We start from the raw sequence: 237,053 nt of genomic DNA, 5'->3' as shown, positions 1-237,053 counted from the left end.
CGAGCAGCGTCTGCATTTAGCGAAACCACAGCAAGACTTGGGCAAATTAGCCAAAGGAAACTCCAGAAGTTTGCTTCTCGTACAGAGTTGGCAAAGGCATATTTTTTATTTTGTAACCAACCGAAAGAAACGTTTGGCTCTCCAGTCGAGTTTTGAAGAAGAAACGTACAGACTTCCCATCTCTGCCAGCTCAGCTCCCAACACATTAGCATAGCGACGGGTGCCCCTCCAGGAGCACGTGCCCGCCAGTGAGGAAAGGCTGTTACTACTTAGCAGTCTTGTGGTGCCTGATCCTGCAGAGATCTTTTAGAAACCATCTTAAACAACCATTGCTGTGTTGTGGCAGAGTAAAACATACTGTACTAAAGAACTGCGCTCAAAGGAACGCAACCAGCATCCTAAAATGCACATTTAAAACATAAGTCCAATCGAGTCTCCCCTCTTCCCAAACCCCACCCCTGCAAGACTCCCCAGAGCGGTGATCTGCGTTCTCCCAAACCTCTCAGAGCCTATCTCTCTTCTCCCAATTCTTGGCTTCCTTGCCTTTCTGGAACATTCCAGTCATGCCCCTGCCTTAGGGCCACTGACCTGCTATTACTTCTCCCTGGACTCAGATGTCTGCCGGGCTCACGTTGTCACTTCATTCTGTCTTTGCTCAAATGGCACCTCTTTGAGGAGACCAGCCTTGAACACCCCATTTAGAATTGCAGCCTGACCCCCTCCTGCTGCCCCCTGCCTGTTCCATTTTGTTTTTCTCATACCACTAATCCAGTAGTTTCCTATATAATTTGCTTATTTCTTCTTTGTAGGTTTTATTTCTGACACAGTGCAAACTCTACAAGGACAATTTCTTTGTTTAGTGCATAAAACAGTGCATAAAACAGTGCCTGGTGCATTGTAAGTACTCACAAACATTTATTGAATGGATTTGTTACATTACAAACTTTTCTCCCCATCTTTATTTACTCTTTGAGGTTTCTCAACATCAAAATTTTAGTGGAAAGTTCTGTGGCAGAGTGACCTCACTTTCCTGATCTCTTAGAGTGTATAAAAACAGGAATTTTCTTTGAGAGAGGAGAAAATAAAGGTTTTCACTTAAATGACTCTTTGATTTCCAAGTTTTTTTTTCTGTTAGCCAAACAAGTTTCTATTTTAATCTCAGGAAATATTCATGCCAATTCAGGCTTGGGACATTATTTTAGGCAAACAGCTTGGTGTCATCCATTTCAGATCTTTCTATTGAAGTCCAAAAATGTAAGAGTCAAAATATTTTTTTTTGCAGAAAATCAAATTTTTGTAAGTGAAATGTGGGCTTGGTTCCAGGCCCCAGTGGCTACTCCTCAGCCATTTTCTTTGTTTATTGGTTCCTGGATTGGATTTGCAAATAAGCCTCACCAGAGCAATGATGATTAGGGTAAAGGGGCCAATCCGCAGGCTGAAAACTGGCAATAGAAGGAAAGGAAGAACAGTGGTGAGTGAAAACAGAACCACTCGCTATCTGGAATAAAAGGGCAATGCTCCATCTGCATGCCTCTTATTTTTCCATATCTTTCCTTTGGCCTAGAAAACACTCCATTCATCTTCCTTCTTCATTTGGACACTCTCCACTTACCCTTGGGGTCCAGGCTTAGCTGACACGGGGGAAGCCCTTTGATTCTTTGCTTGCTTGAAAATTCTGTGGTACATGCTTCTACAACCTTATGCATTTCCTGGAGTAACTCTAATTAAAAAATATATTTTATTGATTATACTATGACAGTTGTCCCAGTTTTTCCCCTTTTCCTCTCTCCACCTGGTACTAACTAACCATTCCTTCCAGCGATTCCTCCCATGTTCATGGGTCTTGCATATACATCCTTTGGTTTCTCCATTTTCTATACTGTACTTCACCCCCCCATGTCTATTGTGTACCTACCATTTCACATCTCTTAATCCTTTTCCCCCATTCTGCCCCTTCCCCCTCCCAACTGACAACCCTCCAAATGATCTCCATATCTATGATTCTGTTTCTGTTCTTCTGTTTGCTTAGCTTGTTGATAGTTGTGAATTTGTTGCCATTTTAATGCCCATAGTTTTTATCTTATTTTCTTAAGTAAATCCCTCTAACATTTCATATAATAGTGGGTTGGTGATGATCAACTCCTTTAGCTTTACCTTGTCTGGGAAGCACTTTATCTGCCCTTCCATTCTGAATGATAGCTTTGCCGGGTAGAGTAATCTAGGTTGTAGGTCCTTGCTTTTCATCACTTGGAATAATACTTCTTGCCATTCCCTTCTAGACTACAAAATTTCTTTTGAGAAATCAGCTGACAGTCTAATGGGGAGTCCTTTGTAGGTAACTGTCTCATTTTCTCTTGCTGCTTTTAAAATTCTCTATCTTTAACCTTTGGCATTTTAATTATGATGTGTCTTGGTGTGGTCCTCTTTGGGTCCATCTTGTTTGGGCTGTCTGTGCTTCCTGGTCTTGTATGTCTATTTCCTTCACCAAATTAGGGAGGTTTTCTTGTATTATCTTTTTCAAACAAGTTTTCAATCTTTTGCTCCTTCTCTTCTCTTTCCATCACCCCTATGATTTGAATGTTGGTACATTTGAAGTTGTCCCAGAGGCTTCTTAGCCTGTCTTTGGTTTTTTTTTGGATTCTTTTTCCTTGTTGCCTTTCTGATTGAATGTTTTTTCTTTTCTCCTTTATGTTCCAATTCATTGATTTTATTCTCAGCTTTATCCACTCCACTGTTGGTTCCCTGTAAATTTTTCTTTATTTCACTTCGTGTGACCTTCATTTCTGCCTGGGCCTTTTTAGTGCTGTTGAAGTACCTAATGAGTTCCTTGAGTATCCTAATAACCAGTGTTTTGAATGCTGCATCTGATAGATTTTGTATCTCTATTTTGCTTAGTTCTTTTTCTGGAGTTTTGTTCTGTTCTTTCATTTTAATCATATTTCTTTGTTCCCTCATTTTGGCAGTCTCCCTGTATTTGTTTCTGTATATTAGGTAGAGCTTCTTTGACTCCCTGAATTAGTGGCATGTCTGATTATAGAAAAGGGGGCCCATAAATTGGATAGGACAGAGCCTTAGGTAATTGCCAGGGCATGGCAACTTGTGTGAACCAGGTTGATGGAGTCTCAGATATGGTGTCGCCACTCTATGGCTCTGTGTGGGGGAGGGCTCAGAAAAGGGACAATGGTCACTGCCTGGCCACTAGAGTTCTGTCTTGGAGGAAGCTCTCCCTGGCACTTGCCCTGATGCCAGACACTTCGGTTTCTCCCTATATGCTCCTGGTGCCCTTCCAGCTGCTGCCCCAGTGCTGGAGCCCAGAGGGAAAGAGTCTGTGTAAGTCCTAAGTCCATTGTGGGCTCTTTAAGAGGAGACACGGGAATCTCACAGTTTCTTCTGCTGCCCCAATCCCCACTGGTTTTTACAGCCAGAAGTTATGGGGACTTATCTTCCTGGAACTGGGACCCTGGGTTGGGTGGTCTAGTGTGGAGCTAGTATCCTTTGTTCTTGTGGTATTCCTCCTGATTTTTATCCACCACGTGTGGGTGTGGGACCACCCATTCCAAGTCTCTGCATCTTCTCCCCTCCTACCCATCAGGATAAATGTGACTTCTTTAATTCCTTGGTTATCAGACTTCCATACAGCTTGATTTTCTGATGATTCTGGATGATAGTTGTTTTGTAATTAAGTTGTAATTTTTGCTGTGGTTGTGTGAGGAGGTGAGCCCTGTTTACCTACACCTGTACCTTCCCTGGAGTAACTCTTACTGCATTGATGTTGTTGCTTCTGTGCCAGTCAGGGTTCCCATGAAACTCTAATCTAACCGACAGGCAGGCAAGGGCAGTTGTCACTCTGTCCCTTGTGCCCAGCCCAATGCCAGGCACAAGGCTTAAAATCAGCAAATATTAAATAGATTGGCTTAGACTGGACTGAATCTGCCTGCTGAGCTGTAGCTTCTCCCTTGAGTGACCTCTACCTGATTGTATCAGCTTTTGTATCAGCTTTTGTTCAATCATGGAATGAGGACACTCTAAAGAAATTCCAAGCTCTGTCTAGTTAATAGGCTGCAGTTTCGACCACCAGTGATCATTCCAAACCAGACATGGAGTTCCCATGGTAGTGACATTTCATTGTCCAGTTTAAAACCAACCAAGAAAGAGCCGGATCAAAACAACTTGCTTTTAGTAACATCTATACTTTTCTAGTAGGACAAACGTTTGTTTAGGTTTTATATGAGGTAATGTCATCTTGCAAGTTGTAATCTCAATTTTCTCTCACACAAATAATTATCTATACTGGTCACAAATGCAATACAGATAAACAACAGCATGAAGCCAAACACAACTTCCAACACTTGGGGATTGGAAGCTCTTAATTATTTGGTCTTTTTTTTCCCCAAAAAAATGTTTATTGAGAGCCTGCAATGCATTGGCCATTTCTAAGTGCTAGGACTTCAGCTGGGATCAAGACCAAGTTGAGCCTTGAAAGAATTTGTATTGCAGTTGGGCAGCAAAACAGAAAGCGCTACAGGATAAAAGCATAAAGGTATAGGAAGGGTAAGATGATAGCAAGTGATGGGGTATGATTTTAGGTGGAGTGATTTGGTCACTCCTGGGGAGGTGATGCTTGAGCAAAGACTGAAGGCAATGAGGGTGTGAGGTGGGGGTGGTGGCCAGGCAGGAGGGGGAGAGATGCATTCTCTCTATCAATTTTTCATAGCCATTGTCATGCTAACCATTAAGCAAGCTCTTACTCCCCATCTCATCATGCAGTGGTGACCCAGGGATAGGACTACTGCTTTAAAAGCTCTCATTAAGAAAAGAGAAGGACGAGGAACGTGTGGCTGCTCATTCACAACAAGTCTGACTCCCAGTAAGCCAAGAACTACGGAGCTTTTCTGCTCTGCCAGCAGAGGAGGCACCTTGGTCAGACAGGCAGGTCGCCCCTGCTTCTACCACCTGGTCCATTAATCTTGCAAAGCCTCATCAGAAGTCTCTGCAGGAGCACATGCCTTCCTTGGGGACTGTGTATTATATACAGTTCTTTTCCTTCTGGTACAAATTTGAAGTCCTGAGTGTTGCTTTAAGGAGCTAACAGACATTAAGGAGCTAATAGGCATTTTCAGGCGAGACTCATAGTTTCTGTGAGTACAAGGTATCCTTAAAACCCTAATAGGCTTTTGATCTAATTGCTTCCAGTTGGTTCTTTGTGCAGATAACCATACACAAAGTCTTTTCGGATCCTAGTCTTTAAGCCTGCTTTATTTCTTTACTTCCAGATGCCCATACCTTACTCTTTCATCTTAATGGAGGCCACCTTGAGTCTAGCTGAAATAATAGGGTTGTTCAGGAGGGCAACACCCTGACTCTGATCCTTGCCATAAGGTTTGGATCCCTTTAACTATATTAACGTTTAGGGCATAAAAACAGTGTCTTTTTCAATTCTGGGACACCCAGAGTTTCTGGATATTCTCATTTTCTTCTGGTTGTGCTTGCAAAGCAGCTAGTTCTTGCCTGAGCTCATCTCTTTCTTAAAAGCAACAAGGATCAGCCAACAGTTTCATTTTTTACAACAATACTCACTTTATCTGGATATATGTTGTGCCTTCCAAAGGATCATAGGTAATGATTTTATAAAATAGCACGAGTGTTACAAGCTTTCCAGCTCATATACAGCAGCTATAATTACACCACAATTAGAGCATATCATTCCATCAAAGAACAGATCATTTCAATACCATTTAAACTCTTCTAAAATATGAAAAGAGGAATGCTTAGAAACGATTCCTAAGAAGTCACTGCTATCTAAACCTGAAATAAATAGCCTCCTTGTCTGTGCAACATGTACACACGCACACAGCTCATTTCCAGTATGGGTATCAATGCAGAAGCTCTAAATAAAAGATCAGCAAGTGTAATTTAGAGCTACCCATTATAATCAAGCTGACAGAAAACCTTTACGTGGGTAAAGGGTTAACAAAACCCCTTCCCCTTCTACTGGAGAATGTGACCTGATGTTAACTTTCTAGCTCTGTTCCCCTGGCAACCTGATAAGGTGGTTTGTGAACTATGTTTCGGATAAAAATGGACCCCTGATTGATAAACTGCATTTAGACAAGGAGAGCCAGACATACCTGATAGCAAACCAGAGCACGGGATCAACCTGAGTCAAGTGACTCTTGTATGCAGAGACCTGGGGCGCTATGCCTATGGTGCTGCCACCAGAGATGCTGGCTCTGCAGGAAGGAGCGTGAGGTTGTCAGGCAGAGCAGTGTCTCTCTCACCTGTTTCTCACCTCGCACCTGGGCTGGTCTGCGGCGTGAGGAGTCCCAGTGACGAGGAGCACTTGATGCTGCTGCGCCAGCAAATGGATATCACTGTCCTGTGTCCTCCTGAGTGAACAGATGCCAGATGTAGCCACTACTGTCCTGTGAGCTTGAATGCTCTGAATGTTTTCTTAACCCTAAGAAGACCTGAGGTTTTCGCAGACTCTATGATCAGCTGATTCTATTGATTCCTGATTTAAAAAAAAAACCATTGATAAGATAAAAAGATGTATATCTCAAATTAAAAGCCAAAATGATGTATAATGTGATCACTGGGAGAATTGTTATTAATGTCAGGAATGAGATGAGAATGCCGTATCACTACTTTTTATTTTATGATATTTTAGAAATATTTGATGCAGTTAGTTGAGGGGGGAAAGTGAATTTTTGAAAGTAAGAGGTAAAGTACTCTAAGATAATATGATTACATAATTAGAATAGCCAAATAATAATTTAAAATGTCTTGGAAAATATAAGAATATTCATTAAGATAGCTACAAAAATTGGTGATTTAAATATGAGGGGGAACCCCAAAGCAGAATTTCTTTATTAAAAATTGTGTATTTATTCATACATGTTTAAACTTCAGTCACCTTCAAAGTGCTCTTCATTTGATGCAATACACCTATCAATAAGTTTTTTCCACGGCTCAAAACAGTTTTTGAACTTGTTGATTTTGATGCCTTTTAGTGCTTCTACTGTTTTTTTGTTGTACTTGTTCCACGTCAGCAAAATATTTCCCTTTGAGGACTTTTTTCATCCAGGGAAACGAAAACCATCACTGTAGGTGGGCGGGGCACAGGGGTCAGGCTGTTTTGTTGTTGTTGTCTTTTGTTTTTATTGAAACACTCAGCATGCTGTGGACAGGTGTGCTCAAGAATCACCCATCGTGAAATGGGCAAGGGTGTTGAAAGAGTCTTCAAAAAAATTTTAATGAAGCCAAACACAGCCTCTTATAACAATGCCAGCTGGTACACTGATACAAATGGGTTCCTAAAACACTCACCTAGTAGGGGAAGCCTGTACTACAAGGGCTCCCTGCTCCAGAAAATAATTCCAGTCTGGGGGGGATGTCCCCTTATCTATAAACACACACCTATATGAAAAAGTTAAGATACAATTTTAAAATTATCAATTTAAAAGGTTGATCTTCTACTTCTTTGCTGGCTTTGTCTTTACAAAGAACTTGGTCTTTGGTTCAATACAGCACACATGAGAAACCAGTCATACACTCACATGAGTGAGTCCAGGCACAACTAATAATTCTGCCAAAGACAATGGAAGATTATATTTAAGGCTGTGATTCTTATAGAATCTCCTGAAGAACTGAAATAAACACCAATGACTGGCCAACAAATTAGAAAGCAATTTCAAGTGTTATAAAATAGAGTTATATTTTAGTCTTCTACCTTTCAGCCATTTAAAAATTACATTTTAGCCCTGACTGGTGTGGCTCAGTGGACTGAGTACTGGCCTGCAAACCAAAAGATCACCAGTTCGATTCCCAGTCAGGAAACATGCCTGGGTTGTGGGCCAGGTGCCCAGTAGGGGATACTTGAGAGACAACCACACACTGATGCTTCCCTCTCTTTCTCCGCCCCTTCCCCTCTGTCTAAAAATAAATAAATAAACTTTAATTTTTTAATTGTATTTTAATGCTCTGATGCAAAGTTTAAAGAAATTTTCATTTTTTTATGCATAAAGGTAGAAATCTTATTCAATGTTGACAGTAAGTTTTTAGTATTACAGAACACTAGCTGGCTGCTTTAACACATCACCCCCAATACCTTTGACTTAACACAATACAAATTCCTTTTGTGAGTGCAAAATTGAATGCAGGTTGGAGGGCTCTCCTAAGTGATATGTTGCCAATTGTCTATTCAGGGATCTGGGCTCCCTCCATCCTGTGGTCTGTCTTCTGGAGTTCTCAGGTAGCCACGTGGACAGAGCAGAGAGACCAGGGCAGCAGACCTGAGATTTGGGGCATTCCATTACCTACTCACAGGGCTTCGACTGAATTGCAAGAAGAACGGCAAAATTTACTTTTCCAGTGTGCCAAAGAGGAAAATGACAGCTTCTAATTGAATACCCAGTACTATCTTTGCCATGGCCTCAGGAAACCAGTGAACATATCATTTAATTACTGTTGGAGAGAAATCTTCACATAATTGACATCACTAAAAAAAAAGTCATTGTCTTTGAAATTCACTTAGCCAATGATTTTCATCAAACAGCAACTCAATAATATATTCTTTGGGAATTCTTAGCATATAGCTCACCCGACTGAATTAGGTAGATATATAAAATGCCTAGTCTAGCACATGGTATATGTAGTACGTACTCAGCAAGCCCTGATTGCCTCCTCAGGCGAAGTTTTATTGCTGGGGTGAAATGCTTCTCTACCAAGGATTTTATGTGTCAAGAGCAGGTGCCTACAACATTTGCATTAACATTTCCATGCCTAAACCAGCTCTGACATGTTCTGTTTGAATCACTCATCTCACTAAGCTTTCATCAAAGTATTTTTAGCAAATTCAAAGTTGCCTAAAATACCCTTGCATCCCACTGCCATATGGGAGAAGTACTAGTTAAACTTTCACCTTGCATAATAAAATATCAACCTACTCTTCTGGCCTCTAGAACATGGATGTGCTCTCAGACATCATGGAGAACCAGTTCTGTGGGCAAAGCTTCAGCGCTTAGAAAAATCATTGTTAAAATAAATATTTATGGAAGCCAGTTCTAGACAGGGGTTGTATATCCATCAGGTCCTCTGGATTTGCCAAATATAAACCCTGGATCAAGTTAGTCTGTTGAAACTCAACTTAGAATACGAAAGAGCTATTCCTTACTGAGTTGGACTTCCAGCTTTTATGAACTTGTTATAAAATTAAAGCTAAATAAGATCTGCTCCTGCACTTTTTGGAAGATTGTTGTATATGTTACCTGTTGTATCTATCTTGATCCATAAAGTAGTTTCTTACACAATTCAGGGCAAAGAAAAAAAATACCTCTTTGAAAAAATGTGTGTCTCTTATTTTTTAAGGTAAACTTACTTTATTAAATTTCTTTTTAAAAATCAGCTGCCAGAAAACTACGGAGATAGTAAAAAGGTGAGCAGCTGCCGGGGGTTAATGAGAGAGAGGGATACCTGGGGTGAGGAGAGAAGATTTTTAGGGCAGTGGAACTTTTCAGTATCACACTATAATGATGGGTACGTGACATCCTACATTGGTCAGAACGCCTGGAGTGCACACCACCAAGAGCGAACTCTAGTGGACACTGTGCATTTGGGTGGTTCTGAGGTGTCAGTGCTGGTTCATCAGCCGCAAGAATGCACCACTCTGACAGGGGATGTGGGTAGTGGGGACAAGGGATATATAGGACACCTCTGTCCCTTCAACTCAGTTTTGCTGGGAACCTAAAATTTCTCTAAAAAATAAAGTCTATTGAAAGTGCTTTTTAAGAAGAAATAATATATGTATTTTTTCATACATTTTTCCAAATTTATATTTTGTATGGCAGTTGTGTTTGTTACTTACTTAAAATTAAGGACAATTTATATATATATATTACATATATAATATATAAATTATATACAATATGATATGTAACATGTTATATATAATGTATATACATAAATGTGTATATAAAATCTATATAAGTATACATATAGATATTTTAAAGCATCTAACAGGAAGCACAGAGTTAAATTCTGCGTGACAGTTACTTTAACTCTTAGGGTGGTGGGTTAGACTGTGTGTTCTTTTTCTGCTTTCACTGACCCTGATTTTCTCTTTCTGTTTTATTATCTGAGGTGTTGTGTATAATAAGAAACATACATTTGGTCTCTGTCCTGCTTCCTAGCACAGGGCTCCTATTCCTGAATGATCTGGGTGGGAGGAGCATCTTGGGTTATTTATAAGAAGCCTGTTTTGAACATACCTGAGTTTAAATTGAGGTGACTCCTGATGAGGGCCTAGTAGCTCCTGATGGGAGCTGACTGCCAGAGCAACCACGGGATTAGAGGGTTGGAACTTTCATCCCCACTCTGAGAGCTTAGATTCCAATGATCAGTTTCAGTCACCAATGTCCTGATTGATAGGGAAAAGATAGGAGTGGGACTGGACTTCATCTTGACTGAAGGAATTCCATCTCAGAGGCCTGATTATGACTTTTTGCTTTCAATGAAATTCCATAGTTGAAATTAGCCTAACCACATTCTTAAAGGACAATAACATCCTCTCTTTCTCTGTTGTTTTTGTTTCTTCTTTCTTTTTTCTTCTTCGTCTTCTTCAAGCAAGCCCTTTAACATTTGTTGCAGTACTGGTTTGGTGTTGACACTCTCCTTTAGCTTTTTCTTGTCCGGGAAGCTCCTATTTTCCCTTGAATTTTAAATGAAAACCTTGCTGGGTAAAGTAGCCTTTGTTGTAAGTGCTTGCTTTTCATCACCTTAAATGTTTCACTCCACTCCCTTTCGGTCTTAAATATGTCTGTTGAGTAATCTCATGATAGCCTAACTGGTGCTCCCTTATAGGTAAATACCATAATGTGCACCCATATGTTTGGCCCAAACTTTCAGGAAAAAAAAATTTTTAATTTCAATTGAATATTTATTTATTTATACTTAGGTACTTGTTTTTTGCATTATAAAGGAATTTTAGCATTTATTTTTGAACATATTATGGTACAATAAATTGTATGTAACAAATAATTATAAAACACAAGAAAAGATACAAGATATTTCAGGTACTACTTAGGTACAATGTGCATCCTTACTTTTCCCTAAAAAAAATTGGGCAAAAAAATGTACATTGTACACAGCAAAATATGGTACCTGTTTTTCTCTTACAGCTTATAGGATTGTCTCCTTGTCTTTAAGCCTCATTATTTTAATTATGATGTGTCTGAGTGTAGGCTTCTTTGGGTCTAACTTGTTTGGGATTCTCTGAGTTTCCTGGACTTGTGTATTTATTTCCCTGACCAGATTAGGGAAGTTTTCAGACATTATTTCTTCAAACAGATTCTCCATCCCTTGCTCACCCTCTTCTTCTGGTATTCCCATGATGCAGATGTTGTTACACTTCATGTTGTCCAAAATGCTTCTTAAGCTCTCCTCATTTTAAAAATTCTTTTTCTTTTCCTGATTTGCCTAGGTGTTTTTATCTACCTTGTCTTCTTCCAAATTACTGATTTCATCCTTAGTTCAGCTAACCTACTGTTTATTTCTTCTAGTGTATTATTTATTTCAGATACTGCATTCTTTATTTCTGACTAGCTCTTTTTTTGTGATTTCTGTCTTTTTTCCCATGCTGTTGAGTATCCTTATAATCATTACTCTAAACTCTCTGAAAAATTGCTTACACCCACTTCATCTAGTTCTTCTGGATATTTTATCTTTTGTTTGGGGTCTGTTCCTTTATCTTCCCATTTTGGCTGCTTTGTTTTTTCAGTCTTAGCTGCTAAACTAATCAATTGTTAAACTAGTCCAGCTATAATCACAACCTGCTTAAACTCCACAGGGTGGGGCAGAGGAATTCCTGCAGGAGGGGCTATTGCTTCCCCTCAGGCTGATGCCACTTGGAAAAGGGTGCTTCGTCTGAGAAAGATGGCTCCTGCAGTATGGGCGATGTCTCAGCACATGGATCCTGGCCACTGCTCCTTCAGTTCTCTCCCCAGAGCCACCAACCCCAGACATCCCTCAAGCATCTAGTCTACTCTGCACTCCCTCTGCCAGAATTCAGGTTATGTGGCTGCAAACAAAATTTTGTGCATTGGCCTTTTATGACACTCTCTGCATCTCCAACCATATCTCCCTGTCAGACAGAATCCCTGCTTCTTTTCACAGCTGGATGTTATCTGGGTTCCTTTCTGACTCTGGTGCTATAGGCTGGGGAGCCCAGCTTAGGGTTTAGACTTTTCAGGGGTTTCAGGGGGAACACTGCTGGCCACTGAAATATCGCTCTGAAACTCCAGCTGCTGTCTCTGGGAGCCCAGCCACCCCTCTTGTGTCTCTGCCCTCTCTACCAATCTCCTTGTGGTGAAGTGGCTTCTTCTGTCTGTCCTAGGTTATAAGGCTTCTCTCCAGCTACCATTCAACTGGTTATTCAGATGCTTTTCTACAATTTAGTTGTAATTCCAGATTGGTCCTGGGAGGAGGTTAGTGTAGCTTCCACTTTCTTTTCTGCTATCTGGTATCTGCATGTCCTTTCTTAACATCATGTTCTGCAAAAGAGTGACTAGAATATTTGCACAAGTGTTGATTTACAAGCCCTTGGAGTAGTTGTGCACTGACAATGGAAAGCATCTTGTGACTATCCTGGGATCAACTGCTGATACATGATGACCATAAGACAACTGACCTCATCCTGATTCCTGAACACTACAATCCACAAGAGCCCCTCGAGGAGCTCAATTTTTCTGGTTGACTTCCTTGGGCATAAGCTCTGTTCAGTAAACTCTATCTGCTTAAGCTTGTACTGAGTTCAGTGCTCATTTCCATGACATTGAGACTGAAGAAGCTGGCATTCAAAGTTCAGTAACACATGTACCAGGAGGGTGGTGGTCTGGTGTGGGCACGGAAGCTCTTCACCCCTTCCCACATATGTTGGCCTATGCGTCTCTTCTATTGGCTGTTCCTGAATCATAGCCATTACAGTGAACTGGTAACGGTAAATAAAGTGTTCTCCTGAGCTCAGTGAGTTATTTTAGCAAGTATTGCACCTGATGGGAGTGCCAAGAACCAGACCCTGAGGCTTGTGACTCGGGTCTGAAGTGGGGACTGTCTTATGGGACTGAGTCCTTTACCTACACTAACTCTGAGCAGTTGATGTCATAATTATTAAAATTGTAGGGTACCCAGCTGGTGTCCTCAGAGAGAAGGAGAATTGCTTGGTGTAGAAAAATCCACACATTTGGGTTCAGAAATGTTGTGAATTGGAAGAAACAGAGTTTTGTTGTTTTTATTTTATACTGTCATTTGTTGAGGTTTTTCTCAAGTCCATTTTGGAAAGAAGCAGGGCTGACTAAAATAAATTCAGTAAAGAACAAGATGAAAAGATAGTCTCCCAACTATTAACTTTAAGGGTTTATCTAAAAAAGCTGTAGCTTAGTTGATTGTTTGTTGTTTTAGCATTTCCCATTAAGGTTTTTTTTTTTCTCAATGCTTCTAACATTGAGTTCTGTTCTCCAGAAAATCTTTAAATTTATATTTTTACTATCTTTCCTATATATGTTTAACTTACATTCTTCATGACAGTTCACTCTTGCCCCCTCTGTTCAAACAATAAAAACTGTCTCCCATAGAATAGTCTTTTTCTAAATGAAGATGCAAAATACAGTTCTAAGACCTCAAAACTCCTTATTGGAAAGTTCCTGATGTATAACTTAAACCAGTTAAGACTATATTAACTTGGTTTGTTCCAGGCAGAAAAACAGAACACCATACTACACAGAGCTTAAACTATATGGTTTATTGAATGAGCAAGGCCTTACCTTCCAGTGCAAATAAACTGAAATGTAAAATGCATTAAAACTGAACAGTTGGAGGATATTGGTAGATTAATGTTTTTGATTACAGAGTATTTTCAACTCTGGTAAATGTGCATATTAACATAATTAATCTGCAAAATAACGTGTCAAGAAATTAAATCACTTTAGAAGTATTATCTCATTTTTCTAAATGCACCTCTAGGGATACAGTATGGTTTGGAGAAGCTTTACTTAAGGAAAGACTAATGCAGGATGGCACTTAGAGTGGGTCAGACTTCAAACTTCACCTCACTCTGATGAGTAATATCCTCAGCTCCGACTGACCCTCCCTGAACCTCAGTTACCACTTCTATTACACAGGAATACTAATAACATATTGTGTATATACAATTCTCTATATACTGTATTATGATGTTTGACATTATAAAAAAACATTCTGTCTGGAGAGAGATTGCCCCTTCCTGGGCTAGCTCTTTCTTAGAGCAAAGGGCCCAGCCTGAGGCAAGGCATTGATATGCAAATTAACTAATCCTTTTCTATCAGGTCTGTGCATCTCAGAGGCAATGTTCCTCTGCCTTCATCAATACAAGGTGGAGTACCAGACAACCAAACTATTGGCCTATAGCCAATCCTCAACTATTTACCTTGCCCTGCCTTGCCTTTCTCACAAAACCTAAGTGTCTCCTACCCTGCTCCCTCCTGTCTGCTGTCTCCTGTGCAGCTGTCATTCTCCGTGTGACCCTGCAGGTGCACGTGCCTCCTGCGTCAGGGATGTGTGAGTATAATAAATGTTGTTTCTTGAGCTTCTCCCTCTGTCTCCTTTTAGGGCCACATCTGAATGGTCATCTCATAAAAGAATGTAAATCAACAAAGGTGTCTTGGAGAGTCACTGAAAATATAATAAGTTAAAACAAAATACAATCATATAATGCCTGGTACTAAGAAAACATTCAATTAATGGTAGTTGTTTGAAGTCTAACAGAGGAGGTATACTCTGACATGTATGATCTGGATAGCCGACCATGCTCTGGCATATCTGAATATAAAGCCATGAAATGCTTGTACTTCTGCCTTTTTCCACAGCATCTGAGATGGGAAAAAATGCTGAACTGTTGCTGCATTCTTAGGGATTGTTTTGTTTGTTTGTTTTTGCCACAGGGATTTCCCGTCTCTTACTGTGATAGAGGCTGGAAGCAGAGGCTCCTGTCTTTCAACAACAGGTATGAATTCTGAATAGCAATAAATACCAACAGAATAGCCAATTTGAGCTGAGAGAGAGAGAGAGGGGGATTCATCTGGACAGGAGACATAGAGAGTTTATTATTCTTAATAAAAGAAAGATGAAAGTGACACATACCAATTCAAAGAAAGGAAAAGAAATCCCTGACTGGATTTGATATCCAAGCTTCATTTCTAGGGGCAGTGCCCCACGCTCCCTGCCCGGTGGGAGAGGTCTTCTCAGCTCCTGGCCATTCTTGGTGCAATCAGCTCAGATTTCTTTATAGACTAGAACAGAGATTTTTATCAATAAATAATTTAATAGGTCTCTATTGCATAACTCTATGTATAATGTTACCGCATTACATCTAAATCCTAGCCAATTTTCCTGGCTGTGATTGAAGCCAGTTTCACCCCTGTAGTCTTTTAATTTGGTGTTGGTTTCTCAAAAAACATAAAACAGATTATTGTCACTTTGCAGTTGCCTTTTAAAGGGTAATAAATCAATCTTTTTCTAATCAAAAGTAACCCTAGGGTGGCCTGGGAGAAAGATGGAAACCTAAAAGTTCAGAAATAAAGGCTCCCAAGGACTGTTGTAACATTCTGACAACTCAAATATCACTCAAAAGATTCCTCAAGGCACTGAAAATATGATTTACAACGTGAAAGAATATGTTGGCCTTGCCATCTGGGTAAAGGTTTGGATCTCTTTAAGGATGTTTCACACCTTTCCCATTGACACGCCCATGGCATTGAAACCCATTTTCCCACTAAAAGTTTGTTTGCAAGCTCTTTGGAACTCTCATTTATTTTATAGAAATCTGCATGCTGCTTAAAATATGAAAAGTAAGGTCATCAGATATGCAACAGCAACATAGGCAGAAGTTCTGCTTCTGGGTTTGATGGATGAGGATATTACGAAGTAAGCTTTTCTTTGAAAATCAGAAAAGCTATCTAGATGGAAAAGAACCAGGTTTGTGGGTTCCAGAGATGAAAGCACAGGGGAGCGCAGAGAATTGAACCTGAAATTGTCCTGCTTTTCTTCTTCAGTCAACTGCTGATTGAAACATGGGAACTTAGAGGTAGGCTCTTGAGCAGAGCTTTCAACAGATGCTTGGATTGGGGTAAGGAAAATTAAAGCCCAGAGCTCGCTAAGGAGAATGGGACCTGGTGAACTCCCCAGGTGTTCAGCTAGAGCCCTAAAGTGGTAAACCCAAGGAGGAAGAGTCTGCTGGACACTGACCAGCCCTCTTGAACATCAGGGCCTGAGGGACTAGGTGATGTGTCTGCTACTTTCTCTGACCTGCCTTCTTCCCAGAGGCAAAAAGAACTCTCTCTCGAGGAAAGTAACATCATCTATGGCCACAAACTATCTCTAAATGTTTTAATATCAATGTCTGGCAATCACTTATAAAGTATGTAGGGTAAATGGAGGCAGTCTGGCTTCCTCCCTCACACAGGTGTCTGGGTAGCTGAGGGAAGCAACATTCCTATAGCCTTGGAGGGGCCTGATAACCAGTGTTCTCATAGCCTTGAGACTGGGTCCAATAAATGGTTCCCATAACACAAAGTGGGCTTGCTTGTGCAAAATTATGTTACGTTATGTTATGTTATGTTATGTTATGTTATGTTATGTTATGTTATGTTATGCTGTTATGCTCTGGTTGAAAGCTGGCTTTGCTTGCTTCCAGTACTTAAGCAGGTAGAGATCCCTGCTGGGCACCATGACATGTGCCATGCTGGGGAGCAAGGGGCACAAAGTGTGCCAGGCAGAGACTGCGGGGAGACATGCAGCTTGCAGAGTACAAGGCTCACCCACTAGTGAATAAAGGCATGTCAGACATCCCAATGGCCCTGTGAATATTCTTCCATCTGCGTGAATACCATGAACCTGTCTGGCCTTGAATGGTCGCAACACAACTGTCAAGCATATAAGAAGATGAAATTGGAAGAAAAGCAGAAGATAATAGAAACAGGTTTGTAGGGAATTTAGACATTGGAATTGTTCAACAGAATTTTTAAAATTATGATAAATACATTTAAGAAATTAAAAGGCAAGGTTGAGTATTTTGGGAGTGAATGGGAAATTAAAATGAAAAATTTAAAAAGATGTCTGCAGAGAAAACCATACCTAGACAATGCCTGTGAAACCAAGGACAAAATCTTAAAGCAAAATAAAGGAAAAAAGACAAAAATGTGTTGGCTCTTCCTACTTCCTTCCCCAGGGCGGTGCTTGCAGAGGAAGGTGTTGTGTGGGAGAGGGTATAGAACAGGGACAATTGGACCATGGTTTTCTTTACTCCGTTTTTCTATTGGCAGTTACTTCGGGGAAATTGAGTCAGCATTCCCTGTTTTCAACATTCTTAGACCACATTCTTAATGACATTCTTAATGACAATATGTATTCAGGTGGTACCTAAACCTGCTATGCACTGAATATATAACTAACTTTGAGTGCTTATGATGTGGCATGCCCTGTTATGATACCCAACTTTAGATAAGCAAACCAAAGGCTTAGAGAAGTTAAATAATTTGGCTAAGGTTATGAGGCTACGAGGATGTAAAGCCCAATCTCAAGGTCCTTGCTCCTAACCCTTCATCATCCAGTGGAAAGAGTAAAGCGCCCTGGGAGGATTCTAACTCAACTTTCTGCTGACCCTCATACTGCCAAGCCGCATGCCTAGTGACTTGCTCAAATAACACTAATAACAAACCCTAATAATTATAGGGGGCCATTCTGCATGGCACTGGGGGATGTAGCCCAGCCCCTGATTCGGAAAACCAATGGGCATGAGGTCGACACACAGGACCCCCACACACGAATAGGTTCTCCCCTGGGGAATGAGGCCTGCATTGTACCTAGGCTGCTATGAGGCTTGCTTTTCCAAAACTCCCTCACTCTGGATTGAAACAGCAAATGCTTACTGCATATCTTTAAAGCAACTTCCTAAAATCTGTGCTAAACCTCCCAAGGATGAGTGTAACCAGTTCAACCACTTTTCCCTCTGCATTTGCAAATATCCTCCTTCTCTGATGTAATTAGCAACATCCTCTCCTTTGTTTTCTGTAAAAGGTAATCACCTAGCGCGAACCTGTGCATAGTAAATGAGGACCATCCTCAATGTGATATGCCCAGAAAAGCAATTTCACATCCTTTCTGTGAGGTAGGTACTAGTATTATCCCATTTTACATATTAAAACACTGAGGCTCAGAGTGGTTACCTAACTTGAAAGGTTATACAGCTATTAAGCAGTGGAGCTGGGGTCCCAAACTAGGCAGTTTGGTTTCAGAGCCTGTCCGTAACCACTGCGTTTGATGCTTTCACTACAGTATTGTTCATTAACAAAGGAGGTCAGGGCAGAGAGAATGGTCTATGTCCGCCAGGATGAGCTTGGGAGCATCCTAATTGTGGCTTTTAAAACAGTGCACAGCTTGGTTGTGACAGACCGTATTTGTAGAGATGTCAGAAAAAAGCAAACAATCGTGTAGGAAATTTAAATCTATTCCATTTGGCTGTAAGGACATTTTCCCAAACCTATGCTGTCACTTATTTTCTCCACAAGGTGGATTCTTAACTCATCTACTTACCCCAACTGTTTTTGCCAGTTATTTTTCGTTACCCTATTCCTGTATCCTCTCAAATTCATTTGACTCTTGCCTTATCCCTCAGCTTAAGAAGGTAAATGAATTAGCTTTATATCAGAAGTAGTCCTCTGCTGAGGCCCAAATAAGTTGAGGCTTGACAACAATGCTAAAGCTGCCAGAGCTCGTTTGGCAGTGTTTAGAAGGAGAAAAATCATCGTGGAAAGAACAGGCCTACTGCTTGGGGAAGATGGGAAATGTTACCGGGAAGAAGGTAAAGCTATTCAACTGCTACCATTCTTCTTTATCAAGAAAACAGAAGCATCTTCACATTGAAAAGAGCAGGATGAATATTAAATGGGTCATAAATTTTACAGCTCACACTCCGCAAAGGAGTTGAATTACAAAATATGACGGTCTGATTCTCTCGAAGGCCATATATATTTAATTCAATACTGTAATTAACATCCAGCTTTAAATGTCGGCAGTCTCAGAAGAATGAATCCACAAATCTTTGGTGGAAGTATTTCAAAGATGTCATTATCAAATACTCCTTTGCTTTAAATGGAGTTAGACACATAGAATTTCTAAGAAATAATACGGTTTTGCCCTGCCTTTCGGCTCATTCCTTTGCAAGGAGCAGAAACCCACTCTTGGTACTTCAGTAAAAAAGCATTTGTTACGCAGCAGCTCCTGGTCAGATTTAAGACAGGAAGCACAGCCAAGCCTCACAGATGATCAGACCGGCAACCTGAAAAGTTTCAAGAGCTGTCAGCTTTTTTCTGGGGCCACATGTTCTCTTGTCCATGTTTTTCCGTTTCCCCTGCTTTGCCTAGCCCCACTCACAGACCTGCTTTCACTGCCTGCCCTCGCACGCATGGCCCTCAAACACTGTCACGGTCTCTCCTCTGGGAGAACGTTGCAGCTCTAGTGATCGCCACCACCTGACTTACAGCCTATGTCTCTCAGTTAACACCTTAAGAGAAAAGTAATCAGGTTGGTCTGGTTCAGGAATCAGGTGGCCACCTTCTTACTAATCAAAGAGGGTTGGGTTTATTTGGTATAAACATGGGAAGGACTCACAGCTGATGCTGGAGTTGGGCCAGAGAGAGGTGCGTTCTGAAAAAAGAGAGAATGGGAAGAAATCTGGCCCCAGTTCTTCAGTGTCCTGAAATCTCTAGCATATCTTTAAGGGTGACCAAGGACAAGTTGAAATATTGAACAGAATTTAGGAGAAAGCCATTAAAGGGGGAAAATGGACATTTAATATATATGTAAATTATTTTCTACTCAGTGAGTTTTAAGCTCATAAATTACTCTTCACCAATGAAGTGAAATTGAAAAATTGAGATAAAAACTTTTAGTGACACATTTGAACATGAACCAAATGTTTTTAGGTCAAACATCAATAAAGTTTGTATCTAAGATCAACATAATGCGGTGCATTAGCCAGATAATATTCAATTCAAAGTCATGCAATAAATAATTATTAATATATAATTTTAAAGCAAAATTCCTCTTTATTGTGTTGTAGCTTGACTGAGACTGTGAAAAGTTTCAGGCAAGTCATCAGAGGATAGAAGTTTTCATTTTCCTCTGACACCTTCACCTAACTGGGTTGGAGTTGGCTTCTAAATCAGAGCAAATCCTGGATCAAAAAGTTAATAGAGATCCGAGTTGGTGGCAGACTATGTGGATGTTACAGTTACCTCCATCCAGGACCAAACTGGAATTACAGCTAGAATATAGGGAATCGACCTGAATAACCAATGAAAGACTAGCTGAAGATGAATCTTATAATTAAGGATTTACAGAAGAAGCCACATGGAGACTGGTAAAAAGGGCAGAGAAAAGGGCTGTGCCCATTCCCAAGGGCAGCAGCTGAGGTTCTGAAGGGATATCTCAGCTGCAAAGGTTTCCCCTGAGGAGCAAAGAGTCTCAACCCCAAGCCAGCCTTCCCAGCCCAGAGCAAAAGAGCTGGGAAAAGACCTTGGCTGTGAAAAGCAGCAGGGATTCTTTCTGCCAGGGAGAGGCAAGTGGCTGCTAGAGATACAGTGCCCTCTTAAAGAGCCAACACACAAAATCTTATTCACAGCCCCTTACCCTGGGCTTCACTGGATAGAAGGTGGAGTGAACTAGAGTCCAGAGTCATGTGGAGAAAGACTGGGGTTTGTGGCTTTGGGGAGAGAGCTGAAGGGACTGCCACCAGGATTCCTGTACTGAGTCCCTCTCACACTGAAGACACCATCTTTCTTGGGTGGATCCCTCACTTTCTTGTGCCATCAGTCTGGAGGATTGAAATAGTCCCACCCTCTGGCCTCCCTGTCACCCCAACCTGTTGAGCTTACACTCTCCTGAGGAGTCAGCTGCCCAGGCCAGGGTGTAGAGGTCAAGGAAGACTCAGTAGGTGTCAGTGACTGAGTTGTGTCACTTTGGGGCAGGAGCCATTCCTCCCACTTTCCCATCCCATGAATCTGACCAAGGGTATTAATTGCCCTCACAAAGGAGATCCACTAGCCCCAGCCTCCAGGCTCCCAGTGGCCCTACCCTTTGGACTCTCAGCTGCCCCACCCTGCTGAGCTCCATCTCCTTGCAGAATCTGGGACAGACTGAGCTGTACAACTTAAGATGGGGACTATTTTTCCTTTGCACAATGACCAGTGCAGAACCTTCCCTTCACCCAGAAAATCTTGGTCTGTTTGGGCCTGATAAACTGCTGTCCTCACCCTCATGACTTCCTGACACTCTGCCCCACCACAAAGGTTGTGTGGGCACCTGGAAGGGCATCAGCCAAGCTTGGTAAACCCTGGGATTTTGCTGAGTGGCCTGAGGCCCAGCACTGACACCCAGTTTCTGTAACAAGCTGGTGAACACTATTTGCTCCTACCTGATGACTCACTGAAAACCTACCTCTTAGAACTTGAGTTCTGTCAGAGGGGCTTTTGTTGACTGAGCCTAACAGGCAGCCTGCAAGATGGATCTTAGGGTATCTTGGACAATTTTCTGATCTGCTCTTAGGCTCATTGCTGGTGGAAGTCAGCCATGGGGTGCAGCTTGGTTCTTCCCACAAATATCGAAGCCCAGCGGAGGCAGACACAAAGTTTGGATTTCTTTGGAAATCCAAAAACCATGCCCAGGGCCAGTTATAAGCAGCATCTGACATTGACCTATACCAGAGTCTCTCCCAAGACACCCCAGAACAGACAAACATAGTGGCCAGTTCAGTCAATATCAGAGCAGGATCCAATTAGCTTCGTAGGTGGCATATCCAAAAGGAGATCTTGGCAGGCTCCAGACCCTGCTGAGGCAAAATCCATTCATGAGCTCGGCACCTGCGCAGCAGCTCACACTCTGTGATTAGGGTAGATTCTTACGAACAGCCAGCCTGAAGGTTCTCCCCATAAACAAATGGGCCAATAGTAATCAAGATTCAATTACAACAGGAAGGCTAACATACCCAACACAAGAGACATTCCTGGAACACCCAGTTCAGGTGATCAAGGAGACTGCTCCACTGGGTCCCGTAGGACACCTACTACATAAAGCTGCCCTACTAAGAATGGGAGATGTAGCAAATTAGGATGCTACCTAATATATAGAAACAAGCACAAAGAGGCAGCCAAAATGGGGAGACAAAGAAACATATCTCAAATGAACAAAACAGGGAAAATTTCTAGAAAAAGAGCAAAATGAAATGGAAGCAAGAAATTTACCAGATACAGAGTTCAAAAATATTCTTATAAGGTTGCTCAAGGAATTTAGTGAGAACTTCAACAGCAGGAAAAAGGACATAGAAACCATAAAAAAGAACCCATAAGAAATGAAGAATACCATATCTGAAATGAAGAATACACTAAAAGGAATAAATAGTAGGTTAGATGAAGCAGAGGACTGAATCAGAAGCAGAAATAAAAAAGGATTTGAAAAAAACCAATAGTTTAAAGGACCTTTTCAACAACATAAAACAGAATAACATCCACATCATAGGCGTACCAAGAGAACAGAGAGAGCAAAAGATAAAGAACCTATTCAAAGAAATAATAGCTGAAAATTCCCTAACCTTGTGAAGAAAAAAGACACAGAAGTTCAGGAAGTGTAGAGAGTCCAAAACAAGATGAATCAATGGAGGCCCACATCAAATACATAATTAAAATAGCAAATTATAATTATGATTAAATTTAAAATTATCTACTGATTTCTCATTTCAGGCTGAGCAACTTCTCAGAAACCTTTCAGGCCAGAAGGGATTAGCATGAAATAAAGCGATGAAAAGTAAGGATTTACAACCAAGACTACTTTACCCAGCAATACTAGCATTTACAGTTGAAGGAGAAATTAAGAGCTTCCCAGATAAGAAAAAGCTAAAGGAACTCATTACCACAAAAACAACATTAGAAGAAATTTTAAAGGATCTCATTTAAGTAGAAGAAGAAAAACAGAGGAACATCATTATAAAGAATTAAATGACAGTAACTATGTACCTATCAATAATCACTTTACATGCAAATGGCATAAATGCTCCAACCAAGAAGACATAAGGTAGCTGAATGGATATAAAAACAAGATCCATGCATATGCTGTCTACAAGAGACCCATCTAAAAACAAAGAGACACACAGACAAACAGTAAAGGGATGAAAAAAGATATTCATGCAAATGGAAATTCAAAAAAAAGCAGTGCGTAGCATTACTTATATCAGATAAAATAGACTTTAAAGCAAAGGCTATAGTAAGAGACAATAAGGACAGGACATAATGATAAAGGGAGCAATCCGACATGATGATATAACCATTATAAACATTTATGTACTCAACATAGGGGCACCTAAATCTATAAAGCATATATTGATGGACATAAAGGGAGAAATTGACAATAATACAGTCATATTAGATGATTTGAATACTTCATTGACATCAATGGATAGATCTTGCAGACAGAAAATCAACAAAGAAACAGCAGCCTTAAATGACACACTAGAGCACATGGATTTAACTGAAATCTTCAGAGAATTTCACTTCAAAGCAGCAGAATATACACTCTTTACAAGTACACATGGAACATTTTCTAGGATATACCACATTAGGACACAAAACATGACCTAATAAATTTAAGAAGTTTGTAACCATATGAAGCATCTTCTCTGACCATAATGGTATGAAACTAAAAATCAGTCACAAGAAAAAAAATCCCTGAAAAACACACAGAGATATGGAGGCTAAAACACATGTTACTAAACGATGAATGGGAAATCAAGAGGGAAATCAAAAGATACCTTGAAACAAATGAAAATGAGAACACAACAACTGAAAGTCTGTGGGACACAGGTAAAGCAGTCCTGAGAGGGAAATTCATAGCATTACAAGCCTACCCCAAGAAACAAGAAAAATCTCAAATAAGCAACATAAATATTTAAAATGTATGTGATCTTATTAAGCAATATTACCTTAATAAATTTAATTAAAATAAATAAATAAGTAAATACATAAAACAATTTAACTTTATCCTTAAAAATACTAGAAAAAGAACCAAAAAGAAAGCCCAAAGTGAGAAGAAGGAAGGAAATAATAAAAATCAGAACAGAAATAAATGAAATAGATTCTTAAAAAAATCCCAGGAAATCAATGAAATGATGGGTTGGTTCTTTGAGAAGATAAACAAGATAGACAATTTTTTGACAGACTCATCAAGAAAAAAAAGAGAGGACCCAAATAAATAAAATCAGAAATGAAAGAGAAAAAGTAATACAAAGAATTATAAGAATTATTGCAAACAACTATATGCCAACAGTTTGGACAATCTGAAAAAAAAGGGTAAATTCCTAGAACATACAATCTTCCAAGACTGAATTAGAAAGCTTCAGAGAATCTGAAAACAACAATTACAACTAGTGAAATTGAAGAAGTAATAAAAAAACTCCCAACAAACAAAAATCCTGGAACAAATGGCTTCATAGGAGATTTTTGCCAAACATTCTGAGAACTAAAACTTATCCTTCTCAAACTTTTTCAGAAAATTCAGAAGAAAGGAAGACATCCAAGCTCATTTCACAAGACCAGCATTATGCTAATACCAAAAGCAGATAAGGACGCTACAAAGAAAGAAAATTATAGGCCAATATCCCTCATGAACATAGATGCTAAAATCCTAAACAAAATATTAGCAAACCGGATCCAGCAATAAATTGAAAAGGTCATTAACTATGATCAAGTAGGATTTATTTTTGGTTACAAGGTTGGTACAATATCCTCAAATCAATAAATGTGATACAGCACATAAACAAAATGAAGGATAAAAATCACATGACTGTATCAATAGAACCAGAAAAATTTCGTGATAAAATCCAGCACAAATTATGACAAAGACTCTCAGCAAAGTGGAAATAGAGAAAACATACCTCACATAACAAAAGGCCATATATGACAAACCCATAGCTAACATCATATTCAACAAGCAAAAACTAAAAGTGTATCCCTTAAGTTCAATGCTAAGGCAGGGATGTCCACTTTTGCCTCTCTTATTCAATATAATACTGGAAGTGCTAGCCACAGCAATCAGAGAAGAAGAAGAAATAAAGGCATCCAAACTGAAAAGGAAGAAGTAAAACTTATTATTTGCAGAGAACACTATACTGTACATAGAGGATCTTAAGGATTCCACCAAAGAACTACTACTCTTGATAAATGAGTTCAGTGAAGTAGAAGGATACAAAATAAACATCCAGAAATTATTTGCATCTTTATATATCAACAATGAAGTATCAGAAAGGACAACTACAAAAACAATTCCATTTACAATTCCATAAAAAAACCTAGGAATAAATTTGACCAAGAATGTAAAAAAACTTAACTTGGAAAATTATAAGACACTGAAGAAGTTACAAATAAGTGGAAGCACATACTGTGTTCATGGACAGGAAGAATGAATATCATTAAAATATGCATGTTACCCAAAGGAATCTATAGACTCAACACAATTCCTATCAAGATACCAATGTTGTATTTCACAGAACTAGAACAAATATTCTAAAATTTTTATGGAACCAGAAAAGACCTAAATGGCCACAGCAATCTTGAGAAAGAACGAAGTTGGAGGAATCGTACTACCGGATATCAGACAATATTACAAGGCCATAGTAGTCAAAGCAGCATGGTACTGGCATAAAAACAGACGCACAAATCAATGAACAAGAATACAGAGCCCAGAAAAAAAGCCATATTTTTATGGCCAATTAATATTTGACAAAGAAGCCAAGAACATACAATGGAGTTAAGACAATCTACTCAATCAATGGTTTTGGGGAAATTGGATAGATACATGAAAGAAATGAAAGAAAGAAAAGAAACAATACCACCTTCTTACATGATACACAAGAATAAACCCAAAATGGATTAAATAGTGAAATGTTAGACTTGAAACCATAAAAATCCTAGAACAAAACATGGGCAGTAAAATCTCAGAGATTTCTTTTAGCAACATTTTTTCTGATATATCTACTAAGGCAAGGAAAACAAAAGCAAAAAGTAACTGGTAAAACTACATCATACTAAATATTTTTTGTGCAACAAAGGGAACAATTAATAAAATGAAAGGACAGCCCACTGAATGGGAGAACATATACTCCAATGATTCATCTGGTCAGGAGTTAATACCAAAATTTATAAAGAACTTATATGACACCAAAAACCAAATAAATAAACAAACAAAAACAAGCAATCTAGTTAAAAACTGGCAAAGGACCTGAGTAAGTACTTGTCCAAAGAGGACAAACAGATGGCCAGTAGACATATGAAAAGATGCTTCCTCAACAGCACTAACCATCAGAGAAATGCAAACTAAAACCACAATGAGCTATGACCTCACACTTGTCAGAGTGGCTGTCATTAGTAAATCAACAAACAAGTGTTGGCAAGAATGTAGAGAAAAGGGAAGCCTCTTGCACTGTTGGTGGGAATGCTGATTGGCGCAACCACTATGGAAAATAGCATGGAGTTTCCTCATAAAATTAGAAATGAAACTTCCTTATGACCCAATGATTCCACTTCTGGTAATATGTCCAAAGAAACCTGAAATGCTGATTCTAAAGAATATATGCACCTCTTGATCACTGCAGCATTCTTTATAATAGCCAAGATTTGGAAGCAGCCCAAGTGCCCATCAATAGATGAATGGATAAAAAAGCATGTGTATCAGGGAAATCTTACCCTTTGCGACAGCTTGAGTGTACCTGGAAAGTGCTATGCTAAGTGAAATAAGCCAGTCAGCAAAAAAGAAATACCCACTTAAATGTGGAATCTAATGAACAAAATAAACTAGTAATAGAGCAGAGTCATAGGTGTAGTGAACAAACTGAGAGCTGTTAGAAGGGAGCGAGGCTGTGGAACTGGGTGAAAAGGTGAAGTGGTTAAGAAAAAACAAACCCACAAACCCACAGACACAGACAGCAGTATGGCGATTACCAGAGGGAATCAGGGTGGAGGGAGGTAGGAGAGGGTGGACAGGACAAGTGGTGACAGCTGGTGACACACAATACAGTATACAGATGCTGTGGTATAGAGTTGTACACCTGAAACCGATACAACTTTATTAGCCAATGGCACCCCAATAAATTCAGTAAAAAGTAAAAAAAAAAAAAGGTTCTTAGAGAGGCAGTTTTTGCTGCCACCATATCTTCGAACAAAATCAAAGGTGCGTGTCAAATCCTCTCTCTGTCCAGACTTTGGAGGCAGACGGAAGGGGTGTCAGGGATTGTAATCACCTGGCTCGACTTCACCTTTCCAGGGCCATCTTTTCAGGATCAGAATTTGTCTCTAGCAGTGGAATAGCTGATTAGCAAAGTATTCTCATTTTAATAAAAATATTGATTTAATAGTTTTTAAATTACAATGTAAGATATGCAACCTTTTAAATATTAGAATGTTTACATCAATTTTAAAAATAAATGGCATTTTTTAAGAAAAATTATTTGAAAATGTAGTTGCAGGTATTTTGAAACTTGGATTTTTTTTTTTAGTTTTTCAGGTGTAATTAAAACTAAATAAAAAAATTGCCATTATTTTGATTTTTTATTCTGTTTAAGCATGTATGATTGATTTTTTTCTATTGAAATCCAGTTTCCATGTCACTAATGTAACTGTATTTTTTTAAGTGTGATTCCTTTAATGTTAAATTTACGTGTATAACTGGGTTATTGTCATTTGTAGGAAAAAAGCTTTAAAAATATATGGCTCTAACACTTAAGGTTATCTTTTTAAAATCCAACTCTAGTTTTTTCGACAGGGGAAAGAAAATGTATCTGTAATTGATTGGACATTAACACTAAGTATAACCTTATTCCTTGGCCTTTATTTGCAGAGAGAGCAAGAAAGTTGGACAAGTAAGCGGAATTTTTCATTTGCTTTTCCAGGAAAAAGAACCACCCTGTACTTCATATTATCTCTGGTTTTCAGATGAGGAACCTGAGACCTAGAGAGGTTAACTCTCCCAAGGTCACAGGTTGGGGTAGAGTCTGGTTTCTGGTTCCAGTCCCAAAATTCATGCTATTTGTCACACTCTGCAGCCTGATAAGTTTCACAGACTAGAGAGTTATAGCACGTATTGCCAGGGCAGGGGAAAAAATGTATGTTTGAGTTAGTATAGTGTAATTCAATTTAATAGCTCCATTTTGAGGAGCATGCTTGGGTGTGGGGTGGGGAAAGAGATTAACTCGCCCCATCATTGCAAAATTATACTATCTGTTACCTACGACAACCCACTTTCTTCTGTAAAATAGGAGAAATAGCTGATAATATATTGCCTATAGAGCCTTGTGCCCTAAACTCTCAAGGGATTTGAATTATTATAGCTAAAGGAGACGAAAGGTATAGTGTGATTACATGACTATAGCAATATAAAAACTATTCTCCTACTGAGTGTTCTAAGGTTGGTAGTATTAAAGTTATGGAAAAAGAAATGTTGTTTTATATTTGGGGATTCTGGAGATTTTCTTACCAGGAAAATGCCTCAAAATCATTTATACTCATCTGACTGGGTAAAGGCTGAGTGAGGCCAAGAATAGATATGTTACAGCATCTTCTATGAAGTTAAGGTAAAGAGTCATGGCTGGAACTAGGTAAAAGCAGGGCATTCAAATGTCCTCTCAACCAAAATGTAACATATAAATCACCACTGAACTGTTACATGAGACCCAGGAGGCTGGTGGTGAGAAAGGCCTTACTCAGCACACTGCAGGCAGAAGCATTTGAGCTAGAGAACCAGTTTCTTCTTCACTGCTCAGAGCCTAACTCTAAGTTCTCCCAGTTACCCTTTTCTTTTAAGTAAAATCCCCTAGGGAGAGAGTGTGTGCACGTCTGCTTTTGTTAGATGATGAAAAGTGGTGTTAGCGATGACAAAAACACTGATGTAGAAGCTATGTGGAAAGAATTTAAATACTGCTTTTTCCTTCCATGTTGACAGAAACAAATATTTTTAAGCTAATTTATGATTTTGTATTTACAATTTTAAGTAGTGAAGTTATCTAAACTAACAAATCAAATATTCTAAGTATATTTCTAGCTATTCAATCATCTGAATCTCTAAAAGTTGATTTGTACAAGTGAGCAAAAAATTGGGAGAAGAAGCATCTCATGGAAACGTGGAATCCCATCATTCATCATTAGAAGATTGAATTTTAATCTCTTTATTGGTTCAAGTGTTTCTTTCTATCTCTCAGTAAATCTTTCAGGGAATATGATGAGAAAGGACTCTGAGAAAGATTATTATGATCACTTATTATTTAAGATGATCAAAGCTACATATAGATGAATTGGAGAAGTAAAGATCTGGAAGGAAGCACATTGTAGTACGGGGGGTTGGGGGACAAAGTGAGGTTTTCAAGAACTTCGGCCAAGAAAAACTCAACCCATCTTGGAGATGAAAGAGGTGTAGAGAATGGCATTAGAGATCCATGAAGAAAATGCGACCCCGAACTTGAGGACTGATACTTGGGAAGGTTTACAGCAGTAGCAGCACGAACACCCGCCTACCTCTAGTTCTCTTGGTTCTGGTTCTTCACTTGTCCGTGTAACTGAATATTGCTGATGGGGACGGGCATGTCGGCTTCTCCAATGCAGTCGTTTGTTATTTCTCCAAGCAGTAGTGTTGGAGTACCAATTTTTGCTTGATCTCTATGCCCTCACTTAAGGGAGATAAGAAGCCTGAGACATTAGAGATCTAAAGAGAAATGGGAGGAAATGATGCACCCTCTGGCTAGCCTAGGCTTCAGAAAACCTGTACAAGCACATTCTGAATGAGGATTATAAACTTTCTCATTGTCTGACAGTTGTGAAATTGATGTTAGTATCCATTGGGCTGCACAGAGATAAAGGTCCTTTTATGGAGAAACTCCAGTGAGCACATTAGCTGATGTTCTTTGGTGCTTCAGGTCTTCTTCCTCTTCTGGGTCAACATATATACTTGGTAGAAATATCTACTGACTCATATTAGCCCCAGCTAGTGGAATCAACTCTTCATTTATACTCTTCTGCTTCAGAAGGAACTGTGGGGACTGGAGTAAATCACAACAGACATACTAGACTTCTCCCCTACAAACTCACACTAATGAGACTCATATGTACATTGTTTGGGAGGCACACAGTGCTCACAAATAGTTTGGAAAGAAGCAAAGTTTGGCATTAAAATTCAAAGTTAGCTACCTGCACAGATGTTCCGAGTGATGGCGTGTATATGTGTGTATGTCAGTGCAAAGGGCACCAGGGTACGCACTGTGGGCCAGTGAGACAGGTGCTGTTGGAAACATTACGGCTCTTAGCTTTCCCCAGATAAATATACCAGTTATTCAGAAATGCAATTAAGAATTAAATTTGTTGCTTTATAACTTTGAAAGTATTATTAAAACAAATTAAAGCAGCTCAAAAGCATATAAAATTAAAATGTTCAAAGCAGCACAATTTACAATAGCCAAGTGCTGGAAGCAACCTAGGTGCCCCTCAGTAACTGAATGGATCAAAAAACTACAGTTCATTTACACAGTGGAATTCTATGCAGCAGAAAGGAAGAAGGAGCTCCTACCCTTTGCAACAGCATGGATGGAACTGGAAAGCATTATGCTGAGTGGAATAGGCCAGGCGGTGAAAGACAGATACCATATGATCTCACCTTTAACAGGAATCTAAACAACAAAACAAACAGACAAGCAAAATATAACCAAAGACACTGAAATAGAGAACAGGCTGACAGTGACCAGAAGGGAGAGGGGAGGGAATTTCAGGGGAAAAAGGGAAGGGTTTGCAGGAACAAGTATAAAGGACACATGGACAATAACTAAGGGGGTGGAAATGGGAGGGAGGTGGGGAGGGCTGGGGGGTGGGCTGGGATGGGAGTAAAAGGCAGAAAACTACTTGAACAATTAAAATTAAAAATAAATAAATTAATTAAATAAAAACAAAAAAAATAAAATAAGACACTCTTCTTCCTTCCTGTACCCCCAATCTACTCCCCAGAAGTAACTATATAAGTCAGGAACACTTTGCCTAAGTTATCAAGAGCCCTTGCTAATAGAGGCAATTGTTAATTTACACGAAGTTCAAAGGAAGGTGGTATCAGAGTTGGTTTCATAGTTTGTGACGTAATCAAGAAGCCACCCTCCATTCACAGCATGCCAGCAACAAACACGCCCCACTGTCCCAAGGTGGCTAATGCAGCTTCAGGCAGTACAGTTTTCAAATAAAAGGTTCAGGAAGGAAAGGGGGAAAAGAGCTTCTATTCATGCACATTTTTACTTCTGATACGGGAAAGCCACCCAGGGTCCTAAGCAAACTTCCCCTATTGTTCCTTCCCCAGGCAAAAACTGACTCCAATCCCTGGTCCCACCTTGGGCAAAAGAGAATGAGGCCACTGTGCCTGGTTTGGCTGTTCATAGCTCATCCCCTGGGAGCAGTCATGTGGCTGCCTGAGCAAAACCAGTGTCCTGTTGACAAAAAAGGGGGATGGCTACTGGCTAGGCAACTGCCAGTGATGGCCACAACCAAAACAACTCACTGCGTCTTAATGTGTGCTCAAAATTTCCTGTATATATTTAAGTAAATATATAAGTACTATATCATGTATCATATATATATATATGGTATGCCATATATGTGCTATGTTTATGCATATATGCAAATACACACATTTGCTCATGATACTTGGTTAAGCATTTTTTTAGATAAATGAAGTCCTCTGTGCATAATGCTTAACACATAACTACTACATAGTAAATTCTTTATCAAGGCTAATTACCACTATTATTTTCTGTTGTAATTATTACTTGTAGTCTATGACACAACATATGCCTTTTTTCCTTATTTTTTATAATTTTATCTTCACCTGAAGACATGCTTATTGACTTTAGACAGAAAGGAAGGGAGGGAGAGAGAAACATTGTTGTGAAAGGGGAACATCAATCAGTTGCCTCTCATCTGCACCCTGATGGGGGACTAAATCACAGCCTAGGTGTGTGCCCTGGTTGGAAATGTAACCCACAACCTTTTGGTTTACAGGACAATGCTCCCACCAACTGAGCCACACCAGCTACTTTTTAAAAGAATGAGGATTCTTTTTAAAACATACACCATTTTAAAAAAGAATGAGGATTATTTTCTAACAAATACTTTACCAGTCCCTTTAAAACAACATGCCAGCAATTTTGTATTGGTCTAGTGAATACTCTTGAAGATGTTGGCTGCAAAGCTTCTTTAAAGAGAGATAAGAACTACCATGGTCAGCAGTAAATTCCATTTAAACATAGTGAAATAATTTTGTGAATAACAGCTAGGTGACTAAGTGTTTACTTTCTGATGATTATCAACCACAAATATTTTCTAATCATGTTAATATGCAGGCAGAAGGAAGAAGGTTAAGTATTAAACATTTTTGGTGTATTTGCACAAAATATCAGGTTAGCAAGAGAATTTTATATTATTGACAGACTTTTGAGAAGAAAAAAATAACTCTGCTGCTATTTGCCTAATTTATGCTGCACAGAGGAGATGAGAGTTATTTGAGAAATTCTCATGGAAGAGAAGAACAATACAGATATTTTAAGTAATAGCAAAGCACTTCAAGTATTTGACATAATTGGATGAAAGCCTGTGGGAGAAATAGGGGGCAGAAGAGGGAAGTCTGCTTGGTTACCCCTGAAATGGGGTCCTAACAAGGGTCTCAGGTAGGTGAGTGTCCAGGTGGATTTGGCTTCAGATTACCTTCCAGCTGATCTTCAGTAGTCCTCAAGGCCTATTTATAAAATAGCTTGTCTTTAAGGTAAAAGCTCTGTCTTTCAGTTCCCTTTTCTATTGTTTCTCATCATTTGTCCTAAAATGTGTTGCTAAGCATAAAAATATTAGGGGTATATATATAATAACAAGTTATTTAATTTCTCAGGCTTCACGTTCTCCCATTTTTAACACCAGTGGGTTGGACTAGATGATAGATAGCTAAGGTCTCCAGATCTAAAATTCTAAGTTAAAGATCAGTGTTTTCAGAAGTGATTAGTCATCAGAATTACCTGAAAACACTTCTAAAAATAGTTTCCTGAATGAGCCCTGCCTTCAGACATTCTGATTCGTTCATTCAACTAATGATTATTGAGGACCTAGCATTGGAGACTGGCACACGATGGTGACCAGAGCAGGCACGGACCCATCCTGCCCCAGACTCTGAGGAAGGACTGAGAATCCAGTAATATTTTAAAAATATCACTCTCCAGGCAATTTTGATAACTAAACAGTTTAGAGAAACAATGCTTTACACCAAATGCAAGTAGAGACATTTCTGAGAGAGTGCTTTAATCTTATTTGGGATGAACTCAGCTTTACAGTCTAGAAATGCACCCATTTTTTTACTGAAAAAAATTTTGTCAGCTTCTCTAAAACATACACAGGGTGGGAGAGAAGTAGGTTTCCAGTTGTTTATGTGGAAAATAATATAATAATTAATAAATAGTAATATAGGAATGACCTATTTTGCATACTCACGACTGTTCACTTGCCCCCATTCTGTATATGTGTGTATAACATGTATAGATGTGTAAAAGATATACGCATAGCTTAGATTGAAATATAAATGTTAATAAGAAAAAACACACACTTGACAGATGTAGTATGCTGATTTGGGGTGAGGTTTTCACAAATTAGCATTGATGGTTGATGCATTAATTATGGAAATCTGCACAAGTTAAAAGAAAATAATATTTTATTTGAAAGAGTGAAAATTAAAGTTCATATTGCTTATGTGATTTTCTCTTTGAGGAATTTTAAAGCCTCACCTACTTTAATGTTCAACAGTGAAACTTGCTGAGATTTACGAGCAGACATTTTATGCTTCCTAGAGTTATCTTCCTCTAAATAATTCCAGACCGAGAATTTACCAGAGTGAAATAAATGAAAGAATCCCTATTTTTAGGCCACCAAATTATAAACACAAAGACAGTTTTACCTCAAAGGGGCTAAGAATAGCCAACCATTAATCGTTTGATTGGTAAGTTAGACCCTTTATCGTAAGTTTTTACCCCCATCAAAATCTACGTTTCTGTTGGGCCAGTGAAAATTAAAAGGTGCCATTCAAAGCATCCCATGTCTGTTCATCTGTAGTCCCTCTGTGTCAATCAGAGTTCCAGTAGCTGGTTCAAAGGAAGACATTTTATTTGTTGCAGGGACCACAGGCATAGGCGGTTGAAGGGAATGAAGAAGTCATGGGACTAAGAGACTAGCTGGTGTGGGAAGCAGGTAAACAGTCTTGGGTGTAGCAGGTAGGACAAGAGGAGGACACTGTAGACCAGAATAAAACCACGGAGAAAGGGCCCCTCAGAAGGAACTGTGGCTGTTATGGCACACAGAGTAGCAGCAGGTACTTTACTTCCAGCAGGCTGCAGGAGTAAATAACTTGTCTTTCTTTCCCTTTCTTTCTACCTGCCTATTTTCTGTGAGCTCCTGTGAATGCTCCCCCAGTGTCAAGCTTACTGGGGGCAGAGCAAGAAAATGTACCAGAATGCATGGACAGGGTAAGAAAAACCCCAGACTCTCTACACCACAGACTCTCTGAAAAGATAATTTATAGTGGGTGTTTAAAACTATACTCCCCATTCTTTGTACATAGACTACTTACTTTGTGAATCCATGACTACTTTCAGACCTTAACTCTGCTTTTAGTTGCAAACGACCTTTCATTCCCTATGTTTTTAAATTCTAGCTGCAAGAATTACATGCTTTTATGTTGCCTCCTCTTCTAATCAGTTATAACATGAGAAGTAGTAAATTGTAAGCAAGGAGCCAGATCTAATACAAAAAAGATATTCTGGATTAGCTGTAAACTGCTCTTCTACTTTAATGAGGATTATCCAGAACTTGACTTTGATGATTAAAATAATAGGATTGAGACGTGATTCAGCTTCTGTGTGCATTGCCTCTTATGGTGGGAGTTGGCTGTTAGCTGCAGGACCTCTATCCTTACTTAGCATGGGTGTGGGCCCAAGTCAACCTGCTCACTTCTTGAATACCTGGATAATTGAAAATGCCAAAATACCTTTTATAAATTCAGCAAGAAAAAGAGTAATCATTGTTAATGCTGCTGAAAACCTGGATGAATATTTGGCTTTGAGATGCTGCAAGATGAAGACAACAGCAGGTCAAATGTCAGTGTCTAAGGGAGGACACCAGTGTTGGGCTAGCGGTCCCTCATGTGGTTTCTCAACCAGTTACCCAGAAGGGATGCCACCCACTGCAAGAAGCACAAATGTTCTTGCCAGGACCATACAGTGTGCAAATGCAGGTACCTAAAAGGACTAAAGGCAATCTGACCCATGATGATAGATGGAGATCATATAAATGGTTTCTATGTCCAGAAAGCAGAATTCCTTCCCCAAGAAAACACTTTACAAAGAGAGCATTAGAACATTAGTATCACAGAGAAATACCCTGCTTACTAGTTTTCAAAGGGTGCTTCATACATTCATGTTTTTACAGTGGAAAAGCTAAATTTTCCAATTTTATTTCCTTTTCTCATGTATCAATGAAGGTGTAAGCAGGAGATGGGCAGTAAAAACAGCCATTCAATTAGGTTCATACATAATATATGTTCATACTTACATTCAATGGTGTACACATTCAACTTTCTCAGGTGTTCTGCATGTTGCAGGCCTTCAAGAATGTGAATCACTTTCAACAAATTCTCAACCATCTTTGAAGCTTTTGTGCCACACTTTTATTTGCACTGGACTCATTGCATTGTCCCCAAAAGCCTTCTGGGTCATCTGAATAGTTTCTGTGGCAGAATTTTCAAGCTTAACACAAAATCTGTTGCAGATTCATTGTTCTACTTGCTCAGTCATTTTGAATGTGATGGCCACACAGTACACATGCCCACTCAATGGTGTCTACCGTCCCCACTGACTAGTACAGTGAAGTCGTCATTGTTTTACACGTGCACATTCCAGTCCACTCTCCTTGGCTGCCAGGTTTCATCCATGTCACACAAACTCTTCTCAGTATATTAATAATGGTTTTTTCTTGACAGACTTTATAGTTGTTTGAGATACTGATTTTGTTTTCTTCAGATACATACCCAGAAGTGGATTGCTGAATGCTATGGTAGTTCTAGTAGTTTTTTGAAGAACCATTATAATATTTCCCATTAGGGGTTGAATCATTTTACATTCCCACCAAGAGTGTACAAGGGTTTCAGTTTTTCCACATCTTTCCCAACACATCATTTTTTGATAACAATCATCAAATATTTTGATAACAATATAACAATTTTGATAACAGGTGTGAGGTGATATCTCAGGGTGTTTGGTCTTTTTTTAAACTGTTCGTTTCTTTTTTTTTTTTTTAGATTTTATTTATTTGTCTTTAGAAAGAGGGGAAGGGAAGGAGAAAGAGAGGGAAAGGAACATCAATGTGTGGTTGCCTCTCATGAGCCCTCTACTGGGGACCTGACCCACACACAACCCAGGCATGTGCCCTGACTGGGAATCGAACCGGCAACCCTTTGGTTCACAGCCCCAACCTCAATTCACTGAGCTACACCAGCTAGGTAAACTGTTTATTTCTTCTAACTCATCCCACAAATATTTAAAAGAGCAAATAAAAAGCACTCACCTGAGCATTAGTTCTTAATACATTTAATAAAAGACCCCTTTGAGAATCCAATAAAGCTGGAAGACCATCTTACCAGTAAAACACACATATACAATGAATAACACAAATTGTTTCTTGGAATGATTGGTATTATATACCTATTTGCAAACCCCAGTTTAAGATTACTTGCCTTAGATTAAGGTATTCTTGATACCTACTGATTTCCTTCAGAGGTTGGCAAGCTTTTACTGCAAAAAGCAAGAGAGTTCATATCTTCACTTGGGGGCCAGTATCTATTAAAGCCACTCAGCTCTGCATTTGCAGCACAAAAATCGCCATAGAAAATACATTAAAAATATGAACATGGCGGTGTCCCAATAAAACTTCATTTGCAAAAATAGGCCATAGGCTAGCTTTGGCCCTTGGGCTACCATTTGGCAATCCATGAATTAATTCTTTCAAAAAATTAAATAAATTGCAGTAGTTGTGAACTGGAAAATGCTTGAACACACACATACACACACACACACAAGGAAGGCTGCAGGAATACACTGTAGAGGAGTAGCAGCTGCTAGATCCCCTTTGCTCTGAAGTTTCTAGGATGAGAAACTGCAGAGACGATTCTCCTCTCCCTGCACATTGGATAATAATCCTTAATTTGCACCCGATGGCAACTGGTGTCTTTGTTTTATTGTTGTTCAATTACAGTTGTCCCCATTTTCCTCCCAGCTCTCCCCTGCCCTACCTACCCCCAACCTTCCACATTCAACCCTCCCTTCTCCTGTTGTCTTTGTCCATGGGTCCTTTATATATATTCATTGACTTAATCTTTCCTCTTCTTTCCCCTGATATTCCACTACCCCTTCCCCTCTGGTAACTGTCACTTTGTTCTTTATTTCTTTGTCTCTGGCTCTGTTTTGCTCACTTGTTTGTTTTGTTGATTAGGTTCCACTTATAGGTGAGATCACATTGTATTTGTCTTTTACTGCCTGGATTACTTCACTTAGCATAATATTCTCCAGTCCCAACCTTACTGTCACAAAGGGTAGGCATTCCTTCTTTATTACTGTTGTGTAGTATTCTATTGTGTAAATGTACCACAGTTTTTTGATCTACTCATTTACTGATGGGCAGGTAGGCTGTTTCCAATACTTGGTTATTGTTAATAATACTGCTATGAACATAGGGGTGCATTGATTTTTTAAAATTGGTTTCAGGATTCTTAGGGTATAATCACAACAGTGGAATCACTGGGTTAAAAGGCAGTTCCATCTTTAGTTTTTTGAAGAAATTCCATACTGTTTTCAACAGTGGCTGCACCAGTCTGCATTCCCATCAACAGTGCACTAGGGTTCCCTTTTCTCCAATTCTTTCCCAGCACTTGTTTGTTGCTTTGTTTATGCTGGCCATTCTCACCGGTGTGAAGTGGTATCTCATTGCGGTTTTAATCTGCATCTTTCTGATGGCTAGTGATGTTGAACATCCTTTCATATGTCTCTGGGCTGTCTGTATGTCCTCCTTGGACAAGTGTCTATTCAAATCCTTTGCCCATTTTTCAATTGGGTTGTTTGTCTTCCTGCAGTGGAGTCATGTGAGGTCTTGATATCTATTAAAGATCAAACCCTTGGTGTCTTCTTTTAGTTGTTTTGCACATCATTAGAGCCATCCATGAGTGCTTTCTACCAATGCATTTTAATTTACGACTGGGGAGAGAGGGAAACACTCAGAGAAATAACATTCATTTCTCTGTACCTGCATTCCACCATATCTTTTTTAGAACAAGCCTCCTTAAAGAACCTGTTCAAGGTTTTATATATTGCTTATTTTCTATTATTGTGTTTTTAAAATTTGTTCTTCAAAAGCACAAAACAATAGCAATATGACTATAAATTCTATACAATACATGTCTATACATTTAAAAATCATTGGAGACAGATGGACAAAACCAAAGGAGGGTAGGATCGATAGTGGGAAGTGGGACGGCTGGGTTGGGGGAGAGTGAGGGTGGGATGGAAACAACTGTACTTGAACAACAATAAAAAATGTGAAAAAAAAACCCTAGGGGGAGTTTCTTCTCCCTTTCTAGATAAATAAATAATAAAATATTTTAAAAAAATGTGAAAAAAAACAGAACATGACAGAGGTGACATGAACAAAAAGAAATGGGAAAAACAATGAAAGACATGACTTTCTGAAAATTCAGGATGCTTCTCTTGTTCCTGAAGACTTAAGCACCCATTACTCCAATACAATAATAATAATGTTGAACACAACAATAAGGTAGTATTTATTGAGGAGTAAAAAAAAAGTCATTGAAAAAAACATTGCAAGCACCTTGCTGATAGCTGCCTGCAAGTTTTCATAAAAAATAAACACTGTCAGGCTAACTTGATCTATTGGGATAAAAGTCTCAGGTAGATCAAGAAAAAAGATAGTTCTAATTTTTCTTGGCTCTAGGAAAATTAGGTGGTTTAGTTATATGAGGCAATAAATTCAGAGAACATGGTCCAGACAGCATAATTTTTAGTTGAGAATACAAATTGCTAGAGGGTCAAAAAATAATGCAAGGTGTTTTTCAGATTCAGTTAGGAACTTAGATTTTTTAAAAAGTTTTTATCACCAACTTAAAGAAATCAATTCATAAAATGCCTTAGAAAAATACACCTTAGAAGAGCAATTCAAGAAGAAATGGAGAATCTTAATATACCAATAATCATCAAAGAAATTTAATAAGCAGCCTGAAACTGAACCCATATTATCCTGTCTCCAGTATACTACATGGTTTTACAGGCCAGTGAACCAAGCATTTGAGAAAGAAAATACCTATGTTGTGGAAACAGTTCTAGAGAATAGAAAACGCAATTTTCCTATCAGTTAATGGTTATAGAACAGCCTTGATCTCAATGGCTAAATCAGGTTAGGATAAGTATAGAAAGAGACGATCATCCCTCACTGGTGTGGTTGAGTTGGTTGGGCACCGTACCATGGACTGAAGGGCTGCCCATTCATTCCCTGTCAGGGCATATGCCTGGGGTGTGGGTTTGGTCCATTTGAGATGCCTATGAGAGGCAACTGATCAATGTAGCATTGACGTTTTTCTCCCTCTCTTTCTCCCTCCTTTCCCCACCTCTAAAAAAAACTCTTAAAAAAAAGCCACAATCACATGACAATAATAGGTATGGGAAAAATAATAAAATAAAAAATAAAATGTTAGTATCTACAAAAAAAACTTATCTTGAGCAATTTCAGATTTTCCCAGGAATATAAAGACAGGTTAACATTAGAATATATATTAATAAAAGTATCCTTATTAAAATGTAAAAAGAGAAAACCCAGATGATCTCCTCAGTGGATACAGAAAAAAACATTTTCTAAAATAAGAAATCTATACATGACAAATTTGGAATTGCAGGGAATTACCTTGTTCACACATACCTTGTTTAGGAATAAAAAGACTGAAACACTGTGAAGATGTTACTTCTCCCCTAAGCAGTATCTACATTCAGTACAGCTCCTATAAAGTCCTGAGGGCAGGAATAGCCAAGGCTATTTTGAGGAAAAACAACAAGGCAGTGTTCTCTCTGCCAGACATCAAAACTTAGACAACTTTAGGTAATTAAGAGAGTAATTGGCATTAATTATTCTGTTCAGATTACTTACTTCTGTAATGCATCCATGATGGAAATTGGGCTAGGTTGGGAAAGGAGCCTTAGAAATATACAAAGATTTAAGAAATAAGACCGAGAAGGAAAAATTAAAAGTCTTCAGTCTGATGATAATTCTAACAGTACTATACAAACAATAATGAAGAACGCTCTGGTTAAAAGTTATGCTTTTACAGTATACTAAAATTTAAAACAAGACAAGTCAGTTCATAGCTGTTGTTCCTTTCCCATGATGTAAGCACCCGAGATGCATTTTTAATGTAGCATGACGAATCTGACTCGAATACAATTTCTTTGAGGTGAAATATGAGAAATACACTGAAGATTTACTGAGAAAGAAGGTGAAATCTCTTACTTTCTATGTCTTAAAAATCATATTAACTTTAATCCTTCAAAAATTAGGAATTTAATTTATTAAAGGTGTTGGAATTCATAATTTGTCTACAGAAACTATTTCTAGCTATGTAATTCTAAAAATAATGTGCAGATGCTCTCTTATGGTGAGACTGAGGGGGGAATCAAGCTATATTAATTTATACGCATTGTTTTCACTTCCCCAAATACACCCACAGGTGCTATCTCAAAGTAATTGTCTGCTGTTAATTCAGCAGAAACACGCTATCTACATAGTCATTTAAAATCCTACTCAATGAGTACCCTTGTCATCACTCTGGATTGTGGCAATTCTAAACTCAAGATATAACAAGAGAAGAACAGTTGTCATTTACCCAGGAATGTACTTATATATTTTTAGTCTCATTAAATTCAAAGTAAATTGTGGGATGATGTTATGAAGGATCTAATATAAATGATAGGTTTCAATAAAATATTTAACTGAGATGACTATTAAAAATTTGCAGTCCATCTGGTTATGTACAAAATTCGCCTTTATTACCTCTATAGGTATATCGTCACCTCCTGGTTGGTTTTGTATATAAATTATAGGTTTTTCCTAATTACTGAGTACATCTTAAGGGATGTGATCGTTTTTCTCAAATGAAATGTGTGCTGCATTCCAAAATTATACTGGGCTCTCTATTATTACTCTCAGATCATTGAGCTAGCTAGTTTATAAAAAGAAGAAAGCAGCATACAGAAAAAATTGTCTTTGGGACTTCAAGGCCCCACATGTGGTCCCCTTCTGATGGAAATGCATGCAGATGGTGAGCAATGATCTGTGATTGAGCCCAGTTGTCAGAAATCTGAAGAGCAAGCTTCTCTTTTCTCATGGAAGCAGCTCTAGTGACAGAGAAATGGCACCTCCTTATGGATTGCACCTTGGACAGTTTTATTTCTTTAGTGGTGATTCAGTATGATTTACTCAAATATTTACAAAGCACCTCTCTTGAGCCATGTTCTATGCTGGGACAGGTTTACAATGGTAAATATCAAACTAATGTTTGTCGAGTATCTTATTTTTTTACTTTAGCTTAAGCATTTTGCCCTTTTCTCCATGGAGAGGGACAATAATTTGCCATTGACTGCTTACACTAAACAAAATAGACATAAGCATCCCTTTGGGTGCAGAGTTCAAAACACCGGTTATTAGGATGCTTAAGGAACTCACTGAGTACTTCAACAGCATAAAAAAGACATGGGTTGAAAATAAGTCTATATAAGTTAACTAAAGAAAAATTTACAAGAACCAACAGCAGAGTGGATGAAGCCAAGAATCAAATCAATGATTTGGAACATAAGGAAGAAAACATTCAATCAGAACAGCAAGAAGGAAAAAGAATCCAAAAATATGAGGATAGGCTAAGGAGCCTCTGGGACAACTTCAGAGGTATCAACATTCCAATTATAGGAGTGCTGGAAAGAGAAGAGAAAGAGCAACAGATTGAAAACTTATTTAAAAAGATAGTGAAAGAAAATTGCCCTAATTTGGTGAAGAAAATAGATATACAAGTCCAGGAAGACCCTGTTTGGGTCCCTGAACAAGAAGGACCCATAAAGGACCACACCAGGACACATTATAATTAAAATGCTAAAGATTAAAGATAAAGAGAGAATCTTAAAAGCAACAAGAGAAAAGCAGAGTTATCTTCAAAGGACTTTCCATAAGACTGTCAGCTGACTTCTCAAAAGAAACCTTGAAGACAAGAAGGGGCTGGAAAGAAGCATTCAAAGTGATGAAAAGCAAGGACCTATAATCTAGATTACTCTGCCCAGCAAAACTATCATTTAGAATGGAAGGGCAGATAAAGTGCTTCCCAGATAAGGTCAAGTTAAAGGAGTTCATCATCACCGAACCCTTATTATATGTAATGTTAAGGGACTTATCTAAGAAAAAAGAAGATAAAAACTAATGAACATTAAAATGGCAATAAATTCTCAACTATGAACAATTGAATCTGAAAAACAAATTAAGCAAACAAGCAAAACAAAAACAGAATCATTGGGATGGAGCTGTTTGGAGGATTATCAGATAGGAGGGGAAAGGGGGAGAATGGGGAAAATGATGCAGGGATTGAGAAGTGCAAATTGCTAGGCACAGAATAAATGGGGCTGTAAAGTACAGTATAAGATAAGGAGTAGTTAAAGAACTTATATGCATGACCCATGGATGCTGGTGTGAATGGGGAGTACTGGGTGGTGGTGGGCAAAGGAGGAAATATTGGGAAAACTGTAATCGCATAATCAATTACATATAGATATGTAGATAGATATAGATATAGATATAGATATAGATATAGATATAGATATAGATATAGATATAGGGCTAAGCAGAAGTAACAGCTGCTTGAGTGTGGTTGGTAGGATAATAATATGGGTGTAATAATTTACGGTTTTAATTTGAACATTTCACCTAAAATATCATATAGTATGCTTGTGTGATATTGTTATGTTACAGAATTACATTCTTATGATTGTGTAATAAGAGTTTGTAATAAAAAAGGGGTGTTAATTATTCAGGATGCCATATATATATAATTTCTATTATACTCTATAGTAGTAAAAATATTCTTTGAGTGTTTCTGGAAAATTTCTGCCCCAAAGTGTGAGAAGTCTACAGACTTCCTAATGACAGGGAATGCTTGTGGCACATGCCTTCCTTGCCTCTGATTGTTGATGAACCCAGTATACCGCCCTATACCAGGGCACTAGCACTCAGAGTCTATTTCTAAACTGAAAGATGCAGTGGCCTTTTCTTTCTGCCCTCTTCTGCTTTCTTTTCCTTTTCTCTCTCTTCTCTCCCATTTTTAGCTATATTGTTGGTGGTATATTTTATTATTGCTTGCTGTTATCGGCAACCCCCCTCCACCATAGTTATACATCCCACCCTGTTGATCTCAGGAGGGGCTGTGTAGCTTACTTGCCAACAAAACGGGGGATGTGAAGTGTATCACATCTGAGCAGAATCTGTACGAGCTGGGAAGTTTGCGCTGTCTGTTTTTCCTTTGCTGTGAGATCAGCTATGTTTATGATAGAGGCTGTTTGGTCAGTTGTGAATATAATGTGGCGTAAATTCATAGTTACTTGGATGGATATATAAATATGAAGATTATATACATAACTATATAATTATATATATATATATATAATGATGCCTGGAAAAGTCCAGCCATTGTTAATATAACAAGAATGATTTGCATAATATTGATATAACCTGGCAGCCAAGGAGAGAAGACTGGAATGCACATGCATGAACAATGACAAGTTCACTGTACTCATCAGTGGTGGGGGTGCATGCCATGGAGTGAGTATGTGTACCATGTGGCTGTCGCTTTCAAAATGACCAAGTTGAGAAATGAATCTACATCAGATTTTGCATTAAGCTTCAACATTCCTCCATGGAAACTATTTGGGTGATTCAGAAGGCTGCAGCTATGAGTAATTAGTGATTGGCAGTTTTGCCATGAACTTTTTGGCGAAACATCAAATCATCCAGGTGGCTCAGCCCCCTTATACTTTAGATTTGGCGCCCTGTGAGTTCAAACTTTTCCCCAAATTAAAATTACATTTGAAAGGGAAGAGATTTCAGACCATCCATGAGATTCAGGAAAATAAGATGGGGCAGATGATGGTAATTGGAAGAATTGCGTGAGGTCCCAAGGTGCCTACTTTGAAGGGGACTGAAGTATCATTGTCCTATGTACAATGTTTCTTGTAATTTGTATCTTTATTTTTCATATTGCATTGCTGGATATGTCTAGGCAGGCTATACACACACACATATATATATATATATATATATATATATATATATATATATATATATATATATATATAGTTACCCTAACCTATCATATATATCCCAGCAAGACTGCTGCAGAGCCTGAATTCAGATATTAGCTGTGCCAGTCCCTGAGTTTCAATCTGAGTCTGCTCTGACTATGAAACATTGGCTCTAGTTTCTATAAAATGGGATTACTAATGGTGTCCAACTCTTATATACATTATGAAGATTAAATGGCTTTAAAAGACAAAAATGAGATATTACTTATAAAGTGGTTAGGATAATGCTTAGCAAATATTAAAACCTGTATTAGCATTTGTTAAATTAATTCATGTGTGTGTCTGTGTGTATATGTATGCAGAGCAAAGCCCAGAAAGGTATACAACAAAGTATTAAAATTTTTTCCTCTTTGTTTAGCCACATCTAGTTTTTCTTCAATAGATAGGTATTTATTACATAACAAAAAAACTTATTCGAGACTCCCTCCAAGATGGAGGCATAGGTGGAAGCACTGTGCCTTCTCCCACAACCAAGTTTAAAAAAAACAAAGTTTTAGCAACAAAAACGCAGCCAAACCACAGAAAATTGAACTACACAGAAGTCTGATAACAACAAACTCTTCAGCCAAACTGGTAAGAGGGGCAGAGCCAGCAGCAGAGAGTGGTCAGGCAGGAAAGATCCACCAGACCGACCCGGGCGTGCGACCCAGGTGCTCCAACAGCCGTGGGCGGATCCCAGGTGTGGAGAAGTAGGCGGACCCACTGAGGGCTGATCACAGTCACACATTTGTGTGCAGATAAACTGGTGAAGGAGCTAGCGGTGAGACAGACCGCACAGGCCCCAGCTGCAGGAAGCAGCAGAGGAACCGCCATTGTCCCTCTCTGACCCCGCCCCCGCATACAGCTTCACAAACCAGAGACCTGTGTGGCCCCGCCCTGGTGAACAACTAAGGTTCCGCTCCTCATACCTAACAGGCAAGAATGGATCAAAACATGGCTCAAGAACAATCAGAGCCCCAGAGCCCATAAATCTAAGCGATGAAGAAATAGCTAAACTTTCAGATGCACAGTTCAAAACACTGGTGATCAGGATGCTCACAGAACTGGTTGATTTTAGTCACAAATTGGAGGAACATATGAAGGCTAAACTAATTGAAATGAAGGGAAATACACAGAAAACCAATAGTAATGGAAAGGAAACTGGGACTCAAATCAACAGAGTGCACCAGAAGGAAGGAAAAAATGACCAAACAGAAAATGATGAAGAAACGAGAATTAAAAAAAAATGAGGAGAAGCTTAGGAACCTCCAGGACATCTTTAAACATTCCAACATCCAAATTTTAGAGGTACCAGAAGGGGAAGAGGAACAGCCACCAGTGGAAAACTTATTTGAACAAATAATAAAGGAGAACTTCCCCAATCTGGCAAAGGAAATAGACTTCCAGGAAATCCAGGAAGCTCAGAGAGTTCCAAAGAAGTTGGACCCAAGAAGGAACACACCAAGGCACATCATCATTACATTAGCCAGATTAAAATGAAGGAGAGAATCCTAGAAGCAGCAAAGAGATAAGGGGACATCACCTACAAAGGAGTTCCCATCAGACTGTCAACAGATTTCTCAAAAGAGACCTTACAGGCAAGAAGGGGCTGGAAAGAAGTATTCCAAGTCATGAAATCCAAAGACCTACATCCGAGATTGATCTATCCAGCAAAGCTTTCATTTAAAATGGAAGGACAGTTAAAGTGCTTCTCAAATAAGATCAAATTCAAGGAGTTCATCATCACCAAGCCCTTATTATATGAAATGTTAAAGGGACTTACCTAAGAAAAAGAAGATAAAAAAGATGAACAGTGAAAGGACAGCAAGCTCACAGTTATTAACAACCACACCTAAAACGAAAGCAAACTAGAGGACAGCTAGATCAGGAGCAAACCATAGAAATGAAGATCACATGGAGGGTTAGCAACAGGGGAGTGGGAGAAGGAGAAGGGGGGAGAAAGTACAGAAAATAAGTAGCATAGACATTAGATAGAAAATAGATAGGGGGAGGGCAAGAATAGTAGGGGAAATATAGAATCTAAAGAACTTGAGACACGTGGTCATAAACTAAAGGGGGGAATGGTGGGGGAGGGGTGTGCAGGGTGGAGGGGAATGAAGGGGGGAAGTAGAACAACTATAATGGCATAATTAATAAAATATATTTAAAAATTATTCAAAAACTCCCAAGTACCATGCATATAGAGTCTATTTTTTAAAAAGTGTAAGTTAAAAACGTATTTCTTTATTATGATTTCATTATATCACTTCCACAGGAACATACCTGTAATTTTATTTATAAAAGTCAATAGAAAAACTGTATCAGTATGTGAAAGTTCTATTAATGGCAATTTTCTTGAACCATGGACTGGGTAACACCTGCAGCCAAAATCTTGAGAATGAGAGAAAATGTTTAATTATTAATATGTTATTTTGCATGTGTGCTCTGAAAATATTTTGATTTCTAACATCGTTGAAACTTGTCTCCATAAATAAAATAAAGTTGCTTAGTCATTAATAATTATACCCCTGCATCTGTGAGCTAGACTCCAAAGGCAATGAAAGATGAGCCTCGGCTTCTTATATTACAACCTTGGGGAAGACAGCAGTGAGGAGCAGCTTTGCTTTTGATGGACAAGGGTAGGGGTGAGACCAGGGCATTCACTGGGATTTCTGTCTTTGCAACAAACTTTTGCTGCCTGCATCCAACACCTTTTATTTGTCCTGCAGAGAAGAAGCGTTGGCAAGAATATACACAGAAAAATCATAATCCAAAAGCAATCACGAACACCCACATCTATGACTAGCCACAGCCATCACAGCTGGAGCATTCCCTGCCTGAGAACAAGGATTGGAGAACAGTGGGGTCACTTCCTTTTTATTCTCTATATTCATCATGTGGGCTTTTTTTTGGAGGGGGGGGGTGTTTGGGGTTACCTGGGGAGTTTGTAGAAGACTCCTCAGGAGGGTCACATTCTTTAACAGGTACCCCAGGGAAGCTAGAAAAGGCTTTCCTCAGAAGGTAAAGCCTGGAAACTGAAGATTGAGTGAGAGTGAGCTGGTGAGAGGGGCAAGAGGAGGCTTAGTCTGGGTAGTGGAGACAGTATGCATAAAGCTCAAGGTAATAACATTAAAACTATCAAATCATAATAACTAAAACTAAATATCTACCTTGAAAATGATGAAAAATTGCTGAGAGTAATTAAAGAAAAACTAAATACATGGTAAGATACCTTATGTTCCTGGATTTTAACATTCAGTGTTGTTAATATGTTTATTTTCCCCAAATTGATCTAAAGATTCCAGGAAATACCAAAAAATCCCAGCAGGCCTTATTTTATTTATTTAAGAAATTGATCATTAAATCTTAAAAATTATATGGAAATATAATGTCTCTAGAATAGCCAAAACAATCTGAAAAACAAAAAATAATTTTGGGAAACAAGCTACCTAATTTTAAGATTAATTACACAACTGCAGTGATCAAATGAATTAATGAAACAGACTGGAAAATTCAGAAATAGACCCATACATATAAGAAATCCTGATTTTCAACCTAGGTGCCAAATCAATCCAATGGGAAGAAAAAGGGTTTCTAAATAAATGGTGCCAAAACAATTGTATATTCCTCAAAACCTACCTCCCTCTGTATGTGAATATGGATTTGAGATAAATCATGGCCCTAAATGCAAAAAGCTAGAACCATAGTTTCTTTTTTTTATTAAATGTTTTATTGGTCCATTACAGTTGTCCCAATTTTCCTCTGTTGTTCTCCCCTGCCCAATCCAGTCCCTACTCTCTCAGTCAAACCCCACCCTCTCGTCCATGTCCATGGGTCATTCATACATGTTCTTTGACTAGTCCCTTCCCTTCTTTTTACCCTTATCCCCCTCCCTCATCCCCTGTAGCCACTGTCAGTCTGTTCCTTATTTCCATGCCTCTGGTTCTATTTTGCTTGTTTGTTTGTTTTCTTCATTAAGTTACACTTATAGGTGAGATCATATGGTATTTGTCTTTCACCACCTGGCTTATCTCACTTAGCATAATGCTCTCTAGTTCCATCCATGCTGTTGCAAAAGGTAGGAGTTCCTTCTTTCTTTCTACTATGTAATATTCCATTGTGCAAATGTACCACATTTGTTTGATCTACTCATTACTGGTGGGCAGTTAGGCTGTTTCCAACACTTGGCTATTGTAAATAATACTACTATAAACATAGAGGTACACAAGATTTTTTGAACTGGTTTCAGGATTCTTAGGGTATAATCACAGCAGTGGAATCACTGGGACAGAAGAAAAAAATTACCAAACAGAAAAGAATGAAGAAACAAGAATTCCCCAAAATGAGGAGAGGCTTAGGAACCTCCAGGACATCTTTAAATGTTCCAACATCTGAATTACAGGGGAAAGAGGAACAGCCACAAGTGGAAAACTATTTGAACAAATAATAAAGGAGAACTCCCCCAATTTGGCAAAGGAAATAGACTTCCAGGAAATCCAGGAAGCTCAGAGAGTTCCAAAGAAGTTGGATCCAAGACGGAACACACCAAGGCACATCATCATTATATTAGCCAAGATTAAAATGAAGGAGAGAATCCTAGAAGCAGCAAAGAGGTAAGGGGACATCACCTACAAAGGAGTTCCCATCAGACTGTCAACAGATTTCTCAAAAGAGACCTTACAGGCAAGAAGGGGCTGGAAAGAAGTATTCCAAGTTATGAAATCCAAAGACCTACAACCAAGATTACTCTATCCAGAACAATTTTCATTTAGAATGGAAGGGCAGATAAAGCTCTTCTCTGATAAGGTCAGATTCAAGGAGTTCATCATCACCAAGCCCTTATTATATGAAATGTTAAAGGGACTTACCTAAGAAAAAGAAGATAAAAAAGATGAACAGTGAAAGGACAGCAAACTCACAGTTATTAACAACCACACCTAAAACGAAAGCAAACTAAGAAGTCAGCTAGATCAGGAGCAAACCATAGAAATGAAGATCACGTGGAGGGTTAGCAACAGGGGAGTGGGAGGAGGAGAAGGGGGGAGAAGGTACAGAGAATAAGTAGCATAGATGGTAGGTAGAAAATAGATAGGGGGGAGGGCAAGAATAGTATGGGAAATATAGAATCTAAAGAACTTGAGACACGTGGTCATAAACTAAAGGAGGGGAATTGTGGGGAGGGGTGTGCAGGGTGGAGGGGAATGCAGGGGGTAAATAGAACAACTGTAATGGCATATTCAATAAAAAATATTTTTTTTAAAAAGCAGCTCCATCTTTAGATTTTTGAGGAAAATCCACACTGTTTTCCACAGTGGCTGCACCAGTCTGCACTCCCACCAACAGTGCACTAGGGTTCCCTTTTCTCCAGTTCCTTCTCAGCACTTGTTGTTTGTCACTTTGTTTATGATGGCCATTCTCATCAGTGTGAGGTGGTATCTCCTTGTGGTTTTAATCTGCATCTCTCTGATGGCTAGTGATGCTGAGCATCCTTTCATATGTCTCTAAGCCTTCTGTGTGCCTTGTTGGATCATTTTTTAAAAATTTTGATGATGTTTTCTTTGGCCATGGAAAGACTTTTCTTTGTTTGATATAGTTCCACTTGTTTTATTATTTTTTCCTTTATGTCCCTTGCCCTAGGAGATATATCAGCAAAAATATTGCTGTGTGGGATATCTGAAATTTTACTTCCTATGCTTTCCTCTAAAACTTTTATGGTGTCAAGGCTTATTATATTTAAGTCTTTTAGCCACCTTATATTTATTCTGGTCTATAGTAAGTTGGTAGTCTAGTTTCATTTTTTTTGCATGTACCTGTCTCCCAACACCATTTATTGAAGAGATTACTTTTACTCCATTTTCTTGCTCCTCCCCCTTTGGCAAATATTAACTGACCATGGAGACATGGATTTATTTCTCAGCTCTTTATTCTGTTCCATAGATCTCTGTGTCTGTTATTATGTCAGTACCAAGCTATTTTGATCACAGTGGCTTTGGGATATAGTTTGATATCAGGTAGTATGATCCTTCCTACTTTGTTCTTTTTTCTCAAGATTGCTGAAGCTACTGAGGATGATTTTTGGTTTCAGATAAATTTTTGAAATATTTGTTCTAGATCTGTGAAATATATCATTTGATATTTTGATAAGGATGACATTGAATCTATAAATTGCTTTGGGTGGTATGGATGTTTTAATGATATCAATCCTTACAATCCATTAACATAGTATATACTTCCACTTATCTGTGTCTCCCTTTATTTCTTTCTTCAGTGTTCTGTAATCTCCTTGCTCTCCTGAACTTGATGCTCTTGGGATGCCTTTTATACCACTTATAGGTTGGCTGTCTGGATGTACTTGGGTTTTGATCGTTGTTGGGTCATTCTTTGGTGGGTCCTTCCCTCTGACCATGTTTTGTGTGCTGTTGTGCAACTGCTGCTAGAATGAGACCAAACAACCCAGAAAACAAACCCACTCCTGCATACATAACCCCCAACCACAAATACACTATAAACCCAGCAAATGAGCAAATGTTAATAAAGGTGTAAAAAGGTTAAGACTATTATAAGTAAGGAAACATTAATATGAGATGACTAACTGAAATAAAAATGATTTTGAGAGGGTAGAGGGAGGAAAAAATAATAAGAGTATGAAATAAAAACAATGTGATGAAAGAAAGAAAAGAAAATTTACATTCTAAATAATAAAGGGATGGAAGAAGGCAGAATGGAGTAAGAGAAGGGAAGCATATAGTATTAGTTTTAATCAAAAATTTAAAAAGATATAGTGAAACAAATAGGAACCAAGTTGGAGAAAAAGATCCACCACAGCAATATCAACAAGAAATGACCAAAGGTTAATATAAGTGGAATGGGGATAAGAAGAAAAAAAGAAAAGCTTATGAGTTGTCTAGAGGAAACAAAGGTGATTCTGAGACGATAGAAGGAGAAGAAACACTAAGAATGAGGAATTAAAACTGGGCTAAGACAGATAAAAATTAAAATTTAAAATGAAAAAAGGAAGGGCACGAAGAAGGTAAGATGGAGTAGGAGAGGGGAATGGTAAAATCTGGATTTCAATTATAAAACAGTGAATATCTAGAAATAAAACTGTAGAAATGAAACAACTACCACCACATCAACAACCAGCAAAGATTGACAAAGGTGGAGAGAGAATAAGGGTATTTTAAGAATACAAAAAAGAATCTGAAATGACAAATGACAAGAAAAATAGTATGAGGAGGTCGGAGGGAAGAGAAATAGTAAGAGTGTGGAATGGAAACTAGTTGTAGCAAGAAAAAAATAAATTTTAAAACAAAAAGAAGAGGAAGCAAGAAGGTAAGAATGGAGTAAGAGAAGAGCAAAATATGAGATTTGAAATAAAGTAAAATATAAAAACTAGTGACATAATAGGCACAAACTTGAAGGAAAAATCAATATTGAAAAGCTATGCAAGCGAGAAAATAATGGAAATCATGAAGACCATGGTACAATTCAACTCAGTAGAAGTCAGTGTTTGTCACTGGCTTCTCTTTCTGGACCCACCCCTGGTAATGTCAGGTGGTGTCCTAGTCTGGGCCTAGGCAGCCTGTTCAAATGGCTACAAGCGATCTGGTCTGTGGCTGTCTCCTTCAGATTCGGATGCTCCCCACTGTTCTGTCCTGCTGGCTTTCCATCAGCCCAGGGCCCAGGAAAGGTTCATTTAATGACCTAAGAGCAGTGCGAGTACCTTCTCCTGCCTCCAGAGGAAGCCTCTGATGAGATTGGGAGGGTGGGAACCATGGGTCACCCTCAGGGGCCACTGTTCAGTCTTCAAGGAAGAGGGTTGGAGTATTTCCCTGTCCCCTTGCCACATATCTTGATCTGTCCCAGATTCTTCCCAATAATGTATGGCTTCTGGTGAATTAGCTGTCTGTTTCCTGTGAGAGGCCAATCTATTTAAAAAGGGCAGCTCTTTCCTGCTTGGCTCTGACAGCAGCTCTAAGCTCCAAGGAAGGGCAGGGCCCTGAACCCCCTTTTTGCTACTGTCTCTAATCTCTTTGCTCTGCTGGTTTCAGTGGATCAGAGTGCAAGGAACAGTGTAGCTCATGGTATCTAGTAAAGGGCCTTTTCAGAGCTTTTTCTTCTTTCTCCCATGGAGATGTGCCCAGCAGGGGGCTCCTGACCCTGGCCTCAGGGATCTAGAGCCTGTACTCCTGCAGGTGGAGGTTTGGCTCACCTGTCTGTGAGGGGACCTGCCTGGCTGCGGCAAATCTCAGGGGCTCAGCTCCTGGCAGTCCAGTCCCAGCCTGCTGCTCTCTTGCAGGAGGCTCAGGCCCACACTCACCACTCTGTATAGTCCCTGCTCACCAGCTGTGCTGGGCTGGGTCCCGCAGTCCCTTCAGTGTGACTCTCCCTCTGAGTTCTTAGTCAGCAGAGCTGCTGTGCATGCACATACATGCACGTGAGCACTGGCTACTCAAATCTTGAGTCTTGCCTGGGCTCCTCTTTTAAAAGGGTTTCTAAAAAAGAAAAAAAAGAGTTAATGTGGAGTTCCCATGCTGCAGCACCAGGCCCTGTGGAGCCTGTTCTCCATGCACTCCACCTCCCCAAAAATCACAGTCTCTCCCAGTCAGGGCTGGCCACCACCTGCCACAGCTTTCCACAGTTTTAGATAGTTTCTCTCTGGATCCTTCCCGGATGGCCCTGGGAAAAGTGCTTCAGTGATACATGGAGCAGTGGTATGGTGCTCTCCAGGCTCCCTCCAGAGATTCTCAACTTTGGGCGGGCGGGCTTGCTCCTTCAGCACTGTTTCTGCAGCTAGCACCTCTCTGCCATCTCTCTCCGCCCCAGAGCTTTGGGCTCCTGAGGTGATCTGCAGCCACTCTGAATCTGTGCAGCAAGAAGTGGCACGTGCTCCACTAGGAGAGCCCAGCCACCCGCTCCTGAGTATCCTGCGGGCAGGCAGGATCTTACCCACTCTCACACGCTCCCCGCACTCATCCATGTACGCACTCACCCACACACCCTCTCACTCATTCTCTGCTGGATCTTCCAGTTGATTACTCTGTAATCAGCTGGAACTTTAGCTGCAAGATGGGTCTGGGTCTGGGAGCAAATGGACAGAGCTTTCAGCTACTCTGCAGCCATCTTGGATCCCTCTAGAACCACAAAGTTTTATAAGAAAACACAGGGAGGATCTTCATAACCTTAGAATAGGTAAAGATTTATTAGAGAGGACACACAAAAATATTTACCATAAAATTAGGTTTTAGGAAAACCAAAACATTTATTATGAAAATGAGTAGGTAAGCCACAGGTCGGGAAAAATTTTCTCAACACATATATCTGACAAGACCTCATACCCAGGACATATAAGGAACTTTTATAAATCAACAATAAAAAAAAGACAGACCTAATTTTACAAATGAGCAAAAGACTTGAATGACACTTTATAAATGATGCTTGAACATTACTAGTCATTAGGAAATAGAAAATTAAAACCATAACGGAACACCATTTCACAGTGTCAAAAAAGATGGACACTGTCATATGTTGGAGACAGGGTGTGGGAACTGGCACTTTGATATGTTGCTGGCGAGAACAGAAACTGTTAAAACCACTTTGGAAAATTGTTTAGCAACTGACATTCCTTTATTTAATGACCCAGCAGCTCTACTACTAGGTATTTATTCAAGAGAAATACAAACATATATCCACAAAAAGACTTGTACAAGAATCTTCTTATGCCTCATTTATAATACCCTCAAAGTGGAAACAACCCAGATGAATACCAATAAGAGAATGAATAAACACATTTTAATATATTTATGTAATGGAATACTATGTGGAACTAAGAAGAAATTATTGATACATATAACAATGTGAATACTTTAAAATAATATTGTTGAGCAAAAGCAGCCAGACACAAAAGGCTATATACTAAATGAGCTGATTTATTTGAAGGACAAAAATAGACCAACCAGATGTAGTGTGATAGAAATCAGATAGGGGTTGCCTTTCGGGTGAAGGATACTGAACTGAAAGGAACATGGAACAAGTTTCTATGCTGATGGAAGTAGTATACGTCTTATTTCTGATGGTGTTTGCAATTGTCAAAAACTGTCAACCTGAACACTTAGAATTTGTTATTTTATTGTCTGTAAATTATACCCTAATTTAAAAAAAGCCCAGGATAAAAGAGCTTAGTGTGTTTATAAGGTACAAATGCTAAAATACTCAAGGCTAATGATTAATTCTTTTCTCAATTTTTATCCCAGAAAACAGAGTTCAGTGCCCGCCCCCTCCATAAATTATTTGTGTATTTTAACCCACAGTGATAAAATATTTATTTATCAAAGTCCTTCTTCCTCATGGTATGTCATATGGGGTTGACATTATCAAAACTGATGAAATAAACCTTATCTTAAATGAAATAATGTTGGACATGTAAAAATTAATTAGCAGATTGTGAAAGAAGACATGCCACCTGTCTTTAAAAACTTTGGCCAGTGGAATATGAATTGGGGTAAAGATAACTATTCAAATAATCTCATATATTCTGTACTCCTTGCACCTCTGATTTATACTTAATAAGTTATGACCCCACATAATATGATACCTGAAAACAAATCCTGTGACCATACATTATATTATGATATAAAGAACTTGACTAATTCATTACTCTTTCTCTTCTGAGTGATATTCTCCTACAGGCAAAGCATTGTGTCTATTATAATTCCTCTTGTATCCTTATAAGACGCTGGGTAGAGTCTTGAAAATAATGGATCTGCAATAATTATTTACTGATTAGTTAGAATTTATGTCCAATTACATGTGCCCATAACGGGAAACTGACTGCAATTATTTTATAATGTCTTCATATAAAATGTCTGAAGCACAGGTGATCTCATTAGGTAATTTATGGGAACTATATATATATTTTAAAGATTTTATTTATTTATTTTTAGAGAGGGGAAGGGAGAGAAAAACATCAATGTGTGGCTGCCTCTCGAGTGCCCCCTACTGGGGACCTGGCTGGTAACCCAGGCATGTGCTCTGACTGGGAACTGAACTGGTTTGATTACCTTTTGATTTTCAGGCTGGCACTCAATCCACTGAGCCACACCAGCCTATATTTAAATGGAGTATATGAAATGATCCACAAGTCCAACTCACTTCAGCTTAAAAGTTTAACCATACTGTTATTATCTGACTAGATGTTTTAAAAAAAAGTATACAAAAAGTACAATTTTTAGAAATATAAAAAGAAATAACTCTACAGAGTCTAATTTTGGTCTCCACTGGAGTATCTCAGTGATTATAAAGGCTGCAAGTTCATTGTTTTGAGTTGATCACCACATTGGCCAGACCAGAAAAGCTGTGAACTGAGAAGGAAATTGTTATTCCACTGATGGAAACTCAACTAGAGAGTATCATTCTGCTGGCAGCTGAGACGTCAGGGGTTCTCACTATGAAAACCAGTGGTCTTTTAATCACACATTATAAAAGCATTTGCGATGCTCTGCAGGCAGCTTTTCTTCAAAGATTTTCCTGCTGCTTTCCTTCCCGAGCACAATGGGTTCAAGATGGCTAATGCTGCTTCCTAGTTATGCCAAGAACCTCCTGAATGCCACTGGGCTTTCATCAGGAAGACAAATGGCGAAACATCAAATACTCGTTCTAAATGGGGACTCCCACGATCATGTTATTTTTGGGAGAGCAGCTCTCTGGCTCCATGGATATCACTTGAACGGAGTAGCCATGTTCTTCAGCAGCTCTGGCTCGGTCCAGGTCCACCAGGCACATGCACTGTTTTCCTGAAACAGAGGCAGTGGCATCGTGAGACCCTGCTCAGCTAACGGTGCCATTTCAGTTGGTGTGACGGACTCTACACGGTGACAAAAATCTATAGGAATATGGAGAATGCTATTTGCCCCCAATTTAATTCCCGATCAGTATGAAGAAAATACAATTACAAATATATAACATTTTAAAGATTTTTTTCTGCTAGTAATTTTTAAAATGTCAACCTTCTAAAATGTATTTATACATAAATCTCCAGTAAAAACTACAGATTCTATTTCCCACTATGGTTCAAAATCCATGTATTGACTTTTTCTCTGTCATGCACTTTGAAAACACAATATCTGTAATAGTGTGAAAAATTATATCTGTCTCTAAGAATATCTAAAATGACATGCAAACAAAGGGACATCTGAAAGAAGGCTGCATTTTGAAGCCTTCTTTCAGATGTTTTTAGGACAATAATGAAGTGAGAAATAGAAAATATTTGCAAAAATTCTCAATTGTGGGCCAATTATTTCAGGTGGATGAGTAATGCTGATTGTAGCATAATCTTAATTTTCAGAGCTCCTGTGCCCACATGAAATAGTGGTATTCAATTTTCTCTGTGATCTTTGGAAAACAAGAGAAAACCTGACTGACAAGCAAAGCAGTGCACTTGTGTTCTTTTTGCAAATGTAAGCTTTTATTTCAAAAGGAGCTCAGGAAAAGAAAATGATTTGAGGTCGAATATGTTCAAAGTTATGGCTTTTATACTTTCAACTTCCTTAAATTCAATATATAAACTTCTTCTTCCTCTTGGAAAAAGGTTACTGACTCCATATAAATTCATTCATTCCATTTTTCCTCAATAATTATAGTAATACCTAAACATTATTTCTAAATGACTTATTTAAATGATAGCAGAAACTGCTACATTAACACAGTTTCAGAAATGAAGATAGCAACATGAAATAGAAAAGGCCTTTTGTGGAAGACAAAAGAATCCTCATAGAATAACACTGGAAGGTGAAATCAGCAGGTAGGAATTGGTACCAAGAGGTTCAGATTTAAAATATTTTTTATATTTTCCTTAAAAGGATCCTGCCCAAAAAAGATGAACTGGCTTAGAGTGATATAGAAAGAGATGTCTAGAATTCCATTTAGGCTACATCAGCCCGTCTTCAACAGCCATATGGCTAACATTTTTCCCCCTTAAAATATCATTCCTCTTTTAAGACATCTGTAAATGCACCCCATCTCCATCTACTTTTCAATTTAAAGTTTAACATTCTCCGTCAAATGGGATGCTCTGCATTCCTTCAGTACCCACCCTAAGTTTACACTGCAGCTCACTTAGCCTTGGCTTTGATCCCAGTCCAGTTAATTTTTCTTTTACATTACTTAGAAGAATCTCACGTTTTCACATGTTGAAGCAGTGTCTTTACAACTGAAATCCAGTTGTTGGAAATCTACCTTTTAGGGAGCTTCCTATAATGTTCACAGAACAAAACTATGACCTGTGCAAAGTATAGATGTAGACATTTGATGGAGCCTGACTTTGGACCTGACATTCCCTCCTTTCATGCCAGTGATCATGCCAAATGCCTCTTGTCCTCAACTAGCAACTTCCCTACCAGCCACTCCCTTCTGGTTTAATGCCTGAAACATCACCCATGTACACCCCCATCCACCACACCAATTACGTCTCACTGCGTATAGTGAAGTTGTATCCAGAGTACCAGTATTTTGCTGTGTATAAGACATTTTTTTGCCCAAAGTTTTGAGGGAAAAAATAAGGTTGCTTATTATACATGGGCAGTACTAATTCTGTATCTATACAAATGTTTTCAATTCTTTGATTTATGCTTATGTGTTAAAAGTGTAACTCTAGAAAGCAATAACAATATTCATATGCAAAATAATACCCCAGAATATGATAATCAGTTTTGTTTCTAAATAGAAGTAAATAAATAATTGAATTAACAGTTTAACACAAAAAAAATGCCTGAAAGTTTGGGCCAAAAATGTGGGTGCACATTATACATGACAACATATGGTAATTTGATATGTATGTAAATTATAGCTCTCTGTATATTTGATTGAACATCAAATGTACATCCAACTAATTCAAAGTGTTGCAAATGGGAAAAGGAGGAAGAGGGAAAGAGAATGAAAGGGAGAGAGTTGCAGGCAGAAAAGAAGGACCTTTTCCACATGTTCATGCCCCAGAGTGTGGGAAGAGAATGACTTGTTCCTTCAGCCTCAAGTCTCAAAGCTCTCTCCAACTGTGAGTATCTTTCTATGCTGACTTTGATTTTAGAGTTTAAAGGTAATTAGTTCTTCTATAACATGGTCCCTGAGTAAAAACTAATGACCACATCTAGTGCTCAGCCAAAGAAACAGTGATCTATTTTCCAGACCAGGATAGTTCTTCAACGTGGGGCTTTTCTAAATAATTTTTAAGGCTAGTTTTAGCTCTGCAGTCATTTTAAGCCCTAATTTGGGAGCATGGTTTTCCAATGATGTGACTCCATCACTGGTGGGCACTGCAAAGGTGGGTAAGAGCTTCGTGTCTAGAATCAAATAGTCTGAGTTCACAGTGTGGCTCCATCATACCAGCTGAAGGGTCCTGGCCACACTTTTGCCCCAGTTCTCTTATCTGCATGGTACAAATAATAGTACCTACACACCCCGTTAGTATTTTTATAAGAATTTACTGAGATAATGGGTGGAAGTTATTCATCTCAGTTGCTTAAATGTTCAATAACTGTTAGCTACTATTATCCTTCTAAAAGTCATTTCTTTTTCTAAAGCAAAGTCTGAGATAAATTTATTAGTTAAACTTGAAATGCAATGGTAGATCTTTCAATTAAGGCAATATTTAATATTATAAATGTCAAACATATTGGTTTATGATTAATAATATACAGCTATACTTTTTTCCAAGAAAGAAAACATTATCATCCTAGTTTATACATTTTTAATTCATCAGTTTTGGTATGCATGGCTGACTTTTCCATTTTTATTATTTTCTTATGTGGCTTTTGATAGGTCCTTTAGTTTGTTCACAACTTAGTAATTCTCCTCAATGTACAAACACTGAAAATGTATTTAATTTAAAAGTAATGTTAACAAAAATGGGATAAAGTGTTGTCATTGGTACAAAGCCCTTTTCAATAAGGATTGAGTTTTCTGGGAAAATGTGAACTTTACTTTCTTCCTGATAGATGAACCGGCTCTTTTTCTACACAGAGCTGGAGCACTCGCCCGCACGCATCTTGCGCATAAATCTACGGAACAGCTGCGGTGGAAACACACCTACGAGCCTCCGCGCGGCTGGGAGCTGGACAGCTGTCTGATCTGCAAATCTGCACAGAGTCATGTGTTCCTAAAAGAAAGAGCAATAGAAAGTGGGCTTATTTTAATCTTTTGCTTCAACATTATAAGAAATTGAGAAAAGTGCCTCATTTTTTGGAGTTCTACATTGATTAGCTGAATAAACTGCTGCACAAATTGTTTCATACAAGCAAAATTTCAGAAAATGGTGCTCAGTAACTTTTTTCTCTCCGAATAGACAGCTCTTCAGATGTGGTTGATCAGGAACAGGTGCATGGAAGATCCCCAGGGCCATTTAACAGTTGATTTTAGCAGAAATAGACTTAACAATTTGTGATTATAACATGTGACACTAAGAGAGCTAAAATTTATTTACATTTTCCTTTAATAAAATTTGAATCCAAGAAGACATTCTAAGTGGCTTTTCTTATCCCTTCCAGAGGGAATGGAAATACTGTAGAAGATCACTGTTTGTGGCTTCTGTAGTCCTCTGGATACTCAGCAGAGTTCCGGTTGCACTGCCCTGACTTCCCTTTAACTCAGTCCCTTTAGAGGGGAGGAGACTGGCTCTCTCACTCCAAAAGGCTGCACGAGGTGTATTTATTTCTTCTGCTTTAAGAGGAACCATAGAGTAGCCCTCAGGGAATGGAAGGGAGATTATTGCTTCTTAACAATTTCAGGAAAGATTGTGTTAATAATAATAATAATAAGAAGAAGAATAAGAATAATAATAATAATGCAGCTTTAAAGGGATGGGAGCTGATGAACCTGCACAGCACTCTTAAATCTGCAGGTGGACAAAGGTGAATGATTTGTTGCCGTCAAGATGCCGGCAGTGCTCCCATGACAGCTGTTCACTCGGAGCAGCTGCAGTTTCTAAGTGTGTAAATGACCTCACCTGTCAGCTTGGCCAGTGGGTTGAACTCAGATTCATCATTTGTCTCTTGGTCTTTTGTACGTTCATTTTGCAGCCTCCATTTTTAAATAAGGTAATTAAGATGATTGTGTAATACTGGTCCTTTTTCAAGAATTAACTTTTTGTCAATTTTAATGCACTGTGAAAAATGCTTTAGGACTCGTTATGAATGTTAGTGGCAATGTGTAGGGTACTAATAAAATAATTAAGTTTAAATAAATAACTTTTATTAAGCTTCTATACATTGGCATCATGAAGGGGCAGAAGAGTATTTTAGAATTATATAATATGAAGGAAAGGCAAGAAAAAGCATGCCCTGTGTTCTTGTGGTATTTTTAAATTAAGGCTCACTTTTAATATAGATAATATTGAGGCACTCACAACCTCGGATAATGTCTGTTCCTCTCTTGTCCTGATAAGTCCCACCCAAACACAAATTATTGGATTTGTGAGTGTGTTCTCCCCTGTAGAAGTTAAATTCTGAAAGGGGGAGGCACACAGTAGTATTCAGAAAACATTTGCTGGCCAACGGCACGTGGAGAAAAACATTTCCAAAGTGACTCTCAAGATATTTGGCACTAAGTCCATGCAGTTCTGTCTGCTAGCCCACCCATCATGGTTAAGTTAGGAAACACTGAGATACCAACTTGCCACAGTATTCAAGAAGACTTCTCTACAGAGCATTGACATCTAACACCCTCGGAGAGGCTGGTGGCCAAGCAGCTTTGAGGGGTATGGGAGAAAGAGGAGACAGAGATGAACTGGGTACCAGGGAGTTTCCTGCTCTCTGGAAGAGCCTGGTGTCCTGTCTCTTTTGACTCCAGATTTTGTTTTCTTTTTTAGGCTGTGGGACTGGGACTGTGGTACCTGACCTCATCACTCTAGGTTTTTCCCATAAATTCTCTCAGTGTTTGCTTTACCTAGCATCACTCCAGGAGGCATTAAAAACAAGGGTCTAGTTTGTATTTATTTTCAATTCATTTTATACTTTATTAGCAGGGCCTTGAGATAGAAAGGTGAGGTGTTTTGAACGTTCTGAAAATAAAGTTCCTGGGATCTTAATGTTCCTCTCAAAATCTCACCGTTCCCTAGGATATGAAAACTTAAATCTAGTGGGCAAAGATGAGAAAAGCCCTGGTTTGAATAAAAGCATGGACGAGGACATTTCTCTTTCCTCCACAGTTCTCTCTGTACGTGGATGGGTGGAGGTGGGGGCTAGGAGAGGTGCGGGTAGGAGACAGAGTTGGGGGTGGGCATTTAAGAGGTGGAGGCGAAGGAGATATAGGTGCCAATGTGGCAGAATGAACATTTTTATTTTTAGGTCACGGTACTTCACTATTTCACTTTTGAAAAGGAAAGAGAGTAAAATTCCTGGAAGGCAGGGGCTGGTATATAAATTGATACTATATATTTTTGGTAGGTCTGTACAAGAAGTGGAATTAACCAAACTAAAAATGCAAACTAACTTATTAAATTTTAATAGGATTATTTACGTATTTCTCTCACATATTGTCATTTCCTAGATTTTATTATGTCATGGTATCGATCATTTAATTAGTTGGCAGTGATGTTCGGAGAGGGGGAAACCATTTTGCTCGGGTGGGCAACTCAGAAACTCAGAACTGTGTCATGTGCAGGGAGTCAGCTCTGGGCGTCTCCTGTGTCTCCGAGTTGTGAGCAGAGGCACTGTCTTTGCTCCGGATCAGAGGCTGGCAAACTATGGCGCACGGGCTAAACCCAGCCTACGACCCAATTTTGTATGGCTGAAAAGCTAAGATTTTTTAAAATTACATTTTAAAGGGTCATAAACATACAACAAAGAGAAAAGAAAATATAGAATATGAGGGAGATTTGTAAGTGGCTGGCAAAACCTAAACTATTTACTATCTCACCTGTTACCAAAAATTTTGCCTCTGCTCTGGATTATCCTTTCAAAGATATTTGAACAGCAAACAGCCTTGAAAACTATACAGTGTCTTCCTCTGGAGCAAAAGGCAGGCACGCTTACTTAAAGATTAAATCTTAAAACATTTGGGTTTCCTAAGTTCAGGTTTCCTCTCCCGTAATGCAGCTCCCTGTGTATGTGGGTGTCACCAGGCTCTTTTGACCTGCCCTGTAGCATCTGGGTCTGGGGCGGTCAGCGCAGAAATGACAGTCTGGCTTCTCCTATCCCTGTGAGCAATAGCAGGGTTGGCCTCTGACTCAGGAGTCCCTGTCTTCTGTGAGCGCCCACGGATCTGTCCGTGGAGGGCTAACTAGTTGGCTTGCATGTAGGGTGAAACTCAGACCCTCTAGAAAGTCTTGTCAGCTACTTGAAGAGTAATCTTGATTACAGAAAGAAAACCCACATTAGATGTTCACGAGTAATTCAAATATAACTATAGATTGCATGCTCCATTAGTAATCTGAGAGAAAAAAATATAAAGAAGAGATAACAAGTATATTATAGGAATACATCTCTAGATTTAAACAAGGTTTAAAGGTTACCTTGTATGATAAAGTTTTCTTAAATTGTTCACTGAAATAGAAAAGAAAAACAAATTAGTCATCATTTTATATTCTCTCTGCCTTCTAGGGTTCAGAGTCTGGTTATTTTTTTTTAAGTTGTCTTTTACCCTTTTTTTTAAAATTTATTTTTCGAGAGAGGGGAAGGGAAGGAGAAAGAGTAGGAGAGAAACATCAATGTATTGCCTCTCATACGTCCCCTCTCATGCCTCTCATGCTTGCCTCTCATGCGTCCCCTGCCAGGAACTGGCCTGCAACCCAGGCATGTGCCCTGACTGGGAATCGAACCGATACTCTGGTTCGCAGGCCTGCGCTCAATCCACTGAGCTACTCCAGCCAGGGCTAGTCATCATTTTAAATACCACATATTTAGAGTAGAAATAGTCTTGAAGGAACTAAATTACAAACAAATAGATACATTTTATCTGAAGAGGATGTAATGGTATCCTGAACTAAAAACTCTGACAGTTTCAAGTGTCTTTATAAAACAGCAAAAGCATACCATCAGTATGTTATTAATTAAAAACATTTTTTTCAAAGGTTGTTTACAGTCTCAGAGAAGCACAATCGTTTTTTCCTCTTCCCCACATGAGTGCACACAGATTCAATCTGTTTTACAATGTGGGTTTTACTGTTATTCAGGCATGGAGGGTCCAACAGATCAGGAGAGGACCACCATTAAAAAGGCAGTTTGCTCCTCACTGTTTTGAAGAGGAGGGGCATGTCATGCCATGTGGGCCGCATGGGGAAGGGCCAGGGGGTCCGGAGGCAGAGGGCAGGAGCCTTTACTGCAGATTCCCTGGGAAGGAGTGGCAAGGCCGGGTGCACAAGCTTAGGACTGGCTAGTGTGGGCAACATGGGGAGTCTCTGGGGAACAGGGGCTGTGCCTGGTTGTCTGGTGTCTGGCCCTGGTTCTCCAATAACAAAGGGGGCACACGTAAGCCTACAGAGGTGTGATAAAGTGGGCAGATATTGAGACTAAAATCAGATACGTGAGACTGCAGGCTAAACAACTCAGATTAGCATTCTCAAGAATCTTCCTAGCACTAGAGTGAAATTCCTTGGTGGGTTATAAAATGAAATTTCAACTATTGAATAAGCCTCAAGTTATAGTTTATTTTTGGCTTCTCCATAGTTCCTTTGGTTTTTCTTTCAATTAGTTGCAAATTGTAGTAGAGAACAAAATGATTAAAGGCAAAGAATAAGAAGGCTATTATCTGTACTTTTAACTCTAAATTACTTAGATGGATACTTTTAAGTATACATACTAATGACAAATAAATTACAAGGTTCTTAAAAAGTTACAATGCAAATGATGTCTTTTTTGATACATTATAGGATAGGCTTTCCAAAATTAACACATTTAATCTATTCTATAGTTAAAATGATCAGCATGATTCTCAGTAACTATGTCTCAGGGAATGAAATGTCATAAACACGGATAGAGTGGTCCCCCAATAGACTGAGTTAAAGTGATGAGAATTAAAATGGCTGCTGAACTTGCAGATTAATCACCACCCATGGGCAGCAGTTAAAAAAGCTGCTATTACTGTACCTAGCAACAACTTACATTTATTGAGTGCTTAACTCTGTGCTGCTTCCGAGTGCTTTACATGATATCATTCAATTCGCCCAAAAACCTTGAAGTAATTTGCTATTATAAGCCCCATCTTGTAGATGAGAAAATGCAGCCAAAAAAGAGTTTAACTGAATTGCTGGAGGTGAGACAGCGTATCCAAGAATGAGGAGCTAATGTGTGCCCCAGGTAAAATACTTCTGGGTCCTAAGCCCTGAACTACTATACCTATTGCCTCTCGTGGATAGTGATTTCCATTCAGAAGTACATAGAGAAGTGCTAAAACTGTTATACTTCTAGTCATCTGACTCCTAGATGGACTCGATTCTAAATTTCATCAGGAGCTGGACCCAGGAGAAAAATCAAGGGCAGAGAGGAGATCCTTTCTTCCTCATGTAATTTATATCCAATACTTGCCCTTACGGGGAGAGGAAATAAGCTCGAACCTAAAATCTCATTGCAACTTTATAACAAAAGAGTTTTGTGCATTGGTTTAATCCCCACATTGCTACCTTAGGTAGAACACTTTCACCTTTTTGGAAAATTGAACTTGGAGGTATTCTGAATGAAACCATAACAGCAAGGGCAGGTGACAAAGGAAGCCCGTGTTTTTATGCAGAGCTCGATCACCATGTCGGTTGCCACCCCACAAGCATGCAGAGCCACCTGGAAAACAAAACCAGACACTACCACTCAGTTCTTTCTGAGTAGCACTATTTTTGCATCTTTTAAAAAGGTACTTTATATGAGGACTGACCCTCAAGAGGTTTCAAGTTACCATAATATTATTCCATAATAGTTCTCATCTGGATACACCAGTGAACTAGTTAGCTATTCATATTAATTTTAAAAATTAAGCAAGGTTGAAAAATTACAAATGGAATAACAAAATTACAAATGCAAATGAAGCATAAGATTAATTTCATGGAGAATCTGAAACTATGTTAAGTATGGAAAATATAATATGTATGCATTTCTCAACTACTGCTCTTGCTTTTATGAATTTAGTTCAGTTGTAGCATTGTTGCAAGAACACTAGAATGAAATCAGAATTTCTTCTAGTCTAGAACTCTAGTTAGCTATCTGAGACTAGGCTATTAAAAATTTAATTTTGGGGGCCTTAGTTACCTCAATTATTAACTATGGTTAACGTGACTGATGCAAAGATAAAATAAAGATGTAACTGAAGACACTTTCTCAAAAGCTGTATAAATATAATCTAATTAGTGCTTTGTAAAAATGTACTAAATAATTTACATAGTACATTTTAATATCAATATTATAACCATTCATATCATTAAATGACTAATTACATAAACTACTTTCAATGGTTTAATTAAAAATAAAATTAAAAATTGAAGTGATGTTTGAGGTTTCAATAATTCATGGAAATAAAAATAATTCTATAAGTAATTTTAAGTAACAGGTGCACCTAGACAAAGAAATATGGATCAAATGAAAGAACAGATCAAAACTCCAGAAAAAGAACTAAATGACCAGGAGATAGACAACCTATAAGATGCAGAGTTCAAAACACTGGTAATCAGGATGCTCACAGAAATGGTTGAGTATGGTTGCAAAATAGAAAAAAAAGTGAAGGCTATGAAAAGTGAAATAAAGGAAAATGTATAGGGAACTAACAGTGACGGGAAGGAAACCAGGAGAACAAGACAGAGATGTTTGCTTTCAATGCTTTCATTCAAGTAGTATTGGAAATCCTAGCCACAGCAATCAGACAAGAGGAAAAAATAAAACACATCCAAATTGGAAAGAGAGAAGTAAAACTGCCTTTCTCTATGAGAAATAGGGAACTATTTCTCTATGTATACATGTCTCTATGTATACTGTACATAGAGAAACCCAAAGATTCCACTAAGAAACTACTCAAACTGATAAATGAATTTAGCCAAGTAGCAGGATACACAATTAATATCCAGAAATCAGTTGCATTTATATGCCAATAATAAACCTACAGAAAAGGAAACTAAAAAAAAAAACCCCATTCACAATTGCTTTAAAAATAATTAAATACCCAGTAATAAAATTAACCAACAATTAAAATACCTGTACTTGGAAAATATGACACTAAAGAAAGAAACTAAAGAAGCACACACTGTGTTCCTGTACAGGAAGAATTAACATCATAAAAATATCCACATTACCCACAGCAATCTATAGATTCAATGCAATTCCTATCAAAATTCCAATGTCATATCTCACAGAACTAGAACAAATATTTCAAAAATATATATGAAACCACAAAAGGCTCTACACGGAGCAACAGTGATCCTAAAAAGAAGAACAAAGTTGGAGGAATCACACTACCTAATACCAAACTATAATGCAGCCATAGTAATCAAAACAACCTGGTACTGGTATAAAAACAAACACATAGATGAATGAAACCGAATGGAAAGCCCAGTAATAAATGCACAACTTTATAGTCAATTAATATTCAATAGAGGAAGCAAGCACATACAATGGGCTAAAAATAGTTTATTCAATAACTGATGTGGGAAAATTGGACAGATGTGCAGAAAAATGAAACTAGGCCACCTTCTTTTACCACACACAAGAATACATTCAAAATGGATCAAAGACTTAAATGTTAGAACTGAAACCATAAAAATCTTTGAGGAAAACATAGGCAGCAAAATCTCAGACACTGCTCATAGAAAATTTTTATTGGATATATCTCCTCAAGCAAGGGAAACAAAAAAAAATAAACAAATGGAACTACATCATTCCAAAAAATTTTTGCACAGCAAAGGAAAACATCAACAAAATAAAAAGACAATCCGTGGAATGGAAGAACATATTCCCCAATACATCTGATAAGGGCTTAATATTCAAAATTACGAAGTACTTAGAAAACTCAACATACACACAAAAAACAATTAAGAAATGGGCAAAAATCTGAATAGACACTTCTCCAAAGAGGACATACAGATGACCAATAGACATATTAAACAATGTTCAACATTACTAGTCATTAAAGAAATGCAAATTAAAACAATAATGAGATACCATCTCACACCTGAGTGGCTATTATCAATAAATCAATAAACAAGCACTGGCAAGGATCTGGAGAAAGGGAGGCCTGATTGCACTGTTGGTGAGAATGCAGACTGGTGCAGCCACTGTGGAATGTAGTGTGGAGATACCTCAAAAAATTAAAAATGAATCTGCCTTTTGACCCAGAAATCCCACTTCTTGGAATATATGGGAAGGAACCCCAAGCATTAATTCAAAAGAACAAAAGCACTCCAATGTTCATTGCAGCATTATTTATAATTGCTAAGATATGGAAGTAGCCCAATGTCCCTCAGTAGATGAGTAGATAAAACAACTATGGGAAATTTACATAATTGAATTCTACTCAGCTATAAAACAGGAGAAAATTTTACCCTAGTGACAGTATGAATGGACCTACAGAACGTTATGCTAAATGAAATAAGCCAGTCAGAGGAAGACAAATACCATATGATTTCACTCATGTGTGGAATCTAATGAACAAATCTAAGAAGCAAAACTGGGACAGACTCATAGATGGAGAGCAAGTGACAGCTGGTGGGGGTGGGGTTCGGGGGTCGAGGGGTTGTGCAAAAGGAAAAAGGACTCATGGACATAGATAACAGTGTGGGAACTGTGCAGGGAGAGGGGTATAAGGGACTAAATGGTAATGAAAATACAATAAATATTAATTCAAAAGAAAAAAATTCTCTCTTTAACCTTTGGCACTTTAATTATGAGGTGTCTTTGAGTGGGCTTCTTTGCACCTGTCTTATTTGGGACTCTCTGTGCTTCCTGGACTTGGATGTCTATTTTCTTCACAAAGTTAGAGTAGTTTTATTTCACTATTTTTCTAATAGATTCACAATTTCTTGCTCTCTCTCTTCTCCTTCTGGAACCCCTATTATATGAATGTTGGACTTTTTGAAGTTGTCCTAGAGGCTGCTTACACTATCCTTGTTGTTTTCAGATTTTTTTCTTCTTGTTGTTCTGATTGTTTGTTTTTGGTTCTTTATGTTCCAAATCATTGATTTGATTCCCAGCATCATTTACTCTATGGTCATTTCCCTGTAAATTGTTCCTTATTTCAATTAGTGTATCTGTCTTTTCTGATTGGATCTTTTTTAGGCCATTGAGTTCCTCACTAAGTTCCTTGAGCCTCCTTATAGCCAGTGTTTTGAACTCTGCATCTGATAGACTGCTTATCTCCATCAATTTGGTTCTTTTTCTGGAGTTTTGGGACATGTTTCTTTGTCTCCTCACTTTGGCAGGCTCACTGTGTTTGTTTCTATTAGGTAGAGCTGTTCTGACTTCCCTTCTTTTTAGCATGGTCTAATGTGGTAGGCGTTCTCTAGGGTGCTGTGGCTAACCATTCCTATCGCCCAAGCTGAGTACTTGGGGTGTGCCCTTTGTGTGGGCCCAACGCACCTTTCTCTTGTAGTTGAGCCTTGATTGCTGTTGGCAGGTCAATGGGAGGGATTTACCCAGGCCAGTCAGCTGCAAGGACTGGCTGTGACCACTGACCACCAACCTCCACCCTCCATGGAGAATCAGCTGTGCAGGAAACAGAAGTGGTGCTCTGATGTGGTCTTTAGCTGTCCACTAGCTGCACAGGCTCTGGGGTTTTATGGGTGATACACCCAAGTTCAACCCCCATCTATATTCTATCCAGGGCCACCCTGCATGGGCTATAAAGCAATCTGAGATGTCTCCTACTTGTGCTGAGCTTGGAGATTACCAGGTGGAGCCAAGCTGTGAATCAAGGCTGACTGCCTCTAGTGCTTGGCCTGTGGCCACTTATAGCAAGAGGTATGGGGGCTGACGCTCACTGAGGCCAGCTCTTGCTTATTTGATATGAGTTAGAAAACCGTGAAGCATGAGCCAAGCCCAGTCATTCATACTGAAAAGTCTCCGTTAATAGCTTGGTTGTCCCATAAATGGGTGGGAGGAAGTCTCAAAGCAATCTTCAGAGTAGGACACATAGTATTAGCCAGGTTAATGGAGTCTCAGATAGGCACCAGCCTGCTGACTTCGTGGCTCTATGGAGAGAAGGAAGGGGAAATAGCCTTTGCCTACCTTTCTGTCTGGGAGAAAACTGTCCCCCAGTTCTTGCCTTGATGCCAGACACTACAGTTCTTCTCTGTATGCCACTGGTGCCTTTCAAGCTGCTACCCCAGTGCTGGCTCAGAGGAAGTGAGTCTGAGTAGGTGAGTCTGTGTGTGTGGGTTCTTTAAGGAGAACTGCTTGGGACTCCAGATGTTTCTTCCACTCACTTCATCCCCCTGATTTTTGCAGCCAGAAGTTATAGAGACTTATCTTCCTGGCACTGGAACCCTGGGCTGGGGGGCCTGGTGTGGGACTTGAACTCCTTTCTCCTGAGATATCCCTCTGGAATTTTTATCCACTGCACATGGATGTGGGACTAGCCTGTTCCATGTTTGTGCCTCTCCTACCAGCGTGGATGGATGTAGTTTCTTTAATTCTGTAGTTGTCAGAATTCCATTCCACTCAATTTCTGACATGATTTCTGGGTGATGGTTGTTCTATAATTTAGTTGTAACTTTGATGTGGTGTGTGAGGAGGTGAGCTGTGTTTACCTATGCTGCCATCTTGACTGAAGTCCAACAATATACTTCTCCGTATCTTTCTTTACTTATGTTCACATTACCATGGCAATATACAAGAGAGTGAGTTAATATCCCTCATTTAAACAAAACATTTAAATCTAAGCATTATTTACATGATGAATTTTAGGTCTAAAAGATTTTTTTATTGTTCAAGTACAGCTGTCTCCATCCTTCCCCACGACTCCCCCCACCCCACTCATCCCCACCTCCCACCCTCGAGACTACCTCCCTTTGGCTTCTAAAAGATCTCATTGCATCACGTGTTCTAATTTCCATTGTTATCAAATGCAGGTCAGAAGTAACAGGCAAATAATGAAGAGATATTGATCAATGAAACCATGTTAATATGAAAATTTAACATACAACAAAGGCAGTACTTCCCACCACCAGGGAAAATATGGACTTTTGAAAAAACATGTTGAATTAACCTCATCGGTATGTAAAAAATAAAATTAGATCCTTTCTTTTCACTACACAAAATACATTTCAAATGGATTAGAGGTTTAAAATAAAAAAAGGACATAAGTGAATTCCTCCATGACTTAGGGGAGTGGAAAATACTTTCCTAACTATGTCCAAAAATCCACATACAATAAGGGGGAAGGTTAATAAATTTGAACAAAATAAAAAAAATTAAAACCCTTTAAAATGGCAAAACTCCCCCAAAACTACATGTAAAAACCCAAACAACAAAGTGAGAAAAAGATTTGTGATTTACAGCATAAACAAAGGGTTAATATCCCTAATGCATAACAAGCTACTAACAGTAGGGAAAAAGCCCAATAATCTGATAGAAAAGTGGGCAAGAGTGGACAGTTCCCAAACAAAAATATACAAATGGGCCTTAAACCAAAATCTTTTAATACCACCCAAATTAAGAGACATACGTATTTAGACTACATCAAGATATCACTTATCACCTATTAAAATAATAAAAATCCTAAAAATTGATGCCAGTGTGTGGGTCAGACTGAAGAAACAAAAATGCCCCATCCGTATGGAGGAGGGTTTTGGTAATATTCAGCAAAATTACACATGTAATTTGTGATCTCACTTCCAAAAATGTATTCAAGGGACACACTGGCCAAAATATAAAAAAGATTTATGCATTGAGGCAACATTTAAAATAACAACAAAATGGAAACTAGGCGATTTTCTACATATAAGAGGGCTGACAACTAAACATAATAAAGTACTCTGCAGCTCTAAACAGAGCTGAGGAATATCTTTATACGTGGCTGTGGAAGATATTATTAAATAAAAAGCAATGTTAAAAAACTCTCAACTACTTTCAGTAATCATAGTGCTTTTTTAGAACTCTATTGTGAGCTAAAACAAGATATGTGCTGATGTCATTAGGAAATAGTTTTTTTTTTTAGCATAAGGGAAAGAAGAGATATACAATAAATAAATGAGGCTAAGTTCAAATTCCATCATCATGAATTTACATTGGCAGTATCAGTATGAACCTATGGTGATTTTGTTAAAAAAAAAAAAAGGTATTGCTTAGCTCAGACCACTGAAAAGCCTAGAAATAAAGACCAAACCAGTAGCAATGACTGTTCCTGGTACTTAGATTGTGGTAATCATTTTCCTTTCAAAGAATTTAGAGTTCCACGGAGAAATGGCTGATGAGGCAGGAAACACACAAGGTGAGCTGGAACAGCTTGTTACAGGGAAAAAGCACAGATGCTCTCAGGACCACTCATTGAAAAGACTCAGGGGCCAAATGCAACAGGCTCCCACTGAACAAAGATTGGGATATTCGAGCATCAATGACAGCGGATTGAAGTATTTCAAGTATTAAATTGATGAATCAGTAATCAAACTCAAAAGTACTAACTGGTTACTTTTGATAGATAACCAACTCAGTTTGAAAATTGGAAAATAAGAAAAGAAACAAGTTTTATCTGGCATTTCCTATGTGAACTACATCTCAGTGTAACCAAATAGTTGATAAAGAAAAGTAAATTAAGGCAGAATGACACATGTAGAAGGATATTATCATTTCCTAATGCTTACTGATGATGGAGCTAGGGGCAATGGTCAGGGACGCTGCTAATGTCACAAGGGCCAGCCAGAGGTAAGTGCCTGCACAGAGAACACACCACCACCTTGGATGTCGTCTTACCCAAAAGTGAACCTGATCAGATTATGCAGCTACACTCAAGGTCGAACTACCAATTCCTGGGAGATATAGGGAAAAAGTTCATACGTGAAACAACACCAGAGGAATGCGATCAGCAAAACTCACACTGTGGAAAACTCTAAGGGAGAAATGGCATGGTTATATAAACACGTAAACTGCAAGAAAAAAAAGAGACAGCGATGATGGGGTAGACAGGATGGTTACTTGAAGATGTGCACATTCTAGTATTTAGAACCCATCAACATGGCAAAAAAGCACTTTTTTTGCAGATGTAAGTAAGATTAAGCACCTTAAAATGGCATGATTATTCTGGATTACATAGGTGGACTCAATCTAATCATAAGAGGTCTTAAAATAGAGAACTTTCTCAGGCGGGAAGCAGGAGAGATGAGACTGAAGGAAAAGCCAGAGACTGGGAGCCTGAGGAGGACCTGATGCCCCACTGCTGGCTTTCCAGGACTGCTGGAGGCTGGGAGCCAGGGAACGTGGACAGCCCTGTAGCAGCTGACAACAATCCCAGCTGAGCCAGCAAGGGAGCAGGGACCTACAACCACTTGGAAGTGAATAACCTGAATGATCCTGGAAGTGGATTCTCCCACCAGAAAAAAGCCAACCAAGCCAATGCCACCTGGAACAGAGGGCACCTTGGTTTCTAACCTATAGGACTGAGATAATTAATTCGTGTTATTACAAGCCGCCAGATTTGTGGTCATTTGTTATAACAGAAATAGAACACTGATGCAGATGAAAACCTATCAATTTTAAGCCTTAAGATTCACATTAGCTATTTAAATTTTTGTATCTTACTGTAATTCTTACTAAAAGAAATATGCTGTAAAAAATCACCAAATGCCTGGTGTAGAGAATTTCTGCAGGAATGTGAAGTTGAGTAATTTTGTCGAGGAATTTGTTAGTTTTTCTTCTTAATCACGAAGGTCTATAATTACTGCTTTAGTTCTAGAAACTGCACAATTCATTCATTCATCATCCATCCATTCATTTATTCATTCAACGATCACTGGGCATTTTCTGTGTATCAATATTATGGTAGGAATACAAAAGTCAAAAACATGGTTCCTTTTCTATGCTCTACTAATAGTAATGACAGAATCCAAACTATTTAATACATTAATTAACTCAATGTGGGAATTGTTTACGTTTAAAAAACTCATGAAGTTATTTCCTGTGCCTAACGTGTGTGACTCGCTGGGGGTATAAAGAAATGTGAAACCCTGCACACCACTCAACTTTTTGTTTCTGTGTGTATGACCACCTTAGATACCTCATAAGGTGGAATCATACAGTATTTATCTTTTTATTACTGGCTTATTTCACCTAGCATAATGTCCCCAAGGTTCATTCACATTGCAGCATGTGATAGGATTTCCTTCTTTTAAAAGGCTGGGTAATATTCCATTGTCCCTGCATATGTACACTGCACTTTGCTTATCCAGTCATCTGTCCAGGGACACTGAGTTGTTCCCACCTCTTGGCTAATTTGAATAGTGCTGCTATGAGCATGAGTGTGCAAATATCTATTTTAAGGTGAGGAAATTGAGCCCCAGAGAGGTTAAGTAACTTGTTTCTCCTTACACAACATATTAAGGATCCTTACTCAGTTTGGGGCCTCCATCCCAAATACTTCTACAGATACATTTCCGGTCATTTTATTCATCTCACTGGTCCAACTAAATATCTTTGGAAATTAGAGCACCATAGGGAATGAGCATGTATTTAGGATTTATTTGATGTCAAAATCTTTTACATAGATTTTTTTCCTTGACTTCATCATTTAATTCCCCCCTTTAATTTAATACAATACATTAATTTAATTTAATGTAAGTAGCTCTTATCATCTTCATTTGCAACATGTCCAAGATCACCTAGCCAGCAATTCTGGATGATTTCTGAATTTAAGTCTGATTCAAAAGCTCACACTCTTTCCATTACATCATGAATGCTATGACTTTCAACCAGCATCTTTGGGGCTAGAAGGAACCTTACAGACAATCTTCTTTAAATTAAGGATTACTCTTAGGATCACCATTGCCTTATGAGAAAAAGAAATGAAATACATGCTGGTCGCACATAAAGAAAATGCCAAAGGAAAAAAGATAAATACATTTTTTCTTAAAACATTCTAATCCACAGTATTATATGAAATCTAATTTCTAAACTATATTTATTTATATATTTTAAAATTATTTAGTTATTTTTAATCCTCACCTGAGGACATGCTTTTATTGATTTTACAGACAGAAAGGTGGGGGGAGGAAGAGGAGGAAGAGTGGGGGAGGAGAGAGAGAGAGAGAGAGACATCAAATGGCCACCTCCCATACATGCTGTGACCAATGATCAAGCCCACAACCTAGGTATGTGCCGTAACTGGGAATTGAACTCACACCATTTTGGTACATCTGATGAAGATCCAACCAACTGAGCCACCTGGCCAGGCTCTAATTATTTTTCAAGCATCTGACCCAGAGAATTTGTAACATGATACACATGATAGATTTATTAATACACACTAGATAGATTTGGCAACTGTAGAAAGAACAAGAAGACATCAACTATGAGTACGTAATGAAGGCTAATGTGCTGGGGGAAAACACATTTAACCAATCTTTGGCTGGCATGACAGCAAATGAGTGTTTCTCTGTCTGACCCAAGGAATTCAGAACTGTGGTTTCAACAAGTTTCTTAATATCTACCCCTTTCTCTGTATGTACATCAAATTCTAATAAAATATAAAAATTGAGGCTATTAACTTATTGATTGGCCAAGGTCATGCATATTCCAAAGTAAATGTATTTTCTATCCAGATATATGCTACAGAACTCATGGTCTATAAATTAAGGGCCTTTCCCTTTCATTTTCTTCAATTAATCTGTACATCAATAAAGGTTCTAGATATGATACAGGGTGCAGCCAAGGGGGGGACAAAAAAAAGATTTGGAATGGTGTCCAGAACTCAAAGGAATATTGGAGAGACATATAAGATGTCCTCACCGCTTCCCCCCATAGGTGTGAGTTGGGGGAAGGGACACATGTGGCAAGAACATGCAGAGCTGTTTTGTACAGCCACAGCCTTGCAGCTAATCCATGGCCTGGTCATTTAACATATCTATAACCTTTGGCAGGTCACTTGGATGTGTTAAATGGCTGTGGCCAGGCTTGGAGCTAGGGGGATGAAGTCACTTTCCCCCAAGATGTAACTGGGGGCAGGTCCCCCAAGTTACAGCACCTGCGTGGGAGCTTGGAGAAGATTGGCTCTAGGACATGGGGCCATACCTGCCCAGACTAACAATGGCAGCCCAGTAAACTTGTCATAATACAGAAATACTGGCAGGTGTAACTGATCATGGGAGGAATTGGAAATAGGGGTACAGAGGAAGATTGGTGCAGGGATTTAAACCCAGATACGGCAGCCATTGAGGGAGAGCCATGTGGATTTGGGCAGAGTGAGGACTCCCTCTTGGTGAGGTGAAAGAGGGAGCGAGGGAGCCACATGGTTTTGGCTGAGTGCAGACCCCCTCTTTCCCAGGTGAAAGGGAAAACCACAAAGCTTTGCCAGAATGGAGATCCCTGCAGCCAGGTGAAGAAGAAAGACACATGCTTTTGGTGGAGTGTGAACCCCTGCAGCTTTGGTAAAAGAGGCCCACGCGGCTTTGGGTGCTCCCTTTGGCCACGTGGCCTGGAAAGCAGGAGAGACTTTGACTAGAACTTGGTACAAAGAACTCTTGCCAGTGGACTGTGAGAAGGTGCCACATGACTTTGGATTAACTGGAGATCCTGCCTGGACAGTGACACAGCTCATGGTGCCAGCAACAGACATGTGCTCTTTTCCTGATTTATGGTACCTGGAGTTTGAACAGTGGGCAAAGGGAGCGCTGTGTGTATAGGTGTATACCCTAAAGAACTTTGATATTTTAATGGAGGCATTAGGCCTGAATAGCATTAAATAAACATTTCATTTCCTTTTCACAAATCTCTGGCATTGAGAGATGTCTTTCCAATTGGCACTGGACAGACAAGCCCAGTAGGTATCAGTATATCATACTTGGGAGGGGCCCCTGTTGTTCTGTAGCAGTTTTTTTTGGCATCCCTAGGTGGGCCAAGTATTGCCTCTCCTTAGACCTCTGTTTGGTAACAGTTACAATACTTATCCTATCATGTAAGTTAGCAAAATAAAACTGAACAGCCAAGAAACTCCAATCCACACCTTTGCTATATGTAGTAGTAAATAAATGAAATTAATGTCACTCATTCTCATAAAGTCTTTCAACTGGCAGCTTTTAGATAAGGCAAGACTCTAGATAATCTAATTTCTAAACTATATTTATTTATATTTTTATAAATTATTTACTTATTTATAATCCTCACCCGAGGACATGCTTTTATTGATTTTACAGACAGAAAGGTTGGGGGAGGAAGAGGAGGAAGAGTGGGGGAGGGAGGGAGAGAGAGAGACATCAAATGGCCACCTCCCATACATGCTGTGACCAATGATCAAGCCCACAACCTAGGTACGCTGATAAGATGATAAGCTGATGCAATATCTTTTCATTCTTAGGGAATGAAAAAAAATATATGTTGACTCTTCTCTAAGAGACTATATATTAATAAATATTTTAATAATTAATAAATGTTGATAAAACATGTTAATTTTAATATAAGGCACATTTTAAAATACAATAAACCTATACTTTATTCATACCCCCAAACTAAGCTTGTGTTAGATGTATTTATGACTCTAATTTTCTTTGGGATTCATTGAACATTTATTATCCTTTTTTCTAGCCCTAAGCATGCACATAGGTGTTATTATTCCCTATTTTACAAAATGGCTAAGTGGCTGGTCCGAAGCAACAAGTGATGAAGCCAAGATTTAGATTCAATCTGTCTGACACCAAGCTTTATTCTAGTTCTTTATGTTCCCATTTACGCCTTTTATAGATGTGGCGAGTGCACAGAAAGTCACAGATGGGCTTTAGTGCCAACTCACACAGTAACTAGCTATGCTCCCATGCCCCTCCTAGAGCCTCAATTCGTCCATCTGCAAAGCGAGACGGTTGACCTGAGTGAGCTCCCAGTCTGCCCCAGTCCAATCATGCTCTGAGCTTTTCGTTCTCAAAGAGAGATTCTTAACCAGATGTTTTAGACAAAAACAAAGTTGGTACCAACTGTGTACCCATGTTCCCCCTCCTGAAAAACTTTCATGTAATTATATTATAGGAATTGGCTTCAAAATGCAAGTAATGTTAAAAGGCATGTAATTACAAAAAGTCTCTTGCTCTGTACATACTCTTCTATCCCTAAAAGAAAATCTGGTGACCAAAGCTAATGAGTTCACCAAATCAACTCATTAGTTTTATTTTCTGAAGTCCATCTGTTTTTCTATATCATAAATGTATATTGCTTTCTCTTGATTTGTAAATATTAGACATCATTCATTGATTTCCTGTTATGAGATATTAGGACTTTTTTTGCACATTTAAACACCCTTTTTCCTTTTTCTCATTCTCTATTATCATCTCCAATTTTTAGCTGTGTTCATGCAGTGTTTTTATTATTATTCCTTTGTATATAGTGTTTACTGCTGAGTTAAGTGTGCTGTACATTTTTTTAAAAAATCCAAGACTTTCCCTACCCGCTCTTGCATTGGCTACCACTCCTTCCTTTTTCTTATTTACTCTCTTGTTTTGTGAGGCAAATCTAGTAGTTTCTTGATGTACGTTTTCTTGAGACCTGGAAATTTTATTACTTTCATATATGATTGATAGCTTAATTAGGTAGAGAATTTTAGACTGAAAATTTTCTTTTAGAAGTTTATAGTCTGCCTCACTGCCCTCCACATTGCTCTTGAGAAGTGCGATGGCATTTTAACTGCAAATTTTTTGAATATGGCCTTTTCTTCCCCTCTCTGGAAACTGTTAGGAACTACTTTTTACCTTGGTATTCTGAAGTTTCACAACAATGTGCCATGGCTTAAGTCATTTTTCAAGTGAGATTTTTCAATCCTAAGAAACACATTATTTTTGATACATTATCTTCTTTTAGTTCTTTGATATTTCCTCCCTACCATTTTATATGTTTCCTCTTTCTGGCTCTTCTATTACTGAAGCATTCATTGGTCTTTGTGAACTGAACCTCTATTTTTTAAAAAAATAATAACTTCTTGCTCTTCCTTGGAGCTGCCCAGGTGGCAGCCATCTCCTACTTGGCATCATGGCTTCCCTCACACCCCCTGTGAAACCCAAGATTGTCACAAACAGGACCAAGAAGTTCATCTGACACTGGTATGTTAAAATTAGGCAGACCTGGCAGAAACCCAGAGGTACTGACAATAGGGTGTGCAGAAGATTCAAGGGCCAGATCTTTATGCCCAACATTGGTTATTGGGAGCAACAAGAAAACAAAGTATATGTTGCCCAGTGGATTTCAGAAGTTCTTGGTCCACAATGTCAAGGAGATTGAAGTGTGTTGATGTGCAATATATCTCAGTGTTGAGATTACTCGTATCTCCTCAAAGAACCACAAAACCAATGTGGAAAGAACGGCCCAGCTGCCCATCTGAGTCACCAATCCCAATGCCAGGATGCACAGTGAAGAAAAGGAATAGACTGATTGTGTACACAGTGTATTTGTGTTAACGAAACCATACAATTCTGAAAACAAAACACCTTCTTTCCAATTCCTATTTCTTTGTCTTTGTTTTTTGTTCTATTTTTTCAGATAACGTTCTACATTTCATTTTTTAGATTTCTACTTTTTTTATTTAGATATATATTCATATTTTTAATTCTCAAGAAGTTCTCTGATAGTTAATTTCCTTTTTTATTCAACCCTTGTTTCATCAATGCATTATCTTTTCTGATCTCTCCCTGAATCGGAAGATCCTTTTTCATGTTTGTTGCTTTGGTTTCTATCTTCTATTTTGGAAGTTTACCAAATTTGATATTCCTTGGCTATCAATTCATATTAAGGAGCAAAATCACTAAAAGCTAATTGGAAGTTCTGAATGAAAGGTTTGAAGACTTGAGGGCTTCACTAGTGTTTGATCAGGTGACCAGCTGGTTTCCGTTTCAATTACAGCTATTGTATCTGTAATTCTTTTCTCTGGGAACAGTTCTGATTCTGCAGAGGAGGATCTTTTAATCCATTTGATTAAGGAGATGATTCTAGCTTCTGAAGTTCTCGGATTAAAAGCAAATGGCAGCAAGGGGAGGGAGACGTTTTCTGTTGCTTGGTTTGCAGATCCTCACGTAGTTCTTGTTCACCGCGCACCACCCTCGCCCTTCTTTGTGCCTCATATCCCTCTGCTCGGAGGTCTCCGATTGCGTGTCTTCATAGAACACACTTCCAGGTTCCGCGGGAGTTGGGGAGAAATAGTTACTTGTCCACACAAGATGGGGGTGAGAATCTGGGCCCCTAAATCTTTTAAATTAAATGTGATTTCAGCCCCTTTTCATCCCCTTTCTCTGTGGTTTCTGTTATCCTGAATTCCTGAAATTTTCTGGGATTCTGTGAGAGCAAAGTGACTTCTGAGAGCCTCTTGCCAATCCCTCTCCCCATGTATTGAACTTTGATCTTCCTCTTCCTTATATAAGAAGTTATTATTTTTCTTCCACCTGCTTTCTGCCTTCAGATACTGTGGTTCAAGTAACAGAGTGTTGAATGTAATTTCATTAATGATAGACAACAATTTTTCTGGTTCTTGTTATTGGGGGGCATGATCTTTCTTGGGGAGAAGGGGTTTGAAATGTCTCTATCCACCCTCTTTACCTGGAAGTCCCCCATTTGCCTTAATGATTTTTCTAAATCGTGTTTGCAGAATATATAATTTCTCAAGCTCCTTATCTTTTAAAAAGGATTATATAAATTACCTATCAGAAGGGTTACTTAATTACATTCTATAATTGCATTAGCATCTTCTAATTGTACACTAACGTACATAAATAGAAATGTGCTCCTAATTAAGCACTCAGCCTTGATAAATCATAATCATATTAAAATTTACATGGGTAAAACAGAAAAAATTAAATACAGATAACTTGAAAATAAACTGTTCTGAGATATACACACACATATATATATGTATCAGATCCGATATATATATGTGTGTGTGTATGTGTATGTATATATATTCTTTTTCTTTTCTCTTTTTTTTTAATCCTTCTGAGGACATGTTTATTGATTTTAGAGAGTGGGAAAGGGAGAGACAGAGAGGGAGAAATTTCAATGTAAGAGAGAAAAATGGACTGGTTGCCTCTTGTATGCTCCCTGACTATAGACCCAACCTGCAACCTAGGCATGTGCTATGACCAGGAATCGAACCTGTGACTTTCACTTTACAGGCCAATGCTCCAACCAGCTGAACTACACTGGCAAGGGCAGTTTTTATACATGTATTGTCAATATAAAAATGTTCACTCTACTGTTAAATCAACACCTTATTCCCCAGTTGAGGTGACTATATATTTATTTCATTTCATTTGTTATTTTATTTTTTAAATAATATTTATTTTTAAAAGTTAACAGGTGCATATAACAGGAAACTGAAAAACACAAGAAGGAAAGAACAAAGTCATCCACAACCACAAGCAGTTTGCAGTTTGACATGACCTCAGTCCCCTATGTATCTACACAACGAAGCTTTCATTTTTGTGTAATTAAGATCATAAAGTTATAAATCATGCTTTTTCACACATCAGGAATATTTACCATTTCAAAGTCTCAAAAAATATGACTGTATTTTATTGCTGGAATTATTCAACTAAAGCATTTTGGACAGCAGGTTGCTTAGCACTGACAGTTTTGGTTTTTTACTGCAAAGCATATTTTTCATAGTAATGGCCCTTTCTGTCATATTGCTTGACAACAATGTCTGTGTAATATTGAGAGCAGAGGTATTGATACCCATTGTGAATTAGGCCTTAAAAGTATAATCCAGGAAAGTAAGTTTTCACAATAATGAGGATTATTTATCCCACACTAGCCAAGAAGGCAATAATAAACCTCTTTTTAAAAAATAGCTTTCAAACGTCTACTTTTTAAAAGTCCCTCAACACTCCACTCCTCTGGCAATCATCAGTTTGTTCTATGTATTTGTGAGTCTCTTTCTCTTTTATTTGTTCATTTATTTTGTTATTTTAGATTCCACACATAAGTAAAATTATATGGTAATTGTTTTTCTGTCTGACATATTTTAATTGGCATACCCTCTAGTTCCAACTGTGTTGTAAAAAATGGCAAAATTTCACCCTGATTTATGGCTTAACTAATACCTTATTGTATATATATACCAATTTTTATCATTTCATTAATTGACAGGTTGCTTCCATATCTTGGCTACTGAAAATAATGCTTCGATAAACAGAGAGGTGCGTATATCTTTTCAAATTAGTGTTGTAGATTTCTTCCAATAAATACCCAGAAATAGGATTGCTGGATTGTATGGTAGTTGTATTTTCAATTTTTTGAGGAATCTGTGTACCATTTTCCATAGTGGTTGTACCAATTTACATTCCCATCAGCAGTGCATGAAGGTCACCTTTTCTCCATGACCTCACCAACATGTATTGTTTGTTGTCTTTTTCTTTTTATAATAGCCTGTTGGACAGAAGTGAGGTGATATCTCACTGTAATTTTAATTTTAATTTCCCTGATTAGTGATGTTGAGTGTCTTTTCATGTGCCTAGTGGCCATCTGAATGTTTTTTTTGGAGGAATGTCTATCAGGTTCTCTGCCCATTTTTTACTGGGTTGTTTAATTTTTGATATTCATTTGTAGAGGTCTTTATATATTTTGGATATTAACCCATTATCTGATATATCTTTTGCAAATATCTTCTCCCATTCAGTACATTGCTTTTTTTTAATGATTTCCTTCACTGTGCAAAAAAACTTTCTGATTTGATGCCCCATTTATTTTTATTTTGTTTCCCTTGCCTGAAAAGACAGATTAAAAAGTATTGCCAAGGCCAACATCAAAGAGTTTACTATATATATTTTCTTATAAGATTTTATAATTTCAGGTCTTATATTTAAGTTTTTAATCCATTATGAGTTTATTTTTATATACTATATAAGAAGGTGGTCTAGTTTCATTATTTTGCCTGTAGCTGTCCAGTTTTCCAACACCACTTATAAAAGACTGTCTTTTCCCCATTTATATTCTTGATTCCTTTGTCATGGATTAATTGACCATATAAGCAGGATTTATATCTGGGCTCTCTATGCTCTTTCACTGGTTTATGTGTCTGTTTTTGTGCCAGTATTATACCGTTTTAATTACTATTGCTATATAGTACAGTTTGACATCAGAAAGCATGATGCCTCCAGCTTTGTTCTTCTTTCTCAAGATAGCTTTGGCTATTTAGAGTCTTCTGTGGTTCCATAAAAATTTAGGGTTGTTTGTTCTAGTTCGGTAAAAACTGTCATTCTTATTTTTGATAAGTATTACATTGACTTTGTAGCTTGTTTTGTAGTATGGACATTTAAAAAATATTAATTCTTCGACTACATGAGCACAGGGTATATATTTCCATGTATTTGTGTTGTCTCTAATTTCTTTAGTGTCACATTTTTCAGAGTAAAAGTCTTTCACATCCTTTGTTAAATTTATTCCCATATTTTATCCTTTTTGATGCTTATTGTAAATGGGGTTATTTTCTTAATTTCTCTTTCTGATAGTTTCTTATTAATGTATAAAAATACAACATATTTCAGTTTATTAATTTTGTATCCTGCAACTTGACTAAATTTATTTATTAGTTCTAACAGTGTTGGTGGAGCTTAGGGTTTTCTGTATATAGTATTATACCATCTGCATATAGTGACAGTTTCACTTCTTTCTTTCTAATTTGGATGCCCTTCATTTCTTTTTCTTGTCTAATTGCTGTGGCTAGGACTTTAAATACTACATTGACTAAAAATAGGAAGAGTGGGCATTCTTGCCCTGCCCAGTGGCTCAGTTGGTTTGGTATTGTCCCACAAAGCAAAGGTCACCAGTTTGATTCTCAGCCTAGGGTGTGGGTTTGGTCCCTGAATAGGGCATGTACAAGAGGCAACCAACTGATGTTTCTCTCTCACATTCATGTTTCTCTCCCTGTCCTTCTCCCTCCTTTCCCCTATCTAAAAATAAATAAATAAAATATTTTAAAAAGAGTGGGCATTTTTGTTTTGTTTCCGATTTTAGAGGAAAAGCTTTTAGTTTTTCACCACTGAGTATGATGTTTGTTATTTGTTATAAAAGGTGTTTATTATGTTGAGATCTGTTCCCTCTATATCCACTTTGTTGAGAGTTTTCTGTGGGAGGGCAGATACAAACATTCAATGTATAAAACACAATTCATTGTCATACAGCTGCATATATTGAAGCTGAAATGAAAAAACCTTCTTGGATAAATTCTACTTTCGAAAGCATTTTATATTTTTCTCAGGACATTAAGAGTCATTATAATCAAAATCAGAATAAATCAATTAAAAGGTACTTATAATCAAATAGTTGTTTTGAAAGAAATCACACATATAATATTTAAATAGTGTACATATATCTTATATGTGCAGAATTCTTTTAGATATATCATAGTAATCTTTCTGACCCTATTAGCCTTTTTTTGCTAAATAAGCTAACTATAAAATATTAAACATAAATATTTATTTCTTCTCTCTTGTTTATATTATTATGAATATAAAAGTAATAACATTAAATTTGGGATATTTTGAGAATACTAAAAATAATAAAGAACAACATTATTATACAGTATATAGAGCTAGCCACCTTTAAAAAATACATATTAGCAAAATTTCTTTCCATCCTTACATTGCAGTTTTTACATGGCTGATAACACACTGCAGAGTAAGAAGAGAAGAGGCTCAACAAACTGAGTATTTCCTATGTTCCAGACAACCTGCTAAGTGCATCACATATATGGTATCAACATGTTATGAACCATGTATTTCCATTTAATAGATGGAAATACTAGGACTAGTTAGTTGCCCAAGGTCATACAGCCAGTAAGTAGCTGTTTGTGTGTAGAAAGGACCAGGCTATGCGCCAAGGCCAGCTTTTACTTGCACTGTGGTTGGGGGAGCATCAGCTAAAATCTCAAAGCTCCAGGAGATCCACCCACACCAGCAGACTTCCTGTTATACTTAATCACTGACTCAGTCTCTAGCATTACTCCTCAGCAGCCTGGCTTAAGCTTCATCATGTAGGGCAAAAAAAGACTACTGCAATTGGGGTTATTGCTCCCTCTAGTGCTGATGCTGCATGGAAGGAAGTGCTTTGCCCAAGAAAGATGGCTTCTGCAGTATGGGGAAGGACTTATCATAGAGGTCCTGGCAGCTGGCCCTTCAGCTCTCTCCCCAGATTCTCCTCATGGGTCTCTAGTCTGCTCTGCCCTCACTGTGCTAGAGCCCAGGGTAAGTGGCTACAACGAAAATTATCTGTTGGCCCTTTAAGAGGCTCTCTACATATCTAGCCATCTCTCCCTGCTGGACAGAAACCCCACTACTTTTCATAGCCGGATGGTATTTATGTTCCTTTTCTGGTTTGATGCTTTAGGCTGGGAACCCCAACTTGGGGTTTAGACCTTATTCTTCTCAGGGGGAGTCCCCCGGGCTGCTGAAATATCCCTTTGGAACTTCAGCTGCCACCTATGGGAGTCCTGCCAGCCTTCTTGTACCTTCACACTTTCTACCAGTCTCACGGTGGTGGCGTGGTCTCTGCCATCTGTCCTTGGTTATAAGGCTTCTTTCCAGCTAGTGCTCAGTTGTTTATTCAGGATGATTTTTCTATAATTGTTGTAATTCCAGTTTGGTCCCAGGAGGAGGTTAGTGTAGCTTCTACCTATTTTTCTGCCATCTTGCATCTTTCATTATTTTATTTAGTATTGTAACTAATTTTTCATATCTTTAGCAAATCATTGCAAATATCATATAAATGAAAATTTTCAAAGCTATTGTATAATTAAGTCCATCTCACTGAAACCTTGTAGTCAATAGGTAACAATATTTCAAAAATCTTTGCAAATTTTAGAGCAAAAATGAAATATTGCTATTCGAATTGAAATGGATTTGGGTCAGACCAGTGTGGCTCAGTTGGGCATCCTCCTGCAAAGCAAAGGTCTCTGGCCAGGGCACATGCCTGGTTGCAGGTTCAGTCCCCAGTGGGGGCACATTGGAAGGCAACCAATCTATGTTTTCCTCTCACATTCGTGTTTCTTTCCCTGTCTCTCTCCCCTCCCCAGATAAACAAACAAACAAACAAACAAACAAATAAACAAATAAATAAATATTTAAAAAAACACATTAAAATGTATCTGGTTACTAGAGACTTTGAATGTTTTTATAGGCTTATTAAGAATTTGTATTTCTAAAGAAATATATTTCTCAAATAAGCACAGTGTAAATCAGAAACTACAAAGGGACTGTTTGGAACAAACACAGTTATTACCTTATTGATTCTCATTATAAGAGGGAGGCACATTAGGTGGGGGTATTGGAAAACATTGTGGAAAGATCAGAAAATGTTTACATTTCTTTCATTATTTCAAATAAACTAGTTTAACAAAATTAGTAAATCTATCCATTTTTGCCTGATATGGTTTGTTGTACTAATGGAGACACAAGTAGTAATTAGTATTTTTGTCTTATATATAAGTTATTTGTTTACAATTCCTAAAGATAGTTGGATCTAAGACTTTTAAAATTCCCTCCTTAAAATCATATTTACACCATTAATTTTTATATCTAAACCAAAAGAGGAAGAGAAAAAAGCATTTACTAAATAAACATAATTGCCATCTAAACCCTTATTTGGAATATCACAAAATCAGAGATTAATGCAGTTTTAATGCATTTCCAACACCTGCCTATTCTGATTTCCTCTCTAGCTGCACTACTTTCATTAGAACCTATTCAGTACAACAGCTGGAGTCACTGATGCACTCAGCATGATTTATCCAGTGACAATACCTCAGTTATTGTCCCAGGGCACATCATTTTCTTGACAGTAAATCTAATTTTGGTTTGATGCTCCTCCAAGTTATTTTAAATCATTTTCTATATATCTGGACAAAGGTAATTATGAAAGTAAAAGAAATTATAGATATATTATTATGAAATGTAGAGACAATATCACTTCCAAAAGACCATTTACATTTTAGGTGCTGTTAGTAAATTATGACTTTGAAGTTTACAAGAACATGCCACAGTGATTTACTATCTGTAAATCACAGAAAGAAGAAGACACATATGGTTATAAACTTGGGATTTTGTGATCTGAGAGGTGAGTAAACAGGCAGCAATGCTGTGCTACCTTATGCATCCTGCCCGGGGTGTCCTGTGACACAGGCACTGTCTCAGGGACTCATTTAATGGGGGAAGCTTTACTCTTTGCCGCCATGTTTCTGTACAACTTAAGCTGCACACAGATATATATTTAACTTGAGTTTACTGGATTAGATGTCTACACTTTCCTTCTGAAGAATTACCTCATTAACAGTTTTCTTAAAGTTTACTTTTCTTTTCATGGGCTTGAAAGAACCAATCTAGATCATGTCTACAAAGGACTTTTCAGGTTGTAAAAACTAGTAAGACACCCCAGAAATTTCCAACAGTTGATACTTCAGAAATTACCTTCATTGGAAAAAAATCGTAAGTACTACAAAAAGTCTGAGCTTCTGAACCTGGACAAGAGTTCCAGCTAGAGAAGCCTACTGTGTGTGTTATGTGAACATATGCAGCTGAGCATGCGGAACAGCACAACCTTCCTGGAAAGTGATTTGGCAAATGTATTAAAAGTCTTAAACATCTTGATGCGTAAGATATATACCAGTGTATTGTAACAATTACACTGTAATGACATGAAAAAAGGAAATGATTAATTGCTAGGGAAAAGATTTGTGAATTAAAGCAGGATCAATATAGTATAATCTCAGTGATGTTAACATGTGTGTAAGTATGTATTTGTATGTGTGCGTAAATATCTGAAGAGCAAAGATTTTGGGCAGGTATCCCCCTATTCATTTCTTGGTAATGAAAGTATTGGTGGTTCTTCTTAATATTATTATGTGTTTCTCTCTATTGAGCATATAGTCCTATAATAATCAGGAAAATGATTTAAAACAAATACAAGGAAGAGACAGCAACAACATTGATGTCTTGGTGAAACTCAAATTCCACCATAGCACACAATCTTGTGTTTAAATGAGCTGCAGAATCATGCATCTTAGGTCTTTTTAGTAATGTCAAATAATACTACTTTGGTTTTAAGGTTATAGGAACATTAATACATTTTCTGTCTCTTAGAAGCTACAAATACATGCAGATATCAAATCCTAGCAAAAGTAAATATTACCTAATGGTAACTCTGGTATCTACACATTACTAATCTGTGTTTTTCATTATCTTCTTTTGTTTTTCTTTTCTTTCATTATCTCTTGAAAATGTAGAATAAATCAAGAGAAGTCATCTTCATTAGCATTCGTTCATTCACTCATTCAATGAATAGCTATATTTTAGGCACTTGCTGTGGGTCGAACATTGTGTTTAGGAACAGGGGATGCTGCAGTGAGGAAAATAAAGTTCTTGTGTAGTTGAGGCACAAATGTCATCTCTGTCATGTAATGGCAAATTTTTATAAATAAAATAATATCACTGGTATGCTGTGCTCTATAGATAACAGAAAACAAAAATTATAAATTTCTTTGTTTAGAAGAGAATATAGAAGTATTCTTTTCAGGGGTGTCTAACCTTTTGGTGACTCTGGGCCACACTGGGAGAAGAAGAGTTGTACTGGGCCACACATTAAATACACTGTGACACACAATCACAAAAAAATCTCATAATGTTTTAAGTAAGTTTAGAATTTTTTGTTGAGCCACATCTCAGGGATCCTGGGCTAAACTGTGGTCCATGGCCGCAGGTTGGACACCCCTGCTATCTAAGGCATATAATTTTTCTTACTTATTTAACCAAGTAAATTGAAATTGCTCATTACTTACCCCAATATTAAACATTCCTATAAAATACTCCATATTTGCTTGAATAAACCAAATGTTGCTTAGACCTAGCTCATCACTTCTTCTCTTAGCACGAATTAATGATAATTCCTTGTTTTCTATTAATGTGACCTAGATTTCACCAAGGAAACAAAGCATATTCAGGAAAATGATTCAGACATTAGGGCAAAGTATTACTACTGTATTTCATAGCTTTAATAATATAGAATATATTACATTGACCCCCTAACCTGTGCCGAGGAGTATGTCAGATAATATGGTACAACAATGAACAAGGTCCTTGAACTCTTGAAAGCTTATAGTTGTAGTGATGTAAGTGAAGCCAGCAATTATAATACAGTGATAAGAACTTAATGAAAGAGATATAATATGTTATAGAGCACCTAAACTTGATGACTAAAGCAGGTTTTATTCAATTAATGTGGAAAAGTAACCTATTAACTGAGGCTTGAACACAGTAGAAATTAGCTGGGGCACTGAAGGAGTGTTTCAGGCAAAGAGAGAAACATATATGAAGGCTCAAGGTGGGAAATGTACTGTGTGTTTAAAGAACTGAAAAAATAGGTATGGTTGGGGCACAGTACGTGATGGTGATGGTGGGGAGTGGGGGGCAAGGTGTAGAAGGTGGACACCAGGCTGGAGAGGCAAAAGGAGCCAGATCATGGGGGGATGGGAGAAGTTTCATGCTGCAATGTATAGTATGGATTGGTGGGGGTGAGGCAGAAGGCAGTGCAACCTTTAGGAGTCTCTCCAATAATCTAGGCCAAGGCAGATTGGAAAAGATCATTGGTTTGGATGGAGAAAAGTGGTCTGTACTAAGTCACTTCATCACTATCTTCCTAGTTCTACCCCAATTTTGTCCTCATGCTTAACTTTATAGAAAAATCCTGGGTCCCTTTGTATAAAAAAGCCTGTCCAAGTGTACTTGGTGTCAAAGGTTCTCCCCTCTTTATTTTAGCCAAGACTTCCCCTTTCCAGTCTGAATATCCGTTTCCAGGGTAACTGTTAGGAAAGGGAGAACAGACGGCATGTCCCTGATGCTGTTTCTCCGGGATTCTAGTCTGTGCGCTTTCTTCCTCTTCCTCCAACCACACTACTGTTGCTTTTCTAAATAATAAAACAGACACCTGTCTGTTTCTCCCAGGAGTCCTTATTTATTTGACTCCTTATTTTCTAAGAAGGTAAAAGAGTAATAGCATCCCTCCAAGTGCCATCGTTCTGTGGCACATCATTTGCACTGGTCTCTGAGTTCTTCCACATTTTTCTCCTTGGAGTGGAGTCATACTGTAATTATTTTGCATCTTTGAGAGGCAAAGAATGTGCCCAAGTTCAATGGTAATTTTTTTGAAAAAAAAAGACATCAAATTCTAGACTTTTATGTTTAAAGGTCACTGTGAAAAAAATGATGTAATATGGCAGAAGACTAAAAATAGCACAAAGTTCTAATACATGGTGGCAATGATTGCATTAATTATGGTGCACTTCCTTGAAAACATATTATGTGGTCATATTTAAGTGATGTTTTAATGAAAATATTTACAACACTTATGATACAATCTTGACTGAAAGCAGAAAACTAAAACTTATTCACACTTTTAGAATTTGCAACAATAAGTGTTCTCAAGGGCAATGACAGTGAGAACACAGAAAGAAAGTCATTTGATTGATCAGTGTGGTAAGTTTTTTTAAAATTTTGTTATTGTTGTTATAATTTTGATGCAATGAATAAAAATGAGGTTACTGAAGGAATATGCTCAACAAGTTTCAGTAGCCAGAATTTCTAGTGTAAAATATGTTGAAAATTAAACTGGTTTTATCATTATTCTATTTAGCAGTGGAATGGTGATTTACTTTTAAAATTATTTTAAAATATAACTCTTATAAAAGTTGAAAATTATTGTGATCCTGCTTTACATTTTTTTCTTACGATTCTGAATCTTAGAAATTTATTTCAAAGAAAAAAGAAAATGTGCATCCCACGTAGGTGACCTGGCAACGATCACAAACTCAGAGAGCAGGGGTAAGCCAGAGTCAGCTAACTGAATCACGCAGTTTTCCAATGTTCTCTTTCATCTACGAACCAGACTTTACCTGGCATAACGGCAGCGTATGAGCAAGCACAATCCCAACATGGCCCTGGAGGAAGCAGAAAAGGAAACAAGTTAAAGGTGGTCCCTAAGGTGTCTGTGATTTCTGAGACAACGATCTTGCCAAGTAAAAGCATGGCCTTGAATGTAATATAAAGTCACACAGTCTTGGAAAAGCTAAAGAGAATATGGAGAGATATCATACCCCACCGCTGCAGAAATCCACAATTCTGTCACCAGGCTTGGCCTGATTTGCCACCATGTACACAAGGTTGTTTAGCTGCTGCTGCTTCCTCAAAGCTCGGTCACTGGACATTTTACCTGGGAAAGATGAGAGAGGGAGAAATGAAACACGTATTGGGCAGGACTGAGAAGGTCCTTGTAGAATAGACTGCTAGCATCCAGGAAAAGGGATGAATAAATAAATGAATTACAAATTCCATATCGCCTGCTGTGAGAAGACTAGAGTCCTGGAACCCAGAAATAAACTCTAATTTGCTTACTTTTACTTTTAGTCATATCTAACTGTTCTTTCAATAGCCACTGGCGGAAAATCTATAAAAAATGTCTTGTAAAGAGAGAAAACAGTAAATGAAACATTAAGTTCAGAGTCACAAAGTAACTGTTCAATAAATATTTATTGGATGAAATGAAAACAGCAATGGTCTCTTTGCTCTGTGCCTCTCAGAGACCTATTGTAAGAATTATCTAATTTTAGCACATTGCTTCAGCCTCCTAAGGGAAATGAGATCTATAATAAATAAAAACTTTAAAAATTTTAACTGGCCTATCCTTAATATCAATTCTCCTGGTTAGGATATTTGGAACATAGGCATCACATTGAAATATATCAATGGTTATTATATTAAGAGAGAAAATGGATTTTCTCATTTCTGCTTTGAAGCTTTTTCCTCATGAGTCAGACACAGAAATTTAATGCAATTAGAGATTAAAGATAGGCATTTCCAAGTATGAAATGCCTTGGGCCTAACAGCATGAAAACATCTGAACTTTCAAAAGTCATTAGTCAAGCCCCTGAATATATCTTCAGAAGAATGAATGAAATTATTTGTTTTTACATGTTTCAAATGTATTTTGTTGTAAGAGCAAGAGTAAGAAAATGTAAGAGAGCAGATTTCAGTGATACAGATTAAAAACCCAGATAATCTTTTTCACTTGATCAAATATTATTTACAGATACCAAGGTTTCCCTGCCCCATTTTCATAGAAAAATAGCATGTTTTTTTCTGTTCTTCTCTTTTCTGTTTTTCTCCTTTCTAATGTTGCTAAAATAAGAACACTGTGAAATTTTTATTGTAGGAAAGAATAGAAAATATGGATAAAAATCTATATAAGAGAAAAAGTCCCATGCTCTCATAAGTCAGAGGTATATTTTTATATATGTTCTTCTATTCATGCCCATAAATTCAGACTTTTTTAGAAGGCACATAAATACTAGAAATCATTCCAGGTCTATGCATTTGTTTTTATACTACACACTTTAATAGTTACATAGTATTTCATTCACTGGATATATCGTACTTGTGTAGTAAATTTCCTATTACACTGGTGTGGTCACCATCATGCAGCTGAATTGTTGTGCACATTCTCCATTACTTAGCATGGCTGAATGTGAATTTCAAACATGCAGAGCTTTTAAATCAATAGCGTGGTGACTCCATTTGTGAAGATAATTTCATGTAGCTCCAAAAAGAATTATTTTCATTTTTCTCTAATAATGTAATTGTTAAAAGTATAAACTCAGAGTAAGTGAAAGCCTCTATCACCCAACCCCTGTGGATAACCATTCAGAAGAGATTTATGATAATTTTCAAGCACATGGCAAAGCTGAAAGAATGAACACCCCTACAAACTCCGCCTAGATGCTGCCCTCAACAAATTACTATGCTTGGTTTATTGCACTTGTATTTATCTATCTATACATTCATATATCCAACTTATTTTTTATGGCAATACAGTCTTGCCTTGGAGGAGAAAGAATATGAACAAGAACAGGGAGGAGGTGGGGGGTCAGAATGCAAAAATGGAAAAGTGCTTTGAGCCCCTTGGGAGGGCTAGGGTCACAAACACCACTGTGACGTGAGCCACCACCCAGAGCAAGGAGTGAGCACAAGCATTTCAGTCTTTGCTCTGTTTGTAGATTTCTTAACAATTCTTCATAAGGATTTTCATAATAGTAAGTCAAAGGGAATCATCTTTTGTTAAGAACAAGGAGATAAGAAAATTTATTTAACAGAATATCCAACAAGTTCTCTACTGTATTTCTATTATGTAGAATTACCTGACCTTCTTAAGTCAGTTTTAAGAGCAAATGTTGATGAAGCTCTGTTTTTCTTGCTGACTATATCTCTGCATGTAAAGAAACCCTGCTGAAATGAAGGCTGAAGGCAGAGTACTTTTCAGGGCTGTGTTTAAATAGAGACTATTGAGTTTCGCATACTATTCACAGAGTAAGCTAAGAATGATGCTCAGATACTCTATGGAAAAACTGCCTCTAATAAAACATTCCTCCCCCCATTCCAGTTTTGTAAACGTTATGAAGCTTCTAGGAGCATGAACATTGAACAAAGTAAGAAAGTGGTATTTTAAGATAAGGCATTAATTAAAAATGACATCCTACTACTGGTTTATATCCAATATTCTTTTACCTAAGACACCACATACAAGCATAAATTATAATCTATTTTTAGCTTGACTAAAAATTATCACATGTTTTAATATAAGTGACTTCATTTGTTCTGTGACATAACTCTCCTACACTGAAGTCTTCTTGCCCGATTCAAGTTAGGAGGAACCTGATGATTTGGACAACTTTTCTTTGCCCCAGAAGAAAGTACAAAAGTAAAGAAGCCAACTTTTAAGCTAAGAAAGAGCCATATTAGAAAACTAGCATTTTTGAATGGTTTGAAGTTATCAAATAAGGCAAAACAAAACAAAAGAAAAACCATGGATGGAAATTGTGCACACGTGTAGCCAGGACACGCACTCAGCCTAATAAATTATCAAGAAGAAAAGCCTGTTAATTTTTTGTCTTTTAGTCTGAAACACCCAGGTAGCATGAATGTTATAACTTACTGGGAAAAGGAAGAGAGTCAGGTGCTTTTATACACATTAGACTTCGTCATGAAAGTCTCTGCTCTGCTTTAGGAAGAACTTTTGACTTCTTGGCAAAAAAAAGAAAAAGAGCCTCTAATGCTCTGGGCCCTGTTGGTTTGCCAACCTCATCTTCTGCTACACTGCCGTATAATACGTATATCCATCCCTTGTGGTCCAGTTTTATAAAGAATAGACAGAGAAAGAAGAACAACATATGCTCTCACATGTGGAATCTAAGAGAACAGGTTGGTGGTTGTAGAGATGGGAGGTGGGTAAAATGGGTGAAGGAAGTCAAAAGGTATAAAATCAGTTAAGTCATGGGGATACAATATACTATATTCCATTTATGAAAGTTGCTAGAAAGTATATCTTTCTTAAGTTCTCATAATGAGTCCTGGCTGGTGTGGTTCAGTGGATTGAGAGCCGGCCTGCTAACCAAAGGGTGGCTGGTTTGATTCTCAGTTGAGGCATATGCCTGGGTTGTGGGGTCCCCAGTTGGGGGCAGATGAGAAGCAACTGCACATTGATGCTTCTCTCCATCTCTTTCTCCCTCCCTTCCCCCCTCTCTAAAAATAAATAAATACAATCTTTTTAAAAAAGCTTATCTATAAATCTTATATTAAAAATTCTCATAATGAGAAAAATTATAAACTGTGTATGGTGACAGGTGTTAACTTATTATGATGATTATTTTACAGTGGTCCCCAATGTTTTTGGCACCAGGGATGGTGGGGTGGGGCAGGAAACTCAGGAGAGCCTCCCTGGTTCTCTCTCACCTGGCGGGGGTTGGGGGAGGAGACAGGAAATGGAGCTCAGACAAGCTTGGCTGGGGGCCTGGTTCATAGCAGGCCATGGTACCTGTCCATGGCCCACAGGGTGGGGACCCTCCTTTTATAATATATATAAATATGGAATTGTTATATGGTACAACTGAAACTAATAAATGTTCATTATATCTCAACTTAAAAACAAGAAAATATAAAATGATACTTAGGCACAATTAATTATAATATATTAAAAAAGGAACCATTAGGTAAAATTGTTTCTGTCTCCCTGAAACAGATATAGATGATTTTTCCCCTGGAACTGCATAAATCCGGGTCCAGTTAAAGAGTATTAGGTGAGTGGGATCCAAGAAGGTGAAGGGGTAGGTGGAAGCTACACTAACCACCTCCCAGGACTGATCTGGAATTACAACTAAATTGTAGAGAAATCATCCTGAGTAACCAACTGAACACTGGCTGGAGAGAACCTTATAACCATGATCAAACATAAAGAATATTAGGAGACTGATAGGCACGTAATAGGTGTTCGATAAAAGTTTCATGAAAGAATTTTCTCTGCAATCATGACCAGCTGCATTTCAAGGCAGTATGCTAACTTTTGAAGGTACAAAGTATGAAAGAAGTTAGATGTGAATGCTTTGCCTATATTTGTTGAAACTTTGAAAATAAAAAAGTCAATATGAAACAGTGTTTTAGGTGGGAATTTAAGAGTTTCTGAAATTTTTTGTGAGGAAATAAGAAAGCAGCCATTTAAAAAGTTTCATCAACAGCTAGAAAGGCAGAACAAAATTCCTAAAGAAATTTCTGAAAAGATAGGTGAAACTAAAGCAGCAACATAAAGCTTACACTTTAGGTTAAGGCAACTTTGTTTTAAACTTTGGAGATGAGTTCTTGGAACACTAAAAACTTATGATAATTCTCTTGGTTCAACGTTTTTATAGCTGGTTGTAGGCTAGCACCATTAACCCTCTTAGCTGAGCTGACTCAATGGGACAGTATTCCCACAACTGGGGATACTAACCTCTGATATGTTCCTTCCTATACTCCCCAAAACCCCTGTTTATTCACACATCCCATAATTCAGTCTAGGAAATCAACTGACAACAGTGTAACAATGTGATGGTATTTTTCACCCTGACAGTTTTGTTCAATACATTGTTTGAGCATTCAATAATTTTTTACTGGAAATCCAAAATGCTAAAAGAAACCAATTTACTACTTTGTAAATTGAAGAATAATGGCTTCACAAATATCCTTCTCAGTCAGTCATTCAGCCAATAAATCAATCTACCAACTTGACCTACGCAGAACTGTTCTAGACAATGTTAAAGACACAAACACTTATAATGTTTGGTTTCTGTCTTTAATAAAATTATATCTTGTTTAATTTGTATAAAGCATTATATTATATATTATATTATATTAAGCTCAGAAAATGTATCTTACTAATAATACCATACCCTATATTTATAATGAAAATTTAACAACCATAACTTAAAAAAATCTGTATGTTTTCACCAAAGCTTCTGAAACAAGAGATCATACTTTGTGTTTATAGGATGCTTTGCAATATATTAAGCACTTGCATATTCGATATACCATCTACCCTTGGAACTCTGTCAGGACACCAGACTGGATAACACTTCCCTCATTTTATAATGAGGACACTGGACAGTAAAGAGGTGCTCAGCCTTGGCACTTGCTCAGAGACATGCACAGCTGGTAAGTGGAGAAGCTGGGACTCTCACCAAGGATTCCTAACCAGGTTCAGTCTTCTTTTCAATACAATCTGCTATTTCTTAAACAGATGACTGATTAATTGCAATTCCAGGACTTCAGTGTTGGTGCCTTTTTTATTTGTGAGAGGTAAAGAAACTGAGGTGCTTTCTGACAGGGAAGTAAGGGATTTCCCTAGTAATTACATCTTGGAGGAAGGAATTAATTCTTCAGAATCAGTCACAAAACACATTTTCCTTCAGTTTTTCGCCTAAATAAAATTTCTAAGAGCAGGCCTACCAGTATGAAGGGCTAATTTGAATTTTGAACTCAACATGTTGCAGTGTATCTCTAACGCATTATTGGGAAGTCTCACAGGTCACCCTGTTTAATGGACCGACCTTTGAGTGTCATCCTTTCTGGAAGAGACCATTCCCCCACCTGGCGACTATCAGCGACCTTTTTTATTGTATGGAAGTGACATGAAAAGGTGGAGCAACTGATTTGTTGAAAATCAGATTATCTAGGAGGAAAGAAATAAAAGTAGATTGGGAAGATCTTTCACGTGACTACTGCAGACGCTGACTAGAAATAGCATGTTCCTTTACCCCTTCATATCGAATTCTAGAGCATCTTTTAAAAAGCCAATAACTAAAAAATATTTAGGGAGAGTGGGGGACCAAAGATGAGAGAAGTGTAGTCACATTACTTGCCCAAACAAAACTTCTGCTTTGTTTAAAGAACAGTTTAGATGCAATGAATAACGAAAATTTAAAAACCTTCTTATTCTTGTATGCTTTGTCTCTAAGATGAATTAAACATTTTGACCTCAGAATGCCAGATCCAAAGTTAATCAAATTCATATATTTTCATTTCACTCGAATACTATTTATGCCACACAAAGCAAACATTACTTTGCTCTAGAATTCGGTTTCATAAGAAAGTTCACAGTATCTTACAAGGTGCCCACAAGACCAAATTGAAATGCTTTAGGACAACAATGCTAACTCCAGAAAATAGTTTAGATATTTCTTTCTCTCATTTCGAGAGACTTGAGTTAACAACAGTAAGGTATAATATTTTAGTAGTTTCATTTAATTTTTTGAGATATTCAGATATTCAAGTAATCCTTGATTTGACTTCTAGTTTGGTGTGGTTCACAGTATGTAGGTTAAATGGTATATCTAGTAGCTCAAAATGATGTGTGCCAGCTTTTCCAGAGTAAGTTATTTTTAAAGTATATTTATTGATTATGCTATTACAGTTGTCCCAATTGTCCCACCCTTTGGCCTACTCTACCCAGTGCCCCCCTTTTCTCTAGCAATCCCCCCTTAGTCCATGTCTGTGGGTCATGCATGTAAGTTCTTTGGTTTCTCCATTTCCTATACAATTCTTAACCTCCCCCTGTCTATTTTGTACATACCATGCTTCTTATTCCCTATACCTTTTCCCCCATTTTCCCCATCCCCCTCCTCACTGATAACCCTCCAGATAATCTCCATACCTATGATTTTTGTTCCTGTTCTGGTTGTTTGCTTTTGTTTGTGTTTTTCAATTGTTGATAGTTGTGAGTTTGTTGTCACTTTAATGTTCCTAGTTTTCACCTTCTTCTTTTTCTTAAATAAGTCCCTTTAACATTTCATATAAGGGCTTGGTGATGATGAACTCCTTTAGCTTTACTTTGTCTGGGAAGTACTTTATCTGCCGTTCCATTCTAAATGACAGCTTTGCTGGATAGAGTAATCTAGGTTGTAGGTCTTTGCTTTTCATCACTTGGATAATACTTCTTGCCAGTTCATTCTAGCCTGCAAAGTTTCTTTTGAGAAATCAGCTGATGGTCTTATGGGAACTCCTTTGTAGGTAATGCTCTTCTTTCCCCTTGCTGCTTTTAAGGTTCTCTCTTCATCTTTAACCTTTGGCAATTTAATGACAAAGGTGTCTTGGAGTGGGCCTCTTGGGGTCCAATTCGACTGGGACTCTGTGCTTCCTGGACTTGAATTTCTATTTCTTTCACCAAATTAGGGAAGTTTTCTTTCATTATTTTTTCAAATAAATTTTTAATTTCTTGCTTTTCCTCTTCTCCCTCTGGCATCCCCATGATTTGGATGTTGGCATGTTTGGAGATGTCCTGGAGTCTTCTTATTCTCTCCTCATTTCTTTGAGTTGTTGTTTCTTCATTCTGTTCTGATTGACTTTATTTCTTCCTTATGTTTCAATTCATTGATTTGAACCCCAGTTTCCTTCCCTTTGCTGTTGGTTCCCTATGAATCTTTATTTCACTTAGTGAGGCTTCATTTCCTCCCTTGTATTTTTGCCATACTCAATGGGATCTCTAAGCATCCTTACCACCAGTGTCTTAAATTCTGCATCTGCCAGGTTGGCTGTCTCCATTTTGCTTAGTTCTTTTTCTAGAGTTTTAATCTGTTCTTTCATTTGGGCCATATTTCTTTGTCTCCTTAATTTGGTGTCCTCTCTGTGTTCGTTTCTGTGTACTAGGTAGACCTGCTTTGACTCTCTGTCTTGGCACACCTGTTATGTTGTACGGGGTAGAGCCTTAGGTAATCACCAGGGCAGAGCAACCCACTTCAGCACTTGGAGGCTTTGTATTTGGGGGAGGGGTCAGAAAGAAGACATTGCCACTGCCTGACTGCTGGAGGCTTTTTCCATACTTTCCCCACTTCCAGTCACTTAAGCAACTGGTACTCCTCTAGCTGTTGCCCTGGTGGTGATTTCCAGAATGGGCGGGTTTGTGCACATTCTAGGATTGTGCAGGCCCTTTAAATGGCCTCTTCTGAGAGACCTGCAGTTTCTTTCACCACCCCAAATCCCACTCCTTTTTACAGCCAGGAGTCATGAGACTTTATTTTCCCAACAGTGGAACCCTGGGCTGTGCAGTCTGGCCTGTGGTTCACTCCCCAGGTATCCCTAATGTGAGACTGCCGACCACCACTGCAACCTAACTGCCGCTGCCTCACCACTGCCACACCACATCCTCTCTGCTCTGGCTCCTTGTCTCCGCTCCTCCTACCCATCTGGATAAACGTGTCTTCCTCAAATCCTTGGTTGTTGGACTTCTATACAGTTTGACTTTCTGGCAGTTCTAGATATTTTTTGCTTTGAGGTTAGTTGTAATCCTTCTTATGGTTATGCAAGGAGGTGAAGCATGTCTGCCCACACCTCCATATTGACCAGAAGTCTCAAGTGATTTTTATTTATTTTTAACATTTTTAACATTGTTGTTCAAGTACAGTTTTCTGCCTTTTTCTCCACCCATACCCACCACCCCAGCCCTCCCCACCTCCCCCCAGTTTCTGTCCCTCCTTGTTATTATCCATGTGTCCTTTACAATTGTTCCTGTAAACCCAACACCCTTTTCCCCTATAATCCCACCTCCCTTTCCTCTGGTTACTGTCAGCCTGCTCTCAATTTCAGTGTCTTTGGTTATATTTTGCTTGCTTATTCATTTTGTTGATTAGGTTCCTGTTAAAGGTGAGATCATATGGTATTTGTCTTTCACCGCCTGGCTTATTTCACTCGGCATAATGCTTTCCAGTTCCATCCATGCTGTTGCAAATGGTAGGAGCTCCTTCTTTCTTTCTGCTGCATAGAATTCCATTGTGTAAATGAACCATCGTTTTTTTGATCCATTCATTTACTGATGGGCACCTAGGTTGCTTCCAGCATCAAGTGATTTTTAAAAATAGCTTCTTTTGTGCACATTATTCTAATTTCTACTATTTTTTGACCACAGTTTTCTTGTTTGATTTTTAATGTATTTTAATTAAATAAATGAAAATGGTGAATATCTAAGGTGACATAGCTCCAAATTCTTTGATAATATTAATATTGTTAATATCTGGTACACCCATCAAGAGGTATGTCTATTCCCTTGAATGTCAGCTCTAGGACTACTTGGCTAGTGTACTACAGCATGACACTGCCTCTTTCTGGCAGCTTCCACTTCCTGTTTTTTGAGAGTCTTGCTCTTAGAACACAGCACCATGTTTCAGGAAGGCAAGCTTCCCCGGCTAATGCTGTAAGAATAGACGAGCTTTCCCACCAAGCCATACCTAAGTATAAGTAACAGATTTGTGAGTAAAATCGGTGATTGCTTTTAAAGGCACTAAGCTTTGCAGAGGTTATTTATACAGCAATAGATCATCACAACAACATCCCACCATTGGCTTGTAAGTATTGTCATCCTGGAGTAGCATTTATTGGGACACCTACTTACATTTGAAGTAATAGATACTATGACAATAACCAAAATAGAGAATGGTTGTTACACCTAACAACTAACTATCCAAGGCAGAGGTATTCATTATAACTTACATGGCATTATATAAACCTCAAAGGCAGTCCTAAATTCTAGTCCTACTGTTCCTTTTCTCTTTCTAATGGTCCTAAACCTATGGGTCCAAGTGTAAGGAATATTGAGATTTTAGCAGCAAGGGATGCTGGAAAGAAAAAGACTGTGGGATCTAACCCAGCTATAGGCCTAGTAAGGGATGAGGACAGTGATCCAAATTAGTATTCAAAAAGAAACCCAACTGGGACAAGATTTCTTATCCACACAGGTCAAGCAACAGTAGTCTGCAGCAATGATCCAACCAGTAGGGAAAAGGAGAAATAAAAAGCACCAAGAAAAGGAAAGTTGTACCAAGAGGGATGTGCAGGTGGACAGGGCTTATCCTAAGTCACAAGAGATGACGGTTCTAAAAGAGCAAGAGGCTACACTGCAACTGCACCAGTTCAGAGGTCTGGGTCATGGACATGCGGACCCATTCTTCCCGGGCCTAGGAAGGGCAAGGAAAGGCAGGAATGAACATTTTTTTTCCTAAACTGGGTCTTTGACTCTCACTTCTTTTCTCTGATTCTTTCATAATAACCTCTGCAGAGTAATTCATTTGTTAGCAAATATTTTTTCAGCACTTATCTGCCCTGGCCTGATCATGGTGCTAAGGCATGATGGAGAACAAGGGAGATGCTTACATTCCACTGAAGGGGGTTTACCAACAAAAATTAAATCAAGTGATTAATTCTACAGAGAAAATTCAAATAAAATGATGTGGTTGAGATCAACAGTGAATATTCAAGGTCAAGTAGTCAGGAAACCCTCATTAGCGGGTAAGAAAACAGATCTAAATAAGAAGTGCTTGTGCAGTCTCTGTTGGAGCCGAGCTAGTGATGGTGGAGAAAGGGAATTATAATTGTATGTATTTATCCCCCTCACTCACATATATAAAGTCACTGAATGGATGTATACCTATTTGCTGGCATTAGCGCTACTAAATAATTACTATGCACTAAGCATGTTGTGCTTATGGTTACAATCCTTTGTCCCAAGGTTGCATTACTGCTGCAATGCCAGATGAATTGCCTTGGCCATGTGTTTACTCCACAGTGGAGTCAGGTTGGAATCTGCCCAGTCCTCCTCAAGGGCCTGTGTTCCTCTCTGCCACCCCAGGAGTCACAAACCCTTCTCAGTAAAATAGTTTTGAACAGGCCCCAAATATAGGTGGGACTATCAATTTGTCTGTTACACATGAATAAAGTGTACTGGATCTTTTGGGAAGAAAAAATAATAGAACTTTTTTCTATTTTAGTGCGTACTATGCTTCCTCTCCTGCATGGTATCCAGGTATGTTTCATCTGTATTTCTGACACCAGTGAATTTTTCATCACTACTGAATAGCATTCTTTGCATTTTGATAATACACTTAATTCTGATCTCAACACAAAAGGCATGCTAAAGTCAGTTTTTTAGAGAAATTCATGTGGTGGCAGCACGGGAGTCGAAGCATATGTACCTGCAGTGGTTTTCATTCAGTAAAAAAAATGTTGTTCAGGGTTTGTCTCGCTGATTATTGTGTATTCAGGGCAAGTATTCCTTTTGGTTATGGTCAAAGTTCAATTAATACTAATATTTCAGTGTCTTCACAGCTTAGACTTTAAAGTGCAAAAGTCAATAGTTTCTTGTTTTCTTTTTAATCCTTGAGGGTATGTCCATTGACTTTTGAGGGGAGAGTGAGAACAAGAGCAAGAGAGAAAGAGAGAGAGAGCAATTTATGTGAGAAACATGGATAGGTTGGCTCCCACATACTCTCCAACTGGGGATTGAATCTGCAACCTAGGTATCTGCCATGACTGGAATCGAACCCACGACCTCTTGGTGTGTGGGACAATGTTCCAACCAACTGAGCCACCCCAGCCAGGGCCTCAGTTCCTTCTTATTATTTCTCATTTTATTACTGCAGTCATATTTGAATTAAATACTCTGCCTTATAGTCTCACCCTTTCATGCCCATTCTTTTAAAAACACAAATGTGTTTGTGCTATTTTCCTTCTTAAAAGTCTTCAGAGACTTCCGCCAAGATGGAGGCATAGGTGGAGACGCTGTGCTTTCTCACACAACCAAGTTTAGAGACAACAAAATATTAGCAACAGAAAACACAGCCAGAACACAGAAAACTGAACTTTTCGGAAGTCTGATAACAACAAATTCTTCAGCCTGATCGGTAAGAGGGGCAAAGCCAGCAGCTGGCAGAGCAGGGTAGCACAGAAAAACTTGGTCAGACAGACTCAGGCGCGCGGATCCCAGGCGTGGGGTTGCAAAGGGCGGACCCAGTGAGTGATCCAATGAGCGACCAGAAAGCCAGCGAGGGCGCAGGGTGGCCAGTGGGTTGACTGTGGTCACGCATTCCTGCGCAGATAGACCGGCGAGGGAGTGGGGAGTGGGAAATGAGATGGGACCGAGCAGGCCCCAGCGGTGGGAGGCAGTAGAGGGGGCCGCCATTTCCCCACTCTGACCCTGGCCCCACATACAGCATCACAACCTAGGGACCTGGGCGGACCCGCCCTGGTAAACATCTCATACTTATCGGGCTGAACAGACCAAAAATGGCTCAGGAAGATCTCAAAGTCCCAGAGCCCATAACTCTAAGCGACCAAGAAATAGCAAAACTTTCAGATGCACAGTTCAAAACACTGGTGATCAGGATGCTCACAGAACTGGTTGATTTTGGTCACAAATTAGAGGAACATATGAAGACTAAACTAATTGAAATGAAGGGAATTGCACAGGAAACCAATAGTAATGGAAAGGAAACTGGGACTCAAATCAAGGGAGTGAACCAGAAGGAAGGAAAAAAAGACCAAACAGAAAAATATGAAGAAACAAGAATTCAAAAAAATGAGGAGAGGCTTAGGAACCTCCAGGACATCTTTAAACACTCCAACATCATAATTATAGGGGTTCCAGAAGGGGGAAAGGAACAGTCACCAGTGGAAAATTTATTTGAGCAAACAATAAAGGAGAATTTCCCCAATCTGGCAAAGGAAATAGACTTCCAGGAAATCCAGGAAGCTCAGAGTTCCAAAGAAGTTGGACCCAAGAAGGAACACACCAAGACACATCATCATTACATTAACCAAGATTAAAATGAAGGAGAGAATCCTAGAAGCAGCAAGAGATAAGGGGACAGTCACCTACAAAGGAGTTCCCATCAGACTGTCAGCAGATTTCTCAAAAGAGACCTTACAGGCAAGAAGGGGCTGGAAAGAGGTATTCCAAGTCATGAAATCCAAAGTCCTGCAACCAAGATTACTCTATCCAGCAAAACTTTCATTTAGAATGGAATGACAGATCAAGTGCTTCTCAGATAAGGTCAGATTCAAGGAGTTCATCATCACCAAGCCCTTATTATATGAAATGTTAAAGGGACTTATCTAAGAAAAAGAAGATAAAAAAGATGTACAGTGAAAGGACAGCAAATTCACAGATATTAACAACCACACCTAAAACAAAAGCAAACTAAAAGGACAGCTAGATCAGGAGCAGAACCATAGAAATGAAGATCTCATGGAGGGTTAGCAACAGGGAAGTGAGAGGAGGAGAAGGGGGGAGAAGGTACAGAAAATAAGTAGCATAGACAGTAGGTAGAAAATAGATAGGGGGAAGGGCAAGAATAGTATGGGAAATATAGAATCTAAAGAACTTGAGACACATGGTCATAAACTAAAGGGGGGAATGTTGGGGCTGGGGGGTGCAAGGTGGAGGGGAATGAAGGGGTAATAGAACAACTGTAATGGCATAATCAAAAAAATAAAAATAAAAATAAATTAAAAAATTAAAGTCTTCAATGGCTCCCCACCTCTGATAGAATAGATTTTAAAAAATGAGACTTCATGGTCTGCCCAGATCACTTCCTAGAACCCTCACTCCCACATTCTCACCATTCTCCAGCCAGAATAACCACCAGTTATCCTCCAAACACACCATGCCCTATCGTCTTTCCAAAGATTAAAACATTGCTTTGTCGAAATACCACTGTCTCAGGAACTCCAACTGTTTGTGGAACGCTAGCCCCCCCAAAATATAAAGAGATATTGGGAGGGGGAAAATCTCAGTTTAGAAACATAGTATTTCCCTAAATTGCTTGGCAACTAAATGCTGTTACTAACTCTCTTTAGAAAATATTTTAGGAACTCTCTTTAGGAAGCATCACTTTATCCTATCTTAAAAATGCCTATGTATCCTTCCTTCACCTTCAGTTCCAGTGAGTGCAGGGAACTGACAAAGACATAGGTCAGATTCTTTAAACTACAACCATTTCACCTCTGGACAACTGTATTTCCCAGGGACCTCCAGAAAATACTTAACATAAAAATCCAGTCATGTGCTGGTTAGGCTCATGTTGCTGAATCAGCAATGAAAAGAAACAAGAGGCATCAAAAACATTTTTTCCTTGAATGTGAGTTATAAAAGGGATGTTTAGAAGCTCAAAAATATTAGCTATCATTATATTTCTCCTTGAATATTGTATTAGTCCTTCCATATCCATGGGGAATATGTTCCAAGACCCCCAGGGGAAGGTAAAACCTCAGGGAGTTTTGAACCCCATACATAGTATGTTTTTTTCCTATACATACATACCTATGATAGAGTTATATTTATAAATTTGGCACACTAAGAGATAAACAATAACTATAATAAAATAGAACAATCACAATAATACACTACGGTGAAAGTTATATGAATATAGTTTCTCTCTCTCTCTCAAAATATCTTATTTCGTAGATGGAAAATTCATTCTTACCATGAATTTTAGCAACCTCAGCATATGATTTTTTCTTACTAAGTTGAGAACTGTCACCTTTTCACATAAATGAGGTACTTTATGGCTTCTCTTTGGTATATATGAGTTGCTAGCATCACTGCTCCCATGCTTTGGGGTCATTTGAGTAAAATAAGGGTTACTGGGACACAAGCATTGAGACAGCACAACAGTGGGTCTGACGACTGAGCCAGCTAAGCGACTGAGGGCTAATAGGCAGGAAGCGTATCCAGCTTCCATGTGCCGGGCAAAGGGCTGGTTCACATCCCAGGCTGGATGGAGCAGGACAGCAAGACATTTCATCACACTACTCAGAATGTGTGCAATTTAAAACTTATTAATTGTTTATTTCTGGAGTTTTCCATTTAATGGTTTTGGACTGTGGTTGACCATGGGTAACTGGAACCAGAAATTGAATAGAAAGTGAATAGAAACTGGAATAGAAAGTGAAACCACAAACAAGGGGGACCTACTCTAAGCTGGAATAAAATAAATGACATATTAAATGTAAATGTTTGAACTATTTGGGGAACACAAAGTCATAAGCACTGTTGGCCACAGTTCATTTAGATGCAATGTTAATTACATACTGAGACAGCTAATTGCTTATGAGAACTCTGGAAGATTATGCTTAAAATTTAACTTTTCCTGAATAGCCAGTGAAATGTACAACATAAATTAGTATATGATATAAGTTAGTACATGATATAAATTAGTACACAATATAAATTAGTATACAATGTAACCTAAATATCTTCATGTGAATAACCCTCAAATCTATCATCTAAATCTATCATCTAATGTTCAGAACATAGACATGGTAGCATAGGGCATTTATCAGTAACACCTACATATCTGCATGCCCACAAGACAAACAGGCATGGAAACTTCTTCACTCTTTAAAACAGAAATGCACATCTTGGTCACTTGTGACAACAGCTAAAATTAGATTTTAAGTCTTACCTATTTTCTCTCATTATATAAATCTCACATATATGATAAACAGAGAAACCAAACATATATACTAAAAAATACCAGGAAATGGTAGTCAAAATTTCCCTCAATTTCCATTAATCTTATAAACATGTGATTAGTTTTTAATTTCAAACTAATAAAAGAATCCAGAACTTTCTCCCTTTATAAGCTATTTAGAAAACAGGTAAACTCCCTAGAAAATTATACAGGACATTAAAATAAATACTGTTGTACTGACAGGCTTTAAGATTTATAAATGAATGATTCAGTAAGAGACTCTGGGATTTCATTTACAATAAAAAAATACTATGTTAAGCTATGAGAATTTTAGTTGCCTTTTAAGGAATCGTATCTAAACATTGAGAAAAACATATTTGGATTAGCAGTAAGAAGAAACAAAACTATAAATGACACATTAATTTATACAACCCACAAAAACATAATTTCTTTGCTAAAGTATACTATAAAACAATGTTTCCAGAGGAAAGGAGAGCAGTTATTAAACTAAAGCTTTTACTGGTGGTGGAAATACATCATTTTCTTTTCATTGATAATAGAATAATAAGAGGAATTCCAACAGCCAAATAACACATATTCAATAGGTGCCCAGTACGTGCTCAGGGCTGCACTGCTCTGAGGGCTGAGGAACAGCCTTCTCTGGTTCCACCAAACACACACTGTAGTGAGGCAGACAGATGACACACACCAAACAAATGTGCACTGCACTGGGCCGAGCATAAAGAAACAGAGAAGGGACACCGCGAGTGAGGGAGGGGAGACTAGTTTTCAGTAGGATATCTGAAGGGTTCTTTCTGATAAGGTGACATTTGAGATCTGAATGAACGGATGTGCTCATATATGGATTATCTTGGAAAAGAGTTTTCCAGACAAAGAGTGTTAGAGCAAATTGAGTTAGTAAATAGGAGACTGGCAGAAGAGAAGGTCAAGGAAGTAGCCAGAAGCCAGAGTATGCAAGGCTTCAGAATCTGTGTAAGAACTTTGAACTTTATTTTAATTAGATGGATTTTGTAACATTATTTAACTTTATAAAAAGATTTCTATAGGCAAGCAAGCGTAGAAATCTGGCCAGTGGTCAAGGCCAGACAGGAGAGTCACTCAGACTAGGAGAGAGCAACAGAAGTTGTGAGAAGGGGTTAGGTTTAGTATATGAGGTCTGTCCAGAAAAAGCCCAGCCATTATTATATAACGAGAATGGCTTGCTTGACATCCATGTAACCTGGCAGCCAAGGAGAGTGGACTGGAGTGCGCATAATGTGAACAGCAATGACTTCACTGTATTAGTCGGGGGGGCAGTAGACGCCATTGGCTGAGCATGTGTACTGTGTGGCCATCACATTCAAAACTACTGAGCAAGTAGAACAATGAATCTGCATCAGATTTTGCATTAAGCTCGAACCTTCCTTTGTGGAAATTGTTCAGATGATTCAGAAGGCTTTTGGGAACAATGCAATGAGTGTAGTACATATAAAAGTGTGGCACAAAATTTTCAAAGATGGTCAAGAATCTGTTGAAAGTGATTCATGTTCTGGAAGGCCTGCAACATGCAGAACACTTAAAATATTGACTGCCTATGGGCTGTGGTCAATCAAAATTGGCAACCCAGGTGACTCAGCCCTGCTACAGGCCAGAGTTATCACCCCAGGACTTCTGGCTTTCCCCAAAAGTGGGGGAAAGCCCCACCTTTGAAAGGGAAGATACAGCAGATCATCAGTGAGATTCAGGAAAATACAATGGGGCAGCTGATGGTGATTGGGAGAACTATGTGAGGTCCCAAGGTACCTAGTTTGAAGGGGACTGAGGCGTCACTGTCCTATGCACAATGTTTCTTGTATCTTGTAACTTGTTCAGTAAATGTCTCTATTTTTCATATATGGCAGGATACTTTTTGGACAGGCTTTATATATATTAAAAGTAAAGCTGACAGAATATTCTGATAAACTGGACGTAGAGGGTAATGACAGAGGTCAAACATGACTCCAGAAGTTTAGGCCTGAGCAATTAGAAGAACCAAAGTGCCATAGGCTGAGTTGTCATAGAGGTGTGAACACTAAATCCTGAGGTTTTCCCATGGAAGCTGAGGAAGAACCAAAAAAGGAGGCCAGTGAGGACTCATTCTATTGGTTTTTCAGAGGCCATAAAGAAAGTATTTCAAGGAGAAGAGGTTGATTTTGTCAAATGCAGTTGATAGTTGTAGTAGGAAAATAAGGACTGAGGCTTGCCCATTAGATTTAGTAGATGAAGTTGAAGTTGAAGCAGATGAAGGTGACCTTGACAACAGCAGTTTGGTGGGCATGATGGAGAAGAAGCCTGGTCACCATGAGTTTGAAAGAGAAGAAGAACAAGGAATCATAGAAACAGAAAAATCATCATTTTATGATGACCATATTAATTATTGGTTTGGGTATGAATCATTGATGGATGCTAAAACCACTGGTAAAAAAAACTACTGGGGAACAAGACAGTTTCAGAGTAGCTTACCAGAGGTGGTTTATTATTACAAAGGGAAATCAGTATTTTTACAATAGAAAAACCTGAGAGATACCATCTTAATCAACTACTTATCATGAGTAGTGTGTCAAATTGGTATCTTGTACCTGCTAGGGTGTATGCAGAGGGGGACAATGTCAACTCTGCAGCATGCTTGCCAAAAATGTTTATGAGTCATTTTATGGTGGACTTGCCAACAGTTTAACCTCCATCTAGTAGAGAAAACAGATAAATCCAAATTGAGGACATTCTGCAAAATATTCAGTTTAGATTCTTTAAAAATAAAGCCAATGACATAAAAGTAAAAAAAAATATTTAAAGGCTGGGATTCTAGGTTAAAGGAGACTAAAGACATATGATAAATAAAGCAATGCATCATCCTTAATAGAAACTGAGTATTAAAAGACAGAGAGAGCATTATTGAACAATCAGGAGAAATTGAATATAGTCAGTAAATTTGATACCATCATTATATTAATGTCAAATCCCCTGTAATTATTGGATTTTTGGTTTATAGGGAAATGCACTTGTTCTTACGACATCTGTGAGGAAGTATGTTGGGATGACATGTCACAATGTCTGCAAGGAAGTCTTAAGTGACTCAGGAAAATAAATGTATTAAAAAGATAAAGTAAGTAAAACAAATTAGTATAACCTGGTGAATCTATATGATGTTACACAGGTATTCATAGTACACTTGTGCAACTTTAAAAATGTTTCGATGTTTCTCTCCCTCTCTTTTTCCCTCCCTTCACCCTCTCTAAAAAGAAATAAAGCTTTAAAAAATAGGCTTGCAAATTTAAAAAAATAGATTGGGCGGAGAGTGGAGAAAGAGAAGATGAAAACACAGATTTTTATGACATACTGCTTTTAAAGGGGATGGGTAAATGGATGGCTGCTGCAGGACCAAGTCAGATAAGAGAGAATTTCTAATGAATGAAAGATAATTTAGCATTTTGGCTATCTCATGGGCATGATGCAAGAGAAAAAGAAAAACCATCAGGACTGCGAGGGGATGAGAGGCAGTGCTCAGTGAAAGGTGCGGGCTGAAATAGAATACAGCAGGGGACCTGTAGGGTGTGGGTGTAGAAGCTGGTGTGTTGGTATGTTTGTTGATGGAAGCGTGTAGAAGTGTTTTGATTGTTTTTATTTTTAACCCGTGAATTACTGAAGGAAATACTGAAAATCTGAAGAGAAAAGATAATATGAAATACTTATATATACTACATTGACTCAGAAAATCTTACACAAGGATCAGCAGTACTAAGGACTTGCTTCATTAAAAAAAAATCTATGAAATTATAAAGATGGAAGAAACTCTAGAATTCTTCATCTAATCCAGCCATTATATAAGCAAAAAATGGAGACTCAGATATCCTAGTATAATTGATAGTTGAGAGTGGAAAAACATAATGTAGAGATAATGAACATGGTTAACTGGCCCAAAACAACAATAATATTAGAATACAAACCATGCATTGGAATTCTCCTACTGGCATTACCATGCTAAATAGTTCATATACATTATTGCTTATACTGAAAACTACTTATATAAAATGATATAAAAGGTACACATTTTATCTTTCATTTTCCACAGGAATAAAAAAGGTTCCCAAAATTTAGATACCACCCCCAAAGTCACATAGTTATTTCCATGAATGAATGAAATTTACATTTATACTGCAGTTACCACAGACTTATTTTAAAGTATTCTTATAGGATTTCAAACTCCTGTATCTTATCCAAGTCTGTAACTGGTCCTGTAACTTCTTGTGCCTAGTACATTTTCAAATGTGTTTATTGAATCAAACACTTCAGTAATCTGAAGCCTTTTAAGAACCCTGAAACTATTCAGGTGATGGATGGTGCTGATCGTCAAGATATTTACCCTTAAATAGGAGAGGTGAATGAAGGAGAGGTGAATGAAGAGGGAACAGCAGTGGAAACTGAGGAAGTTAATAGTATGTAAAATCAACCTAAGTTTCTTCATTGATTAAATGCACAGTGAAGCAAACTGGGCTCAGTGCTGACTGATATGAAAATGTCCAACAGGCACAATGGGAAAAATTTTAAGAAAACAATGTTTCATACCTATATGAACAATAAGGCCTTTTACATACTGAGAGGCAAGGGAAAGGATGCAGAAGGAAAGGGTCTGAATTAACTGATATTTTATAAATTCTCATATAACGAGAGAGAGCTTAAAGAGTAAAACTTTCATTGCTTCACTTTAGTGCAGTGCCAGACTTTTAATCCCTTCCTGACCTATTTTCATTCAGCACTGAAAAGGGTACATTGTTTGATTTGGGTATTAGCTTTTAAGAAGATTAGTTTCCAGGAAAAGTAAAGCATTTTGCATATAAAGAAGGGACCCTCATACAAGGCATCAGAGTGTACTCTGTTCCAAACCACCTGTTAAAAAGTAGGAAGCAAAATAGAACAAATATTCATTTCTTTCCAAAATTACAGAGGAAATAGAAAATCATTTTGTATGCAAAAAGTATTTCTCAATGAGAAATATTTGTCTTCTAGAGTTTTTATCACAGGGAAGCTAAATCCATTTCTTCATAAGCAAGAAGTAAAAATAGATTTTTCTTCTTAATCATGGATGTCAATCTGCATTAGATTATTAATTATGGATTATAATGCAATTAATATACAAACAATGAGGAAATACATCAAGCTTCTTAAATCTTCATGTGCTTTAATTTTTCTTAGAGACTTAGGGCTTCAACTTAACCCTTCACAAATAATTGTCTATTTATTCCAAGTGGGTAGAGATTTTTTCTCAGTTCTAACACCTCTTTCACTACAAATATTTTGTAATATTCTCTTCAACCACACTGAAATAAAATTCAAAGACAATACAGTTTACCTACCTATGTAATCAAATAAAATAATCACTCAGCTATAATATAAATGAGAAATAAAATAAATACCCTACAATAGAATAGTACTGTAATATAGGTATTAGTCATAATTACTAGAGAATCAAAATGCCCCCACTTATTTCTAAAACATCCTCAGGGCTTAACACTAAATAATTGAGTTGGCCAAAACATTCATGTGGTTTTTCCATTAATAGAAGACACATTTTTCATTTTCTTTCTTCTTTTAAACATTTTTAATTGTTGTTCACATACAGTTTTCTTCCTTCCCCCCACCCTTCCCTACCACCCCTCCCTTCCCTGTTTTCACCCCCACTTTGTTATTGCCCATGTGTCCTTTATACTTGTTCCTGTAAACCCTTCACCCTTTTCCCCCATTATCCCCTCCCCTCTCTTCCCTGTGGTTACTGTCAGCCTGTTCTCGATTTCAATGTCTTTGGCTATATTTTGCTTACTTGTTCATTTTGTTGATTAGGTTCCTGTTAAAGGTGAGAGCATATGGTATTTCACCGCCTGGTTTATTTCACTTAGCATAATGCTGTCTAGTTCCATCTATGCTATTGCAAAGGGTAGGAGCTCCTTCTTTCTTTCTGCTGCACAGAATTCTGTTGTGTAAATGTACCATAGTTTTTTGATCCATTCATTTACTAATGGGCACTTAGGTTGCTTCCAGCACTTGGCTATTATAAATTATGCTGCTATGAACACTGGGGTGCATAGGTTTTTTGGATTGGTGTTTCAGAGTTCTTAGGATATAATCCTAGCAGTGGAATTGCCTGGTCTTTTGACATTTTTCATTTTCACCAATAACTTTATTGAGTTGGATATTTCAAGTATGTTGGCTATCTCCCACATGGTATAATGTTAACTGTTCTCAATTAATGTCTTGATTTGTGTGCTATCAACTTCAACTGGTCTACCCGACTGTGGAGTGTCATCCACTAAGAAACCCACTGCATGAAACTTCATAAACCACTTTTGACACATTTGATCAGTCACAGCACCTTCTCCATACACTACACAAATCTCTTTTGTTTTTGCATTTCAGTTACACTTTTACCTATCTTGAAATAATAAAAATAATAGAGCATAATATGCTGAAAATGTTTATTTTCTTCCATCTTAAATATTAAAATGGCTACACAAAAATTCACCAATTTTGATACATTTTTAAATGCAGCCAATATGACCGCTGTCACAATACAATCTAACAAAATCATTTCAAATGAAGTTAATGACAAAACTAAGAGCTTCTAGAGTCATCTTATGGAAAAAACAAACTTTTTGGCCAACTCAATATGATGACTTATAAATTCTCTAAATTAGGTGAGACTCTCTCTAAAATTTAATGCAATGTTTTCTTACTGGAATTTTGTTTTTACTAGCCCACAAAGCACCATAAAATTTAGGAAGGTGGGCTTTCATTTTATTATAATTTAGGTGATTTCACTTCTACTTTAAAAATTCTCCCTTATAAAAGTCATCTTATGTACACTAGTACCCACCATTCCAACATCTAGGAATTCCTTTAGGTAAATAAACAAATATTGTTTAAAAATGAGCTTCCTTATATAGCCATCTGGATACTTTTATGTTTCTTTGTTAAGAGTAACAGTAACACACCATCTGTCTGATATCTTTGGAAATTCTTTTTATAAATAAAAATTTCTAGATAACTGAAAACAACATTTAGAACCTCTTAAGATCCAACATTTTTGTTATTAAATATTTCATACATATAAATTTATTTTACATGTTATAAATAATAACATTCATCATAGAATTAATACAGATTATCCAATACCCAGTTTAAGAAGTAGAACATTACTTGTATTTTGGAAGTCCTGTGTATTGGTCCTTCCCCACTGGTACCACCTTTACATTGCACTGCTCTGAGATGGCAATTCTGAATTGTGTTTAGCACAATGTTGGTTTTATTTATAACTTTACCCCATAGATATACATATGTCTAATACTACACTATTTAGTTTTGAATCTTTTAAAATTTGTGATAAATCATATTGTATACATTTATTGCAACTTGCATTTTCATTGTAAGATTCACCCGTGTAGATATATTAATCTCAATTTTATTTTTACTACTGTATTTCTTTTTTTCATTTAAAAAAATTTTATTCATTTATCTTTACAGGGAAGGGGAAGAGAGAGGGAGAGAAATATCAATGTATGGTTGCCTCTCGTGTTTCTCCTGCTGGGAACTGGCCTGCAACCCAGGAATGTGCCCTGACTGGGAATTGAACTGCGATCCCTTAGTTCGCAGGCTAGCGCTCAATTCCCTGAGCTACACCAGCCAGGACCGTATTTCATTATAGAGCTATAATATAGTTTATCTGTTTTCTTGTTGACAGTCACTTGGAATATTTCAATATTTTTGCAATTACAAACAACTGAAAACATTTCAATTATTTTGAAATTTCTTAAGTTGGTTGTATATTTGTTAGCCTTCTTTTAAAAAGTTGGAAACAGTTTAATCATTCCGTAATTAATCCAAGGCATATTTATGAATATCAATTATATATGCAAAACAATATTATAATAATACCCTCAGAGATGATAGAGATGTATATTATAATTTTGACTAGAATTAGTAAATTCAGTCTGCCTTTTATCATTCTCTCTCACTCTCTAGCTATTGGCAAGAATCTTCTTGCTGCTACAGTGTTTATTCTAACATTCCCTATTTTCAGTATCTTCCCTGTAGACCTGGAGCCTAGCCAATAATATTTGAGTACAGTGCCAACAAGGAGAAAAAAATAGATTGTGACTGAAAGGCCCAATGGGAGCTTTTCTCAAGGGAATGTGTACTGTCATGAGATAAAATGGTATTATGGAAGAAACAAAGATTTTGGTATTTCAAGTCTGGCTCAGACATTTATTAGCTGTCTGACCTTGTCAAGTTACCCAATCTTTCTGAGTATTTGCTTTCTCATCTGTAAAATGCACATAATAATCCTATCTGATAGGACTATTGTGAGAAATAAATCACACAGTAGCAGAGTTCCAGCTAAGCTGCTGGCTTTCAGTTTAAATATAGACTGGTTCTTCATATCTACTCAGTTCGCATTAAAGGGTAGTATTTGCCCAACCACTCCAAGAGACCAGAGACTTTCTGGCTTACCTCCTGGTTCACAGATGTGTTCTACGTGGGTCTAGACTCACTACTTTTATGGAGGGACAGTATTATTACAACTTTAAAAATCACAGCAAGTATCTCATTATAAATGTTAAAAAGCAGAATTACCACTTCAGAAAAACTGAATTATGACTTAGAAAACTTCTCAAATGAGAAAAAGGGCAAAGAGAAAAGAGTTAAAAAGAAGAGATATGAGGAATGTGGTGAAGTACAATGAAAAGTCCATTTATGGATAACCAGTGTTCTTGAAGAGAAGACCAGAATAAATGGAAAGAAAATTTTATTCCAAGAAACTGTCTTGAGGCACAAAACTTTCCTAGGCAGAAAATAGACATCAATTATAGCTGAAAGAATTCACCTGCTATAGCACAATTAATGAAAGGTCTACTGCCTTTCCTGAGGAAAAACAAACTGAACTTAAATACACAGAACTTGATCAGATGGAACACTTCCAGTATGATGGGATAACTGGTTATCTACTTAGATAGGAAAGAGAGGTTTGCCTCAGATTTCTCTACAGCATTACATGACACATACAATAAGGTAAAATTTTCCGAGTTTTGACAGAAGAGAGTTGTGGTTTAATAATTCTTTTTTAAAATATATTTTATTAATTGTTATTCTAGTTGTCCCATTTTTTGTCCCCTTTATTCCTCTCTGCCCTGTGCCCCCCTCCCAGCATCATTTCTGCACTTTAGTTCATGTCCATGGGTTGTACATATAAGTTCTTTGGCTTCTCCATTTCCTGTACTATTTTTAACCTCCTCCTGTCTATTCTGTATCCACCGTTTATGCTTTTTATTCCCTGTACCTTTTCCCGCTTTCTCCCTCCTCCCCCTCCTCTCTGGTAACCCTCCATGTGATCTCTATTTCTGTGAATCTGTTCCTGTTCTACCTTGCTTAGTTCATTTTCGTTTTTGTTTTTTTTTCAGGATTGGTTGTTGATAGTTGTGTTTGTTGTCATTTTACTGTTCATATTTTTGAACTTCAACTTTTCCTTTTTTAAAGATTTTATTTATTTATTTTTAGAGAAAAGGTGGGAGAAAGAGAGAGAGAAAAACATCAATATGTGGTTGCCTCTCACACGCTCCCAGCTGGGGACCTGGCCTGCAACCCAGGCGTGTGACCTGACTAGGAATAAACTGGTAACCCTTTGGTTTTCAGGCCAGTGCTCAATCCTCTGAGTCACACCAGCCCAGGTGATCTTCTTTTTCTTAGATAAGTCCCTTTAATATTTCATATAATAAGGGCTTGGCAATAATGAACTCCTTTAACCTGAACTTATCCAGGAATCACTTGATCTGCCCTTCCATTTTGAATGATAGCTTTGCTGGATAGAGCAATCTTGGATGTGGGTCTTTGCCTTTCATGACTTGGAATACTTCTTTCCAGCCCCTTTTTGCATGCAAGATTCCTTTTGAGAAATCAGTTGATAGTCATAGGTGCTCCTTTGCAGGTAACTGTCTCCCTTTCTCTTGCTGCTTTGAAGATTCTCTCTTTATCTTTAATCTTAGGTAATGTAATTATGATGTGCTTTAGGCTGTGCTTCCTTAGATCCAAATTTTTTTAGACTCTGAGCTTCCTGAACTTCCTAGAAGTCTATTTCTCTTGCCAGATTGGGGAACTTTTCCTTCATTATTTTTTTCAAATAAGTTTTCCATTTCTAGCTCTTCCTATTCTCCTTCTGGTACCCCTATGATTCGGATGTTGGAACATTTAAAGATGTCCTGGAGGTTCTTAAGCCTCTCCTAATTTTTTCTGAATTCTTGTATCTTCATTCTGTTCTGGTTGAATGTTTATTCCTTCTGCTCCAAACCATTGATTTGAGTTCCAGTTTCTTTCCCTTCACTGCTGGTTCCTTGTACATTCTTTATTTTACTTTATTTCACTTTTACTTTAATTCACATTCTTCTTTGTTTATTCTTCTCTTCATAGCCTTCAATTTTTCCCTTTACTTTGTGACCATACTTAACCATTTCTTTGAGCATCCTGATTAGCAATGTTTTGAACTGTGCATCTGTTAGGTTGGCTATCTTTTCAACCCTTAGTTGTATTTTCTCTGGGGCTCTAATCTGTTCTTTCATTTGGATCATATTTTTGTCCTGGCATGCCTGTTGTATAGTGAGGGGTACAGCCTTAGGTATTCCCCAGGGCGGAGCAACCCACATCGCTGCATTGACGCACTGTGTGTAGGGGAGGTGACCAAGAAGTAACAATGCCTCTTGCTCAGCTCTCAGACAGCTTTCAGTCACTTCCCCCAATTCCCACAAGCAAATTGCACATTTCTGGTGCTGATTCCCAGGTGGATGGTTTTATGTACATTCTAGGACCCTGTGGGTCTCTCCAATGAACTCTCCTGTGAGGCTGGGAGTTTCTTCTGTTGCCTCAACCCTCACAGGTTTTTATAGTCAGAGGTTTTGAGGTTTTATTTCCCTGCACTGGAACCCTGGGTCACATAGTCTTGCTCCCCAGTTGTTCCTCCCAGTTTATCTGCATGCAAATGTGGGACTACCTGGTCTGCCAGGTGCCACCTTGCTGCAAGTCTTCTCCACCCCAGCTGCCCATATTCCACCCTCCTACCAGTCTAGATCAATGTTTCTTCTTTAACTCCTTGATTGTCGGACTTCCATACAGTTCAATTTTCTGGAAATTTTGATTATTTTTTGTTTTTAAGTTTGTTGGTGTCCTTCTTTTGGTTGTGCAAGGAGGCAAAGTGTATCTACCTATGTCTCCATCTTTACACGGCTACATTGACTTATGAAGGCATTAAAACTTCTCTAATATGCAAATATTTATAAAATATACTCACCCTCTCTGAGGCAATTAAGAAACAAAAAAATTAATGTCATTATATGCCAGATTCTAACTATTCTAAATAGTTTTTATATATTCACTCTTTTCATCCTCACAACACTATCTTCCTTCTACAACTGTGAAAATTATATCCCTTATCATTCTCAATTTATAGTTGGGCATATCCTTCGTTATCCCCATTTTACAACTGATAAGATAGCATGTTCATAAAAGTTTATTAACTTGCTTAAAGTCACATAGCTAGTAAGTACAAAAAAGAGGACTGGAAACCATGTTTGTTAGACTTTATAAATTTGACTTTATAAGCACCCATGGAAGCACTCTTGGGAGAGAGCATTTTAAAAAGAGTAGAAAAGTAAACATAGGGGGAGAGACGGGGGAGGGTTTAGTCAAGGAACATGTATAAAGAACCCATGATAATGTACAATAGGGTGGGGCTGACTGAGGGAGTGGGGTGGGTGGGTGAGGCAGGGGACAGCAAGGGGAAAAAATTGGGACAACTATAATTGAACAGCAATATAAATAAATAAATAAATACACACAATAGAAAACTTGTGCATAAAAAATTAAAATAAAAACCAAGATGAAAATTTTTAAAACATTTTTCAGAATGCAAGCAAGTAAAAGTAGTAACCTTATTGAACACTTCTCAATATCAAAAAAAAGTAAATTATTCAAGGAAATGATAGCTGATTTTATGTAATGTTGGTGTGGACAATCTTTCAAATCTGACATTAAGAGCTTACTTTTAATTTTATTTGCTTATATTTTTATTCCCAACATAATCACCCATTTTTCTCTTTGTTTAGAAAAAAATCCGAGAACATGACAGGCTCACTACAACATAAAAGTGAATCAAATAATGTATTGATAAACTTTATTCAGAAGTCTTATAACTGTATATGGACTATACAGTTATAACTATTTACTTCTTAATTCAATTTTATAAAATTAGAGCCTTACTCTGTCATTTTATTAAGAAATTTTAAAGAAGAAAAAAAAATCACCTTTCATCCCTTTACCCCAAAATCCTAACACAATTCATTTAATGAGGTTTGCACTCATTCATTTCAATATCTCTAAGACATAGAGTAGAATGAAAAATGAAATAGCTGATTCTTATATTCACAGATTGTATATTTGTACATTTCCTTACTTACTAAAATTTATTTGTAACATGAAAATCAGTACTTGTGGTATTTTTTTTTAGTTATTTGTGGACATGCACAAAGCTGCAAAAATATGAGTGGCCCGATACACTAGTTCCCCACTGAGGTTAAACAAGGCAGTACTCTGCCTTCTAGTATTAGCACTCATACTGTAGACAAGCGTTCTTTTCATGGTCTATTTAGCCATGCTTTTTTAATATGTTCATGTTTTGTTGGTGATTTTGCTGTTTAAAATGGTTGCCAAGGATATTGCTGAAGTGTTGCCTTGTGTTCCTAAGTACAAGAAGGTTGTGATGTGCCTTATAGCAAAAATATATGTTATATCAGCTCTGTTCAACTGTGCATAGCCATGCTGTTTGCTAAGTTAATGTTAGTGAATCAACACTATATATCAAATAAGGTGTCTTTAAAAAAAGACACCCATAAAGCTAGCATTGAGCAGTTGTTGGAAACATGACTAGAGTCTTGAAGGAACCAAATCCTACATTTACACACCAGCAAAGGTGCAGTACTTTCCAATTCAGTGTTCTCAGTGACTTTAAAGAACATAACTACCATGAATAATGGGAATAACCATATTTACAGAGCAACCCTTATGCATCAATAGCAACTGATGTCATTTAAGAAATATTCCCTTCCATGCTTTGCATTTGTGTGGAATAATTTATGATACTTTAGCATTTTGTGTGATGTGAGTTTGCAAAAGTCATTATTTTACTTTATAAGAGTGAAACTGATATTTATCATTTTTTCTTTATGTCCATACCTAGAAAAAAATTTCAAACTCAAGATTCTTAAAGCCTAGAGATGTCCCCAAGACATTTTAGTGACATCAAGCAAAACTGCCTAAGTGGTATTTGTAAATTTTTATATAATGTCACAAAAGAGGAACTTACAACCTTCTGCGGAACCCACTTCAATTATTGGTCTCCCTTGCTTCCAAATGAAATGTGTTTCACTAGCATTTATTTTATTTCTACCATGGACCAGGCAGTGTGCTCTGTCCTAGAAGTCACAAAAGATGAGTATGATACACTCACTATCTTTGAGGATCTCAGTGTGAGGAAAACAGAATATGGGAACAAGCAAGTAAACAGACCATTGTAGTACACTGTGATAGTCCTAAAACACAGCTACACAAGTGTGTTGGGAAAGCACGTATGAGAAGTGCTCTCCTCTGTGTGTGTGTGTGTGGGGGGGGTGGCAGGGTAGTCGTAAGGAGCAAGGGAAAAGGAGGGAAATCTGGGAATGACTTCAGAGGATGATTATACCTGAGCAAGTGATAGCTGGACAGAAAAGTGCTGGAAGGGATAGAGAAGACATGAAAAATTTGAGAAATGTTTGCAAAGCAGAATGGTTAAAAGAGATGAGGGAGAGTTAAAACCAAACATGACACTCACATTTATGACTTGAGAAATTAAGGAAATGTTAACACTGATCTCTTGATTAAGATAGAAGAGAAAGTTTTGAGAGGAAAGACAGAGCACAGGAGTGGAATTGAGGAAATAGAAAAAGGAAAGGATGAGTTCAGCATTGGGCATGTCCAATTTTTGGTACAGTGGGACCTGCAGCTAGAGGACCTTCAGAACACTCTTGGAGTCAGAAGCTCAAGAGAAAAGTGAATTGGAAACTTAGAAGTACAAGTGGTGACTGAAGCCATGGAAGATGAAGTGGTCAAGGAAGAGGTGAGATTTAGAGGATAAGAGACTGGAAGACAAACCCTAGGTCATGCAAATTAAAGAGCAGGGAGAGGAAGACCATCACCAAAGGAGACTGAGGTGAAGTTACAACCAAGACAGCATGCTGACACAGATGCAAGAGCCAGGGCTAGGATGGTTATCAAGGAGGGACCAAAATAGTGATAAATAAATGCTGCAGGGACGTTTAGTGAGTTAGGGACTGAACTGTGTTCAATGAAGTTGACAGAAGGGAGGTTACTCTAGAGAGATGATTCTAGGCAGCTTAGTTTCGGTAAAGTGACACAGAAAGCTAGCGGACTATAGAATCTGAGTACATGAAACATGAGAAAGTAAAGACACAGGGCAAACCCCACTTTCAAAGAGCTGAGCTTTGAAACCAAAGTGGAGTCATGGGAAAGAAGGGGATTGAAAGTAAATACATTTCAGGAAATTACAGGGATGGCATCATGAGCCTATTTGATGGGTTAGCCTGGGACAGGAGACGTTCTTTCTGAGATGAGAATGACCTGAAGTTGAGCGGGTTCCTGTTTCCAACGTGTTAATCTCATGCTCTGTACTCTTAGCAAACTTTCTTCAGAATTCCATTTCTGAAGTACATTATCCTAAGACAACTACCCTCATGCAGTACTACCCCAGTTATTTTTTTTACACTAAAAGAGCGAGTAGACAAGTAAAAGACAAGAAATAAGTTGAAGTAGTGGGAAAGAATACGAGAGTTACATTCTCTAGCAAACTACCTAATAAGGACATCTGAGTACCAAACTCCCCAGAAATGTGCTGCTGTCTGTGAACCTATACTGACAAATCAGGTCTCCTTCATACACACACACACCTCCTTCTCTTGCCACCCTGTTCTAACTCCCCTCTATATACTGATCAGTCTTTTTGAGCCTCTGGGAACTCCCCTGCTCTGGTCTGAACTGGATCAGCACAGTGGGCTGCCGGAGCTTCTCAGGAGCCAATCCTCTACTGGGATGGCTGACAAGCACTCCACTGATTGCAGAAGTAACTATAAGACACATAACTGTAGCTCCCAAATTCAAACTAAAATAGTCAACCCAACTTCTCAGTCAGATGCAAAAAAAATACCCATATACAAATATTTGCCTTTAAAAAAATTGACAAATATTAAAAAAAATGTTTTAGCAGTACATGGCCTAGCAATACAAGGGTGTTGTTATCTGGCTTAAGGGTTACCAGTTTGTGACCTTTAAACCACAAAACAAAAGTAAAAAGGTAGGAAGGAGAGCAAGAAATTGCCATCAATCTAGAAAAACTCAGAAAAGGAGTAAACTAAACATAGTAAGAAACCATGATGAATGAAAGAAAAAGATGATTTAAATAAGACCAATCATAGTAAATGTTATATCTGGCTACCATAATAGTAATATTAATAATAATAAAGTAAAAAATTCAACTACAATAAAATGATACGGCAAAATAAAAAGATGAATAACAATATTCCAGGTAAAAAGCTAGGAAAAAGAAATGAGTTGCAATATTAATATCCTATCAAAGAATTCAAGGCTAAAACAATCAGCACACGAATAAAAGGTAGACTCTACTGGGATCCATCAAATTGTAAATATTTATGCACAGAAAACCAGTGTATCAAAATACAGAAAACAAGTAATTTAGAAAGAAGATTTTGAGAAACCATTATCAAAGTGGATGCTCTAATACACATTTCAAAACTCACTCAACAAAATAGAATTTAGAGGACTGAGTGTTTGAATAATGAGCAGGGCAAACTGTCTATAGATATTTGTATGGATGCGTCACACACAGGTAATTTGCTGGGGCTGAGAAACAAATGTCAACCTAAGTGTTTGACTTCCTACTCAGCTCCAGCCACTTACTGCCAAGGGAATTACAGGCCTAATGTTTCTAGGTGTTTCAAAAGAATCTAAGATATTTTATTTATAAACACACACACATAAATTTTGTGTCTGGCATAGATGTGATACACATTTTAAATGCACATGAACATTTACAAAATTGATTGTGTGCTGAATTAGATATTATCTTTTAATTTTTTTATTGTTCAATTACAGTTGTCCCCATTTTTCTCCCATTACTCTCCCCTGCCCTAACCACCCCCCACCTCTCACATTCAATTCCCCCCCCCATTGTCTTTGTCCTTAGGTCCTTTATACATGTTCCTTGACTTGATCTTTCCCCTTCTTTCCCTTGTTATCCCCCTCTCTCCTCCCCTCTGGTCACTGTTAGTTTGTTCCTTATTTCCACATCTCTGGTTCTATTTTCCTCACTTGTTTGTTTTGTTGATGATGTTCCACTTATAAATGAGATAATATGATATCTGTCTTTCACTGCCTGGCTTATTTTTACTTAGCATAATGCTCTCCAGTTCCATCCATGCTATAGAAAAGCTTCCCTTATTTCCTTCTTTCCTTCTGCTGTGTAGTATTCCATTGTGTAAATGTACCACTGTGTTTTGACCCACTTGTTTACTGTCGGGCACTTAGGTTGCTTCTAGCACTTGGTTATTGTAAATTGCACTGCTATGAACATAGGGGTGCATAGGTTCTTGTGAATTGGTGTTTCAGGATTATTAGGGTATAATCACAGCAGTGCAATTTCTGGGTAAAAAAGCAGTATGTCTCTGAGCCCTCTGTATGTCCTCCTTGGAGAATTGTCTGTTCAGGTCCTTTGTCCATTTTTTAGTTGGATTGTTTGTCTTCCTGGTGTGAAGTCTTGTGAGTTCTTTATATATTTTGTAGATCAAACCCTTGTCTGAGGTATCATTGGCAAATATATTTTCCCATATGGTTTGGTCCCTTTTCATTTTGCTGGTGTTTTCTTTAGCCATGCAGAAGCTTTTTAATTTGATATAGTCCCATTTGTTTATTTTTTCCTTTATATCCCTTGCTCTAGGGGACATATTGGTGAAAATACTGTTGAGTGAAATACCTAAAATTTTCCTTCCTGTGTTCTCCTGTAGGACTTTTATGGTGTCGTGACTTACATTTCAGTCTGCAGCCAATGTCATACGCAATGGGCAAAAACTAAAAGCTTTCCCACTAAGATCAGGAACAAGACAAGTGTGTCTGCTTTCACCACTTCTATCAACATAGTATTGGAAGTTCTAGCCGCAGTGTTCAGACAAGAAAAATAAATAAAAGGCATCCAAATGCCACATGCAGCCCAGGATGTCTACAAATGAGGCCCAACACAAAATCGTAAATTTACTTAAAATATTATGAAATTTTTTTGTGATTATGTGTCATAATTTATTTCATGTGTGGCCCAAGACAACTCTTCTTCTTCCAGTGTGGTCCAGAGGTGCCAAAAATTTGGACACCCCTGACTAGAGCTTTATTAGAAGTTCATGTACTAGAAAACAAGAAGCCTGAAACATAAATGACTTAAGTATTCGATCAAAGAAATCAAGTAGTTACAACCACAATATACTCACAAGAAAATAATAAGATAAGAGCAGAAATAAAAACTAAAAACAAGCAGACACAATAGAAATAAAAAATAATCCTACTCAAATTTTGGAAGTGTGAAAGATTCAAATTTTTTTCCCAAATAAGACTATAGTTTGCTAGTGAGGATATAGTTATCAATAGAAGACATTCTATATTCTACAGATTTATTAAACACTTGAACAGTTTAGAAAAAAGCACACTAAAGATATTAAGATGAATAGTTTTTTTAGAAGACTTTTTAGAGCAGTTTCAGGTTCACAGCAAATTGAGCAGAAACCACAGAGTTCTCATCCATCATCTGCCCCTCCACCTGCACAGCCTCCTCCACTATCGACATCCCCCACCAGAGAGGGGTGCTTGTTACAGCCGATGAACACACACCAACAGGCCATTATCACTCAAAGTCCATAATTTACATTAAGGTTCACTCAGAAGTGTTGTACATTCTATGCATAATGTATGCACACTGTACATTTTAACAAATGTATAATGATGTATATCTACAATCGCACTATCACGCAGAATAGTCTCCCTGCCCTAAAAATCCTTTGTGCTCTACCTACTTGTCCTTTATTCCCCTGTGGCACCTCTTGGCAACCACTGATCTCTTTACTGTCTTTGCAGTTTTACCTTTTTCAGAACTTCATCTAGTTAAGATGTGTTTTTAATGTCATAATATTTCATGAACATGAAATACTATATTGTATTAATATATTATATTAATATATTTATACCATTAATAATTTATTAAATATTTATTAACACATTACTCTATTTTATATAGATTAACAAACATTATTATAAAGATTAATACATATTAAAATACTTTATGAGCTGTTCATTTTCTGTATATTTCTCACATCCCCAGGGTATAAATAGACAGGTCATTTTTTGACATGGAGGGAAAAGTAGCTCATTTCTCTCCATACCAAATTACCCCACAAACACAGTTTCACAAGAACTTAACATATCTTCTAAAATTCTTCCACAGTAAAATTAATTCTATTTAAATCCAAAATATGGGCAGCACATGTTACCAGGATCCAAGCTTTACAGCATTGTAATGTAATGGGCAAAACCTTGCTTAATGAACACTTAGTCCAACTTCAAATAAAATAAAATAAAACAGCACAGCATAGCACTGTCAGAGTGGGCTTCACACTGCACTCACATAATTTATACAGATAAAAACTATCCAGAAACCCATTATCCCCTTTTACTGGCTTGTGGAAATGAGAGTTAGATTCCATCTGATGTGGGTGAGGGTAGATACTGAAAAGCAAGATTATGTAGTGTGCTGAGATCTGAGATAAAAGCTGCACGTGGTAAAATGCATCCCCTTAATTATGCAGGTAAAACATAGATATCATGCTACAAACAGTAATTATGAAACAGAAGTTGAATTTAAAATAAAGGCAAACATTTATTTGCAACTCAATTCAATAACACCAAAATAGTGCATGTGTTGGAATGAGTTTTCTTGGTTCCTCCCCTCCTCTTCCTCCTTTATTTTTTCTTTCCGATTTGTTAAGCTGCTAACCAATAGGAAAAGTACTGACTGTCTCTGATCAAGGTGCTTACAGTCTAATTAAAATATATTGTACTTTAAAATTTTCTTTTTTTATTTTTTTAACTTTTTAAATTGCTGTTCAAGTACGGTTGTCTCGATTTTCCACCCACCCCAGTCAAACCCACTTCCCACCCTTGATCCTTAGGTCCAGTAAGCCTACTTTGGAATATATCATCTAAAAGAGTGAAAGCACCTATATATAATGATGGATGCATAAGGGAGTTTATTATAATATGGTTTTTAAGGGGAAAAAATGAACCAATTAGACATCACATAAATAAAAGCACATCATAGCATAATGTATACAATGTGATCTTGATTTTTTAAAATAAAGATCATGGGTTTTATGAAAAATAAAATAAAATAAAATATATTGTACTTACAACTATGATAACAGAAATACTATTGAGAAACAAAGGAGCTCCTAGGAGTTTCAATACCCAAGAACAGGGTGAAGGGGAAGGAAGAATATTTCAGGCAGTGGAGCCAAAAAAAAGTTCATTTATAGGTAAAGCTCAGAGAGTATGGGGAATGGTGAGAAAATTAGGCAGGAACATGTACAGAAGCCACTTTCAGGAAGTACAACTTTTTCTAAAGGCAACAGGAAGGCAGTGAAGGATTTTAAAGCAGAAGAATGACGTATCCAGATTTGTGTTTTTAAGAATTGTTCCAGATGTGAAGTAGAGAATGAACCTGTTGCAAAAATCCACATGAGAGATGATGGTGGCCTACAACAGGGGAGTGACAAAGGACACGTGATATGAAAGGGCTTGACAGATATAACACAAAAACCAATCCAACCCTGAGACTCAGTGATTAGATGGATGGGGTTGAGTCAGTGAGGGGAATGGGGACTCAAGGATAATGTGAGCCTACATTTCTCTATTGTCACCATGTGCCAAGAACTGTGTGCTTTGTGCACACTGTCTCATATCAACCTGATGAGGCAGCTGTGATTACAGATCATTTGTCTCAGGCTCACAGAGGCTCCCAACTTGTGTGGGATTGGGCAAGGGCCAGAGGAAAAGTGGTTTACAAAATTAAGGTTCTCAAAAAAATGGTTTGAATAGATCATTGAGAAAGTTCGTATGAGGAGCCAGTGCCATGGCAACTGGTACTTGGTTTAGAGTTCAAAGATCTGGCTGAAAATACAAAATTGAGAGATTCATGAACTGAAGCCATGAAAGTGAATACAGAGAGAAAGCAGCTTGAGAAGTAAAGAGGGCCAAGCACAGCAGCCTGCGAGGGAGGAGCCCGTGAGAGACATCTAGAAGGAACCACCAGGGAGGCACCAGAAAACTCAGAGAAGAGTGGCATCACCGAAGCGAAGGACAACCCCACTGCAACGAGTCACTTGTTTCTGAAAGGTCAGGTATAGTATTTATTTTTTTGGTCTTGATGAGAACACTTTTGGTACAAATTCTTATTGCCTGGTGAAAGATCTATTAAAGAAAGAGAAAATCTTCATAGGGTGGCCTTAGGTATAAGAATGCTATATTTTGGCTTATATATTTGTATTACAATTCTCATGAGACTGCTTTTAATTATGGGCTCCTTCAGAGCAGGGCTGATGTGTAAACTTGAAGTGTGAGATTCCCAAGGCAGATATCACATGTGGGCCACTGAGTCGTGTATCGCATGGGTTCCAGGGATATCCGGGGGAGGGAGGCTGCAAGCCATCTGACCCATGCAATATGTTCAGGGTGGCGGGGCTTTTATCTCATCTACGAGTACTGGGATGAAACCTTCCCACCTAGAGTTCAGCCTGTGAAGTAGACATTGTATTGCATACCAGGCACAGGGCTTGGTGTACAATGGAGCCTGATTCCACAGATTTTAACCCTTCCTTGGATCTTCTGTCTGTGTCATCTTGCATATGCACATACTCAGTTAAGCAAATATATTTTACATGAATTGGGTGTTAGAGTTAGTTCTAATAAGATATATTGAAATAGACTAAAAAAACTCTAGATACTCTTTAAAACCCAAAGCATAATTAGGTTCTGAGAATAGGTACGGTAGCTTTCAGTCACTGTATTCATAAACAAAAGGTACTTTTGGGGGAGTCTGTGAGATTGCAAAGGGTTTAAGACTTAAATATGGAAGATGCTAATGAAATAAGTGAAAAAAATTAGGATACGCATTTTGTCTGTATGATTGCATCATATGCAAATAAAAAGACTGGAAAGATGATGCACACATGTGATTGGTTGTTTGATTTGCATAGTATTTCCTCTTCAGAAAGCTTTCTGTTATACTGCTATGTCACTTTCATAATTTTAAAATAAAATGAAACCCGAAATATATTTCCTTTTTAAGAGGAAAATATTTTTTGAAAAGGATACAAAATAGCAGCTAAGCTTAATTTTTGAGCTGACTGTAGAAGGTCTTGGATAATAACTTTCACAATGTTTTTATCATGTGTCTACCAATTGTACCATGTATGAATGGTACAATTTCCTCATGAGAATTCTCTTCCCTGAAAATATAGTGACATCCGGTTTGGGTCAGAGATACCTGTATAATTTAATTCCCACCTGTTCTCACTCTCCCTCCCCATGTTAACTATGATTTTGTATATTCTCTATGTTATCTTGTTCTATGTTATCTAAAATTAACTTGGAGAGAAAAAAAGACTACATGCAAATAAATTTTACAAAGTTACTTAATAGGTGGGAGGACATTTTCATATAAAGTTGATTGCCAGAATTTTTACACTGTTTTCTAGCAAGGATTAGGGGGTTGTCAAAGAAAAAGTGGACATTTTCTACAATACAGTGATAATGCAGTGAATCTGAGACAAGACTCTTTTAACTCTGAAACCGGCCAGTGGAACAACTAACTTTGCAACTGATAACAACCAACAATCATGATTTTCTTTTTCTGGGAGGAAGAGGCTAACATTGTGTCTCTTAACTTTTTTTTTTCAATTTAACATGGAGATTTAAAGATATAAACAAAATTAGATAGCATAGCACAATAAAATTCTATAATATTTATTACCCAGCTTCAATAAATAGCACTATTTTTTGAATTTTATTCTTTCTATTCCCAACCTTTTTTTCCCCTTGATGTGATATTAAAGAAAGTCTGAGACAACCATATTATCTGAACTCTAAATACTTCAGTATGTATTTCTAACAGATAAGGTCTTTCTTTTTATTTTTTAGCATAATCAGTACATGACCAATAAAATTAGCAATTATTTTTTTATTTTTAAAATATATTTTATTGATTATGCCATTACAGTTGTTCTATTTCCCCTCTTCATTCCCCTCCACCCTGCACACCCCTCTCCCCCACCACTCCCTTTAGTTTATGACCATGTGTCTCAAGTTCTTCAGATTCTATATTTCCCATACTATTCTTGCCCTCCCCCTATCTATTTTCTACCTACCGTCTATGCTACTTATTTTCTGTACCTTCTCCCCCCTTCTCCTCCTCCCACTCCCCTGTTGGAAGATCTCTCATGGAGATCTCTCATGGATCTTCTCATGGAAGATCTCTTCCATGAGATCTTCATTTCTATGGTTCTGCTCCTGATCTAGCTGTCCTCTTAGTTTGCTTTTGTTTTAGGTGTGGTTGTTAATATCTGTGAATTTGCTGTCCTTTCACTGTTCATCTTTTTTATCTTCTTTTTCTTAGATAAGTCCCTTTAACATTTCATATAATAAGGGCTTGGTGATGATGAACTCCTTAAATTTGATCTTATTTGAGAAGCACTTGATCTGTCTTTCCATTCTAAATGAAAGTTTTGCTGGACAGAGTAATCTTGGTTGCAGGTCTTTCGATTTCATGACTTGGAATACTTCTTTCCAGCCCCTTTTTGCCTGTAAGGTCTCTTTTGAGAAATCTGCTGACAGTCTGATGGGAACTCCTTTGTAGGTGACTGTCCCCTTATCTCTTGTTGCTTCTAGGATTCTCTCCTTCATTTTAATCTTGGCTAATGTAATTATGATGTGCCTTGGTGTGTTCCTTCTTGGGTCCCAACTTCTTTGGGACTCTGAGCTTCCTGGATTTCCTGGAAGTCTATTTCCTTTGCCAGATTGGGGAAGTTCTCCTTTATTTGTTCAAATAAGTTCTCCACTCGTGGCTGTTCCTCTTCCCCTTCTGGTACCCCTATTATTCGGTTGTTGGAACGTTTAAAGATGCCCTGGAGGTTCCTAAGCTGCTCCTCATTTTTGGGAATTCTTGTTTCTTCATTTTCTATTTGGTCATTTTTTCCTTCCTTCTGGTCCACTCCCTTGATTTGAGTCCCAGTTTCCTTTCCATTACTATTGGTTTCCTGTGCATTGCCCTTCATTTCAATTAGTTTAGCCTTTATATGTTCCTCTAATTTGTGACTAAAATCAACCAGTTCTGTGAGCATCTTGATCACCAGTGTTTTGAACTGTGCATCTGAAAGTTTGGCTCTTTCTTTATCACTTAGAGTTATTGGCTGTGGGGCTCTGAGTTGTTCTTGAGCCATGTTTTGACCTGTTCCTACCTGTTAGGTATGAGGAGCGGGGGCCTTAGTTGTTCACCAGGGCAGGGCCACCCAGGTTGCTGGTTTGCGATGCTGTATGTGGGGGCGGGGTCAGAGAGGGGCAATAGCAGTCCCCTCTGCTGCTTCCCACCACTGGGGCCTGCGCGGTCCGTCTCACTGCTAGCTCCTTCACCGGTTTATCTACACGGGACCCTTGAGCACAGTCAGCCCTCAGTGGGTCCGCCCCCTACTCCACACCTGGGATCTGCTCAAGGCTTCTGGCACACCTGGGTCTCTCCTGGGTCGGTCTGGTGGATCTTTCCTGCCCGACCCCGCTCTGCTGCTGGCTGTGGTCCTCTTACCGGTTTGGCTGAAGGGTTTGTTGTTGTCAGACTTCCGTATAGTTCAATTTTCTGTGGTTTGGCTGCATTTTTGTTGCTAAAATTTTGTTGTTTTTAAACTTGGTTGTATGAGAAGGCACAGTGTTTCCACCTATGCCTCCACCCTGGTGAAAGTCCCATCAAATTAGCAATTATTTCTTAATATCACCTATTATTCAGTTTGTGGGTAATTACCTCAACTATCTCAAAAATATCTCATTTTGCAATTAACTTACTTGAATGGACATCTAAATAAGTTCTTCATATTGACTGAATCAGTATGTATCTCACATATTTTGTTCTGTAACAGTTACCCCTTTTCCCATTCAATTTTTTTCCTCACTAAAGTGGCTAACTTTTACTATTCGGTTTTTATTCTGGATATTTTTAACTGACTTCTAATGAAAATCAATCATAGTTGGCCCTCCATATCCACAAATTCAGAACCCACAGTCAGAGAGGGCCAGCTAAGAGACTGGAGCATCCTCCGATTTTCATATGAGCAGGGAGGAGGGGTGTCCTGGAAGCAATCCCTTAGGACACTTAGGGATGACTGTACACTGCTAGAGAAATCAATCGACAATAACATCCCTTCCTTCTGCCACTCAGGCTTTCTAGTTAACTGCCTCTTCCAGTTCTAGTTTGTTGATCAGTTGGCATGCAACTGATTTGTCATCCAGAAAAGAAACAGAGGCAAAACTTTAAACCATCATCAAATTCTCATACCTTTTTTTGTTGTTGTTCTCCAGAGGATAACAATGGAGGTACTATACAGAAATTTTCTCAGAAACAGTGGGAGATTTTCTCAGCAAAGTTCTGAATTCCAAAGTAAAGACACATGTGGAGGGAAAATGCTATTTTTCAACATCTCTTCATCTTTTCTTGCCCTATTTTTTCAAGTTACTAGGCAGATTGAAAGAGGAATGCTCAGAGATCCCTGTGAGAAAAACATTCGAAATATATTTTTATGCTTGAATACATTTTTATCAGAATTAAAGCTTAGTAAATAAGCTAATAAAATACAAGGAACCCTTAAAAAGACTTGGGAAAATTATAGAAGTCTGGTGTGAGTATATACTAAATAAGTAACAGGTACCTCATTGCTATTTGTTGTTATCAGTCAGTGCTGATTTAACTCCAGTTAATTGGTAGTGGCTGATCAGAAGAGGGTAAAGGATTTGATAAGAACTTAAAGTCTAACATATGGTAAGGAATTAATACACATCAGTGCTACTCTTATGCTTTTATACAAGATAGTCATCATAAACTTAGCTATTTCAACAGCTTCTCATTTAGTGTTACATACTTTAAGATTTTCTTAAAACTGACAAGGTCTATCTCATAAAAACTGGGGGATATTCTTGTTTATATAAACAAGCTTTTGAGTGTGCCTGTGTCACCTCTGACCATGAAACCGCCTGCGGAGCTCAGCGTCAGGATAACTAGAATATTGTAGAGAAAACTTAGGAAGCTGATTTCCCATTTACCTTCTAGTACTAGATTCACAAATCTAAAAATTATTGCTGTGTTATGTGGGTCACTTTAAAAGAGATTTATAAGGGATCTTGTGGGCTACTGGGCCCAATCTCATTTTCAATGCAGAGAAACCCGGTTGGATGTGATAAGAATACCTTATACGTAAGACCAGTTTTGATACTAGTATCAATTCATGTCAGCTTAGTTTGCTGTAGTTCATAGGCATTGTTATCTCATTCAATATTTCCAATAGTTCTATGAGAGTAGTATTAGGGTGTTCATTTTACAGATGTAAAGCTGAAGCTAAGGGAAATAAAGGGGCTAGCCCAATTCACACAGTGAATTCACGTAGTGGAGAAGAATGCCATGTCTCAAATTCTTCTAGATTCTTACTGTATGTTCTTTGTACAACACAGCTGCAAAAATTATTGCACCAATAATGGTTATTGCACCAATCATTTGAAGTTGCGTAGGCAGGAAAACTGTGGTTGATGAGAAAAATTATGCAAGTTTACAGCCTTGCCCAAGATTATACCACCAATGAGCAGAGCTGGAGTAGGGCATGGATTTTCTGTCTTCTACAATATTCTTTCTGCTACAGCAGTGTGCGTTTGTCTGAAAATTCTGATTTTGGAAGTTCTCCTTTTCCTAGAAAAAAATATATTTAATACTTGACTCTTTGGGAAAGAATTAAAGTTATTTCACTTGCCTCGTGCAGTTGAGTCTTTAACATACTCCATATTTATGAGTCATATTTTATCCTTAGAAAAGTTAAGATACGCATTAACTTTTAAATTAACATAGATATTAAGATATACACTAATATAACCATTAAAGTCACTTCAGCGATTAAACTGTTAGAAGGGAAAGAAGTGAAACTATAAATAGATGGAAGTGCTTTGAGCACAGAGCTGAATACTTATTTGACATTTTATTAAAATCTGAAAATTGAATAGAGGCAAAAATATCCTGAACATGTACTTGATGTTGTACAGTGTTTAAAAATAGAAGCTATTTAATCCTGTTTTGTAAACAATTTTAATCTGTATCTATCATAATCCTCATTCTAATGCCCAATCCTGAGCAAAACCAGGGAGCTGAACGCTCTGGGGTGACATACCCAGAGTCGGGACGGAGAGCCCACTAGGAGGTGAAATGCCAGGCATTCCTCTTAGGGGCTGATTGAAAAACAAAATAAGCCCCAATTGTCTTTGTTAGGCAAAACCCAGTGAGTCTTCACCCCAATCTATCAGATACTTTACATTACTGTATTTCATGTACTTCTTGACCTGACTTTGAGGTATTGATCTGTTTAGCAGCCTGACTCTGTGTCAATACTCTTTAATATGCCCCTATTCCAAACTCTTACATATTTACTTCGATTGATTCCTCCAGGGAGATGCTTCTGATTCTGACACCAGATTGCTCCCTGAACCTCCTGGCTTCTTCAAAGGAAGAGATCGAGCTTGTTCTCTGATCACCCAGGCTTTTACTTTAAAGCATTCACAAAGATAAACCATTTTAGGTTACGGTTCCCCAAGGAACTATAGCACGTTCTTAGCGGTGCTATATAGGATATTTTAACTTTTGGAAGGAAGCACAGCTCTACCGAGTACCTATTTATTGGACTCCACACAAACTATGTTGGATGAGATCGTTCATGGATTCAACAGACCACACTACATTTACTTCATTGGTCTAGGAGGGCTGTGAAGAAATTACAGACACACTAAAGGTGAAAGCTTAAAAGATTCTTTTGCTATGTATGTTTGGACAACTGTATTTATTCATTCAACCTATAAATATTAAAATACCTATAATGTTTTAGGAACTACTTTTTCAGTTCTAGGAATCCAGTAGTGAAGAGAGAGCATCTGCCCTCATGGTACATGTGTTCTTATTAGGAGAGTAGACACAACAGACAATTTTAAGAATGGATAAGAGCTATGAACAATTACGCAGGAAGAAGCAAGTTTGGACAGGGCAGTCAGCAATGTCTCTCAGAAGTAACTTTTGCACTGAAAAATATCACAGGCAAGAGAGTCATTCAAAGCATTTAAAAAATACTTCTTGCTCATCAACAACCAAATAGTTCTATATCTTAGTTTTTTAAAGCAGACTTCACAAATGTGTCACAGCAATTGCTGGCTTCTGTTTTTGTCATGGCCTGGTATTTAGGCCATAAAATAATAATCACTTCATTTTTCCTAAATGATAGAATGGTACTTCGGTAGAGCCATAACAAGCCATTGTCTGGTAGGTATATATTAGCTAACCATGCTTTATTTCAGGGGTAATGTAATGGGGTACAGCCAGGCCCCCCAAGTCTGGCTGGGGGATGGGAGACATGGAGCAGGGCTACCGAGAGTTACTTTGAATATCAATAACAGTAGACTAGTCTTCCAGCCTGAGTGCAGCCAGGAAAGAATGCATGATGTAAACCCATGATGCAACTAGGAGGCAGCTCCCTTTACTGTGCCTGTGTGAGCATTGAGATGGTTCACTCTGCTCCAGGGGGCCACGCCCGCCCAGACTTACTGTGGCAGCCAAGGAAGGTAGAAAACACAGGAATGATGGCAGTGGTAGCCGATTGTGGGAGGAGTCAGAAATGGAGTTACGGAGGAGGTTACAGGCTGATATTTAAACTAAAGGCAGGCCACCATGTGGGAAGGGAGACAATGTAGGACTATGAATGAGAGACAATGGGAGACCATGAAGCAAGGAAAGGGGTAAAAGGACTGTAGCTGGTGGGCCATGAGGAGTTGCCACGTGGTTTTGGATTAAGAACAAATGGAGATCGGGGCGACACAGCTGATGGTGCTAGGGACTGAGGGAGACCTGCCCAGCCCAGCACAATTACTGGGAGGAACTGGGAGTCTAGCCAAGCTTCGGACTTCTATTTCTTTTCCTCAGATATGGTACCCCTGACTGGCCTGACTAGGCAAAGGGGGAAGACAGGACTGTGTGTGTGTGTATGGGTGTTTTAAAGGAACTTTGGGATTTTAATGGCATCATTCCACCATTACTCGAAACCTGTATAACTTTTGAATACGTCGTTCCTTTCCTTTTCACCAAACTCTGACATTGAGAGCCACAATTCCTAACACCTGGTGGTGGGGAAGATGACCCATAGCACTGAAAGACCCTGGGGAGGGAGCTTGTTTCCGTAAAAATAGCTGAGCTCCCCCCACAGGTTGTTTCTGTAACAATAAGACAATAAAAATGACTGGATGTTGGTCCTTCCTTTTGAACTAACAACTTCTCCAAGAATGTAAAATTATGAAGGCAGGGGTGATAATCTGTGTTGCTTATTTCCTCATACATCTTTTTACAAACCACAGGCTGGGTGTGTCTTCTCTGTACTCCACTCCCCACAGCTCTCTAGGGTTTATTCCCCAGCATTTGTTAAGAATAGCACCACCACTGGATCTCAGAACACTATTACTGGTGTCTTTTACATTTAAAAATGACATTGATACCCCTATTTGGCTTTAACATATTTCGTTTTTACCATAATGTAATTTAGGTAAGGGCTTGAACAGCACACTACTGTTTATATCTATTATTGTCTTAAAAATGGGAGTTTATGATAGAAGCACTCAACGAAGAAATCCAGGCCTAGTCATGAGTTTTGAAGGCTTAGTTGGGAGATTCTAAATTCTCCCTTACACTCGGGCTTCTATACTTGGCACAGATTTCCAGTGAGTAGAAATACAAGTCAGTAATGATGTTATACTACATTTCCCTCTCTGCATTTCCCCCTGCTTGCAATATAAGTACTCTCATGGGTTGGAGAAAATTAAAAGTAATTTCTCCTCTCAAAGAGAAAGCATTACCATGTCTGTCAACTACTTTAGCGTGACTAAAAGGCAAAAGCATGGTGAGCTGGGAATTGAGAAGTCGGAGAGCTGATTTCGCTTTGCCACTTACAAACTGTGAGTTTGTGTACTTCACTTCTCTGGTCTCTGTAGTAGGCAGCTTCCAAGACAACTCCCAATGATCCCTCCTCTGGGTATTCACACCCTTCTGTAACCCCTTCCCCTTGAGTGGGCTGAAATAAGTGACTCCTTCCAATGAACAGAATATATCAAAGGTAACAAGACTGTACTGTTACCATGAAACAGTCAGAGCGCCGGGGAGTTTCCCCATCAGCAAAGATGGAGGCAGGAGAATGTTCTTAAGCTGAGTACCAGATTGGGAATGGGAGAAGGGGAAGGCAGGCACATGTGCCATAGAAGCCAAAATGGCTCAGAAAGAAGTGCTGGACCCAAGAGGCCTGTCAGTCTAGCCTGGGAAAAGAAGGGATTGGTTGGGAGGTGGATCTACCTGAAGTTCACAAAAGTTTGGGAAGTCGACTGGTCATTTTGAGAAAGCACCTGGCCAGTCCCACACTGAAGCTAGTGTAATCCCGGGGAAACAAAGCAGCTGCCTCTCTCTGGCTCATGGCCTGCACTAGTATGGTGCGCTCATCTGTTCTCTCAAGGGGCCTTTGCAGCCATGTGGCCCATGGCCTCCAGGAGGAAGCTTCTCACTCTCTCTTGCCTACTTGGTGATGCACTAGAGTCTAGTGACTAGACTGCGCATTCGTGTGCTCTCTTGCCTGGGAGCATGTGACCATGTGGCCCCAGCTCCCACATGGCCCATGGCTGTGTACGCCCCACACATAGGCTCCAGGAGGGAGCCTGAAATGGACAGCAGCCAGGAACAAGCAAAGCTACCTGGATGGGCACTAAAACCACGCAGCAGCCATCTGCGGGCTCCAGTGACTTATACTTCAATGTGGAGCAGGGACTCTGGACCCGGGTTTTGTCTTGGCCAGAGGACAGCTGGACTTTTTCCACAGCAGAAGGAAGAGGTGGTGTTTGAGATGGGAGTCCACCATTCTCCCAGGTCATGTCAGCACCTGAATAAAGAAAACCTCTTTCCATTTGCACCAGCGTCTGCCTCACAAGTTCAGCTTTCGTGGTTACAGGCAGCTGAACCCGATTTTGTTCGGTTACAGTACTTCAAAATTTAAGTCAGAAAAAGACTGCGATTTCCCATTTCAGCTTGCTCTCTCCCTGCCTTACCCTGAGGGGAGTGAGCTGCTGTGCTCAAGCAGCCCTCAGTGAGGATGCCTTGGGAACCAATGCTTCCGGCCATGAGTGGTGAGTACGTGAGACCCTCATTTTAACCGTGCGTGAGAACTTAGTCCTGCAACAGACATACAAACGGGCTTGGAAGGGAAACCTGAGTCCAGCTTGAGGTGAAACCGTGACCCAGCTGACACAGGAATTGCAGCCTTGTGAGAGGTTCTGAGTCAAAGGACCCAGCTAGGGGGATTTTGCCAGGATTCCCAAACCACAGAAAGTGTGAAATAATGAGTGTTAACTCTTTTAAGACACTAAGTTTTGGGGTGAAGCAGTTACAGCTAGCATAATCTCTGTTTTCTTTTTTGTTAAAAAAAAAGTTAGATTAAGTGAATTTTTGAGTCTCTTTCTAGCTCTAAGTAACAATGAATATGTAGTAAACACATAAAAAGAGAAATCACACATTGACACGTGAACTCCAACTTCATGTTACTGAGTAAAACTCACAGTCCAGAAACCCATGGTAGTTTTGAAGATTCCATATGTGTCCATTTGCCCTTTGATATGCTATGGCCCAAGTCTGCTTTAGTAGCAACACTGTAATTAAGAATAATAACTCGAAAAAAACTTTTCCTTATAAAGTATGTATTGTTAATGGGAACATCTATAAAGGCTAATTAAATAGCCTAAATTCGCATTTGCCAGCTTCAGGCATTTGATGTTTGGTTTAAGGAGTACAATAGGTTTGATAGACATTGCATTTTTAAAAAGTCAGAAATGATATAAGAAATATACTTATTTTATTACTATAAATGTTAACAATGTACAAAATGTCTGATAACTATTGCTAAATCAACAAGATATATATTGTCAAACTAGATGTCTGGGTTGTACCTGAATTTATTTTATTCCAAAGCACTTGCTCAAAATAGTATTTGCATACAGCATGTGATAAACTGAAAATGTATATTTTAAATTAAATTTTTTAAAAAACTGGGTAAAACCATCAATAGTGGAGATAAAATGAAATCATTAAAAAATACTCAGAACATACAAAAGCATTAGAAAATAGAAAAAGAGAACAACAAAGAGCAGGTGGGAGAAACAAAACAACTCAGGAAAGTGGAAGACTTATATCTAAAACTCTTTCTAGACAACCTTAAAATACACAGAGAAAAGAGATCAGTATCGTGAAACCAGTGGAACAGCGGTGAGGGGGCGTTAGTTAGCCCTCCCTCTGCCACTTTTTAATTGTGCGACCTTGGAAAAGCGGTTTGAATATCTGTGAAACAGGAAAGTTGAAATCAACACTGGCAATTTCCAATTATAATGTTCTGTGGATCTAATGAGAATGTATGAACTGTAACTTCTAAATACCTAAAAATATGAAATAAATGGTGATACAACTACAATTCATGGGTTATTGTTATAAAGTACACATAAAACTATGAGGAAATGATTTATGACCAATAATCCAGAGGGAAAAAGAAATCAGAACTGTACATACAGAATCATCACTGATACAACGTAAAGAAACAAGGAAGCGACAACAATAACACAACTCTGCACACACGCAAACCACAAAGCACTGTCAAGAAATTCCCAAATTTTACAAGATAGCAGTTATTTTCTTCCTTTTATTTTGACAAGATTTTTAGTAAATAAATAAATGTATGTGAAGATTATATCCTAAAGATCAAATGTTTAGTTTTTAATATGTAATAATGGTACGAAAAAAGAGTACTTTACATAATATCTATAGTTCTGTTTTGCAAACAGAACTTAAATACATCTGTATCTTCCAAGGGAAAAGAAAATCTTCCAAATAATCCTCTTTTATTAAATGCTTCTCACTCACACATACCTTTTCTATCCACACCCTTCCAGAGGGACTCTGAGGCGCATTTTCCTGACTCTGAATGCATTCCCAGCCTGTGAGAGGACCTGCAGAACGGTTTCCCAGGTCACCCAAGGAGCCGCGCGGCTCCTTCCTGCCTGGCCCCTGGCATCTCCTCATTCTATTCTGTAAGTCCCAAAGCAGAATTTCTTAAAAAGCGATGCTCCCCAGGCCTGCCAGGTCAGAATTATCTACAGTCGCCTATATTAATGCAAAATCAGAAGCCAAACCTTGGCCTACCGATTCATAATTCCTAGGAATGGAGCCTGAAAGTGTGTGCTTTAACAAGCCTCCTGGGCAAGTGTTAGCCTAACAAGGACTGTAAACTCAGTTCTGAAAGGGTGGCCCCTGGAGCAGCAGCACTGGGCAATGTCTGGAAAGGGGTTAGATGCAAACCGTCAGGCCCCATCCTAGACCCACTGCCCTAGAAATTCCGGGCTTGGGAACCCAGAAATCTGTGTTCTAAAGAAAACCCTCGATGAACCTGGTGCACACAAAAGTATATGAACCATTGCTCTAAGGACATCATCTCCAAGATTTTTTTTAACACTTATGCTACAACCAGAATCCTGCTGGTGGGATTCTTTTTCTTTTATCAGAAAAAGAAAATATTTTGAGCATTTTCCCAGTTCTCAACATATATATTTACACATATATTACTGATAATTTATATGTCACATATATCACAGTGGACATTCATGGTTCATAAGTTTTTATGTGAATACGTTTGCATTTCTCGTGGGCATATAGATAATAAAGGAATTGCTGGGTCATATTATCACGTTTAACCTTTTGAGGGACTAACAAACTGCTCATCAGAGCAGGTGCATCATTTTACATTCTCGACAGCAGTGCGTGGGAATGCCAGTTTTTCCATCTACTCACCAACATTTGCCATTGTGTGTGTTTTTTGTTTGTAGCCATTTTATAATGATAAGTAGGAAGTGACATCTTTGTGGTTTTGATTTGCACTTGCCTCATGGCTAACAATGTGAGCATGTTTTCATGAGCTTATTGGTCATTCACGTGTCTTCTTTTGAGGAAATGTCTACTCAGATCCTTTGCCTATTTTTTCTCTGTGTTTTTAAATTGGGTCATTTGTCATTTTACTATTGAGATAATAGTTATGTCTGTATTCTAGATACAAGTCCCTTGTCAGAGATATTATTTGCAGTAATATTTTCCATCAAGTGAGTTGTCTTTTAACTTTTTATGTGTTCTAATAAGCACACAAGTTTTAAAATTCTGATTATATACAGTTTACCTATTTTTGTTGTTGTTGCCTATGATTTTGTTATATTTTGAAGGCTCTGCATACTTCAGGCTCATAACTATTTAAGCCTATGTTTTCTACAAAAAGTTTTATAGTTTCAGGTTTTACTTTTATACTTTTGCTCTATTCTGAGTAAGTTTTGAATATGGTATATTACAGCAGTTACTTTATTCTTTTAATGGTATTAGAAATGGAATTGTTTTCTTAATGCCATTTCAGATTGTATATTGCTAAAATGTAAAAATATAACTGACTTTTGAAAATACCCTGAAACATTGGTGAAATTGGGTTTTAGTTCTAATAGTTTTTTTTTAGTGGATTTCTTAAGATTTTCAATATAGATCATGTCATTTGCAAATAGAGATGGTTTTGCTTCTTCCTTTCTAATCTGGGTGTCTTTTTAGTTCTTTTTCTTCCTAATTGTTCTGGTAAGAGAAACACATCTTTGTTCTATTCCTGATCTTAAGGGAAAAACATTCAGACTTCCATCGTTAAGGATGATACTAATGGTTACGTTTTTTGTGTAGTCTTTTAATAGGTTGAGAAAGTTTCTTTCTTTTCCTAGTTTGTTGAGTATTTTATCATAAATCAGTATTGAATTTTGCCAAATGCCTTTTTATGTGCATACCTATTGGGACAATTTGAGTATCAAAATAAATTACAATAATGGAGTATAATCCATTGAATAAAATACAAAGCTATGACCCATTCAGACAAAAATAAGTGTGACTGTTGTGTTGTGTTCTATCGATATAATGTATTACATCCATTGACTTTTGGACACTAAACCAAACTTGCCTTCTTGTGGGGCAGGATGGGGGATGAATGCATCTGGTTATGACATACAATTTTTTAAAAATCCTTTGCTGGGTTTGGTTAGCTAGTATTTTGAGAATTTTCACTTCTATATCTATACTTGTCTGTTTTCTTGCTTGTAATGACTCGATAGCAGGTTTACTCTAAAAGTGTTAAGAGTCAGCACTTTGAAACTACTTTCTGTGTATGCGAGGAATGAGCAAACATAGAATACAAGTGCGAACCTGAGAGAATTAGAATGAACTAGATGCTACAACCAGTATCCTGCTGGTGGACTAGAAGTGGAAGTACATTTGTTTGATCCAATTATATAGATGCACACGCACAAACCGATATACATGTGTCCTAGCACTGTCCACTGATACCAGCCTAGAATCGCTGGTATTAAAGTGCTCAGATGATAATGGGGGCAGGTCAAAATGATATACAAATCAGTTTAGAGGGACTCCTGTTGGCAAGATCTTAGACAATTTGAGTATGAAATAAGTAATGACATTAATAAAATACAACTAATTAAAAAATAATAATCTAGAAATACATATTGATATAAATAAGAGAAGAAAAATAAGTGAACAAATGGGGGAGGAGAAGTCTTTTTCTTAATTTGACAATTAATAAATATGAAAGAAATGATAAGTGTTAGAAAATCACCATTTTGTAAACACAATGATAATTAATAGTAATTGATTCAGACAAGAATTGTCAAAGGGTGCTACATAAAATGTGAGGAAGAATAAGGTACGTAGTCTCAAAGTCTTGCCCTACAAACTATTTATTAATTACAAAGAGAAAAATGACAACTTTACAGTAGAGAAACCTGGTATGTTCTATCTTAACCAGGTAATCAATATCTCCATTAGCATAATGGATAAACTGAAATCATGTGATTTTTCATGTGGCACATTACTTCTTTGGTATTCCTGCCCCAAATCTATCATCAGAATCTAGTTATGAAGAAATGTCAAACAACTAAATTTATGAAACTGTCACTCAAAATAATTTGCCTAATCTCTTTGAAAAAGTCTCTTAAAAAAATATCAAGTTTATAAATGATAAAGTCTAGTAATCCTTCAGATGAAAGGAAATTAAGAAAACATGAATACTAAATACAACATGATCCTGGACTACATCCTAAATCAGATGAAAAATAAGTATAAAAACATTATTGGAATAACTGATGAAATTTGAATATAGGCTATTGGGATAATAGTATTGTATCAATGTAAAAACTCCTGATTTTGATTTTTATACTGTGGCTAAATTAGAGAATCTTAGAACTAAAGAAGCAAAATGTCCACAACTTACTGTAACCAGTCCAAGAAAAAAACACAGTCATAGGTATACAAACAGAACCAGGGAAAAAGAGAAGGTAAGGACTTGAGCATGAAGGACAAGGCAAATGTGGCATCTGGATATTTTTGCCCTATTTTTGAAGCTTCTTTAAGATTAAATTATACTAAAATTAAAAAGATGTAAAGCACACATGTCTACAACAACACAAATGTGAATTTTACCAAGAACACACCAAGAAATTTAATTTTACAAACTATACATATCTTGCTAAGGCAATAGGAAACTGCTTTTCGTTTTGTAAAACCAAAAGATTCTATGTAACAGAGTGAGGTTTAAAAAATAAATAACAAAAAAACTAACTGTCTCCATTTCAGAAAGCTGTTTGTTCTAAAGGGTAAAAAGAAAAAGTTCAATTTCCTGCAGACATAATCTAGTATTATCTACACCAGGTGCAATATCCATCCAATCTCACCCAAATAAATCAGACCAAACTTGTGCCGCTGAGAATAAAAAGGTCAAAATTTGAACAAATTGTTCATCTCAAACAGAGAGAAAGAATGTGAGAAGTGCTCTGTACAAATAAGGTGAATTTATATTCTGGCACAGTTGCTATTAACAGTGAGATGACTTTGACATTAAAGAAAAAATTTACCAGAGGTTAGGCCAAAACAGTACTGTTATTTTTTTATATACAGCAAAAATGCAATAATTCTTTTCATATGACTTAAAATTAGAAATCTGAAATAAATTACTGTATATTTACTAAAACAAAAGATCAGCAGTGTTTATTAAGACTCTGAAGCAATCATAATTCCTATCATGAAGCCACAAATGACTTTTTTGTCCATCTCCTTTTTTTCTTTCTCTTCCTCTGTTCCTCATTCTCTCTCTCATCAACTACCCTGACTGTGCAGGCTCACCATAACCATCACAGCGCTGCCTGTGCCAATCAGGGGCACAGCTCACCATAACCATCACAGCGCTGCCTGTGCCAATCAGGGGCACAGCTCACCATAACCATCACAGCGCTGCCTGTGCCAATCAGGGGCACAGCTCACCATAACCATCACAGCACTGCCTGTGCCAATCAGGGGCACAGAAGTTGCTGACCTTGCACACGGCATGCACCTGAAGTGGACGTTTATTCTGACAGGGCATTCAAAGGAGGCAAAACATCTTTCAAAGCATCCCACTGACAAACAGATCCTGCAGAGAAGAGTCTCTGAGCTTCAGACTGTGAACTGCCCCGAGGTGAGATGTTACACACCTTACATACAGTAAAACACTGGGGCCCTGAGAAGGGGCACTTTGACTTGGAGCTGCTTTCCCCAGGCTTGTATTATTAGCCTTGTCAAAGAAAAAAGTTAAAAATTTTAAGAAACTATGAGACAGGTTTATAAATAAAAAAACTGAAAATTTAGATTTCATCTTTAACTATCTTAACAAAAATACATTTGTGTTTTCGTTCTTTTCTTCCCTTAGCAACAGAAATAGTTTTACTTTGCCCTCTTCGTTCTGTTTCGATTGTGCTGCAGAACACTCCCTAAGAATGCTAGGAGATCCATAAAGCCATTTTTAATATATAACCTTTATTATATTTTCTCCATTGCCATTTAGTCCCCTTGTACATCCCTCCCCCACCCTGTTGTCCATGTGCACTTTTTATTTTTTGCTCAATCCCTCCACCCCCTAACTTCCCACCCCCACTAGCTGTCATCTGTTCTCCATCTATGAGTCCATCTCTGTTTTGCTTATAAAGCCATTTTTTAACTTTAAAATGAAGAAAATGAAACTTAAGAAGCTCAAAGAAAATCAAAATCTCATGATAAAATAAAACACCACCAGGTAATGCCAACATTTCCCTTCCCTTCTCTTTCTCAAAAAAATATCAAAATAGTGGCTGAAAAGAAAAAGTAAAATTAGGCAATATGCAAGATATTTTATGTTTTATTTTAGTGATGTGAGATAAATATTGTATTTCTTCAGGCTGAGAAATCTCAGGTTTGAAGAATTTAGGTAATTTACCTGATTACATAGCTGGGAACTGGCTTGCTTAAAAGCAAAAGTTACGCTCGCATGTCTTTTCCTGCCTTCCTGGAATTTTTCTACTAATACTACAGTAACATAATATCTTGACTTTTCAAATAAACTAGGAGGAAAATGATTCTAGAAATAAATAAAAATTTCTAAAATGAACTTTAGAGATATATACTGTACTTTCAAACTCTGCCAAATTAATCTATATGTAATCTGACAAATTGAGCAATTTGAGACTTTTTAATTAATTGTATGAATTAATTTGTAAAAGTTTTTATAAAAGGGGGGGTGGTACCTGTAACAGGAACCTGATCAACAAAACAAACAAGTGAGCAAAATACGACCTAAGACACTGAAACTGAGAACAGGCTGTCAGTGACCAGAGGGGAGAGGGAAGGGGATTACAGGTGAAAAGGGTGAAGGGTTTGCAGGAACAATTTTAAAGGACACATGGATAATAATAAGGGAAGGTGGAAACAGGGAAGGGCTGGGGTGGTGGGGAGGGGTGGGGGGAAACTGCAGAAAACTGTACTTGAACAACAATACAAAATGTTTTTAAAAGGGGGGAGTGAGGAGGCCTTCAAGATGGCGATGGAGTAGGATGGAGCAGATAACCAGTTCCTAGTACAAAAGGGAGAGAAACCTGTCTGATCAGAGGAGGAAAAGCCAGCAAGCCAGCAGTTGCCAAGCATATATGAAAATAAGGGACCAGAAACCTCGATGGTCACAGAGGAACCAGACGGTAGGGAGACAGCAGCAGTACAGTAGTCTCAGGATGACGGAGCAAAGAGGAACAGCAGGGATCTCTGCCAGTGCATGGCTGGGGGACCAGCGCCCAGTGGCGAGTGCCCAACGGCGCCTGGGCCAAAGTTCAGTGCCTGGATGGCTCCCTCACCAGGATTTTTTGGACGGGACCTGCCAAGTGGCCCAAAAGGAGAGGAGCAGAGGAGATTTAAGCCTGCGCACAATTCGGGGGTCCAGCGCCTGGCGCGCAGTGTGTCTGGGCGAGTGCCTGATGGCGCCTGGGACAGCATGCAGGGCCCAGATGGGTTCACCAAGCTGCTCCCTCCCTAGGATTTTTCAGCCGAGGTTGGCCAGGGCACCCAGACAAACACAGGAGCAGAAGGGATTTCAGCCCGCGCACAGTTCGGGGGATCAGTACACACCACGCAGCGTGCCATGATGTGCGCACAGAGTTTCTAGGTCAGCGCCCAGGCCTCAGATCGCCCCCGGCTTCCAGTCCACCCCCCTCGGACTATCTGGAAGCCCCTGGCACCAAGGGATCCTGGGGAAAGAGCTGAGACCCTCAACCCCCTCCCTTTCTGGCCAAGCAAGGTGGGGTGCCAGGGGAGACTTGTTTGGTAGAGTTTTCAGAGAGGGTGCTGAGGACAAAGGGCCCCAACCCAGGACTCTGTGGTTGCCAGCCCAGGAGATCTGATAGGTACAGCTTGGGGCTCTGAATCCAATAGACACAACAGCCTGGTCTGCTCCACACCCAGCTCGGCAGCGAACCCGAGATAGGGCAGAGGGCCTAGAGCTTCCCCACAGAATGGGGGGGCAGGTCTGTGCTCAATCCTGAGAGAGCCAGGCAACTAGGCCGGTGCAGGCGCCTGCAAGCACCTCAAACCAGCCCATGGCGGTAACCCCCGGGAGGGGAGCATTGTGAGGAAGTCCTAGTTCCCCACTGTAGGGAGCTGGGGAGAAACACCAAGTGTCTGGCTCCTGAGAGAGGGCTGGCAGAAAAATCACGACAATCGACCCTCAGCCAACTGCAGCCAGAAAAACCGGTTCAGCTAGTTTGAAACCAACAAGTGACATTTCCTTTTTTGTTGTTGTTTTTGGGTTTTTTTCCTCTTATTTTATTTTATTTTTATTCTTTTTTTTTTACTTTTCTTTCTTTTTCCATTCCTTTTATCTTTTTTGCTTTTTTAAAGTAATCTGTTATTTCTTTTAAATTTTATTACTGTTTCATCTTTCAATACTTTTGTCCTCTTTTCTCAGATTTTCTGTTTTATTCCTTCTTCTTTTCTTTCTAAACTTATTGCTCTTTCTTCCATTCCCCTACACTTTTTTCTTCCTTTTATTTCTTTCCTTGTCTTTTCTTTCTTTTACCCACAAGAGTCACAATCAACTTGAAAATATGAAAAGACCAGAGCTGGACCCATAGAAGAGGCCTCCCAATAGTAGACTCAGAGAGACAAATTGCACTTTGCTGTAGGAGAGAAGCCAAAAGTTGCTGCATATTTGAGTAGGTGGAAGCAGAGAAGGACAGGATAACCAAAAGAGACTGCGCCACTGAAATACACAGGCATTCCACCACAGAAGTTTACACCATAAACCCAGGGTGTCAAAACAGATTAATCTAAGAAGCTGAGGCTAACAAGAAGAGTCTCACAAACAACGGGAAGACAAAGAAACAATCCCCAAATGAAAGGAAAGGAGGAACCCTCAGAAAGAAGGTTAGATGAAATAGAGGCAAGTCAACTACCAGATACTGAATTCAAAGCACTGGTTATCAGGAAGTTCAAAGAGCTCACAATGAGCTACCAGAAACTACAGGGAAGCTATAACGATCTCACCACGAACTATATCAACATGAAAAAGGAAATGGAAACTATTAGCAAGGGCCAAGAGGAAATGAAGAATACAATTTCTGAATTGAAAAACACAGTAGAAAGCATTAAAAATAGGGTAGATGAGACAGAAGATCGGACTAGTGAGTTGGAGGACAAAGTAGAAAGGATCTCATAGAAAGAACAGGAAAGGGAAAAGAGGCTCAGAAAGAATGAAGAGAGATTAAGAAAAATGCAAGACAATATGAAACATAATAATATCCGAATAATAGGAATACCAGAAGGAAAAAAAGAAAAACAAGGGATAGAAAATGTATTCAAAAGAGTAATGAGAGAAAATTTTCCTAATTTGATGAGAGAAAAAGTCACACAAATCTAGGAATCACAGAGTCCCAATCAAGAGGAACCCAAGGAGGCCCACTTCAAGACACATCATCATCAAAATGGCAAAATTCCAAGACAAAGAGAGAATCTTAAAGGCAGCAAGGGAGAAAAAAGAAGTAACATACAAGGGAGCCCCAATAAGGTTAGCTACTGACTTCTCAATGGAAACACTCCAAGCAAGAAGAGAATGGCAAGAAATATTCCAAGTAATGAGAACCAGAGGCCTACAACCAAGGCTACTTTACCCAGCAAGGCTCTCAATCAAGATAGAAGGCCAAACAAAGAGCTTCCAAGACAAAAGAAGTCTAAAAGAATATGCTGCCACCAAGCCAGCCCTACAAGAAATACTAAAAGGACTGCTTTAAGGAAAGGAAGGAAAAGAGACAGACAGAGAGGAACACAGGTACAAAGATGCCAATGAATAAGTACCTACCAATAATAACCTTAAATGTAAATGGATTAAATGCTCCAATCAAAAGACACAGAATAGCTGCATGGATAAGAAAGCATGACCCACACATATGCTGCCTACAAGAGACCCACCTCAGGACAAAAGACCATCACAGACTAAAAGTGAAAGGCTGGAAACAAATTTTCCAAGCAAATGGACAGGAAAAAAATGCTGGGGTAGCAATTCTCATATCAGACAAAACAGACTTCAAAAACAGGGCCATAAAGAGAGACCCAGAAGGTCACTTCATAATACTCAAGGGAAGAATCCACCAAGAAGACATTAACATTGTAAATATATACGCACCCAACATAGGAGCACCCAAATATATTAAGAAAATCTTAGAGGAATTCAAGAAAGATATTGACAGCAACACAATTATAGTAGGGGATTTTAACACCCCACTATCAAAAATGGACAGATCTTCCAAACAAAATATCAACAAAGACATTGCGGCATTAAACAACACCCTTGATGAAATGGACCTAACTGATATATACAGAGCCCTTCATTCCAAAGAAGCTAAATACACATTCTTTTCAAATGCACATGGAATATTCTCAAAGATAGACCATATGATAGGACACAAAATGGGCCTCAACAAATTCAAGAATATTGAAATCATACCAAGCATTTTCTATGACCACAAGGGACTGAAACTGGGCACCAACCCCAAAGGAAAAAAAACCAAAGCACCCAAAATCATGGAGACTGAATGGTATGTTATTAAACAATGAATGGGTCAAGAATGGAATTAGGGAAGAAATCAAAATGTTTCTGGAAACAAATGAAAATGAACTCACAACAATCCAAAACTTATGGGACACAGCAAAGGCAGTCCTGAGAGGGAAGTTTATAGCAATACAGGCCTTCCATAAAGAAGATAGAAACATTTCAAACAACCTTACTCTATGCCTGCAAGAACTCGAGGAACAACAACAAAAACAGCCCAAAGCAAGTAGAAGGAAGGAAATAACCAAGATCAGAGCAGAACTAAATGACATAGAGACTAAAAGCACAATTCTAAGGATCAATGAATCCAGGAGTTGGTTCTTTGAAAAGATAAACAAAATAGACAAGCCTTTAAGTAGGCTCATCAAGAAAAGAAGGGAACGGACACAAATAAACACAATCGGAAATGAAACAGGAGAGATTACAACTGACACCACAGAAATAGAAAGGATTGTAAGAAATTACTATGAAGAACTGTATGCCAAGAAATTTGAAAACTTAGGTGAAATGGACACATTTCTAGAAAAATATAATCTCCCAAAACTCAATGAAAAAGAAGTAGAAAACCTGAATAGACCAATAACAGCAAAAGAAATTGAAGCAGTAATCAAAAAACTCCCATCACACAAAAGCCCCGGACCAGATGGCTTCACAGGAGAATTCTACAAAGCATTTAAGGAAGAGCTAACCCCTATCCTTCACAGACCATTCCAAAAAATCCAAAAGGATGGAAAACTCCCAAACTCCTTGGATGAAGCCAGCATCATCCTAATTCCTAAACCAGATAGAGATACAACAAAGAAAGAAAACTTCAGGCCAATATCACTGATGAACATAGACGCTAAAATCCTCAACAAAATATTGGCAAATCACATCCAACAATATATCAAAAAGATTATACACCATGACCAAGTGGGATTCATCCCAGGGATGCAAGGATGGTTCAACATTCCCAAATCAGTAAATGTTATTCATCACATAAACAAAAGCAAAGACAAAAACCACATGATCATATCAATAGACTTGGAAAAGCTTTTGATAAGGTACAACACCCATTTATGATAAAAACACTCAGCAAAGTGGGAATAGAGGGAGCATTCCTCAATATAATAAAGGTCATATATGAGAGACCTACAGCCAATATCATACTCAATGGACAAAAACTAAAAGCTTTTCCACTAAGATCAGGAACAAGACAAGGATGTCCACTTTCACCACTTCTATTCAATATAGTTTTGGAAGTTTTGGCCACAGCAATCAGGCAAGAAAAGGAAATAAAAGGCATCCAAATAGGAAAGGAGGAAACAAAACTGTCACTGTTTGCAGATGACATGATAGTGTACATGGAAAATCCTATAGACTCTACCAAAAAACTGCTCAAACTAATTAATGAATTTGGCAAAACAGCAGGATACAAAGTCAATATCCAGAAATCAAAGGCATTTTTGTATACTAACAATGAATCAGCAGAAGCAGAAATCAAGAAAAAAATCCCATTCAATATAGCAAGAAGAAAAATAAAATACCTGGGAATAAACCTAACCAAGGAGGTAAAAGACCTGTATGCAGAAAACTACACAGCACTGAAGAATGAAATCAGGGAAGACACAAACAAATGGAAACATATTCCTTGTTCATGGATTGGAAGAATTAACATCATCAAAATGTCCATACTACCCAAAGCAATATACAGATTCAATGCAATACCTATTAAAGAACCAATGGCATATTTCACAGACATAGAATAAACACTTCGAAAATTTATATGGAACCATAAATGACCCCAAAAAGCAGCTGCACTTTTGAGAAAGAAGAACAAAGTAGGAGGGATCACAATATCTGATATCAAACTGTATTACAAGGCCACTGTAATCAAAACAGCCTGGTACTGGCATAAAAACAGGCACATAGACCATGTAACAGAACATAGAGCCCAGAAATCAACCCAACTCTCTACAGTCAATTAATATTTGAAAAGGGGGCAGTACCATAAAATGGAATAAAGATAGCCTCTTCAACAAATGGTGTTGGGAGAACTGGACAGCTACGTGCAAAAAAATGAAACTTGAGCACCAACTTACACCATACGCCAAAATAAATTCAAGGTGGATAAAATACTTAAATATAAGCAGTGTGACACCATTAAAGTCCTAGAGGAGAACATAGGCAGGAAAATCTCAGATATTTCACGCAGCAAATTTTTACTGATATGTCCCCTAGAGCAAGGAATATAAAGGAAAGAATAAACAAATGGGATCTCATCAAAATAGAAAGCTTCTGCATGGCTAAAGAAAATAGTATTAAATTAAAAAGACAGCCAATTGTATAGGAAAACATATTTGCCAATGATACCTCAGACAAAGGTTTAATCTCCAAAATATACAAAGAACTTACACAGCTTTACTCTAAAAAGACATCTAACCCAATTAAAAAATGGGAAAAGGACTTGAACAGACACCTCTCCAAGGAGGACATACAGAACATCCAGAGACACATGAAGAGATGCTCAATATCGTTAGCTATCAGAGAGATGCAAATTAAAACCACAATGAGATACCACTTTACACCAGTCAGGATGGCTATCATAAACAAAGCAACAAACAACAAATGTTGGAGAGGTTGTGGGGAAAATGGGTCCTTAGTTTTCACTGTTGGCGGGATTGCAGACTGGTACAACCATTATGGAAAACAATATGGAATTTTCTCAGAAAAATAAAAATTGACCTGCCTTTTGACCCAGCAATTCCACGTGCTAGGATTATATCCTAAGAATCCTAAAACATCAATATCAAAGAACCTATGCACCACAATGTTCATAGCAGCACAATTTACAATAGCGAAGAGCTGGAAGCAACCTAGGTGCCCGTCAGTAAATGAATGGATCTAAAAATTGTGGTACATATACAGAATGGAATTCTATGCAGCAGAGAGAAAGAAGGAGCTACTACCCTTTGCAACAACATGGATGGAACTGGAAAGCATTCTACTGAGTGAAATAGGCCAGGTGTTGAAAGACAAATACCATATGATCTCACCTTTAACAGGAAGCTAAACAACAAAACAGACAAGCAAGCAGAATAAAAACCAAGACACTGAAATAGAGAAGAAGGGGACAGTGACCAGAGGGGAGAGGGAAGGGAATTTAAGGGGGAAAAAGGGGAGGGATTTGGAGGAACAAGTATGAAGGACACAGGGACGAAGACTGGGGGGGAGGAAATGGGAGGGAGGTGGGGAGATGGGGCAGGGGGGGCTGGGATGGGAGAAATAGACAAAAAACTGTACTTGAAAAATAACTAAATAAAATTTTTTAAAAAATAAAATAAAAGGGTGATAACAGAAAGATATTTTCTCCTTTGATACCCATAACATCTTCTTCAGTGATAGCTATGCTCACTCAACTATTTTATCCATTTTTCTCTGCCCAATCAGCATTTACATAGCTCAGACTTCTTGTTACCAGCTGGGAAACAGGATGGTAAAATTTCCTAGAAGCTTTATCCAAGCAATCTGATTACTAGCCAGATACAGTGGTAGCACATATGTTCACTCAGCCAGGAAAAATTTTGCAGAGCATCATGAGGGGAGGTCTTAGGGGAAACCAGTGCGCCAATGAACACAGCCCTTGAATTTTGTAAGACAGCTCTTCCCTAGCCTGGGCAGCTCAGACCAAATTCCCTGCAGTGCCCAACAATTTCACACGTTGTCATCTAAAGCAGGTTGCTGTTAATAAGCCACAGGCCACCAATGTGGGTGTCTTTGAAGCACCCCTGGGGTCTGTCCATCATGGGAAATGGCAGAAACACATTTTGTGCGGCTTTTGTTAAGTAAGGTTGATCAGCCGTTATTATTAACATGTATTTGTTGGCGAGAGACAATATGGAACATGTAATTAGATCCAACATCTGTGCAGCAGGTTTTGTATTCAGACAGTCCTTTTTTCTCTTCAGAGTGGAAAAGAAGTAAAAAAGAAAGATCGGGTTTCAGAGTCTGAGGCTTATGTATTTATTTATATAAAGAGCACCGCTGATTTAAAATTAGTTCTGACGTAACAGAAAACTTCCCTTGAATGTCTTTGAAAAGCCAACCAGTACTAGGTGCGTATCAGCAGGAGGAGCCTCCATTTTCCCCCATCAGCGGCCCCAGACTTCAGTGGCAACATTTGGCAAAACTAAATCTCTCAAACCTCTCAAGCTCTTTCTTTCTATCTCAAAAACAAATTTTAAAAAACTTGGTAAGAAGCTCTATTTCATCTCAAACTCATGTCATCATTTATTGCCACAGATAGTAAATTTCTTACTAAAGTGTCTCTTTTCTGTATTTACCTTCTTTGAGCAGTAAATATACTTGACAAACTGCCATAATCTGACAGAGAACATTACGGGGGGGGAAGTGCTATTCCAGGCTGAATAGGCCAAAAAGTGAAACACAGGAAGTAAAAATAATAGAATTTAGAAATATAAATTTGCAAATATTCTAAAGAATTATAATAGTATATTTTTCCAAGCTAATATTTATCTTTTAGGATTTTTGTCCTCTTGACATAATGTAGTGAGAAGAAAATAATATCACTTCTAATGTTTCTGCTCTAAGTACATCATCTGAATGTAATTGTTTTTAAAAATCAGACAAATCCAAATCGAGGGTCATTCTTCAAAGTGACTGGCCTGTGCTTTTCAAAGATGTCAAGGTCAAGACAGACTAAGACTGAGGAGGTGTTCCAGATTAAAGGAGAAATGGAAAGATATGGTAACCAAATGCAATCCATAAGATGGGATTTTTCTGCGGCTACCAAGAACATTAGGACAAATGGAAAAATCTTAATAAGGACCATGGTATTGTGTCAATGTTAATTTTCTAACTTTGATATTTGTTTTTGGTTATTTAAGGAAATGTCCTTGCTTTTTCTTAGAAAAACACACTAAGAAGCATTAGTGTGTAAATAATGGGTATCATGTGGGAAAAAGGTACATACGAATTCTTAGTACTATTCTTGCAACTTTTCTAAGTTTGGAAAACTTAACAAAATAAAAAATTTAAAGAGAATGTAAGCAAAAATCTTATTTATGTTGCCATAGATAATGCTATAATTAAAAACATATATTTAATGCAAATAAAGTCAGCTTAGCCTTCACATAATATCCCTTGATTGTTTTCACATATCGAGCAGTTTGCAGCTGTTGTAAGCTGTCACCTAAATAGCTTTCTCTCAAATTTAGCTAAACCAATGGGGAACAATGGCATGATAATCCTTAACAGCTGATCATTTAAAAATCATTTGCAAAGCATTGTCTCACTAATTCAAACAGGAAGAATAATATATAGCTGAAATAAACAATATTTTAAAATAAGTGCTATCTTGTTACTTTCTAATAGATATTGCAAACATAAATAAAAGGAAATGTTGCCAAGCAGAGGTCTTCCAAGCTACTGTGAAAGAATGTGTATCACACACACACACACACACACACACACACACATTTTTGTTATTTAACATGTAGTCTACATATAAGGATTGTTAAAATAACAGCTAACATTTACTACATTTTTACTATGCCAGTACTGTAGGTGCATTTATTCTGCAAAATAACTCATGAAGTAGGTCCTGTTATCATTAATGCTAAGCTAAGTTGGCACTTCTCTTGAAACTGCATGCTATTCCCTCAGCTTCAAATGACCTTTTAAACTCATTTCTACCCATCAAAATCATACCTCAGATGTGAAAGTTCAAATGCCAACTATAATCAAGACTTCACCAACCCCATGATCAGAACTCATTACTCCCTCTTCTGAGTTTCTATAAGGCTTTATGAAACAGCATTCATTCAAACTCCTCTAAAAGTACGTACTAAACTCTTATTGCATCCAAGACACTGAGTTATTTCCAAGAAGTCACATGGTAAAAAAAAAAGGTTAAAAGAATTTTAATTATATAAAAAAACAATGATATCATTATGAAGATGTTGAATTTACTGGACACTTATCCATGTGCCAAGCAGGGTATTAAGTTCTTCACAAAAATGATCTAATTTTAGCCCTATAATCATCCTATAAAGAACTCATTGTTAACATTCCCCTCTTGCAGATGTGGAAACTGAGACTTAGAGACAAGGTGTGACCTGCCTGAGTGGGCATAACTGGTAGAACAACAGAGCCTGGTCTGTCCAACTCTAAAGCATATGCTTTTAAATTACTTCCTTGAGGGTAACAGACTAGTGGAGAAGAAAACATGCCTCTACGTAAATTATAGTACAAGGTGAAATTGTAATGTTCCATAAAAAAGGAAGGCAGAAGTTGAGAAAAGATTGCTAGGTAACATCTGAGTAAAAGATAAATAGATATGTGAGCAACAGGGGAAGCCATTCCACACTGGCAGTGATGGAGAGGTGTGAGGAATTCTGGGAACAAACACGAGAAACAGAAACTAGTTGTGCTTGGGGGGTCCATATGCTGCATAAGGGAAATTAACATTAGAAAGATAAACATATTTACCAGTTAAGAAGGTTAAACAAAAATTATAGGCTCTGAACTTCCCCTCTAGTGTGAGATGCATATATTCAGAATCAATTCAGTATCTCTAGCTCTCAGAATGTGTATCAGACACAAAAATGCATCAACGCATTTTTGTTTAACAAATATTTAATAGGCTTTTAATAAATGGTAATTCACAATAATCCCAATGCATAAAAAAAGCTATTCACATTTTAGTCTCTTCTAATTCCAAGACAGAGGCTAGATTTGATCAGTTATACATTATGAAGATTAATGTGGTAAGAACCATAGACTGGGATGGAGGGAAGTAAAGAGCAGAGATTGGGGAAGTAATTAGAAAGTGAAATGACTGTAGCATTTCAGAAATAGGGGGACCCATATGAAGACCATCTGACAAAATTTCCCTATCCTAGACATGAAGAAACCAAGCAAGATAAATAAAATCAGAATCTTTAAGATTATAAGTGGCAGATGGCTAAGTTTTTGTCAAGTAATTCTCAGAAAGGTACTCTGGGGAGAAATGCTAAAATAGAATAGTGCTCAGTAGAAAAGAAATATAAAAAGGAAAACAGAAAGAACATGTGTGAACTTTTAAGTCCTGCCTGGGCTTCATATTTAGCTCAATTTGCCACTCTGAGGTTAAGTTAAAATGGACTTTCACACAAACTTTTTCCCCCTTGGCAATCTTTGTTATGCTTTATAAAAAATAAACAAGCAAATCTATTTTCTGATTGTAAAAGTTATGTATACATACCAGTGGAAGAAAATTTGAAAAATCAACCAACCAGCCAAACAAATGGACGAATGAAAGAATCAACCATGAAATCCACAAACCAGAGACAGCTAGTATTAAAAATTTGGAGAGATGAACCAATAATAATTCTGAGGAGTCTACAAAGAGAAAATAGCTGCAGCAAAGGCACAGAGGCACACAATCATATGGGACCTTCAGGGATCTGAGAGTAGCAACCTGGAATACAAGTCTGGGGAAGATAGGGAGACAGTGAAAGATTAGGCTACTGCAGATAATAAACTGCACATTCTAACTGTGGATTCATAAAATGTGGTCACCAAGGGCATGGTTATTTAACCTATGCATTTCTGGCTGCATCCTTCACCATCAAAAGCCTGTGATTCACAAACCACTTCTCTGCGGACCTTAATTTAAGATGACTTTCTCATGGCAGGAAGTAACAATTGGCTGTATATAATGTGTTCAAAAAATAACTTCCAATTAACTTCTCTACTTAAATAGAAAAGATGGATAATAAAATTTGATTTTTAGTTAGTTGGTATAAATCCTCTCCATATATCTTTAGTACGTGTAAATAATTTCCTCAAATAAAAATATTTCAGAAAATGTGTGTTTTTATACTTTGTGCTTTTTTGCTTTATACTTGTTTTGTACGTTATATGAGCATAAAATACTTAACTTTCTCATGAGAAGAATAAGTCATAAATAATACTTTATAACAGCCAATAGTAGGGAAAAATATTAACCATGTTAACACTTAAATAAAAATCAGCATATCTTACACATTTTATATATCTTATAAATGCTAATTATATAATTATTATAAACTTAGTTTAGAGCTTACTATCTAATGTTTTCAGAAAAAGAAATAAAAGCTTTTGCAGGGAGATCAATTACGTCCTTTATTAGTGTAAGTCTTGAGTATAGAAAAGATGTTTTATTTTGCTTTTAAAACTTAAGATATTTTCTGCTGTTAGTAAACATGTAAAAAATATAACAGGAGTCTTGAGCATCTCTAAGATCCTTCCTAAGTTTAAAAAAACAATTTGCACAACTACAGAATGCTAAGAACTATTTTTCAGAACCATAATAACAGCCCATACTATGTATAAAAATACAAACAGATTTAAGCATATAAAAGCTATTATGCTATTTTCTGTCAAAATACTTACATTTTTCATTTGTAAATAAATGTTTTAAGTTAAAAGAAAAGGGCAAAGAGCCATAGCATTCTCTTATAAAAAATAAAAAACTTTGATCATTTTATCTAATCTTATCATGTGTTCAAATTTTTATAAAATATAAGACCAAACTTCAAGAAATTAACTACTTGGTGTTTGAAAAAGTGACATCCCACCCTTTGGTTCTAAGGGTGTAGAAGATAAATTACAAAGGATGCTGTTACTGTGAACTGCCAAGGGAACCAGTCAGGCTGAAAGTTTAGCAAATGTTCTTTAAAGAATCTTTCAGATGTTTGATTCTAGTCCACCACCTAGGCTACGTGACCTAAGGACAGAAACAAGGCTTGTGGCTTTTTTTTTCGTACTCAATTTTTGTCTGTTTTCTTCAATCTGCAGTCGGCAAAGTTGTTAGAAGAATATTCAAGAATGGAAATAAACTACCCATGAAAAAAATGTGTTTACTCAGTAAACATGAAAAATATATTCACCATCCTCATAATCAAAGAGCCAACAACGGAAAATCAGTTAATTAAACTGGGCAACAAGATTTTTTAATGATGGTATTTCCACATAGACAAAAGCCACTAAAATTGATCATATTGTACGTTGATACTAGTATATTGGGACAATGTTGTAGAAAAGCAATCTAGTAATAAGTAACAAGGGCCATAAATCTGTTCATGCTTTTGGCATAGTAATCTATTTTCTGAGTATGTAACTTTTAAAATAATAATTAACACAACATGGAAGAAAGGGTATATGCATGAACATAGTCACTACAAAGTAATTTATAATAGCAAAATGTCAAATGCAACCAACCTCAATGTGCAACAAGAAGAAAATGGTGAAATAAATCATGGCACATCTATTCAATGAGAACATGAGAGAAAAGGCAGGTTTTTTAAAAATCCTGAAACTCATTCTATGAGTCCTTATGCAAAATATGATTTATAACAGTGCATTGTTATATAGGAGTCATGGATAAAATGAAATCAATCAAATAAGAATAAACAGATGTTTTAGTATCTGAGCCAATGATTTGCTTGTTTGGTGTTAGATCTATTCCCTGACTACTGTCCTGGCTCTATTTTCTATAACAGGGAACTACATTCCTGTTTCCCATGATCTCTAGCACTAGCATTTTTGACAAGTGGCAGTGGCAGAAGACTGGGTGGTACGAAGAGGAGAAGCCGAAGCATTGCTTCTCTCCCCTCCCTGTTTCCAGATGTGTCTCCAGCAGCAGCTGAACCTCCTCTATGGCTTCAGCTCATCCAAACAGTCCTCCTCTCCATGGTTTCACTTGTGCCAAGGGACCCCATCTCCTGGGTTCTAACAATACTACTGCCTGCTCCCATCAGCCTCCGGTTATTGCTGTTCTCTAAGACAAGTCACCACCCCTGTGTTTGGCTTCTAGAGCATAATACTCTGTATTAAATTCTTTGTTTGTAACAGATGAGTTTACTTTCTGAAAAGATCTCGAATAAAACAAATAAATGGACTGAATAAATCTCCAACTACTGCAAAAGGGACAAAGATGGTTGATGACAATGAACGCATTAAGATAATGGTTTGTATCAGAGTGTGTTTGCATCTGATCCTCGCTGGACTCTGGCTTTCAAGCAGGCCAACCCCAACAATATAGCAAATCACCTGGATTCTTTATTTGAGCTGTTTCCAGGCTTGGAAGAAACTAGAGCACTCTCTAAATGAAGGTGTATACTGTGTAGAGTTTTCTTCTGGTCTTTGAGTGTGTGGTAATGGTTAACACGTCATAGAAAAACTCTGCTAAAAATGCAATACATAGTTACAGTCTAAGTAAATTATTAGAAATGCACACACAACATTACCACATTCCGAGATAATATTGGTGGAACAAGAGTTTTGACTTCTTAAGCAAACAGTTTTCCTAATTGTTGGTAGTGACCCATGAGTCTATTTAGTGAGGTCATAATGGTATAGAGGGTCATGATTATAATTTTTAAAAAATTAATGAGAACAGAATATAAGAATGTAAAATAACAGAAAATATCAAGGTGCATTGCTTAGTTATACAGTACATGTATATAGTACATGGTTGTGGGTGCATGTGAATTCTTATAGACAATCTTCTGATAGACTTAATAGAATTCTTGTGATAGACAATCTAGTACTATATATAGGTCACATTTTAAGATTTTTTAATACTTTATTTTAATTGTTGACACTATTAAAGACTTCCCCATCTATCTCCCTTTGTCACCTTCCCCTCCTTTCGTCCAGCCCTCTCTCCTCCCTTGCCTCTGACAGCTGTCAGTCTGTCCCATGTGCCCACAACTGTTTCTACTTTCTTTATCAGTTTATTTTTTATTAGATTCCACATGTAAGTGAGGTCATATGGTATTTGTCTTTCACTGACTGGCATATTTCACTTAGCATAACAATCTCTGGGTCCATCCGTGCGGCCACAAAGGGTAGAATTTTTTAAAGTCATTACATTAGCATATTCATTGCCTAAGTTGAAGAGATATGAAGCGACTAGAAAACACCTCAAAGTTTTCTCTCAGTGGGATTAGTTAAACATATTCTCATTTCGTGGGTCTTAACTATTTAAAGGGTCATGACTACAAAAGAGTCTAACACTCTTTTCTCTAACATTAAAATTACTGGTTATGAGACTATCATTAGTAGAATCTGGCAGATCACCCATATTACTGATGCTAGAGGTTATATTGAACTATGTTCCCCCAAACTTTGTATGCTGAAGGCCTCACCCCACGATGTGACTGTGTTTGGAGAATGGGCCTTCAAAGAGGTGATTAAGGTTGAAGGAGGTAATGAAGGTAAGGCCCTAATCTGACGGGACCGGTGTCTCCATCAGAAGAGAAACAGAGCACGGGGCAGGGGGGGCTGGGGTGGGAGAAACAGACAAAAACACTGTACTTGAAAAAGAACTAAATAAAATAATAATAATAATAATAATAATAATAAAGTTTTATGTAAACAAAAAAAAAGAAGAGAAAGAGACACAGGGCGCCCACACAGAGGACAAGGCCCTGTGAGACCCAGTGGGAGCAGGCTGCCTACAAGCCAGGAAGGAAGGCCTCACCAGGAACCGACCCTGCTGGCACCTTGAGCTTGGACCGTTTGCCTCCAGAAATGTGAGAATATAAATTTCTATTATTAAAGCTACCCACTCTGTGGTATTTTGGTTTTGGCAGCCTGAGAAGACTAATACAGTAATTACCCCATATCTTTCTCTGAACCTGTTTATACCCACTCATGAATGAACAAATTATTATACAGTTTAAAATAAGTAATGTCAACTGGAGAGATGTACAATAGTATAAATTGGCAGTTGTAAAAGATTACATTTAGCCTATCTGAGTTACAGGTACGGTGGGAACAAAATAAGTCAAAGATACTAAAATTCTAAATTTTTACTTTTTGATACATTGTCTTTTTTCTATAAAAATGCTTTCACTTTTTCACTTGCTAATTAATGCATATATAAGCAAATAACCGGGTGACTGGCAGATACTGTATGTATACTTATAGGCACACTGTTAAACTCCTAAAGTGATTCCTGTCCTAATTCTCTTTTCATTATAGCCCACCCCTTTCAATTTTATCACTCCCAGGAAAAAAGTTATTTGAGCGATGAGATGTAAAGAATATATGTAAGCAAACAAATCTACACAACAACTCTGACACTAGAAGTATGCGAAGGCTTCCTTTTTTAGCCAATAATGATTCTAACATGACTTCAATCAGTGACCCTTGGAAGCAATGGAGTCACAACTGGGAAAAAATTATTACTAAACCTTTATTTTTAATTCAAGAAAAATAAAAACATGAACAAAGTCTCAGAATGGTTTGAAATGGGAGAAACGTGGCCAGAAAACTCAAAAGAGTACAACTTTGATTCTGAGTCCTAATGCAGCGCACAGTTCTCTGGTACATCTCAGATTATACATTCTGGTCTTCTAGAAATACCTAAATAACTGTGTTATATTTATAACTGCTCCTTTGGTAACACATGATAAAGTTCATGGTACAGCAGAACAAAGGAAATCGATGTGCGGTCTATTAGGTGTGAGCAGAGGAGCAGCATCCTGTAGCTGGTTATGATGGTCTGGCTCCAGGGGCCGTGTTTCATCATCACTGCTTCCAAGCCAGGCCTGCACTGGCCTGCATTTGCTAGCTGTGGGAGCCTGCACACTTAACCTAATCTGCGCTTTAGTTTTTCCATCTGTGTATTGGAGATAGCAACAGTGCACACAGCACTAGGTTGTCACATCAAGTATATGAGTTAATATTAAGACAGTGTCTTGCACATACTACTTTATAAATGTTTTTGAAAGACATACATAAATGCTAGCTGAAAGCAAAATGCTCAACTCTTAAATTCTGAAGTATAATCATTCCCTTTTCCTTTTTATTTGTTTTATGGTGAACTAACAGTGAAGGGCTTTATAAAAAACAATTTGGCGGGAGGAGTCTTAATATCCTCTGTATCCATAAATACTGATCTGCTTATGTAAAATTTTCAAGTTGAGGGGCCTCCTACAATAAAAGAGGAAATTGTAACAGATTTGATATTGTACCAACATTTTGATGTTGGTCCATAGGTTTATCTTATTCATCATGTAAATAAGGAAGATATCATGCTAGATATTTAACAGATAGTTATTCTTAAACTCACTTAACTTTAGAACAGATGTATGTGTGTATATGTGTGTGTGTGTGTGTGTGTGTGTATCCATAGATATTTCATTGAGGTGTGACTGACATATAGCACTATGTTAATTTTAGGTACACATTATAATGATTTGATGTTTGTATATATTGCAGAATGATCCCCACAATAAGTCTAGTTAACATCTGTCATGATACATAGCTGGAAAAAAGGCTTTTTTCTTGTAGTGAGAACTTTTAACATTACTCTTTCAGAAACTTTCAAATATGCAATACAGTATTAATAACTATAGCCACCATGCTATACATGAAATCCCCATAATTTACTTATTTTAATCATGGAAGTTTGTACCAGAATATATATTTTTAATAAGACAGATTATGCTTGTCTGGGATGCATTAAGCTTATTCTTAACTGCAAACAGATGAAGTGCCTAACTGACCTTCTAAAATGTAAAATTTCTTTTTTATTCAGAAACATGCAGGAAAGAGTGAAATAGAAGACATTGCTCAATAGATAGTAGAGTCAAGAATAAAAACATTCAGGTAAATTCAAACAACCTTATCCGAAATAAAAGCATGAATCAATTTAGAACTGAGAATATTTTAAATCTCCTGAGGGTCTGTAAGTGAAAATAGCAAAAAGTTCATCTACAGAAACTGGTCACCGTAAATGGCAACCTGGAGCTCTGAAATGTCAATTTCACACTGCACTGAGCATATCCTAGGAAACACAACTGAACTGCTGTTTGCAAAAACGTCAGCACCTGCTACTACACTCTGTGAAGTAATAGATTAGCTAGGTCAGGAACAGAAGTGCACCCACGTGGACCTACTCACTCCAGAATCACTTTCCATCTCTTTCAGTGTTTATCACTTTTAAATCAGATGTGTTAATTGATCTGGAAAAAGCAACTAACTCCAAATAAACCATAGTTTGGCTTGGTATAAGTAAGTCTTCAGAATAACCTAAAAGAGCATGTCGGGGAGAACTGAGTTAGAAAATATTCATCTAGAATTTCGGGCTGACAGCTGAAATGTATAACCTATTGCCACCACGTGCCACTCACTGGTGCTCTTCAGTCAGGTGCCCACCATGGACAGATGCTGACAGTCCCAATCTGAATCATCTATTAGGTGATATAAATTATTCAGGAGAAGACTGGATATTTTCCATATGAAAAATTCCTCTGACAACAAAGCAGAAGAATGTGTGGCTGTTTTACTCAGAACCTCTCAGGAATTCTCTCCCTCGGGGAGAGTGGGGCTGGGGGCACTCGGCACTACCCAGTCCCTCCCTGACATGAGCAAATGAGGTCTGTCAGTAACTGCAAGTAGACAGCAACTCCAGAAATAGAATTTTGAAATTCAGGCAGATTTGATTGAGGGTGATAAAGCACACAAAGAGGCAAATGGACCCTTAAAAAATAATAGGTAGAATTCTTCCCACATACTTTTGGTCAAGTTTCTTTCCATGGTCCAGGGGTGTCCAACTGTTTGGCGTCTCTGGGCCACACTGAAAGAAGAACTGTCTTGGGCTACACGTTAAACACACAAACACTAACAAAAGCTGATGAGCCAAAAAAAAAAAAAGGTTTTAAGTAAATCTACTATTTTGTGTTGAGCTGCACTCATAGCCATCCGGGGCTGCATGCAGCCCGTGGACTGCGGGCTGGACATACCTGGATAGGCCCACGTTGCTACGAATGACAGAACGAGCCAGCGAGCAGTCAACTGCACGCCAATACCAGCCTTGTATTACATCTTGAAAATAATGGTGGTCAGAGAAGAGAGTCTATGATGAGGCTGTAGCCCTTTAGTAAACACAACATGCAGAGTCAAATAATGGTGTGCTGAATCAAAAAGCCAGACAAACATTCTTTATATTCAATAAATACAGTAAATATAGTAAGTTTGCTGTAGCCTTCTCTCAAGGAAAGTTGATCTATTCTGTTGTTGTTTAATTCACAAGTCACTGGTCTCTGGTACTTATACTCTAGAATGTCACTACTGTCCACAGGGCCAGAAAATCAATAGATTTTATCAGTACTGATGCTCTCTCCAGGAAGTTTATTTTCAGGAAATAATATGTAAAAGTATAAAGAGACATATTAAATTATTAGTTGCTATTTGTCCTTATGGAGATTTCTGAAACAACTGAAAATGTTTTTAAGTCAAAACAAAATAGGAACCCAGTCTCCACCCCCACAAAAATTGACCTTTATTATGAACAAAGAAAAAAAGCATAATTATGATCTGAAAGGTTCTCAAAGAGCTGATGCCACTTTACCAATTCACTATCCATCCATAGTGGGCATTACATCATTAAACTAGTTTTCTTCCATTTTAACTTCCCATTCCATATGCATTCTCTCTAGTCACTAGTGCTGTTCTCTCTCAACAAAACACTCCAAGTTCTTCTTTCTTTTTATCTAAAGTCTACTTAGTTTCAAGGTCAAATTCAGGACTTGTTTGACATCTTTCTCAACCACAAACATTCTCTTTCCTTTCTAGCCTTTTATAATACCTACTACTTCAGTCTTTCCAATTCAGTGATCTCTTAAATCACAGAAATTATGTTCCTAAAATGTAGTACAGTAGTTGCCAAAACCTAGCTGGTAAGATCAAAGTCTCTAAACATAAGGGATTAAGAAGTTATGCTTTTAATTCTATTTTCCTCCAAAAGAATGCTCTAGAAGGCATGTATTCCAAAACAGTATAGATTTATTGGAGATACCTCCTCCTGTGGGTTTCTAGTAGGAAACCCTACTGCTGAAGCAGATTCTCCAAGGTTAATGTTAGAAGCTATAATCTCCTGAAGCAGCCCTTACTGTCTTAGAATTCACTGCATTTTATACCTGAATTCTTGTCCTCACCATCCCCCTGCTTCCAGTTTTTCCCCCTAAATCTTAGCAGAACGCTTGGGCTATTAACTAACCAAATTACTAGGCTGCATTACAGCTTTCTGAACTGGTCTTCTTTCTGAACGTGGAACTCCTTCCAGTTGACAAAAGCAGATATAAACAAAATAAATGCAAATATTCAATCCCGTTATAATAAAATAATACAAAACAAAACAAGTTATCCCTATTAGCCTGTAAAAATGACCAACAATTGTGATGAACTAAGGCCAGTGAAGGTGGCAGTGAAGCAGGGGCTCCTGAAGTTTCCTGAGGGTAAAATAAACTGGTTAAAGCCCCTTTGGAAATTCACGTAGCTGTATGTAGCATAAGCAACGGAAGTGGTCACATCCTTTGACCTTGTCATCTCTCTTCTGGAAAGTAATTCAAAGTCTGGGAAAAGCTATGAGCAGGATGTTTTCATTGCAGTGTTATTGTACTGGTTGAGAGCAACTTTATATTTAACTGCAGGTAATTAAACAAAATGTATTAAATCTTCTTTTGAGGATTGAAACCATTAGAAATAAGCAGTTAGCCTTGTCAGGGTGGCTCAGGTGGCTGGAGCGTCATTCTGTACAGCAAAAGATTTCGGACTGGAGATCCCCGGGCAAGGCACACCCTAGGTTGTGGGTTTGACCCCGCCGGGCTGCATATCCCGAGGCACGCAGTCCATGGAGGCAACCCATCCATGTCTCTCTCTCAGTACCAATGCTTCTTTTTCCCTCTCTCTCCCTTCCTGTCTCTCCAAAATCAATGAATATATCCTCAGGTGAGGATTTTTTAAAAACGACCAGTTATATTAGTGGGTGGTTGTATTGCTTCAAGGTGTTTTTTTTAATTCATTTTTGTCAGAAGCCAACACTATAAGTATATGAAGTGGGTGAATTCTTTAACATGGTTTGGCTAAATGCCAAGTGTTAGCACACTGATAAATAAATAAATAAATATATGAAAAATATTCAGGATCCAATAAAATTATTTATAAAGCTAGAATATGCTTAAACTACAGTTTATTGCTTTCTAAAAGGAAGAAAATGCTGCATTTTTGTTCATATAGCTTTCTTTCAAAATTAGAAACTTTTACATTCTGTAAGTATTAAAACTTAACAAAGGCCTTTCACTATTAGAAAATCAATGGAATGTAGCTCTCTGGGAAACACCCTGTATTTTGTCAAGGGTAATACATACTTTTTTGCCCAAATTTGAGGGGAAAATAAGGATGCACATTATACATGGATAGTACCTGAAATACCTTGTATCTTTTCTTGTGTTTTACAATTTTTGTTGCATAAAATTTCTTGTACCATAATATCCTAAAAAATAAATGCTGAAATTCCTTTATGATATAAAAAAACAAGCATCTAAACATAAATAAATAATTGAATAAGAACATTAAAATGAAAGTTTTTTTTCCTTGAATGTTTGGGCCAAGAACATGGGTGCGCATTATCCACAGGAGCGCATTATCCACAGGAGCGCACTACGCACAGCAAAGCATAGTAGGCTGGGTGCAATCCAGCATTTACAATTGGTATTATAAACAGATGCAGCAGAAAAGCCTGGCTGGCACTGATCATTCCTACTCCTTACTATAGAGATATAAAAGATCTTAGCAATAGCTTAAATATAATAAATACAACTGTTGTGGTTTAAGTGTCTACTCATTTTTGCTAACAACAGAAGCTGCACGAGAGAGGAGAAAGAGACCTACAATGCAAGGGGACCATTTGCATGAGAAATGAACAAAATTTGCTGTTCCAAAGCAAGATTTTTAATTTCAGAGCAAGCATTGCGATCAAGAGTCCCTGGAATGGGAGCAGAACTTGAAGAGATGTTTCATAATGCCCCACACTTACCTTTAGTAGAACACAGGGGCAGTCCACAAGTAAACAATTGGTATAATACAACCAGATGGTGTTGACAGCATAGTGAAAAGAATAAGGTAAGGAAACCTCTGAAAATGTTAAAAGTAAGCATATTCAAGAATGAAAGGTAGAATTCATCTTGAGGATAGAAATTCTTAATATGAGTTATATATGCTGCTTTTAATTGTAATCATATGAGTTCCAAATTCTAAGCCCCCTCAACTGACTCCAAAAGATAGAGGGCAACTCTAGGACATAAGAAAAATCACATTAAACAGTTAACTTTCTATAACAGGTATAGTCATCGAAAGTAATTTTCAGACAATTATGGTATGGTCTGAAATAAGTTTTGTGGGACAAACTACTATTCCAAAATATTTCCTCTAGTATGAGAAAAGCCCACCCCCAGGTTAATAAATTTCAAATTTTATTAACTTTGCTAAGATAGTAGCAATACAAATCAGTGTAGCTGCCCATCCCGGATCTGCACGGACGCTGTGCGAGGTGACTGAGGCATGATTACAAAGCAGAGATGATGCAGAGCTCAAGTTCTGGACTCAGCTGACTGACAGACAATGTGCCTTGACTGTATTTTACACGACTCACGTTGCTTAACCTCTCCATGAGCCTCCAATTTTCATATTCTAGATGATCTTCAGTTTGCCACCTCTCTGCCCTAAAAGTTGACCTGTATGGCTACATCAACAGGCTTCTTCACCCCTGGCATCTGGAAGGGTTTGGTCAGTGAGAAGCCCCAGCAGGATAGATAGATAGATAGATAGATAGATAGATAGATAGATAGATAGATAGATAGATAGATAGATAGATGGTACTGGTGAAGGAGAATGAGGGCAGGGTATGTTTCCTCTCATTCTCACCCCTACAGTCACCTGAGGCTGCTTCCATCTCTTGCCTGAAGGTTCCTACCTCTCTCAAAGCCGCTTGCTACACTGGACTTGCCTTTCTTTTGCCTCTTTGAGTCCAGCCAGGCCCAGAGATGGAAACAGCTCTGTGGCTACTATCCCCAGGTTTCCTGCCTTTTCCTTTTATGGTTCAAGACACCCTGACCACAACTTTGTAATATCTCTTTACATATAAATCCTATTCAAATTATCCCAAATTTTCATTGTCGTTCAATTACATTTATCCCCATTTTCCCCATTATTCTCCCCTGCCCCACTCCCTACCTCCCACATACAATTCCACCCCACCCCCCACTGTCTTTGTCCTTGGTCCTTTATACACCTTCATTGACTGGATCCTTCCCCTTCTTTCTCCCGTTACTGAAAAGATCCCAATTTGAATGCACCATTTTTTCCTACTGGGAATCTGACTCATTCAATCACTTTTACAAGAGTTTGATCAGGTGTAAATCAGAATCTAGTATCTAGGGAAAAGTAGCTATGTAAATTTATTGAGATTTAAAGTCACTTGAAAGAAACTTACCCAAAGCACATCTTATAAACAAAGAAAATTATTTTAAAATATCTCTTTGGCTAGGTCATAGATTAATACAATTACATGATTTTATAGTATGCCATTCAGATGAAAGCAGATAGGCATGACTGGAAAATAATTATCTAAGTAATTTTCTTCAGTGCTGCCTTTGGCAGCTTTTCTTTCCTTTCTTACTTTTTCTGGAAAAAAAATTAAGTGTGGAAAAAGTCCCCAAAGGCATGAAACTATGTAATCAATACAGTTCTCAATAAAAGATGGGGGTGGCCCTATCTAACCTCCACCTCCCCCGAGCCCCACAGTGTCGGATGTCCGGTTTTCAGGTGTGCGCATGGCCACAAGATCACCTCTGTTTTTCATTGCAATGGCCATGTCAGAGTAAAGCTGTCATAGGACAAATTTGTTGTTAAGATAAAGAGTTGTACTGGGAATTAAACTTACCTTAGTTTTATAAAATATTTGCTATGTAATCATGTGCAAAATTTTGAGGTATTTTTTCTTAGGAAGCATATAAGTTTGCACTTATGTGCATAGAATACCATCATCTTTCTAATATAATCACTTCATTCAACACAAAAGCTAATTGAATAATCTCACACAAATAAGTATTAAAATTCATATTTAGAAACATTATGCTACTTATCACTAATATTGTATACTTATGCAATTTAAATAATGATGGTTTTCTATTTCTGACTATGCTTTTGTCCCATGGTTAAGGTTTTTTTTTTTTTTAATTCTTAAGACTATTCAGTCGTGAACAACTGTATTGTTGCAGAACCTGTGAGCTACTGTAATTGCATAGCTATTAGGGAAATTTCCATGCTTCAGGTAGCTCTCCAATGTGCGGTAGGCCTAATTAAATAAAAATAATGACTGGGCTTAGGTGCTGAGAGAAGCTGGTCCACAGTACTGAATAACACAGTCCATTGTATAGTCAAGCTTATTTTAATCATCAATGTCCAGAATAGCAGGGAGAATGACAATTTAAATTGAGTGAATACTAATTAGTTTTCATTAGCAGAAAAATAAGGATCCACATCATTAGTTTTTCCCTCTGTCTCCTACACATGATTATGAACATTTTTAATTAAAAAAATAATTCCAGAAAGTTTAGCAATATCAAGAGTTGTTAAGCTGAGCCCTGGCAGAGTAGCTCAGTCGCTCAGTTGGTTAGAGCATCATCCTGACATGCCAGGGTTGCAGGTTTGATCCCAGTCAGGGCACAATCACTGAGTGCACAGATAAGTGGAACCACAAATCAATCTCTCTCTCTCTCTCTCTCTCTCTCGGTCTTTCTCCCACTCTCTCTAAAATCAATCAATAAAAATTAATTAAAAAAATTTTAAGTGTTTGTAAGTTTAAAGACTAAGTTACTTAGTGTGAAATATTGAAAAGTAGCATGGAAAGGCAATCCAGGAGCTAAATTATATGAGGAAACCCCTTTTTGCAAATGTACAAAGTGGAATTAATAGAGGGCTGGTTTTGCATTAAGTATAAACAGAAGTCACCTTTCAGGGCTTTCAGAGCAGTTATGTATGGTTTCCATATAACTCTGCAAAGAGCTGCAAGTGTTTTGGGCTGTTTGTCCATTTGCCTTCATCAGAAATGATGTTAAAGGCTGGAACAAACCACTTTACTGCAGATATCTTCGTTTTAGAGAAAAGATTTCCCATTCTTCCCTGCCTCTGGATGACACAAGCAGTAAGGTTTATTCCACTTAAAATGGGTACTTATTGAAAATTCAATCATTAATATTTAATGTAAAAATCTCTGAATTTTCATCTGCAGCAACCTTGTTCTAAAATATGAAACACTGTTTTTGTGGTATCCAATAACCGTGATCACTGGAATCATTGGAAAAACTAATAAAGAAATAAAGGTGAAAGAAATTCTTAGGAAAAGTCTTATCTTAAACTGGGTGCAAATCTCCAGTCCTGAGAGAATGTGGGTGCGATTAGAAACACAGTAGCCCTAGAATGATGCTCCAGGTCTGCTCACCAGAAAGGTCTCGCTAAATTAAGATGGCCCCACCCCAACTACATTTCAACATAAATTGAGGAAATTAGGGCCCTTGCCCAATGCTGGTTTTCAGAAATAAGTGTTTTGTTACATAAATCCTCTTTCAACCTTTTGAAGCAATTCATTCTCTGAAACATACTAATACTTAACAATATTTACTCTTGAATCAATGATTCAGGTTTCTTATTAGGAAATTTGTAATATTCTTAAAACTAAACCATGGTAACTTCAAACTTGCCTAGTGATATAATAAATGATTGAGCAGAGTTAGAAACAGACCCAAATATCCTTGATTGTTCAATAAATTCTCAATTTTCCATTTGTATACAGGCAGAAACATTCCAAATATTTATTCACCCTACATATGAACTAATTGAAATAAACTTCACATAAATTCATATAATCATGTAGACACTTCTCATTTCAAATACTTTTATTTTGCTTTAAAAAGCAATACTCTGAGAAGATTCTACATAATACATGCTAGATAAACTAGCCATTAAAACCTTTCTTGGTAATCAGTCATCAAGAGCCCTGCTCGCAGAGTGCTTAGAAACCTGGTCTATAAATACAGTTCCTGAAGTCTAACCCTAGCGGGTGGAGCAAAGCACAGCATAATGCTGGGTAGCATTACTACAAGTCTAACTCCAAGAGAGAGAAAAAAAGAGACTTTAAGCTTTTCGTCTTTAATCACATGCCAGAGTTAAGTATACTTTAAAAAAAATGTAAAGGCATTGTATTTTTCTAAGAAGATAATCCGGTTTCATGGAATAAAAGCAGAAGGAAGGGGGAAAAAAAAAGCAGCCCAGTAAGCCCAGTGCCATGTGGATTTAAGGTACCAACACTGGGAGACCATTTTACCAGTGCTCCACATAGCAGAGAATTGCTGGCCCTGTGGTAGAGATGGATCCTGCACTTATTTTAGTCTTGAGGGCTTTGAAGTAATTAAATTTGAATTTAATTTTGTTACCCATTTTAGGTCTTTTCTACAGCAAATTGAGTTCTAGATGATTTAGTTAGCAGTACAATGTTATATAACGGTGTCATTTCCACACCTGAGCTGATGTAAAGTTCAAAATAAACTCATTCACTCAACCATTTTGAAAGAGCAAAACACTCAGTTCTACCTTTCAGGACCTTGACATGCAAGTATGTAACTGAAGTCGGACACTGCTCAGCTCTCAGTATGAAAGAACTGTTTCAACTTCCCATGAATACAACATTCACATCACCACAACATAGAGGGTGCACAAAGTGGGTTTACAGTTGTTCGGATGGAAAAGAATATAATAATGAATAAATAAAAATACAAGAATAAACTCTGTTTCTGGAACTCGGAACTGTAAACCTACCTTTGCACACCACTATATAACACTGAGACATTCTCAATGAGTCTTGAAGTTTTCTGCTGCAGAGCAGGGGCCCCAGAGCAAACTATCAGCCAAGATTAACAGCTATTCTTAGATCATACTAATCACTATTTTGAAACAATATTGATATAAAGAAACTTAAATCATGTTATGTCAATTTGACTTCCTTAATTTTTCCGGGTGTTTGAGAATAGCAACCTGTGAAATGGACTACTGAAAGTGAAAATAAATGTTTATCTATATATATCAGCATTACATTGCTATTCTTTACAAAGGAAATATATTAAGATATTTTTGAAGTTCTTACCTTGGATCAAACTATCATTTGATTTGTAAGTGATCTCCAGCTTTCTGATAAATATTTTTGAAAAGAGCTGAGAAAACTTTCAATATTCTTTACTTTCTTGATCGTTTACAATATTTCTATTTAAATTGTATTTTTAAACATTTTATTTCTCAATAATTATAAACTCAGAGAAAGTTGCAAAAATAGTATGTAGAGACCCCTGAAACCTTCACCTAGTTTCCCTGATGATGACATCTTATATAACTGTAGTATAATATCAAAACCAGACAAAATTATTGTTAGTACAATATGCTGTTGACAGACCTTGCTCAGTTTTCACCAGTTTTTGCCTTGATAACACAAGGTGTGTTATTGCTGCACAGTTGGAATTACAGTAGCATCACTACTCTTTGACAACCATTAATCTTTTCTTCTCCTCTCTGGTTTTATCATTTTGAGAGTATTAAATAAATGCAACCACACAGTATAGGTAACCTTCTGAGATGGCTTTTTTCATTTATCATAATTCCCTGGAGATGTCTTGAAATTGTTATAAGTATCAGTAGTTCATTTTTTAATTGCTGAACAGTATTCTATAGGATGGACACACCAGAATTTGTTTAATCATTCACCCATAAAAGACACTGGCTTGTTTCTAGTTTGAGGCTATTAAAAATAAAGTTTCTATGAACATTCACGTGCAGGTTTTTATAGGAATATGTCTTCACTTCTCCGGGCTAAATGCCCAGCTGTGCAATTGCTCAGTCTTCTGGTAACTGTATGTGCAGTTTTGTATGAAATCAACGATTCAGTTGATTTCTCAACAGTTTCATCAATATTTGGTGCTATTACTTTTTTATTTTAGTCATCCTACTAGGTGTGTAGTATATCTTCCTAGTTCAATTTACATTTCCCTGACAGTTAACAAGGAGAAAACTTTTTTCATGTGCATATGTGCCAACTGTATCTTCTTTGGTACAATGTCTGTTCATGTCTTTTGTCCACTTTCTAATCAGATTCCTTTTTTTTTTACTGTCAACTTCTCAGAGTTCTTTATATATACCAGATCCCAGCAAGTCAGATTTGCATACATTTATGATTTGAAAAAATGTTCTTCTAGTCTTTAACTTGTTTTATCATCCTCTTAACAGACTCTTTGTGAGAAAACAGTTTTCATTTTGATCAAATCCAATTTATCAAGACTTTTTAAAAAGACTCTACTTTTGGCGTCATATGTGGAAACTTTTTCTATCCCCAGCTCTCAAAGCCAGTCTACATTTTTTTACATTTTCTACTAAAATTTTACAGTTTTAAATTTTACATTTAAATCCATGATCCATTTTGAGTTAGCTTTTATATAAGGTTTGAAATTTAGATATTTATTTACTGGGTCTGATAGATACAGAAATATTTGTTGAAAAGATTGTCTTTCTTTTGTTGAGTTGCTTTTATGCTATTTTGTAGGTTATATATTCTGTTCTAGTAATCTATGTCTGTCTCTCCAATTACTATAGATATACAGTAAGTCTTAAGATTGAGTAGAGTGATTCTAATTTATTATTCTTTTTAAAATTCTTTTTATACAAAAAGTTTACAATAAACCTCCTTAGATCTACAAAAATATGTTGTTGAGATTTTGATAAATACTGTATTAAACCTAGAGAAACTCAAGGAGAATCTGATTAAATTATTTAAGTGCTACTTCATATGACATTTTAAAAGATTTAAAATTTTTAAGGTTTAAATTTTAAAAAGGCTTAAATGCCTAAAGAACAAAGTATTATTTCTATACAATGAACATAAAATTGTGCATTTCTTGGTTCCTTTTCATTTAAACATTTAACATTTCATGTGAAGACACTTAAATATTTTAAAATTTCACATGAATAAAGCAACACTAAAAAACATAAATACAAACTAAAAAAAAAACCATCCAGAAAACAAAAAGTCAAGAAACCAAATGAGAGAAGATATTTGCATACACTACCTCAAAGAAGGAGCTAATATCTAAACTATATAAAGAACTGATACATATGAACAACAGCAACAAAATCAATACTAAAAAATGGACAGAGGATGAAATGAACACTTTTCCCAAGAAGATATACAAATGGCCAACAGTATGTAAAATAATGCTCAACTCTGCTTTCAGGAAAATGCAAATCAAAACCAAAATGAAATACCACCTCATGCCTGTTAGAATGCCTATTATCAACAAGATAAGAAATAACAACTGTTAGAGAGGTTGTGGAAAAAATGTAATTCTCATACACCACTATTGAGAATGTAAATTCAAACAGCCACTTTGGAAAACAGTATGGAGATTCCTCAAACAATTAAGAATAGAGCTACCATATGACCCAACAATCTCTCTTCTGGGCAAATATCCCCAAATTTAAAAATATTTGTCCATAAAGATACATGCATACCTAATGTTCATTGCAGCAGCATACACAGTGACAAAGACATGGAAACAACCTAAATGTCCTTTGATAGATTTTTAGATGAAGAAGATGTGGTACATTTATACAATGGAATACTATGCAACCATAAGAAAGGATAACATATGGCCATTTGCAAGAAATGGATGGATCTTGACCATATCATGCTAAGTGAAATAAATCAGATAGAAAAGGACAAGAACCATATGATTTCACTCACATGTGGGATATAAAACAGAAACCAACAAAGGCATAAAGAAACCAGACGAATAAACTCATAGACACAGAGGACATATGGGTGGTCACCGGAGGGGAAAGTTGGTTGGGGAGAGGACAAGAAGGGTAAAGGGAGTCAAATTTATAGTGGTGGAGAGAGGCCAAACTGTGGGTGGTAAGCGAACAATGCGATGCACAGATGATGTGTTATAGAACTGTACACTTGAAACTTATGTAATGTTACTAACATCATCCCAATAAACCTACTAAATAAAAAAAAAAAGAAAAGAAAAATACCTTTCTACTACTTGCCTACCTCTTTACGTTACCTTCCTCTTCAATAAAGATCACAACAGAGTACATTACTTCTTTAATGAAAAAAATTCACCCAATGATTACTCCCTAAAACTTGAATAAAAATATTCTTATTACCAGTACTCTCTTGATTTCCAAGTATAATTAATTAGTATTGTACAAAAGACCAGCATTTTCATATAAGGAATGTCTAACACTATAGTAATTGGAAGAATTTTCCTATTAAAATTTTACCCACCTCTCTCCCAGTTTCAATTCATTCTACTACTAGTCTCACTGACTTCTCTAACTTTCTACTAGGACATGAATTTTACATGTGCTCTGCTTTGTATCATTCATATACACAATGCAATAATATAGTATATACATTATCTTTCTATCATCTATCCATCAATCCATCATCTATCTGCATGCCCGTGTGTGTGTGTGTGTGTGTATGTGTATGTGTGTTGGCACCAAATCATGAGTCCCACTAAGCCTATAACAAACTAGTCCTTCCTAATCTTCTTATCGTTTAAACCATTTAATACAAATTCTGTTTATATATACTATCTTCTAGAGGCTTTTAATTTCAGATTAAAATGCAACTTAGATAAAAGATTCTGTTACTTTTTGGTAAAGCACCAAAATGCTTGCGAAAACCTCATCCTTGTAAAAAGGGAAAATAGTTGTAAGTGTGTAGAGTTTTGAGTCTAATATGGTCAGGTTTTGGATTACACGGCTAAATATAACTTAGAGAAATGAAAAACATTTATGTTTAAATTTTTCCCCCAGAAAAGTGAAGAATAGAGAAACTTTTGATCTCATTCTCTTTGTGTGCTTTTAGTATTTTGCCAAAATCTTCAAAATATAACAGCTTATAACATAAAGTTATTCAGTATAAATAAAAGAATGCTGGGCAGATTATATTCTTACATTTTTCATCAGAGGACAACTTGTTAAAAGTTCAGAAGACAAATATGTAATTTTTTAGTCTTCTCTAGTGTGGTAAACTAGGAAAAAAAGGACTCTGAGACTTGTATTTCAGAAAAAAAGTTACTGAGTTATTTTTATTTACATTATTAAGATACTTGTATTTCCATTCATGTTTGCTAGCATAATTAACTTGAAGCAGAAGTTTTCATTGTTACCAAATGGTTCAAAGGCATGTACAAGCTCTAATGTTTGATGTACCTCATGCTAAAAGCAACAAAAATTTTTTTTAGGTTATAGAGAAAAAATTCAGAGAACTTTAATCTTGTTGTTGATCTCATTTTTGTGGCAAAAGTCTGAAATCAAAACAGCTGAATCATGCACTCTGTCAGTTACATCGTTTGGTCCCCAAAACAGCAGCAGCACTAGCCAGATACTTCTTAGAAAAGCAAATTCTGGGCCCCATCTCAGACTATTGGAGAAGCTCTGGGGTTGGGCCCAGCAATCTGGTTTACCAAGCATTCCAAATGATTCTGATGGATGTCCTAGTTTGAAAAGCAATGGTTTAGGACAATGAAGCATCCTTACACCCTACCTGCTCCCTAAAACAAGCTTTTATGTTTTAGATTCCCCAAAGGAGGGCACTACTTATATTGTGGGTGAGACAATTGTTGTTATGGTGAACTTTTAGCATCCCTAGCCTTATAGGACAAATAGCAACAAATAATGCTATTTACGATGTCCCAGAGGGCTGGTAAGAAATCTTTAAGAAATAAATCACTGTTGGGGAACAGGCTCAGGTTAGTCCTTCCACTGTCCACCTTACATCCAACTCTCTCCAAAGACCTTGACCATGTTCTTCCCTTGCTTACCCAAATCCCTTCTGCTGAAAGAGAAAATGAAGGTGAACCTGCTGGGTTATGGCGTGTACAACCAGGGGGTAGGGTGAGGGCACAGACTTTGCGTGAGGCCAATTGTTATATCATATATCACTATCTTCTCTTCTATATTTTCCTAATGTTAAAGACCAATTCATTCTTTTCAACTGCAAATATCATACAAAAGGCAAATAATAGAAAACTGTATTATTTATACAAATGATCCTTACCAGGATAAGGCTTTAAATGTTTAAAAGTTGATAAAAAGAAAATATCTTGATACTAAGAGAGCATAATATGCACCTAGAATTGAAAAAGTATGCATTTCCTTAGAACCATAAAGTCAATCAATGATTTATATAAAAGGTATTAGGGCATGCCAGTTTGTAATTCTTATTCTAATTGCTCCTACATGTCTATCACAAGCAAATAAAATCTACTGGCTTTAAAGCCCAATCTCCTAGTAAAACTGTTCCATTAAATATGTTTCTTTTTATCTCAACTAATAAGCATATGCTCTATACTGAGTAGCAGAGGGTGAGGGTAAATAGGCAGTGAAGTTGAAAGTTTTTGTGCACTACCTCAATATCGGTCTCCCTCAGAGGTGGGGCTCTCACATAGCTCAGAAGCAAATCCAAGGGCTTGAATATACCTAATCGGGCCACATTTCTGAAACAGTGAAACTTTGACTATAAGAATAAAACAGATTGTAACTATAACAATAACTAAGCCTCTTATTGTCTCCTTTATTTTCTATAAGGTCAACTTCTGACTCTCCCCACTCCTATATAATGACATGATTATTCTGGGCTAGGAGCAACTCCTAATACAAGAATCTGACACCTAAAAACTCCTGGAGAACAGAGAAGACCAAAGGGACATATTGTGTTAAATGAGTGGCTGTATTCTAGATCTCAAGGCAAAAGACTAGATCCATTTCCACCTTCATACTCAGAAGGCAAATAGTCATGGGGCAAAACAGAGTTGCCCGGGAACTTAAAAGGGAATCCTTAGGCTCACACGTTATTTACTCTAGCTAATTAGAGTAGGAAATCACTGTTATTTGAGGACAAATAGTGGAGTATACAACTGCCTAGATCATCTCAGGCAGTAGGAAACTGATGGTTGAAGATTTTCTATCATTGGACATAATTAATATTAACATAAACCCTTTGTGCCTCACTTTTATCATTTCTCTTATACAGAACCATCTGATCACGGCTATCTACATAAGAACTGTGACTATATACCCTCAATTCAAACATGAAAATCACTGTTAACAATCTAGCATTCAACTTAGCAGTTGTGTTTTTTTCATAGAGAAAATACAGTGATTCTGAATATAGCAATTTTGAAATTATTGTTCATATATGGTAGAACTGAACAAATAAGCAAATACATGGGCTCACATGTGAGCCCACTTCATGTTATGGGAATAGTTTATCAGACCCAGTCTCAAGGCTATGAGAACACTGGTTATCAGGCCCCTCCGAGGCTATGGGAACACTGCTTCCCTTAGTTGCCCAGCACCTAAGCGAGGAAGCCAGACTGCCTCCACTTACCCTATGGTATATACTCATGTTGTTCAATATATATAGATAACAGACATAGATATATAATAATCTCTGTTATTTTAGCCTGTTAAATTTATATGAGACAAAGAATTTTAAAAGTTATTTGTTTAAAACAAATTTGGAAAGATTAAAAAAGATATATAGTCTCAATTCAATTTAATAAAAATGTATTAAGTACTTATATATAGAAATTCTGTGTTCAAAGAGTTCACAGTCTACTGGAAAAGGGAAACACGCATATTAGTAATCATAATGTAAGTGAAGTACACACTATAAGTACCAAAAATGAAGTATAAAGGGTGCTAAGGGAATGCTGAAAGGGAGTAATAAACTTTGACTACAGTATTAGTATTATTTAACACTTACTATTAATGTAAAATGTTAAAGTAGGCACTATACTGAGTGCTTTATATACACGGTCGGGCAAAGTAGACTTATGGTGGCTCATATGGAAAATAATACAATAATTTATAAATAATAATATTAGAAATATTCTGTTTCATGAAGTCACAACTGTAAACCTACTTTTATCCCACCCTGTATTAATTCATTGACTATACCAACAAACTTATAAAAAAGGCAGTATTATCCCCATTCTACTGATGAGGCAATTGAGGCATAGAGAGGTTGAGAATTTGGGTACAGCTTATGTAGCTAGTTAGTAGTCCAGGTTTTAAACTCAGGCAGGCAGACTTCATAACCCGCAAAGAAGGTTCAGTGAAGGAAGCAGTGTCTGAGTGGTCCTTAAGAGATGAGCACAGTTTCTACAAGATGGAAAGTAGAAAGAAGAATATGCAAAGCTGGAGGAAAAACAAAAGTGAACATATAAGATAGTAAGTATGGGTCATAGAGGAAAAGATTGGAGTGTTTGAGAAATGATATATAAGATGTAGACAGAAAAATGGGTAAGAGCAGAGGATAGAAAATTAGACAAGCTTAGGAAATATATTAGACTCCATGAGTGTATAATGCAGCTTCTGTTAGTAAAGAGAATGATTTTTTACAATCTCGATGAAATTCAATGAATTCCACAGAAGGAGTCAGTCTTTGCAATAGCTGAATGAACCAAGTGCAAAAATAGTTTACCACAATTCAGTTGCCCCTAACAGAAAGTACCAGAAGATGAGTCATGGCTTTCATGGTGACCTCCACACCCCCAAGTATAATAATTTCATTTCACAAAAATTCTATTATCATGTGATATTTTAAATGCAGAACTGAAAACAGAAAGTAAAAATGCCATAATTCTGGCTTAGTTTAACAAGACTATAATTTTTTAGGAAACAGTAAATGAAATGTGATTATACTGTGTCTCTTTTCTGTGATAACTTCACCTTTTTCATATCTATACAAACAAGGTGATCCATTTATAAGAATATAATGAGTGATTAATTCCATAAACCCCATTAGATATGCACTTCTAACCAGTAAAACAACCAGACATGAATGATTAATGTCATATTCCTGAGTCAATTGATTGCTCATATAAATAAGTAAAAATGTTATTTTGGCCTCATAGTAAATTAATAATTATGGATAAGCAAAACCTGTGGTATTTATAAAATTCTATTTTCATTTCTTTATAAATATTAATGAAAGGCTGATTTTTATGTAATAAGCTATAGTAAACAATAGGTTTAATCTGTTCAAAATCTATACTATAATTAAAGAGTATATAAAATCCAATTACAAAGAGAATGAATACTTAATCTTTTCTTTTTTTTTTTAATTTTAATTTTATTTAGTTATTTTTCAAGTACAGTTTTTTTTGTCTATTTTTCCCATCCCAGCCTCCCCCGCCCCTTGCTCCCCACCTCCCTCCCATTTCCTCCCCCCCCTTAGTTCTCGTCCCTGTGTCCTTCCTATTTGTTCCTCCAAATCCCTCCCCCTTTTTCCCCTTAACTTCCCTTCCTTCTCCCCTCTTGTCACTATCCCCTTGTTCTCTATTTCAGTGTCTTTGTTTTTTGGGTTTTTTTTTTCTGCTTGCTTGTTTGTTTTGTTGTTTAGCTTCCTGTTAAAGGTGAGATCATATGGTATTTGTCTTTCAGCACCTGGCCTATTTCACTCAGCATAATGCTTTCCAGTTCCATCCATGTTGTTGCAAAGGGTAGTAGCTCCTTCTTTCTCTCTGCAGCATAGAATTCCATTGTGTATATGTACCACAATTTTTGGATCCATTCATTTACTGATGGGCACCTAGGTTGCTTCCAACTCTTGGCTGTTGTAAATTGTGCTGCTATGAACATTGGGGTGCATAGGTTCTTTGAAATGGATGTTTTAGGATTCTTAGGATATAATCCCAGCAGTGGAATTGCTGGGTCAAAAGGCAGGTCGATTTTTATTTTTCTGAGAAAAATCCATACTGTTTTCCATAATGGTTGTACCAGTCTGCACTCCCACCAACAGTGAACTAAGGACCCCTTTTCCCCACAACCCCTCCAACATTTGTTGTTTGTTGCTTTGTTTATGATAGCCATCCTGACTGGTGTAAAGTGGTATCTCATTGTGGTTTTAATTTGCATCTCTCTGATAGCTAATGATATTGAGCATCTCTTCATGTGTCTCTGAATGTTCTGTATGTCCTCCTTGGAGAAGTGTTTGTTCAAGTCCTTTTCCCATTTTCTAATTGGGTTGGGTGTCTTCTTAGAGTGGAGTCGTGTAAGTTCTTTGTAAAATGTTTTCAAACATTTAAAGTTTTCAACATGTCAAAAACATTTATAATTAGCTCTGGCTGGTATGGCTCAGTGGATTGAGTGCTGGCCTGTGAACCAAAGCGTCACCAGTTGGACTCCTACTCAGGGCACCTGCCTGGGTTGTGAGTCAGGTCCCCATTAAGGGATTCGCCAGAGGCAACCACACACTGATGTTTCTCTCCTTCTCTTTCTCCCTCCCTTCACCTCTCTAAAAATAAATAAATAAAATCTTAAAAATATGTTTATAATTAAAACATTAACAGTCATTAGTTACTATTTTCCATATATTTAATAAAAGACCCCAAAATAAATTTTATTTTATATAATATCTTTGATATAGAGTTTTTAACTGCCCAACATAATCTTTTCCCATTTTGAAAGATTCCAAAATATTTCTTTGATTGAAAGAACAGAATGGATCAGTGAGATTCAGGCAACATTAGGAAGTGTCAAAGAAGAGGGTAAGAAAGGCCGATGATTACAAAGGACATTTGAAAATGAAGTTATATTTGGCTTAGTACAAAAGTAAAAAATACATGAACAATGAAATATATAGAACATTGAGATATAAAAAAGTACCCCACATAAGAATACTTAGTATGATACTTAAGTTTCAATAGTCATCCTTTACATGTCTAACTGGATTCCTGAGAGTAAGAAAAATCGGTAAGAGCTTTAAAAAGGGTAAGAAACTCAAAAGCGGTGCAATAACCTTGAACTGATACCACAGCTGCCTGGAGGGTTTTGCTAATAGTAGGAATCTAGGCTTTGACAGTAAGACAAAGAGAAACTAATCCTTGATTCCTACACAGCACAGTGAGAACTGGAGGTAATATCACTACAAACAAACTTTGAGTTCCTTATATATTTTGGAGATCAAATCCTTGTCAGAAAGCATATTTGCAAATATGCTTTCCCATATGGTTGGTTCTCTTTTCATTTTAATGCTGTTTTCTTTAGCCATGCAGAAGCTTTTTATTTTGATGAGATTCCATTTGTTTATTCTTTCCTTTATGTCCCTTGCTCTAGGGGACATATTGGTGAAAATATTACTGTGTGGAATATTTGAGATTTTCCTGCCTGTGTTCTCCTCTAGGACTTTTATGGTGTCAGAACTTATATTTAAGTCTTTTTTATCCACCTGGAATTTATTTTTGTGAATGGTGTAAGTTGGTGATCGAATTTCTTTTTTTTGCATGTAAGCTGTCCAGCTCTCCCATCACCATTCCTTGAAGAGGATATTTTTACTCCATTTTTGCTTCTGCCCCCTTTTCTGAATATTAATTGACCATACAGACTCTATTCCAGGGAGATGAACAACCTAATTAAAAATGGGCAAAGGACTTGAACAGACACTTCTTCCAGAAGGACATACAAAGGGCCCAGAGACATATAAAAAGATGCTCAGCATCACTAGCCATCAGAGAGATGCAAATTAAAGCCACAATGAGATACCACTTCACACTGGTCAAAATGGCCATCATAAACAAATCAACAAACAAGTGCTGGTGAGATTGTGGAGAAAAAGGAACCCTAGTGCACTGCTGATGGGATTGCAGACTGGTACAGGCACTGTGGAAAACATTATAGAATTTCCTCAGAAAACTAAAAATGGAACTGCCTTTTGACCTGGCAATTCCACTGCTGAGATCATACCCTAAGAACCCTGAAACACCAATTCAAAAGTAGCTATGCACCCCAATGTTCACAGCAGCACAATTTACAATAGTCAAATGCTAGAAGCAACCTAAGTGCCCATCAGAAAATGAATGGATCAAAAAACTATGGTACATTTACACAATGGAATTCTATCCAGCAGAAAGAAAGAAGGAACTCCTACCCTTTGCAACAGCATGGATGGAACTGGAGAGCATTATGCTAAGTGAAATAATCCAGGCAATGAAAGACAAATGCCATATGATCTCACCTATAAGTGGAACCTAATCAATAAAATGAACGAGCAAGTGAAATATAACCAGAGACAGTGAAATTAAGAACAAACTGACAGTAAACAGAGAACAGGAGGTAGGGGATCATAGGGGAGAAAGTGGGGAGGGTTGTCAGGAACTTATATAAAGGACACATGGACAAAACCAAAGGTGGGTAGGGATCAAAGGTGGGAAGTGGGGATGGCTGGGGTTGAGGGGAAGAGTAAGGGGAAAATGGAGACAACTGTACTTAAACAACAATAAAAAAAGTTAGCCCTGGCTGGTGTAGCTCAGTGGACTGAACGCTGGCCTGCGAAGCAAAGGGTCGCTGGTTCGATTCCCAGTCAGGGCACATGCCTGGGTTGCAGGCCAGGTCCCCAGTAGGGGACACGTAAGAGGCAACCACACATTGATGTCTCTCTCCCACTCTTTCTCCTCCCCTTCCCCTATCTCTAAAAATGAATAAATAAAATATTTAAAAAAATAATAAAAAAGTTAAAAAAGATGTAAACAAACCAAAAAAATGAGTGAGGTTTTTGTAATGTTAAGTGCTACCTCAATAAAGTTCTTTAAGAAAAAGAAAGAAACCTTGAAAACTTATATTCCCTATGAAAAGATGTATTTTAAAAAATCTATTCAACAGCTAAGGAAAATGATAGTAACCTGTTCATTTAAACCTCAGGTCCTAATAGAAAAGGCTGAAGGAATTTCAAGCTGAAAAATTAATGCTGAATGGTCTTAAATTCTAATACCTTGAGATCCCTAGCAAAGCAAATATAAATCCTTTCTATGAGAATGTGCTCCTTTTTACACTTAGTATGATGTTATTTTTATATTTATTTTATTTTTTAAATTATCATTTTTTTGGCCTTTTTGTCAATGTATAGTTCTCCAAGTTTTCATACATGTATAGATTCATAAAAATACTACTACAATCAGGGTATAGAATAGTTCCTTCATCCCCAAACATCTTTTTGTGTGCTTATTCATCATCTGTATATTCATTTTATTTTTTAAAATATATTTTATTTCATTTCATTCTATTTATCACTGGTCAAGCACAGTGTCTCCACTTTCTCCCCACCCCCACCCACACCCCCCCTCACTTCTCACCCTCAATCCTACCCACCTTTGGCTTTGCCTCTGGGTCCTTTATATTAGTTCCTTGACAATCTTCCCCTTCTTTTTCCTGTTATCCCCCTCCCCCCTCTCCTAACCCCACAAAACCCAGTAAGATTCCAACAGATTTAGATAACCTAAAATGAATTCACAATTTTAAATTACCAGGATAACAGGAAAATAAGAAACAAGGAGTAGAGTCAACAGAAATAACAAATAGCAGAATTAGATTTGACTTTGGCTGTTAGAAATAACAAATACTAGAGGGGACCCAAAAAGCCCAGGAGTATCTTCTGGAGGGCAGGCCCCTCCTAGCACAGGATTCCTCGGCTAGGAGCGTGTTCTAGGAACCCATCTGTATCAGTGTACCAGCTGGTGTTGTAAGAGGGTGTGTTCAGCTTCAGCGAATATTTTTTGGAAGACTATTTCAATGCCTTTGCACATATTTCATGACAGGCAATTTACAAGTGTACCTGTCCATACCCCACTGAGTGTTCAACAGTTTTTGATAAAAAACAGCATGACCCGCACCCCATCCTCCCTATTCACCCAATCTCACTGCAAATCACTGTTTTTGTTGTTTCCCTGGATTTAAAAAGTCCTCAAAAGAAAACATTTTGCCATTGTGGGAGAGGTGAAACAAAAAATGGCAGGAGCTCTGAATGGCATCAAAATCAACAAGTTGGAAAACTGTTCTGAGCAGCGGGGAAAAAGTCTCAGTAGGTGTATTGCATCAAATGGAGAGTGCTTTGAAGGTGACTCAGTTTAAACATGTAAGAACACACAATTTTTTTGTAAATAAATTCCAATTTTTAAGGGTTCTCCCTTCATAGATACTATAGAATCACTGTTTAAAAAGTTATAAAAAGAAGAATTAAAATATGAGCAAGGAAAACATTATTAAAAACAAACCAAATTAATTTCTAGCAATGAAAAATACATTTAACTAAAAACCTAACTATAATTATATATTTTTTCAAAGAATGTTTTAAATATTGGGGAAAATAATTATAGAGTAATTATTAAATGATCAAAGCATTTTTTAATGTTTATTATGTGTGACAATTACATGGTGATTATTTTACATGTAAATATTTTTAGCTGTGTGTACTATATACTGTAACATGTTCTCTGGGCTTTGCTTCAAAATACTTCATCAAAGTAAAAAAGGAGTAAATAAAACAACTGTTAGATACATGTGAGAATATGAAATCTGAGTGATGTGTACATGAGAAATTTTTATAACAATAAAATGAAAACTCACTGGATAGGATAATCAGAATTTTAGATATAACAAAAAAAGAGAATTAGAGAATTAGGAGATGTATTTGAAGTGACTATCCATATTGAGTGAAATTTAAAGGCAAAAAAAGAAAGACAGAAAGAGACTCACCTTCCTTCGGGCTCACTGCGGCGGGAAGACAGTCCCAGTCAAGGGTCCAGGCAGGGCAAGGGTGCGGAGAGAACACCGCTTCAATGCCTTTCTCCTGGAAAGGAAATAGGCCCTTTACAAACTGAGGAATTAATAAAATTCTATTACATTCTACAAGGCCTAATTTCTATTTTCTATACTAGCAAGTAAGATCATAAATATGAAGTCATCAGGTTTCCTCAAAACATTGGGTTACATAATAAATATAGCACATTGAGACTTTTTGACAGCAGCTATTTTTCTATTATTTTTAACACTGAAGTAAGAAAAAGTAATAATACAGTATTTAAAAATTATTACCTGAAAATACATAGAAGTAAAGAGCTATCTAGAAATATATTGGGTGTCAAAGAGAAAAGCTACCTGAGGATAAAATTTTATAAAAAAACAATCCACAAAGGGGTGATATGAAACCGACTCTGCATATATCCATCAATATCTGCGTTTACATATATGGACATTGCCATACCTAGGAGCTATATTTTATAAGACTGAAAAGCCCCTCTTCAGTGTACATCCCAATAGATCATCGATGCCAATGTCTTATGAGTGCCAGCGATGTCTCTAGAAAGGGATTCCTTTGGATTAACCAGTTGCCAACATATCCAAGGATGAGGACCACTTTTCAACATATCAAAAAATTCTCAGGCTTCTTTCCCACGTTAAAAGTTGTACATTTCTCTATTTGACCAGCAGACAAGTGGCATGGCATATGCATGATTCCTAGACTCCTTCCAATCAAATTCTGGGTCCACATCCCACAGAATAAACATCCATAGTTCATGGTTTGTTTTGTTTTGTTTTTTGCTTATGAAGCAGTACTTTATTTTTTAAATGAATCTTATTGTACACTCCCTCCCCTGGCAATCACCACACTGTTGTCCATGTCCATGAATCCTTTATCCTCAATCCCTCCACCCCCTAACCTCCGCCCCACCACCTGCCCCAGCTCGCATCCCACTCTCCATCTATGAGTATGTCCCCATTTTCCTTGTTAGTTTAGTATTTTCATTAGATTCCAAATATGGATTCAATCATACAGTATTCGTCTTTCTCTGACTGGCTTATTTCACTTGGCATAATGTTCTCCAGGTCCATCTATGCTGCCACAAAGGGCACTTTTTAAAATCTTTGGTAATATCTTTTTCAGGTGAAAAATCCCTGAGAATTCTATCATTAACCTGCTCATATGTTAGTTCATGAGATTGTTTTCCTTTATGAAAACTAGGTGAATTCCTGTCTCACAGGTAACAGTATAAAGATTATCTCTGCTGGGGCAGAGCTATAGCTATATGGGTCTAGAGGTCTAGAGCACTCACTTGCCTCCAGAAAGACATACACATTATGTGTCTGGCATCATTTACCTCTCTCCTGTCTTCCTTATTTTAGTTTAGCCATGTTGAGCTTCTTTTTATTCTTCATTGCACCAAACTCATTCTGATTTTAGGGTCTTTTAAGAATACAAGTATATTGACATACAACTTATATGTCATACAAATTACCCCTTTAAAGCACTCAATTCAATGGTTTCAGAATATTCACAGTTGGGCAACCATCACTACCATCTATGTTGAGAACATTTCATCACCTCAAAAAGAAGCCCCATACCCATCAGCAGACACTCTCCATCCCCCTCCCCACCCCCTGCTCAGCTCCCCGCCCTACTCAACTACTGCTCTACTTGGCTTCTTGATTTTTTCTGAGGATCTTTTTACTAGTAGAATCCTCTGCCTAGAACACTTTCTCCAAAAATCTTCCATTCATTTAGGTTATCTGCTTAATGTCTTTATCTAACCACATAAGCCCCTTGACCATCCTACCTAAAAAGGACTCCTCCCCAATCACCTCCACTCTCTTATCCTACATTATCTTTTTATAGCACTCATCATTACCTAATGTGTTTTTAATTTACTTCCCCCACCAGAATGGAAGCACCAAGAGAACAGTTAGATATTTTTCTTCATATATCCAATATTCGGACCCAGGCATGGTATTTAGTAGACACATACATATTTTCTGAACTGACTGACTAAATAAATGTAAAATTTCTGAAAAATAAGGAAAATTGTGGAGATAGGAATGTGCTAAAAAATAAAGAAGGGGAAAAAAGGTGAGCTGTGAGTGTTCCTGAGAAATACTTTATTATTTTATACTTCCATTAGCACTAATTTAATGTGTCTGCATGCAATTAGTGCAAAATACTGCAACTATGCAGCAGTGAGAAGTTACTGTGTAATTAAAATCAATATTCTGATAATATATGAATTTAATATATTTACTGCCTTTCGAAAATATGTCAAGAGAGAAATCTAGTATTAAGCAGCAAAAATAATTTCCTGTTGAAAAAAAGAAATTTTATCATATCTATATTGTATCAACAACCTAATTTGAGTTAAATAAAATAAAATTTTTAACTTATTTTCATATTTGAGCATTCCTTTTTTTTTGAATTATAAATGTATGGTCACAATTTTTATACAACTACAAGATTTAAAATAAAAACAAATCATGCAGAATGACTACTATACTCTCATAATTTACGAATGCAGAAATTGCTATCATTCAGTTTAATGACTATTGAAGGCCACAGTGTAGCGGCAAAGCTGAGACCAGCAACCAAGTCACCTGGTTGGTAGTGTTGTCTTTCCTTGGACTGCTCCCAAGTCAGTGACAGAGAGTGGCAGGGGTACTAAGGCAGACCCATTCTTTAGAAATGTGAAACACTCTGACAGATAATTCAGGCTCAATGGTTCTCCATTAGCTTGTGAAAACTGTCTTAGAGCTACACTAAATCTAAGAATTTGCAGACCCGACCTTGCTTCCTTTCCTACTCCTGCACTGGGGTCAAACCTACATCATGACTGCCCGCTCCCCAGGTTCCTCACAGAGGTTTTCTTCAGCAGGCCCCTGGCACATCGAACTCAGTCTTGGACTCTAACTCTTCTTGGAGGACCTGAACTAACTTATCATCTGTAAGTTAAAAATTCAATTTTTATATCGTTATGAAATGACTTATTTTTATAATTAATTATTAACTTTTTCTGAATTTAAATTTAGGTAATCTTCCTTTGTTTTAAATATTTTAAGTGTATTACATGCAAAAGTCTTTCCTATTATCATTTTACTGCTGGGACAGCATAGATATCGAAGTCTGAATGACTAATCTTTCTTTCAAGACTCAGTATAAATTAAAAGCACAAATTTTTGGTTTGTTAAAACATTTTTAAATTAGTATTTGAATACAAAGCAGATTACTCTCCTGATGATTACTGATTTAAAAACACTCCAGGGATGAACGTTATGACCACCTAATCAAGGCACATCAATCTCGGGACATGCCTTGATAGCTTCTAAAATCAACTATATACTGTAATGCTCTTTTATTGTTCCATCACTAGACTAACAAAGCTTAGCTAAAGAAATAAGGAACTGTTGTCATTACTAAAATCACCTCATGCTTTTCTAAATCTGTAAATTTTGTTAACTATAAAACTCAAATAATTCCTAACCTAAGTAGGAAAATATAATGAATAATTTTTCAAATACAACTCAGATGAACAGCTCAAATTGCTTCATGAACTCTCTATTCAAGTAAATCTTCAAATAGTCTAGTTAAAAGCAAAACAGTTTTGTAGAGTGTCTGAAATGGCAGAGAAGAGAAAGTCTATCAGTGAAAAATTTTACAATTAGTACTATTAGAAACAAATCGTGCTGCAAAGAGAGAAAACTATAAGTTTTATAATCAAAGAATAAAATAAAATAAAATGCAAAGAATTTTAAAAATCTTAAATTTAGGAAAATTCTTAGAAATTAAATAGATACTCATCTTCATATTTCTTTATTTAAATCATCATTTCAAAAATTTTTTAAAAACCTTAAAAATAAATCCTTGCAACAAAAAACCATCAGGAAAAACAATAAACTTGACCAGGTGTGATATGACCTCGGTGTCTTGAATATTTTTAAAAAATACTGTCTAGAAATATATATTCTGACTTATTTGACTCCAAGGACACATAACACTAAAACTCTTCAGTTTACTGTATCTCATGTGAATGCAAAGGGTTAGTAAAAATACTAATTGGCCAAAAGTGATATAAGATAGCTACAAATAAATTGATAACAAATAATGTCAATAAAAGAAATGATTACAAGTTAGGGTAATATTATCACATGGAATTTTTCAAAGAAAATTTCAATGAAAACAAATGAAGTACCATTAACTTGGTCATAGTGGGTCTCGGTCCTCCTATAAACGAAGGTTCATTCTGCTCCTCTACACCTGGGGCCTCATTTACATTTGGATGTGGCTCATCGGAGGTGCTGGGCAACTCTGGTAATTGGAAAAAGTGGATCCCACACTGAGAAGCTGCTGTTTTTACTCCTGGCACTTCCTGAATTCTCTGGTACCAAGCAGCCAGCAGTGGAAATTCTACCAGTTTTTCAGAGAGTTTCTTGCAGATAATTAACTAGGCAGGAAAAGAACAAAGCACATTATTATATTTTTTTGTTTATGATAGCTATATTGAAGTAATGTCACACATCATAAAATTTACATATATTTACTATAGTTTAGACAATGAATTTTAGTACATTTGTACAGTTGTACAACTACCACCATCATCTAGAACGAGAACACTTGAGTCACACAACAAAGTTCCCGGTGACCACTTAAAGTAAGTCTCTGCTCCCTCAGTGAGGGGCTGGTAACCACTATTTTACTTACCATGTGCAAATGTGTCTCTGGAATTTCATGTAAATGAAATCATAAAGTGTGTCTTTTTTTTTTATTTAGCATTATGTTCCTGAGATTCATCAAGTAGTTGCATTTATCAATAGTTTGTTTCTTTTCATTATGATACAGCACATAAAGGCTTTTATTTATTCAAATTAGAATGATTTGAAACCATTACTCCTGATGTAAATTAATATCTTTTTATTTTCTCTTGCTCAGATGCTTTCTCCCTAGCACCACCACCAAACTTTCATTTCCTTAAAAATTAGAATATATACTTGCTTCTTTGTGAGGCACTGAATGTTGTTTCCATAGAAACAGTTACACTGTCACAAATTATGATTAATGGTTGTGAATAGATAAGTAAAAAGGTCAAGTTACAGAAAATTTTTACAAATACATCCAGCAATAATTAGTACCAAAGCAGGAGTCAGAATGCACAGAAAATAAATTTTAAAAATTCCCATGTGTACATATCCTTATTCTATTTTAACTGGGCTTTAAGTTTAAGTAAGCACGCACATAATGGCAGGGTATGTTCAACTCTTTGCAGACAGCGATGTTTAAAAAATACTGCCTTCCAAAAAATAACAAGCTTTTTAGTGAATGAACAATTATCAAGGAACCATTTATTACCTTCAAAGAATAATCATGAATTTTTCCAACTGCTTTTAATGAGTCATTAGGATACTGTGAAATCCACTTTGATTTTTTTTAAATGAAATAACATATCAGAAACCAGATGGTGCCCACTTTCACTATTTCTATTCAAGGTATTATTGGAAGTCCTGGCCCAAGGGATTAAAATACTCCTTATTTGCAGATGCTATGATACCATATATAGAAAACCATAAAGACTCTGCCAGAAAACTATTGCAACTAATAAGTGACTTCAGAGAGTTGCAGAATACAGAATCAATGTACAGAAATCTGTTGCTTTTTTTACACCAATAATAAAAGATTGGAAAAAGAAATTAAGATGATAATCCCATTTACATTTATAACAAAAAGTATAAAATAGGAATAAATTTAACCAAAGTGGTAAAACACCTGTACTTTGAAAACTATAAGACATTAAAGAAAGAAACTGAACAAGATACAAATAACGAAAGGGAATAACTTGCTCATGTATTGGAAGGATTGTGTTGTTAAAAATGTCATCACTATCTAAAATAATATACAGATTCAATGCTATCTCTATTAAAATACCAATGACAATCTTCTCAAAATTAGAACATCCGATCTTAAAATTTACATGGAATCACCAAAGACTCCTAATAGCCAGACAAATCCTAAGAATAAAATGGGAGGTATTATGCTCCTTGATAAAACTACAGTACAAAACTATATTTTATGCAATAATCAAAACAGTATGGTATTGGCATTAAAACAGATATATAGATAAATGGTATAGAATAGAGACCCAGAAATAGATCTTCACTTATATGGTCAATCAATCTAGGACAAAGGAGGCAAGGATATACAATGTGATACAGACAGTCTCTTTTATAAATGGTGTTGGCAAAACTAGACAGATACATGCAAAAAAATGAAATTGGATCACTCTCTTACACCACATAAAAATAAATTTAAAATGGGTTAAAGACTTAAATGTTAGACCTAAAACCATAAAACTTCTAGAAGAAAATGCAGGCAATAAAATCTTTGACATTACTCTTACCAACATATTTTTAGATATATCTATCTCCTCAGGCAAGTGAAACAAAAGAAAAAATAAACAAGTGGTATCATATCAAACTAAAAAATAATTGCACAGTGAAGGAAACCATCAAGAATATGATAAATAACCCTACTAAATGGGAGAAGATATTCACAAATGATATATTGATATAGGGCCAATATCCAAAATGCAACACCAAAAAAAATAAATAAATAAAAAACCTACGAACAATCCAATTAAAAAATAGACATAGAATGTCAACAGACATTTCTCTTAAGAAGACACACAGGTGGCCAAGAGACATATGAAAAAATGCTCAGCATCACTAACTGTCAGAGAAATGCAAATTAAAACCACAATGAAATATAACTTCCCACTTGTTAGAATGGCTATTATTAATAAATCAACAAATAAGTGCTGGTGAGGATGTGGAGAAAAGGGGTTCCTTGTACACTGTTGGTGAAATTGTAAATTAGTGTAGCTACTATGGAAAGCTGGTTAAAGATCCCTCAAAAATTAAAAATAGAGTTGCCATTTGACCAACCAATTTCTCTCTGGGTATTTATCTGAAGACAACAAAAACACTAACTCAAAAGATGTATGCACCCCTGTGTTCATTGCAGCATTACTAGTAATAGCCAATATATGAAAGCAAACTAAGTGCCCACCATTAGATAAACAGATGAATGGATAAAGAAAGTGGTACAATGGAATATTATGCAGTAATTAAAAAGAATGAAATCTTGCCATTTGCAGAAACATGGATGAACCTAGAGGGCATTATGCTGTGTGAAGTCAGACAGAGAATGACAAATACCATATTATCTCACCTATATGTGGAGTCTAATAAAAACTATTAAATAAGTAAACAAAACAAAACAGAAACAGACCCATGGATACAGAGAACAAGATGATGGTTGTCAAAGGGAAGGGGATGGAAGGATGTAATAAAAACATATCAAATAAAATAGAAAATATGAAAGTGCACAGAATGTAGTAATGTGAATTATATTGTAAATATATTTATATAAAGTATAACATAAAGATGCATATTTGTATGCATATGTTCAATCACATTGGAAAATATATTATTTATTATGGAAGTAAAATTTGAAGAACACTGTCTGAATGCTGCTCTAGAAGCTAGAAAGTTTATAAATGTCATCAAAATTTTTAATTGCCTGGAAATAAATTATGTGCTAAGGGAACTGAGCTTAAGCCATGATGCATTAATCAAATAAAAAATGTTCTTATTTCCTCACCTTTCCTTAACTCTCCTTGATAGTGATTTATTCTTATTTGTTAGATCTATATGGTACCTCTCCTTCTTTCTGAAAATAAGTTGTGTTACATAACAGTAATCCATGTGTAAAAGACACTGAGGAGTTTCACGCTGCGGGACAGACCACCCACCCCATGTAACCAGCATGCCAGGCTGCTCTACAATATCCAGACAGCTCAGGAGGCACTGAACCACATTCCTTACACTCAAGAAGATATATTCAAGGAAGTGGCTAATGAAAAATATGTGAAGTAAAAATGAAATTTGTTCTTAAAAAGATATTTTCAAAAATCTACCTGAGTGGTAAGATCAAAGCCATTATAAATATCAGAGTTATTTTGAGAAATGCTCCCTGTATTCCCACTTTGCTGACTGTTTTTTATCATAAATGGGTGTTGTACCTTATCAAAAGCTTTTTCTGCATCTATTGATATGATCATGTGATTTTTGTCTTTGCTTTTGTTTATGTGATGTATTACATTTATTGATTTGTGAATATTGAACCATCCTTGTATCCCTGGGATGAATCCCACTTGATCATGGTGTATGATCTTTTTGATATATTGTTGGATGCGATTTGCCAATATTTTGTTGAGGATTTTAGCATCTATGTTCATCAGCGATATTGGCCTGAAGTTTTCTTTCTTTGTTGTGTCTCTATCTGGTTTTGGAATTACACAATGGAATTCTATGCTGCAGAGAGAAAGAAGGAGCTGCTACCTTTTGCAACAACATGGATGGAACTGGAAAGCATTATGTTGAGTGAAATAGGCCAGGTGCTGAAAGACAAATACCATATGATCTCACCTTTAACGGGAAGCTAAACAACAAAACAAACAAGCAAGCAGGAAAAAAAACAAAGACACTGAAATAGAGAACAAGGGGATAGTGACCAGAGGGGAGGGGGAAGGGAAGTTAAGGGGAAAAAGGGGGAGGGATTTGGAGGAACAAATAGGAAGGACACAGGGACGAGAACTAAGGGGGGTGGAAATGGGAGGGAGGTGGGGAGCAAGGGGCGAGGGAGGCTGGGTTGGGAAAAATAGACAAAAAACTGTACTTGAAAAATAACTAAATAAAATTAATTATAAAAAGAAAAATATCAGAGTTATTTAAGGACAAGAAAACAAGAGAACTTATTCTTAAAAGTAGCAAAAATTATGGTACCAAGAGTAGAAAATGAAATCCTAGTAGCTTTAAAATAGGGGCAGAAAAACTTGTCTGAATAACAAGAAAAGCAAGATGTTACAGCTATCCAAAATATCTCCCTCTGCATTGCTTTCCTGCATTACTTTCCAATCACTTATTATGTAAAATATTTTGTACTTATTTTATATAATTTTCTTAGGTCTATTCTTTCACCTATGTCATAGGTGAGCAGTGTGACAAGCAGGGTAAAAAACTGTAAACAACCTAAGTAGAAATATAATCACAGCTTTTTTTTACTTACAGATTACAAATGATGGGTTAAAACTGAAAACTCTTAAGGACCGAATGCATAGAGGAGAATATGGGAAATATAAATTAACCACTAAAAAATGACATCCACGCTTTGTGCAATATGTCAGCCAATAGGGAGATTCCCATCTCTCCTGAATTTTATATCAGTGGGGATACTTAAACAGATATTTAATATTTTGCTAAAAAATCTATTTCTGTAAGATTTTGCTTTTGCAATAACTAGGTGTTGTACTTTAAAAAACTGAATTCAAAGCATTAGAAGTTAAAATGTAGAAATTAAATTGTAAGTGTTCAAATTACAAAAAGATTTCATAAAATGGCAACTTCTCTGCATTCCAGGAGAATAATCTTTTAAGTAGCTCTGTCAAAGTATACTGAAAACTTCGCAGAAGAGAGGGTTTGGTCAGGCACCTTCCACAGAGAAGTGCTGGGCCAATTAGGGGATAACACTGCAAAGGCCCATCCTCTAAAGAGGAAGAGGAGCTCAGAGCAGGGTTAGACACAGCACCTCAGCCATTCTACCTGCTATTGCTCATCTTTATTATGTTGAGTAAAATTGGGTATTCCCTATAACTCTTTGAACATTGACCTCTAGCATTCCAAACCTTGACTTAGCAAAACTGACTGCTCTTTTATATCATTGGCCTTATTCCTGTGATGAAATATCCTGACTTACGGTTCAGCTCTATGTTTCTGACCCAAACCTGGTAACCTGACCTTGATTCCTGATCCAGAACTTGATCCTAATCATCGGGACTACACTCCATCACCTCCTGTGTGTGAAGACAAGCATGAAGTCTCAGCATCGTAGCCACTGTCTGAACCATAATGACTGCTTCATAACCCAAGATGACTTAAAGGAGGAAAATAAATATAACAAAGATAACATCAAGGCTTTGGCAAAGAAAGATCAATTCCTGGAAGAAAAGGTACAGATCCAGGAAAAATACAAGCAAACAAAAGAAAATATTTTGAGAATTAGTTTACATATAAATGTCGACAGAAGAATTTAATCATAGAATACATGTAATTGAGAAGGCCAATTGTACAAGTTTTCCTCTATTTGAAATGGAATGAAAACAAGTTTGTCTTTGTAGTAGGAGGTAGATTTTCTCAGCTGAAGTCAGTAAATGTCCTGCCTGATTGGAGAGGAGGAAAAACCCTCTCAATTAGGAACATTTCAACCTCAATTGACCCTAATCAGGTGAATAGTAGTTAAAGTAAGCTAAAATCAAATGCAAACTAGTTAAAGATGGATGCTGAATAATGATCTAAAATTACCTTCATGCAGGTGCATCCACCTTTTTACGTTTTATGGGTGTTTGAAAGCAAATACTCATCTTCTCTATCACCTTGTTTTATTTCCTTTGTATCAATTACATCATTTAAGTATGGTATATATTATTCATGTACATGTTCATTCTGTCTTCTCCTACTAGAATACGAACTCCATGAGGGCTGGACTTAATTCGTCTTGTTCATCTCTGTATTCCTAGTGCCTCCAGCAGTGCCTGGCATATGTAGTAGCTTTCAGTACATTTCTCAAATGAATGAATGAGTGAATGGGTGTGCCACTTTGGCCCCGTTTTCATGAAATTAGAAACAAATATAGTTATTCAAGATGACCAACAATAGTATTTATGACACATATCAGTGACTTCTCTAATGACTGAATTTGGTAAGAGGGAACACGTCAATCATAAGAGAATCCAGAAATCATCTGACCAGAAACAAAAACAGGAATTTTTTTTCCTCACCCTGCTCTACAGAAAATACTAATACATATGACACCTAAAACACTAATTAACATCTAAACATTCCTGAATCTCTCTTTTACATCTGAAGTTATTTTGGTTTCCGATCTTGTTGTGTTTCCATTTTGAAGAAAAGAGAAATGTTCTTTAAGGAAACATCAATGGATTAATACTATCTAACTCAGTGAAGCTCTGGCCTCCAAATACATAGATTTTTCTTAGAAGCCTTTTCTCATCTGTCAGTAGAGATACCTGAAATCTGGTATCTGATCTCTTAATAGAAGAAAAGGTGAAATACTTCAAAGCAGGAAAAATGAAGCTCTTAAAAACCAGCTGGAAAGCTGCAGACAGTTATAGATCCCCATGTTTGCTCTAATGTCATTTTTCACCTTGTTTTTCCTGGCATACGGGGAGGGGGTGAAAAATGGGGGAGTATATATATGTATCTACCACCCTACCAGGAAAGAAAGAAAACTTTCCATGTAGTCTTATGAACAACAGAGAGGCATACAAATAAGAATAAAATATTTCTAATTTGGTAATACTCAACATAATCAAATTAGTATGTTAAGTGACTACAAAATTATAAAATATAGCTGACAAGATTTTATAGTCCTTTAACAGTGGACTCTCTAATATTAGAAGGTAATCACAACAGCAATTTGAAATTATTATAACATTTTAGCAAATGAGAATTAAAAGTCACAATAATTACTAACATTTATTGACAGCTTACTATGTGCCAAACACTACTGTCCACAATTCACACAAGTTATCATTAATTCCTCACGTTGAATGTCGTTATCTCTATTTTATAGATAAGAAAATGGAGACAGATATTAATAATTTGCCCAGGAGCATAATGATAGTAAGAAGTGGAACTGGGATTTAAACCTCAGCAAGTTTATACACTGAAACTTACAGCGATATATCCACTCCAGATATGCCTTACCAAAAAGTGATGTATGCAGGGCAAGAGCACGATATCTGTCAGAGTGAAGTACAGGCCTTCTGCGAACACATGCTCCAGAGGTGGCAGGTCGGAGGCCTTCGCTTTTCTGATGTAAGAAGGCTCTCTGCTGGGAGCGGCTGGTTCTTCCTGCACTGTGAGCTTTGAGAGTGCCACGTGCAGTTCCAGGCTCCTGGATGAAGAATCCAAATCTTCGGATGTTTCCTGTCCATGGACCCTGCTCTTTATTTTTTCCTGAGCAAGGGAAGGCCCCACTCTGGTAGCCTTCTGTTGCTTCAGCTTCTGCCGGCGGAGTTTGTCATCGTTATGCACTCGAACAGGCTCGCTAAGCTTTTTCTCTAGCTGTAGTATTTCTGCAGGGATGGTTGGCTGCTGGTCAAAAGATTCTTTGAGAAAGTTCTCAATAGCTAAAGGGATGGTGATTTCACATAGCCTGGTCCACTGACTAACCTACAAAACAGAACAAGAAATGAAATCATTCTTGACTTTCAATATAGCTTGAAGAGAGATAACTTTCTATTGGGAGAATTTGTCTTGAGCTAAACCATCCCTGGGCTAGGCTTTTATGGTATTTCAAGACACATTTACAATGCTTCAGAAGTGATAACATCAAATCATGGAGGTGTAGCATTCCTGTATCTGGAATGCATGCTATCCACCTGTGTCTTCTTACTGAATAAAATCTTACTTCCCAAAGCCTTTAAAGTACATGCCCCCCACCCCCAAATAAGATAGGTTTCCAAAGCATTGACACTTAAGTTCCTGTTTGTATGTAAAAGTTCCCTTTAAAAACTTCAATGTAATTAAAATAAAATATAACAAACAAGTCATTCTCTAAAATATCTCCAAACCTCATAAATTAAAACTCAAATTCTTATTTTTCAATACTGCACTGAAATATTGGCCTACATGATGGGCTACTTTATATTTCATTGGTTACTATAGGTTTTTTTTTAAGGAAATGAAGTCCTAGTTTCCAGCAGAAAGTTAAAATGTTTAAGTGAATGTGTTATTGCTCTATGACTCTAAATAACAGAAAAGACACATTGTACTTACTTCAGCACAGGCTTTCAAGCAAGTCTTTTTAAAACCCAGCAGTTCCAAAATTTCCTTCTTTGAGAGGTCTGCTTCGCATGATTTCTGAATTATGTGTCTCAGCACAACAGCAAGTCCTGCTCTACAGAAGTTGTCTGGTGTCTCCACAACTGCAGGTAAACGGCAATTCTGGACTATCGGTGGGAGTTCTCTTCTTGAAATGATCCGTATTTCAACATCTTGGGACAACACGCTAAGTAGCTTAACATCCGTACTTTCTCTGGTGAGAACTAAGCAAACTTTAAAGATTTTGCAGTCGCAGTATGATAATAAAAATAAAGTTACAGATGTATGAAGTGGAAAAACGCATCCTTCTACTTGGTGAGAAAAGTCTAGGTATAGATATTCTTCCGTAAGACTTTTCTTAATGCCCTTCATTTTCTTCTTTCATTGGATTACCTGAAGCATAAATTGAAGTGGTTATACATCTTAGACTATAAGAATTTAGAAGATAAAAGATGAATATTTTAAAAGAATGCTCTACAAATCAGCAGGGATTTGTAATAGGTAAGATTCGACATGAATTTGTTTGTAGACTGAACAGCTTCCAGGAGAAAGATCTGCGCTCAGTGCCATTAATGAGTCTTAGGGGTGATTTTATATCCATGCCTTTAAAATTAGCAACTCAGTGTGGGACTGCTGGGGCAGAGGGGTATAAGGGGACTAAAGAGTAGTGAAAAAATGCAATAAAGATTAAATAAAAATAAAATGAGCAACTGAGGTACTCTGCAGTAGAGTCCTCCCCATCAAGTACTTTGAGGTGTCATTACAGGAGAGAGCAAGTAAGAAATAAGAAACCGCCAAGAAGACTGAGCAGTGTCTTGGGCTAGTAGCCCCGAGAAGTTTTGACAGAGCTGGTCCTCTCACATTGTTTCTGACTTATAACCCTGCACCGTAATCATCGGGAGTGATATTTACTCCCTCATGAGAATGGATTCTCCTAAGGTAAGTGGGTTTTGATATGTGATCAGCTTATTGCTTGCTGAAAAACAAGAGAAAAGGAATTGAAATTTCCCCATAACTTGATATTGATAACTGAGATCTCTCAAAGCTAACATATACAAAGTCAAGTTCCTTATTCTCTCCCACCCTTACATATCTGCTCCTCACGTATCTTTCCTATCTCAGTTAGTAGAACACCATTCTTATAGCTGCTCAGGCCAAACACCTGGAGAGCCATTGTTAATTATAGATCTAGAATCTGACTTCCAAACATCCTCATTGCTTCCGCTGTGGTCCAAAGCACCATCATCTCTTCAGATCACAGCACTCGCCTCCTGACATTGCTTCCCAGCCTACATCCCTCCAGTCAAGTCTCAGCGTGACCACCAAAGTGATCCTGTCAAAACTGAAGAGTATGTCACTACTCTGCTCAGACCCTCTAATGTCTTCCCATCCTACTCAGAAAAAGGCAAAGTTCTGACAAAGACCTACGACGATTCTTTGATCAAATCCTCTTTTTCTGTCTCTGGGTTCATTTCAGCTCTCATACTCCTCCAGCCAAAGTGCCTTGTCATTCCCCTAAGATAGTAGGGACATTCCCCCTCAGGGCCTTTGCACTTGATGTTTCCAGGGCCTGGAACATTCCCTCATCTCCTTCAGGCACTTAGTGAAATGTCAACTCTGAGATCTTCTGGGCTATTATATTTAAATCTTCTTTATAGCACTCATCACTGTTGTAATATGCTATGTACTTATGTTGTCTAACCAAACTAAAATGTTCCACGACCAGAAATTTCGTTTTGCTCACTACTATGCCAAAACAGTCTCTGCTATATATAGAAATCAAGAAGTATTTGTTGAATGAATGCATAAATGAATGTAAACACTTGTTATTTTAAAGATGCAAACATACACAATTTTGAGGTCAAATTATTGATAATATTTTCAAGTTAGAGTCCTTAAGACCTTTGTCAATTATAACTTCTTGTTTGATTTTTACATTTACAGGGTCTAAAATTCCCTGTGTTCTTATCCATAAATCACAACTCAGAAATTGGCACTAGATGGCACTCTTTAAAAACATTCACCATGGAAACATGTAGTAATAGAAGATGGTATTATTAGAAGAAAAACTATTTTAAAAGCCCTTAAAAATACATATGGAACTCTTTCTTTTAAGTACATTTGAAATATTAGTGGACCCTAAATTTTAAGCAAACTTGAACATAATAAATTTCCTTTAATACTCTAAATTCCTTAGTTTTTTTTTTAATCAAAATCAAATAGTCAAATACTCTTTAAGTTTTTTGGTCCTCAACTTTTCTATTAAAGAGATAATGATCTATTGTAACAAAGGTGTATAGTTAGTAAGATACAATCTTAGAAAACCTCTTGATAATGTAAATTATCATTACCATTTTATATTTCGTTTATTCAAACCCAGCAGACGTGCACCATGGTTTGTTGCTCCTTTGAAAGATTACCGATCTGAATTCTTTATTTTTCTGTAATCATCATCACCATGAATGTATACAAATGTATTAAGTGAATGGAACATTTTTTTTGCCTGTTGTAGTCTAAAAAAATAAAAGACTATCTACAGGAAAATTATTTCACGTGATTTAAAAGCAACTTTTTAACCCATGAAAACCATTTTTCCTGGAGCTTAAGTGCCTTTTTTAAACCTAGAACTGACTTAAAATTATATATATATATATATATATATAAATAATTTGTATATATAATTTATATATGTATTATAAATTATATATAATACATATATATAAATTATATATAATACATATATATGCCCACAGGCAAAATAAACCAACATTTTCTAGGAAATTGACAGTCTCTGTGAGGCATTTGCCCCTGTAAATTTGTTGCTGACTGATTTACTAATCCTCGTAACTCCTTCTTCTGACAGTGGGATGCTGTAGAAGATCCAGAAGTACCTCAAGGACCAGATTTAAAACATGATCAACTTCATTTGCCCAGCAGTGTAGGAAACAGTAATTGTGAGACTGGCCCTAACATTTAAAAGAAAAACAAACACACCTGAAAACAATATCATGTTGTGTTAAAGCTATTGATTTAGAAAATGTAGAAATATTTTTTAAAGTTAAGGTGCATGTCTATTTGTCACATTCTAAGGCACATAAGAGCCTTGAGAATAGGCTTTTATATATTATATAAACTATTCTCTCCAGCAGCACTTATTAGTGCTAAATGTCAATGAGATAGAGTAGCAATAACCTGCCCATAAGGATAACTAAAAATTAATGAGATGTCTGGGAAAAAATGCAAAGTACTGTTGATTCTTAACAAAAAAAAATTTTTTCCAAGATAGATGTTGATGGTTTTTTTCCCTAAGAGATTTAAAATGTTACTTAATGATCTTGGAGTTAAAAAAAATAAATAAAACTACTCTCCCTGGGCAATTTTTCCTCACAAAGTACAGATGTAATTTCTAAAGTAAATGTTAAGTATTAACAAGCTTATACAAATTTGATATGTTTTTGGTTTGCAGTTTATCTTTAATGTTTCAACAGAGCAGAACACAGTTTTTGCTTCAAGTTTTCAAATGCAATAGGCAAAGAAACCCCCATTTTTCTTCTCCATTTCTATATAGAGAATTCCTTTGTTCATTAATGTATGTCATGAGCTTTAAAGAGGTAGGTCCTGCAGAATCATCTCTGGGGTCTCCAGAGATTCTGGGACACAGCCCCTGTTCCTCTGTATTACATTCCTGACAGCACAGAAGGAGTGTCACTTGCTCTTTTTCAGCTTTGATGTGTGCCACCCAGAAACAAAGTGAGACAGCAGCACACAAAACCCACACCTCAGGAGCCAACGCAGCTGACGGGGTTTGAACCCCTTCCCTGGGCATGTCGGTTTGCTTGGGAACGTTGCAAAGGGGGTAGAGAGGTAAGAAGAAAATATTTAAGCTCTGGTCTCATTACTTGAATATCTTCAAAGATTGTTTAAACAACCAAAGGAGTCAACAGTTTTAATATTTTAGCCATTTCAATGTATTTTTGCATTCTCATTCTAATTAATATATCTAGATGTTGATAAATTGAAGCATTTCTCATATAAAAAGGGAAATGCATTTTATAGATGTTTTCTTATCTAAAATACACATGCAAATACACACACAGAGGGAGAAAAATGCAGTAAACATATTCAAAATAAGCATATCTCTCCAGAAGCTGAAAACTAAGTTGGAAAGTTTTGTGCTCAAAATTCAAGTCTTGATCTATGGCAACTAAATATAACGTCTTTATTTGTTCTAAAATAAGAAAATATCACCATGCCTGGAATTCGATAGGATCTTAATATGTTAAGTGAACAAATAATAAAATCCTAAATAATATTATGTACATTTTATTTTCCACCACCATGTGCTAAGGACAGAGAACTTTCAGACATTACTTTTAATCTTCACAATCCTTAATATTATTTCGCAATCCTTAAAAGTACATTTTACTTCCAGTACATGAATGAGAACCACACATAAATCCCCCCCACCCCACAAATCAAGGGAATCTATAAAGGGATCTTATTTGAAAGCATTCAGGAATTGTTACTTTTCTAATATAAATAACACTACTTTATAAATTAGTAATTTCATAAATCGAAGCATGTTGGAATTTGATTGCAACAATTTCAGGTTCTTACAAATAGTGTCCAACAAGAGAGTGTTTTATCTCCCTGTATAATCTCTATGTGGAACATAGTACATGGAAAACTGGGCTGGACTCAAAGGAAGGAGTGACAACTGGTGGAATAGCAATAACTTAAGGCACAAAACAATAACATGTCACTGACAGAAATTAGCAATGATTTGAACCAACTTTAAAATATATATATTTTATTTATTTATTTTTAGAAAGAGAGGGAGAAAGAGAGGGAAACATGATTGGCTGCCTCTTACACTCCTCCAATTGGGGGCCTGGCCTGCAACCCAGGCATGTGCCCTGACTAGGAATCAAACTGGCAACCTCTTGGTTCGCAGGCCAGCACTCTATCTACTAAATCCCACCAGTGAGGGCTGAACCGATTTCTGGCGAACATGAAAGTAGTGCCAAAGCAGCAGGACTGCATTTAAACATTAAGAAGACAAACACCATTACTACAGAATAAATATACAACTTTAATAAAGATAACAGACCGTAATTGTTAAAGATTTTGCTTATCTTGGTTCAATCAATAATTCAAATGAAAACTGCAGCCAAGAAATCAAGAGAATGCTGAGATGGGAAGGGCAACTATAGAAGAATTGGGGAAAGATCTGCAAGAGCAAAGATGTGTCATTAGAGACCAAGGTTAATATCATCCACACCCTCTTATTCCCAGTTACTATATATGGATATGAAAGTTGGACAGTGAAGAAGGCTAAGGGAAAAAAATGCATCCACTTGAAATATGGCATGGAGGGAAAGCTCTAAGGATATCCTGGACCACCAGGAAGATAAATAAGTGGATCCTAGAGCAAATTAACCCTGAAACACAGCTACAGGCAAAAATGACAAAACTGAAGCTGTCCTACTTCAGGCACATCATAAGGTAGGATTCGTTAGAAAAGACACTAATGATGGTGAAAAAGAGAAGGTGGCAGGAAAAGAAGAAGATCAAATATGAGATGGATGAATTCCATAAAAGAAACCATAGGTATGAGTCTTTAGCTGAGCAGAGCTATTGAGGACAGGACACTGGGGACATCACTCATTCATAGGGCCAGCAGGAGTCGGAGCCGACTCGAAGGCTTGTTACATATGCAACAACTTTACCATCATAAAAATCATTAAAAATTATGTTATCTTAAGCAATCACTGGGGGGGAAAAAAACTCTGTTCTAAAGGCAGGGTTACTTAACCATTCTTAGCACTGGATTTGATGATATCCTCCTCAAACCACTTAAGGAGCCTTGGCTCAATGCTTCGCTCTATTCTCAATCTACATTCACTCCTTTGAGCACTGGCTTTCAAATGCCACACATGAAGAAATACATTTTATAATGCAACTTATTATAGACTGAATAAAACCGAAACAGAAGAATTATGAATATCCTACTACATGGGAGATATAGGGTATTTTTTACTCTGTGCTTCTTTTTTCCACTTTTTTTTTTTTAGTGTTTGTTAGTACTCACTAAACTGATTTTAAGACTTGTTAATGGGCCAACAACTCACAATAGCAGCCCTGTTCTCCAGTGCCAGAGGTTTAAATAGCATTTACGACTCCTATATTTCTCACTAATATCCTTTCTCCTGAACATCCAACTCCTGTATCCTACCTGACATCTCACCTTAGGCATTTTTCCAAACCTGCTCCTCTTCCTTTAGTAGTCTAATCCAGGCCTCCTCTTGGTTAAAGCACACCACCATTCACCTAGATGTCTGGGCCTGTAACTCTGATGTCTCACTCAACTCCTTTCAGTCCCCCTCATAATCTACTACTTCTACCTTTGAAATATGTGCTGAATCCAAATTGTTAGCACCTCCATTACTATCCTCTTAATATCAGTCATTATTAGCTCTTACAAAGACCAGTGCAAAAGCCATTATTAACTACTTCCTCTAGTCTCCATACAAACAGTGAGTACCCAGATAGTCAGGGTGATCCTTCAAAAGCATAAATCAGATCATGTTCCCTGCTCACAACTATCCAACCGCTCCCCAACACACTTAGACTAAAATCCAAATGTTCTACCATGGTCTGTATAGGGCCCACTGTGACCCTAGCCTTCCTTTTTTGTTGACCTCATCTCCTCCCTTCCATCCTCTTGCTCACTTATCTCCAGCTTGCAGCTCTCTGCTGTTCTCGGAAGATGCCAGGAATACTTCACTTGAGATTTTTTTGTACCTGCTGTTTTCCCTACTTAGAATGCTCTTCTTCAAGATATGCACATCATTTGCTCCTTAATTTCACTGAGGTCTCAGAATATTAACTCAGAGCAGCCTCTCCTGACAACCTGAATTCCCACCATTCCCACCATTCACTAGCCCCTTATCCTGTTCTATTTTACTACATGATATAGCACTTATTACCTCACAGGGCATATCCAATGCTTAAATTAACCGTAATAAAAACTGGGTTCAAAAAATAAATGAATGAATATGCATAAATGAGTATCAGTAATTATTCTAATGAGTACTATTGAGAACTTTAGTCTTAGCATGGCATGTACCCCATTCTTCTTAACACTGTTCTTTTTCTCCCAAAAGAATACATCTATTTTAAGAGCCATCTATGTATAAATTAAAGAACTAAGATCACCTCTGTGAGCTGAACTGGAAGAATGAATAACTAGAATTCATCCAAACATGTAAGTAAAACACAGAAGTTTTCATGTATGTTGGTTTTCAGGCAAGAGAACTAGGTATATAACCAGATTTTTTTTATGTACTGACTTAGGAAGTTGAATATTTATATACCAAAACTATAAAATAATGAATAAGAGTCTAAACTCTGGAGCTAGCCAGATTCAAATCCTAGTCTTGATATTCAGAAACAATATAAAACTTTTCTGTGCCTTAGTTTCGTCATTCATAAAATGGGGACAATAGGAACAATAATTACCATATGTGTGTTGTGAAAACAGAACAATGTTTATTATATTAATAAGCCCCTAAATATTAGCTATCATTTTTTAAAGATTTTATTTATTTATCTTTAGAGGGGAAGGGAAGGAGAGAGGGAGAGAAACATCAATGTACAGTTGCCTTTCGTGCATCCCCTGCTGGGAACTGGCCTGCAGGGAACTGGTCTGCAACCCAGGCAGGTGCCCTGACTGGGAATCAAACAGCAGTTGTCTGGTTTGCAGGCCCGAGCTCAATCCACTGAGCTACACCAGCCAGGGCCAGCTATCATTTTTATAATTTATCCCAAAACTGCTCATTCATTGACACTATTAAAATATATAATTGTTTATGGGCAAGCCCCAAGTTATGCTATTTCCAAACTTCTCAGGAAAGGTAAGAGGTTCATGCTAAATTGCAAAGGTATTGCCCCAAATATTGAAAAAAATCTTTCCTTAGGCTGAAAGCCAGGTCACAAAATGGTAGAATATAAATGTGATACCATAAGTTTGCATGTATATTAACTGCTTATATTGTACGAAATAAATGGCTCATTACAGTTTATAAGCATGAAAAAATTGCAAACTCATTTTTCTTAGATTACAACTTAAATTTAAACGCCTTTAAGTCCCTTCCTACATCAAATGCTCAATGTTGTTAGTTTGTGCTTTATACATTTCACAAAGTAACACTACTTGGATGCAAATCTCACCATATTTTATTACAGTAATATAGATTTTTTAAAAACTTGCCCCTACAGCATTAGGTAACAGCTAATTACCTTAAATATTAAAGATTAACAAAAGAAAGAAAAAAAACAGCTATTTCAGTGCTCATCATATTTTGTAATGTGGAAATGCATATAGTTAAGTCCTAGAAAACAAAATCCTACAATTAAAATTAGCTGCTTTCTTATCTGGGCAAGAAGTGAAAAAAAATGTTTAAAAGTAAAAAAAGCTTACTGTAATCTTAATCATAAAGGAAATGTGTCATCTTCTTTCTTGAGTATCGGGGAATCATTTGTTGCCAAAGATTCATAATGCTTGTAGCTAAGCCAGACTTCATAATTAATAGGGATTTTACAGCATGAAATGCTAACATGTTCAAAACATCAGTAAGCCTGAAATAAAATTACTGAGTCCCTACAACAAATAATACTTGTGTTGGTGTGATCTGAGTGGTTTAAATCTTTGCAATTCAAGTATTAACCATAACAGAATGGAGGCTCCTTTGACAACTTAAGATAAAAACAACATATACTGGAGAACTGTATGTATCCCACAGATGTTTTAGTTGACTGGCCACAGAATGTTAAATTTCAAGGTCTGCTAAATTGTTGCTGTTAGAAAAGCCAATTGGCTACTCAGTATTTATTCGTATTTCAAATCAGAGATGATACAAAAGCTACAAAGTTAAACACACTTAAAAAAAAAACACAAACTTGATTGGCCCACCACTGCTGAAATTTGAGCTTTTGTTTAAAGCAGATAGGCAATCAGAAGTGTTAAAAAAAAAAAAAAAAAGAACTGATAAAATGATTCTCAAATCTGATTTTTTTCAGTTATTTTTGGAGTGAGACCTATTAAAATGCTGCCTTCAGGTATAACTCAAACACAATTTCCGACGAGTATGCTTAAGGCAATCCTGAGTAGTGTATATTCCCCACCACGCGGTTAAAAAAACAACTCGTATAGCTTCATGGTTTATTAAACATGACAGCAAATCACTCAGTTGTATTTATAACAGACCATTTATTTTACAATATTTAAATGATCATGTTTACAGGTTTAAAATCATAACATTAGTTCTTGCCAGCTTTTGTTTTTTCCTCCTTTAAACACCTTCCATAGATAAGCTCAGAAAAAAGTAGTAGTCTACCGTCTTTATCAATAATTTAGCACAAGATATATTAAATGCTGGCATTTCCTTGACACTCAAGAACTTACGATAGGAATGGGATCGTGTCAGTGCGAATAAAAGGAAAATCCTGGCCAAGTGGCTCAGTTGGTTGGAGCTTTGGACAGAACACCAGAAGGTTGTCAGTTCATTCCGGGTCAGGGCACGTGCCTCGGTTGCAGGAGATCCCGGGTCAGAGCGCCTCCTCCAGGCAACCTATTCTGTCTCTCACATTGACGTTTCTCTCTTATGTCCAATGTTTCTTCCTCTCCCCTCCTTTCTTTCTAAAATCAATAAACAAACCCTCAGGTGAGGATTTTTCAAAAATCACCTAATCCCAAAACCAGGTAGAGAGATGGCATGGGAAGTACGTGTATTAATTAGCAAACGTTTTTGAAGTCAAAGCAACTTTCATGCAAGTTAAACGTAAACTTTCTACAGAAGTTTAAAACCAAAGTGAAAAAGAGAATAGCCCAAAATGAAGCAAGCCCTATGGAGCAATTGTTAAGCAGTAATGCTCAGAAGAGCTGGAGTGGAAAACTAAGTGTCAAAGAAAAAAAGTTAAAGCGTGATGCAAGAGGTCTGAAAATTAGCAGCAAAGGGCAAACGACCCCCGCTGACTCCTGCAACTAGAAGCTGCTCCAATACCCCCACGAGCAGAGGAAGCCCGGAGCCCTCCACCCGCACCCTTGGATGCTGTGGGCAATGAGGGCCAGAGAGAGAGATCAGGACACTAACTCATGTCCTTGACCTTCCCTCGCGTCGTCAGCCCTGTTATGCCCGGATGCAAAGAGCAAGTATGCATTGGCGGTGGGCAGGCGCTGAGTCGGCGGCCGCCCGAACGCCCTCTTTACCTGGTCGCAGAGGCGCGGCCAGGCAGGGAGGGTCGTGAACGTGTCGGCGACACGGGCCGCCTGCGCCTTCCCGCCCCGCCCCGCCCGAGCCGGGATTCCGAGGCCGCTTCTGGAGTCTCCGCCAGCAGACCACTCGCTACCCGAAAGGATGCGTGACAAACAACAGACAGCAAGTCTGGGAAAGTGCAGCGCCAGCCGTCATTCATAATCCGGCGGACCGGAAAAAGAGGTCTTCGTCACTTCCTTCCGTGTAACAACGAAAACGCCCCACCCCGACTGTGCTGCGGCAACTTCTGTTCCCCGCTCTCACAGGTTGTGGTACTGGAACCAGTTCGGAAGGGGCTACGAGAAAGGACGGAGTAGCGGGGCGGAGCGGTGAGTTGTGACGAGCGACCCCCCCTTCCTGCCGCCGCTGGGAGGCTCGAGATCTCCGCAAGGGATGAGGTGGAAGAGTAGTTCCGTCAGGGGTTTTAGTTTCCTCGCTTCTTGTGGGGAAACCTGACTTAAGGGCGGTCGCGTGTCCCAGCCTGACCGCTTTCCTTTTTCACTGAGGGCTCGGCTTCCTCCGGGGGTGTTGTGGGCGCAGGCACGCGGGCGGAGGACGCGGTCCCAAGGGCTAAATCCTGGAAACGCAGTCTCGGACCTTCCTCACGAGGTTTCGGCGACTTCTCTGTACAGCTCGCTGTCTCTCATCTTCTCTCGGGCTCCCTTTCAAGGACCTTCCCTCGTGCTAGGCCTTTGGTATGCCATGCTTTGAGAAAAAGGTAGACATTCCTTTGAGTGACCGCTGTCGCTTTTCAGGTTCTCTGTCACTTGGTTGGTTTGGAATCGGGGGCCTGCTGCCTCTTTAGACGTGTCCCTACGATAGCAATATAACCCAGGGCCAGGAACTCAGTGGAGGTATGAACAGGGCAGTATCTTTGCAACGATGCTTATTAGAAAGGGTTGTACGATCTTGCAAAGACATAAAGGCCAAAATTTTTTTTAGAGCCCTTATGAGATGGCAATCCTAATGTTTCACTACGCTTGAATAAGGTCAGTTTCCTTCCTGTCGCGTACGTGCCGATGAAAAACTTAGGACTTTTTTTTTTTTTTTTTAAGATTGGCATGTAGGGATGGGAACGAGATCTAGGGAAATGCATATATTTATATATGCCGACCAACCCTAGATCATAGATCTAAACCGAAGATCACAGAACCCCTACCTAATAAATATACTTCAACAAAAACCTAGTTCATTCAATGCACATATTTGAATGCTTGTTAAGTTCCAAGCATTAGGTACAGTATATAACCGTGGGGAAAAAAAGTCCCAGCTCTCATGGAGTTTACAGTACAGTGGAATAATGAATTTAAGCCTGATGAAGGACTGGGAAGAGAGTATTGCAGATAGCAATATTATACAAGTACCCAGTTGTGTAAAAGGTGTTTTTTTTGTTTCACTTTATTTATTTTTAGAGAGAGGGGAAGGGAGGGAAACAGGAAGAGAAACATCAATCAGTTGCCTCTTGCATGCCCCCAGCCGCAGACCTGGTTAGGAACCCAAGCATGTACCCTTACTGAGAATTGAACTGGTGACCTTTTAATTCACAGATCTGCGCTCAGTCCACTGAGCCACACCAGCCAGGGCTGATTTCATTCTTCTTAAATGAAATCATTCTTCTTAAGAAGAATTTTCTTAAGAAAGAAGCAGGGCTGATTTCATTCTTCTTAAATCACAAGTGGTTTATCCTAGAAAACATTCCATGTGCACTTGAAAAGTATGTATATTCTGATACTTTGGGGTGAAATGCTCTGAAGGTATCAGTTAAATCCATTTGATTTAGTGTGTCATTTAAGGCCACTCACTGTCTCTTTGTTGATTTTCTGTCTGGGAGACCTATCCATTGAAGTCAGTGTGGTGTTAAAATCCCTGACTATGTAATTCTGTCTCTGTCTTCCTTTATTTTTATGAAGATTTGCTTCACTTCTCTAGGTGTTCCTACGTTGGGTGTGTAAATGTGTACAAGGGTTATATCTTCTTGTTGTATTGTCCTCTTTATCATTATGTACTGTCCTTCTTTGTCTCCTACTATAGCTTTGGTTTTAAAGTCTATTTTGTCAGATATAAATAAGTATTGCTGCCCCAGCTTTTTTTCCCTTTCCATTTGCATGAAATATCTTTTTCATCCCTTTACTTTTTAGTCTGTGTGTATCTTTAGATTTGAGGTGGGTCTCTTGGAGGCAGCGTGTATGTGGGTCATGTTTTCTTATCCATTCAGGTATTGCATGTCTTTGGCCTATAGCCTTTAAGCCACTTACATTTAAGGTAATTATTGATAGATATGTATGTAGTGCCAATTTAGTGTTAGACTATTTTCCTCTGCTCTTTTTTTCTTTCTCTTCTTCTTCTTCAAGCAAGCCCTTTAAGATTTGTTGCAATACTGGTATGGTGCTAGCAAACAAATTCCTTTAGCTTTTTCTTGTCTGGGAAGCTCCTTATTTCTCCTTTGATTTTAAATGATACTCTAGCTGGGTAAAGTAGCATTGGTTGTAGGTCCTTGCTTTTTATCACCTGTTTCACACCACACCACACCTTTCTGCCCTGAATTGTTTCCTTTGAGAAATCAGATAATTGTCTAATTAGAGCTCCCTTGTAGGTAAATACCTGCTTTTCTACTGCAGCTTTTAGGATTCTCTCTTTGTCTTTAAGCCTTGTCATTTTAATTTGGATATGTCTCGGTACAGGCCTCTTCGGGCCTAACTGGCTTAGGACTGTCTGAGCTTCCTGGATTTGTGTATCTTTTCCTTCACCAGATTAGGGAAGTTCAGTTATTATTTCTTCAAATAGGTTCTTGATCCCTTGCTCATTTTCTTCTCCTTCTGGTATTCCCATGATGTGAATGATGTTATGCTTCATGATGTCCAAAATGTTTCTTAAGGTCTCCTTTTTTAAAATTCCTTTTTCCTTTTGCTGCTGTGCTTTGGGTTTTTTTTTTCTACCTTGTCTTCCAAATCAATGATTTGATCATCTACTTTATCTAACCTACTGTTTATTCCTTCCGGCCTATTATTTATTTCAGAGATTCCATTCTTTATTTCTGACTGGCCCTTTTTTATGGTTTTTATGCCTTTTTTCATGCTGTTGAGTATTCTTATAGTGACTACTCTAAACTGTCTGATAAATTGCTTGCCTCCATTTCATCTAGTTCTTCTGGAGAACCTTCTTGTTCTTTCATTTTGGGGTCTGTTTCTTTGTCTCCCCATTTTGGCTGCTGTGTATTTGTTTCTATGTGTTAGGTAGATCTGCAAAGTCTCTGGTGCATACCTGTGTTAGACACTGCCTATGACTGGCCTGGGCAGCCTTGTAGCTATAAGCAATCAACAGCGTGTAACTCCCTCTGCTGAGTCTGTGTGCAGAAAGAATCAGGCTGCCCACCAAGGCTGGCTTTTACCAACACTCAGCCCAGGGGAGGGTCAGCTAAAGTCTCAGGGATCTGCCTTACTTGTTAGATTTAATCAGTGATATAGCTTCAAGCTGTACTCATCAGCCAGGCTTAACCTCCACGTGGTGGGGCTGTTTCTTCCCTTTAGGCTGATGGCGCTTGGAGGGGAGTTGTCTGCCTGCAAAAGATGGCACCTGCATTATGGGGAATGACTTGCTGAGTCATCTGCCTAGATATGATAGTTAAAAACATGATATACAAGTGTGGGCATAAGTAGGCTTAGAGTTGTGAGTCCATGAAACACAGAGTTATAAAGCTCCTGTAATAACCATAACCTGCCTGTCTTTTTCCATACAAACAAGTATAAACTTACTTTTGCCCACTCCTGTATGTAAGATTACCAAGGAAGAAATTGGTACAAGAACTAATGAAAATGGGCAAGGACAGATACTTGGGCAATAGGAAGAACAACAGGGATGAGAAGATGAGCCAGAAAATGACTAGTCAGAAATAGAAGAGGAAAACCAGAAAAGCCGAATAGAAAAGAAATGAAAGAGGAGAAAGTTTTTGAAAATGGAAGTAAATAACACGTATTAACATGGCCAACATTTACTGAGTACCTGCAATCTGTCAGGCACTCTGCTAGACTTGTGGTAAGACCAATCTAGTGCTGACCCTCCTGGGATTTACATTCTAGTGACAATGACAAGCACTGTTTACATAATTAACAGTGTGGTAACTATTACAAATAACTACAGGATGTTTTGGGACCAGTAAGAATATGTGCAGGAAATGAGACTTGAAAAATGAATAAGAGGGGGGATGGGTCACTCAACTAAAGTGCTGAAGTAAAAAAGGTGTTGAAAGACTTGAAATAAGTTATATGGCTACCACAGAGAGAGTGGGAATAGCTTGTGGTACTGGGTATCATATAATGAGCATGTACTCTGTGCCAGGTACTGTCGTAACTGCTTTACATGTCTAGATCATTTAGGGCTTTGGAGACCTTGTTAAGAATCTTGTTCTTTAACCTTTGTACAGTGAGAAGTTTAAGGAGCATTTTAAGCAAATGAGTGATATGAGAAGATTGGGGGGGGGGACAAGAGTGGTTATAAGGAGACTGAATAAGTTATTACTGTGGGCCTTACAAGGAGGATGGTAGTTTAGTCTAGGGGTGGTAGTAATGAGGATTGAAAAAGGTGGATGAATTTTAGATGTTTGGTGATTGAATGGGTTGGAGGGTTGAAGAAGTAGGTTTCTGGCTGGAGCATGGTAGGTGTTAGCTGAGAAAGGAATATTAGAGGAAGAACTTGTTGGGAAACAAATCAAGAGCTTACGAGTAACTCTGTTAGTTATGTTGAGTAGGAGGTACCAGTGACATATTCAAGGTAAGCTGGCAATTAAATTTTGGAAGAGACACATGGGCTGGAGAAATAAGTTTATAATCTCTGGCAAAGAGTGTAGATCAAGTTGTCTAAAGCAGTATTCTCAAACTTTAGAGTGGATCAGAACCTATGGAAGGTTTAATACAGACTTCTGGGTCCCAGTCCCAGAAGTCAGTGGCTCCAGTGGTGGAGACCAAGAGCTTGCACTTCTAACAGATTTCTAGATACTGCCTGTGCTGCTCATCCAGAGGGTACATTTTGAGAAGAAGGTTTAGAATGAGACAAGAAGAGATCCAGAACCCAACCTTGAAGAACTTATTTTTGTTTAAGTGGAACAGGAAGAAGCTACCGAGAAGACTGAAAAAGGAGGACAAAAAAAAAAAACAGTATTTATTATATTTATCGGACTTAGGCTCTGAATACTTTGGTGAGAGCATTTTCATGGAATGGTGGGAAAAGGCCAAATTGCACAAAATGCAGCATAAGTAGAAGAAATAAAGAGAAAGAGTATAAGATGTAGTCAACTTTCTTAGTATGTTTTTCCCTAAAATGGAGAAGATAGAATACAAGAGGCCTGACTGTATTTAAATGTCAATGAAAAGATACCAGTATAAAGAAGGAGACTGTGAGGGTGGGGGTGAAAAGACAGTAAATAAATGATCCACAGCTCAAGGTTCCAGAGGGGTAAGGAAGAGATAGATCCAGGTACATGTGGCATTATGTGGAGAGCCACCTCCTTATTTATCAGTTGGGAAATAGGAAAGGATGGTTGTAGGTAAGTTTGTAGATGAGGTAGCAGGAGATTGATTGATTTCATCTTTGACAGCTTCTATTTTCTCCTTGAATTAGGTGAGGCCATCTACTGAGACAGAAGCAGTTTCAAAGAAAAGGGAGAAATATAATAACTGGTATTTCCAGGAAGTAGGGAAGTGAGTTGACCAGAGAAGCATGATGGGATTGCTAAATTGTACAGAGTACCTAGCCGATACTGGTAACTCAGAAGATACAGAGTGAGTGTTTTGTTCTCAACTGCATTTAGAGCAGGGATGTCAAACTCATTTTCACCAAGGGCCACATCAGTCTCCTAGTTGCCTTCAAAGGGCCAAATGTAATCTAAGGACTGTATAAATGTAACTGCTCCTTAACTACGGGCAAGGAGCTCAGCGCTGCCGCAGGTAGAAACAAGGTGCGGGGCTGGATAAAACAAGGCTGGAGGACCGGGTTCGGCCTGCGGGCCTTGTGTTTGCCACCTGTCACTCAGTTTGGAGGCAGTCAGGGAGAAGGTATTAATGATAGGCTATAAAGTATGTGACACTCTAGGGCTATGGGACAAGGGTGCTTAGAGTACTAGAAGGGTCTGTGAAAGGCTGAACCATGGAATGTAGGCTGGATAGGAAATAAATGGTATACTACAAATAAATCAAGAAGGAAAAAAGAGATGGAAAAAAAGAACATTGTTCACTAGAGGAAATTTTTGTGTTACTTGTATGTATTTGCCATAGACAGTATCTAGTATGAGCTAAGAATTTACTCCCATCCACTCCACTTCTACCACTTTGCTAGGTTATTGGCATTTTTTTAAAGTGGTAACTATTAATTTTTTTGATTGATTGATTTTAGAGAAAGGAAGGCGGTGGGGGGAGAGATTGAACCCACAACCTTGGTATATCAGGACAGTGCTCTAACTGAGCTACCTGGCTAGTGTGTAATTATTAATTCTGTGGCTTTTTAAAAAGCAATACATAGATTTTCAATTAAACCCACATTTATAACATTAAATTTACTTTAGTTGTCTATTTCTATCTTTACATACTCTCCCCACCCGACTTTGTTTTCTGAAATTCTAATCTATAATGAGAATTATGTGGTTCTTTTATAGTCAGTTTTTATCATAAGGTTTTGGAAAGGAATTGTACAGAAGTAACATGGTTTGGTGTAACTCCAGAAAAAATATTTTTGGAGATAATAAAGGAGATAAATTGACAGAGTTGTACCACAGTTGACAGGTATAGGTACATAGAAATGTATGTATGTATGTATGTGTGTATGTATGTATATAGGAATAGAGAAACCAAAATATGCTAGGTATGCTAAATCAGTCACCTCCAAACTTTCTCATCAATGATTAGAAAAAGTGTGAACACATTTCCATATATGAGTATTCAGCAACTGTATGCATATGCTACTATAACTGTATATTAAGTTTTATTTTCAATAAAAAATTTAAAAGAAAATATAATATTTTTTCCTCCTTGTATTCCACTGTGGAGACCACTGGGCTTGAGGGATGTGTTAGTAATTTAGGGCTGGGGTACAAAGCCTGTTTGGTTTTGTGATTGCAGAAACAGAAAAAACTGATTTCAAGGTTTCAGTTGGATGTTGGCGTTGATAGCATGACTTTCAGGGTCTTGTAACGGAGTTGCTGACTCTTGTCACTAGTCTGGATTGTAAACCTTTAATCTCTGATTATGGAAATGTATAACAGTAAATACTTTGCTTCTGCTTTTTAGCACAGAATTTCAAAGGGGTTTTCATGGTTTTTCTGGTATATTATAAGGGATTGTCTGAGTATCAACCCTTTGGTCAGTATCTCATAAAACATTGTTCTGGACAAGGAAACAGGTATGTTCGTCAGCTGTAAAAAGCTAGGTCAGCAGGAGGACTAGGCTTGTACAAAGGCTAGTCTCCGAGTGCACGTGTTTCCCTCGTGTACTCAGGAAGAGGAGCGATTTTACCTTTTTTATTATGGACATTTTAATGGGGAGCTGTTTTCTCCTCAGAATATATATGGTGACCAGCTTCATGAATGAATTTAAAAGTAACCTTTCTCCCTGGCTGGTGTGGCCCAGGGGATTGAGCGCCAGCCTGCAAACCACAGGGTCACCAGTTTAATTCCCAGTCGGGGCACATGCCTGAGTTGTGGGCCAGGTCCCCAGTAGGGGGCGTGCAAGAAGCAACCACACAGCAATGTTTCTCTCCCTTTCTTCCACCCTCTCCTCTCTAAAAAAAAAATAAATAACATCTTTAAAAAAATAAAAGTAACACTTCTGTACCTATTATTGTATATAGATGGTGCGTGTATTAATACATTCTTAAGAAATGACCAAGGTTGCTTCTCATTTTTGTTAAATTCTTATTAATGTAACTGAGGTAGGTTATTTTCTTCTCATAGGTGATTTGTATATTTTAGTAGAGCACAGAATTTGACAACTATTTTGAGGCTATCAGATAGATATTCAATATCTTCTTGAAAACCTAAAAACAAAGGTCGTGTGTGTGTGTGAATGTGTGTGTGTGCGCGCGCGTGTGTGTGTCAAAATTGGAGAAGGCTTAGGGGGGAGGTAGATGGAGAAGTAACAAACAAAATCAATTTATCCATTTTCAGGCTAAGCTCTCATGCCAAGATTCAACCTACAGCAAGTTTTAATGGCTTTATAAACCTCTGAAAATGAGAGATTACTGTGCAATTGCTGACAAATCCTTAACTCTAGCAGTGCAAGCATGTTGCATTATTATAACATTAACCTGAAAGACAGAAGAATATTCCAAGCCATAGAATATTGATCAAAGGATTGAACACAAAGTATACGTTTTTATTTTAATAACTTCTTGCCTGGAAAAATATTTGAAAAAGTGACAATGAGAGGAAGAGCCACAGGATAGCACTGGTATGGGGGGGGACAAAAACTGTTTTAATGTTTCGGAATTTCATAAGTCTTTACTGTATTTCTTTACTTGTTTTAAGCTCCTTAGGCCACAGAGCATTATCATACTCACTAATGGTGTGCATGTTATATACACACACACGCGTAAATTTTGTATATATATAAATTTTACATTTATATATAAATATATAAATAAACTATATATAATTTATTTCTTTGTTTATTTCAGGTAGATATGACACCATCCCTTAGAATCCCTGCATTTTAAAAATAGGTCAGGGCAATTGCCCTGGCTGGTGTGGCTCAGCGGATTGAGTGCCGGCCTGCAAATGAAAGGGTTGTCATTTGGATTCCCAGTCACGGCACATGCATGGGTTGCAGGCCAGGTCCCCAGTTAAGGACAGGCAAGTGGCAACACACTTTGATGTTTCTCTCCCTCTCTTTCTCCCTGCCTTCCCCTCTGTCTAGATATAAATAAATAAAATCTTTAAAAAATAGGAAAAGGCATGAGATACCACAGTCTAAATGTGATTCAATAAGATTATCATTAGTATAATTTTTGAGACATGCAAGATTGGAGATGAGAAATAAGGAGATGAAGAGCTGAGGCAAAAGCTGCAGCAGAGCCCTTTTATAGGTCCTTACTCACTGCATCCTCTAGCCACTGGCCTTCTGTGATACCCAGCCCCTATGCTAAATCTTTTTCCCCCATTATGCAAATAAGGTTTGAGAAGGCATTTTAATATAAAGTAAACTTGACCTGAACACATCAGGTTCATGTGTACTGAACTGTAAGTATGTATTTTATATATATATATAAACCTTGGGCTGTTTCAGTCTAGAATGAAAAAAATTTTATGTGTTTTATTAACTAACACTACCAAAGAATAGGAAAAAAGCCATCTCTAATTTATGGAATCAACCTGCAGATGGCAAGCTCAAGTCAGGAGATGTTCCTGCGTTTACAGGATAGTAACATCGTATGCTAAAGGAAGGCTAGTTACTTAGTCCAAGTAAGAAATTTTAGTAACACCAGAAAAAGATTTAAAGAATGCTTTAATTTTTTAGAAAACTAGCCAGCAACATTGTATTTTAACAAAATGGCTCTTCTGGCTAAGTATCACTAGGTCTTAAAAACGAATGAGAATCATACCTTAACATGTTTCTTAGTATCTATTTCACAAATTTAGATACCTTTTTCTTCACTGGTTCTTAATTTGGGTTGTGCGGGGTGGTGGTCACTGATATTTTATGAGAGCTATTCTCCCCGGGGGTGGGGGGATGTTTGCATATATGTAAGTATGTATTTTAAATTGGAGTTAGGAAGGGTCTTTGTGACAGGGAGGAGCTTATCTGTATTTAAAACTGGATATGGATACACAGAAAACTAGTAACATTCTTGCTTCAAGGGAAAGGAAATAGGTATCTAGTCAGTGTTCAGAAAGAAATTTGCTCTTAGCTGTAATAACCATTCAGATGTTTTAAATTTTGTATCATGTGCACATTAATTGTTATAAACAAAATAACTTACAGATTTATAATTGACACATCTCTAGGTTACCCTCCTCTTTTTTTTCTTTCAGGTGTTTGTAATGGCTGCTGCCGTGAACTTGGAACTCGATCCCATTTTTTTGAAAGCACTAGGCTTCTTACATTCAAAGAGTAAGGATTCTGCTGAAAAGCTAAAAGCATTACTTGATGAATCTTTGGCTCGGGGCATTGATTCAAGTTACCGTCCATCTCAAAAGGTACCTAAGTGAATAAAAAGTTTAGAGGCAGTATTGTAAGCTCTGTAGTAATATAGTGTTAACATTTAGACCATCATAAAAACAGTCTCTCTGCCAAAGTAATTTTTCCTGTGGAATGTAAGAACTATATTCTTTCATTTTGTTTTCTTCCTTCAAGCTTTTAGAGAACTATACACTATGTAGAAAAGAAAGCTGGGTGTAGGGATATGCTATTCTACTGCTTTATGTGTATGAAAACCCACCTGTTTATGATAAATTTTAATTTTAAATTCTTTATTATCATACCATTTTTTTTTTAAGCTGCTGAATGAAACTGCACCTTGTAATTATCTTCTAATGTTTTAGGGGGGGAAATTGTGAAGTAGAAGGTCAGGGATTTTGCAGGGAAGTGAATTGAATATGTATAGAAAAATTTAAGGGGGGGGAAGCATAGATGAACTATGAGATAGCTCCAATCCTGATTATAACAAAGTGACCAAGCACCTTTTTATTAAAAAAAGATAGACATTTTGGAACCAGGCACACCTGTTTTAAATCCCAGCTTCCCTCTTTCTAGTTGTGTGGTAGTAGATGACATGTCCTGGACATTTAGTCTGTCCTGGGTACTTTCCTGAACGGCGCATGTGCATAATTTTAATTGTGATAACTGCCCTTTAGGTAGGTATTCATTATTTTTCTCATTTTATGGTAAGGAGATGATTGTACATAGTAGCTTCATTTCATTAGCCTCCTTTTCTTTATTAGTAAACCTGGGATAATAAGAACTACCTTGCAAAGTTGTGAAAATAAAAGAGAGAAAGTATGTAAGTCACCTAGTGCAGTATCTGTGAGTGAGGTACACAATAGGCTCTTAGTAAATAATAGTTCATGTTATATTCTCTGATATCTTCTATGACATTCTTTTAAACCTTTGTAAAGTTTTAGCCCTAGAACTCCCAAGTCACATGGGTCTGTGAACCAAACTGAAAAGGGGAGGAAAAAACTAAATGGCCACCCAGTCTAAGGCAGAAGCTCAAACTCAAGACAGGGCCAAGTGTCAGGCTCCGGACCCAAGTAAACAGCCCTCTCTTAGCATTAGCTCTGGTACTTTCAAGATTTTTTATTGTGACCTCATTTTTCTGCCATTCTCATTCTGGTAGGTTCAGTGAATTCAAGCTACCCAAGTTAGTACCACTCTACCAAACATACTGCCAAGATCATTCTGCTTCTAAGTATTGGTATTTTCCAAATAGGAAAAACCTATTATTACTAAAGGAGCAGTATTTTGAGATTCTAAAACAAAAGGAAGTTTATCTATTAAAGTACAAAAAAAATTTGTTGTTATTAAAAAGCCTGCTGCCCTTGGGTTTTTAACTGGAAGTCACTTCTCTTGCTCATTTAGAGAAAATACTCATGGGGGGAAGCAGTAGAAAAAGCACAGGTTCATTTAATTTTAGCCTTCAGCTGAACATTTCTCTCTCTAGAATTGTGTGAGAATGATTTATACCAGAGTTCTTTGAACTTCAGTATTCATAAGAATCACCTGGTAGAAGTAGTCTGCTTATAAACACTAACAGCTGGCTTTTTTAGTGTAGTTCTGACTTAAAAATTGGTTAATATTTTTATTTACATGAATAAGTCAAATGTGAAATAATGAAGTTAGAACTTAACTCATTCATTGATGACCTGAGCATCTTCTTTGCAGAATTAGATAATAGTTTTTAAATACTGCAAGACTGTGTCTTCAATTTTTTATGTTGCAGATGCAATACACTTTTAGGTTTAATCTGAATTATTAACATTTTAATAATGTTAATAATCTGTATTAGTAAATAAGTATTATCACTATTAACACTCTGCATAAAAAGACATTTTTAAGTCTATATGAGTCATCACCAAACTTTCTGAAAAGTGTCAAATAGTAAATACTTTAGGTTTTGTGGGCCAGTTGGTCTTTGCCACGACTATCTATTCTGCCATGGTTGCATGAAGGCGGCCATAGATATAGATAATACATGCATGAGTGAGTGTTGCTATGCTCAAATATAACCCTATTTATAAAAATAGGCAGAGGCCAGATTTATCCTATAGGCTTTAGGTCTCCAACCCCCAGTCTAGACAATCAGCCCACCGGTAAAGAAAGCCCTGCTACCAATAAGCCTAAAGTCCATTTCTCATTTCTTCCTCTTCTGTGATAATACTCTTCTGTGATAGTACATAAAACTGGATTCTGATGTTTTACTGAGAATAGCAGGGAAATACCTTTCTTTGGGGAAAGGGGTGACAATTATAAGGAGCTGCTGTATACATGAACTTTTTATACTGTTAATAGTGATAGATGCTAAGTACATATATCAGCAAAACTATAAGGTAAGAATAAGGGTTAGAAGTTTAAAACACAATGAAAGACTAGCCACAGATTTGGGAGAAAATATTTGTAAATCATGAAATGAATCTGATAAAGGTCTTGTGTCAAGAATCTATGAACTTTTAAACTTAATAAAACAACAACCCCATTTTAAAAAATGGGCCAAAAATGTTATCATTTTACCAGACAATATATATGTATGGTATAAATAAACACTTAAAATGCTCAATGTCATTAGGGAAATGTGAATTAAATTCACAATAATATACTAATATATACCTATTAGAATGTCTAAAATTCAAAAGATTAGGCACACCTACCTGTGTTGGTGAGGATGTGAAGGACCTGGGCCTCTCAGGTACCCTGGTGGAAATGTAAAATGGTATCCCATTGTGAAACATGGCTTGACAGTTTCTTAAAAAGTTAAAAACCTATACTTACCATATGATTCAGCCATTCTACTCCAAGACATGCACTCTAGGGAAGTGAAAGTGTATGCCTACAAGACTTGTACATGAATATTCATTACAACTTATTTATAATAGCACCAAACTTCATACAACCCAAATGCCCCTCAATAGATAAATGGATAAACAAATTGTGGTATAGCCACTCAGTGCATTGCTATTCAGCAGTGTAAAGTATGAATTGTTGAGATGCTCAACAAGATCGGTAAATCTCAAAATAAATATGCCAAGTGAAAGAAGACAAAAAAAGAGCACATGCTGTGTGATTCCATTTGTATAAATTTCTAGGAAATACAAACTAATCCATAGTTACATAAAGCAGATCAGTGGTTGCCTGACCATGGAAGGGCATAGTTTCTATAGCATGTATACCTCTAGGAGTGATTACAAAGGGCCACAAGGGAACTTTGGAGGATGATGCTATTGGCTGCAGTGGTGGCTTCACAGGTGTGATTGATCAAATTTTATGTTTTAAGTACAGTTTATATGTCAGTTTTTATTCCATAAAGCTGTTTAAAGGAAAGGACATGAGTCACAACATGATGTCTTAATTTTCAACTGAAAATTCTTTGGATTTATGATATATTTCTTTATGATATTTTAGCCTAAATATTTAATTACAGGTATGCTTTTTTTTTTAAAGATTTTATTTATTTATTTTTAGAACAAGGGGAAAGGAAGGAAAAAGAGAGGGAGAAAAACATCAAATGTGTGGTTGCCATTTGCACACCCCTTACTGGGGACCTGGCCTGCAACCCAAGCATGATCCCTGACTGGGAATCAAACTGGCAGCCCTTTGGTTTCCAGGCCTGCGCTTAGTCCACTGAGCTACACCAGGCAGGGCTACAGATATCCTTTTATTTCAACTTTTAGGATGTGGAGCCACCCAAAATTGCAAGCACAAAAACTATTTCTATTAAGCAAGAGCCCAAAACATCATCCAGTCTTCCTTCTGGCAATAATAATGGCAAGGCTCTCACAACTGAAAAGGTAAAGAAGGAAGCTGAAAAGAGACCTGCTGATAAGGTAAGATTTTGTTTTAATCTAGTAAAAACTCAAAGCAAATTAGTCCATCATTGGCAAGAAACAATGTTTTGTGCTTACTTCTTTTATACAATAGTGATAAAATGTACATAATAATCACTCAGTAAATATATATTGATAATTATAGATGTTGAATTGTTTTTGAAAAATGAGTAAAATGTACAAATATTTTTAACTGTGTATTAAAATCATTGTCAGCAAATACTTGGGCCCTAGGACATGTACTAATTTCAAGTATAAACTTGAATCCATGACTCAAATGTTTTAGATGGAACAGCTTCCAAGAAAAGATAGAAAAGAGTAAAGGAATAAATAAATAAAGATAGGAAGAATAAAGACTAAAGTATAAATGAGTAAATGTGAAATTTGCTACAAAATGGCAGGTACCTTAACAGGACTGCAAATAATACTTGGAGTGTCTATTTCAAATGATTTTTGCACATCATTAGTTTTTAAGATATTAGCCCTTAGTAGTGAATATGTTTTTAAAAAATTTTTAATAACTCCTGCCCTTAAGGTGGGATATATGAGTCCCATATGTTTTTATACTTTTTCTAAATATTTTGGCTATTCATAAACTATTGTATTTTATGTGTTTTTAAATTTATATAAATGCTATATATATATGTATGTATATGTGTGTGAAAATTTTCTATGTTGATACATGTATATCTGAACATTTCAGCTACCATATAATATCCAGTTCATAAATAAACCACTTTAGCAACTCCTCAACTAAGAGCAATTAGCTTATTTTTCCTCATTCTCTATTATAGAGAAGTTTCAATAAGCTGTTCTATACTTATCTCTGTAGAAATGGTGATAGCTGCAGTAGGCTGTATTCCTCTATAAAAGACGCAATAGGACATATGCATCCTCAATTTTACTAGGCAAATTGCTATCCAGAGTGGAGGTATAATACCAAATTTATACTCTCACCAATAAAGTATAAGAATTCCAAATTCCAGACTATTTAATTTTTGCCAGTCTAACAGGTATATCTATAACATTTATATCTTCAAGAGACAGAATTTGCTTTGAACTAAATATGGTAATATATAAACTTGTAGATAGCTTATTATTTACTTCTTTTTAATATATTTATTTTATTTGTATTTTTTTCACTCAGTATTATTTTATAGTTTACACTCAGTATTATAGTTTTATAGTTTACACTCAGTATTATTTTATATTACTTTCAGTTGTTCATCATAGTGGTTAGACAACCATATACTTTACAAGGCGTTCCACTCAGTATTTCCCGTGCCCACCTGGAACCATACATGGTTATTACAATATTAGTGACTATGGGACTTCCACCAAGATGGAGGCGTAGGTGGAAACTTTGCTTCCTTGCACAACCAAATCTAAAAACAACAAAGTTTTAACAACAATAAACGCAACCAAATCACAGAAAATTGAACAATATGGAGTCCGAAAACAATAAACCACTCAGCTAAACCAGTGAGAGGGGCAAAGCCAGCGGCGGAGCAGGTCAGGCAAAAATGATCCCCCAACCTGGGTGGTGCGCAAGCAGCCAGCCGATGTCATGGATCCCAGATGCGGGGTAGCTACGGGAAGGTGCGGCGCGGCTGGCTGTCTGAGGTCGCACATTTGCGCACAGTAAAGCAGTGAAGAGAGGAGCATTGAGACAGACTGTGCAGGCCCCGACGCAGGGTGGCGGGCTTGCATATTTGTGCTCTGATAAACAGGCAGGGGCAAGTGGTGAGAAGGCCCTGGGTGAGCGGAGAGGACCTCCATTGCTCCCTCTCTGACCCCACCCCCACATACAGCATCACAAACCAGCTACCTGGGTGGCCCCGCCCTGGTGAACTCTTAAGGCTCCTAAGGCTCCATTCTTTATACGTAACAGGAATGAACAGATCAAAACATGGCTCAAGAACAACTGAGAACCCCAGAGGCAATAAATCTAAGCGATAAAGAAATAGCCAAACTATCAAATGCACAGTTCAAAACACTGGTGATCAGGATGCTCACAGAACTGGTTGATTTTAGTCACAAATTAGAGGAACGTATGAAGGCTAAACTAATTGAAATGAATGGAAATGCACAATAAACCAATAGTAACGGAAAGGAAACGGAATCAAATCAAGGGAGCAGACCAGAACGAAGGAAAAAATGACCAAACAGAAAAATATGAAGAAACAAGAATTCAAAAAAAATGAGGAGAGGCTTAGCAACCTCCAGGACATCTTTAAGCACTCCAACATCTGAATTATAGGGGTACCAGAAGGGGAAGACAAACAGTCACGGGTGGAAACCTTATTTGAACAAATAATAAAAGAGAACTTCCCCATTCTGGCAAAGGAAATAGACTTCCAGGAAATCCAGGAAGCTCAGAGAGTCCCAAAGAAGTTGGACCCAGGGAGGAACACACCAAGGCACATCGTAATTATATTAGCCAAGATTAAAATAAAGGAGAGAATCCTAGAAGCAGCAAGACATAAGGGGACAGTCACCTACAAAGTAGTTCCCATCAGACTGTCAGTGGATTTCTCAGAAGAGACCTTCCAGGCAAGAAGGGGCTGGAAAGAAGTATTCCAAGTCATGAAAACCAAAGACCTACATCCAAGATTGCTCTATCCAGCAAAGCTCTCATTTAAAATGGAAGGACAGTTAAAGTGCTTCTCAGATAAGATCAAATTAAGGAGTTTATCACCACCAGGCCCTTATCATATGAAATGTTAAAGGGACTTACCTAAGAAAACGAAGATAAAAAATATGAACAGTGAAAGGACAGCAAGCTCACAGTTATTAACAACCACACCTAAAACAAAAGCAAATTAAGAGGACACCTAGATCAGAAGTGAACCATAGAAATGAAGATCACGTGGAGGGTTAGCAACAGGGGAGTGTGAGAAAGAGAAGGGGGGAGGAGGTACAGAAAATAAGTAGCATAGACAGTAGATAGAAAATAGATAGGGGGGAGGGTAAGAATAGTATGGGAAATAATCTAAAGAACTTGAGACACATGTTCATGAACTAAAGGGGGGAATGGTGGGGGAGGGGTGTGCAGGGTGGAGAGGAATGAAGGGGAGAAATAGAACAAATGTAATGGCATAATCAATAAAAAATAATTTAAAAAATATTAGTGACTATATCCCTATGCTCTGTTTCACATCCCCTTGACTTTTCTAACTACCAATGTATACTTCTCCATCCCTTCTCCTTTTTTCCTCAGCCACCAACCCCTCTCCCTGTGACAAACATAATCTGTTCTCTGTATTTATGAGTCTGTTTCTGTTTTGTTTGTTAGGTTCTACATATTGCTTTTGGGGTTCCACATATAAGTGAAATCATATGGTATTTGTGACTGATTTATTTCACTTAACATACTACCCTCTGAGTTCATTCATGCTATTGCAAATAGTATACCATTTTTTATGCCTAATATTCCATTGTATATATGTACCATAGTTTTTTAATCCACTCATCTATTGATGAGCCATTGGGTTGTTTCCATAATTTGACTATTTTAAATAACACTGTAGTGAACATAGGGATGCGTATATTCTTTGAATTAGTGTTTTGGTTTTCTTCAGCTATATACCCAGAAGTGGAGTTGCTGGGTCATAAGGCAGTTTCATTTTTTATTGTAGGGGGAAACTTCCATGTTTTCCCTAGTGGCTGCACCAATCTGCATTCTCACCTCAGTGCACAGGGTTCTGTTTTTTCCACATCCTTGCCATCACTTGTTGTTTTTTGATTTACTGATGAGAGGCATTCTGACTGGTGTGAGGTGATACCTCATTGTGGTTTCAATTTGCATTACTTTGATGATTATTGACATTGACCATCTTTTCACATTACCTGTAATTAAATATTAAATATCTTTCGCTATCTCTGTGCCCTCTTTATAAAAATGTCCATTCAAGTTCTTTGCCCATTTTATCCCTTATCAGATGTCCCATCAGGTGAATATGTTGACCTGTTCAGTGAGTTGTCTTTATTTCATTAACGATTCCCTTTGTTGTGCAAAAATCTTTTTAGTTTGATGTAATCCTATTTGTTTGTCTTCTGTTTCTCTTACCCAAGGAGCTATATTAGAAAAATCCATTTTGAGTTCATTCTTCTATTAGCTGTAAGAAGGTGCTCTCGTGTAATTTTTTTTTGCATGTATCTGTCTAGTTTTCCCTACACCACTTATTGAATAAACTCTTTACCTCATTGTATGTTCCTGCTTCCTTTGTCAAATGTTAATTGACCACGTAGGCATGGGTTTATTGCTAGGTTCCCTATTCTGTTTCATTTACCTATGTCTATTTTTATTCCAGTGCCATGCTGTTTTGATTACTGTAGCTTTATAGTATAGTTTGATACCAGATCGTGTGATACCTATAACTTCCTTCTTCTTTCTCAAGATTGCCGAGGCTATTTGGGGTCTTTCTGTGGTTCCATATAAATTTTTGGATTATTTGTTCTAGTTCTGTGAAATACACTATTGATGTTTTGATATGAATTGAATTCAATCTATAGATGTCTTTGGGTAATATGGTCATTTTAACAGTGTTCACTCTTGACATCCGTGAGTATGGTATATGAGTCCATTTATTTGTATAATCTTCAGTTTCTTTCTGCAATACTTTAAAATTCTTTGAGTTCATGTCTTTGAATCCTTGGTTAAGTTTGTTCCTTGTTTCTTTTTTTTTTTTTTAATGCAATCGTGAATGGGATTGTTTTCTTAGTTTCCCTTTCTGATAGTTCATTATTGGTGTATAAAAATGCAGCCAATTTCTGGATATTTATTTTGTATACTGCTGCTTCACTGAATTTATTCATCAGTTCTTGTGGGTTTTTTTATGAAAGATTTTAGATTCTGTACATATGTTATCATGTCATCTGCAAATAATGACAATTTTACTTCTTCCTTTCTTTTGGATGCCTTTTTTCTTTTCTTGACTGATTGCTGTGGCTGGGACTTTCAACACTAAGTTTAATAAGAGTGGTGAAAGTGGACATCCTGTCTTGTTCCTGATCTTAAGGAAAATGCTTATAGTCTTTCCCCATTGATTATGATATTAACTGTGGATTTGCCATATATGGCCCTTATTATGTTGAGACATGTTTCATCTCTTTCCACTTTGCTGAGTTTTTTTTCTTTTTTACATAGTTAAGTTTTATTTATTTAATTATTGTTCAAGTACAGTTTTCTTTTACTCCCATCCCAGCCCACCCCCCCCCAGTCCTCCCCACCTTGCTCCCATTCCCCACCCCCCGCCTTTTTGTCCATGTGTCCTTTATACTTGTTCCTGTGTATCCTTCTCCTTTTCCCCTGAAATTCCCTCCCCTCTCCCCTCCGGTCACTGTCAGCCTGTTCTCTATTTCATTGTCTTTGGTTGTATTTTGCTTGCTTGTTTGCTTTGTTGTTTAGGTTCCTGTTAAAGGTGCGATCATATGGTATTTGTCTTTCACCGCCTGGCTTATTTCACTTAGCATAATGCTTTCCAGTTCCATCCAAGCTGTTGCAAAGGGTAGGAGCTCCTTCTTTCTTTCTGCTGCATAGAATTCCATTGTGTAAATGTACCATAGTTTTTGGATCCATTCCTTTACTGATGGGCACCTAGGTTCTTCCAACTCTTGGCTCTTGTAAATTGTGCTGCTATGAACATTGGTGTGCATAGGTTCTTTGGGATTGGTGTTTCAGGGTTCTTAGGATATACTCCTAACAGGGGAATTGCTTGGTCAAAAGGCATATTTATTTTTAGTTTTCTTAGAAAATTCCATACTGTTTCCCATAATAGTTGTACCAGTCTGCAATCCCACCAACAGTGAATTAGGGTCCCCTTTTCCCCACACCCTCTCCAATATTTGTTGTTTGTTGCTTCGTTTATGATGGCCGTTCTGACTGGTGTAAAGTGGTATCTCATTGTGGTTTTAATTTGCATCTCGCTGATAGCTTTTGCTGAGAGCTTTTATTGTAAGTGGGTGCTGCATTTTGTCAGATACTTTTTTCTGTATCTATTTATAGGATCATATCATTTTTATCTTTAATTTTTTTTATGTTTAGTAGTTCATAATTTAAAATATTTAAGGTAAAAATAGCCAATAAAAATAGCCTTATTACTGCTATGGCTTTTCAATTTAAAACATATCACGGGGGGAAAAGGTCAGTGTAAGTAAATTCATTGAACTTCCAGAATTCTTTAATGGCAGAAGGAGTACAAAAAGAAACATGGATATGTACTAAACTTTTCTGATTTATTTGTAAAACCTTGCTGGTTTCTTTTAACATACTGATCATGAATGTACATATCTTTACTGTGTATGTCTGCCCCTACTTTGTAAAAATATCTATCAAGTGGGCTTGGTCATTGCACCTTGTCTGTCTTGTCTCTTAGCTATTTCAAGTTTATTATAACATGTTACTTTCTGATTGGGTACTTTTTATAGATGAAATCAGATTCCATGGAAGGAGTTGATATTCCAAAGAAACCTAGATTAGAGAAAACAGAAACACGGTCCTCTCCCATTACCGTGCAAACCAGCAAGGATTTAGCGATGGCTGACCTTTCCAGTTTTGAGGAGACCAGTGCTGATGATTTTGCGATGGAGATGGGATTGGCCTGTGTTGTTTGTAGGTAAGTTGTACCTTGCTATGGATTCTTTTGTTTCTTTCTGAAGAGCAAACAACTAAACAAAAAAAAAGTCAAATCAATTATTGAGTGTTTTTCATTTTGTTTTTATTATTGTAGGTGGGTAGGAGATAAGTAGATTGTTCCCTATGAACTGCCCATACAGCAATTTAACTTCTTGAAAATTGTCCAACATTTTATTTTCCTGACTGTGGCCTCTTGTAGTAATATTTTCTGCATTCTTGGCTTGTAGAGAGAAAGCAATCATTGCTTTATTCTTTAGTGAGCAAGAGTCTCTTTAGCAGACTCAAGTTACTTTCATCCTTCTTTTTCAGGAAGTCTGTGTTGCTTTTTCCATCTCCTGAATGATGGGTAGTACTTACAAAGTAAACTGCTATTTATGTCTTCTTAAAACATCATTAAATCTTTTCCTAAGGATAATGGAATGAAATAAATGGGTCATGCAGGTTACTCCGAGTGTTGTTTTAAAACATTGATACACAGGTATAAAACATAGATAAATTATGCTTATATACAGCAGTACATATATCTTTAAGAATAAGTGTTTTCAATTTTTTTCTGGTAGACAGAAGGATTTCTGGGTTGTATACCTGAAACTTATATAATGTAACCAACCAAGTTTACCCCAATAAATGTACTTAAGTTTTTTTAAAAATCAGAATGATTAGGTTTTAAGCTTTTTTCGTGCAATGGGGTATATTTTTAATTGTTAATGGCTTTCACTGCCTAGCACAACAGGAAAGATTACCATTTTTGTTATGGTTTTCTTCATGAAAATGTTAAATTCTACAATATTAGGGCTGAGTAAATAACTATAAAGTTTTGTGCACCTCATTTTTTATTTTTTAAGTGATATTGGGAGTTTTAAAAAGGTTTTATTTATTTTTAGATAGAGGGGAAGAGAAGGAGGTAAAAGAGAAACATTGATCAGTTGCCTCTCGTATGCACCCTGCCCGGGAACCGAACCCTCAACCCCCAGGCATGTGCCCTGACCGGGAATGGAACCAACAACTGCTTGTTTTGCCGGACAACACCCACCCAGCTGAGCCACACCGGTCAGGGCAACTTCTGTGAACCTTAGACCCATCCGTGTTACATGTACTTCTGAATGGGATCATTTTTTAGAGCTTCATTGTTTTCACATATATTTACTTCAACCTTTATCTGTCATGAAGGTTATTATTTTTCAATAAATAAATGCTAAAATAGTCATGGGGAGAGAACTAGTAATGTAACGTTCCATCAGAAAACTTACTATGATAATCTAAGGTTGTGATGATTGCTTTTGTGCTATTGGAATTTATACTTTTTTCGATACACATTTTGCTGCCTTCTATTCAATTGATAACACATTTATGTATGGAACACCCTTCGTACAGTCATGTGCTGGGCACCTTATGTCATGTCCAGGTTTCACCTTTAGGCAAATCATATATTAATGGGGAAAATAGATCAACATGTGGGTAACAAATATAAAGGAATTTAATAGAGGTTCAAAGAAGATGTTATGAGACTGTTAGAGGACTAGCCAAAGTCTGCCTTCCGGGAGAAATAAAAATATTGCAAGAGAAAGACAAGGAGAACATCACCAAATTTTATTACTGAGGCACCTTATATATTTATTAGTGGTTGAGCATAACTTTTAAAAGAAATAAAGTCTTTGTATAGCCTACATCTTGGGGTTTTTTATTTTGTTCTTTTGTTTTCTGGAGTTTTTAATCATCTGTAATATATCAAACTTTCCCAGAACAACACCAAAGTGGCTTTAAATTGTTGCATTCGTTCAAATAAGTGCAATGTTTAATGTTTTATTTTCTTAGGCAAATGACAGTGGCATCTGGTAATCAGTTAGTGGAATGTCAAGAGTGCCATAATCTCTACCACCAAGATTGCCATAAGCCCCAAGTGACAGACAAGGAGGTGAATGACCCTCGCCTGGTGTGGTATTGTGCCCGATGTACCAGACAAATGAAAAGAATGGTAGGAATGGTTTTTGTTGACATGGTTTTTCAAAGTAATAATTTGAACTATTGCGGTATTGAAGAAGTAAATCATATAAGTTGACTGTTTAATTGTTTATGTATATAGTGTATATATTTGATTTATGTATCAATGCTTAAAGTGCTTTTTCGGCGTAATATGCATTTTTCTCTGTTCAATTTTTACCTCATTCTAATATAGATAAACAGATTGAAGGCCCATAAAATATGAATATTTTACTAGTATTTCAGTGTGTTTCTAAACATTTAGAAATGCTATGATGTGCTGTGGGAAATTGTGAGAAACAAAGTCCCCGTTTTTGATGAATCTGGTAGGAAAATATTGAAAATGTCTATTCCTGAGGAGCTCAAACCACCAGTCTTACAGTTGTGTGCAAGGGCAGTGTTTGTATGTGCATCTCTGTCTTTGTATCTGTGTTTCTCTATTACTCTTTCCTTCTCATTGTCCTGGAGGGACCACTTATACTGCTTTCCCAATGTACTTGCTTTGTATACAGCTCACTAAAGTAACTGCCTTTAATGTCAGGCTGAAACATGATTTCATGTGTTATATTAGGTAGATTTCTAACTTTTAGTCATTTAAAAAGTAGATAAATGAGCTTCATCATTTTCCTTTTAAAGAAATCAAATTGTTATTTACTTTGGATTTACTTTAGTGAGTTGTTTAATTCCCCTGTCCTTTGTCTTCTGACTTAGATTAGGGACTCTTAATAAGAGTTCTCATGTCTGTTAATTAAATGAGTTTCTACATAGATTTTTCTGACCAAATATATCTTTTTAAAGTCAGAAGTACTTAGTTAAGAGTGTAAAATCAAGACATCTGTTTTACTTTTTAATCAATTAAATCAGAAATAAGAAATGGTTTTTCTTATTACTATAAAAAGTAGTAAATTTTTAGTACTAGGAATACTTTTCTTTTTAATAGGACATTTCTGTGACAAGGTACAGGTATTTCAGCTCAGCCTGATTTTTCTTTAGTTTATTATCTAAAATAACCTTTCAAGACCTCCAGCAGAATGATTATGGGTGTGCAATATAGTGCCTTTCAGGGCACTGATGGACGTAGTCACTAAGAATTGGTAATAGAATAACTAATTAGTGACAGTAATCTGTCTTTCTTTATATATCCTTAAAGTTTTATATTTTATTTCAATGTCTCTTAATAAAGTAAGCACAATTCTCTTCTGTGCCCCCCCCCCAATTTTTTATTACTCATTTTACACCAAATCTATATTTATAGTTCTTACTCTTTCTGGAGTGAATTTTGGCAGCTAATCAGGTATTTTTCAGTTACTTTAACACCTCTAAAATTAAAAATGTTTTCTTTTCCACTCAGTTTTGCCCCCAATAGCCTCTGCTTATATTCTCTTTCTCTTTGCACTAATTTCTCCAACTAGAGCAGGTTCTGTAGTACACATTAGTACAGAAAGTCCTAGACAAGGATGTTGTAATAGTGTGTGTCAGGGGCAGAGGTCATTCTTCAGTTCTATAATTTTCTCTCTACCAGGAAATGGGTTTGGCCTCAGCACTAGGTAAGAGACTCACCAGACTTACTGCGGTGGTTCTTAATCTAAGGTAATAACATACCCTTCCTCAGCAGCATTTAGAAATATGTGGTGCTTGCGCTTGCTGCTTTACTGGCAGTCGTTGCCCTGAGTACAGAATTATATACATTCTTGAGTGTGTGAGGCAGTCACCCAGTGAAAAATGATAATATCCTAATGCTCTCAACTAGTATTACTGACAAAGGGCAAAGACTTCTGGGTATTTCTAACTCAACTTCTAAGACAGCTGGGTGAAATAGAGAAAGCAGAAGATGTAAACATGCTCTCTTAGGCAGAGGTCCTTTCTGGGTTTCAGTGGTGACGAATCTTCATCTGCTAAAGCATGCATATTAGATAGATCTTCAGAGTCTAACCGCTAGAATAGTAGATGTGGGTGGAGAGAAGTGTGAATGGAAAGCCATGGTTATAGAACCTGTATTTCTTATTTATTCTGAGGGCTACAGTCTCATAATACAGTTTTGCAATAGAGAGTAAGATGGCCTTCCTTTTCTGTTGGTAAGAGATGTTTTACCACAGATAATATTCCAGCATTCTTAATAGTGTTCTTGATCTGAATATTACTTTATAAATGATGTTTGAAAGTAGCTGCACTTTCATGTAGAAAGGATGTAATTTAAAAATGGGAATGAATTGAGATGTTAAGGACCAAAATTATAAGTTAAATACAGTAAACCATAGCAAAAGAAGATTCTAGAAGAAGATCCAAACAAGGATAAAACAGTCTATATTCAAACCTCCAGAAATGGGAACATATTATTAATAAATTTTCTATATGACCTTATTAGGATTATCAAAGAAAATAGAAATGCTTGGAGCACTTTCGCCATTCAGTATGGATGTATTCTTCCAGATTCCTTATCCTTTGTAAATAATTACGATGAATAAATAGCAACTGTTATTGTCAACACTCAACATATTCCAGACACTGGACTAAACTATTATGCAATTGTAATTCATTCTCATAATCCACATTTGAAACAGGCAGTAAAAGTATGTGGTTATAAAACGGGAGAAATTAGTTATTGGTCGAAATAAAACTGAATATACTTGTAAAGGAGCAGTGAATACAAATTCCTCTTTGATAACATAGAAATTTGTATTTGTGAACTTTCTCTTAGAATTCAGTGTACCTAGTTCTACAGTGCGGAAATATCTCAAAAAGCTTCATCATTTATCACTAATAGGTGTTTTTCTCCTGGTCTGTGTTTAAAACCATGTAATTGACCTAAACTACCTTTTAACTTACTCTCAGTTACTCAGAGACTTACACCTGAACCCCAAGAAAAAAGCTAGTAAGTCTTTGCCCAACCGTAATTCTAAAAAATGTACTTCATTACAGTTACAAATAGTTTGTGATTTTCCTTTTTTTAAAGGACGATTAGGATTGTCTTGTTAAAATTTGTATTTAATCCATCCTAATCTGCATGATTTATACAGATTTTATTACCTTTACTGTTCAGAAACTAATAAAATGTATAAAAATATTAATATGGGGATAAAAATAATTCTTCCAAGTCTGTACTTTTAGTGTGAACACAATATTTTTTTAAAGTTCAACTATAGTTCAACTAAATGAAGAGTACTGTGATAGATTTTTTTATTGTCTTTTTGTGCATTCAAATAAGATTTTGTAACTAATTTAATCTTAACTGATTTTTACAGGCTCAAAAAACTCAGAAACCACCACAGAAACCAGCCCCCACAGTTGTTTCTGTAGCTCCCGCTGTCAAAGACCCACTGGTTAAGAAACCAGAAACTAAACTCAAACAAGAGACAACGTTTCTAGCATTTAAGAGAACAGAAGTCAAGGTATAGTACATTTACTTAAGATTATCTAAGATTTCATTTTTATTTTAATTTAGTTGAAATTATCCATAAGTCATTTGGAACACAGTCTAAAGAATTAGATATTTTTTACTGATTGAGATAATACTTTTTGTGTGAAAACAAGTTAAAGCATTAAATCTGATTTTCTGATATGGCTTAAAACTGAATCTAAAAGCAGTTCTCAAAAAGGGAATATATCAGTGCAACAAGAATATGGCATTCCCAAATTTCTGCTTTGGAAACAGTAGATCCTATTAGCTGTGGATAAGGTTTTTTAATTTTATTTTAATTGTTGGTTTTCTGCCCCATCCCAGTCCCACCCCCCTAGCCCTCCCCATCTCCTCCCATCTCCACCCCCCTCATTATTGTCCCTGTGTCCTTTATACTAGTTCCTTCAAACCCTTACCCCCTTCTCCTGAAATTCTCTCCCCTCTGGTCACTGTCATCCTGTTCTCTATTTCAGTGTCTTTGGTTGTATTTATGGATAAGTTTTGTCATTTTTTTTTCACATCAGTTTTATAAGAACTTAATTTTAATGTTGTGATTTGAATTTCCCAAGTCATTACTTTTGTATAAAAGTCCAGCAGTTAAACTTGCTACATATTTCAGAATATTATTGTAGGTGTTAACTATATTTGGCTTTAACGTAACGTGGGCCTTCTTTTTCATTTTTTAGACGTCCCCGGTTGTTTCAGGAAATTCTTCCAGCACCAGTGTTTCCTCTTCAGCGACTAGTGGACTGACTGCGTGGGCAGCTTTCGCTGCCAAAACTACTTCTGCTGGTCCATCCACAGCGAAATTGAGTTCAACAACCCAAAACAATAGTGGGAAACCTGCTACCTCATCAGCGAACCAGAAGCCTGTAGGTTTGACTGGCCTGGCAACATCATCCAAAGGCGGACTAGGTTCCAAATTAGGTGCCGGTAACAACACCTCCCCCACTGTACCGTTGAAACCACCTCCACCTCTAACTTTGGGCAAAACTGGCCTTAGTCGCTCAGTCAGTTGTGACAACGTTAGCAAGGTAGGTCTCCCTAGTCCAAGTAGTTTAGTGCCAGGAAGCAGCAGCCAGCTGAGTGGAAATGGGAGCAGCGGGGCATCCGGGCCCAGTGGAAGCACCGCCGGCAAAACTGCCTCGGAATCCAGCAGCTCTTCCTCTTCCTCAGCGTCCCTGAAAGGTCCGACTTCACAGGAATCACAGCTCAACGCCATGAAGCGGTTGCAGATGGTCAAGAAGAAAGCCGCCCAAAAGAAACTCAAGAAGTGATGTGGTCGAGTAGGTTTTAATGTCACGTTACCCTAAAGAGTAAAATCTTATTAAAGGACATAAATTGTAATATACTATAATTTAATAAAAATCTTCATAATGAAATGTCTCTTATTTCTTACCTTAAAATGCTAAATTTTACTTAGAAAGACTTGGACATCTTTATTTTAAATCTGTTTAACAGTTTTGTTTTAACAGCTTCCATAGTATTGGAAAACAGTAATTATAATGGCTAATTCTTAATGAGAACTTCCAGAATTCCAGAAGACTGGAAGCGAATGTAAATTAAAACAACAAAAAAAAAAACCCCACAGTAGTTTGTGCATCCTCCAACAAAGCCCCGAGAATTGGTTCTGCTGAGGAAGGTGCCTTCCAAGGTGGCAGGAATGGCCCACCATAAAGTTTTCCGCTTCCCGCACAGGATTCCTCATAATCAGTGTCAGTCTCCAGCCTCATCTCATTGATCCCATGCCAGTATGTCATCTCTCTTTCTCAAAATGAATTTTTCATAATTGATTCTTGTTACTCTGTATTGTATCTTTACCTTTTTATCACCTTATATGAACAATCTCTTTCAACAGGCTGTGATCTACCATGCCCTTTTATTTTTAAGATTATTATATTTTATTTTTAGAGGGGAAGGGAGGGACAAAGAAGGGAGAGAAACATCGATCTGTTGCCTCTACAGGACCGGAACCACAACCCGGGCACACACTCTGACCGGAAATCAGACTGGCACCTCTCATTTTGCGGGACAGCACCCAGCCAACAGCTACACCGGTCAGGGCTACATGTCCTTTTAATGCAACGCCTTTCTCACATGCCCACAACTCCTTACATTGCCACTGTAGCACGAACATAGTATACTGGTATAGGTAATAAATTTTGAATTCTGATCTATCCTGATTACAAACATTTCTGAAAACTCTTGAGAAAAATACCCATTCACGAGTCTGTGGATAGATAACATCTACTTGTTTAAATCCTGATAGCCTCTTCCTATACCATGAATAATAAGGCTGTTTTATTTTTGTTGCCCCCAAATGTTATAGCGTTTTATCTAATTTTAATTAGCTTCGTATAAAAGCTGCTGGATAAAAATATTGGTATTGTTTTGAAGTATGCACATGTACATTGTTCACTTGCCTTATTTGCAAGCAAACAGACTAGCCTGCCATTGTTTTATCTATAGATTCTGAAAACAGACATGACGCTTTCTAGATCATAGAAACCATTTATTACAGTAAAATGCAGCAGCCACCTTGTACTTCCTGAATATCTCATTTCATCCAAAACAGGAAGTCTCCCAAATTCCCATATTCACTAGGCGGTGAACTGGAAATCCAAAAATTTCCCACATCCCTTCACACTCTGATGAGTGCCACTAAATCTTTCTTTTAACCTTCACTTTTCATTTATTTACTGAATTTATTGGGGGTATGGGTTTTAAGCACACAACATCATCTGCACACTGCATTATGGTCCGTCACCCCAGTAAAGTCTTGGTCCCATTTCCCCCACCTTTGCCCCCCCC

General features: G+C 37.4%; 2 protein-coding genes across 6 annotated transcripts; one reads left to right on the top strand and one right to left on the bottom strand.

Annotated features, from left to right (window-relative positions):
- Positions 1 to 54,484: 54,484 nt before the first annotated feature.
- GSTCD (glutathione S-transferase C-terminal domain containing) lies at positions 54,485 to 208,413 on the bottom strand. 4 transcript variants are annotated; one of them, XM_037154449.2, is made up of 12 exons: positions 208,166 to 208,413; positions 197,851 to 198,288; positions 196,777 to 197,244; positions 189,132 to 189,383; positions 184,876 to 184,969; positions 90,806 to 90,921; positions 90,605 to 90,649; positions 88,496 to 88,624; positions 65,228 to 65,361; positions 63,102 to 63,132; positions 59,681 to 59,750; positions 54,485 to 56,394 (listed from the first exon to the last, which is right to left on the bottom strand). In XM_037154449.2, the coding sequence occupies exons 2-12, from the start codon at positions 198,265 to 198,267 to the stop codon at positions 56,258 to 56,260; spliced, it is 1,893 nt and encodes a 630-aa protein (XP_037010344.2). In that variant the 5' UTR covers positions 198,268 to 198,288; positions 208,166 to 208,413; the 3' UTR covers positions 54,485 to 56,257. The 4 variants fall into 4 exon arrangements, with proteins under 4 accessions (XP_037010344.2, XP_037010347.2, XP_037010346.2 ...); XM_037154452.2 differs by lacking the exon at positions 59,681 to 59,750; XM_037154451.2 differs by lacking the exon at positions 88,496 to 88,624.
- A 21-nt stretch (positions 208,414 to 208,434) lies between these two features.
- On the top strand, positions 208,435 to 235,606 carry INTS12 (integrator complex subunit 12). Of its 2 annotated transcripts, none has more exons than XM_037154446.2 (7): positions 208,435 to 208,540; positions 218,224 to 218,388; positions 222,076 to 222,228; positions 228,658 to 228,845; positions 230,681 to 230,840; positions 234,088 to 234,234; positions 234,929 to 235,606. In XM_037154446.2, the coding sequence occupies exons 2-7, from the start codon at positions 218,233 to 218,235 to the stop codon at positions 235,517 to 235,519; spliced, it is 1,395 nt and encodes a 464-aa protein (XP_037010341.1). In that variant the 5' UTR covers positions 208,435 to 208,540; positions 218,224 to 218,232; the 3' UTR covers positions 235,520 to 235,606. The 2 variants fall into 2 exon arrangements, with proteins under 2 accessions (XP_037010341.1, XP_053513002.1); XM_053657027.1 differs by lacking the exon at positions 208,435 to 208,540 and adding an exon at positions 208,603 to 208,929.
- The last annotated feature ends 1,447 nt before the right edge of the window (positions 235,607 to 237,053 follow it).

Source organism: Artibeus jamaicensis, unplaced genomic scaffold, assembly GCF_021234435.1.
Source record: "Artibeus jamaicensis isolate MK-2021 breed Jamaican fruit bat unplaced genomic scaffold, CSHL_Jam_final scaffold_3222, whole genome shotgun sequence".
NCBI classification, from domain to species: Eukaryota; Metazoa; Chordata; class Mammalia; order Chiroptera; family Phyllostomidae; genus Artibeus; species Artibeus jamaicensis.
The sequence above is the reverse complement of the archived record's forward strand: the minus strand, read 5'-3'. Positions and strand labels throughout refer to the sequence as shown.

What these genes read in the sequence shown, in the direction of transcription:
- GSTCD (XM_037154449.2), bottom strand. Translation starts at nt 198,267, where the DNA reads ATGAAGGGCATTAAGAAAAGTCTTACGGAAGAATATCTATACCTAGAC. An exon ending in GCTTGAAAGCCTGTGCTGAA is followed by an intron (nt 197,245 to 197,850) that starts GTAAGTACAATG and finishes TCTGTTTTGTAG; the next exon opens with GTTAGTCAGTGGACCAGGCT. An exon ending in TGGATTTCTGCAGCGGTGGG is followed by an intron (nt 90,650 to 90,805) that starts GTATGATATCTC and finishes TGCTTCCTCCAG; the next exon opens with GGCCATGTTGGGATTGTGCT.
- INTS12 (XM_053657027.1), top strand. Translation starts at nt 208,909, where the DNA reads ATGCCATGCTTTGAGAAAAAG. An exon ending in TGCCATGCTTTGAGAAAAAG is followed by an intron (nt 208,930 to 218,223) that starts GTAGACATTCCT and finishes TTTTTCTTTCAG; the next exon opens with GTGTTTGTAATGGCTGCTGC. An exon ending in TTAAGAGAACAGAAGTCAAG is followed by an intron (nt 234,235 to 234,928) that starts GTATAGTACATT and finishes TTCATTTTTTAG; the next exon opens with ACGTCCCCGGTTGTTTCAGG.